Source organism: Arvicanthis niloticus, chromosome 2 (assembly GCF_011762505.2).
Source record: "Arvicanthis niloticus isolate mArvNil1 chromosome 2, mArvNil1.pat.X, whole genome shotgun sequence".
Taxonomy (NCBI): Eukaryota; Metazoa; Chordata; class Mammalia; order Rodentia; family Muridae; genus Arvicanthis; species Arvicanthis niloticus.
Window position 1 is genome coordinate 134,233,579 of NC_047659.1, and position 283,984 is coordinate 134,517,562.

Below are 283,984 nucleotides of genomic sequence, written 5' to 3' on the forward strand. Positions count from 1 at the left end.
GAATGCATGTGTATGTATATGTGCACTGTGTGTATGAATTTGTGTGTGTAGTGTAGGCATGTTGTATAAGTGTGCACATATTTGCACATATATGTGAGTGTGCATATGAATGTGAGTATGGCACATGACTATGAGAGTATGTGCATGGTATGTAACCATGTGTGTATACAACTGGAAATGAGCATCTGTTTGTGTATTGGAATGTGGGTGTGAGTACCTAGATGTGTTTGTGGGTATGTGTACATAGGGCATGGGTGTATACATGCGTGTGTATGGGGCATGTGCACGCATGTGTGTACAAAGTGTACAGGTGCACATGGATGTATAAATGTGGATGCAAGTTCATGGGTATGTATGTATGTTTGTAAGTATGCATATGTGTACTGTGTGAATGTACATGTGTGCATTAGTGTGTGGGCATGCAAGTGTAGACATTTGTGAATTAAGTGTGTACATGTGAGCATATTTAAATATGTGTACACACCAGTATTGGTGAGTGCTGGTCGGTGTGAATGTATGTGAGGGTACATGTACATGTGTGTACTTGTATGTGTGTTTATGACTGGATGTGTAAATGAGTGTGTGTATGCATATGTACACATGTGTGTTCATGTATGTATAACTGTACTTATGACTATGGGTAGGTGCACATATATATGTTCATGTGTATATGATGAGATCTATGCATATGAATGTAGGTGCAAGCACATAGGTATGCTTCTACACATGTGGCACATGTGTATGCATAAGGCATACACATGTATGTGTTTATGATTATACATGTGTCCATGTGTGTAAATATAGACACTTGTTGATGGGGATATGTGAATATGTAATGCATATGGGCACACATGCATTAGTGGGATGCATGCATGGGTATGCATGTATGCATATGTCTGACTATGCATACTTGTGCATGTGTACATGTGGGTACAGTAGTATGAGGATACATGTGCTTGTGTGTGAGTACATGTGTGCATGCATGTGTGTACAAATATGAGCATGTTTAGGTGCGTGCATTTTATATGTGAGCAAGGGCATGTGCACATATAGATATGTGCTTGTATTTCCATGTGTTCCTGTGAACACATGTCTGCATGTTTATGTGCCCTTTCATGTATGTTATATATGTGTCTATTTACTTATGTGCATGGGTATGTCTATATGTGTAAGTGCTTGCATGAATTACTTTGTGTGATCCTATGTGCATATATGTGTGTGAATTTGTTTTTGCATGTGTATTACATGTGTGCATGCACCTATGTTTACATGTGTATATTTGTGAACTCTATTGCTCTATTTGTATGTATACACATATGTTTGCCCATGCAAATAGCATCTCATTTAAATCTCCCAACAGCAGGAACTATTGCCATGCCCACTTTACAGAGGGGAAAACTGAGGCCTTCCGAATGAATGTTTTTGTTCATCTTCAACCAACATGGGGATACCATCCAATCCTGTCTTTGACCTCTGAGATGCCAGTCACCCTGCTGTTCTGCCAATCAGACTGTGGGGTTGTCTGGGATGCCCCCCCCCCCCCGCCATGTGCCCAGGAACTTCTTGGCTGCCTGTCCCCTCCTGGGCTCATACCACGGAAACCCCATGCAGCGCCTTCTACTCTAGAGGGATATATATTATCTAAATTTGATAAGACAACTTAATTTCACTCCGTGTCTGTTACCGGCGATAAAACCAGCAGACTTTTATGACCCAGCGTCCTCAGCAAGATTGTCAGGAACTTATTATACAAGGTCTAACTGGATTTCTCTCTGCAGATGGTGAGGAGCCGCGGGCTGGAACGCGCTGTGGCTGCATGCTGTGGGGGGAGAGATGCAAAGTGCTTGCTCCTCAGGCTGAGATAAGGCCTCAGCTCCCTGGGATCCAGGATCAGAACTGCCTTCCCAGGCCCTGCAGGGTGATTTGGGGAAGGATTTGCCCTGTGAGGGGGGTCGGGGAGGATGGGCTCCATGCTGGATCCTCTGAGCCCTGGAAAGGAATGTGGAAGTGTTGAGACTTGGGGGTTCAGTTAAGCTAACCCCCCCCCCCGAGGTTAGCTAGGTAGCCAGGTGGGGGCAAATTTGTAAGGATGGGGTGCATGGGGGGTGAGGAGAGGTTAGGTGGAAGGCGACAGGCTGAGCAGGTCATTGATCCCTTTGCTTGTTCCTGGCTGGGTTGTGTCTCAGTATCCACCAAGAGCAGTGTAGACCCCACCCCTGGTCATGGGGTGCACATCTAGACTGCTATAACAGTGACATTTAGACCCACAGGTGCCTCAGTGTTTAAAGGTTCAGTTTTCAGCACTCCACGTTCAAGGTATTCTGATACCTCTCAGGCTTGCTCAGAGATGGTGGTTGGCTTGGGGGTTTTGGTCTCAGTATGCAATCCAGGCTTGCCATCCTCCTGCCTCAGGCCCCCGAATGCTGCAGTTCTAAGCATGTACCAAGGGGTCAACTCATAGTTTCAACAGTACTGAGTATAGATCTGAAGAAGCCAGGATACAGAGGTCACCCCAGTGCTTGCTTCAAGTTCAGACTCCATGGCAGATATTTCCCAGGGCTGGCTTTGGCATGAGCTTGGAACAACTTCAGATGCAGATATCTTCTCCAACTAGGCCATACCCCCCCACCCCCGGCCTGAACCTCTCCACCGTGGCTACCAGTAGGCCAGAGGACTCACCCTTAGATATACAAGTTCAACATCTGTGGTCACCCTCAGATTCAGGCACCTGAGAGCAACCATGCGCTGCTCCAAGGCTGATCTCCACCCGATCCAGGGACATGGCTTTTGCACCCCTAACCTGGGAGTCTGGTTGACCAGCCCTTTTCTGCCATTCTGTCCACCAACCCAGTGACTCTGGGCACCTTCCCTAGGCCAGGGAGGCACTGTGGGGCAGTCACATGCCCTCAGTGACCACATAATGTCTTGGGTGATTCTGGGCTATGTGAAAGCCAGAGAAAGCGGTGACATAAACCAAGGTTTCTGGCGACTGCCTCACACTCTCCTGCTCGTTCACTGTCGAGACACTATTATATGCCCACAGCTGCTGTCCTGTCTCCCACACTCCTGTTCACCCCACTGACGGGGGCTCTTTTCTCATTAAGGAGGTTTCAGCCTCTCTCTCTCTCTCTCCTCTGTCTCTCTCTCTCTCTCTCTCTCTCTCTCTCTCTCTCTCTCTCTCTCCCTGTTTTTCAACACAGGGTTTCTCTGTGTAACCCTGACTATCCTGGAACTCGCTCTGTAGACCAGGCTGGCCTCAAACTCACAGAAATCTGCCTGCCTCTGCCTCTGCTGGGATTAAAGGCGTGCACTACCATGGACCAGCTTCATCTTCTCTTATGTGAACCTCCACCGCAACTGGGTCCCTCCTCACTGAGGTCTGAGGAAAGACGAGTGATACTGGCTATCCTCTGAGTGTCATGGCTGGTCCCAGGGAGCCCTCTCCACATCCTCTCATAGTAGCTTTTCAGTCCTGTCCATTTGCAGATAGAAAGAGGAGGCACAGAGAGGTGGGGCCACTTGTCTAAAGACACACAACCCAGGAGAGAGAGAGAGAGAGACTTTTCTCTGCTAGGATCTGCAAGGGGGTTAGGGTATTATCTGGTCTTGGGCTCTAAGAGGCCACTGCCTGTGGAGGAGACCAAGGTGGGCATTGCTGTGAACTTTCCATGTTGTCAGAAGGAATTACTTCCAGTAGCTAGAAAGGAGGAGATGCATTGTAGCTTGGAGGACACAGTGGTGAGATCAAGGGCGCGGGCTGCCAGGGCCAGTCACTGGGGGTGTGTGAACATAAACTGGCCTTTGCCCAGAGACAGTGATGAATGCGCTGGGTGCTAGCCTTGGCTGAAGGGCAAACAGAGACAGGGTCCCTGGGTGAGTGTGGTGGGTAGGAGAGGGGAACACCAGAGATCATTGCTAAGCTGGAGGAGCCAGGCTGGGGAGGACAGCCTTGGCCTGGGTGAAGGCCAGGCTATTTGCAGGGCCTCTGAATACTAACAATCTCTAATGACCTGGCGTGTCCCACAAGCCACGGTTGCAGGCTGGAGCCGGCCTGTCTCCTGGTCCCTGACTCTGCAGGTCCCAGGGTCAGAGTTTGGAGCTGAATAAAGAGGCTGAGAACAAAGAGAGTGCCAGCAGCTGTTAGTGTTTGAATCAGACTCCATTCTTCTCTCGCTGTGTGACCTCAGACAGAACATTTGGTCTCTCTGAGCCTTGGGCACGTGTACACATGAGCAGGGATGTGAGTCACAGGACTGTGGGGTTCGAGGTAAATGATGACTCTGGAAATAATGGTGTGTCACACTAGAAAGGGGTAACCATGTTTGTGCCTTTCATATCCAAAGGGGGTGCCACCAAAAGCTTCCCGAGTCCCCAGTTGAGAGTGGGTAAGACATTTTCTTTATTTACTTTGTGTGTGCATGCATGTGTGGTGCATGCGTGTGTGTGCACAGGCGCTAGTCAGAACACATCTATGAATTGGCTTCTCTTTCCATCAAGTAGGTCCTGGTGATCGAACTCGTGTCGCCAGGCTTAGGCAGCAAGCACCGCTGAGCCACATCACCCGCCCCGACTTTATTTTTGATAGAGAAACAAGCCATATAACCCTCAAAGGATTTTCCTTCTTGGCTCTTAAAAAAATCTAACATCTTCATTTCCATGCCCCCCTTTTAAGCTAATTTGTGGAAAATTAAATCGGGGAACTCACAGCGGCTGGCATTTTAATTGGCTCATGTCTGGCTTCTCTTTCGGATTCTCTGATTAGCTGAGCTGCCTTCATTAAACGCTCCATGCTCCACTTAGCCTGCTTTCTGGTCACTCCCCAGGCCTGGACAGCAGGGCCACTAACCCAGCTGGTTCCCTACCCAGCTCTCCTGCTCCCGGGGACCCTAGCAGACTATGCTGCCTGGGCCTGTTTCCTCCCTGGGAATGGGATTTGCCTGGGACTGAGTGATCCCTGACACATCAGGGTTCTGTGTTTCCTTCCTCACTCTCTTCCAGGATGGGGTCCTCACAAGGTGGGGAGCAGGGTCTCCCCACTGTCTCTCAGTGGATGCATTTCCTAATGCCACCCAGGCTCTAGTTGGAAAGCCAGTGGTGGCTGCACAAACATGGAGGTCTGAGTTTGATCCCCAGAACCTACATAAACAAGAAAAGCCGAGATGGCAGCAGGAACAGGAGGCTGGCCAGCAACAATCCGCAGATCCAGTAAGAAAATTTCTCAAAACACACACGTTGGTGAGGCTTGGGAGGTGGCTCAGTGGATAACAGGCTGACTAAGTAGTGTAAGGGTCAAAGTTCAGATCCTTGGAAGTGATAAAAGCTGGGCCCTCTTCACTCATGCCCCCTCCCTCACTGCTGTGGACACAGCAGGTCTCTGTGCAGGATGCCTGTAATCCCAGCTCTTAGGAGGCTGAGATGGGAGAGATAGCGGAACCCCTGAGCAAATGGGTTAGCGCTGGGCTCAGGTGAGAGATACAAAGTGAAGATGGATTGAGAAAGAGACCGCAATTAAACTTTGGGCTCCTATATGCATGTGCGCTTCCACATACATGAAAACACGAACATGTTTACTACACATACACACTCACTAAAAACCACCAGACTACAAGTTGGATGAGTCCTGAGGAGGGATACTCAGGTTGGCCTCTGGCCTCACACACATGTACATGCACACACATACACACACATCCCACATACACACTACACATATACACTACATACACACATACACACACATAACACATCCCACATACACACTACACATATACACTACATACACACATACACACACATCCCACATACACACTACACATATACACTACATACACACATACATAAACATACACTATACATACTACACACGCTACACACACACACTATACACACTACACACACTACATACACTACGCACACTACACTCACCACACACACATACATACACACACATAAACACAACACATACACACACATACGTACACACATCCCACATATACACTACACATATTATATACACAACATACACACATACATAAACACACACTATACATACTACACACACTACACACACATACATCATATACACACATAAACACAACACACACATATATTACACACACTACACACACACACACACTACACACACCACACACATACACACTACACACACACCACATACTCACACATTATACACACATACTACACATGCATACATACACACACTATGCACACACATACTACACACATACATATACACACATACATATACACACACACATACACACACACACACACACACACGGAGCATTCCTGTTGTTCTAGGCTTTGCATAACTGTGCAGCACTTCCTATGTGCCCACTTCCTTTTTTTTTTTTTTTTTTTTTTTTTTTTGGTTTTTCGAGACAGGGTTTCTCTGTGTAGCCCTGGCTGTCCTGGAACTCACTCTGTAGACCAGGCTGGCCTTGAACTCAGAAATCCACCTGCCTCTGCCTCCCAAGTGCTGGGATTAAAGGCGTGCGCCACCACTGCCCGGCATGTGCCCACTTCCTATCAGATGATCTCTGTAAAGTCTTGCTTTAACCTCCTTGATAACCAAGGAAGAAGACACTATTACCTTCCCATTTTGTAGATGGAGAAATTGAGGCTCAAAGAAGCATAAGTAACTTGCCCAAGGCCACACAACTCACCTTGGCAATCGAGTCTGAACTAGAACTCGGATGATCTTAGCCATAGACCACATGTCTTCTGGCTCCGGAATCTTCATGTGTCCCTTGGGGACTCTGGCCATAGGCACCCACTTCCTTTTTCCCCTGGTAGCCTGCCTTGTGTGTGTGAGGGCCCAGCAGGTGAAGGCTGAGTGGGTGAGAGGGGCCAGCAGCACCCCAGAGCTCCCTCCTCTGCCCTGTGGGGGGCCTCAATCAGCACTAATCAGCCACTGCTAATTATCCTGTCCGTGGGGAGGTGAGTGCACACGCTGGAGCGAATAGTGAATAGCATGAATAGCATCCGTAGAGGTAGAGGCAGGCGGGGTGGGGACCAGGTCTTCCAGCCCTGGCTCAGCGCAGTGGGACCTGGTGCCGTCTTCCTCCTCTCAGGCCCCTCACTCTCCTGGGGACACAGCAGGCTTCTCCACCTGGAACATGCCAGGGAAAAGGCCTTGCACTCTGGAAGTCAGGGTCATAGCTTTGGGTTTCCAACGCGGTTGCCAGGTTGCAACCCTGACTTCCTGCTCTTCTCACCCCGTGGAGGACGCAGAAGGACCCACAGGTGCTTTGAACAGTTGTGGTGAAGACTGCGAATGGTAATGGAATAGGTCCTGGTGTAGAGTAAGTGCTCAGTAAAGGTAGCTTATGAGGGACCCTGGGGTTTATAGTATCTCATTTAAAATTGAGGCGCCTCAGCTCCTTCATTCCTTCACGTGTCCAGTACGTGCTTCCACACATTAGTTCTTCCTAGCTCCAAGTGTGTTACCGACACTCACACATCATGCTAACATTTGGGGGTTCAGGCAACTGTCTTGAGCTCCCACCCACAGGGATCCCCTCTGGAGGGAGACTTGCCCACGCCCTGAGGTTGCTGGGGAGGAAGTAAAGGAGCCCCAACTAATGGCTATCCTTAGGGTCTGGGTGCCTAATGACCCCTTTCTCATAAATCCCACATGTAAATTTCTTTCATAATTACATTGAGAGCTATCAAACTATTTAATTTAATTTCTTTGAGAAAATAAATAGCTAACGGGGCCTTAGGTGCCGCATAAACCCCTCAGGCAGAACGGGCCGAGATTGCAGCAGGGCAGGCCTGACTGGCCACAGCTCACACTTAATAAGTGCATATTTATTGGGCTGGGGGGGGGGGTCCCCTTGGAAGAGGCGGGAGTCTGCTGACTCAGCAGGGAGGAAGTCGAGGAAAGTGATCTGGGCCATAGTGCTAATGTGGGGAGGAGGGAAGGGGGATGAGGGAGAGCGTGACAGGCAGTTAATTACCCATCTTCATACATCCACAGCTTTATTTTATTAAACAAATATGCAGATGCATTTTGATGATCGTCCTTGCCTGGCCCGCCTCCCCGAGGGCCATTATCTGGGGTTTAGCCCCTGGGGAGACTTGTATATGAAGTCTAGAAGGGCTGGAGCAGTGTCTCTCTTCCTTACTTGCCTTGGTGGCTCTCATGCTCTCTGAGACCCTCCTCAGACTGAGCGTCTTCGCTGTCTTTGCTGTGCTTACTCTGGGCCAGTGGGCGGGACCTCGGCATCCTGGAGCAATCCCTGCTGTCGGGGCTCAGGGGCGGCTTCCTTCTCTAGTGCTGGACTCTGGCTGCTCCAGGCTGCTCCCTGTCTTTCCTACAGCCGATATTACAGCTGGTGTTCCCCAGCCACAGCGGCCTTCAGCCATGCTCCCTATACCTCAGGTCCTCACACTGTAAAAGGCTGTGTTCTCTTAGCCAGCTCTCTCGATCACCTGCCTGCCCTCTTTCCTTCCTTTCCATTGTTTCCCAGCCCTCCCTCCTTCCCTCCCTCCTTCCTTCTCTTCCTTATCCAGTTTCACCAGTCTCTTCTTTTCTATTTTGCCTTTCCCTTTTCTTCCTCTTTCTTTTAAAATTACATCTATCTATCTATCTATCTATCTATCTATCTATCTATCTATCATCTATCTATCTATCTATCATCTATCTATCTATCTATCTATCTATCTATCTATCTGCCTACCTACCTATTTGTGTGTGCTTATGCCACAGCACATGTGGAGATCAGAGGACAACTTGTGGGAGCTGGTTTTCTCCTTTGGTCCTGTGAGTCCTGGGAACTCAGGCTGCCTGCCTGCATTTGAATGCCAGCTTAACTGTTGATCAACTGAGGTGGCCCTCGTCAGGTAGCAGCTCCTGGGACTCTCCTTTGTGCAGAGCCCCTTCTGGAGCCATGAGCTGCTTGGCAACTTGAACCCGGTGAAGACAACCCAGAGATCTAGAAGGATCCATGGGAGGCTGCCTGACATTGGCTTTACGGAAGCTATGGCTTCCTCCTTGGGCCCTCGCTGTTCATTCACTCACTATGAAGGTAACTGCCATGGCATAACCTCCCCAGTACAGAGGCCCAAGTGGGGAGATCCAGGCTCACAAGACCCTCTGTGTTTGGCCCACCGCATCACATGTCACTCCTCCCCTTTGGGGTTGGTGCTGTTTAATACGTACAGGTATCTGGGTTCAGAGAGGTTAAGGTATTTTCCCATAGTCAAACAGCTAGAAGTGGTCCAAACCATGAATCCAGACAAGCCAGGCTCCGGCTTCAGCATATTCTTGTGTCCCCAGTGTCCGCTGCAGACCTACCATAGAGTGGGGAACAGGGCAATGGCTGAATATTTTGGTAGGCAGGAGAGCAGTGAAGAAAGTCACCCACCTCGAGGCTCGAAAGGGCATGGTTTAACCGGAAGGCTGAGCTGCCAGGGGTATCTAGGACAGCTGCCCACGACCCTCTCATTTCTCCTGTCTTTAATGGAGGGGGCGGGAGTGGCAGCTGGAGCCAGCAGGGAGGGCGGCCCATTAGCCCCAATTAGCAGCCCGTCTGGAAAAGCGCTTTGGCTGAAATCAAGACGCTGTCAGTGGGTCCCAGCTGGGTTGTAGCTGAGTGGCAGCTGTAGCACTTCCAGAACTCTGAGCCTGAAGCGCCAGCCGGGGAGGCCTTGAGGATGGCCTCACCTGGAGCCAGCCGCTGGGGAGCAGTTGCGGTTCCTTCCTAGCCCAGCGGTAACCACTGAGGTCTCCTGTCAGTCAAACAAGCTGAGCCCTCGTTATCCCCGTGGGTCCTTCTTAGCCTGGAGAGACTGCGCCTCCTGACCCATTTTGCAGAAGATACAGGAGCCAAAGAGCTTAAAGGGTGTGTCCAGGACCCACAATTAGGAATGTAGTAGAATTGGGGGACCCTGTAAGATACTGACTTGAGCTCATGGCTGAGAGTGGGAAGGGGAGCCCAGTAAGATCCTAAGGCTGGTGAGTCTCATGGGGGGACAGGGCCCTGTGATGCCATCACCCCAGCAGGACATAAGCCTCCCTTTCTCTGTGCAACCAAACAAGCTTTGTGGCAGAGGTGGACTGGGCAGGAAGCTCCTGGGGTGACCAGGAACACTAGGAGTCAGGGAGGACTCAGTTTACCTACCCTTCTGCCTCTCTGTCTCAAAGCTCTAGGGATAAACTGAGATTTACAATCAAAGGAAAAAGAAAACAGAGCAGGTGATCAAACCCCTAAAACTGCTTTCTGAGACACTGATGGTTGCACTCCATGCAGCGGCCTACTCTGTGGGTTGCTGAGGCCTTGGGCGGGCTGAGGGTGCGAGAGACAACCCTGACCTTCGATGTTATTGTCTGTAATGATAAAATGCTAACAGACGGACCGACGGACAGATGAGGCACTGAGAGCTGGCATGCGCTGGGTGCTTCGCAGAGATTGGCTTGTTAATCCTTGCAATTAACCTTGCCAGGTGGGTGCAGAATCAACCCTTGCTCTCTAGGTGCTGAAGCGGATCCAGCTGTGAGAAGGCAGGTGTGTGTGTGTGGGGGGGGGGTGGAGGTGAGATTTCAAGGCAAGTCAGAACCTGTGGACTTGGCTAGCTAGCAGGGAGTAAGGGATGTGGCCGGCTTAGAGTTTCCCACTCTCAGAGAATGGTTCCTGTCTCTGCCTAGGACTGAGGAGACAGATCAGGTGACTAGGGAAGGGTAGCTACTTGGAAGGAGATTGACTTTGCAAGGAAGGGACCACTGTCACCTAGGGTGTAAGAGAAGTTCCTCTATCTGAGGCCTCAGACTAACAATGGACAACGTTCCTCCCAAGGGCCAGCCCTCACCCGTTCTATCCATGGAATTTCAGTGGAACATGGCCACATCCACTCACATACTCACTGTCTGTGGCTGTGATCATAGAGCGACACTGATACTGGATACCTGGCTCTCAGGTATTATTCTTGGGTCCTGTGTAGGAAAGGCTTGTTGATCCCTGACCTAGACCACATGGTCCTCACCATTCAGATGCCACAATTCTAGAGTACCAGGGCTCAGTGCATCCATAGAGATGTCTGGCCAATGGAGACACAGAAAGGGAAGATGCTCACGCAAGGACGCACAGCAAGAGGCGAAAGAATCAGATTGCCTCACTGGGTCGAGGGTTGGCTGTGCAGGCAAGAGGCTGTGAGTTCAGTCCACGCACCTGGAACCTCAGTGCTGGGGAAACGGAGGCAGGAGGATCCTGGGGAATCACAGGTGTGAGACCTGCAAGTGGTAAAGGTGTCGCCTCCAAGTCTGAGGATCAGAGTTTGATCCCTGGAACCCACGTGGTAGAAGGAGAGAACCAACTCCTGAAAGTTGTCCTCTGACCTCTGCCCCACTCCCAACAATAAATAGGTAAGCATATTTAAAGGTGGCGAAGATGGAGGAAAATCCCCAATATCTCTCAGCTCTACTCTCTTTCTCTCTCAAGAAAGCGAAGAAATCAAAAACACTATCCTCAGCTCTTGGGCAGCGGAGATGCAGTGTCCAGGTGGGTCAGCCCTGGGGAGACCTGACCATTGCTCTCTCCTCTCCCTCTGGAGGGCCTTTGCTGCTGTGTCTTGCACACTGTGAGGGTTCAGTGGAACCTTTTGGCAGGCTGCCCTGCCAGGCAAGCATAAGTGGCCGTGCTTTACCTGCACGTCACGGTCAATGTCTCTCTGAACAGATTTCTGCACTGTAAGCTTTGTTTCCAAAATAAAATTAGGATAAAAAGAAGACTGTTAGAGGAAGAAGAAGAAAAAAAAACACAAGTAAATAACAGTCCAAGTGTTACTTCCAGATGACAGATGTCATAAATATGGTATCCGAGTGTCTGACACAGGGCACCATGGATCGATTCAACCACATTTCCAGAGCTAAGGTTTCGGGTACCAGATTTAAGGGCAGAACATGATTTCAGAGCCAGGGTGCTATGATGGTGGTGTGGACCGTCACATGCAAGGCTATAGGGCCTCACCTGGTTTAAGAGCCACTCTTAATTTTGAGCAGTGTCCCCAGAGGCTCCTTAGCCCAGCCTTTCCTCCTGCCATTTCCAGACTGAGCTCACATCCCCCAGGCCTAGGCGTCTCTGAGGCGGTCAGCTGACTGGCAGAGGTCAGAGGTTGCAGGTTGCCTGATGAGGGCTTGCTCCTTGTCACCATGTGGTCACCCCATCTGCAGGGCAGCTTCTCCTATTCTGAGCTGCCTGGTGGTAGTGCCATCCATGGCTGAGCCGGCTGGCTTCAGAAACCGTGGACATTTTTCATAGAAGCCACCTGGGTGAGAGGGCTGACGGGTACAGCCTTGCTCAGGTGACTTCGCTTAATGTCCCCGACCCTCACTTTCCTAACTCAGCTCTTTTGTAACTGGAGTGACTCTCACAATGACCTTTAGGTCATGGGTAAGAAGGCTCAGGTGAGCAAGGGGCACACAGTGGCTATTGGATGAATGTCAGGTAGAGTAAATTCATATCGAGGGTGACCTGCTGTGGGTGTGGGGTGGGCAGCTCGCCCGGGGGCTTTGGTGTGGCTGGTTCCCCAGACACTGCCAGGCTACAGTGATGGCAGTGATTGATTCCACAATGACCATGCAGTGGCTGACTCTGTGTGTGTGTGTGTGTGTGTGTGTGTGCAAATCACAGTTAAGGAGCTTTCCCTCTAGGACCTGGAAATTGTATTTGAACCGGGAAGAAGGAGAGGAAGAAAGAGTGACTGCCTCTGTGGCCACCATCATGCCTTACTGCAAAGGGTCAAATCCCAGAGGACCAGGGGAGGGCGAGAGCAGGTGAATCTTTCCTCTCAAATGGGTATTGTTCAGAGTCTGTGGCTTGGACTGAATCCCTGATGTCATAGTCTAGCAGGATCTGTGCCACCAGATGATGTTTTCTTACTTGCAAATATCCTCTGCGTGTTCCCACCCCACCCCCAGCTGCCCACGCATGCGCACACACACTGTATATCTATGGAGACTCCCAAGCCAGGCTCTGGGTCAGGCCCTGAAGACAAGGTTGCGGATAAGACAGTCAAGAATTTCCTGTCCTTCAAAGATCTTGCCCTTTCTCCTTCCTCCTCCCTTAGGTGCTTACAGAGCCCTGTGTGTGCAGTCTTCATGCCAGTACAGGGACAGCCAAGGACAGTGTCCCTGTGCATGGAGTGGCAGTGGGGATGCTGAACCAGGCTTTGGGCCCAGACACCATGGTTCACCCGGATACAGGGGAGGACAGTTAGGATGGTGTGGTGGTTCCTTACCGCGTCCTCCAAACCACCACTCATGATTTACACCAGAGCAGTGGAACCAAACATGGTGGGACACACAGAAATGTGCTTCTGAGGTCCCCAGGGTGTCATTGCGCGATTCCAAAGGCCACTAGTACTGGGCACCAGTTGTGGTCTGGTGACACTGGTGACACTAGGAACCCTCAGTGGTTTCTGCAGTTTGAGCTCCTAGAAGTAGGTGAAACTTGGGCAACCCCTTGGCCCAGCCTATGATTGTGGTGTCCCCGCAGCCTAGCCCAGTGGCAAGGATGGCTCCCTGCCGGAGACCAATTGATCCCCTTCCCTGGGGGTTTGACTCTGAAGCCAGAATGTCATTTTTCCACCACAAAACCCTCTTTCTTGTAATTACTGAGAATTACTTATAAGGAGCGGGCACGCGTGCTCCTATTGATTGCCACCCCGAGAAGATCAGGAATCATTTCAAGTAGATTAAACGAACTTTCTTTTGCCTTTTGGGAAGTTGGACTCAGAGTTATTTAAGGAGATTAATCAACTCTTAAGAGCTCCAGACAGCTGCCCTGCCTCTTGAACAAGCCAGGGACATGTCATCTTCTGCCTTCAAATACCCTTTTCTCATCCCCCCGCCCCCTTTCTGACGCTTGCCCTATCAACAGTCTCCTCGATGCCCTTCAAGAGAGCAGGCAGGAACACCTCCGCTGCCTGCCACCAGCTTCCCTGAGCAGCTCAGCTCTCAGGCTGGGCTGTACCTCAGGAAGGGCTGGATCTCAGCAAGGAGGCGGCCATCTAACCCCCCCCTCCCTGCATCCGTCACAGAGGGTCTGAACAGTGTGCTCAAAGGCCGCAGTTGGCTTCTAACACCTTTGGCCACCCAGACTCTACACAAGCCACCTCCTCTCAGCCATTGGTCTGAACTAAGGTTCAGAACAGTTCCCTGGCCTCCCTCCGAGGAAGCCTGTGCTGTGTAGTGGGAGAAAGATAGAGGGGCACCCAAGAGAGGGAGGGGAGGAAGAGGATGAGTGATTGACAGCACTCCCAAGAGGGCTCAGCACCTACCTGCCTGCCCCCCACAGCAACCCAACACCCAATGTTGAACATTCTAGAGACAGCTCAACTCCCAGCTCCAGCCCTCTCTAGCTGAGAGACCTTGGACACCTTGCTTGATCTCTCTGAGAAAGTCCGCCAGCATGCAAGGCCACCGCTGTCAAATTTGTCTCCTGCCTGGTGCTTAGCGGCTGCTCCACAGACAGGCCAGAGATGCCTTTAGCTCCTCCTGAGGAAACACCCCTTCTCCTTAGTCTGCATCTCAGCCTTGGGTCCCCCTCATTCCTGCTCCTCTGCGTGGAATGAGGGTGGTCAGAGCTCCAGGGTCTTGAGAGTGGGGGCTCCTAGGGTTCTCAAGCCTGTGGTCTGCGGACATGACTGACAGACATCCCAGGTTCTGGCTGGCCCTTCCCACTGCCTCTCTCCCCTTCTAGAAAGAAGCAGAAGCTGAATGGGTCCCGAGGTGGGAGATTTTCCAAATGTCAGTGCAGTCTGTGGCACATTACGGCTAAATGCGATCATCTCGGCGCCTATTCTGAATGTCAGTGCACTGTGACGGTGACAAACAGCAGGCTGACAGGTGGGCCACAGCCCTCTCTCCTGGGAAATCAGCAGGCTGGCCACAAAGCCAGGACACCTCTAGGGCTCTGCAGGAGGGAACCTCGGCTTGAGTGGAGACCCATAGTGGGCCTCAGGATTCTGTGCGCTCTTGTGACCTGTGCTCCGGTGTCCTGTGATCTTTTGCTCCTCTTCCTTCCCACTGAGTTTTGGGGTGCACCCTGTCTCAGGGTGTCTCTGTGCACCCAGGGGTTTACAGGTGTTGGGAGGACCTGTGTGGTGGCATGGACATTCCCATTAGTCCTCGGTCCCTCTGTGAGGTGGCAGGGTGGGTTGTCTATGAGATGCACACCGTCTGACATGGGCCTTCTCTGTCTGTTGTGTGCACTGGCTTCCTGACCTCTCTGTGTTCTTTACTGTGTGCACGTGCATGCCTGTGTGTGTGTACACTCTCAGGACATCTCTGTGTGTGCGTGAATGAGCACACCTATGTCTTAGGTTCAGACATGCACGTTTGGTTTATGGGATTCTGGGAATCAAACCCGGGGCTTCATGCATGCTAAACAAGCATGTTACCAATGGAACCCCACCCCGGCCCTTGGAAAAATCTTCCAATTTTTTATTTTATCAATGTTATTTGTACGTGTGAATGCACATGTGCACCTCAGTGCACAGGTGCCCACAGAGTCCAGGATGGGGCATCTGTTCCCTTGGAGCTGAGGTGTAGTATATGTGGTGTGTGTATGTGTTTGAGGTGTGTGGTGTGTCTGTGTGTTTACTAATAGCTGCTAGTGAACCATCCAGGATGAGTGTGTTATGTGATGTGTGTGTGTGTGTGCATGTTGTGTATATGTCTGCGTGGTGTATATGTATGTGGCATATGTATATATGTTTTATGTGGGGTGTGTGTATATTTGTATGTGTGGTATTTGTGTGTGTTGATGTATGTGCATGTGGCATGATGTGTTTGTGTGTGTGGTGTATGTGAGTGTGGTGTATATGTATGTGGTATGTGGTACATATGGTGTGTGGAGTGTGTATGTGGTGTGGTGTGTATGGTGTGGTGTATACATGTGTGGTACATATGTGTGTGTGTAGTGTGTATGTATGTGGTGTGGTGTGTATGGTGTGGTATATATGTGTATAGTGTATATATATGTGTGTGTGGTGTATGTGAGTGTGGTATATGTGGTATGTGGTACATATGGTGTGTGGAGTGTGTATGTGGTGTGGTATATACATGTGTGGTGCATATGTGTGTGTGTAGTGTGTATGTATGTGGTGTGGTGTGTATAGTGTGATGTATGCATGTGTGGTGTGTATATGTGTGTGTGGTGTGTATGCATGTGGTGTGGTATGTACGATATGGTATATATGTGTATGATGTATACATGTGTGTGTGTGTGTGGTGTATGTATGTGGTGTGGTGTGTGTCGTGTGGTGTATAGCTGTGTACGGTATGGTGTGTATGTATGTGATGTGGTGTGTATGGTGTGGTGTATACATGTGGTGTATGTGTGTGGTATGTGGCAAGTGTATATGTTTCAGGCGTGTCTAGGAAAGTGAAGGGAAACATCTCAGGGAGAGGCTGCCTGCAAGCCAGCACTGAAGCTTGGGCAGGCTCCTCTCATGGCCCTGGGTTCCAGGCCACCAGGACAGACCATGAAGCACTTTTCAGTTATTGGCCACCAGCACTGTAGTGCCAGCCTGGCCAGGAAGCATGACAATGCCTTGTCCTCAGCTCACGTCACCTGGAAGGCCTGCCCACAGGCATCTGTGCCATGGCGGCTGCTGCACGCATCTAGGCTGCCGCTCCAAGCCCTGACCGGACGCTTTGGCTCTTTGCTCCCCCTTGGGAGATGGCACAGGTCAGCCCTCTCCAAGCTCCACAATGGCCAGGCAGACTTCCTCCCAGGGCTCCTAGCCAAGCCCTGACTTCATTGTCTTCCAAGGCAAACACATCTTCTGCTTCAGCTTCCTCCTCCCCCAGCATGCTCTCCTGCACACAGCTAGCTTCTGAGAGTCTCCCCTAGAATGAGGAACCCCAGGGCTTCAGACTCTGAAAGAGGAGATCTGCCTTACACACCTGTCCCTACATGCCAAGCCTCCCCATCTGTATTCTAACCACTAGGGTTGTGTGTGTGTGTGTGTGAGTTGGTGTGTGTGAGTGTGTAACAGTGTATGTCTGAGTGAGTGTGCATGGGAGTGTGTGTATATGTGGGCATGAGAGCATATGTGAGTGTGCATGTGAGTGAGTGTGTAGGTGTGAGAGTGTATGCGTGAGTGTGCATGTGAGTGTGTGTATATGTGAGCATGAGAGCATATGTGAGTGAGTGAACACGTGTGAGCATGTATACGTATGTGTGTGAGTATATAAAAGTCTGTGAGTGAGTGTGATAAGTGTGCGTGTGAGTGTGTGAGTGTGCATGTGAGTGTGTGTATATGTGGGCATGAGAGCGTATGTGAGTGAGTGAACATGTGTGAGCATGTATACGTATGTGTGTGAGTATATAAAAGTCTGTGTGATAAGTGTGCGTGTGAGTGTGTGAGTGTGTGTGTGTTCACTTGCTATGCCAGTGAAGAGAAACTAATGCCCTTCTTCCTCCACCTGCCCTGCAGTCCCCAGGAGCATGAAGCCTCTGATCTTGCCCTCCACTCTCCCTTCTCCCGCGGACCGAGCGCTGCCGTGGACACAGTGGGTCGCCCCGCGGACCGAGCGCTGCCGTGGACACAGTGGGTCGCCCCGCGGACCGAGCGCTGCCGTGGACACAGTGGGTCGCCCTGCGGACCGAGTGCTGCCATGGACACAGTGGGTAGTCCCGGACCGAGCGCTGCCGTGGACACAGTGGGTAGCCCTGCGGACCGAGCGCTGCCATGGACACAGTGGGTAGCCCCAGACCGAGCGCTGCCGTGGACACAGTGGGTCGCCCCTTTCAGGCCCCACCTGCTGAGCTCCAGCACTGAACTTTCTGTGTTCTTGGCCGGCAGTCCCACACACTTAGCTCAACCAAACTGAGCTGACTTTGTCTGACCCACACGGGAGGGCTGTCTCGGGTTCTCTGGCTTCTAGCCAGACTCCTTGCCCTGTCACTCAAGCCTTTGACCTTTGGCTGTTGTCCTCACCTCCAATCACTTGCAAGTTCCTCTGCACCTTCCTGTGTCTCAAACACACTGCTGCTGACTCCACTTAAGCCTGACGCACCACTCTGAGATGGATGTCATCCTCTCTCGGCTCTTTGGGACAGACTAGCAAAAGAATAGTGACCTCAGTAGACTGGAGGTTGATTCCGCTCATGTTAACCAAGTCTGGAGATGAGAATGTTGCTTTGAGGTTTAAAAGAACCATGTCTTCTACTTCACTCTGGCTAGATAGCATGTGGTCATTGTCCTCATGGATCAAAGTGGCTGCTAGAGCGCTGGCCATCTCAACTGTGCTCCAGCACAGAAAGGCAGGAAGAGCAGACAAAAAGAGGCAAAAAGCACTGGCCAGTAGTCTTTAGACAATCATCCGAAGTTGCAACATGTCAATTTTGCTTAGTTGGTATTGCTTGTGACGAAATCTGTGGAAAATATAGCAGCAATAGAGGGTGGGAAGTAATGACCTTTGTTAATAGATATTCACATGGCCAGTTAAAAACTAAGGAGTTTTCTAATTAAGGAAGGGGGTAAGGCCTCCTCTCACCCTCACCAGTTACCACTCCCCCTTCTAATCTGCCCTGGACACAGTAGCAGTGACTTTTCTAAAAGTTGTGCTAGATTTCCCAAAGGGAAACATAGTCTCAGAGAAATGAGGAGAGAATGCTTCTACCTAAGAATATCCCAAGTACAGTGTAGAGATACTAACCCTGGAGAAGCTATTTGTGCTTACCAGAAATCCATGTCACACACACACACACACACACACACACACACACACATACACACACATACACACACACGCACACACCCTTCTGGTGCCCCGTCCTCCACCCCATACTTTGTAAAAGGCTCCTGTATGAGCTGACCAGACCTTGCAGGTTGTGCTAGCCATAGACTTTAAACCTTTCTTCAGCTGGGATGTGTCTCTAGAAGGCCGGTGGCCCCCGAACCTCTGTCTTCCTGGGGTGAGAAATTATCTGGTGAGTGGATTGGCTCAGAACAACCTAGCCAATGAGAACAAGGGGAGAGGTGCTTCTTCACTCTCAGAACTCCAGGACTCCCTCCACAGTGCTCTCTGCAGTCCAGGAGGGTCCAGAGCTGGGATCTCTGTCTCTGTCATCCTATGCCATGTGAGACCTGGGTGTCGCCAGCATACATTGGGTTAAGCCAGTCCTAGAGTTAGGGGCTGGTGGGCCCGCGGAGCCCTTCCTGACAATGAAGCTAATGAGTCCCTCCTTGCTGCTTTCTCTCACACAATAACATTTAATCATCATTTGCACAGCAGATGAGGCGTCCGCAGCAGATGCGATTCTGCGTGAGTGGTGATTCTTGCGTGTGGGTGCCATTCCTGCTGTCCCAGGCACACCTGACAATCTGGGGCTGGGGCTGACTGCACGCTGGGGGTGGGGTGCTGTGAGCACCCACGTGCCAAGGATCTGCCTCTATGGTGTGTGGGAGATGGGACATGGAGGCACGTATCTGCCTGGAGAGCAGGAGCCAGGGTCCTGGCTCTGGGTGAATTGTGGCCATCTCTGAAGGTGTGTGTGGGCAGAGGAGTGTGGGTATAGGAGAATGAGGTGTCTGAAAGTGAAGGACATGCAACAGGGCGGCAGGGGCTCAGGGTATGTAGGACTGAGTGTGTTCATGCTCTGACCACCTGGAGGACATGTATGTGATCAGGTGCATGCATGTCACATGTGTGCGTGCCTCACACATAAACATGACAATGAACACTGCAAACTTAACTTTGTAGCCTGTAGGTGAATTTCAAAGCTATGCACACGCTTCTTTCTGACTGTCACATGAAGCTATCCGTTCACGTGCCAACATACATAATGTCTTTGAGTGGGATCTTATGAAGGTCACATGTATATGCATGGGTGTGGCCTGAATGGGAAACTATTATTTATTCACTGAAGAGAATCAGTGCTATATACATGCATACGTGCATACGTGCAAGAGAATGCTTGTGGGTGCGTTGTATGCCTTGTATGCAAACATAGATGTACACATGAATGCTTGCCTCCATTGCAGGCATAACGTGCTGTGCTGTGATTGCGTTTGCAGACCTACAGGATATCCTCGGTGTGCTCGGTGGTGCACACGCATGTCTGCATGGTGGACGCAGACAGGAACACGCCTTAGGGTGCACTGTGTGAGTGCATCCTGTGCCAGCACGCTCCTGCAGCCGCTGGAGCGTGAACTCCCACTTCAACCCAGGGCTGACAGGGCCACATTTGCAAACCGCTGAACGGCCAGTGACAGAGCTGGCTGGAGCACGCAGGCTGGCAGGAGGTAAGTGGAGCTGCTGATTCGTGACCCAGGGGTGGGCAGCGATGACGGCTGGCTGACGGATGCGGTGCCGTGCCGCCCCCTGTGACAGCAGCCGGTTCTTTAAGTTGCCTGAGTCAGGAGGCGGGCACTGAATCTTGACCTGTGGGGCTCGCTGCCTTCCTCTCTCTCCCTGCTTTGTGTCCACAGCCACGTGAGGTCACATCAGTATACACCAGAGACTCAGACCAGCCTATTCCACCTCCGTCTTGCTCCCAGCCCAACCCACTTTCTGGAGTGTCACCTCCTCTCCTCAACTACTTCTCTGTCCTCTCTGTGTCTAGTTCCCATGCAGAGCTATGGCTGGGTGGGCATGGGTGTTTGTAACAGTCTCAGGCTCACATTGTCTCTGTGCTTGCTTTTCTTTCTTCCTTCCTTCCTTTCTTCCTTCCTTCCTTCCTTCCTTCTTCCCTCCCTCCCTCCCTCCTTCTATCTCTCTCCTTCCTCTCTCTCTTCCTCTCTCTCTTTCCTTCTTTCTTTCTCTCTTTGTTTCTTTCTTTCTTTCTTTCTTTCTTTCTTTCTTTCTTTCTTTCTTTCTTCTCTTTGTCCTTTTGAGACAGTTTCTCATCTAGTCCAGTCTGTCCTCTAACTTGCTGTGTGGCCAAGGATGACCTTGGGCTCCTGATTCCCTGCCTCTACCTGTCGAATGCTGGGTTTGCAGGCCTGTGCCACCACGTCTGGTCTATGTGGAGCTATGGATGGAACTTAGAATGTGCATATGCCTGGTGTGCACCGTATTGGCGGAGCTGCGTGACTCCCAGGATCTGTGCAGTTGGCCAAGCCCTCCACGTCTGTGAGTTTGGGCTTCTTTATGTCAGCTTTGTAAAACAGGGCTCAAAAGAATCACACCCTTTAAACAGGACAAGTCACGTTATGTGAAGAGCTAGACACAGAACAGAATTAGTGGGTCTCACGTGGATTCGTGTTAATCATACGATGTTGCTTGGTTAGTGCAGGGTCAGGTATGTGACAAATAGCACATAAGCATGCCATCCTCACCATGGCCAGCGCTATCGCTGTCCCTCGGTCTGACTCTGGAATTCTTGGTCAATTATATTAATGCATCTGTTTTTCATTTAAGGTCTCTACAGTCTTCTCCCATGGTGACGATAGTGACACGGTAGATGACAATGGAGGGGAATTTTGTTTGTCTTTCATCAGACAACAGAAGGGGATTTTGTTTGTCTTTTGTTTCCCCAATGGCCTCATGCAGAGGGCAGATGCTATGAACTGAGGCCTCTCATCTCTGATCTCCCAGGCAGAGCTAGGTGTGCCTCTTTGGTGCCTGGTGCTTGCTCGGTAGTACGATTCTCTCCCTAAAACAGGAAGGCAATTTGGGATTCTTGGGGCTCATGGGAGTCACTAAGGTAACCATCAAAGGCTTGTGCACCTCATGAGATTTTTTACAGTTGCCCCAAATCATCAGAAAAGCTTATAAAATGCTTGGTGTGGGTGGACACTCTGTAGGACCTGGGAAGGGACTGGACACATGGAACGCCTCAGCGTCCTGTGGGAGCAAGCACCAGGGAGCAGCTGGCATAAAGGGGACCAGGGGTATCTGTCCTTGTAGCCTGACCTCATCACCAGCAGAAATTACCAGAGGCCTGAGGACCACAGACTGGGTAGGATGGCAGTGGTATGTGGCTGATGACATTCAGATAGGTCAGGACGTACTGGGGTCTGACTGTGTGCCTGACCTCACGGCCGCTAACTGGGTGGCACCACACCAGAGCATCATCTTTAAACCTGAATGTCTCCACTTATTTTAACCTGTGGGATTTGGACCAAGTCATCTTCTCTTTGCACTTTGGTTTCCTCACCTGTGAACTGAGGTTACCACAGTGGTTATGAGCTAATTTGGGGGGATATTATCGGATATTGCTGGGCATTAAGATTGTATTTTGACCTTACCGCCACCTTGGGCAGTCGCTGTTTGAATAACTTGTACATTTTAATGGCTGAGAGAACAGAGGCATAAGCAGACAGCAGAGCAGGAGGCTCAGAGGGGGAATCAGGAACAGTCCAGTCCAGACCTTCACCCTGTGACCTTGCCAGGTCATGTGCAGGGTGGGTTGGGGTGGGAGTATTTAGACTGTGACATTGTAGCCCTCTGAACAGGTCATCTCCTTGCTTGGCAGGAACAGAATCAGTCAAGTCAATCTGTATGTGTGGACAGAACAGGTTTGAGGTGAGGGGACCCTCCTTGTCCCAGCTGTTAACAGCTGGGTGACTTTGAGACACTCACCTTGTTCCCCCCTAGTCTCGGTTTTTCACTTGGCAGGGGATGTAGCAATGAGCAACCTCAGAGCTGCCTCTGGGCTTCGTGAGAGGTGGGCATTCGGGGTCCCCTTGGTCCCCAAATGCTCCTATGCTGTATTCACTACAGGAGTTAGGGGTTAAGGGTAGGAAGAATATGACTCCCACGTCCCCTGCCTCACCTGCCATCAGCCACCATAGCGGTCCTCAGCAGATGGGCTAAATTTCTGCAGAGCCTTGATTGTAAGACAACGGTGGCCTTCTGCACTCCTTCCCAGTGCCCTCGATGGTTGGATAAATGCACGTGAGACTAGTGTGAATTCCGGTTCCTGCCGTCTGGGCCTCCTTCACCAAGGTACAAGGTGAGCAGAGCTGAAGACTCCTCACTCCGGCCTTCAAGATCTTTCTGCAGCCTTCCCTGCCTCTGCCTCTTCCTCCTCCTGGTGAGTCAGCTCAGGGGATCACCCTCCTTGTGGGAGGCAGCCTCATGTTGCAGCCTTCCCAACCCAGCCTTCGTAGATGCTGGTGTAGCCCCTTGGGATGTCCTTGCTTGATGGGCCACCTCATCTACTCAAGGTCGTGCTTCAAGACTCAGCAGGCCGCAGGAATTATCCTGTCTCCCTTCCATACTGGGCAGGTGTGTGTGTGTGTGTGTGTGTGTTGGGGGTGGCTTGTTCTGCTCAGTGTATGTGTGTGTGTGTGGGGGGGCTTGTTCTGCTTAGTGTATGTGTATGTGTGTGTGCATTGGAGGTGGCTTGTTCTGCTCAGCCTGCTTCCTCAAAGCTGCAGTTACCAGTGATTCCTGTCTGTGTCTCCTGAGTCTTGAGTTATTAAAAGGTAGGAGCTACTTACTGGGGCCAGCAAGATAGCTCACTGGATAAAAGTGCTTGGCCCCCTGAGTTGGGTCCTCAAACTTACCATGGAAGAGGAAAACCAACTCCCCAAAGCTTTCCTCTTTACACGTGCACACGCACATACACACTCACACAAATGTGTACACACAACAAGGTAACTAGATATCTGTGTAACTCTGGGCATTGTTGTTGCTGTGAGCCTGTTTCCTGGTCTCTGAACTAGGGGTGTGGTGGCATTTAGGGCAACCAGCTGCCTCTATGTCACCTCCATGGACTTTTGTGCATGTCGAGAAGGAGTGGGAGTTCCTTGGGAGGGTGATGGACAAGGTGGGGGCCGAGCAGCATTTACTGAACACTTACTACATGCCAGGGAGATACTGGGATTGGACTCAGCACCCACTACTCCCTTTTTTAGCACCCACTTTACAGCTAAGCAAACTGAGGTGGTGGCCAGCTATCGGGAGCTGGAATTCATGCCAGGCTCCTGTGGAATCACCAATTCATCCCAGAGAGGCTGGGAAGGGAGACAGAAGACAGCCATTGTCCTATAAACAGGCTCCCAGGTAGCCCAGGCTGTTCATGAAGTAGCCAAAGGTGTCTTTGAACTTCTGATCCTCTTGTCTTTCCCTCCTAAGCACTGTGATTACCACAGCCCATCTGCGCAGTGCTGGGGATGGAACCCACGGCTCTGTGCATCACAGGTGAACTCTCTACTCACTGAGCTACACACCCCCACCCTCGGTCTTTTTCTTTTTTTCTTTCTTTCTTCTTCTTCTTCTTCTTCTTCTTCTTCTTCTTCTTCTTCTTCTTCTTCTTCTTCTTCTTCTTCTTCTTCTTCTTCTTCTTCTTCTTCTTCTTCTTCTTCTTCTTCTTTGAGACATTGTTTTCCATGTAGTTCTGACTGGCCTCCAATTCACTATTAACCCAGCAGACCTCAAACTCGTGGCAATCCTCCTGCCTCAGTCTCCCAAGTGCTGAGCTCACACAGGCCTGTGACACTATCTATACCCAGTGCAGGAGAGTCTTAAGTTGGGAGTCTATAAAACAGCAGTTTTCAGCCCGTGGGTCGCAACCCCTACAGGGATCGCATAGCAGATATTTACGCTATGATTCATAACAGTAGCAAAATTACAGTTATGAAGTAGCAACGAAAATAATTTTATGGTTGGGGGTCACCACAACATGTATTAAAGGGTCGCAGCATTAGGAAGGTTGAAAACCACTGCAGTAGAGAGAAAGACTCCGGCTCCCACAGCAGAGACACGATGTCACCACTGTGGACACCCTTTCCTCTCCTCCCAGGCTCATCTTGTCTTAGCGTTCTTGCCAGGGGTCTTATTCTGATGTAGCCTGAGGGGCAGGAAGATTCTGCAGTTGCTGAACACGTGTTTCCCATTCAGAGGAGGACCGGGGCCTGACAGCTGGGACCAGTTCTTCTCTCCTTGGAAATGTTGGGAGGAGGCAGATTGGTCCTGGGGTGAGGGAGTGAGTTCAGTCACAGTCACGCAGCCTCTAGTAACCACGAGGATAAGGGTAGTAACAAAGGCTAGCATTTATTGAACACCTACTGTGTGCCAGGCACTGCCCAACAACTTGACACATGGACCCTTTTAATCCTCTCAAATCTTCGAGGTAGGTGCTGTTATGAACCTCATTTGACAGATGAGGAAACTGAGGCCCAGAGAAATGAGGTGACGTGCCCAAGGCCAGGCAGCGGGTCAGTGCCGGAGGCTCCACCACTTGCTGTCTGGGTGTCCCTGAGCAAGTCACAATCACTTCTCTGGGGGTGCTTTCCCATCTGACACCTTCAGGACTCCACCTCATAGTTTCTCCAACAATGCAGTCGGTCTCCTGGTAGCTCTCAGCACACAGTAGGTGCTTAGTAAATGAACAGCCCTTCCTTCATCTTTAATTGGATGCCAGAAAGCCTTGGGGTGGGCGTGGCAGCAGCGCCCTCCTCTGCTTTCTCCTCCCATTGTCCTTTCCCAGCGCCGGGTTTACCCTCTGCGGTCCTGTCCAACCCTAGATCCACGCAGGCCGGGTCCCCCTCCTTTCTCCTGACATTGGTCATCACCCCGCACCCCTGAGTCCTCCGCTAGCTGCACCCCTAGGAGCGTGTCGCGGAGCGGGGGCCCTGCGGATCCCTTCCCGTCGGGCCGCGCTGCCGGACTGGACGGGCTGGGGCTAGGAGGCCGGGGCCTCGTCGTCTCCGCGGTGACCGGCGTAGAGCGCGGCCAGCGGTCGAAAGCGCGGGCCCCAGGCGCGGAGAAAGGCGAAGTCCTGCTCGGAGCCGGTCGAGCCGCTGTGCAGCGAGCTGAGCGAGGCGGCCGGCGAGCCCGCGCCCTCGAACGCGTAGGTCTGGAAGGCGTCGTAGGGAGGCACCGACAGGTCCGCGTCCGCCAGCGCCACCTTGCGGCTGATAAAGTCCCTGAACACGGAGAAGTCCGGCTCGGGGCTCGACGGCCCCCGAGGCAGAGAGTGGCGCTCAGAGGAGGAAGCAGCCTGCGGGGAACTGGCCGTGCCCCCGCCCGGGTCGCCTCCCTTGAGCTCCCCGAAATCGTAGAGGCTCCGCAGCGCTGACATGTCATAGGCCTCGGTGTCCTGCTCGCCGCCACCCTCGTCGTTGTATTTGATCACGTTGTCCCGCATGTCTTCATCCACATCGGAGCTCAGGTGGCTCTTGTGGTGCCGCCTGAGGGTGAGGATCAGCAGAGCCAGCACTGTGTGGGGGTTGGGGGTGGGTGGAAGACACAGGGAGACAGAGTGAGGGCTGATGCCTGGACTCCCTCCATCTCCCAACCTGACGGCTGAGCGTCATCATCCCTGAAGGGTCCCTGGGTTGGCGGTTTCTTACAGTGAGAATTAAGCTGACAGTCATGGTAGGTGGTGAGCTACTCATCACAGGAGGTATGCAAGTTGTAGCTAATAGCCAGAGGGACTGGGTTGGGAAGCAGAACCGGGCTAAGGATTCTCACCCGATCTGAGGGCCAGAATTAACCTTTGAGTTCCCATCCTCAGTTCTAGGCGCTGTTAAGATTGAAGGCACCAGCAGCAAGCAAGATGGAACTCTTCCGTCCCCCCCCCTCCTCTGTCCCCTCTGGAAGTCCGTGCTTCCCATTCAGTGTCTCAGGCCAGGACCCTTGGGGTTCTCTCTGTGAGATCTCTGGCTAGGCGACCCTACTCCAGCCCCCCCCCCCCGAAGGATCCCATTGGTTCTCAGTGTGACCTCTTCACCAGCAGCAGCTGCAGGGAATTCTTCACAACTGCGGGTCCTCAGTGGGTCCTAGATCTGCCTCTGAGACTTCTCATCTCAACTAGAGAGGGACAGCTCACCACAGGCCAGGTCCTGCCAAGTTAACCCCAGTAAATATCTGCTGGGACCTGGAAAACATTTCCCTAGCTTGATGTCTGGGATGGAAAAGATGTGCGCTTGCTGCATGGAGTGAATGAATGAATGAATGAATGGGAAGTCGCCTGGAGACCTGACTGAGGGGGGAGTGAATGAATGACGACCCTCTGTGCTTCTGTCTTTCTTCATCTGTCTCCGAGACTTCCCATTTCTCCGCTCCTCCTCCCTCCTCCCTCACACTGTATTCTGTCATCCAGCCAGGTTGTCCTGGCTTCTTCAGCTCCCTTGCAGTGTCTCCAGGACCTACTCCTTCCTAGCCTTTGCTCCCTTGGCACTCGCCTGCTTGCACATGACTTTACCTTCCCTCGATCAACAACTCCAGCATCTTTGGTCCCTGAAATCCAGGTACATTTAATTTCCAGTCCCCTTGGTTGACCAAGAGAACCTCAAACGCCATACGTTCAAAGTTGAAATAATCTTTCCCTTTCCCACTACCCCGTCTCCGTCCATCAAAGCCCAGACAATTTGATGGAAAGGGGGCAAGGAGGAATCTAATAAGAGCTGGAGGACACGGGGCGTGGATGCTGGGAAATACAGGCTCCTAGACTTGCTCTTAGACCCAGGGCAGCTGTGGAGAGCACCGCCACCGGGATCAAGCCAGTCAATATATAAGCATAGGAGAGGGGCCAACAAGGCCCCACCCTCAACCCTAAAGCCATTGGCTGATTGGTGGAAGCTGAGAGAAGAGGCGTCATTTTTTTTCTTCAGGGGTGTGGTCACTGGTGGGCTGACCACACTCCAGTGTAGGGCCACACTCCCATGCACTTGCAGGCAGCACTAATGGGACTCCGTGAGTTATTATAAAGACACAAAGAGGACCTGAGGGTGGGAAAGGTACACGGAGGGAAGATCTGGGGGTCTATAGGTGGGCACAATCACAACACATTGTATATATGTATGAAATAAATAATAATTTTAAATTTCATTTTATTTTGTGTGTATGGGTGTTTTGCCTGCCTGTATGTCTCTGTCACATGTGTGCCCAATGCCCATGGAGGCCAGAAGAGGAGTTAGATCCCCTGCAACTGGAGCTACAGATGGTTGTGTCTGCTGGGAATTGAACTTGGGTCTTCTGGAAGAGCAGCCAGTGTTCTTAACTGCCAAGCCCAAGAAGGAATTAAAGAAAAAAAAAAAAAACACCTTTGTTTAGTGATAAATCCTATTGTGGAAACAGCCTAGCACCTGAGAGGGATTTCCTGGATGGATGGATGGATGGATGGATGGATGGATGGGTGGAGAGACACATTGCCAAGCATCATGGCAGCAACTAGATGTTTCTTGCTGCTCCAGACAGATCCAACCAGGCCTGTGGGCAGAGCCAGCTGTGAGGGCTACAGCACAGGGTAGGAGCTCATTGTGACCTAACATGGAAGCTTACAGCAGGGAGGGACATGGGGGCTGGGGACATGTCCTGAGGGACAGCTGGAGGGAAGGAAGGTGTCAAGAGAGATGTAGAGAAGATAGATGGACGGCATTTGGAGCTGGAGACCTGGAGTTGTGGAGGGGATGCCCACGAGAGCAGATGGTAGGGACGGCAGGCGGCGGGCGACAGATGTGCCAGACCTGATCAGCGATTCCGCCCGTCACCTTTAGAGCACTGATGTGCACTTTCTTCGTTTGTGGGCAATTAGGCAGAAATTTGTTTGCACTGCCTTGGAAAATGAAACCGCTGTAAAGTGCACCCTCTGGAAAAAAGGGTTTCTGAGCTGTGGACTGTGGTGGGAAGGGAGGGGCTGTACTCCTGGATGGGCGGAGTCTGCCTGGGGCCTCTGCAGGATCTGAAGGGGTGTAGCAGGTCACTGGAGGATGGGCAGCACAAAGCGGGGGTGTCATCTCGTGGGGGGCTGGGCAGGGCTAGTGAGCGTGGTCCCAGGAGAACCCCTAGCTTTGGTTGTTCTGTCTACTACAGTCTGCACTTGGGTGGCTGTGGCTGTGGCAGCAGCCAAAGACTGTTCACATCTCTTCCCACCAGGGACACTAGGGTTCAAATGGTGTCCGGTACCATTGTTCCCAATGTCTCAAGACATTGTCCCAGGAGTCCTAAGTTGTTGTCCCCAGTTTTATTTCATGGCAGGTGGCAGAGTCAGGGGTGGAGACAGAGACTAAGGAGAGCTAATTTCATGTCAGGAGACTGTCCAGGTCATCTTAGCTAAGCCACTTAACCTCTGTGAGCCTCAGTTTCTTCATCTGAGAAAGGGGTTGATATACTTGGTCATGCAGCCACACAGCCATGCTTCTCTTTATGGAGAACAACAATTTAAAAAAGGGCAATAGACAAGAGAATTTAAAAAACACACTTGGTGTGTCTCCCCACCCCCATATAAGGTCTCAGTGATGACTTGTAACTTTGGATACTCTTGTCTCTACTTCTGGGGTGTCGCGATCATAACCCTACACCACCACACCGAGTTTATACAGTACTGAGGATCGAACCTAGGGCTTCATGCATGCTGGATAAGCACTCTACCCATTAGGCCATACCTCCAGCTCCGTATTTCTTTTTAAGGGGTATCATTCTATAGTCCAGGCTAGTCTGGAATTTACTACATAGCCCAGGCTAGCCTCTCACTTGCAACAATCCTCCTGCCTCAGCTTTCTAAGTTGCTGAGATTACAGGAATAAGCCACCAGCCCAGGCTATACATGTGATTTTAAACATGTGAAGTCTTGGGCTGTGTGGGGGGACGCTGTATAAACTGTCCCAAACAGGCCACCATCCTCACTTCAGAGATTTTCCACAGGAACTGCAGGTAAAGGTTAGAGTTGTATCTAGCTAGCCCATCTGTATGTAGGAGAAACTGAGGCTCCTCTCCCAGGATGTGCTCTATCCTGGCAGGATACCAGGGTCCATTCATGGGGCAGGGGGCTCTTGGACTCACCGACCAGGATGAGGACACAGACCAACAGAGCGATAAGTGCGCCGGGGCTGAGGGAGGCAGCCATGACAAAGGCGGTGGTGTTGCAGGACTGGATGGTACCGGAGCTGTCACAGCCGCAGATGCGGATGGTGAGGGTGCCCGTGCTGCTCAGTGTGGGTGGCCCGCTGTCCACGACAAGGATGGGCAGGAGGAACACATCCTGCTCTTGCCGGTTGAAGCCCACATGCTGTGTGTGCACCGCAGCTGTGTTATCTACTCCGGAGAAGTGGACAGCGTGTGACTTGAGGCTGGGGTCAGAGCCTGGTCCAGCCGCATCCTGATCCCACCTTGAGATTTGCCTCTTCCCACCCCAAATTGATGCCTCTCCAAGGATACACACATCTGTCTCCTCATCTCTCCCACGTCTGCCTCAGCTGCTGAAGATCCCGTAGCTCACAGAGCCCACGGGTGTCCTCAGCCGTCCCTGCACTAGGTTCCCAGCTGCCTTAAATGTGTTTTCGGCAGTCCTAAGATTTCTTTGCTTCCAGCTGTGCCAAGGTACTGTCCCCAGCTAATCCCAGATTTCATCCCCTGCTGGACCAATGTCCCGGCCGTGGCTATGGCAATTTTTTTTTCCCCATTGATCTCAACAGTTGCTTTGTTCCAGATTCTCCTCCCATTTCCAATACACTCTACTGTGGGGAGTCCTGTGGTCCTTGGTTGTGGTTTGCTGGACCTTGACAAATCCAAGGTCATCAGAGGTGGCTGGAAACACTGGCTGGCGTGTGCCTGTGGCTGAGGGGTCTTTCTGCCCTCCATGTTAGTTATAAGTTCTGGAGCTCAGGGGTTTCTCACTAAGAAGCTGAGCTTCCGGGGTAGGGATGCAGCCTTCATCATCAGACTTTCCCTTTGCAAGGTTTTCCTTTGTGAGTAGACAGTCAGAGAGAGGGGCAACGGTGGCTATTGTCCAGTCTTAGCCTGCTGCAGACCAGGCAAAGCCCAGAGCTCTGGCCCTGCAGCATAGGCTGAGCCTTGGATCACATGACTTCCTCTCCTCTTCTTACCTCCTCCACATCCGTCGGGAAGCATTGACCCTTGCCTTCTGGGGGCACTCCTCAGTCCTGCACAGTGTGGGGATCTGAAGGGCTCAGAGTCCCGGGACAGACGCTCCGTCTCTGCTGCTGCTTCTCTGCCTGCCTGCCAGACCCAGCTCTCCTTACCCTGGCCTTCAGTGTGGGTTCTCACCTGAGACGTTTGGAGCCCAGAGTCCCCCTTCCCAGCTTTGTAGATGGGGCCCAGGGAGCTCTCAAGGAAACATATGTCTGTGTGGAGAGGCCAACAAGAGCTTCCTGGTGCTAGTTTGTAAGGAAACCCTAGCCCAGGATGAAGCCTGTCTCTCCCCTGACACCTTTCTCAATAGTCCCTGCTTCCCAACAGTTTCCTAATTCCGGTTTTCCTCACTATGGACACAAGATGGGGAAGGAGCCCCTGGAAAGACAGACCCATGACCTTGGACACACGGAGGAGGTCAGTGGAGATCAGATGTGACAGGCTGGCCCATGAGGTGACCGACAAACAAGGTTCAGTGTCTTACTGAGCCCACCGTTAAACACGTTTGAACATTTCCATGCAAATGTTAGCAACGCTGTGTGCCCAGGGAACTAGCTCCTCATCAGCAAACAGAGCCAGGGTCTCACCTAGCAGAGAAGATGGAATAGGATCGTTCCCAGCACACAGCAGATCCTCATAAATGCTGGTTAATAGTTCCCCCACGTGCAGCACCCCACACCTGCTCCCTGTCTGGATGCCTCTGCCTTGCTTCTGCAAGTCCCCACTATCTAGGACGCCGTCTCTGCCTTCTTGCCTGGGCAAATTCCTCATCCGTCACGTTCCAGCTAGATATCCTCTCTGCTCCATGGCCTCCTTTCTCTACTCTCTGGGAAGGAGGGGATTTATGGCTGCCACGCCCCGTTGTGATGCCTGGGGTCCATGCAAGATGCCTGTTTCTCCATCACGGGCCAGCTGGAGCCTGGCCCTTTGCCAGTCTCAAGGAACACGGTTGGAAGGGACCACGACTCTTGGGCTAAGTGGCAGACATGGGTCAGCATCTTCAGCTCTGGCTTGTTTTCTGGGGCCTTCTGTTAAAAGTTGAGGCAGCCCAGGCTAAGAGAATACTGCTTCCTGCCAGAGAAGAAAGAAGGCTCAAGTGCAGGGGGAAAGAAGGGAAGGGGGCGTGGGGCGAGGCTGCATCAGTATCGCTAGATGCTGCTTGTACATCAGCCTGTGGGCATTTGAAACACACTGCCGCATTTAGCTCTCCTAACCGTGGTTGAGCAGGGCTTCCCGTTGTGTGTGTGGAAACTGAGGCTCAGCAAGAAGTGACCCGTGTGACTGGCCTGGTGGCTCAGCAGTTTGAAGAGGTTCACACTGAGGCTGATGGCCTGACCCTAGGCCCCACGTGGTGGAAGGAGAGGACCAACTCATACAAGTTATCCTGTTGCACGTACCCCCACCCTACTCTAGACCCAAAATGAATGAGTGTGATCTTAAAAACGTTTACAGGAGTGACTATGGGGCTGGAGAGATGGCCCAGCTGTTAGCAGTACATACATTGCTCTTATAGAGGACAGGAGATCCAGGCATCCATATTAGGTAGCTCGCAACTGCCTGTAACTCCAGCTCCAGGAGATCTCATGCCTCTGGCCTCCACCAGCACTTGCACTTATGTGCGCATGTGTGCACGTGCACACTCTTTCACTCACACGCATGCACATACATGCACACACACACACACACACGCACGTAGACTTTAAAATAAAAAGTAATGACTAGTTTCTTCGTTGTCCATCCATCTGTCTGTCCGTCTGTCTATCCACCCATCTTTCATCGATTCGTTCATCCACTATCACCCACCTACAGACCCATCCATCAATTCATCCACCCTCCATCATCTCTCATCTACCCATCCAGTCTCTAGCTGTCATGGAGACACACCTTTTCATCACCTGCCCAGCCTCCATCAATCTACCTTCTACCATTCACCCACGGATCTGTCTGTCCATCCATTCTCTAGTCTTCACCCACCCATCCATCGACTTCCCGTCATCCATCCACTCATACACACATACATCACCCTCCATCCGTACATGTATGTACCCATCTGTTTTTCAGCCTTGTGGCATCCATCCCGTTATCCTCCGCCTACTCCCCATCTCCCTCCCGTCCATCCGTCTGTCACCTGTCTGCCCTCCAGCACTCACCCACCCACTGTTCATCAATACACCCATCCTCTATATTCCGTCTGCCCATCCACTCTTCATCCTTACCTGTCCACCCATCCATGTGTCCTCCTTCCCCCCACCACCCTGGACCCATTCATTCATCCTTCTCTTTCCATCTACCAATCCATTGCCTTCCCTCCCTTCCTTCATCCCCTTCCCCTCTCTTCCTTTGGAAGCTCTTCATTAGCTGCTGCCTGCTGGCTGCTGAGGGGAAACAATAGAGAGCTAAATTGGTGCTTGCCTGGATCAGAGCTCAGATTCTAATGTGAGGAACAAACACCAATTGAAAGAGTCCACAGCTCTGTCTAGGATTACAAACCGTGGGGGCGCTGGGAAGGGACAGTGTGGGAAGACCGATTAACAGGGCCAGACGCTGCTCAGGAGATCAGGGAGACATGATAGGCAAGTCCAGGAAATGAACATGGCCATGTGCCGCCGCTGAGGTTGGGGGCACAGCCTGTGGCTGGAGGGAGACAGAAGCCCACCCTGGGAAGTTTAGTGGGACAGGTTTTGTAAGGAACTATTTTCTGAAAAGTGACAGGAGGCCGTTGATTCGTGGGCTTTAAACCAAGAAGTGACCCAGTGATACATCACCCATTCATTCCATAGCACATCTGAACTGAGCACTGTCTATCTGTCAGGATTATTCTAGCCCCCAGAGACATGGTTGTAAATAAGATAGGCGTAGTTTCTAGCCTGGCTTGAACCTGCCCGGTAGCCAAGGACACTTATAAAGGAAAATACGGGCACTGACATGGGCTACAGGTCGGAAGCGCTGGTGTGTTGTGTGCGAGACAATAGCACTAGTAGCAGCAGAGAGAAGTAGACAGATTTGAGAAATGAGTGCCTGGCCTCAGCCCAGCCTCCAATTGCCAAGCAAGACAGAGATGCTGTCTCAGGGATGCTGTCTCCCACTATGCAGCCAGATGTTCTAAACACTCAGGGCCCTGCCACACTCTACCCAGTGGAAGGGGATTCCTTGGGTATCATCCTGACCCCATTCAGCTGCCTTCCTCTGGGAATCCACTGACCACCCCCAGCCTGCCCCACCCTTCTATGTGGGACCCGCGCCCGGGAGTAGCATCCATCCATCTGGCCCGACATCCATCAGCGTCAATCCCTGGCTGCAAAGGCAATATTTATAAATCACATTTCCAAACTGGCTACACATTTGTACAAAGAAGCAGATGGGTTGGGGTAGCCGCTTGCCACCTAAGATATTTATGCGGCAAGGAGGTAGGGGGTTGGCACATGGAAGGAAGGGGCCGAGGACTGGAGGGGAAGACCTTCCATGTCTGCTCTAACCTCAGCAGGCTAAGGGTACCCTTTCCCCAAAGCTTACACTAGAGGGTCATCCCAGAAGGGAGCTCAAGAGGCCCCCAAACTAGGAAAAACAGCGGGGGAGGGGTAGAACCCCAAGCCCTGGGGTTGGGGAGACCCTTGAACTTGGAGAGGCAGGAACAGGGCTGACAGAGTTCCCGGGCACCAGCTCAGGATACCAAGGGAGGGATGTGTGGGCTGAGTTGTATTGATTATTGAATTACTTCCAAAAAGATTTAAATAGCCGTGGCTCTGAGCCCTGGCTCCTCCCACAGCCTTAGCCTTTCTCATAGCCATGCCCCGCCCTCAGGGGAGGGGCTAATGCCAGACACGGGGGGGGGGGGGGGATGGGAGGGGGGGTGTCCAGGGTCGGGTCTAGTTGTGGTCACTATCCTTTGGGAATCAATTGTCAGGGTAGAGGCACTGGCTGGTAAAGGCTCTTAATCTTCTCCGTGTAGGGGGCAGGGTCTGACACTGCTCCAGAATCAGAAGAAAGAATCAGAAGACCGTCGTGGTCTGCCCTTCCCCCCCGCCCCCCATGCCTCTTGACTGATCGCTTTCCATCCTGTTTTCCGTCTGTTCGAAACTGTCACCAGTCTGTTGTCACTGTGGTGATCTGCTTGGCTCCCTCCCGGTTGCTTTTAGTCTTTATTTATTTGTGTGAATGTGAATATCTGTGTGTGCGATGTATACTCGTTTGAGCACCCACGTGCGGTGTACTGTGTGTGAGAGGCCAGAGGTCATCGGCGGGTGTCCTCCTCTGTCATTTTCCATCTTAATTTTTGAGACAGGGTCTTGTTGGACTAGAACTCACTGATTAGACTAGGCTGGCTGACAGCAAGCCCCCGGGATCCCCACTGTCCTTACCTCTCACTGACAGGGTTATAACAGATACATGTTACTGTGCCCAGCTTACCCGGGTGCTAGGGATTTGAACTCAGGTCCTCAAGCTTCCATGGCAGGCACTTTACCGGCTGAGCCATCTCCCCACCCATTTCACTGCCTCCTCACTGTGGCTCCCTCCAAGGAGGCCCTCCCAGACTTCCTTTCGGTTTTACCTTCATGCTACAAGTTTTGTTGAATACCTACAAGGTGCCAGCTCTGCTCTTGGCACCCAAAGGCTTACAATGAGCAGAACGGGGCTCAGGCTTGTGAGGAACAAGGCTGTATTAGTCCCTCCTCCCTGGACACTCATTATGCCAGATATATTATTGATTTGTTTAACTTCTGTCTTGCATCAATAGAATATGAACCCCGCAGGGGTGAGGATTCTCTCCCCCCTGTCACTGAATTCCCAGGGCCCAGAGCAGAGCCTGCCTCACAGGGATTGTGTCTTAATGGAACTTAGGAGACTAAAAGTAGAAGGGGAGAGTGTAAGGTCTGCAGTGTACCCCAGTAACCCTCTTCCCTCTGGGGTGCCTGACTACTGTATCTGCCCCTCTTTGAGACAATGAAACTCAGGGTTAGATATGGGCAGGTAGTTGCCATGAAGTCATGGAGAGTCTGTCCCTGAGCCTGGGGTGCCTCTTGGGGTCCTCACTCCTGTCCATCCACACCAGCCTCCCTCAGCTCTGTTTTTAAAGTTCCAGTGTTGACTTCATCCCCATGCACCCCCTCGGGGGTGGGGTCTGCGGAGTGGAGTATCATGGAGTACTCAGATCAGACAGGTGGGCAGTTTGCTTTTGCAGAGGGGACTAAAGGAACATCTATATTATACAGAGACCTGTGTGTGTGCGCGCGCGCGTGTGTGTGTGTGCGTGCGCGCGCATGTGCGTGCATGTGTGTGCTCATACGCCTGTGTGTACCCTGGGTGTGGGTATGACACTTCCACGTGAACATGTGAACTGAACCCAACTGGTTCAATAGGCATAGACTTTGGAGGACCTGCAGAACTCTGGGACAGGCCTTCTCCTTCTAAGACAATTACAATGGGGAACACCGCCCTCCATTGTGGATGTGAGGATGCCACAAGGGACTTGAGTTGGAGATACGTTTGAACCATGGGTCGGAGTATGTGTTCAATGCTGCCTTCCTCTGTCACTTGGCTTGGGGACTGTTCTCTACTGTCCACCCAACTGCTCCTCTGGATGCCCTTCCAGGATCTTTCCAACTGCCATTGCCTACCTTTTGGATGTGTCCCCTCAGTCTGAAAATTCATGCCCTGGTTCCTTAGGGCTTGGCCAGTGGTTGGGTGTCAGCCCTGGTCTGGCTCACACGCTGTAACATTAGACCCAGCTCTGGCTCTCTGGGAGTCTTAGTTTCTACACGGAGACCAGAGGAGGAAGACAATGAGCCAGCCTCCTCCCTCACACGCCCTGGGAATGGTGGCTCACTGGAGGCTCACCTTCGATGTCCAGCAGAGAGAAATGGGGGTTGCTGGGAGCTTCTGGTACCAGGCGGAAATAGAAGCGGTGGCCACCCTGGGGTTCGTCTCTGTCCACCACGCTGATGGTTTGGATGAGCTGTAGGGTGAGGAGAAGCAGTGTACACAATGAGGTGGAGTGGGGGAGATCTCTCGTGACAGCATCTCTGGTCCCCAGTGCCCATGGGTACCTGGCCTGGCTTGGCATCTTCACAGACAGCTGCCTCATAGGGTGTAGCCAGCTCTGGGGGATTGTCGTTCACATCCAGGATTCGGATCCGTAGGGATGCCCGAGATAGCTGAGCATGATTGTCTGCAGGAAGAGTGGGGAGGAGAATGAGAGCTTTAGGGGTGAGACCAGACAACCCACCTACTGCTAGGAGATTAGATGGTGGGGCCACACTGACAGACACTGTGGGTTATCCACATGGGCACAAAGACCAGGGCTGGGGACACAATTAAATACCTCCACTCTCCGCCATCCTCACATCCACCATTCCTGTCCCATCGCATTCATTTCTCTGACATGTCTATCGCCACCACACCCTCTCTTCCATCTCCACGACCGACTGTGCTCTTGCCGTTCCATCTCTGCCATCACGATCACCATCTTTATCATTCTCCTCTCCATCTCCACCACAGTCTTCACCAGATCCACCATCCCCATCATTAATACTAGCATCAACTGCATTGCCAAGGCCACCGTAACCTCCTGGGCTACAAACAACAGTACCACCCATCACCAACACCATCACCAGCACCGTCACCATCATTTCATCCACCACCCACACCGTCACCACCAGGAGCACCAGCACCAGCACCATCACCAACACCATCACCAATACCACCACCATCACCAACACTATCACCAACACTATCACCAACACCATCACCAATACTACCACCAGCACCAACACCATCACCAACACCAACACCATCACCAATACCACCACCATCACCAACACCATCACCAACACCATCACCAAAACCACCACCATCACCAACACCATCATTAACACCTACCACCAACTCCGTCACCACCAGGAGCACCAGCACCATCACCATCACCAACACCTCACCCATCCCCATCACCATCACCAACACCGTCACCACCAGGAGCACCATCACAATCTGCATCATTACAATTTTTACTGTTGCCACCATCACTGCTAAGCCATCGCCATGACGACCAGCAACACTGTCTTCCCTAACCCTAGTATGTAACGCACAGAAGCACCCCCACCACTGCTGCCATCATCCCTGCAGATCACCATCACCACCTCCGTTAGCTCCACCCTCATCATCCCCATCACCCTCATGACCACCGCCCCCCACCACCTCCATTATCCTAACCTCTTCCAACTCTTGCACTAATACCATCACCAGCGTAGCCATGGCCACGACCAACCAGTTATCACTACTGTCTCCTCCACCATAATCACCAGCGGTACTTTCAGATAAGCCCCTGCCTCCGACACTGTGCCACCTCCATCACTGTCTGCCCTGCCCCCTAGAGGTTACTGAATGTCCTGGAGCCCACTTGTCCATTTCAGCTGCCCTCGTGGATCCAGTGGGTTACTACAATTCGTGTTCCCCCACTGCAAAGAACTAAAACATGTGGGTGTGTTTAGACCATGGGTCAGCTGGTGACTGAACCCCTAAACTACTGCTCTCAGCACACTTAATCCTTCAAGGCCAGATGAGTCCAAGGAGGCAAATTTGGCCAGCAAAGCAGGATGCCCATAAACTCAAGGCACTGTCTACTTAGCTCTAGGTCTCCAGCATAAGGTATAGAATAGCTTGCCCTTCACAGTTGGGCAGATATGTGAAGCCAGAGGGATTGTGAAGAGGCCTGGATTTCAGGCATGACTAAAACCAACCCTAACCTAGAACTTGGGCTTGGGCAAGACCCTGATTTCAGTTTCTATCCCTGGAAAGTGCTGGACATGAGATGGCGGTTAAGACCAAGCCCACCTCTGCCAAATAGGGGCTTTGTGATCTCAACTGAGTGTCTTTGAGCTTCAGTTTTCTTGCTTGCTTGCAGAACAGATTGGTTAAGAGTTAATGTCTCTCAACTGCTTGGAACTGTGTACCCAGCACAGAAGACTGGTACACAGGTATCTAGCAAGTAATCTGACACCTGAGAATTGAGTGCCTCAGCCTGGCCTCTTGGATCAGTTCCCTGACCTCTGGTCCCCCTAGCTTCCCTCCCAGAGTGTCCTGCCACTTTAACCTCACCTAGTACACTCACTACTGACCTCGTCTACCTGCCCCTCCCTGCAGGTGCATCCCTCAGGACTGGAAATGGCACCCCACTTTCAAGAAGATGCTTGGATAACGGGAATCTCCAGCTGGGTTGACAGGGAGCTATTTTGGGGGCAGTCTGGGAGTTCCCCGGCAGCCGTGCACCCCATGTTTGGGAGAAAGGGGACCCATCTGCTGTCTCCTCTGAACTCAGAGGCTGATGGATGCTGACTGCAGCTGCTAGAGAGCTGATAGAACTGGAGGTGGGAAGGGCAGGGGAGCCACCTCTGGGGAGCCAGGGAGAGGAGGGGGGGGGGAGGAGAAGGGGAAAGGGAGGAGGAGGGAGAGGGGAAGAAGAGGGGGAGGAGGAGGTAGTCCTTCATTAGCACTGCTGACCCCTCTCTGGAGTTCTCCTCAGCGGAGAGCATGTTATCTCCTCAGTTTACCCAGATCTGCCACCTCAGCAATTAGAGGGGTTCTTCTGGGACCAAGGGCGGGGAATCGTGACTGGGGATGCCGAGTGAGCTGTTATTTTTAAGAGCACATTGCCAAAGAACCTCCACAGACAGATGGGGTATTTCTAAAAAACAGGGGGGGAAGGAAGCAGGCAGTTGTCTGTCTGTCAGCTGATCACTGATCACGGGGGCTAGTGAAGGCCTGAGCGTCCTCCCTGCCAGCCTCCTCTGTAGTAGGGAGGGGTGTGGGGCTAGAGGAGAGGTGGAGAAGACCTGGACGCTTGACAGCACTCTCATGAAGGGCAGTCACCCTCTACCCATGTTCTATTACCAGGTGACCCTGTTGTCACACCACTGCTGTGTCACACCTGGGCCTTCCTGGCCTCCCTTCCAACGTGTCCCACATGGGTCACTTACTGAGTCTGTTTGCCTGAGTAAGGGTCTCAGATCTAAGAGCTGGACATCTGAGGACACTGAGTTAAAGGGTGTGCCTCCAAGTTGCCCAAGGTTGTAGTGTTTGCCCCAAGGATTCGGGACTGGCCTGCAACTACCATTGCTCCTGACTGATCCCCTGTGCCCTCAACATTAGGCAATGCTTCTTATCTGTGGGAAGCCATGGCAAGGCCCTACTCTTGGCAAACACCCACCCTTGGCTCTCCTATCTACTATTCTTCTTTCTGTTTACTTTCCATGATTTACTTGCTGTATTTTCAGTTCTCAGAGCTTCAAACAAGGCCTCATAGCAACCCACCCTGGTAGCCCTTCATCTTGATCTTTAGATTTAGCCAGCATCCTGCTAGATAGATGTTTTTAGAACCCCTGGTAATGGCAAGGCTTTGTGAGAACAACAGGTACAAGCTAGTCAGACCCCACAGCCGCAGCTCGCTTCCTCCGCCTGCAAAGCCCTCTTTCCTTTCCTACCCCTCCCCATATCCTGTTTTCAGAGTATATGACCTGTGTGAACAATACAATCCTTGCCAGCTTGATCAGACTTCTTGACTTGCTGTGTCTCTTTATTTTCTCACGCATGTCAGTCCTCTCCACAGGGTCTGGGGGTCCCACTTGATTGTCCAGCTGGCTTGGACACTTATCCTCAGAAAGCCACCTGGGAAGCCTTAAAAAAAAAATGCCAGTACAGGGCTGGAGAGATGGCTCAAAGGTTAAGAGCACTGACTGGTTAAGAGGTCCTGAGTTCAATTCCCAGCAACCACATGGTGGCTTACAACCATCCAGAATGAGATCCATTGCCCTCTTCTGGTGTGTGTGAAGACAGCTACTGTCTATTCATGTAAATAAAATAAATAAACCTTAAAAAAAAAAATCCCAATTCTGAAGGCTGGCTTTGTCCAGGGAGGTTCGTCACACACCCAGCTTACAAATGTTGTCTTGGGGTGATTGGCAGACCTCTGGCACCTTCCTGCCTTGCCTGGTTGGGTTGTGTCCCTCATAATCACTAATGACAGTGAGACCCACCTTCCAGGGGTCTGTCACAGCACCAAGCATTGCTGAACCTTGACCCCTGTCCAGTTTACAGCATTCTCTCCTGTCTGTGACCTCACATGGGTCTCCACGCAGCCCAGGAAAAGGTGACGTCAAACCTTTTTTGTGGATGAGAAACTGAGGGGAGGGGCAGAAACATCCTTGGAGTTGTACCTGAGCCTCTGAACTCTAAAAGTGTGTGGTCCAGAAACAATGCCTGGCCCTCCTGCTGCCTGGGTCTTTGTCAATCCACTGGCAGTTGCACAGACCCTGGGCACAGGAGACCTCACCCAGTGCCCAGCAGCAGGTGCCCCCTCTGGGGCCAGGTCTTCCCCTCTGGCCCTCCCCCATTGCCATCTCAGTTCAGCTGACTGACATGCAAATTAGTTTAATTATTTCTTCTTCTAAAATAAATTATATTTTGCAGTAGCTGCAATATGTTGTGTCAGGCAAAATTACATTCAATATTTTTAAACTAATTGATGCAGCCTTGAGGAAGGTTGATTGACAGCCCAGAGCTGAGCAGGCCTGCAGCCCTAACCGATTCCTAAATTAAAATTAAACGTGCTCTGGCCTGGTGCTTCCTTCGTCTGTTGGCTCACAGAGCATCTGGGGAGGTGGCAGGTGGAGCCCCAGGGGTTGGAAGAGGCTGGGAAGGAAGGCTCTGGGCTCATAAAGAGAGCTAGGGCCAGGGAGCCACGGGCCTGCTCTCTCACCTTCCTGGTGCCCGGAGGTTCCTGAAGTGTAGCGGCTGGGGTGAGGTTGGACATTTTGGAACAGAAGCTTGTGGTTTTTGCTGACGACTGTGGAGTGAGAGTCTCCTTTGTATCAAGGACACAGGAATGAACAAGAACAACATGGTCCTTTGGTCTAGGGGTAGAGACAGACATCCCTCCAGACTGTGTAATAAGAATTGAAAAGCTCAGGAGCTGAGAGACCTGCCCTGGTGGGTGTGGGGACCTTTTCCATGGAGCAAGTGACAGCTCTACTTGGATCTGACTGGGAAATAACCAGAGGAAAGGGTTGAAGAGGGAAAGATTGCTCTGGGGAGAGGGATTGGCATGTGCAAAGGCCCTGGGGTCAGAGTGTGGGGGTACTTCAGATCTCTTCCAAGGAAGACCCTTGCTTCTGGCAGGGTCACTCTCAGGGCATTTAGACCCAAATGAGCAGGATGCAGAGATGGGTGGGGTCCGAGGAAAGGGAAGAGGACATGGGTCATGGCCTAGCGACCAGAAGGAATGTGCTATCTTCCCCAGAGAAAGGCAGCAGAAACATAGCAAGCCACCATCAGGGTGGCCTCCCCACATCATCCTGTCAACTATGGGATGCATTGCTGCTTTGTGGATGAGGAAAGGTCTCAGAGAGGTGAGGCAGCTTCCCCGAGCTCTCACTAGAATGACAGATAGAGTAGGGTCAGGAGGAGGGAGCCTGGCTTTAAAGGGAGCATTTCTAACTGAGTCAACACCTCAGCTACCAGAACTCTTCAAGGCCTGTAAGGTCCTGCCTCCTCCAGGCAGCTCTCTGTGACTGCCCTCCCCACAAGTCCTGTACTTTCTCTCACAAGATCTCATGGCTTGGGTTAGATGGCTAGCCCCTCCCCGGCCTTGGCCCTCTTCCATTCTTCTTCCCTCCCTCTGCCCCGAGTCTGCCCTTCGGCTCCTTCCTGATGGCTTCATCCTTATTAATGGTTTCCTCACCACCACAGAGACATGGCTTACTCGCTGTCATGGCTTTTCCCAGGTACCTTGTGTTGTTTTCTAAAAATGTGTGTGTGTGCGCACATGTACATGTGTGTCCACGTGTGTTTGTGTGTGTGTGCATGTGTGTGTATGTGTGTGAGTGCCAGTGCATTTGTGAATGTTTACATGGAGAGCAGCCGCAGGTCTCATCCTCAGGAACACCGTTTACCTCCTCCTTTGAGACAGAATCTCTCACCAGGATACAATGACTAGGCTATACCTGTTAGCCAGGGAATCCCAGGGATTCTCCTGTCTTTTCCTTCTCGGCTCTGAGATTACAGGATTTCCCACCATGCCTAGCACTTTTATATGGCTCCCAGGGATTGGACTCAGGTCTTTGTGCTTGCAAAGCAAGCGTTTTACAGAGCCCACGTCTTATTTTTGCTGGTCTTATTCATGCCCTGTGTAAGGAAAAGTGTTGGTGAACACTGCACACATGGTGTATAGTAGGTGCTTAATAAAGTTGTGCAGTGAGGGACATCCCTGTCTGTGGCACACAAGCCTTTGCCCTATGTTTAGGACAAATTCTGAGAAGGGCCCGGGGGATGATGTACCTGCACCCCCCCCCAAGGACCCATGACAGGAGCAGGGAAACCAATACCACATCAGCAAAATCAGTGGGTATGCTCTCCTTGGGGTCACAGAGACAGAGGAACCCAGAGAGGAGTGAGGTGGAGCTTTGAGAGTGGAGAGTGGGGAGCAAGACAGAAGAAACGACCATCTACGCACCCACTTCCTGTAGCAGGCAGGGGAGTGGAGTGCAGGGACCCTCTCCCTGAGAGCCCCCAGCTCAGCTCCCCCCTCGTCGGTCCTCCCCAGGGAATTAGATTGCATCCAAACCTTAGGCTCTGATTAGAGCCAGCCAGCTGGGCGAAAGATTGATCTTCCCAATTACCCGCAGCCTAGGCAGGCGTGGGAGGAGGACGGTGGAGTGCAGAGACAGATCTAGCAGAGGGTGTGGTGACAGCCCCGAGAGGTCTCCTGGGACTTCTTACCCTGTCCCCATGCCCAGTTTGTGGGAACAGGAGACTCGGGCACCTTCTCTGTCCCTCTCAAGGACTTTTGTGATCTGCTTGGCTCCAGTGTGTAGAGAGTGGGCTCTGCCCTTTGTTATGGGCTTGGCTCCTCCAAGAGTGGACAGACTTTGGGTGAAAGAGGGGCCTGGAACACAGAGTCTCTGGGATCTGGAGCCTCGGAGAAGTTTCCTTCCCTTGGGGTAGAGGGGGCTACCCTACTGAGACTCTGTAGACATCACAATCTCTGGCCCTGTTGGTATCTGCCAAGGCTTCTGAAAGTATCACCCAGCACGCAAGAGCTCAGCCATGGTTTGCATACCTCTGAGAAGAGGGAGTCAGTGTCTCTCAAAGCAGCCCTTCCCTGAGTCTTTTCCCAGAGGGTCTGCCTGGTGTGCATGCCCACCAGCCCTGTCTTGACACCCCACATGGAGTTAGAACGAGCTATCTTGCTATCTCCAGTTTGTTCTGCTCCCTTTTGTCCACCCTTTGGCAGGCCGAGGAAACCACGAACACCCCACATCTGATCACAGCACTCTTCAGCCTGAAGGCCTGTGCTAGCTCCTTATCACCCCAGCTTCCGGCTCCACAGAGGACACTCAAGACCCTTCCTGTGCAGGCTAGCAAACATCTGCAGGCCTCCTCAGCCCCCTCCTCTACCATCAGCATCTCTCTGTTCTCAGAGGGGTCTCTAAGCCCCCCAGCTTTGGCTTACAGAAAGAGAAAAATTCCAGCTCTTAAAAACAAAAAACCTCCCTCAGGCTGGAGAGATGGCTCAGTGGTTAAGAGCACTGACTGCTCTTCCAGAGGTCCTGAGTTCAATTCCCAGAAACATATGGTGGCTCATAAAGCGTCTATAATAAGATCTGGTGCCTCTTCTGGCCTGCAGGCATACGTGCAGACAGAATGCTGTATACATAATAAATAAATACATAAATAAATAAATAAATCTTTTTTTGTTGTTTTTTGTTTTTGTTTTGTTTTTTTGTTTGTTTGTTTTTGTTTTTTTGTTTTTTGAGACAGAGTTTCTCTGTGTAGTCCTGGCTGTTCTGGAACTCACTCTGTAGACCAGGCTGGCCTCGAACTCAGAAATCCCCCTGTCTCTGCCTCCCAAGTGTTGGGATTAAAGGTATGCACTACCACTGCCCTGCATAAATAAATAAATCTTAAAAAAACAAACTTTCTCTCCCAGAGACACACCTTGGAATCCTCTACTTCTGTCCCTCAGTAGTGAGCTAGTCCCTCCCAAAGCCCCTAGATTTCACTCTAGGCTCCCCTGCCCCCTACCCTACCTCCTTCACTGTCCTCTCCCTTGCCCTCCTGGGAATTCAGGGAAGCCACTGTCAATCTTGTTCAGCAAGAGATCCCTGTGAGGTATTAGCTAAGCAGCCTGTCTGGGTAGACACAGGGAGGGACTCCCTGGAGAAAGCCTTGGAGAGCCCTACCTACCATGACCTCTCCTCCTGCCCTGTTCCTTCCTCTGTCTGTGCTCCCTCCACAGTGCTCCAGGGATCACAGGACAGAGAAAACCAGAAGTCAATCACTACTTTGACCTCTGATTCCTTATGTAAAATGGAGTATGGGGGAACTGGGCCACCATCTCTGACATTCCCCTGCCTCAGATTTCTTCCGTGGCTGTTAATAACACCTGCTAAGTATCTGTCAGGCACCTTACAGGAACTGGACAAATGTGATTTCTGAACTCAGGGAGGAATCTTTGTCTTATACATGACACTGACCAAGCCTTTGAATAAACAGAGGCCACCACAGCCGCCTGCTGTTTCTGTCCCTTCAGCCCTCCAACAGGGCAAGGAGTTACAGCCAACTTATAGAAGGGAGGACAAGGCAGGCAGAGATGGCAGCTACAGAGCTAGGACCACACAACGGGAACCTTTTTCATTGTCCCACGCTCCTGACTGCACGTGTGAGCTATGACTTGGTCCAGAGTGACCATTGTGGGCTGCTTCCAACAGACCTAAGCAATTCCTTGTCATGGCCACTCAGCCACCTTCCTTGCAGGCCAGCTGTGAGCTGGTGACCCTGGCGGAGCCTGCTACGTCCATGCTATGCACCCTCATGTCCAACCTCTCTACCCCATCCTTGGCTCTCCAAGTCCCCCCACTCCCCCCCAACGCAGGGCTTTTCCTTTACAACTGCCCTTTCTACTGAAGGATCCAGACACAAATTGTACTTTAAATTCAATATTGGTCATTAATATTTCATGATTACAAAACGTTAAAGATAATGTCAGTGGATGGCGCGTCTGCATGGGTAGGATGGATGACTCAGAGGTTGGGGAGAAGAGGCAGCATACTAAGTGGGCCCAAGCCTTTGAGGTAATCCAGCGTGACAGGCGGCTGCTCTGGCTGAGGACGACATCCTCTGAGGGGCTCACAGGGCTCACAGGGCGCTGCAGCGTGTATAAATATTTCCCCTCTGATCCTTGTCACCTCTTGTTTGTTCCGCCTGGAAGCAGGTGGGGCTGTGTGACCCCTTGCTCATCCCTGGTTGCTTCTGAGGGAGCCATGAGGACACCTCAGCAGGAGGACATAGGGTCGGAGGGTGGAGCCAGGGTGTGGAGGCTCTGCACCTGGGCTCAGGCCGACTTCTGGTGTGAAGGAAGGGGTCACTCTGGGCTTGCATGGACTTGCTCTGTGGTTCGGGGCCTCAGTTTCCTCATTTGTGAAACAGATGTGGCAACTCTAGCTTCATCAGGGATGGGATGACGGTAGTGTGAGCAGAGGTTATTGGACACAGATTGTGTTTGTGTGTGTGTGAGTTTGTGTGTGAGTGTGTGAGTTTGTTGTGTTTGGGTGTGCATGTATGTGAGTTTGTGAGTTTGTTGTGGTTGTGTGTGAGAGTGTGTGTGTTTGTGTGAGTATATGTGCATGTGTGTGCATGTATGTGAGTTTGTGAGTGTTGATGTGTTTACGAGTTTGTGTGTTTGTGTGGCAGTGTGTGTGTCTGCAGGTGTGTATGTTTTTGAGTTTGTGTGTTTGTGTATATGTGTGTATTTGTGTGTGTGCAGGTGTGTATGTTTTTGAGTTTGTGTGCTTGTGTGTGTATTTGTGTGTGTTTGTGTGTGTGTGCAGGTGTGTATGTTTTTGAGTTTTTGAGTTTGTGTGTATGTGTGTATTTGTGTGTGTTTGTGTGTGTGCAGGTGTGTATGTTTTTGAGTTTTTGAGTTTGTGTGTGTATTTGTGTGTGTTTGTGTGTGTATGTATATTTGTGTGTGTTTGTGTGTATGTGTATTTGTGTGTGTTTGTGTGTATGTGTATTTGTGTGTTTGTGTGTGTTTGTGTGTATGTGTGTGTGTATGTGTGTATGTGAGTGCACATGCACACGCACGCACATCTATTTTGTCAGAGATTGATGTCACTGTCTTCTCTATGACTCTCTGTTTATATGTTAAGGCCAGGTCTCTCACTTGAATTCAGATTTGCCAGTTTGACTAGTCTAGCTGGTCACTTGTTCTGGAGGTTTCTTGTCTCGTGTGTGTGTGTGTGTGTGTGTGTGTGTGTGTGTGTAGCGGCACATACACACCATGGTGCACAAGTTGCCGGAGTTGGTTCTCACCTTCTACCATGTGTGTCCCAGGGATGAACTCGGGTTGTCACTCTTTAAGGCAAGTGCCTTACCCTCTGAGCCTTCCTGTCCGCCTTTCACTTTTGAGACAGGGTCTCTCATTGAACCCAGGATTTGTCAGTTCATCTAGGTTGGCTGCCCAGTAGCTCCAGAGCACTGGGAATTTGCTGGTCCCCACTTCCTGGTGCCGGCATTACGCCATCATGTTCACCTTTTACGTAGAAACTGGGGGCGGGGGGGGGGAGCTGAACTCAGGAAGCTTTGTATACTGAACTATCTTCCCAGCCCCAGTCCAAGAAAATGTGACCAGGGCACAGCACGGCAGGGCTGAGCTCTGGAGTAGGGCAGGCCAGGATGGGAAAGGACTTCATCTGAGTCTGTCTACACATGGGGGCCACTGTAGAACCAACTTAGACATGGTGACCCCGGGACCTCATCACTGCGGTCCCTTCAGTGGGAGTAGACGGAGTCAGGGAAACACTAAGTGAAGACTGTCTAACACTGGCGGATTTCTCTGCACTGAGAAGAGGAAGCCTTCTGTTTCCCATTGGTTAGTACAGAGGTGAGGAGAGGGCGGGTACTGTGGTCGGCAGCTCAAAGGGACACCTCAAGCCAGACTGTAGCCAACCTGTCCCCTTAGTCAGTCTCACTCCCATCCCTGTGGTCAGCTGGGTGACATGGTAGTAAGTCCCTGAGAGCAGAGAGGGAGGCCATGCAGCCCCAGGTGCCAGATGTGTGCATTGTGCTTAACCCAAGAAGGGACTTGCTGGTGGACAGATGTCCAACGGGTGACAACCTATAGGCACCTGTGCCTGGCAGCCAGGCCTATGCCTTCTCTGTCCCGCCTGCCACATAGCCTCTGTGGCAACTGCCTTGGAGCTGGCGAGGGAGGCTGAGAAGGTGGAGGAACTCCACCCCCCCTCCGCCGCCCCCCAGTCCAGCACTACTTCCTCTCCAGCCACCTTTGTTCTCTCTTCCAAGCAGAGGAGGAGTGGATTCAAAGGCTCTCAGACGCCGCGCTGAGGGCTGAGCCGGCTTTGTGTTTTCCTTTAAACCGCAGTTGAAAGAGACCAAGGGAACTTCAGCCTAGGGACTTCCTCGGCCCTGCCACGGGCCAGCGGGGCCTCCGAAGTGGGAGGAGGAAGAGAAAGCACAGGCATAGGGAGGAGGGGGAAGGCAGCAGGGCTTTGGGGATGAGGTCGGCCTGGGCCACCTTGAGGCTAAGACTCAGAGATTAACAGGATTTCTGGAATCACTCATGGCTTCCTAACAGCTTGCGGACAAGCCCTGCAGAGGTGACAGGCACCACTGGAGAGCAGGTGGAAGCAGAGGAGACCTGGTTGGCATTGGCAGGCTCTGCCAATGAGTCTCCTTTCTGCTCCCCACTTCCACAGCCATATGTATGCAGACCCATATTCTAGGGTCCTCCCTTCTTTTCCCAGCTCAGACTCCATCTACCCAGTGGCTCCAAGCTAGACCCTCAATTCCAGAAACTCCTCCTGAACATAGCCAAACTCCTTTAGTGTTTTTTTTTTTTTTTTTTTGACCCCTGGGCCCTTAAGCCCCTGACCCTGCATCAGCACCTCCCTCACTCTGCCCATCAGCAGGCCCTGCCTCTGCATCTTCAGCTTATACCACAAGGCAGCTTCTTCTCCTTCCTTCTCTTCCTGGTCCAGCCTGGGCTATCACCCCTCCATTAACACTGCTGCTTCTGACCAAGTTCCCCGCCTCCTCTCAACACCCCGCCCCCCCTTTCCCACCACGCTCTATTTCAGACGGCATTTCTCTAAAGCTTGGAGCCTTCCCCATTCTGAACTCAGGATACGCGAAGTCCAGCCCCTCCCTGCCAGCGGCGGACCACTCTGCTCTCTCCAACTATTTTGGCTTCCTCAGTTCCTCTAACATATCAAGCAACTACCACCCACCCCTTTGCACAGTCCGTCCCTCCTGCCGGAACTGCTCTCGCCTAGATGCTTGGTGTCCTGATCGTCCTGAGGTCTCCCCAGAGTCGCCTTTGCTTCAGAGGAACACTGCCAGCTCTCCTTAGTCTCCTTGGCCCTACTGATCCTTTGGACCACGTCACATGGTCTGACATACTAAGCGCGTGCACCTTTTCTCAGCTTGTGGCTGGCCCAGTTCTCTCCTGTAAGGCCAGGGACTTCCCCTCCTTTGCGAGACCCTAGAACAGCCTGTACTAGATGCTCTGGGAACGAGGGAGGAAAGTTGGTCTCTACACTTCCTTGTAGGCCCTACTAGATCTTCATCCTGGAGATCTGATTTTGCCACACCCACTCCCAGGTGGGCTCTTTGCCCCACCCCAGCCCTTGCTCCCCGCCCCACGTGCCTTGACTGACAGTTTAGCCTTTGCTCTGCCCCAGTCACGATTAGCCCCGCCTACTCATTGGGGTTCCTCTCCCCGCGTGACCCTACTCACCTGCTTCCATGGCCAGCACAGTAATGTTGTGCCAGCCAGCGGTTTCACGGTCCAGCCCCTTGCCAGTCACGATGGCGCCAGTGTCCGCATCGATGTCAAAAATCTGCTCCAAATCGGAGTCTCGGTCAATGGCGTACCTGAGGGGGCGGAGGCAGAGGTGGGCTGATCAAACGTGCCCGGTGTCAGGGGCCTGTGCCCACGACCTCCCTTTTCCACCCTACTCCAAGAGAGGGACCAACCCCTGGAGACACAGAGGGCAGGGTGGAAAGTGACTTGGCTTAGTGTCGCCGCCGTGGAGCTGAGCCCGCTGGATGTCAGGGGCGGGGCAGCCATCCTGAGTCTTAGTTTCCTTGGGTGGTCAGCGGGCCTATGAACTTGTATCCTACAGCTGTGGAGAGGGTTGAAGACCACATTCCTAGTTCAGAGTCACGGATGTTTCTCTCTGCTTTCCTAAAAAGGAGACCTCAGAATTGGGCTTCATGGTGAAAGGAGCATTTGGGGTGCTCAGGGAGAGACAAGGGTTATAAAATGGCTGAGCTGGAGGTGGGGAGAGGTGTTTAGGACCAGGAGTTGGGGTTGTGAGAATTTTGAGCAGGAGAGAAGGTCCAGGCAGGTTAGAATGCGTCTGAAGCCATGTGGACCCCAGACCCAGGGCAGCTGAGCCAGCCTGGGAGGGTCTGAGGCTGGCCCTGCTCCTCCAGCCTGCACAGCGCTTTTGCTAATCTGCGGCTTTTCAGTTGCCGCGTGAAAAAGCCCTTTGTTCCGCCTTCTTCCCAGGCCTTTGTGCTTCGGCTCCAGGCCTGAAAGGCCCGTGTCCAACACATGTCTCAGGCGGCGGAGGCCCAGAGAGGCCCCGCCAGCGCCCGCCGCCACTTCCCGCACTGATAACACAGGCGGGGGTGCCGTGGCTACACACAGACAAAGGCCTGGCATGCAGGCAAAGGCGCATTGTGCAGCCAGGATAAAGCAGCCAGGGAGGGAGGGAAGCCCTTGCCTCTGCTCTTTCCCCCAGACCCAGAGAGGAAAACTGAGGCCCAGGGAAGCAAGGGCTGTGGAGCCTTGAGAGAGCCTTGAGGGGTGCCTTTGGGGAAGCCTGGGCTGGTTACATGATCAAAATCTCTCTGGATCTCAGTTTCCCCTTCTCTTCCACGGAGATAATGGCACCTGTACGTGTCTGAGCATACTGTGTTTGCATTTCCTGTCACTTGTGTGCTGGTGTGCCTGGTGTGACCTTGAACCAGTCTCCCACCTCCTTAGTCTGTTTCTACATCTGATTTAGATGCCACCTGGCACCCTGGTGTGGATTGGGTGAACCAAGGGGAGGTGATTTCCTGTTTGCTGTTGGGGGCGGGGTGAAGGCATGTGGTAAACTGTAGGGGATGTGCCACAGGCAGAGTGGACTTTTTTTTCCTTAATTTTATTTCATGTGCATTGGTGTTTTGTCTGCATGAATGTCTGTGTGCGGGTGGAACCGGAATCACAGACAGGTGTGAGCCACCATGTGGTTGCTGGGAATTGAACTCAGGACCTCTGGAAGAGCAGTTGGCGCTCTTAAACCACTGAGCCATCTCTCCAGCCCCAGGGTGGGCTTTTTAAAAGAGTGTGAGTGTGCCTGTACTTTGGGGGCCACCAGGTGTCCTCCTCTGTCACTCTCTACCTTACTCTCTCTGACAGGTCTAACCTGAGCTCCCTGCTTTGCCGTGCACAGGATTACACGTGGGTTTTTCCATGAATGTGGAGGATCTTGGACTCTCCCCGCGCCTCAGCCATTGCTGCTTCCTGTCCTGGATTGCTGAGTGTATTGCCTTCTTGCCCTGGCTAGCCAGGGGTGCTGACCTGGAAGTTCCGACTCCAGCTGACTCCCTTTTCCCTGGCATGCATCGGACACTTCTGAGATTACACTTCCCAGTTGTCCCCTGCTCTGCTCTTTGTGACCCCAGCATCCAGCAAATACCTTGTCCGAGTTACTCAGGGTTGTAAGAGAACTGGACCCTGACAGACATCCCATAAGATGCTGTCATCACCCCCACTTTGTGGATGAGGGCGCTGAGGACACCAGGATAAACTTGGCTGAGTGTGGCTGCTGCAGGCTGGGTCATGCACAAGTCAGGATTCTTCTTGTCAGGCTGTGAGTCCCAGCCTTGAGCTCAGCTTGTGTGTGTGTGTGGGGGGGGGGAAGTGGGGCTGTCTTTCTTTACATTAAAGGTGCACATGGATCAGCCCTGCTCCTCTCCACTGAGGGTGCAGTTACTCTGCTGTAGACTTAGACTCTGCACCCACCCAGAGCTGGGACTCTAGACCCAGAAGGCTTTTGGGCTTGTAGAACTAACTAAAGAAAGCTCCAGTGGACAGAGCGCCAATCTCCTTGGCCCTATCCTGACCCTGGCGGGCATTTGATGGGAGAGGGGTGAAAGGCTAAAAATGCGTTGCTCAGCTAAAAGGAATCCAGGAAAGGCCTGTCCCTTTGCAGATGTCCGGGTGGAGGCGGGGATACGGAAGGAGACAGGATGGAGGGGAGGTGCTTTGATATTTGTTGTTGGAAGAGAATGGAAGGCACATGGCAAACTGTAGAGGGACGTGTCGTGGCGGGAGTGAATTTTTTTTAACGCGTGTCTGTGTTTTCCAATAACCCATTTAGCTATGACCTCATCAATAAATCCATGCTTCAATGAGTTAGCACCCTTACAATCCAATGCCTCTCCCTCTTCACCTCCACCTCTACTGTTTTCCTCTTCCCTTCCTGCCCCCTACTTCTCTCTCTCCTCTTCCCCCCATTCCCTTCTATTGCTCCTCCTCCCCCACTTCCTTCAGGTTTTTCTTTTGTTCCTCTTAGAGGGGATGACAGAGGCTGGAGCCTAAGAATAGGCAGCTGTCCCCAAAGCCATGGTGTGGGGACACTACAGGAATACCATTAAGTAGTTAAGACTTGAGCAACAGGCTTTAGCCTTGGCTGGCTGGCATCTAGCAGTGGGAGCCAGTGAGTGAGTGGGAGGGCTCCCTGTTGGCAAGAACTGCCTGTCAGTCAAGGAGGCTGTTCCGCCTCCTGTGCATGCACAGGGTCATGCGTCCTGAGTTGTGTGCAGAAGTGTATGTTTGTAGTGTGACTGGGAGTGGTGTGCGTGGTATGTGTGTGCATGGTGTGTGTGTCTGTGTGCGTGTGTGTGTCTGTGTCATGTGCATCTGTGTCTGTGTGAGTGTGCATGCATGTGTGTCTGTGTGTGCGTGTGTGTTGCATGTGTGTGTGTGTGTGTGCATGTGTGTCTGTCTGTGTGAGTGTGCGTGCATGTGTGTGTGTGTGTGCGCGTGTGTGACAGTGTGCTGAAGCTGGGTCTGCAAAGGCTTGAGCATCTTTGGCTGGGCTCTGGCTCTGTGACCAGGCCCTCTACCTCCAGACAGGTTCTTCCCTTTGAGGTACAGTCAGCACTCTGTACCAGGTGTTCTCCCAGGAGCCTGGTTCATTTCTCCATTCTGTCTGCTGGCCTCAGGACTCTTGCACTTACTGTTCTTCTTCCCTGGAATGCCATCCCCACATCTCACCTCATATTGTCCCCTACTCAGGAGCCTGCCCACTGTGACTCTAAAACCCCCAGACCCTCTCCCTTCAGCTTCTTTATAGCCTGTATCAGTACTTAATGACTGTTGATGTGGGCAGGATCCTGTCCTAGCACATGCAACAGTGACTCTTAGGTGGCCTGAAGACCCTTCTCTGTCACACACAGTCCAGTCCTGGCCTTGCTTCTCAGGTCTGAGCCCCACAGTCAGGGAACTCTGCCCTGGAACCACCCTTGGCTGAGTCCCCGGGCCTGGCTCTGAGCTGTGCAGAGGAAGCTGGGCGAATGTTTGCGGTGCTAAATTGGACCTGTCTCAAGCTCCCTGCGGGCTCTTCCACATCTGAGGAGCAACAGAGAAGGGACCTAGCACAGGGAGATGAAGGAGGGTGAGACGCTGGTTTCAAAGTCTGTCCCTTCAGCAGGGATGAAAGAGGAGAGGGAATGGAGGAGGAGGGTGGAGAGTAAAGCAAAGAGGAGGGAGCCACAGACGGGAGCACTGACCTGGCTGACCGCCCCCCTCGTCCTGCTCTCCCCACCCCCCACCCGTGATGCTTACAGAAGCCGGCACGCTCTGGTCTCCAGTTTTCTGACAAACAGGGGTGACATTACCCTTTCTGAAGAAGGCCAGGGCCAGCCAGAGGCCAAGCAGCATTTGAAGGCTGTGCCTGGTCCCCGAGGAGAAGCAAGGGGCTGTGTATCCCGGGCTTCTGCTTGGAGGGTGAGTGCCTACCCTCTGTGTGAAGCCTTGGTGCCTTACTCCTTTCTGTGAGCTGCGGTCACAGGCTCCTGACATCTGCACAGACATCCCTCTACTAGAGTGCCGGACCCCTGACCAGACCCAGAAGCCCAGCTTGGTTTATTCCCGCCCAGTTCCAAGAATTCTGCCCAGATCTCTGAGGCCATCTCTCCATCCGACAGATTAAGGTAGCTAAGTGAGATAGGATCATTGCATGTCATAGGCTAGGACTGGCGTGTGAGGTTCTGCAGGCCGGCCGGGCATGGTTCTAAGAGGCCTGCTATCCCTCAGAACTGCACAATGCAATCCTGCACCCCCACCCCCTGCAGAGCTCATCCCCATGCCCATTAACTGTAGCAGGGAGGTTGGGGAAGAAGCCGGAAGCCACCTGGCCCTTTCTGATTCCGCTTGTTTCTGCCACAACTGGTCTTACCTCTCCTTCTATCTGAGATTTGAACCAAGGCCTCTCTAAAAACCTGCAGTCCACAAGTCCCTCCAGGGACAGCCGCCTCCCGCCCCCAGCATCTCTGCCCTGCCTCTGCCTTATCCAGATCTGTCTCTGGCTGTTGGTCTTCTGGCCCCTCTCTAGGATTCCTTTAGCCTGAGCTGCCTGACAGGCCCCTCTGCCTTCTCTCTTTCTAGGCTCTTCACCTGGTCCCTCTTTCACTGCTGGTTTCTCTGTCTCTTTTCTCAGTCTTGTCCCGGGTCTCTTTCATTCTCTAGCTGTTCAGGGAGTGTGGCCGGGTCGCTGGGCCTGTGAGCCTCAGCACCCCCCAAGGATGTGGTAGTGAGTGAGCTGGTGGGGTTCTCCACCCTCTGGGTACTGGGGGGGGGAGGTGGGGAGCAAAAATGGCTGAGCAGGGCAGTCTCGGACACTAGGAAATAAGAGCAGGTTAGGAAGTGAACAGTGCAGGGGAGGAGAGGAGGGGGGAGCTGCAGGGGCTGGATGGGGTGGGCACTTGGGGAGAGGGGCCAAGGAAGGCCTTTTAGAGAGGATACTGTTGAGCAAAAAAAAAAAAGGATAGGACAGAGATTTGGGGACCTGTGCCCAGGGGCAGCAGCAGGCCTGGGGGGCTCCCGGAAGTTCAGGGTCATGTTGAGGGTCAAGGTGAAGTTTGATGTTCATCCTGAATCTAAGAGGAGGGTGAGGGCAGAGGAGGCCAGGCTTAGCTCCACACTGGAGCAAGACCTGGCTGTCTTCTGTGAGGGTGGAGGCAGAGAGGGCTAACCTGGGCACATGCTGGCTTGGGTGGGGCTGTGACCATAGCTAGGGAATATAGGGGGAAGTCTGGTTATATTTCAAGGTATAGACTAGTAGGTGGGTTTGAGGGGGGCACATGACCTAATGAATGCCAGAGGAGCCCAATGGAAAGGCTGACTCAAGAAAACAGGAGCCAGTTTTGCTTGGTTTTGTTTGGGGGTTGGGGTGTCCCGTGAGACCTGAGGTGGGCTGGAGAGAGGAAGAAGTAGGAGTTTTCCAGCTGGCAGTCAGAGAGTCTGGGCACTGGCTCTCCATTTTGGTCCCTGTCTTGCCTGGAACTGCTCCCTCTCTACTTCCTGGGCTCTCTGGCTCCCAGTATCCCCCTCCCCCTTCTGCCCTCAGTCTGTTGGGGTGGTGCATGGCAGGACAGCAGGCAGCAGGCGTGGCCCCGGGCGGGGGTCTCACCGGACGGGCCGGTTGGCGGCGTCGGGGTCCCGCGCCGTCACCACACCGACCAGGGAGCCCACCTGCGCGTCCTCCTGCACCTCCAGTAGGCCGGAGGGTGGCCGGAACTCGGGGGGCTCATCCACATCGGTCACGGCCACGCGCACGATTGCCTGGTCTCGGAATGTGCCCAGGTCGGCGAAACGGGGGTCCACAAACTTGTTGAGGGCTTCCAGTACCACTGTGTGAACCTGCTGTGACTCGAAGTCTAGATGCTGAGGGAGGCAGAGAAGGGCGGGGTCAGCGACGGGCCTGGTGGGTGATGGCATTGTCAGGAATTGGGGACACATTAGGCCGGCAGCCAAGGTCACAGTTGGCTCAGCCCACTGTAGTGCTAGCTGTTAGAGGCCCAGATCAACCCATTCCAGGGTAATGGGGGCTTCTAGGGAACTGCTTTTGCCTGGAAACATGCAGGCATCACTTTAAAAGGTGCGGGTCCTCAGGTTCCTTCCACTTAGTCCGTTTTCATCTGTCACTCCATTTAATAGTCATCTTAGGAACGATTTTCTTTTACCTATGAGGAAATCGGGGCCAGAAAGGGGCAGGAACACCCTGAGCAGGCAGCCCCTCAAAGTTAAGCCAACGTGGATCCCGCAGAGAAGTGGGGACCCAGATGTGAAGTACACAGCCCTGGATTCTGGCCATGGCTGTCTGCAGCCCTTCAAGAGGTGACTGTGGACAATCAGGCCTTATCAGCGTTGGGAGAGTGAAAGGGGCTCCCCAAGGGAAGAGAGCACCTTGGCTGAGCATGGCTGCAAAGATGAACTCAATGGTAGTTAGTTACTATGGTCACGTGGTGGTGTGCTCATGTCTGTCATACGGGGGTCTGGGGGCTCCTTCCTCAACAGTATTGAGTCCTCTCTTTCCCTGTCTTGCTGCCTGAGCAACCAGGATGCAAGGAGTCAGGTCCTGGCCTAGGAATAAGCGATGGCTTCTAAAGCCAGACATCAGCACATCAGGCGGGGCTTGCCAGGCTTTGGAGCTCAGGTGCTCACAGGAGCCTCTGGACTGCACAGTGTGGGGATGTGGGCTCTAGAAAGCTGTGGAGTCCTCTGAGCTCTCTGGGACCCCCCACCCCCCATTTGTGACAGGGGCCCATCTTACAGTTGGGGCACATGAGGATCAAAAAAAACTGAAAACAAATCGGATTCTGTAGCCAGAGCCCTGAGCTTATGTACCTATTGGGCTGTCCCAGTTGAGTGACCTTGGCAGGGCACTACCTCTTGGGGGCACACAGAGGCCTGCAACAATGTGTGGGCCAGGGCAGGGGAGTCAGGACTTCCACTGGGGAGCGTGTTTGAGGCCATAGCCCTCAATGCTCGGCACAGCGGTGGCCAAGCCCTGGAAGACAGTCCTGCACAACCTTGGGTAGATCACTTATCTCCTCTCGGCCTCATTTTGTCTCTCGTGAATTGAGAATGAGACACCAAATCCTCGACCCTGGAGGGGGAAGGTGGGGTCCCTTCCCTGCCACAGCTGACCCTGGCACCGGCCTTCCCACCCTGCCCATGGCAACCGTACCTTCTGCACCACTATGATGGCTTCCTGAGTGTCGCTGTCCGTGGTGACCTTGAACGCATCTCCTCCGCTGCCACTCTCCTCTCTCAGGTGATAAGTCATGTCTGTGTTCTCGCCCACATCGGAGTCCTCGGCCTTCACTCGGCCCACGGCCGTGCCGATGGGCGCTGACTCCTGTATGCTGAACTGGTACATCTCTGTGGGGGACATGCCAGGAAGTTGACCCAGGCCTCTGCCAGAACTGGGGAGAGGAGGAGGGGCCTGTGTGTGCCAGGGTGAGGTTGGATCTGCGGGGGGGGGGGGGGGGGGGGGGGGGGAGGGGGAGATCATTCCCTGCATTCCCTGGGAATTGCAGACTGCAATGGCCCTGTCTGCTGAAGAAGGGCAGGGTCATGCGATCAGAAGTCTCTCGTTCCACCCCAGCCTTCCTGGTTGATGGTATGGGACCAACCATACCATCTTTGAGGTCCATTTCTCCATTTACCCAGCAAGAGGGAAGTAGGGAGTTTACTATGAAGGTTCAGGGTCTGGAGCCTATACCTCTGAGGGTTCAGTTCCCTCATCTGTGAAATGGGAGGAACACCTTCCTAACAGCAGTGTTGCTATGACAATGTAGACGCTGCCGTCTGTAAGGTATAGAGTACCGTGCACTGGACTGCATGGAATGACTAGCCTGTGCCGTCTCACACTGATGGCCTCAATGTCCCCCCTGAGAACCTCTGATGTCCCAGACAGTGTACAGAATAAGAGGGGAGAGCATCACTGATAAAGGGGGAGGGGCGAGCCAGAGCAGCAGATAGCTGGGAAAGCACGTTCCAGACAGGAGACTGCAGGTGCAAACACTCTGAAGCAAACAGTATCTGGCACGGAGGGAGGGCTCCATGAGCGAAGGGGAGACAGATGACATGCCAGCAGCATCCTGCCCTCTGACCAGATCCTACATCAAGGTGAAAGCGCCCAACTGAATGATGGTCAGCCCAGGTGACATTTGGGATCTTTGTGTGGAGTGACCACCTCTTTCTCATGTTCACACAGCAACCTGGAGAGAATCCTTGCTCTGATCTCTCCATAGCTCCCCACTGCCCTTGGGGTAGACACTTTGAGTCCCTCAGCCCATAACAAGTATGCTGCCAGTCCACTGCATAGCCTACTCTGGCTCCACCCTGCCACATGGTCCAGTGACCATCCAGCACCACTCAACGCTCACCTGCAAGTGCTCGCCTGCCTTTCCTTCCCGCCTTTCCCTTTTGAGGACCCTCCCTGCACCTTTAGCTGCTCCTTTCTTTCCCAGGTCCCCAAGAACATTCTCTCAGGTGCTACTGTCTTTCTCTCAAAGTCTCTCTCTGGGCTGAGTGTGCGCAGTGGGAGACAAGGGTTCTGGCCGTCAGTCACCAGACACAGCGAGTTACCTCCTGGGTGGACTGTGTTGGTGAGCTGACAGCCTGCTCCACAACATGCAGAGCACTGGCAGTGAATGAGGAAGTAAAAGCCAGCTGCAGTTACAAATGAGCCATCTCCAGTTCTTATAAAGAGTGTGACAATACCCAGCGTTGGTGGGGATGTGGTACAAGGGGCTTGCACCTCACTTCATGAGGAAACACTTCCCGGCAACGTTACAGAAGTGTTTGTGGATGGGCACCAGGAGACACGGGCATCTAGGTTCAAAGCTGCTAGGTGCCCAGCAGCATGAATACGTGGGGAGTACTATACAGCAAGGAAAAGAAGCACAGCCGGAAGAAACGGCATGAGGTTGGGAGCCCAGTTTTGAAAGTCAAAGGCATACACAGCACTTTATACCATATGGCGTCACATACTCGAGGCTCACAAGGGGGCCAAGTCAGACTATAGCACTTGGCGATACATAGAGATGGGATCAGACTCTCTGAACTGCATAGAAATGAGTGTCGGTTGGCACCGTTGGAGAGGGAAGATACTGGGGAAGGCACATGGGGGACTCTGGGACCTGCTGGTGCCGCTCAGTGCTGGCTCCTGGCCTTTCTATTTTCTGTCCTTCTTTCCTCTATAGTTACAATAAAGAAACAAGGGTGGGGGGGAAGGAAAGAAGAAAGGGAGGGAGGGAAGGAGGGAGAGAGAGAGAGAGAGAGAGAGAGAGAGAAGGAAGAAGAGGAGGAAGGCAGAAAGGCAAGTAGCAGCTTTTCTGGCTGTGCCTTGTCTCTGCTCTGCCCCTCATGTACAGCCTGCTGCCCAGAGCCTGTGAGTGATGGCTGACAGGGAGCTTTCCTTTTGGGAGCCAGAGTGCTGGGGCGTGCCTGCCTGCCTGCCTGCCTGCCTGCCTGCCTCTGGGCCCAGTCCTTATCCTGTGCAGGATGCACCAATGCTGAATGGCTAAGGTGGTAGGCAGCTGCGAGCTCAGCTAAGGGATTGCATTCGCTTATCTTGTGGGGGTCAGTCCCCTGTGGCAGGGCCTAATATGAGAGCAGCAGACCTCTGGTAATGACTCTCCTGATAGCAATCAGCCGACTCTCCACGGCATTTCGTCTCTGCCAGCTGCAGCTTCTCAGTGGTGGCTGGGCCTGAGGCTGGGCCAGCCGGGCCAACCAGGCAAGTCCTGATCCAGAGAGGCCTCCTATCCCAACTTGTGCCAGAAAAGGCAAGCCTCCCAAAGCATCAGCACTGACCAGTGGCCTCCAGGCTCCAGAAGGGAGACCTTGTCTTTAGACTCAACTTCCCTGGGTTTAACTATTGGTGTCCCTCTGCCTGGGTGCAGTGGCTGCCTGCTCCCTCTGAAGCCCCGTGAACCTTCAACCTGTCTTTACAAGCTCGGGTCATGGATCCAGCAGTAGCTATGAGGCCCTAAAAGGCCAGCAAGAGGGAAAGTAGGTGGACAGAAGGTGAACAGGAACTCCTCAGATGGGGATGCCACAGCAAGTCTTCTGTCTGCAAAACCAGACTGGCAGGGGTTTCCATCGTTGGGAGGCAGGCTTGGGGGACAACAGGGTGAGTGCAGACATAGGAACACCCATATGGCAGTCTGCCCTCAGGCAGGAAGCTTCAAGGGAAGCTGGGCCAGAAGACGCTCATGCAGACTGATAGATACACACTGGTGACCCTCCTTACTTTGTGGGAAGCGGGGTGGGTTGTCGTTGACGTCAGTAACCACGATGGTGACTGTAGTGGAGCCTGAGAGGCCACCCAGCTGGCCTGCCATGTCCGTGGCTTGGATAACCACCTCGTAGCGTTCCTGGCTCTCACGGTCGAGGTCAGGCACGGCTGTCCGAATCACACCTGTGGGCGAGGGAAAGTAGGGACATGGTGGCAGACTCTGGCGAGGCTGAAGCACGCCTCAGCCATGCTTGGCAGTGTGTTGAAGGTCAAGAGAGAGACATGTGCACACAAGTCACATGAGGGGTGGTGGTTTGAGAAGCGCTCCAGAAGGCTATTTTCATGGGTGGTCCCCCATTGGTGGAACTGTTTGGGAAGACTTAGGAGGTGTGGCCTGGTTGGGGGGGGTGGCCTTGTTGGGGGAGGTGTGGCCTTGTTGGGGGCGGGGTGGTCTTGTTGGAAGAGTTGGAGGAGGTGTGGCCTTGGAGGAGGCGTGGCCTTGTTGAGGGAGGTGTGGCCTTGTTGGAGGGGGTGTGGCCTTGTTGGAGGAGGTGTGACACTGGGGTGGGCTTTGAGGTTTCAGAAATGCACCTCACTCCCAGTTAGTTTTCTGCTTCCGTTATGAGCCAGATGAGCTCTCAGCTACTGTTCCAGTGCCATGTCTGCCCGCCTGCTGCTATGGTCCTCGTCATGATGGCCATAGATTCTTACTGTCTGGAGTTGTGATTCCCAATTAAATACTTGGGCAGGTTGTTTGACAGAGTCTCTCTAGATAGCCTTGGCTGTCCTGGAACTCACTATGTAGACCAGGCTGGCCTCAAACGCACAGAAATTCACCTGCTTCTACCTTCTGAGTGCTGGGATTAACGGTGTGCACCACCATGCCTGGCTAAATGTTTTTCTTTTATAGATTGCCTTGGTAACTAAGGTGTGTGGCCCTTGGGTCCCCAGAGCTCATAAGCCAGTACGCACTTGAATAGAGATACTTCACACCTCTCTCACACCCATATTCCCACTCTGGGCAATCACAAACAGGTGACTTCTCTGCACCTTTTCCCACACACAGGCACGCCTCTACACACTAACAGACTAACACCCTGCCACACATGTGCACACACTTCCACATATAGACTTGTGCTTCAAACAAAAGACCACTTACTTTGCTGAGAGGAAGCTCATGGACCAGAATTTACGCTGGGTATTCTCCCTAGGTAGCCAGTCCCACAGTGGGTCTCAGTTTCCCCCAGGATCTGACATGAGTGGCTGTCTGACTGACTTGTTAGTGACCTTCAGAATTTCGTAGCAGCAGCTGCTTGGAATGTTTAAAATTTAGGCAACAGTCACTGAGGGTCACATTCCCCTGTGCACAGATGTGTGCCTCATACACATGGACGGCAGTCTAACCTGCCTATTCATGTGTGTCCCCCTCATCCTTAGCCCTCTTCCATGCCCTAAGCCTGGGTTCTCTGTCCAGGCCACCAGAAGGGCTGAGCAGACATCTTCCAAGCTGCCCATAGCGTAGAGGCATAAATTCAAATGCTGAAACTGAACTCTGAGGAGAAGATGGCCAGGCCTTGTGTCCTCAGTGTAAGGGCCCCAGAGTTGGGGGTTGATGAGGCACTCACTCAGAGCCTCTCCTGATGCCCCCTCCAACCTGCCACGCACAGGTGGTGACAGGTGGCGCCTGGGCCTGAGCACCAGGTGAAGTCATGCACCAGCAGCCCCAGGATGCGCCCCATAAAACCTGTGCTCCGACTCCTGATGTCCTCAAGTCCCTGGATTCCAGTAAAGGTAATGGGACAGGAGGAGAGGCTGGTGTGTGTGTGTGGTCTGTGGTGTCTGTGTATGCAATATGTATGTGTATGGTATGTGTGTATGGTGTGTGTGTAGTATGCATATGTGTAGTATGCATATAGTGTTTGTGTGGTGTGGTGTGGTGTGTGTGTATGTGTATGTATATGTGAATAGTGTGTGTGGTGTGTGTGTGGTTGTGTATGTGTGTAAAGTATATATGTGGTGTGTGTCGTTTGTGTGGCATGTGTAATGTGTGTATGATGTATATTGTGTTGTATGTATGGTATGTATGATACATGTATGGTGTGTATTGTGTTGTATGTGTGGTATGTGTGATGTATGTGTGGTGTAAATTGTGGGTAGGCACTGGGGTTCTCAGTGCTCAGGATGATCTGTTTTTGTCATCTGAGGAGGAAGGAAAGAACAAATGGGGAAGAGAGAAGAGAGGAAGGGATAAGGGAGAGAGAGAAGAGAGGAAGAGGGAAGGGAGGGAGAGAAGCCAAGGACCCTGGGGAAGGAGACAGAGATACTAGGGGAGAGAGACTGGGGGGGGGGTGCTTCTTGTGACAAAAAAGAGAAGGGAAGTGGAGGAAAAAGCCAGAACCAGAGAGAAGAGAGAGGGAGGCAGAGAGAGGAAAGAGAAGAAAAGGGTGATGCTTGTCAGAGCCAGAGGAAGTAGCCAATGCTGGCAGCCAAGGAGCAAGGACAAATGGTAGACAGGTATGGTGGCCACCAGGCCAGCAGGCGAGGTCCAAGGCAGGAAGGCAGGAAGAGAGCTGACTTTGTTGTTGTTCTGAGAGGGTCTCATGTATATCAGGCTAACCTTGAACTCCTGATCCTCCTGCCTCCACCTCCCCAGTGCTGGGGTACAGAAATGTGTACCATGTCCAGGGGGAGCTGGCTGGCCGGACACGCACAGGCTACTTTACATCTAAGGCTACACTGAATGATCGTCTCTCAAAGCTCAGCATCCCAGCTCTGAGTGGATAGTCGAGCAGAAGTCTGGCTCTACCGGAGTAGGTGAGGGGGGTGCAGAGGGGGATGTAGTCAGCTTCCCTGTTGTCCCCACCACTTCCAGCTCCAGAGGGACTGTGGACATGATATATCATAGAGAATGTGGTTTGGGAGCCACTGGGCACCCAGGAGTGGGCAACAGGGACTCTGGATCCTGTCCCGAGTCATACACTATGTGAAGTTGCTATGGTGATAGTTTTTGATGAAACACATTGCCCAGTATCCACAACCCAGTAGGGACCATCCCTACCCACTGACGCTGGCCTTGGGCATGTGATGTGCTCTGGCTTAGGGGACAAGTTGGAGGCCTGTTATATCTTGAGTGCTGGGGTCTTTTCTCTGGGAATCCAGAGGCCTTTGCACACTGAAGCAGGATGGAAAGGGACATGGGGGAGAGGCCTATGCCTGCCAGCTGAGTCAGCCTTCAGCTGCCTGACAGCCAAGGGCTGTCCCACAAATCCCCTCCCCCTAAGAACCGCTCAGCCAGTCACAGCTGTGACAAAAAATAAACCACTGCTCCATGAGGTTTCGGTTAGTTTGGTACTTACTTATCCTTATGTAACTAGTAGGGAAGTCTGGTTAGCTCAGCTGATCCTGGGCTGCCTGGGTCTGGGCTAATTCATGCAATTGGGTCTAACTGGAGGGTCACTTGGCTGAGGGGTCCTGATGACCTCATACTCCCTCTGTCTGCTGGGACACCTGGGCTCCCTCTCCCTCTAGTCAGCTGCCACCTTTCTGTGAGGTCTCAGGACTGTGTTGTGCAAGGGCTGGCGGGCTGGCTCAGCAGGTATAGAGGCCTGCCTTTGAACCTCATGGCCTGAGTTCTGATCGCACGTGGTAGAAAGAGAGAACCCAGTCTCACACGCCCACACTCTGACCTCTACATGTCTGCCTACACACGAGCACAAGATAATGAAAGGCCTCTTAAGAACCAATCATGCAATCTTCGTGAATCTATGTGTAGATGCTTCTGTAACTTTCTATCGGGTCAAAGCAAATCGCCAGATTCAGGGGTGGCGGAGAGGGTTGGGGGTGACAAGCCATACTGTGGTGAGCCTTCTGTATCTGCTTTAGCTGCTTTCAAATTTGCAGGTTCATCCTCTTTAGATACAGCCAACTATATATGGAAAATATGAGGAAAATAACTGTGCCTGCACTGTGTGCCCAGAGCTTTCCCTTCAATGCTATTCTCCGAGCAAGAGAGTGAGACGTCGATATCCTGCATTCACTCCATGTACAGTGTCCTCGGTCCTCTGGGGATGATTTAGAGTACATGAAAGGATGGTGTGAGGTGACATGCCGGTACCATGCCACCTTATGCTCCAACAGCCTTGGAGCCTTGGAGCCAATCCCCACTGGATACCGAGAGCTGAATGTCCTGAGAGCTAGGGCACAGGGAGGAGGGTGTGGGGGGACAAAATTACCAAATCATGATCAAATCCCATGATCTTGTCCATTCTCCTGACTCGTGCTGAGGGTCTGTGATATGCTGGGGGTGCACCCATCGGATATTAGGAGCATAAAAAGGACTGACTAAGGGGTTGGAGAGATGGTTCAGTGGTTAAGAGCACTGACTGCTCTTTCAGAGGTCCTGAGTTCAATTCCCAGCAACCACATGGTGGTCCTGAGTTTAATTCCCAGCAACCACATGGTGGCTCACAACCATCTGTAATGGGATCCAATGGCCTCTTCTGGGGTGTCTCAAGATAGTTATGGTGTAATTACATAAAACAAATAAATCTTTTTTTTTTTTTAAAGTATCAACTTGGGTCAGGCAGTCACAGGCGTAGCTACACATCCACCCTGACTTTGGACAAGTTCTTGGGGTTTATCTGAGTCTGTTCCCTGTTCCATAACATGTGATGGGTTCTCATGGGTTCTTCCTGGGATGTAGAATTACCCCAGAGGCAGGAGGATTATCTTGATTACGTTAATTTATCTGGGAAAACCCATCTTAATTATGGGTGGGACCACAGAACGGGAGAGGGAGAGAAGGAGCGTTAGCCTCTTCCCCCTTCTCGGGTTGCAGATTGGGGATAGATGTGACTGGCTACTTCCAGCACCTGCTGCCTCGACTTCTTGCTGCGATGAACTGCCAATCAAAATAAACCTTTTTCTGGTTTAAGTCTTTTTCCCCCCCCAGGGCATTTTATCATAGTAAGAGAAAAAGAGATGAAGACACTGCCCTGGGAGGTGTGTGTGTGTGTGTGTGCAGAGGAATAGATGAGACAGGCATCTAGGAGCATAGCTCACTTTTAAAAAAAAACTGGTGTGTGTGTGTGTGTGTGTGTGTGTGTTACTTTGAATGAGATGTTCCTCATAAGTCTCAGGCGTTTGAATACCTAGTCCCAAGTTGGTGGCTGTTTGGGGAAGAATTAGGGGACGTGGCCTTGCAGAGGATGTATGTCACAAAGGGTGGGCTTTGAGGTTCTAAGAGTCTCAGTTTTTTAATGTGTTCTCTTTGCTTTGGCTTGTCCACTGTGGACTCCAACCCTCTGGAACCACCAGCCCAAATAAACCACTGCTACAGTAAGTTTCCTCATCATGGCCGGGCAGTGGTGGCGCACGCCTTTAATCCCAGCACTTGGGAGGCAGAGGCAGGCGGATTTCTGAGTTCGAGGCCAGCCTGGTCTACAGAGTGAGTTCCAGGACAGCCAGGGCTACACAGAGAAACCCTGTCTCGAAAATCCAAAAAAAAAAAAAAAAAAAAAAAAAAAAAAAAAAAAAAAAAAGTTTCCTCATCATGGCGCTTTATCACAACAACAGAGAAGTGGCTAAGACAGCCTGCTTGTGGGTGTGGGCATGCACATGCCACAGCACACTTGTTGAGGGCAGAAGACAACATTTCTCACTTTCCATCTTGTTTGAGACTGGGAGTTCTCCTGTCTCTGCTTCTCATCTCACCTTAGGATGCTGTGCTTACACACATGTGTACACACACACATACACATATTTATACACATACACACACATGCATGTGCCCACACATTTACACACACATACACATGTGCGTACACATGCACCCATGAACGCATGTGCACAACACACATATACAAACACAATACATACAGACAAACACACATACACACATATAGACACATACACTGGTGAACGCACCTGTGCACACACATACACACACAAACACACAGACATCTGCAAATGCACATGCACATACACCCACGTGTGCATACCCACACACACCCAGACACACATACTACTACTGCTACCACCTACTCCATTTAGCCTTCTGTGTTCTAGGGATCTGAACTCAGGGCCTTGAACATTCACTTTACTCAAAGAACCATCTCATCAGCCTCAGCTCCCGCATTTCAGAGACTCCTTGCAGATTTATTTTATTTTGCTTTGTTTTATCGCATCCAGGGTTGGGCACTCTTATGGACAAGCCCCAGGGGGGTGGAGATGCAGGCTGGTCTTTTGTCAGCCTAAAGATATCTCCAGGGCTTGGGGTGAAGTGTTCAGTTAGCACTTAGACTTCTCAAGTGGCCTCTTCTGCCTCCATCCTGCCCTCCTCACCCACATGGCTCTTCCTAGCTTCTCTGTCAGAAGAAAAATCTACAGAGGGACATACAAGTGGAGCCGAGTTCACCACGCTGACCCCAGGACCCAGCACACAGCAGATGCTTAGTAAGTCTGAGATGTATCCCCTCAAGCACCAATGGCCGTCCCTGGCACAAGTGTGACGTTTTAGTCAAGATCATGCCATCTCAGAGAGAGTCTCTCAGTTCATGCTGAGGTGGCGCTAGGCGGGGGCTGGCATTTATAACCTGGCCGAGGTACCATTGCCTCGTTCTCACCCAGAGTCCCCAGATCCAGTCGTCTTTGCCAACCCTTCCATCTCCTCCAGATGCTGCAGAAAGGGGCCCTGGAGCCTGCATGATGCCTCATTAGCCCGGAAATGCCATCCCTGTCGCCCCTGTGGGGGGCTGGCTGGCAGGCCTGGCCTTTAAAACACACAAGTTAATTCCTCCTCTGGCACCCGGCCCTGTGGCGCAGCCCCGCCTCCTCCCTTCCTCACACCTTCCTCTCAGGCCTCGCTGCGGCTCTGCTCCCTGCTAGCTGCGCAGCCAGAACAGACTGTACCTCGCAGTGGCAGCTAAATATAGCCCTGCATCGGCAGAATATTCCTGGCTAGGGAAATGGAGCTGGGGCTGGCAGTGGTGCCAGGGTGGCTTGTGGTAGTGGGGACTGGGATAGCTGGGTTACATAGGGAGGATCCAAAGCATCCTGGGAAACGACAGAGTAGACCCTTCCAGATCCCACAGTGGAGAATCCAACAAGGACCCCACTGGGACTCCTCCACCAGTTTGAAAGGATTCCCTTTTCTGGTTCCCAAGAAACAACGTGTTTCTGGTTCCCTGGGCGTGGATGGCTCACCTGTCATGCCCTCTGACCCTTCTGAGCAGTGGGTGGTGCCCCTCAGAAAGCGGAAGCCTCCTCAATTTCATGGAGTCTAACCTTTCAGCTGCCCGTACTTCTCACCTTTCAAGATACAATCATGGCCCTCCTACCCACCCCCAAAAAGCCAGACTCTTACTCTGGCCTGTGACTGTGTAGCTCAGGCTGGCTTCAAACTCATAGGGATCCCTGCAGCAAGGGCTGCACCGAGCACATCACACATTCCTTGAGCTCAGGACAGCACTGTGTATCCCTAGAAAAGCCTGCTTCAGTTTCCGAGTCTCCATCTAATCCTTCATAGTCCTTGCTAGAACCCACCGCAGCTCAGCATTGTGCTTTAATCAGCGCGTGCTTGTTTTCTTTGTCCAATAGAACCTCTGTTAGGGCAGTCTTGGGTAACCTGCTGCTGTCTCCAGAGTGCTTGGTGCATGCTCAGGTCCGTAGTAACTACTCAGTTAGTATCTGAATGAACCAAAGCTGTCTCACCCTGCATTCCTACATACTCATGAGTATGGGGGGTAGGGGGGATGGAGAGCGGTGGACAATGAAGCTGGAGATGCAGAGAGCAAAAGGGGTACATCGTGTTCTTGCAAGGGGTAGACATTGGGTGGGCTGGAGCCTCTGATTCCTCCCTCACCCTAGTCTCCCATAGTTACGGAAGATTTCAAAAGCCTCAATTAGCCTCAGAGCTCCATGTTCATAACTCAGATAGGTGGCTAAAACTTCTAAAAGTTTCTTTCCATCTCTTCTCTCATAATGCTGGCACAGTTAAAGCTGGATTTTTATTTTAAAATACTTAACCTTTATTTTATTTGTAAGAATGCCTGCCTGTATGTATATGTATGTATATATGTGTGTATATATGTGTGTGTGTGTGTGTGTGTGTGTGTGTGTGTGTGTGCATATGCCTGTGAAGGCCAGAGAAGGAGGTCAGATCCCTGGAACTGGAGTTACAGAGAGTTGCAAGGCCATGTGGTGCTGGGAACTGAACTCAGGTCCTCAGCCAATGGTCTTAACTGCTGCACCATCTCTCCAGTGCCTGATGTTGGATTCTTTAGTTCTGCTCCAGCCCCTGGGACACAATGGTCAATCCCTCTCCTGTAGAGTTCTCTTAATTCGCTTCCTCCTGTTTCCATTGGAGGCACCCAGACCTCCATGACCACCGGAGACTAGGGTAAGGGAAGACTCAGGCTCTCTGGTCTGCCTAGCATCTGCCCCTTGCAGGATCTCGCTGCAGCTCTTTCTCTTTCTTTAGGTTCTCAACACACTCGTTCCCAACCCTGCATCTGCTCCAGCCTCCTAACTAACCAGGGGTTAAGGCATCCGTGCGGGTATTAGGCAAGTACCAGCTTTTGACTTTTGTCTTTGGGGGGCTCTGTGCCGGACACCTGGGCTCTGGGGCCTCTCTGCCGCCAATTCCTGTCTCCGAGCCCAGCTCACTTGATGCCACACAGGGGATCTTGTTAAAATGAAAAGCTGAGCGTGTCATTTCTGGGCTCAGAAGTCATCAATGAACCCACAGCGTTGGTGAGGAGGAGCAAACCTGGGCACCACCATCCGAGGGTGGGGTGGGTTATCTGGCACCTCTAGGTATTGTCTGTTGACATTCCAAATGCATGTGCTCTGTGACCCTGCATTTTCACATCCTGAAAATTACCCTGCAGATACACTCACACCAGCTCAAAATGATGTATGTGCGAGGTTACTCACGGTAGCACTGTTCGTTGTAGCAAATGATTGGAAGCAGGGTACATGCCCATCAGGAGGGGACTACTGAAATAAATTTCAGTATATCCATAACAGGCATTAAATAAAAGAATGAGGGCACTCTTTATGGACCGATATGGAACCATCTTCAAGATGTATTGTTAAGCAAAAGCAGCAGCCATGGGTAAGGTGTGTTTATAGCTACCTTACGCGTAAAGCAAAGAAGACAAACGCACATGCCCTATTTCCTTGTACATGCATAGCATAGCTCTGCAAATATCCAGCAGAAAATTACATTGGTTGCCTTGGGGACACAGGTAAGGAGGCTTGGGGACCAGATGAGGTGAAGGATTGCTGCTAAATACTCATCGGAACTTCTTGAATTTTGAACCCCGAGATGTTCTATCTGTTTTCAAAAAACGAATCAATGTTTTTCAAGCGAATGAGGCTGAGATTGTCCAGCCTGTACACACCAGCTACTACCTGTGGGGCTGCGGCGGCTGGGGATGGGGAGTGGAGCATTCCTCTTTGCGTTTCCTTAATGTTTGAATGTTTTCCTGAAATGTATTGCTTTTTGCAAGGAGGCAAGAATGATGAAGATATTATGTGTAAAAGAACACAATTAAACTGAGCTCATAGCCAAGATTCCTCCCTCTCCTCCCCAAACCAAACAAACACATGAACAACAAAACAAAGCCCAATCCATCACACACACCCACACACACTGTCCGTAGAGCCAACCTGAGCTCCTGAGCACTGCCAGCCTGGACAGGTACAGCCCCATCTCCCCACCCATAGCTTTCACCTGTGCCATGTCCTCTCCCTGGGTGCCTTCCCTCACCTCTCCATCTGATGTCTTGTTGTTGGGTACTTCAAATCCTAAATGCCCCAGCAAATGCTACCCCTTCAGTTCCGAGGACCGCACATGGTATCTGATAGCCATCTCACCTTCCTCTTATCTCAGAGGTAGTGAGAATGTCCTGCAGGATCACGGTCAGCAGCTCTCCCAGCTGTGTGACCTCAGCTTAGTCATCTGCCTCTCTGAGCCTCTGTCTGCACCGGCACTATCCCAGGGATCTCAGAGAACCATCAGAGTCTAAGCTCAGGATTAGTGAGGAGGGGGTGGTGGGTGCATCACTGTTGCTCCATAGTGCCTATTCGTGTGAGGGGCGTACCAGCTGGCTCTGTGTGTCAACTTTACACAGGCTGGAGTTATCACAGAGAAAGGAGCCTCCCTTGAGGAAATGCCTCCATGAGATCCAGCTGTAAGGCATTTTCTCAATTAGTGATGGGGGGGGGGGAGGTTCCATTGTGGGTGGTGCCATCCCTGGGCTGGTAGTCTTGGTGCTATAAGAAAGCAAGCTAAGCAAGCCAGAGGAAGCAAGCCAGTAAGTAACATCCCTCCATGGCCTCTGCATCAGCTCCTGCTTCCTGACCTGCTTGAGTTCCTGTCCTAACTTTCTTTGGTGATGAGCAGCAATGTGGAAGTATAAGCTGAATAACCACCACCCCCCAACTTGTTTCTTGGTCATGATGTTTGTGCAGGAATAGAAACCCTGACAAAGACAAGGGGTAAATAAGGAAGTATCACTTCATCTTTCTGCCAGATTAACACCTGCCATGGGAGCATAGCCTGCTTAAAACAGGCTCCTCCCAGAACAATCTTGTGATTCCATAATACAACAGAATCAGTTTAATCCCAAGGACAAGGGACCAAGTTTGGACACATGGGGTCCTTACAAGGTATAGACAGCTGTGTTTCTTGCCTTTCCTTCTTGCTCCTTTTCTTTCAGGAGACCCCACCCACCTTTCCCTGCTCTCTCCTCTTCTTGTGTGGCCGCCCACCTTCCCACAACCCCAGAGACATGCTCTGTGCTTCCCCAGCATTGCTGGGTCAGGGAGCTCAGTGGCCTGCCTGGGCAATGCATCTCTGACCCCGCCCCCGTCCCAGCCCCACCCCTCACCTGTCTTGGGGTCCACTGTGAAGTGGTGCTCGCCGTCCAACACACTGTACACCAGCCGGGCACTGCTGCCGTAAGTGGGGTCATCTGCATCCGAGGCCATCACCTGCATCACGGACGTGCCTGGGCCCGGGGGACCAAGCAAGACAACGGTCATACAGCGGTCACCTAAAACTTTGCAGCCCTGTCCCCTCCCTGTCTTTGGGAAGCCATGAGACTAGGAGGCCCTTTGGGAATAGAGGTCATTGGACACAATTCACAGCCCTGCTCTCAAACCAAGGTCCAACTTGCTTCGAGACCCATGGCCTTCCTAGGGATATAGGTGGCCATGGATTCATCTCTGGATTCATCTCTGGATTCAAGTGCCCCTTGGTTCCCAGATGTAGGGCCAGCAAAGGAGTCTCAGTTTCTCCTCCAAAATGGGCAGAATGCCAGTCCTTGGACTGCAGGGCAAGTGGAAGAATAGATTTGCTATTCCCAGTACCGCGCAGCTAAGGGCAGTCCCTCAAAGGCAGATGCAGGGATAACAGTCATTATCTATATAGTTATGAGGCACAGTCAGAGCTGGGACTAGAAAGTAGGCCCCTGGGGGCTTTTAGTCACTCCAGCCCCTCTGGATTCATTTTGGACCCTGCCACCTGTCTTCCATCTATCTCTGCAGCAACAGAGAGAACAGAAGCACAACCAAGCTCACTAGGCCTCAGATGCTGGCGTCTCCTGGCCCCCAGGCAGGAGGATAACAGTGGCCAGCTTCCCTTTGGGAAGTGGTTAGCAGTAGGCCATGGTGCCCTCTTACCCCTCCCTCTGATGCCCAGACAGCGCTGCCCCCCCCCACCCCAAGCCACACACGCTTCTCCTCATGCTCTGCACGTAGGCTGCTGGGGAGAAGCATAAATTGGATAAAAGTCCATCAAACAGCGGCAATTAAGTTATTGATTTTCGACGCTGCCTCATTAAACTGGGAGCTTCTCCCGGCCTGTCCCAGAGATGGCTCTAATTTGACATCATGTTCAATTTGACGAAAGCAGGGCTTGGGACGTGAGACTGGACCAGTGGGGGAGGGGCGGATTGAAGGTCTATGGGAACCTTTCTAGAAAAAAACAAAAAAACAAAAACAGTGTGTGTGAGTTTCGGGGGAGATGGAAGATTCAGAGAGAGTTTGGGGGGGGGGGCTCAGGAAAAGACCCAAAGGGGAGGAGCCTGAGATCTTACATCTGGGTGATGTCCTCAGCTGGATGTCCTGCTGGGGACCTGGGTGAGACTCTCCTGGGGCTGAGCTAGGTGCTCTGGGCCAGCAAGCAGCCTGCTGGGAGGTGAGGGCAGTTCACTGCTTGGCTAATGAGGGAGTCTGCAAGTGCCAGTACAGCAATTCTGCTGAGCCCTGCCTGCTGCCCGCCTCTCCCGCCTCCAGCCTGGGGCCCTCCATCATTCCAGACAGACACATGTATTTATTTTTCTCTCCTTTGCATTTCTCATTTTCCTCTCTGGGTCCCCCCTCCCAGCCGCTGGAGCCTCCTGAGCAGGCCCTGGAAAGCACCCTTCTTTGTTGGCTACAGCTCCATGCCAGCAGCACCTGAGTTGCCCTAAGAAGGTGAGGAGAGAGGACAACCCCTTCCCTATGATGCTGATGATCATGGGTTGCCAACTCAGGGCCAAGTGCACAGCTCCTGTTGCAGAAGAAGGAAATAATGAGTCCCTACTGAGCACCTACTGTATACCTAAAGACACATCCTCTTAGTCCATCACTAGTCCATATAGCATCTCAGAGATACACAGTAAACCTCTGAAATATATTACCGGTGAGGAAATGGGCCAGATGGAAAAGATCTGTTTGAGTGTACAGAGAGAGGACATGGTGGGATTTGAACACATGACTACATTGTCAGAGTCCTTTTGGGGACCTGTGTCAGCACAGGCACAATGAAGGACACTTCTGGGGGAAGTGGCCTGGCGTGCTGAGCCATAACCACTGCGGACCTTGGTCTGAGACACGCCAGCCACAAGTCGCTCGTGCCTCGACAGACACTTCTCTAAGCTCCCTAGATCGTGCTGAGAATCCTTTTGTTTCAGAACTAAGAACAGCACCCAGCAGCTATAAGAACCGGATGGCTGCAGGTGGCAGTCTCAGGAGGCCCCGCAGCTGGGTACAGTGCGTCCAGACCTCCCTCACAGAGGCACTGGAGTGGGAGAGGATACATGGAGTGTCAGGCTCACGATGGGTGCTCGATAAATAGAGCTGGTGTAACTGTTAGGAGGCAGAGTCTCTCTGCCTCTTCCCTGCCTGTTCCTTCCCATCCCACAGGCAAGTCACAATGCTGGGCTGAGTGACTCCCTAGGGACATGGCTGAGCTCACTCTCTCTCTCTCCCTGACTGCATCTCAGGGATTCCCTCGGGGATGCTGGAATCATTTCCCCAATCTGAGATTCTTTATGGCAGCCATTACAGTTAATGCCAACACGTGGGGATGGTGAAGGGTCAGTGATTCACCACGGCCCCCCAGGCCCCGAAGAAATGGATTTCTTAGGGGAGACAGCCCCTCCCCAGCAGTCAGAAGCTCCCAGAATTGGAAGACAGGAGGGTGCCAGGCTGGAGGCAGCTGTGAGATCACCTCGGTGTTGTCCTCCAGGTCAACTGCCATAGCTTCTGCCTAGCAGCTCATGATGTATGATCAACGTTTTCTCTGTCCTCATGTTAAACCTGTGACACAGATTCAGGGCTAGATGGGGAACAAGTCTTGCTTTCTGGCTTTTGTGTAAGCACTCACGCCATGGCTAGACATCAAGCCACCAATGTGGTGTCAAATGATGCACAGGATCTAAAAGTCGATGTGCAGCTGTCGTGGGTGGAAACTCACGGCCAGGTATCGTTGCTCAACAACAGTGCCGGCATTACATATACAGAATAACCACTTCATATCACACACAGTGCTTTACATACACCATCACATGAAATCTACACAGAAGCCCTGCAGTCAGATTGGTTAAGATTTTCAGAGTCAGATCACTAACACCTGTGATCCCAGAATTCAGGGTGCAGTGATGGGAAGTTAGCATAAATTTGAGATCAGGCTGGGCTACAGGGTGAGGTCCTATCTCAAGAAACAAACAAAAAAAAATTCCACTTTGCAGATGAGGAACCTGAGGCTGAGCTGGGCAATAAACCTCTTTATCTCTTAGTGCCTTGGGCTCCTTTCTCTTTTGTGAGGCAGAAATTAAGAGTGCAGATTCCCACATCAGCACCAAGGACAGTACCCGCCCACGTTCAACTGGCCTGGTGGTCGGTGAAGCAGGATTTCAATGCAGGGTGGATCTGGTGTCAAAACTAACACGCCCTGCCTTCCAGATAGAAGGAGGGGATTGATTGGGGTTGATTTAAATGAGTGACTAAAAGAGGGAGGACTCTGAGAAAGAACAGGGAGGGGAGAGGAGAGCAGGCAGGGATGGGATTCAGGTCCCTAATGGACTGGGCTGGGGAGATGGGAGGGAGGGCTGCTGACTAGGGTTCTCCCTGGTAGCCTGCCTGAACACCTCTTAAGAGCCTGAGTTAAGACTGGACTAGGTTCTTGTGTAAATGGGCTCGTGGGTCTCAGGGATCCATGCAGAACGTTAAATATGGGAAGTCTGGTCCTTAGAGAGCACAGGCTCTGATGATGCTCAGCCTGGCCACACAAGAATCCTCTGGGAGTTTTAAAATAAATCTGACGTGAGTCTCTTTCCAGACCAATTAAGTGGGACTCGGAGGGTTGAGCCCAGGCAAGGACTTTTTTTTTATTTTTTTTATTTTAAATAAGTTTCCTACAGGGCTCAGAATGGATGCAGTGTGGACCTGGCCCCTGACTGGACCAGTAAGGAAATGGAGTAACAGACGTGCTCAATGCCATCCTGAGGTAATTTCTCCACTACACAGTAGGGAGTGATTTCAACCCAGATCTTCCTGGCTAGGATGTCATCCTCCAGACACGCTAGACCTGCATTGAAGGTGACATGGAGAAGAACAGCAAGTCTGCCATGTGCTGCCCTAGGTCCTTAAAGCTCCTTGCAGCTGAGGACAATGTGAGAAGTGGGTCCTTCTAAGAGGTCCCTCACACTTCCAGGGAGTGTAGGTAGCTCTGGCATCACAATCTTGGGTCACATCCAGTATAGCCTCACCTTACTCAGGGAAGGAGCCAGTCTTCCCTTTGTTTGGCCTGTTTCCCTCTGTGTAATCTGAGACTCCCTGGAGCTTAGAGATGATGGATTTAAGAGGCCAACAGGCCAGATATGTAACGTGTACATCACTGGAACTCATTTTTGGTTCCCTGGATAGTCAGGAGGCACTTAGGGCTATGTCCTTGGCCCTGAGTCGGAGACTCCTGGACACCAACACAAGCGAGAGGAGACTTGCCTGCTACTCATCTCTGATGTATCCAGGTGGCTCTGATGCCATCCATCCTGTCTGGTCTCTTAACACAGGCTATCCATGGGGTACAGGAAGCAGCAGCTGGCTCCTGGAGGAGGCGGGTGCAGTGTGGGGTAAAGCTTGGAAGGCCACAGAGGTAAACTCTTACTCCAGCCTTTTCCCAGGCTGCAGGACCCCCACCCTAGAGGTTTGTAAATCTGTAGACTCAATAATATTTTGTTCCTCCTGCATCCAGGATGTGGAGCCCCCCCCCCCCCCAATGAGATTAACGAGATTGAGATTAAGTGCTTTGGCAAAGCTCAGAGTCCTCCCCTGGCTGAGGTGACCAGGTGTCATTATTATGAAGATGTTTCTAATTGTCTGCCTTTACCTCCCTTGCTGCCCTGCTGGGCCTGGGGATACCCTGGTCTTACATTTAGCATCTCCAACATTTATAAAAAACAGATTCCCACCCCCTGCTGCTGCCAGCACGGTGAGGAATGCTTTCCATTAAAATTTAAAAACCACTTGTCGAGTCCCTGGGAACACTCAGATTATGAAGGAAACAAGCCCCTTCTCCAACTCAACTTCAACTCCAACTCCTCCTACCTCCTCCCAGCTCCCTCCTGGACCATCACTTATAATGTGGGCTGGCTGGGCTGGGCTTGACCTTGCTTCTAGCTGCCCAGCTGGGGCGCTCTAATGTAGATGAATGATCCACAGGAGAGGCGGGGGAAGTGGCTACAAGGGAAGGGGAGGAGGCCAGTCCAGAGACCAGCACCAGGGGAGGTGACACAGAAGAGGAGGGGCAGGAAAGTGGGTCAGGGTGGAGAGGTGAGGGATAGATACTTGGGGACAGAAAGTGGGGCAGCTACTATGGCAGAAAGAGGTAGAAACCAGAAACGTTAGCGAGCTAGAATCACGGAATGAAGACGGTACCACACAGAAAACTGGAGGCGACATGAGACAGAGCATGGGGCAAAAGGGTGAGGTCTGGCCTTAAAAGGCCTTTTGTAGAGGCTTTGAACACCCTTCCGTCACTCTGTATCTTTCCTTATGGATCCCAGCCACAGTCTTGACCCTGGGCATGTATCTAATGTTTGCCCCAAAGGGCTTCCCTGATACCCCACATTAAAGCCCACAGATCTTCTGTTCTCTCAGCACTCACATGAGGCTGTACTCGTGGAGTCCAGTGAGTGACCTCGTGTGTTTGGGACACTGCTAATATCTTCAGCAGCAGCAGCAGTCTGGCCAATGGCAGAAGGCAATGTGGTAAAGGGGGAGGGGCAGGAGTTGACTTAAAAGTGTCTTCTCTTATCTCTATGCACTTCATTTTTTTGAGACCAGGTCTCTCACGGGACCTGGAGCTCACCAAGTCAGCTAGAGGAGCTGGCTAGCAAGCCATGGGGACACTCCAGTCTCCTCAGCCCCCAGGACCTGGGAGGCACAACACTGCTTCTGGCTGGGTGCTGGGGATCTAAACTCAGGTCTCCATGTTTGCAGGACAAGCACTTTACCCAAAGAGCCACCTTCTCAACCTATAAACACTTCTGCCTGTAATTTAGCTGCATTCATTCACTTGATAGCAGTGTGTTAGGCCCCTGAGGGCAGGTTGGTGGCTCCATCAGCTTGGCACTGGGTGCCATGTTGGCTCAGAGCCTAGCACAGAGCAGGTACTCATGCTTGGACGGATTGTTTTTCTTTTATTTAGTTAGTTATTTCACTTTTAAATTGTGTTCATTTTTACATGTGGGGTGTGTGTGTGTCGTGACGTGCATGTGTGTGGAGGTCAGAGGACAACTTGGTGGAGTTGGTTTTCTTTTTCTGTCTTTACACAGTTCCAAGAGCTTGGGTCATTAGGCCTCTGTAGCTGGGACTTTACCTGCTGGGCCATCCTGCCAGCTTTGAATAGCTTGTTGATGGAAGAGACAAAGTGAGCATAGGCTTGCTCCTCCCTGTCCAGATTACCTGGGATCCCTGGGGGCGACTCCAAAGAGCCAGGGCCCCGCTGCCACCTGTCCCCACCAGAAGCATCCCATCCTGCTGTCCCTGCAGTGGGTGAGCAAGAGCTAGCGCTGTTGCTAGGCGAGAGGATGTAGCACATATAGATCTTCCTGGACTTTAATTAAAAACATCTTTAGAAGTCGTCTCTGCCAGAGGCCGGCAATTGATTCCTGGCCTGGGCCCTAGGGCTGCTGAGCCACTCTCTCTGGCTGCGGATGGGACAGTCAGAGACTCCCCGATTACTGCTTGCTGCCTTCAGCAAATGATACCCCCGGGAACCACCCTCTTTTCCTCTCAGCTACCCTCCACCCCTCCGCCCCTTCAAGCCCCAGATTTGGGAAACAGACTGTACGCTCTTACACTTTTATTTCTGTTCTTCGGCCTCTGTTTCCTTTGCTGTAAAATGGGGGTGTCAGCACTTAAGAGAGAGCTCATGAAGAGGGTGAGGTGAGGTTAGGGGTGTGAGAGAGATTTCAAGCTGTCAAGTAGTTCCCAAGGAAGGACTGCGACTGTCCCCTGAAGAAAGCAAGGATGCTGTGTTCGGGAACATCAGAGTTCTGGTTCCAAGGTCTGTCTCAGCTTTGACTACAGAGCCTCAGACAAAGTCACTTGTCTCTAGTTGCATTTACTTCCCAGTCGGCAGAATGAAGACAGTAACACCTGCCCTCCTTATTCCCGGGATTGGAGGATAAAGGCAAATCGCTCTGTGAAAGCAGCGTTAGCTGATAGCTATTATTTACTGAATATCCCAAGAAGTGCGGGTTGTACTGCAAAACAGGCTCCATCTACTCGTTAGAGATGCAGCTCACAGGGAAATGGAGCCAAGGGAATGGGATCGTGGCAGGGGCCTGCAACATCCACACTCCGTTGAGCCCCAACCCCGTGGTCCAGCCACACCATTGCTACTGTGTGGTACACCATGTCCCCCACCTCACCCTTACAGCAGACATCACTGATCTATTGTGGCACTCCTTTCTGTTGAGCCCAAATGAAACCTTCAGAGTCTCTAGTCGCTACCAATTGATCAAGGCCATTGCAGGACATGAAGCTGTGACTCGGTGCTATTCTGAGGTTGGGATGGTACCCTGCTTATCTGTGCACCGTGACCCTGCACACACAGTGTGCAGTGTGTGAAATGGGTACCAGGAATCCCAAGTGTCTGCTCATTTTCTATCTGTGGGTCTCAATACAACGTAAATCCCAGCAAACATTTTCTATGCCCTTGTCCTTGGTGACTTGTTACAGGCTCTCAGAATCAAGTAACCTGGGTGCCATGCATGTAGTGGGCGATAATAAACACTGGCAGACTTCAATGTTCTTTGCATTTCCTGCAGTACACAGAATAAAGCAGCAGCTAGTAAACACAGATTGAATTGAGGCTTTGTACTTTCCTCTTTCTGTTTTTGAGAAAAGGTTTCTCTGTGTAACCCTGGCTATCCTGGAATTAACCCTATAGACCAGGCTGGCCTTGAACTCAGATCTGTCTGCTTCTGCCTCTCAAGTACTGGCATTTAAGGTGTGCACTAACACGGCCTTGCTGAGGGACTGTGTTTTCTGTGGTGCCAAGTACAGTATTTTGCATACAGTTGGCATCGATGACTGGAGAAGTGGAGTTGGGTCTAGAAACCCCAGAAGACTCTTGCATCCTGGAAGATGCAGGAATCCTCTCACTGTATCTGGGCCAGGTTGTGACACCCTAGGGGAGGTACCCAGGGATCCTTACACTGAAAGACCACAGAGGAAAGCACTTCTCTGCCCAGTTTCACTGCTTATCAACTTCATGAAGCCCCAGGCTTTTGCCCCTTCCTCTGCTGATGTGTGTTTCGCCATGATTCTACGAGACTATTCAGACTCAGCCAGGTGTCCCCAGGCATTTCCATCTGTGTTTATGAAGGACACCTCAGTCCTAACCAGACCAAGGATGACCTTGCTCCTCCTTCCAATGCTGAGCTGCTCGGAGCTCACGCCTCTCTCTCCCAAATCCGGTGGTGCACTGACCCTGTGGGCTCTGCTCTGAAATAATACACTGGCATTCTTTTTTTTTTCCATTGTCTCTTACCTGTCCAGCTGGTGCCCCCTCTCACCTCCTTCTTTCTGCCCTTGGTCTGTACATATCAACACAAGCTAGGCCATTCTTTTAAAGTATGCATTGGGCCTTATCACCTCTCGGCCTTCATCTCACTCAGCCAACACCAAAAGCCTTCCAGCAGGAACCAAGTCCTAGGTCCTTGAGCTTAAGACCTGTTTACAGAGATACCCAAGCTCTGCCACCTCCCCATCTCTTCTGGCAATCAGAGCACAGTTCTAGGGTCTTGGCACCCATAGCGCCCTGTGCCTGCAATATTCTTTGAATGTCGTGTCAGTTCAAGTGTGGTACCCAACCCAGCTGTAGCTCCTGGGAGTTTGCCATCACGTCTCACAGTCAGAACTGCTGGATTGGAAACCCTGGGGGTGTGGCTGAGGTGAAGCTCTGTGATGGAGTGCTTACCTAGCGTGCATGAGCTGAGTTTGATCTCCAGCACTGCAAAGAAAAGAGCCCTGGGGGAATAGATGCGGCAACCTGTGTTAACTAGTTCTCTCTAGGTAATTTGGGTTGGAAAACCCTGCTGCTCTTTCCCTCAGTTCCCTTCTTCCAGTGTGTGATTCAACACTCTCATAAAAAGGGAGTTTCCGGCTCTGTGGATAAGAAGGCACTTGCTGTGCAAATGTGGGGGACCTGAGTTCTAATCCCCAGACCCATATAAAGCTGGATGAGATAGTGCCCTGTTGTAGTCCCTGTGTGCCTATAGCGAGATGGAGGATGGAGAGAGAATTATCGGAAGCTTACAAACCAGCCAGCCTGGCCATACAGAGGCAAACAAAAGACAAGCTGTACAGTAAGGACCAACATGGGAGGATGACCTCTGACCTCTGACCTTTACGAATGCTCAGTGTCACGTACACACCCACACTCACTTACATAGACAGCCTAACATACATCTCAAAAGGGGGAGAATTTCTACCAAACTCTAGCCAGCCTGGTTCCCATCAATCCCTCACTGTGTGGCTTCCTGATGATCACCAATTCGGAGCACAGTGCCTGTGCCTATGGCAAGAAGGATCCCCCAATGCTCACAAGTAACTCTGACCTCTAGGGGAGGACAGGGGCTCGATCAAGGTCACGGGGGGGGGGGAGGGGGGTATTGTCGGGCCTGCCAACTGTCTGCTGAGGACTTGCTTCTCTGCTCCGGCCCCAGCGTGGGCTGGCGTGCCCCCCCTCAGAAGCTTGGTTCAATGGCCCCGGGCATACTTTCCTTCTCTTTTAAGCTCTGAGTGGTTTAATTTGCGAGCACAGCTGCCTTTCATGTCACAAGCTGCGTCCCAGCTCCTTCTGATCTCTGAAGCTGCCCGATCCACTGCCGCTTGTTGGCCCCGCCCTGCTCAGCCCTGATCAGGAGGTTCAGTTAATTGTGACTGATTTTCAAAGCCGCCTGGAGTCTCCATGAGCACCCAGTGCCGGATCTGCTTCTTCAAAAAGTTACTCAAATAAGATCAACTAATTTAATTTCTGCCTTTTCCCGCCCCCTCCTCGGTTCCCCGGCTTGTCCAAAGTGAGTCACCCTGCCTGCCTTTCTTCTGAGTGCTATGTCAGCTCAGGCTGGGACTCAGGCCAGTGCCTCCTACACTCTGGGACCTGGGATGCACTCCTGTCCTCCTTTCAGAGTTCAGCTTCCCCATCTGTGCAACAAGAAGCCTCACTTCTCTGACACCCCAATGGCAGGGTCAGTTCCTGCGCTCACTGGCTTCAGGACCCCGATACACCACACCATCTCTTGCCTCTGGGACCTGGTGCTCCCCTTTGTCCAGTGAGGTGTTGATAACAGCTCTGCCATGTTAGTGAGGGTGGGGTAGGGATCACCCGCCAAGCCACCTTGGCGAATGTGGCCTGCTCCTCTGTGAGACCCAGACCCAGCCTTCCTCTGCAGTATGGCAGACAGAACTTTCTTAAGGCTTTCTTGAAAGTCACTCAGATGTAACACGTTTCCTTTCCTGGCAACAGTTCTCTCAAGTTTTTGGGTCTTTTCTATGGGAGAACATGCAGGTCAAGGAGACAGCTAAGTGGGCAGACACACTGGCTACGCAAGCCTGGTGACTGGAATTTGAGCCATGGACCGACATGGAATCAGGATGTGGTAGCACATATGTGCAATCCAAGCACTTCTACAGCAAGACAGGAGACAGAGACAGGAGACTCTGGAAGTTTGGGAGCCAGCTAATCCGGGTACAGAACCTAGCAGCAGAAACGAAACGTGAGAGACTCTGCCTCAAAGAGGGTGGAAGGATGGCCTGGTGAGTGGCTCAGTCCATAAAGGTGCTTGTCATACAGCTCTGAGTACCTGAGTCAATCCTTAGAACCCACAGTAGAAGGAAAGCCAACTCCCCAAAGCTGTCCAATGACCTCTGTGTGTCTATGTCTTTGACTTTTTAATTAAAAAAAGAAAAAAAAAACCAACGTGTCAGTTTCGCATAGACAAGACCATGTCCTCTTAGGTCAGAGATTAGTTGAGGGTTGCTGGGCCTGGGAAATTGGGGATTTGAGCTGCCCCTGGCTTGCTTGAGACCTTAGACACACCACTGCCTCCTGGGCCCCAGTTTCTCCATTTACACAGCTCATATCTAAGCTCTTGGCAACTCTGGAATGTCCTGGGTCTTTGCCACTGACAACCTCCTGGGTGTTTCCCCAGCCCAGAGGTCCCCAGTGAATTGTCTTATTTAGCCAACAGTTTAAAGAGTTTTGCCCTGCTTCCATCTTAGCACGGCAGAAACCAGACTCCCGCTTCTCTCTCGTCTCCCAGGGCTGTTCTTCCAGCTCAGGAAATAAAAGTCCCATGGAGTTCACAGCTCAGGTCAAAGCCCTAAGCATAAGATGTGAGTTTCTCTCTCCTACCCTACATCCAATCCATTAGCGATCACCTTCAGCCTCGCTCTCAAAATCCATCCACCAGTGACCTCGTTTCCGTGTCCCTTCTCTAGTGCCACTTTGAGGGGTGCCGCCACCATATTCCATCTTGGTAACTGCGGTGTCCTCCTTCTGAGCAACCAGCTCCTGCCTCTGCCTTTCCCACACCTGTTCCTTCTTCATGGCCCAGACATGAGATCCCGATAAACCAGGCCAGACCCTATCATCCTTCTGCAGGGAATCCACCACAGCTGGTCTAGCATGTACAGAATAAGGATCAAGCCCTAACTACTATGTATGTGGCTGCGTGATGCTCAGGGAACGTAACCCCAGGGCCTTTGCACATTCTGCGCTCCGTGCTCTTCCCCCACAGCGGCCATCTTCTCCCTGCTCCAACATCACCTCCGAGGGCCCTTACTGTTTGTGAGTGTATAGGCTCTTGTTTGCCTATACATAGTTATTCCTTCCATGCCTAGCACATAGTAGGCATTTAACACATTTATTTTAAATGAACGAATACTATATGCCAACAAACACCTCGCCAGTCATAGGAAGAAAGAGATTTTCAGGCATTGCTTGGCTAGCAAGCATGTACACATCAAAGACACACATGCACCTGCATGCAAGGCTTCCATCTCCGCTACTCAATTTCCCCACTACTGCTTTGTGCCCCCTGTTCTATCTGATCCATATTTCCCTTTGACTATCAGTGATCTGCTTATTAAGCCAGATTTGGTCCAACCTGGATACACTGAGGTTGACTGTACCTTTCTCTCCAAGTCTAAGTGCCCTGGCTTCTGATATGTAGCCACAGGGCTAGAGACCCAGAGAAAGGCCAAGCTAGCTTGCAGAGCCTAGGATCCGGGATCATGTTCTTTGCTTGTCTGACTCGCAGGCTCCTTTTGCTAACATGGTGAGAAAAGGGTGGCAGCCTGACACCCACAAGCCATGTCTCAGTCAGTGTAGGAGCCTGGCCAGAGAGGAGCCCTGACGGCCGTCTAGACAACTGTCTGGGATCCCACCATCGTTGGGTAGGGCAGAGGCATGTTATGTTCACTCAGGTCACAGTGTTCTATTCAGATGCATGCTGAACAAGTCTGTCTCACATCTACAGACAGCTGTGTATTTGTGTGTGTGTATGTGTGTGTGTGTGTGTGTGTGTGTATTTTCTTTTGAAACTTCCACAGGTGGGTGTGTGCAGTGCTCCTGGCTGCTTGTAGCCACACCCAGCAAAGAAGAATTGATTGTATCAGTGCCTCAGAGTGTTAACGTGGGCTGGAGTCCCCAGGCAGCAGGGTCCCTAAGCTGAGGCATGCCAGTCAAGTGAACAAAGCTGTCAACATGGGGGAGGGGTGTTCTTTGGCTACACCCAGATGGAACAGCACCCCAGCAAGATGATGCTTTCCCTGTGGTCACCATGGAAGCTGTTTGTCCAGTAGCTTGCTTTGTTTGAGGGTCATTTCCTGTGCCTGTGGTGGGTAGCTATGCGCATGTGCGAGATCGTGTTCAGATCTGCGCTGGCCTGGTTGTTGCCATTTTAACCTGGAGATGAGCCAGGAGCCGTGCAGGGGTTTTGTCTATGTGTAGCTAGCTGGACTTTGAAGAAGAGCTGTAACCGTGTCAAACATGGCCAACACGTGGGGCTGTTTCTCTGAGCATACAGTGTGCACGTGTCCTGCTGAGTTTGGATTGCACAACTAGGGTTGAAGGTGTAGCTGTACCTGAGTATTCAGTTGTCACTGAGTCCACAGACAGTCCCATGTCCACATGGTATATGGATGTAGATGAGGTCATGTGTAGGCTGTGCCCAGCTATAGCTGGGAATGCGCCTTGTTCCAGGCTGTCCTCTGCACCCAGGGGTAGCTACTCTGTCTCTCCTGCCCTTCCCATCAGGACTCAACTAGCACATGCCAGCCTCCCTTGGAGCATCCGGACCCAAGGCCTCACCCAGCCCCCCAGCCCACCTGTAGGTGACAGCTCGGCCACACTGCCAATGTAGGGGCCGTGGAGAAAGCGTGGCTCACTGTCGTTGATGTCCTGCACTTTGATGATGAACTCTGACTCCGGCTCCAGCAGACGGTTAGTGGCTCGATCCCTGGCTTGGGCCCGGAGTGTGTAGAAGGTTTTCTGCTCCCGGTCCAGGCGCTCTGTGGCATGGATGTCACCTGTCAACTCGTCAATCAGGAAGATGGTCCCTGCACCCTCGCCAGAGATGGTGTACTTGATAGTCCCGTCGCCTTCGTCAGAATCCGAGTGGATCTGGGGAGTCGGGAAGAAGGCAGGGTGGATAATGGGGAAGGCAGTGTCTTCTCTGACACATCCCTCATAGAATACCATGGGGACCCTTTCCTAGGCACACCTTTCCTTCAACGAAACAGAGAAGCCCAGAAGCTGTACCAATCCGAGCTTCACACCTGCAGCAAAGTCTTCACCTGGGACTCACCCTACTCCAACTGTACCCCATAATCCACCAGGCCCCCAAAGCCACCAGCTTTAGATGATAACCACTGCCCCAACCCACCCCTGCTGGGTGGGTGGGGGACTCCCATGCTTCCTGTTACCTTTGAAATGAAGTTCAGGAGCACAGCTTGCATGGCCTTGCAGCTTGTACTGTGCGTTTGTGTATGTGCACACTTGTGTGTGTGCACTTGTTGGGGGTTGTGGGGAAGGTGTGAGAGGACATCCTTAGGTGTCATCCAGTGTGGTTTTATTTTTGGCCCGAAGAAGGCTGACCAGTGAGATCTCTTTGTTCTCCCCTCTAGCTCTGGGCTACCAGTGCATGCCACCATGCTTGGCTGTTTAAATGTGGGTTCTGGGGAATCAAACTCATGTCCTCATGCTTTCAAGACAAACACTTTACCCATTGAGCTATTTATTGCTCCAGTCCTGGAACGCCTATTTTGAACATGCATCCTTATTGCTCTGCTTACTGAAAATCCACCACACCGTACAAGGCCCCACTCACTTGCCACCCCGACTGGAAGCTTTTCTGGGTTCCCTTCTATTCCCCTCTGAGATGTCTGAGTACATCAAACCATCATTGTTGTGTCTCGCCTTGCAAGATCACCACTGTGTGCTTTTCAAACCTCCATGGTCATGGAAAAGACACAGGCAGCTTCTTACACGTGTCCCGTGTCCCTGGCTCACCTACTCTGAGGTGGGGCTTCCCAGTACACAAGCCCTGGGTTACTCAGTGACCTTGCCTTGCACCAGAGTCTCCCCTGGCTTTATAGCAAATCTCTGTATATGGAAGGTGAGCCCATGACTTGCTACTTTGTGGACTAGGAGTGAGAGAGCGGGGAGAAGGTGATTGCAGAGGCACCTGCACCCATCAGGCATTGCTCGGGTGAAGGTCACATTAATCTAGATTAGGAGTCTTAAAAACGAACCCTGTTCAGGCAAACTTTGCAGGTTTTTCTTTTTCATTTTCCTAGGGAGGCCAGGCCACTCCAGAGCCGACTTGCTTCTTGCCCTGTGCTCCCCCCCCCGCCCCCCGTGCTCCCTCCCTGTGCTTCCCTGCTCCATTCTAAAGTCTCTGCAGAGGGTCCCAGAGGAAGAGGTCGGCCATGACTCCAGCAACATCCCCCGTGCGTCTTACATAAGTCACTGTGCATCTCTGAGCCTGCCACTGCATCTGTAACACAGCATATCCTCCCAGAGGAGCTGGGCTGACAGTCCCCTAAGGTCCTTGCCAGCTGCCCAGCACCAGCAGCATGAGGCAGGATGCTACTGTAGGACTGGATCCAGGCCCCAGGGAGCCCTGCACGACCCCCATGGCTGCTGGATTACCGAAAGGTCCAAATGGCTGCGAGTTAGGAGCAGACGGGAGTCTATTTAGGGAAGGTATGGAAGCTTTTGGCTTTTTAGTAATCACTACAAATATACCTGTTGGTGCTAGCTAAAACTTAGCCCTGCCTGAGACACATTAAGTATCTGATACACAGAAGGCATGATTACACTAAGCAGTCACTATTTATAACTGGGATTTCTTCCTGGTACAGCTAGGCGCCAGACCTCAGGCTGTTTCCACTGCACTGGCATCTCTTGGGGTAGGGACCAACAAGAGTCTGTTCTCTTGCAAACAGAGACTTTACCTTCCAATGCTCAAACCTCCAAGCAGCCCTGAGCAGAAGAAAGCCCATCTGGATGAAGCCAGCGATTCTGAGCATCCCTTGCTCTTGTCTAAGACTCTGTGGAGATGGGGCATGAAGGAGACGCTCCCTAAGGCGTTTTTGAGGCCTGGCTGTGGCAGACTCCAGCCCCCTCATCCTCAGAACAGGTGCCAGGGAACTCATCAAGAGAAGAGCCCACCCAGTCACGTGGGAGGAGCCGAGGTGTAAATTCTGTGGTAGAACTTTGCGTCTGAAAGGTGGATCATAGAAGTGCCATTTGGAAGATTGAATGGCCCATAAACATTTTCATATTTCATTAGCCGATTAATGGGCATCTCTCTCTTTTTGGCGACTCTGCTGATTCTCAGCAGAAATTGCTGGGAGTAAATGGAGGCGTCTTGTGGAACCTTTCCGGGTCCCCGTCCTGTTATAGATTGCCCCAATTAATGCCCGTCCTGGGCTCCTTCTTCCTGTCCAGTTACTGTTAATAGATTTCTCATAAGTGGCTGGATTGTAAAAACCTCATAACTCAGTTTAATGCCCCCAATAAAATTATCTCAGACGTCGGCCCTGAATCACTGGCAACGCCTGGGATGAGGGGATCTGTCTCTGTTTGTTTGTTCTCTTCCATCACCTCACCCTGGGGAGGTACAGTGAGAAAGGGGAATGTGGCCTGTTAGGGTGTCTCTTCCCACTTCCCAATGTGACCGGACATCTGTTTATTCGATCAGCAAGCACCTGAGAGCACTGTGGTAGAAGACATAGGATTGTGGGAGAATCTGAGCAGCTGTCATCTTCAACGGTGTTCATCACTGCCTGTAAAACGACTGTCTCAGATGAGGAGACTTGTGAACAGGGACAGAAGTGATCTCTGTCACATGGCCCACAGAAGCTAAGTGTGCAGGTGTTATGGCCGTGGGTAGGTTCATTTTCCCCTTCTGAGTCCAGTTTCCTCCCCACGCCCCCAGGCGGTCAAGCCTTCTCTATGAGGCACAGTAAAGAGTAAATGAACACATGTTGGCAATAACTCAAGCATTTTGGCCACAGGGGCACCTTCCCTCTCTGTATCCTGGATCTCCATGATGTGCAAGGTTACACATCCCTTGAATTTGTTTTTCTTCTTTCTTCCTTCTCCTCCCTCTCCTTTTCTTCCTCCTCCTCCTCTTCTTTCTCCACTTCCTTTTTGAGGCATGGTCTCAGATAGCCCAGGCTAGCCCCAAACTCACTAGGTACCTGAGGATGACCCTGAACTCATGATCCTTCTGCTTCCCCTACTCTCCCAACCCAGTGCTGGTATTACAGAACCCTGATATTTTCCCACAGACCTCCTTCCCACTCTCAATCAGGAGTGGGGAGGAGGGAGAGGAACCCGGCATTGATGCCATCAATGTTCTGTGAAGTGTGACATAGCACTCACACTGGGGCCCAGTAGCTGTTTACAAGGAACTACAGGGTCAGACTGCCAATCAGCCCAAAGAGGGAAGAGCTCAGAGCTACAGGCCGGGCCGCTGGACTGGGCTACATCCTGGCTCAGCCCTAGAAGACAGTTCAAGATCTCCAGCTGTGCATGGCATCTGGAGGATGGCACTTTAACACCTACTGTATTTCTCCTGCCGCGGGTTCTCAGCATGCAGTATGCAGATGCCTTTGCATCTCCATCTGAAGGGACCAAGGTGGGCCGGAGTCCACTAGATTCCCAAGTGCTGGTCTAGCCTCCTGCAGCCTCAAGGAGATGACTGGTCATCTCCCAGTGCCCCAAGTGGAGGATGGGAAGCAAGGGGAAGGGCCACCAGCTGGGTCTCTGATGCCAGTCTTTGTCCTGTGCTTTTCCCTGAGTCTAAGCAATACCATTTGGGAAAAGACCCCAAATCACACATCAGGAAGGGCTACAGGTGTGAAGTCAGGGGCAGCTACACGCCAGCACCAGCCTTGCCCTGGCCTGGTGAGTGGTGGCGCTTCTCACAGCCTCAGTTTTCGCATCTGTAGATGGGACTGCCATTGCTACCAACATCCCTCAGGTTCATAAGATAATAAAGGTGACCTCATGGCACACAGTAGGTTCTTACTGGGGATCAGCATTCCTTTCCTGTCTCTGGATTCAGACAGGATGGGGGGAGAGGTCATCTAACTCACCCCACCCCCACCTCCTGATACATGGATCAACCACAGATATCTCCACTCACTGGAGGCTTAGAGGCCATCTTCTAGTGCCTACTCAGTTCAAAGTCCCACTTTATTCCTCTTCCAGGAAGCCCTCTCAAATGTGGCCCACTGGGTGGAAGAGCCCTGTGCCCCTCCATGCACAGGTCTCTCCATGCTACACTCCCCTGAGCCTTTCGGTGTTGTGCTTAGGTGTCCTGGGGAATGTGGGTTTGGGGGCAATGGAGAGGTTGGCTTGCTTGGGTCTGAGCTCCTCAGGCAGTGCACTGAGATGCTAATGGAGCCTGCAAGGAGAGTGCAGGAGAGCCGAGTGTGCACGCTTGTGAGTGAGTGTAGGGACTTCAGTGCGTGCATGCACACAAAGTGTGAGATCAAAATCTCCTTCCAGGAACAGCAGAGGACTCATCCTCGTTGCTACAGCAGAACCCAGCACAGGCTGGGCAGTAAATACACTGAATGTGTGACAGGGGACACAGAACCGTCACTAGAGTTTCCTACCAGCCATCTGGAATCTCTGGACCCACTGGCTTTCTCTTACTATATTCCAATCAAGATGCCTCGTTTGAGACTGGAGTTGGAGAGTCACTTATTTCCAAGGGGGAAGAAAATAGTTTCCTCACCTCTCAGTGTCAAGTAGACACAGGCTGGACAATGGAGGATAGTTACAGGACTCTTATGGTGCCCAAGCACACAATGCCAGAGCCTGCAGCACCACCTCTGCCTGCTACATCCTCCTCCTGTGAACTCCTTAGTATATTCCATCCTCTCCCATTAAACAGATAGGCAAACTGAGGCTCAGAAAAGGAAGGCATAGATCCTATCTAAAACCACACAGCTCAGGAGAGGCAGTTACAAACCCAGTGTTGGACACTGTGTCCCCGTTCTTACTACCCCATCCATAGGAGCCTGCTTCTGAGGAGGAACACCCACCCGTTTCTTCCCCAAACCTAGCCCTCAATCATAAACACCAAAACCAAGAGCACTATGGTGCCTCATCCCAGGGGGCTGCAAATGGGATTTACAGGGCCATTAATTACTTCCTCCTAATTAAATCAAAATTAAATGTGAGCAGAGGTAGGGTTTCCTTATTAAAGACAATTAAACGGACAGCGACGCTACACAAATAAAGGGTCCAGGATTTAAACAGAAAGCAAATCAAATACAGAGCCCCCCTCCCCCAGTGCAAGCGGTCTGTTCACGCAGGCACAACTCGTAAACCAAGAGTTCATCAATTTTCTTTAAATATTAGCAACTTAATTAAATCCACTCCCCTCCCTGCTTCAATCCTGCCGTATATCTAAAATAGATCTCACCACCCATAGGAGTTGGTCATAAGTGCTGACCCCATAATTCTATCTTAAAAAAAAAAAAGGAAAAAGGGTAAGATCCTACAAAATCCACACCCGGCTGACAGGAGCCTCCGGGGAAATTACAGTTCAGAAAGGGGATTAGTGAAAGTACCCAGATTTTATGGAAATGCTGGGATGTTGCTTTGGGGCGGCGGGGGTGTTGGAGAAGGTAAGAGGAGGAAGCTTGGAATACCCACCAGCAGGGCTGTGCAGGGAGCTGTCACTGAGGCCTGGGGACAGCCTAACAACTGGAGGGGCCTGGTGGCTCCTGTGGGTGCTGACAGGAGCTTGGCGGTGAGTGATGAAGGAGAATCGGCTACCGTTGGGCACGCGGGGTTCGCTGCCTGGCTCTGTTGCTAAGCTACCTTTAGAATCGGAGAAGGACTGATGCTTTGAGTGACTCCCTGGGGTGGGGGACCAGGAAGCAGTGATTTCACTGGAGCCATGGAGAAGTCCTTTCTCCCGGCAGAGCAAAGGATGTGACATAATTGGAGGGCACACACACACACACACACACACACACACACACACACACGTGTGCATACACAAGCACTGGGTGTGCATAGGTTTGGCTGGTTAGGGACCGCTGCCTTAAAAAAAAACAACAAACCTAAGCTCACATTCTTAAGATGGAAAACCTCCTCCCACTGAGTGACAAGAAGCTAAGATGTGTAAGGGCCTGAGCACAAGGCTTACTAGAACCTGGGCATCTGAATCTGGTCCCAGTCAGCTCATTGGCCACACACCAGTCTCCCGTAATGAGCAGGCTCCAGGCAAGTGTTTCAAAGCTATGGGACCTTCCCCTTGCTCCCTGCACAGTTCCCTGGGGGTGGGGTTAGCAGTAGGGGAGCTGAGCTCTAGGCTAAGGGGATGGAGGAGGCTGGCAATCCACAACAGGGGTGGAGACCTTTCTAGAGCGTGGACCAGCATAATGCTGTCTGATAACAGATGCTTGGCATGAATTCTAGACTGGAAGTGGTGCTGGCGACCCGGTGACCTGATTATCTATCTGTGTTGTCATTTGGTCTTGGCACATGCTTCTCCACACCTGGGCCTCAGTTTTCCCCTTCTTACAATGAAAGGGCTTACTAAGAGCCCTTACTGACAACAAATTGTGGTTCGAGGTGTTATGATGGGGCTCACTTACACTGGTGAGACCCCAAAGGCTGGCCAGGCAAAGATGCAAGTGGCCAAAAGATGCAGCTTTCCTGTGCGGCTGGGTGTCCTTTGTGAAGAATTCAGCTGCTGGGCCACTGACTATCTGAGCCATCGCCTCTTGTAGTTTTAAGTAGATGTTCGAGTTCTATACTTAAGTCCTCTGGGGCCTCTCTGGGAACCTCAGATATGTTCAGGCTTTTTTCTAAGCTCACCAAGTCTGGACCCTCAGCCTCAGGCTAGCCTCTTCTCCTTAGGGCATCAGAAACTACAAGTCTTCGAAACCATCTGGTAAAATGGTTGCCAAGCAGAATGAGGTCCTGCGTTTGATCCATAGCATGCAGATTAAGAGACAGGCATGGCACCCTGTCCTTGTAAATCCCAGATCAGGGGAAGCAGAAACAAGTGATCTCTGGGGCTCACTGGTTAGCCAGCCTAGGCTCCTTGGTGAGTTCCAGACAAGTGAGAGACCCTGTACTAAAAGAAGCAGACAGGGTTTCTAAGTATGACAGCCAAGGTTATCCTCTGGCCTTTAAACATTCAAGAAGCTACAAGTGCAAGTGTGGTAGATGCCCTCTCTGCCCTTGGTTTCTCTTTCTAGAGAGAGAGAACAATGTTTTTTACCTTGCACTTGGGTGATTAAATGCTTTACATGGGAATAATATAAAGCATTTGGGGAGTACCCAAGGCAAGCCACAGGCCGAGTGTTTTGTAAGCTGCGTTCTCTTTCTTAATCCTCAAGAAGCTGGGCACATGAGATCTCAGATCCCCTGTTTACAGATGACGAAAGAGGTCTGGTTGTGTATAAAGGTATGGGTTCAGGGCTGGAGAAGTGGCCCAGGGGTTAGGAGCACTGGCTGTTCTTGTAGAGGACCAAGGTTCAATTCCCAGCATCACGTGGTGGCTCATAACCATCCAGAATTCCAGTTCTGGGGATCTGACGCCCTCTTTTGAATAGCAGGAACACAGGGAGTGCATGTGTACACATACAAGCCAAACACTCAGATTTAAAAAAAAAGATCCAGGTTCAGGGCTATGTGGGGAGCAGGTTGGTCAGGTCAGCCTTCTAGAGCCTGCATCTGTAGCTACCAGACGACAAGTGTTTTTCTCTCTTCTTCGCACAGTCCTGTCAGCCTGACTGGGAGCTGGCAGTCCCTGCTCTGCCACTGAAATGTTGGACCATCCTAAGCAAGGCCTGTGCTTTCCCCAGCTCTATCTGTGGGATCCTGGCTTTGCTCAGTCAGGACCTACTTCAGCAGATGGGTGGACAGTGTTGGCCGAGCAGCGGGCAGACCTGTGTCTGGAAGGCAGTGTTTCCTGCACCCGGTCACATGCAGGCTTTTCTACCATGGTCAGGGGCTGGGCTCTGACCTTCAGATCTGCATCAGTCCATTTTCAGGCTCAGGTAGCAAAATAAGCTCTCGAGTTGGATTTCCTACCACCAACCAAAACGTGCCGGCAAGCCGCCATCTGCCTGAGCAAAACCCAGAGAACCACCCTCAGCTTGCAGCCACTTCCGCTTCACCATCTCCACCACCGGCAAATCTCCAGAGAAGTCAGGCTCTCCGGGCTTCTGAGTCTGCATAGACTGCAGCCTCCTTCCATCCCCTTGATGGGCTACTACGTTCATGCTAAACCCCAGCTCAGGGCTTTTCTCCGCCATGAAGGCAGCCAGCAGTCCCATTTAATTGGTGCTTACTGGGCTCCCAGGCTGATTTGTGAGAAGTTTTACACATGGGGTGTCTGTGATTCCTTGGAAGCCCCAGACAGCAGGAGTTGATCCTACTTCTGTCTCCCCAGCAGCACACTCAGGCTTCATGAGGAGCAGGAATTGAATGGGCGCACACCAGCCTGAGCTCACTTCCTTAAAGCTGTAGATCCCTGGGCTCCAGCCAGGTTAACCAGAATTTGCTCAGAGTTTGGAAAGGCTTCTTCCGCCCTCCCTCCCTCCCGTCTTTCCTTCCTTCCTTCCTTTCTTCCTTCCTTCTTTCCCTCCTTCCATACCTCCTTCCTCCATTCATTCATTCCCTCATTTATCCACTCACTTATTCACAGAACAGTGTGTGAGCCTTATTGGTACAAGGCACTGGGGATTTAATGGTGAGCACACATGCTTTGATGAAAGAGACATGAGTCAATTGAATAATCAAACAAACACATGTGTAATTGATGCATCTGAAGGACAGGTACAGGGACCTCAGGGGTGAGTGCACAGGCGTGTGTGTGTGTGTGTGTGTGTGTGTGTGTGTGTGAGTGTGTGCGCGCGCGCGCGTGTGTGTCTTAACCTGGTGTAGTCAGGGAGGGCTTCTCTGAGGAAGCAGCATTTGAGTTGAGACTGTGTAATGAGTGTCAGGCACCTAGTATGAGAGGAAGGAGCAGGGAGGAGAGGAGACAGCTTAGGCAGCTGGATAAGAGGGACAACAAAAGATGCCTGGGGCCCGTGATGGCCTTTCAGAAAGCAGTAAGACCAGGCTAGCCATGCAGCTCAGAATGAGAGTGACCGTGTGTCAGGGGGCACAGCTACAGAAGACCTCAGCTCTGTAGAGAGCAGGCTCAAACTCAGGCATGACCCCAGGTAAGTTATCGAGGTCCAGGAAAGTGGCAAGGGGACAGAGGGGACATGATCCAATCTGTGAATTTGTTGACTGTCCCTACAGTACCCAGGCAAGAGTTGGGCTCCCCCATTGCATAGAGAGTGGAAAGGCAGGGGCTGTGGAGAGAGCACGGGCCAGGAGATAGCTGGAAGGGAGCAGGGACAGGGACTATCAGTGGGTGTCCCCAGAGTCGGGGCTGGACAGTGGGCCCCACTTTACCTTGCCCACGTACAGGGGTTCTGTCCCCGTGTACTCTTCCACCACGAAGAACTGGTTCCACACCCAACCGCGCTTCACTCGGCCTGCACCCATCTGGGTGTCCTGCTGAGTCCCAGGTGACAAAGAGGACGGGGCAGGTGTGCTTGCGGCCCACAGGTGCCCCAGCAGCGGTAGCAGTAGCAGAAGCAGCAGCACAGGCGACAGCGTAGCCCCGGCCCGGAGCGCCCCTTCCGGCCGTGGCCTCATGCTTGGCGGCGCGGGCCAAGCCCCGGAGCATGGACCAGAGGCACCGCAGCGATGCTGCGTCACATGGTGACTTCAGCCTCGGGGATGCTGGGCTGGACTGGGAGGGGGCGCGGCCACACCCGGGCATGGACACCCTGTCCTGGCCCGCGCCCCCCTCGCTGGAGCCCCAGGTCCAGTCACCAGGCAGCTCGGCAGCTGCTCCTGAGTAAGGCTTGTGCCATGGTCCCTGCTCCCAGACGATGTGGTCAGTGTGGGCAAAAGGATCTTGAAGTCCTTCTGGGACTAGGGGTCATCCAGATCCATGGGGAACCTGTGGGATGGAAGAGAAAACATGGGATGAGTTTCTGTCTGAGGGCAGGCTGCGACTGTCATTAACCTTGCAGTAACTAATTAAACACCTACTGTGTGCCTGTCCTTTGCAGGAACAGACACAATAGGGGACATTTGATAGCTCACTCTCCTCAAGCTCCAGATGCTTCCTTCACCTCCTAAGACCCCTGCTCCCCACAACTCTTCCAATAGCTGCTCCAGCCCGCAGGCCCCCAAAGCAGATTTGGTGGCTGCCTGCCTGGCTTCTCCGGCACAGTGGGATCCTCTGGAGTCCCCACAGAGGCAGCTTCTAGAAGGGTCCCGGAGGCAGAAGCCGCAGGCCTCCTCCTGCGTACAGCTTGGGAATGTTCCTCAGCTCTGCTTAGCAGCAGGAGACCCAGGGGAAGCCTGCTGGTAGCTGCCAACTTCATAAGCTGTGTAGGGAGAGATCTCTGGGGCCCCAGAGGGCCTTGCTTGGAGTACCCAAGTGGCTCTGGATAGAGTCACATCTGAGCCTGGTGTCTTTACTTCCCCCACTCAGCCTTCCAATCCCCTCTCCCCACCCAACGCCGGCTGGCCATAGATTTATCCATCTTCCCTTCCCTCAGAATCTGCTCTCAGCAAGGAAGGCTCTGAGGCACTCACGCCTACTGGAGCCATAATGAGAAATAATGGCCTGATGTGGGTGTCTGTGGGAGAGCCACGCTTTCACCAGGAATTTCAGGAACTGACAGAAGAGCAGAGGTAGGGTTCACTACCCTATGCTCAATCTAGCTTCGTTCAAGAACGTCTTTCTATTGGCCTCAGCGCTGAGGCAGGCTCAGCCTAGCCGCTGAAAACCAAGGTAGAACAAACCCATGGTTTAGTGTCACAAGAGGCAAGACCATCCCACGACATGAGGGGCCATGTGACCAGTGTTGAGAGGACAGATTGAAGACTGAGGGTGCGGATGTTTGGAAGGGAGAGGAATCAGGGCGGCTTCCTGGAGGAAGAGGTACCTGAGCAGCTGGGAAGGGTGATGATCTGAGTGCAGGCTGGCTTAGGAGGGATACAGTAACAGTGTAGAGGGTGAAGCTGGGCAGAGGGGGTGGAGCCTCCTGAGGACAAGGAAGTACTCTGAAGGGTTGGGGTGGGAAATGTGGGCCTCTTCCTTTGAACAGTACTGAAGGGGGGGGGGCGCTCATGCCATCATGTGCACAGCAACCCCGGAGGCTGGGGCTGGTGACAAATGTGACTCTCCAGGTTCTGGGCTGGGGCTGGTGACAGATGTGACTCTCCAGGTTCTGAGTTCTCAGGTCTCTAGGATGCATGGAAGGGTTAAAGGTGATGGCCGGCAGTGAGGAGCCACAGTGCATAGGAACACAGGGGACAGGCTGTGACAAGCTGTACCCTCTGCTCCTCTAGGCCCTGCCCAGATCCAACCGAGCCTGAAATTATGGCCCAGCTGGGAAGCGGGTCCCTCTAAAGGTCCCCCCACCCACCCATTCTGTGCCCTGTGTACGACTTCTTCCACCCAGGTGTCCCTGGTGTCTCTGCCGCACTATTGCCTTGGGGAACCTGGCTCTGATTCCTTGCAAGAGGGCCTGCCTGGTCATAATGAGGCTGGAGTTATGGGTGAGGAGGGGGTGCCCTCCACAGCTTTCATTTCCTGGCGCTTCTGAGCTAGCTCCCTGCATGAGCCTCGCCTGCCTTAGGAACTGTTCCCCTGGCTCCAGCAGACAGTTGCAGGGCTGCATGGCCCTGCAGCAATGTGGGGGGAGGGGGCAGGGATGTGTGGTGCCCAGGACTGGGGAGGTGGGGTCCAAGGGAAGCTCCCCCAGTGTTTGCAGCCATCAGACTGCCATTGGTCCCGCCTCCTCTTTCTTTTATTTCTTTGTTTATAATGCCTCATATAAGGGGGGAGGGAGCACCCAGTGATTCAATCACTTGTTCATTTATCAAACAGTACTGTCCAATGCAATCTAGGAGACAGAAAAGGATCTCTTCATTCATTCATTCATTCATTCATTCATTTCCTCATTCATTCAGTATACCTTTAACCTCTGTGAGGCAGCAGGATGGGACCTGTTATTAGGAGAGAGAGGTACAAAGTTTCCGGCATTCTTTACTCTTCCCATAAGTATTTCAGCAATTCCCGGACACCAGTACCCAAGCTGGGCCCTGGCAACACAACCACGGAGTTCAGGCCTTGGGGAATTGACTTTCAGGTATGTGGGGCAGGGAACAGAGTGTAAAGGGGTGGGTGGGTTTGTTTCAGATATTTCAAGTATTAAGAGGAGGAATGGAAAAGAGGCAAAGATGTGGCAGAAAGGCTGAAGGAAGTGGGGGATTATGGGAAGGGAGAGTTGATGAGGTGAAGCCAGACACAGAGCGGCAGTACATGCAAAGGTCCTGAGGCTGAGGTTCAGTTGAAGTCCAGGCAGGTCTGTGTCTGAGGAACTGGAGATGGCTACGGGTGAGCACTTGGTGGAAGTTGGCTAAGGTCTGCACTCAAACCCCCGCTTCAGAGAGGGGGTTAAGTTGAGTTCCAAAGCACTCTCTGAAAGTTGGATAGACTACGCGGGCCAGAGCAAAGCTTGAACCCAGCTCTTAGATTCTCCTCCATACAAGGGGAATGGGAGATGAGGCCCCCACTGGGAAAACCTGCCAGGATGAGGCTGATCTTTCACACACTCACCCCAGAGACCCTGCCTTCCCTTCCCCTGGTCTGGGCCTTTGTACCTCAGCCTTCAGGCCTTCCCTCTGGCAGCTGGCCAGGTTGCCTGGCTGCCTGCCAGCTCCTTGCACCCCAGCCAGCCAACCAGTGCAGCAGCAGCACCAGGGGCTCCTCCCTCTGCTCCCGGTTCAGCTTTGCCTGAGGGCACCCACCACAGGACCCTGCCCTGGCATTCTGTCTGACCAGCACTGAAGCCCTGAGGCTCCATCCAGCTCTCCTTGACTCTGTGTGAGCCTCCAGGCATGCTGGCAGCCTTCCCCGGGGTCATAGGGCTGAACTTCCTGCTCCGAGCTATTTAATCCCAAGTGGGATTAAAAAAACAGTCTAGGCCAGGCTCAACCGATGCTGGCCTTGCCTTACCTGCTCTTCAGCCTAGCCTGTCACGGGACACCTGTCCGCAGGGTACACGTGCGTGTACACCATTTCACACTTGGCAGCTGCCTATGTCTCAGCGGTTATGGGGTTCTGCTACTCACCGATCTGGGGTCAGCAGAAAAAACCAGACACCTTGCTTTGTGACGAGGAGACAGACGTGAACAATGGACACGTCTGACACGGTTTGGCTTTGGTTTCGAGTGGCTGTTAGGGATGTTGGGATGTGGGGCCTTAAAGGAGTAGCCGGGCTATCCTGAAGAACGAGTGTAGATCCCTAGAGATGGGGATCCCCAAAGCCTCTCTTCTTGTCTCCCCTTTTCCCTTGGGGTCCTCTTGACACCTTCCACGTACCCTTGGACTTCCCAACCTCGAGGATCATGGAGACAAACAAACTGCTGGGAGTTTTTAATTTGTTTGTTTTGAGACAGGGTCTCTCTATGTAGCTCTGGCTAGCCAGGAACTCACGGTGTAGACCAGGAGGGCATCAAACTAACAGATCCTGCTGTTTCTGCCTCTTGAGTGCTGGGATCAAAGGCATAGGCCACCGTGGGTGGCTACCTTTTTATTTGTAACTTATTCAGTCTCCAATATTCTGTTACAGTAACAGGAAATTATATTAGATAATGGTCAGGTGCTCTGGAGAAAACAGAGCACAGTAACGGGGGTGGAGGTGGGGGTGGGGGTGGGGGGAGTATCTATGTATTCTCTACCATCTATATATTTGCGTATCTGTCAGCTTCAACTTAGCAAGCATTTTAAATGATAACTTGTACAGAGTGGCTAGGAAAGGCCTTGCCATGAAGATATTATTTGAAAAGACATCTGTCCATATAGAGAGGAGATGCCATCCACTAAAACGAACATACAGGCAAGAGAAAACGCCCTGGGATCCAAGCCTAAGGAAAGTGAGAGGACCTCAGGGAGCCTGGTGTGGTGATGTGGGCAGCGGTGGGGCTAAGAGTGTGGAGGTGAGGGTGTCAGAACTGTAGGATCTCGCAAATGCTTACTGTGAGAAAGAGACCCTGGGTAGGTTTGAACATAGGAGTATAGTGAACACACACACACACACACACACACACATACACACACATGTGCATACACATGTGCAGAGTTATGACAGCCAGGGGGGTCTACGCTGGTTCTGAGAAGTCCCACTTGACAGTGGGAAGAGTCAACTGAAAGGTGGTGCAAGCGGCCTGACCATGGCACAGGAGGTCTCTTCTTGTGGTGCTGAAGACATTGCGGGGAGAGGTGATCACATTTGGATGCGATGTGTCAGAATGTTGCTTTGAACACTGGAAGCCTGTGGAAGGCAGTGCCGTGCCACCCAGCGTCAGGTGCTCAGGGCTGGGTTCCAGCTGAGGGTAAGCTTGAGATCTGGACAAGGAATTCAGGTGAGATGGATAGGAAGGCCAGGAGTAGACAGCAAAGCTTGAGAGGAGGGACCAGCAAAGGACACTGGAGAGGGCAGTAGTCTGCCTCTGGGATGCCATGGAGAAATCACTGTCTAAAGGAAATGTCCATCCATCATCCATCCATCCATCCATCCATCCATCCATCCACCCATCCATTTATCCATCCATCCACACATGCATGTCTACAAACATAATCCATCCATCCATCATCCATCCACACATTCATCCAACCTTTCATCTAGCCATCCATTCATTCATTCATTCATTCATTCATTCATTCACTCATCTACCTATTCATCTATCTAACCACCCACTCATCCATCTATGCAATATTTCACTTATCCATCTACTTACCCATCCATCCAACCATCCACTCCGTTTATTTATCCCACTTAATCCATCTGTCTACTCATCCATCCAATCTATCTACGCAGTCACCATCTCATCCATCCATCCTCCCACCCATCAGTACATTAATCATCCATCTATCCATCCTTCCCCAAACCCTCTGAACACCAGACAAGCCAGACAGGGAGCTCAAGATTCCTGGAATGATTGTGACAATAAAGATACACTCATTCCCCCATGAAGTCCCCATCTGGTGCGAGAGCTCTTGCACATCATTTTCCCTGCAGTGGGGAAAGGTGCCACTTCCCATTTACCTCTTAATATGTACCAAGTGCTGACTAGATGCACACATGCCCGAGATGAGTAGCAGAGAGCATTTAAAAGAAGCAAAAGGCTCGGCCACAGGAGCAGAGGGTTCAAGCATGGATAGGAGAGAGGAGGGAGAAAGTCACAGAGGGAGCAGAGCTGTTGCAATGGACAATGGGGTTGTCCGGCTGGGGTTTGTGGTGCCTCAAAAGGATGCTAAGGAGTCACAAGCTACAGCTGGCTGGGAAGAGCTGGCTCCACCCCCACCCTTTCTTGTCTCTACTCCATTTCAGCTTCCAACTCTTACTGGGACCTTAATCTCTCCGCTGTGAGCAGTGACTAGTGTAACCACCAGTAAGAGCCCCTTTCCTTCTCCCCATCAGTAATTGGTTTACGAAGTGTCCTATAACACAATTCTGGTCAAATAAACTATAAAGGGCTATCTTCTGGGAAGCAGCTTGGAAAATATTTCTACTTCTAGTAAAGGGGATGCTTTAGGAGACAGTTTTTCTTTTCTGCGTGCATACATAGGAAATGACCGGAGCAACAGCAGCCATTTGGGGATGATAAGGAGAGCTATTCCAAGCTGGAAAGCTTAACTGAGAAAAGATGGAGACATTTGTCTCTACTGATCTCTTGGAACCACAGAATCAACATGCTCCGGTCTTGGATTCTGTAGATTCTCATTCTCTTTCCCAGAATTCTCTTAGACCAGTCTAGCTGATGGTCTATCTTGGGCTTGCCGTCAGCTATGAGGACAAGGTTTTAAGCAGCAGAGACCATCCCTATTTCCAGAGTGAAGCACATACTGAGGCCTGGGAGGGACTCAGGAGAGGCTTGCTCCAGACAGAGCTCGGACTGCCTGGGAGAAGGTGACCTTCCCCATCACAGAGGAGTCCTGCCTTGGGTGTCCTCAGTTCTGCCTGTGCTCAGGGCATAGTCACTGCCACCCATGCTGTTTGTCCTTCTGTACTCTGCAGCAGTGGACAGCACGTTCTGTCTGGATTTCTCAGTACCCTGGCACCACCACTGCCAAGACAAGGGTGCCAGCTCTCCTTTGTCATCTGGCTGTCTCCCTGGGGACACACAAGGGCTTTTCCTGCCTGTTTAACATTTGTCTCCCTGCTGATCACTCTGCCGGGAGCCAGAAGTGGGCTGGGCATGGTGACTTCCATTCAAGACAAAGCGGAGAGACTTCATAGTGCAGCTGAGGACTAGTCATACCAGCTTGCTCTTCCAGACTCCAGGTCATCTCTCCCAGCCCCAGACAAAGGGGTAGATTTGAACCCTTAGCACCACTGAGGCTACATGGCCAGGCTGAGGCCTGACTCCTAGTTGTTGCAGGACTGTGAGGTGCCTGGGTAACCCACTGTTTCTCTGAGCCTCCTTTTTTCTTATCTGGAACTGTGGGTGGCTGTGCTGGCCTTCCGAGGACAAGGTCAGATGTGGAGGTTGCTGCTGGAGACAGAGCTGCTGTTACGCAGTAATGTTGGAAGACCAGCAAATCTCCGCCTCTGGTCACTTGTTGGTTTCCTTGGACTCCCATTACATACCAAGTATCCTGGCTGGAAAGGGTCTTGGAGAGGCTGCTCACACACTCATTCATTAATTTGCTCATACATTTTGCGAACAATTGCTAGCCAGACCCACATGTGACCGATGCTGGGATCCTGTGCCAAGGAGAGTGGAGGAGATTCAGTTTGATTGGCACAGAGGAAGACAGCTGCTGGGGTCATTGGGAGGGGCTGGTGCCTGGGGCAGGGAGATGCAGGTAGGGATGTCCATCCATCCATTCATCCATCCATCCATCCATCCATCCATCCCCTTGCTCCTTTGACTTGATACTACGGGCTTACGTGTGTCCTCTCTCTGTGCCCTCCAGGCTCCCAGGGCTGCCAGTGGGCGCTTTGCCTAGCAGGCTGGCACCTACCTGCCCTATCCAAGTCCCAAAGGCACAATGCCTGCTGGATCCTGGACCTGGAGCACACTGTGTCTAGCTGCAGCCTGCTTCCTGGGGGATGTTATTTTTACCAGCTTGTTCTCACCCTTGGGGAAAACGGATCCCAGTGTCCCAGGCAGGAGCAGTAAGGTAAAGACAGTGCGGGGCCAGCCACCCTGTGAAGATTTCCCTTTCAAGATCCCAAGGAGAAGGCATTGTGGGACTGTAAACAGTCAATGTATGAGCAAATTGCCACACATGGAACGTGAGCTTGGGCAGTGAGGAATACATGTGTTGCCAGAGTGGGGTCACACCCACAGCATTGGTGTTGGCGTGGGTCCAGGGTCTTCCAGGACTTCTCGGCTTGGGAACCAGATGTACCCAGTGAGGAAAGATTGGAGACAAGGAAGGAGGATCAGAGAGTCATCCTTCCCCTGCTGACTCAATCCACCCATGCAAAGGCTGCCCAGGGTCTCAGTCATCTCATATATGCTGAGCATGCTGTGCGGTACCATCAACAAATCCAAAACCTCTCTGGTCTCTTTCTGCAGAGTCAGGCTGTGTTCATCTGTTCCCATGTAGGTCACAGGCTTGGTTTGCTCGCTTCCAGCCTTTGGAGGAGACCAGGGAGCGCTGTTTTTTCAGGTAAGGAAACTGAGGCACAGAAAGGTTATGTGGCTTGCCCAGGTCACACCCTGGCTTACTCTGGAGCCTAGATTTGCACTCCAATCTATTGGATCCAAAGCTCATGTGGCATCCCCTCAGGACCTGAACCTACACTATCTCTGCCTGATATCCTGGACCCAACTCCAGGGGCAGATATGCTTTGCTATGCTTGGGATCTGAAATTCCTGCTAGGCGCTCATGTGTAGAAGGCTCCAACCTCAGTGACAAGGTATCCAGAGGTTGGGCCTTGGGAATGATTGGATTATGAAGACTCTGGTCTCATTAGTAGTCAACCATTGCTAAACTCTATTTCAATGGGCAGTGGGGGAGAAAGTGAGTCACAGGGCAGGCCTTTGACAGACACACTTTCCTCAGCCTCCCCCCTCCATCTCTCACTCTGCTTCCTAGCTACTGGACAGTGAACAACTTTGGTTCACTACTTGTTCCCGGCTATGGTGGACAAAACCAGCCTACCACGCACAGAGGGAAGTCTTCGAGACTCCCCGTACAAATGAACCTTGGCTCCTGAAAGCTGACTTGCTGAAGTGTTCTGTCACTGCAGTAGGGTGCACTGATCAATGCCAGCTAACCCGACATTGCTGTTTAGGGCATTCGTGCCTCAGGGCCTTTGCTCCTGTTGGTAGTGGTAGGCATACCCTTCTGTCTTGCCCAGTGGCTCTCTCCCTGATTCAGTCCTTCTGTCTCATCCTGGCATAGGGAGATCACAGTCTGCAGAGTCTGTGTTTTTCAGACCTGGGAGACCTGAGCCTTGAGAGGGCTCAAGAGCTGGCTTTACCTGGTGTTTAGTGTCAGCCTCCTGGCTGTGGGTACCGCAGCTGCTGCCCTCTGCCCCTCATTCCCATTTTATTGCAGGGCTCTGGGCATATGAGGGTGTAAGAAAGAGAGTGTAGCCACATGGCTACCTGGTCCAGGGAGAGGAGGATGGGAAAGACAGAGGTGTCGGCTTCTCCTCCTCCTCTTTCCACAGACCACAGGGCTGCAGTTTCCTTTCCCTCTGCCATTTATGGACTCATGAAACATTAACTGAGCAGCTACTATGTACCAGACCCACACTAGAGACTGAGAAGCCCACTGAGCTCAGTGTGTGTCCCACTGCCCATAATCCCGTGTGTATACATGCATGGACTCACCCCATGCACTGAGTTCATAGACAGATATAGACTTACAATTCCCAGTTGGATCAACAAACCCCAGTAAAGAGAAATCACAGGCACCCCACATATGTATGAGGGTCACAGCCTCACTGCTGGTTCGAGAACTGGCAAGAATGGTCCCCTGGGAAGAACTTCGAGGCAAAACTCTGCAGGCCCGTGAGGGACAGTCTAAAGAACACTTCAAGGTGGGAGCTGAAATGTCATGGCTGGGGCAGCAGCCTCGGTACCCATAGCCAGGAGGCTAACACTAAAACCCAGATAAAAATTAACTATCCTAGTTCGACGAGGTGATGTACGCCTATAATCTTAGTGTGTAGAAGATGGAAGCAGGAGGATCAGGAGTTCAAGGCCATTCTCAGCTACTTAGTGAATTTGGGCTAACCTGGGCTACAAGGAGACCCTATGTTAAAAAAACAAAACAACAATAACACCCCCCACCACCACCACCAATAACAAAATTAGCTACAGTGTAGAGGGGATACAGGACTTGGGATTTGGACTGGAGAGCTAGAAGGTAGGGCAGGGTCTTTAGGAGAGGGACAAGAGTGAGCTTCTGTTTAAAGAGGTGGCCCTGCTTGTGGCTTGAGGAACAACCTCAGAAGGCGGAGGTGGTGTCTGGGAGAGACAGCGGTGGTGGCTCAGACCTGGGAGGCCGCGGTAGGATGAGAGAAACTGACAGCTCTGAAATATTTAGGAAGCACCACGGAGCAGACTCCATGATGGATTGACCTGAGGGGAGGCGGGAGGAGGCAGCCGGAGGACGGCTTCCCGGTTTTATTTTTCTGTTTTCGCTGACGTGTATTGATCACCTACTAAGAGCCAGGCGCGTCCTGCACTTCACAAGCGCCACCTTCTCCGTTCCTCATGTAACCTCATAAACTAAGTCATCACCATCTCCCTCATTACCCTCTCACTCCGGGAAGGAGGCTGTGGCAGCCGGGACCCGGGTCCTCTGGGGAAACAGCCTCCGCGGGTCATGGGCGAGCGGCACCATGAGTCAGTGCAGACAATGCTGGGCCACCCTCACAGAGCCTCTTCTTCGTGCCAGGCACGGAATCATCCAATTAGCTAATAATAAGAGGTGACAGCTAAACGCGGGACACACACCAACCCTCTCATCGCGCTCTCCGAATGGCTGTCTTTCAGATTTCCATTCCAGAAAAGAGGACCAGTGGCCCAGACAGGCTGAGGACTTGTCCAAGGTCACACAGCAGTTAGTGGTAGATTTGGAATTCCCATAGGCTATGACAAGCACAGGTGAATAAAGATGGGCAAGGGGGTGGGGGATAATGGCGCAGTGGCTGCTGGGAAGGGCACGCTTGAGTTTGGACCAAGCCAGTGCAGATACTCAACACCCAACTTCCCATGCCAGCTAGGAGCTCTGTGGGCATGTTCCGTGGTCACGGGCATGCGCGCACAAGCACTTCCTGGGTGCCTGTTGTTCACCGGCCATGGCCAGCGTGTTCACTCTGTCCCAGGTGTCCGGGTTGTACCTGCCTCGTGCCCCGCCCCCGCCCTGCCCGCTTGCAGTGCTGCAGGCACAGACTCGCTGTACATCATGTTGACAGTAGAAATTACATCCCGGCTGCTGTTTTACACCGCGCCCTGTCAGAACTCACCGCAGCCCAGTGATCAGGACAAATTGAATACCATCCTGGCCGTGTCAATATTTATTCCATTTTACAAACGTGGCCGGATGGGAGGCAGGGACCCGCTGAGGTGCCAGCCAAGCAAAGCCCCAGGAGGCTGTCCCCCTTCTTCCTCACAGTGGATCAGCACCTCCCTTCCCCTCTCCTCTTCCCCTTCCCTCCTTCTGGACTTTTCATAATCGGTTAAAATTGGATTTCAGTCTTGATGCTGAAAACGGCACAAATCATTAACGCATGCTGTAACTAATAATTACAAAATGGAAAAATGGATCTACCCTTCGATCAAAACTCTGAAAGTCACCCCCTCTCCAGAAACCCTGGCCTCTATCCTCTGAGACCCAGCAACAAGTCCCTCCTGCCATATCTTTGAGAAGATCCCCTTGACTTGCTTGCCTGGGGCCACTTCATCGAACATTCCTGCCGAGTTTGGCTGTTTTGTTGTTTGGCTTCTGAGCTCCTACTATATACATTCTTCTGGGTCTTTCCTTTCTAGCTGTATCTACAAGATTCCCCTTTGCTCTGATATCTGGATCTTTTTCACGGCTGTATAGTGTTCCACTGCATAATTGCTTGCTTCTCCCGTCTGCCATCTCCCTGTGTTCTTCTTGTTCCTCTGTCTGGCTTTCCTATTCTTTTCCTTTTACTAACCCCCTCCCCCCCCCCCCCCACCCCCCCCCCCTGCTGCGCTCCCAGGCTGTCTGTCCCCTGGTGTCCTGTCTGCTACCTCTGGGTAGCTCTCCTTAAGCACATACTTGGTCTCAGCTCCTCCGTGTGATCAGGGTCCTGACACCTCCTCCTGAGTACTTTCTACTGTCCCCAGCTGCTGGAGCAGGTAGCTGCAGGTAGAGCAGGCCTGGGCACGGAGAAGTCCCTGTCCCAATAGCCTGTCTCTTCCTTGGCAAGAAGCTTCACCCCATGATAAACTCATCTCCCAGACTGGAAGAGAACTGAGGGACCTGAGGGAACATGCAGCCAAACTCAGAAGGAAGCTGGGTTTGGGGACAGAAGCCCACCCCTTGTCTCAGCTCTGCCATTCAAGATCCCAACCATCACCCACCGGTGGACCTTGTGTGTGGGGTGCCACCAAGCCGCATCAGAGGAGAGCTGCGGGTGGAGGAGATCCTCCAGGAGGCATGGAGGGAGCCCTTGGATACCCCAGGGGCTCACTCCACACCTCCCTGCCAGCCTCCCCGGTCTAAGAAGCTGCATGATGAGACTCGTATTCAGGGTAGTTAATTTTTACTGCAACCCAAGCAGATGACATTAAGGCTTCTGTGCCTTTGCAGTGGAGGAGAAAGCTCCCTGGAAAGATGGCGAGGTAGACAGGGATGGCGCCTGACTCTCATACCACCATGCTGGGTGACCTTGGACTACTGTCTACCTTTCCTGGGCTTCTTTACAATAGAAGGCAGTAATTGGTACTCAGAGCCATCACGGGCCATGGCGGCAACAAACGAGAGCTTATTCAGAATTCAGCCCTCCACCCAGCCCTGGAACATCCGATACAATGACCATAACGATCACAACATTAGAAGACACAGAATATTTCCAGAACTTTCCACAGGCTAGAGATATAAACATTGATTGGATGAACTGAAAGTAAAAACCTGTACTTTCTGCCTGCTGGACCGAGCACTCCACTGGGCTCCCGGTGCTGTCCAAGCCACTAGGGAGTAGATGGTCACCTCTAGAAACTGGGGCACAGAGAGGCAGAGTCACTTGACTTGGGTGACAGCTAGCCAGGAAGCAGCGAAGCCAGGACCTGAAGGAGGAAGTCTGGCTGCACAGCCTGGCTGCTCTGGAAAGGTTCCGTGGCAGCTCTTGGCACCGAACTGGCAGCCCTGGGCAGGAAATCAGCCATCAAAGCACCCACCGCATGTCTGGCTTGGAAGGGCACGTGTTCCACCTCACCCCCATAACCAGGGCAAGAGCTTGCTGTTTTATTTATATATTTATTTGAGGCTCTCTCTCTCTCTCTCTCTCTCTCTCTCTCTCTCTCTCTCTCTCTCTGTGTGTGTGTGTGTGTGTGTATGTGTAAGTATATACATGGCATGCATGTCTGTGTGTCTGGGTTTATGTATGCAGTGCACATAGAGGTCAAAGGTCGGTGTTCAAGCTCATCCTCAGGTGCCTTTGTCCCTTTCTTCTTCTGTCTTTCCTTTTATGGGTATGGCTGTTTGGCTTACACACATGTCTGTGCACCACCTGGTACCTGTGGAGGATAGGAGAGAACACTGGCTCCCACAGAACTGGAGTTACAGATGCCTGTGAGCTGTTGTGTGGGTGCTGGGAACTCAACCCGGGTTCTCTGCAAGAGCAGCCAGTGCTCTTAACGGCTGAGCCATTGCTCCAGCCCCTTCTACTTAGTTCTTTTGAGACAGGGTCTCTCAGTAAAACTGGAGATTGTGGATTGACTGTGCAACCTGGCCTTTAAGTCCCAGAAATCGTCCTGTTTCTGCCTTCTCAATTCTGGGGTTACAGACACACAACACTGTGCCCAGCCTTTTGTGGGTGCTGGGGATACAAACTCAGGTCCTCAGAGTTGTATGCCAAGCGCTTTACTGAGCCATCTCTTGGGCCCTACTTTGTTTAGTTTTGAGATCTCAGTAAACCAGGCTGGTCTCAAACTCACAATACAGGAAAAATATGACTTTGAACCTCTTGTCTTGTGGCCCCTGCCTCCCGAGTGCTGGACTCACAGACAAGAGTCAACCACGATTAATTTACTGTTTTAGCCTTGGGAACTGGCACAGCTTTTGACAGGCTTCAGGCTCTAGTTACTAAGGCACGGGATGATGGGCTGTGCCCCCCAGACCTTTACTCTGACCCAGCTTGGACGGTACCCCTAACCCTCTAGGCCTCACTCTTCCCCTTCAGAGCTGAATGAGAGAGCTGACAGTCACAAACTCAGCTTCCGTGGCTACCATCATCTCTCTTCTTTGGGACTGAGTCTCCTCATCTGTAAACGTTTCTCAATTCGAATCCGCCCCCTCCCGCAAACACCGAGCATGCGCACACATGCACCGGTGATGGAAGATGATGGCCGGCTGCCTGGACAGAGACCCTGAGGTTGAGTTCTGTGTGCTAGTTGATAACAGCGGGTTCCATGGAGGCACCTGTAGGTGCTGGGGGTGTGGGGGCGTCTTATGCCAAGCCAGGCTTGGCTTTTGAACCAGCCAGACACTGGATCGCCCACCCCACCAACGGCCTGGGATCCGATGCTCACTGTGGCGAGGGCATTTCCCCATTAAGGCTTCCGCGCCAACTGTCTGCAGCTGCGAGACACAAGCGTCCCGGGTGGCGCATTCCACTGAATCAAATCTACCACAAACTCCGGGACCTGACCTCAGCTCTAGAGATGACAGCAGGAAGGATGCTGCCTGAGCCGGGGGCTTAGCCAGCCAGGCCCTGCCCGCCGCAGAGGAGGAAGCCCCAGGCCTGCCGCCTGCTGTGCTCACAGCGGGATCAGCGCCCCAGATCTCTCTCAAAGCCAGGCCGCCACCACTGGCCTCGCGGCTCATCTCCCGCAGCTCCCTGAGGTCTGGGCGATTATGCTACTGAACATTCCGCTTTCATCTTGTCAACCTCGCAGTAAATTACAGGCCCGGGGAGGCGTGGGTCTCCTCCTTAAACAAGATTCAATTCCACTTAGCTGCCCCCCTTCCCGCCCCCCCACGTGGCTCACCCCCTCCCCCAGCCTGCTCAGGATTTATGGCCTTTCCTTGCAGGCAGCTGGTAACCATGGCAGGCTCCTTGGGGAGGCTGTAGGCTGGAGCCTTGGCAGCCCCAGGCTTCAGCTCGCCCCGGCCACCGCCTACTCAGCGGGGAGAGGAAAGGCCAGGAGTGTGAGCTTCTAGAAACTTGAAGTCGTGATAACCGCCACACTAGCCACAGTGAGTACTTCTGTCTCACACACCCAGTCTTCCCTGTCACTACGCCACAGACACCAACACTGATCCATTGCACCAGAAAGCATGTTGCTTCTTCCTCTTCAATATTGACACAGGTGGATAGATGCTTGTCCCCAGAACATCTAGGAGTTGGTCTGTGAAGTCGCCTTAGAGACGCAGTTGGTGCTGGGGCTGGAGTTGCCACACCAGGGAATCAGTCTCTTTCCAGAACCTGTTATTGCATGCAGTCTTGAGTCAGGGTGGTCACTGCAGACAGAGCTCAGCTCCTGCTTACCTTTCTTCAGTGACCAGATCACTCTCTTGTGATCTGGTGACAAGAGCATTTTTTCCTAACTATTAGCACGATTACCTAATAATGGACCAGGCCCGGCTGCCCCTGATGACACCGCCGGGTCATTTAAGACCCTCTGTTTTCCAGCTACAAACTTCCTTGTTCAGCTCAGGTTTTCTCCGTTAGGTTCTGGGGCTTCCTCCATCTTTGCTCTCCCTCTCCCTTGCCTTTACCCCCACCCCTGCACCACTGCATCCCAGAAGATCAGAATTGGAAACTTATCACTGCTCTCACTTTCCTGATGGAGAGGGCCAGAATGAGGGGACAATGGGCTCGGATCTGCCAATGAAGGGCATCCAAAGTGCTGCTGTCCACTGTCCTGAAACCAGGGTTCTGAGCGTCTTACAGATAAACCACTTTACTCTCACCCAGCACCCTGAGGCAGTCCCTGCTCCTGTAGCCGTGGATATGAAGGACAGAGGTCATACCCAAGATCATACAGTCTAACGTTGCAGCCACAGTTCTCCCCCGGGGCTCCGTGGTCCCACGTGTCCTACAAGCCAGGGGGAAGCAAGAACGGATGCAGTGCTAAGGGAATGTGGTCTCCCTCTTTTCTCCTGGGGCCTGGTCTGAGTTAAGTGTTCCCTCACCCAGATTCTGCCCACAAGGGACTGCCCCTTTCCATCCATATCCTTTGGGAACTTCTGGATTTACAACTTCCTATTGTATGTCAGCCCCATACCTCTGCAGGGTAAGGTCAGGGTCCAGTCTATCTCTTCAAATGCAGTCTAACCCGGGCACCAGCTCCAGCCTACTTACATACAAGTTCTTGTGGGCTTCTGAATGAGGTGACATTTGAACTGTCCTGGAAGATTATGGAGGAACTCAGCTCAGCATAGCGAGCCCTGGGAAGAGAATCATGTGTAGAAGAAACAGCTTGTGGGAAGTCATGGGGAGGATGTATCAGCCCAGGAAAGGCTAGACCCTGGGGGACTTGGTTCCATCACTGAGCTGGGAACCTTCTTGCTGAACTGCATGTGTCCTAAACAGACAGGCCCAGGGAGGGGCTTACTACCAGGTGCCATGGCCACAGGTTGGATGCTTGGAGTTATAATCCAGTGTGGCCCAGTGGCCCCCTAGATTGTAAGTTAGGTCCCATCTGGGGCCACAGATAGACAATGCCGGTGCCAAGCCTGAGGGGTGTTTCTCCATTTCCTCTCCTGACAGGTGATGGAGCTGGCAGATAGGGAGTCTTCTTCCCTAATCTCCCTGCTCAGGCTGCAACAGGGGAGGGAGCCGAGCCTGGCACTCCTTCCAAGGCTTAATCCTCTCCTTCCTGCATTTAAAGCTGTGGGTGACAGTCTTTGGTAGCCATATGCGGAGGGTTGAGGACTAGGGCAGAGGACTAGGAAACTGCTGTTGATGACAAGCCAACTCACACACAAGTCTCTGTGGTAAGGTCTGCCTGAGATGCATGGGGAGCCTCAAAATTTGCTCATTGCTCTGGAGAAGGTAGAGGTGGGCTTGGGGGGGTTCCATGGGGGAGTCACACATGGGCTGAGCTGGGTCCCCAGTTTTGCTGTGTGACCTAAGAGAAGCTGCTTTCCCTCTCTGAGTTTCAGTGCTCTTCTATACAAAACAGGGGGTGTGGGGGGGGAGAAATCCTTCAAGATGTTTTTTCTTCTAAAGCTCAAGTAGACACAAAAGTAATTCTCTGGAAAGTCAAGTGCCGGAAGCAGGTGAGCCGTGACCATTATTTTCCACAGGAGAGAGAGGATCATACTCTGAGGATGAAACGGAAGCACTGCATGCATCTCCTGTGGGGGTGGGGAGGATTCACCTCCAGCTCTGAGCCCCTGGAGGGACCCCCTGTGAGTCTCCACAAAGGAGTCCCTCACTTACTGTCTGGCAATGTGACCCCACCATACAGGTAACACCTAACACCTATCCTTGTCTCTGCCCAGGCCTCCTGTCTGCTCCTGGTTTTGTGGCAAAGCTCTCCCTTTCCTGACCAGAGAGGCTTCTGAGAAGCCACCAGACACTCTGGCTCTTTTCCCCTGTGGCTACATTTAAAGATGATGGTTTCTCTCTGGACTGCACAATGAATTCCTGACCCCAGGACAAGGCTCTCTAAACTTCTTTATATTTTATCTATCTATCTATCCATCTATCTATCTATCTATCTATCTATCTATCTATTGATTCTCTCTCTCTCTCTCTCTCTGTCTCTCTCTCTCTCTCTCTCTCTCTCTCTGTACATACCACAGTGTACATATGGAGGCTGGAAGACAACTTGAGAGAATCAGTTCTCTCCTCCCACTGTACGGATGCCAAGGATCAATCCCAGATTGCCAGGTTTGGCTGGGAGCACCTCTACCCACAGAGCCAACTCGCTGGCCCCTCAGTATGAGATTCAAAGAGGTGAGGCCCTATGGGGTCTGTAAGAGGTGTTGATGATCAAGCCTATGGATCTGTGTGATTTCTAGCTTAACAGATGTGATGGCTGCCTTCACTGTCGACGTGAGTGGGCTTTAGAACCACCTGGGAGACACACCCGTGAAGGTGGTGCTGGAGAGGACTCATCAAGGATCCAGCACCCGGTCAGTGTGTGTGGCAGCACTTCTGCTGTTCTGGGGACCCAGACTGAATTTAAAAGGAAAAAGGAAAAGTCAGAGGAACACAAGCATCCCCCTGTCTCTGCTTCCTGATCCTCAGAGGCATGATCAAGCGGCTGCCTGTGTGCCTGGCCCTACAGACATACCACCCTGAAGCCTTACCCACCAGGAGCCAGGTCTCCTCAGATGTGAGCCAAGATAAACCTATCCTTCTGGAAGCTGCTTCCAGTCAGGTATGGTCACAGCTATGGGGAAAGTATGGATATGTTCATTTCTGGGTTATCTGAGACCGAGTCTGGCTCAGGGTCACTTTGGCTAGGTCTCTCATGTCCCATCTCCCTCCACAATGCTCCAAGCCACCCTGGGATCTGATGGATAGTAGGCCATCACTACAAGAGGCCTCTTTATTTTGGACCAGACCAGAAGCCCAAGAAATGTCTTTCCCTTCCATCTGCCGGCAAGCTCCCTGCATCGACTTTACCTTTCTCTAATGGACTCCTGGATATCAGCATGGAAAATTCCCCTAGAAGATTCTAATTGATAAGAACTAAGCACACATCTCTTTGTACCAATCTCTTCCCGTGACTAGAGATCAGAGCGGGGGGGGGGGGGGGGCCGGGGGGAGGGGGGCGGCAGACTCCTCCCCTCAGATCCCTCGCTCTTTCAATCAGTTGCGACCAGGTGTTCGCCCTCAACATGTCGAAGTCATCGATGACTGACACGCTATCCAATCCAGCTATTGTCCCCAGTACTCATGTCCCTCGTCCTCAGTGGTCTTTGAAACCTTACTGATCGGCTGGCATTCTTCAGCATTCCCATCATGCCTCTGGCTGTCCTTCACAACCGTAGTCTCTTCAGTTCCCACTGAAACTCTTCACTCATTCCTGGGCAAGCCCATTCATGCCAATGGCCTCAGTTACCCTCAGCACCACAATGGTTGCCAACCTCAGTGGTCCTGGTCCTGACCTGTTCTTTGAATTTAATTGTGAGATTCATGTCCACCTCACTTAGATGCCCCAGCTAAGCCTCATTGCTAGCAAGCTCAAAGTCGCCTCGGTAAATGGCCCCGATATGTGTCTAGTGGTCCAGGCCAGAAGGCTGGGAGCTCTTCTTGGCAGGAGCCCGTGCTTTCCCTCCAGAACATTCCTCCACGGGGCCACCTGGAGTCATCTTGCCTCCTACTTCAGTTCCAACCAAGGATTCAGGGTGACCCTTGGGTCATGGCTGCACAGTGGACAGTGACAACATTTAACAAGGAGGGAATCAGAGGAACAGAGGCTGGAGTGGGAGGGAAGGTGTAAGTAGGCTATGCCTGACACGTTCCTGAGACGTGCCTACAGAGACATGTAACAGGCAGGTGCAAGGAACAGTCTGGAAAGAACTCCAAGGACAAGCCCAGACTGGAGATATAAATCAGAGCATTCCTCTGCTTGCAGGTGACATTTAATGCTGAGGGAATGCTGAGGTCACAGAGGAGAGACAGAGAAGGCTCAGGGTACTGCCACATAAGAGAGGAAGCAGAGAGGGGGTGAAGCAGAGGGATGAGAGACATCTAAAACACAGAGCTGACCAGAGTCCAGACAGCAAAGCTGCTGAGACACAGGGGAAACTGAGGCACAGCAGCACTGTGACGGTCCTGGAGAAGCGTGTCATCTGTCTTCCCTGCGGACTGTGTATCCAGGGAGGCAAGGGTGTCGTGTTCTGTCATGTTGTGTCCCTGCTTCGCTCATTCTGTATTGTTCTCTGACGTGTCTGGTTTTCTTCAGCTATGCGTTGACCGTTGTATTTTAATTTTTATCTAAGGAGAGAACTTAAAGCCCTGAAACAGTGGAATTTCTCCTTTTTAAAAAGCACTTGCACTTGGCTGTGCGTTCGACTTCAAAACTCATAGCCCTGGATTCCCTGGGTGACTGAGTGCCCCTCCCTGCCCCTGTGAGTCCCCCCACCCCCCAGTCCCAGCTGCTTCCTTCTGTTTCATCCGTACCTCAAGGGCTTTTGAGAGCCCAGTGGGTCTGGGGAGGGTCTGCATCTTGACTCCCTCCTCATTCAGACCATGAACTTGGACTTCCATTCGCCTTTATACTGTGAGATCATTAAAAACCGAATTCGCATTTTCTGGGATCAGCCAATGTCCTGAGGGCAAACGCTGCTTCTCTGCTCTCTAACGGCCGGCTCGGCTTTCTGTTTTCCCTCCAGTTTTGACCTAATAATTCCTGGTAATTCCTTACAAAAGACTCGCTTGTCAGCTCTTTGATGCTTTAATAAGATGATTTTTGTGTTTTATCCAGCATTCTTAGCTCCTTTAAGCTGAAGGGTTTGTCCCCAAACCTCAGTGCCCTGTTTCTAAACACAGAGATGGCAAATCTCTAAGGCTTGGCCACAACATGTGGCATATGTTAATGGCTTCATAAATATTTGTTGTGTCAGAGCTGCAGCTCAGTCAGTAGAGTGCTTGCCTCGCATGCCAGAAGCTCTGGGTTTGATCCTTAGCACTGTATAAAAGAGACATGGGGTGCATACCTGTGGTCCCAGCAACACTCTGGTGGTGGAGGCAGGGGATCCAGAAACCAAGGCCATTTTCAGCTACTTCCTGAGTTCAAGGCCAGCCTGGGGTATATGAGACCCTGTCTCAAAAACAAACTCGAAGGTTCTTTATAAGTTCACGTGTTTGGTCCACAGCTGGTAGGACTTTATAAAAACTTTGTTACCTTAAGGGAGGTGGAACCTGGAGGAAATTGGCCGGGTGTGTGTGTGTGTAGACCTTGAGGGTAATAGCCTGGACTAAATGAGACCCTAAAATAACCAAAATAACTATTTGTTGATTGAATTCGGGACCTGAAGCTAGATCTGCAGCGTCCCGGCTCTTTAAAGGCGTTTGCATCACGCCCAGATGAAATTTCAACAGAGATAGTGATCGGAGAGAAGCAAAGCTGTGAGCTGTGAGCAAGGGAAGGGCCACGGGCAGGCAGAGAGTGGTAGCAGGAAGGATTGGGAAGCACACAGATGGAGCTGCATCTCAGCAGATGAACCATTCACTGGGCTGGAAGGGAGTCTCACAGGAAGTGGACCACGCAAGCCAGAGCCTGCATGGAGGCTAGTTATGTGGGCGGAACGTAGAAGCTATGAGTGAGCAGAAAAGCAGGGACCATCCAGGAAAGGGTTCCTGGGGGGCTCGGTGAATGCAGAAGCAGAGCCCAGGCAGGACAGCTCCCAGCGCCGCCGGCAGGGGGGAGGAGGAAGCAGCCTGTTGGAATGCAGGCATGGTAATTGCTACAGAGGAGCGTTCCCTTCCGTTTGAAAAGCTTTCTGCTCTGCGTTTTTCTTTGGTCCCAGTTTCAAAGGAATTTTAATTGCAAAGAAAATTTTGTCATCTCCCTGGGGGGAGAGGGCTCCACAGCTTCGAAAAGTCCGTGCCTGATGTGGCTGCTTCTCCAAACTAGCGTTTTCACGCTTTTGGCTGCGAGGGAACTGGCTGGCGATTGGTCCTAGTTGGGGGCGGGGGGGGGGGGGGGGAGGGGGTGGTGGGGTTAGTTGGGCGGTAGGCCTCCCTGCTCCTCTCCAGGGCTGGAAAACCTGAGTTTGCATCCTGGGGTGGCCTGGACCAGGTCCTTCACGGGGCCTTTAGTGCCAGTCTAAGCATGGGCCCCGGTACCTATGCCAGGCCCACTTCGTCCTCCATTTGGCAAGTTTGTTTCAACATGGCTAATATGCCTAGGGAAGATGGCCACCATCCACTCACTTTAGAGCTAGCTCTGCATGGTGGCCACATTTGAAAGCAGTCTTTAAAAGTTCGACATGAATTTAGCATACCATCCAGTCATTCCATTCCAAAGTCTCTACAGTAGAGACAAAGGGACAAACGTCCAGACAGAGACAGGGCAGCACATTTCAGCCAAAGAGTGGAAGAACATCCATGCCTCTGTAATGATGGTGTGTATGCATGCGTGCGTGCACACGTGTGTGTGTGTGTGTGTGTGTGTGTGTGTGTGTGTGTGTGTGAGATGTGGTCTGTACCACAAAGGGGCTCTCCGAGAGCCAGCATCCCTGATGCTCAGTTCCATGAAGAATGAAAAGCCAAATGACCAAAGCTGAGCCTCCTTTCTAGAAATGTCCAGAAAGGCAACTCCACAGAGACAGAAAGCAGACTGGTGTTGCTTGGTGATGGGGATGGGGATGGGCTGATGTGACAGGCAGGAAGGGGTAAGAGAGACATCCTGATGGATGGTGGTGTAGGTGCCGGGAGAGTAATTTACTGGACATCATTACGTGTGCACTTACAAAGGATGAATTTTATAGTATGTAAATTATACTCAGTAAAACTGTCAGGGGAAAATGGCCCTGCCTCTTTCAGAACCAAAGACAGAATGTCTACAAGGCCCTACATGATCTGCCCTTTGACCTTTGTGATCACAGCCCCGCCCCATCTCTCCTCTTCTGCCAGCTTGCCGACCTTGTTCCCATCTGAGGATCTTGTCATTGTCCATCCCTCTGGCTCGATGCTCTTCCCTCAATATCTGAAGTGTTCCAATGCGCCCCACCCCTGAACACCCTTGTCCAAATAGTGCCTTTTGGGGAAGAATTCCAGATACTCTAAGGACAGCAGCCCCCTTCTCTCCAAGCCCCCCTCTTTCTCTTTTCTATATTTCATTCAGCCCTGATCACCTTCTGGCCTGAACATATTCCCATATTTACTGTGATTTTTCAATGTGTCTGCTTGCGTGTGTGTGTGTGGCTCAGCAAGTGTACGTGTGTGCCATGTGTATACAATGTGCGTGTGCCTGTGTGTGCATGCCATGTGTATACAATCAGGTATCGCCAGAAGAGGACCTCAGATCCCTTAGAGCTGGAGTTGCAGGTAATTGTGAGCCACCTGATGGGGGTGCTGGGAACTGAACTCCAGTCCTTTGTAAATGAGCTGCAAGCTCTCTTAACTACTGAGCCACCTCTGCAGCCCCTTTGCTGTGCTCTTTGTGTGCTTTGCTCCTCCTCCGTGGCACATTATGTCACTGGCTTCTTTAGCTCACATGCCCTTAGGATGCAGAAGAATCTTGGCCACAGAGAGGTGACCAAAACATATTTGCTGAGTATCTGAATTCATAGGAGACTCCACAAATACCTGAGTTCTGTTTGCACCAGAAACATGGGCTCTGGATGGATAATTGTTTTATCTCTAGAGGAATTGCCTGCTATGAGATGGACCGTGGCAAAAATAAGCGGGGAGGGGGTCGGGAGCTGGGACCACCAGACCCCATCACTTAGAAATCAGGGTTGGGGTTTCAGGCAGAGGGAATAGTATGTACAAAGGCCAGAGGCAAAAAAGGAAGTATCATCTGGTTTAGGGAATTGTGAAATATCTGTTTTAATTGAAACAAACAGAGTATGGGGTGTAGGGAAGATGTCACTGGTGGGGTTGCTGGTGCCAGTCTACAGAGGGTCCCAGCACATTGTAATCTGTCACATCAATGCAGCAAGGCACCCGTGGAAAGGTATTGGCTGCATGCAGGTGGGTGGCTCCAACTGAATGTCTGCAGTCCCACCCCACTCTCCCCAAGGGTGTCCTGGGCTTGCACTGCACACTGGTGATCCCAGGAGGGCCTCAACAGGGGAGTGGTGGTGATTAGATTTTCCTTTTAAAGGATCACTCCAGCTGTCAAGAAGAGCCTGGGGAAGGGTCCAGAGTTGGTCCAGGAAGACCAGGCGGGAGGCTGTTAAGCCAGCCAGGCTGGGAGAACTGACAGTCACTGTGATGGATCTGATGTGGGAGACTGGAGTAAGGAGGGATTCTGGGTAACGGCACAGCCCCACCACCAGCGCAGTGAGCAGGGCGCACATGCTCAGAAGTGTGGGAGCTGGGCAGGGCTGTTTCCCTCAAGCCACACACCCAGAACACCCTGAGGGGGAAGGGCCATTGTCTCTTCTACTTTTTATTTTTTTAAAAGCTTTACCTTATTTTTAATTATGAGTTTCTGTGCGGAGCTGTAAGTGCACATGCATGTAAGAGCCCAAAGAGGTCAGAGGCATTGGATCCCCTTGGAGCTGGGGTTAGAGAGGTTGTGAGCTGGAGCCCAAACTCCATTCCTCTGCGAGAGCTGCACACTCTTCTTTGTTGAGATAGCTCCCCAGCCCCTGTCCCCTCCACTTTATAGACAAAAGAAGTGGAGCCCCGGGCTTGACTGGTGTACCCAGGACTCAATCTGATGATCAGGGGGTCAGAAAGGGTCTCTGTCAAGATCTTATACTGAGCTGGGGAGCCAGTGTTCAGTTGGGAAGGTGCAGGTGGCTCCCCAGACAGAGAGAGACAGGCCACGTGGGCAGGGAGACTAAATGGTGGTATCAGGGCCCGGAGCGAGAGAGATTTGGGCCTGGACTCCTACAGATGCTGCCCAGCAGCAGCAGCAGAGATGGCTTGGGGCCAGTATGGGGTGGGGAGAGATGTCCAGCTCCAGGCCCAGACTGAACGGTGGTCAGTGCCAGCACAGGCTTTTAGAAAGAGCCCTGTAGAGCCGTGGTTCTCAACCTTCCCAATGCTGTGACCCTTTAATACAGTCGCTCATGCTATGGTGAGTGTGTGGTGGGTATGTGGAATTTCATGGCTACTGCATCTCTGCAAATTTGCTACTGTTGTATGTTGCAATGCTGATGCTAACATCTGTCTTAGGTGACCCCTCCCCAGGGGTTCAAGACCCACAGGTTGAGAGCAACTGATGCAGTGGAAGCAGAAAGCCCAGACAGGAATGCTGTTGAGGAAACGGACTGGTTTTAAGAGGGGCCACCTCTGGCCTGGTCTCGGGGCTACCCATCCTCTTATCCCTTCTCTCTGTATAGAAAGTGCTGGGGTGCTATGTGTGGTGCACAGAACACGCTTACACACATGAAGCATAGAAAACGTGTCAGGGAGAGACTCACAAGTTGGTGAGACTTAGAGTTGTTTTTATTTGTTTTCCTCTCTGTACTTCTTTGTGTATTTTTTTTTAGACTAATACATCTTAAACAGATTACAGGCAGGTTGAGGGGCAAGCCAGGGAAAAGTACAGAGGAGTGGGGGAAATGGGTAAGGGAACAGATGGGAGGGGAAGACGGTAGGAGCACAGCAAAGTGAGCCAAGGGAGGTCTGGGTGGGTGGGGGGAAGGAAAGATCTGAGGACAGAGCCTTCCTCCATAGCAGGACTGACAGGGAGGCTAGTGACCTTGGAAGGGCTGTGATGAAGATGGGGAGGAGGGGACAGCAGATGGTCGTGGGCTGACCAAGCAGTGAGTGGGAGGGAGAAACAAACAAGACAACTTGGTAATCCAAGCTTTGTGGGAAGGAGAGAGAGAAAATGTAGCTGGGGAGGACTTTGTGATCCAGAGGGAGGAAAGGGAGGAGCACTCGGTGTGCAGGAGACCCAGGTGGATGGCACTGGCCAAGGGCACAGGTGGCAAGCAGGGGCAGAAGGGAGAATTGGAGGGCTCCTGGGGCTCTCTGGGGGGACCATATTCTAGATCTTTCCTCTTGGGGGTGTCCTTTGTGAGACAGTGACCAACTTTACTTCTTGGGGTGACTCTGACCCCAGTCCATGTTTCTAGGTCCTTCTCTCAATGTCTTGGGCCACAGACAGGGCCCCCAGGTAGCTGACTGATGGTGCAATCCATTCATAAACTGTGACCCTCCGTGTCCTCCACAGACTGGACCCAGCTTGTTTTCCTAGAGGCTCTCATCTGGAGTGGAAGACAAGGTGATTGCTGGGGAAGGGGCTGTTAACTTGGCTTAGGGTAGCCAAGGGTTGAGCCAGGTTCTATCCTGTCCCCTATGCCTTTTGACAGGAAGTAGATCTGCAGGTTCCATGTGTCTTATCATTCACAGTCAATTGAAACCTGGGGAAATGGACTGAGCATGTAGTTCAGCTGGTAGAATTTCTTAGCGTATACAAAGCCCTAGGTTTGAGCCCCAGCACTGCATAAACCCAGTGAGATGGCTCACACCTGTAATCGGTGCTAGAAGGGTAGAAGCAAAACAATCAGGAGTTCAAGGTCACCCTTAGCTATGTATACAGTAACTTTGAGGGTCGTGTGGGCTACATGAGACCCAGTCTCAAAATCAGTCAGTCAGTCAGTCAGGCCAGCAAGATTGCTCAAGGGTAAAGGCATTTGCTACCAAGCTTGAGGACCTGAGTTCAATGCCCAGGACACACATGGAAGAAGCGGAGAACCAACCCAGTTAGCTGTGCTCTGACCTCCATACAAATGCCTTGGCATGTGTGCCACTCCCACCCCTACCCCTCTCCACATATAAAAAGATTGAATAAACAAAGGAAAATACACAAAGGCATATCTCTGAGCCTGGGGAAAGTTGTGTTGGCAACTTGAATACAGATGACAGTCACAATGGTCCCCAAAGTACTGTCAACGAGAAGGGAGAGAAAGATATATCCTTTGTAGGTGAGGTGGTGGGTGGACAGAGAGATCATGGCGCCCAGTCCCCGTGAGGGCCGCATCGCCCCTGAGATGGAAGAGTTAAGAAAACGTCAACAGGATAGCTTTCAAAACATCGTTGGAAGAGAGAAAGCAAATTGCATGCACGGCGCTACACCCGGAATGAACGCATTTACATTAAGAAACGTAAAACAATGCTACTTATATGCTGTGGGTGCACAGAACGCACGCTGAAGTCTAAAAATGGTACAGGATGACACACAAGCTTGTCACAGCCCCAGCTCCAGGGGAAGCGGGACAAAGCCAACCAGGGAGGTGATGAGCAAGGGACCAAGTCATTTCTAGTCTCCCACTCCTCAGAGTGGGCTCAGGTGTCCTCCTCTCCTTCTTCCTCTCCTTCCTCCCTCTCCCTTCCTCACCTCACTTCTCCCTTTCTTCCTTCCTTCCTTTCTTTCTTTCTTTCTTTTCTTCTTTCTTCCTTGTTTTGAGACAGGGTCTTGCTACACAGCCACGGAGCTACACTCTGAGATAGAATGATCACAGTGATCATTCTATCTCAGAGTTCCAAGTGCTGTACTTATAACCATGTGCCACCATGCCTGGTTAGAGTTACATATTTCTTATACATATATTAAAAGTATAGCATTTATTTATTTTAGTGAGCTTGTGTGTGTACGCATATGGATTCACGCATGGCTGACATGTGGAAGTCAGAAGGTAACTTTCAGGATTCTGTCATCTCCTTCCATAAAGTAAGACCCAGGGATTCGAGGTGGTTCATCAGGTTTTGGTGGCAAGTGCCTTTGCCCACAGAGCGACCTTGCCAGTCCTAGTCCTCCAAGTTTTGAGGATCAAATTATAATGTCTGATCGAAGAGGAATCCAGGGCACAGGAAGGCAAACTGAATTACCCTGGAGATAAGCTGAGACTCACACCTAGGGCTGTCTCTCTTCTTGTCTGGCCACTCTGTTGCCGGAGCTTGGAAGGAAAGGCCTTCTAAGCTGTTTAGGGTCCCCTCATCATCTTGCCTTTAGGATATTGATGGCCAGAGAGCCATTCTTCATGCTGCTTCATGGGAGACCTGCTGTCCTTAAGCAGAAGTCCCATGATCCTCCTCATCCAGATCCTCCTTCTCCCTCAGAATTCTAAAGGAACGACTCCAGAAGTGGAGGCAGGGTGGTGCGGAGCGTAGACTATGGGGCGCTGCTTTGGAGAGATGGTGGGTTGAGTCTCTCTTAGCTGTCATTTATTAGGAAGTGCCCCTGCTAAAGAGGCTTCCTTCCTCTGCGAATAGTCCAGTGTGCAGATTGCAGGGTCAGAGAGTCCATGGCGAGCCCTCTCACACCCACCTCTCTCCTTGGCCTGGCTCTATTTCCTGTTCCTCAATTTTTACAAAGTCCACCGACAGTAAATTCAAGTCACCCCAGGAGAGTTGAACTCACTCCTGATCCCTGAGCCAATTACAGTGCCTGACAGGAAGCAGGTGCTCAGGCTAGCTCAGGCTAGCTCAGACTAGTTTGTGACATGGCCTCTGAAGTCTGTGGTGCTAGACTTAGCAATGCTAACCAAAGGCACCACAGTCACCCGGGAGAGGGTGGTACCTGGGGTCAGATCTCTGTGTAGTCACTTTTGTTTGTTTGTTTGTTTGTTTGCTCTGTTTTGTTTTGAGACAGGGTCTGGCTATGCAGTCATGGCTAGCTTAGAACTTGCTGTGCAGAATAGACTGGCCTCAAACTTCTGGCGATTGATTGTCCTGGCTCTGCTTCCTGAGTGGAGAGGTAATGGGCCTGCATGACCATGATGGGCTCCTGAAGCCGTCTTCAACTCTACCTTGAAGATGGCAGGAAAGCACTGAAGACTACCTGGATGAGGTCCATGACATCCAAGATCCCCAAGGGAGAAAGACAGAGCATGATCCCTCAGGTTGTCCTCTGACCCCTGGACACAAGTGTGCTCACACAAATAAACACAGTAAATGCACAAGCAAACAAATAAATGTTTAGCAATGTTTTTTTTTTTTTTTTTTTTTTTTTTAACACATCTGGCGGAGGGGCCTTGAGGCAATGCTAAAGCAGAGAGATAGAGAGCAGGAACACACTAAGGAGTTGAGGTGACAGAAGGGTTCTGGGGCCACTCTAGACCTCAGAGCTCTCTGGGAAGCTGAGGGAGGTCAGGGTGACTGGATGGAATGTCCTTTAAAATTTAAACGGAGATACTCTGTGATATAGGCTGGCCTCAAACCTATGGCAATCCTCCTGCCTCAGCCTCCCTGCTGCTAGTATTACAGGTATATGCCGCCACACCCAATGGGTCACCAGGATATTTAGACATGATAAGAAATTACGTGCATAAGAATATGCTTCTGCACCAGGCAGTGTAGCACACGCCTTTAGCTAAGGCCACATAATAGAGAGACCCTGTCTCAAAAAATAATAATAAATAAAATAAAATGATAAAAAATTTAAACAAGACTATGCTTTGTAAGGAAAAAACAAAGGTTCCCTTTGCCCAGTTGGCTGCTGTCACTGTGACAGTCTTTCTGGGTTGCTACTTCCTGTACCTTTGTATTCAGACGGCATTGACACAGGTCTCCAGTAAATTCCCAGCTCACCTGAGTCACTTGGCAGAAACAAGTTTTTATGTCAACTCACAAACCGACCCGTGTAAGCCCTCCAACAAACAGTGCGTGTTATTGCAAAGGCAGCTAGCCAACAAGGGAAGCAGTCAGCGGCCCTTTCTCTGGTTTGTCACGGACACATCTGCCGACCAACACTTGGCATTCAGGAGAAGATCACGCATGCCCGAAACTTGCCTCTCGAGGGAGAAGCAGGAAGGGCAGGTGGACTATTGTCGAGATGAGACTGGAGGTGACCACTTATGATCAAATAGCAGCTACCATTTTCCGATGCTGCCTGTCTGCCTTTGTCGTCTCTGACATGGGGCTTCAGCTGCAGATACCTACTGCAGAGGAGGAAGTTCACACCGAGGAACAGAGGTGCCTGGCAAGATGCTGGCTTCAGACCTTCTCCAGCACCAGGGTGAATGTGAATATATGGTGAATATGAAAATATGAATTCCAAGAGTACCACCATATCCCCTTTATCCCCAAGGACACTATACACACTGATGATCTAATGATGTTGATTCATTTATTCATTCAAAATCATGTTATTGAGAGCCTACTCCACGCTTGGCAAAGAGGAAAGAGAAGGTAGTGGAGAGGCCAGGGCAGGATGCAGAAATGAGCACTGCCGAAATCTAGGCTCTGCCCAGGAGCAAGATCAGCCTGCTGGGTGGCCAGTAGCACCAGGGACAGAGGGGTCTAGAAACACTGGGCGGAGATGGGGGCGGGGCGGGAGCGCGCGGGGCGGGGCGGGAGCGGGCCGGAGCAGGGAAGGAGTCTCGCTTTCTTATTTATTACCTTTGGGCTCTCAAATGCACGACTACCAGGCACAAGTGACAAAATAAAAAGGGAAAGGAAAAAATGCCAGCTCCAGCCCGAATAAAATCAGGGCAAATAGAATAAAACCTGACAGCCAAGTATAAATAAATATTCGTAAAAGAGTTAAAGGACAGATTAAAATAAAAACACCACATGCAATTCTTACCCCTTGACAAATGCAGGGCGAATTGGGTTCTTTTAATCAAATGTTTGGCAGGTGTATGAATTATTTATAATTCAATATCGGGTGGTTAAATGGAAAATGGAAGATGTTCCTGTGGTCCTCTCAGAGCTTATCCCCTCCCCCGTGAGTTTCCCCGCCCTGGGGGAGGGAGAGCGGAGTGGGTGGGAGCCGGAGCCCGCCCCTCCCCCACACCAGGTGCGGGGCTGAGCCTGGAATCCCTGCCCACCGTTGGGCATCCCCATTTGCCAACCCACACCCCAGTCACAAGCCCGACAGCAGGGAGTCTCAATCCGGAGGGAGGCCCTGCCGTGTTGGCAGGCGGGAGTAGGGGGCACCTGGCCTGGTGCTGGGGTGCCGAGATGCGGGGTCTGCTTTCCAGGGTAGTCCAGCCATGTGCTCCTGCTCAACTTCGCCCTGGGAGCCTCCTCCCTCCAGCAAGCTTCTCCATTGCTCTCGCTTACTTCTCCCAGTCACGTTCCGTTTGTTTAGAGTGCAATGCAGCGTGTGGCTCTCATCACACCAGGCCATCGTGGGAGGCACAGATGAAAGGTGAGGCTCAGAGGGAAGCCGGGTGACTGTCCAGGTTGTCTGGGGGCACCAAACCCTGTGTGATCTGGCCTCTTTACCTAACCTCTCTGATTCTCTACTTCATCATCTATATTATGGGCAGCCACACCGCAGTTATTACCATGGCTACCCGATATCCCACCCATTTGACAGATCAAGAGACAGAGGCCTGGAGAAGGGGAGGGACTTGCTTACAATAGCTCAGCCTGTGAACAACTGGAAACTCAGGCCTTTACTAACATGACAGATTAGGTGTGACTGGCTTGTGTCTGCCCCTGTCCTGGTACCCACCCAATACCCGATTCTGACCTGCTTTCCTTCCGACACCCAGAGTCCTAGGAAGTCACTTTGCAGAGTCAGAGTTCGGGGACCGTCTGCCCTGTGTCCTGCCTCTCTCAGTCACAAGAGCACAAGCACCCCACAAGCAAAGGCAGGCACTGAAGACCCAGTGTTGACGGACTCCCAGGAGCAGCAGACGTGGGAATGAGCTCTCGCCGCTCACCGACGGCTGCCGGAGAGGTGGGAGAATGAAGGCAATTAGTCCCTTTAATGCCGATTTCAGACTAATCTTTCACACTTAAGAAAATTGTTCCAATGATTTTCTTATTTTCAGGGGAGCTCGTTAAGTAAGAATTAGAAAAATAGATACGGGAGGAGAGATAAGAAAATGGATTTTGTAATGACAAGCTGCCTAAACATGCTGTGAGGGGCTGGCTGGGCCAGGATGTTGTGATGGATCCGGGTCCTCCTTGCTGTGTGACAGTCTGTGTTCCAAGACCCCAGGGGAGTGCAAAGATCCCGAGGATGGGGATATAGGGCCCACAGCCTCTGCCAGGGATGTTTCAGGGACTCTGGTTGTGGGTGTCATGTTTCACACCCGGAACACCTCTCAGCTTCCTGTGCCCAAACTCTGCAGGAAGCTGAGGTTCGTGAAAGGCTAGCTCTCGCCATCTACACAGCCAGGTCCTTGCCAGGTTTGGAGCTTAACGCAGGGAATTCTGGCTAGGGCACCTACTGACTCCTCTGGGAAGCTTTATTGAGTGCCTAATGTATACACCTTGTAATACCAGGGCTCTCCATCCATCAGAGCCACTGGCCCCTCTGGTGGGAGTGGCTACCTGGTCTGTGAAAATGCAGGTGTAGACACAAAGCCCACCTCCAACCAGCTCCCATTGGATGCTTCATGTGTCATCTGTTGCCACTGGCGGATGCTTCTGCTGGAGTGGCTGCCAAATGTCTTGGATGTTACTCTTGGTTGTGTGACTTGCCAGGGCCACAGGACCGTAAGCTAAAACCGGAAGCTATGCTTTCGATTTCTCTGCCACCTCTGTGTAGTGAGTCCTGTGAACGGAGCATCTCTGGTGGGAAGGAGGGCCCGCTGGGTAGGCAACTACCTCAGGACAGCACTGGCCATTTTCTCTATCTCCTTACTCTGCTCTGTTCCCGTCTTCCTATCTTAGCCTGTACTGTGTCTTCTTCCACCTGAACACTCTGCCAGCCCTGACCATGCCTAGTCTTCAGCTTTCTCATTCACTTCAGAACCTAGGAGGGACCCTGGGTCTCCAGAATGCAGCAGTGCATTCTGGGAAGGCCATCTCTGTGTGCCCCCTTGACTGCCCTGTCTGTGGACCAGGTCAGTGACATTTACAGAAATGCCTGATGTTTGGTTCTGACAAACAGAAAGTTCTCTCTAGAGGTGGGAGGGGACGTGACATTTCTTCTCTGGTCACTGAATAAGTGACACATTCAACTCAGTGGCCATAGCTCCAACTACAATACATTCGATACAGCTAGAGACAGCTCCTCTGGTCCCACCCGGGAAGCTGCTGCTGGTGGCTAGAAAGAGACCAGTGATGCTGCCAAAAACCTAAAAGCACACAGAAAGCCCCCAACACATAACTGTCCAATCTAATACACCAGCAGGACAGAGTTTGAGAAGGCCTGCCCTAGAGTAATCTGATCCACTGTTCCTTTAAAGCTGGGGATAGGATCTGGGTCTCCTGGGATGAAAGGACAGGTGGGGCCATGGGCCTTCAGACAAGATCCAGGGCTGATGCCTCCAATCAATGAACATGCATCGGCTCCTGCTGAGTATCTGAAGCCTCCCTGGCTGGACAGCACATCTTCCATCCCCACAATGCACATGGCTTTAGGCTGGCTGACATGAGACACATCTTTTTTTTCTGAGCCTCGGATTCCATTCTGGAGTCCAGTCTTGAAATGAGCATGACGCTGTTTCTAACCCAGCCAAGTCTCTAGTCATTTCAACATCAGATACAGTTGCTGTCTGGTCTTGGTTTCTCTCCTTCCAAGAGTGGGGCTGAGCAGGTGGCAGGGATGAGGGTCGGGGGATGGCTCAGAAGATAAAGTGCTTGCCACACAAACAGACCTGGGGTCAAAACCCAGAAACCACACTTAAAGTCCGGCACGGCGACATGCATTACACAGCCCAGCACTTGGGGAGATGGAGTCAGGGGCTGGCTCATTAGCCAGCCAGCCTAGCCTACTCATCGAGCCAGTTCAGTGACAGACTCTCAAAAAAGTAAGCTGAACAGCACCAGAGGAACAAAACCCCACGAGGTTGACCTGTGACCTTTACAAGTCTACACACTTGCCTGTACACCTTCATGCATGTGTGCTCACACCTGTGTGCACATACATGTGAGTGGAGAGACAAGCTAAGACTTTATCAGGTGTTTGCCATGCACTTCTCACAGGCTCCTTCCATCAACTGTACAATGCAGTGCAAGCATTTTCTTACTCAAAGTAAAAACGGGGAAACTGAGACAGAAAGCACCGAGCCATGCTCAAGCTTCTTTGAACTCAGCTCTCCGGGACTCCTTTTCTCACTTCCAGACCTTCCTAAGACAGTGCAGGGCAGGGAGTTGAGGTCGGAGCCTGACTGGGCCTGGCCCTTCGGCCTTCTTCCCCCAGTGTCCCTCCGGGATCCCCGTCGCACCCCATTAGCACTGCTTTAAAAAGCGCGGGGCCGACCGGGGCGCGTTATTGCCCACATAAATCAGGCGGCTCCCGAGTAGCGAACACCTTTAAACAAACAGCTGATGGGAGTGAAGTTCCGGGATCGTTATTAATAGCTTTTCATTTCGGTGGCCGCTGTGCTGTGACATGCCTTCCCAGCAGAAGCCCCGCGCAGCCAGCCCCCATCCGCTGATCCCCCGAGTCCGCCAGTCAGAATGAATGACTGTACCTTTGTGTTAATTGTGGAGCCCAGCCGCAAGCAGAATGCTAATGGCGCCAAGTGGGAGGGGGCGGGTGCTCGGCCTGCCTGGCTGCCTGGCTGGGAAGGACCCCACCTCTGGCCCCTCCTCCACAGCCAGCGGCGGGCTCTTACTCAAATACTTATCTAAACTCTACCCTCCTCAGCTCAAGAAAGCCCCATGGCTCCCAAGGCGTGGAGCCAAGTCTCCACTCATCCCTGTGCTCTGGAAGCCCTTGGCTCTCATCCTGTCTATGGCTCAGGCCTCTTGCCGGCATTCCGACATCAGGAGCCCAGCATCGTTTAAACCGCTATTTGGATACCGCTTCACTCAGTAGACGCTTTGCTCAACAGACATCCACTGAGTCCTCTGAGGGACCTGGGAGGAGGCGGTAAGCAAAGCACGCCCCTGTGCTCATGGAGTCTTAAGATCAAGCAGGAAACTAAAGCTTCGAGGCCCTGGAGTCACAGCCCAGGTTAGCTCTTCGCTATCTGCGTGACCTTGCATCAGTGGGACTTCTAGGCCCCTGTAGTCTTCTCTTCCATAGAAGGGAAGCCCTCCCAGGAATAACACGGTATGTAAAACACTTAGCCCGCTGCGGAGCTGCGGATCACGACGGAGCACTTAGTAACTGTCAGCGCTTGCCGTCATTAACTCCGAACTCATGTGCATGGTGATGACTAGGAAAAAAAATGAGCAACGGGTCAGTCTAGAAGGGTGGCATTTTCTTAGACTAGGGGTAGGAGAGTTGGGGAGGGAGAGGGCAGCAAAAAAGAACACAGCATCGGTCAAAGGTCAGGGCAAGTGGACCACACCAAGCTGATGAACACAAGGAATGGCCAAGCCGGGTGATGGGCAGGAAGGCCAAGCTGGGGCCAGGGAGGAAGGAAACAAGGAGGGTGGGGAGGATAGCGCACAGGACCCCATGAGTCTTGCTAAATTTCATCCGAAGGACAATATGGACGGCCACTGAAGGTGGTCTTTCTTTCCCCACCCTCTGGGGGCTCTCGGAGTGGCTCGGTAAGAGACACGGAGGACTTGGGGCTACTGGGAAGGTGGATACCCACAGTGACTTGGGGACAGTGAGTGTCTGTGCTGTGTCTGCACATACACAGAAGGCTGAACCCTCAAGGCGCAATCAAAATGTTATAGGCAGAAGTAGGAAAGAACTCCAGGATGGCCTCTTCACTGATTTGGAAGAAAGAGGAAAAGCCACAGTCTGGACGACTCAGTCAGCTGTCATGGCCGCCAGCCTCTGAGCCCTGACAATTGCTGCTTCCCCTTCTAAAAATACCCTTCCAGGAGCTGGACAGATGGCTCAGTGGTTACGAGCACTGAGTGCTCTTCCAGATGGTCCTGAGTTCAATTCCCAGCAACCACATGGTGGCTCACAACCACCTGTAATGGGACCCAGTGCCCTCTTCTGGTGTGTCTGAAGCCAGTGACAGCGTACTCACATAAGACAAATAAATACATCTTTTTAAAAATGCCCTTCCAGATCTAGTTTGGCGAGGAGGTTTTTGTTATTTATTCAAAACCAGGCTCTGGGGGGTCCTTCCTGAAACCCATCTGTCTACCCCTGAGGGGCCTCCTCCTCCTTGTTCACCTTGTGAATCTTCTACTCCCCACCTGAACCCCTGCACATGCATCTCCTGCTCTTTACACACTTCCCTCCAAAGCCAGGGGTCCCCAGAACCACTCTCTTCAGTCTGCACCTGTTCCTAAGTGACCACATGCAACCCCTAGAGACCCCAGAGGTTCGCCATGTGCCCATATGCATGTATCTATAGCAGATCTCTCCCCAAAGCAAACAGTGAAGACATCTGACTGTCTACTGCAGAGGTATAAAGGACCCTCAAAACCGCTCTTGTCACCGTGCCCAACACACCAAGGACGATGAAATGGCACACATGTGAACACCGCCCCTCTTACGTTCTCCCTCGGTGACTGGTGACTCCCTTATCCCAGCTGCATCTGCCAAGGACCTGGGAGTCATTCTTGATTTTGCTCCATTTCACGCCCACATCCTACCCAACAGCAAATCCTACCGATCTTAAAATAGATCGAGAATCTGACCAATCTCGCCACGGTGGTTGTCAACAGCCTGGGCCACTACGAGGAGTGTCATCTCTCACCTGGATTATTTCAGCCATGTCCCGGATGGTCTCCCTGCCTCTGCCCTTGCCTCTGCAGTGTACTCTCAGCCGAGGTGTTAAAACATAATATCACCTTCTCCAGAGAGTCCTTTGGCTTCTTGTCTTCCTCAGAGCAAAATGGCCCCTAAGAGCCAGCGAGGTTTGGTTTCATGTGACTCCTCTGATCTTTCCCTTCATCTGTTTTCTCTACTCTTCTCCTAGCAGGCTCTGGCTGTTCTCCAAGCGCACTCTGATCCAGCCTCAGGGCCTTTGCACTGGCTGCTCTCTTGCCTGTAATACCAGCCTCCCTTATATCTTCCTGGCTCTTGCTCTTCCAGCCTTAAGGAGTCTGCTCAAATGGCGGACCTTAGGTCTGTACAGTAACAGTCCTTCCTCCAAGCTGCCCCTCACCATGCATTTCCTCTTCTAACCATCCAGGAGAGCAGCAAGCCTGAAGTGACTGCAAGTAAGCATGCTGATTCACTGTCTTCCTTGCTGTGTGCTGACCCCACACAGAGGGCAATGCTCCCTGACGCTGCTCTGCTTGGCTCTTAAGGGACTAGGGAATCTTTGGTTGTGACAGTCTGTCTGTCTCCCCAGAGGACAGTGGGACCACACTCCACCATTGTTTTGGAGTGAAGCAAAGACTGTCAAGTGTTTGGATAACTACATGAATGACAGGCAGTGAGTACAGACCCACCCTCTGGAGCCCTGAAGACCAGAGGGTCAGGATTGGGATCTGGAAGCTGAGCTGGGACGATCCAGCAGTCTGTTCCTCCTAAAGTTTGGATTGTGGAAGTTTGTTGCTGTTGCTGTTGTCTGGGGGTTTTGTTCATTTGTTTTGTTTTTACTATAGATTGAACCCAGGGCCTTGTGTGGGTTAGGCGAGCCCTCTGCCTCTGAGCTATACCCCAGTCCTCTGGATTGGGAATTCTGTTTATGGTGAGTTACTGATAGGGGAAAAGCTGAGGACCGTGGCCTGGGAATGAACTCAGAGTGAGAAACAGGTTGAAGGCTGGGACTTGAAGTTCGAGTTCAGAGTTTCTGGCTGAGCTGAGTGTTTGGGGCAGCGACAACATGCTTAGCATCAGCTGGCTTGGGGACTTGGTCAGGGACAGGAACTCTAGCTGAAGGAAGCACAAAGAGCTCAGCTAGAGGACACTGGTTGGGATTATAAAGCCTCTCTATAGGACACTGGGACAAGGCTCACATTTTATAGCTGTGTCTTACACAGCGGATGTCTACCAGGGTGACTTTGCCACCTACGTGACACTTGTCTGGACATTTCTTGGTTGCAAGTGTGCAGAGATTGGACCTAATCAACCCTCAGTTGCCTATCCCAGTGTCAAGGAAAAGCACTCAAACATAGAGCTCCTGCATTCTCTGAAGGTCAGCCACTGGCTCATCTAACTGGTCCAGGGCCATGGTATGAGGGGCTTAAAGGCCATCTGTCCCTATATCCCTGTGGATTCATCTTCTCTGCGTTATCCTGGGCCTTGTCTGAACAAGAGTCTCTGAGGGTAGAGAGGATGGAGGGGAAGGAGAGGACAGCCAGTCCTTTGAGCTGAAGCTGCAGCCAAGCAGAGCAGAGGCGGCTAAGAGAAAGAAAGAAGCCACAGTCTGGGCAGGGTGACAGAGGGCCTGTACACAGCCCATGAGGCTGTGGGGTGGAGACCTGGAAGGTCATAGGGAGATGGCTGGGGCAGCCTTTGCCTGTAGTTCAAGAGGCTCATATTCTCTGAACCATGGCCACCTACATCCACACAGCTCCAGTTCAGCTCAGCATTTCCGTTCATTGTTTCTTGGAACCCAGGCTGGCCACTGTGTCTCGGAGGATGGCCTTGAACTCCTGACCCTCCTGCCTCTACCTCCCAAGTGCTGGAATCACGCGCCTGCCATTAGGCCCAGGAGATGGGCATTACTACATCCCGGTCTCCTTGAGAAGCCATGGAGGTTCAGAGAGCCTGAGAAGGCTACCCATGACCCTCCAGCTCCAAGTGGCAGGCTGGTTCTGAGCTGGCTAGGGTTTCAGGTCGGGCGCTCACAGCTGGGGTTCCCCGGCCTCCTATGCTACTGTCTCCCTCCTGGTCCTCTCCCCCATCCACGTGCATGTGTGATCTCAGCTAACCTCTCAACGTCTGCTGGATATGTGCTGTGATTACCATCCTTGATGAAGCAGCCACAGCCCAGAGAGGTCAAGTGTCTCTCCACACCTCCGGGTCTGCCCAACATCAAGGCCACTTGTGCTCCTCCTCTGCGTGGCAGCTGGGATGCATGTCTGCACAGCTACCGGTGGCCACTCTCCCAGCTGTGTCTGATTGTCACAAACAGACAGCGATTTCCGATCCTCTACCTCAGCCCCAGGGCTGGTTGGGCCAGGTCATTCGTTTTTCTTTCTAATTACATTTATTTATTTATACGGTTTTTATCTATTTATTTGTATATGTTGGTATATGCATGCCATGGTGCATGTGCAGAGTCAGAGGCTATCCTGGGGGAGTCAGGTCTCTCCTTCCACCATGTAGGTCCTGGGGACCCAACTCAGGTACAAGTGCCTAAGGGACCTGCCACACCATCTTGCTGGTCCCTCCTTACTGTGGGGCAATCCTGGTCCTAGAGTGATACTTATCAGTTGTCCAGCCTCTACTGTGCCCCCCCCAGCTGTGACAATTATAGTTCTGCAACAAACTGTTCCCCGCTTTAACGGGAATATCAGTCTCAAGAATAGGCCAGGAGGAGCATCCTGGAGCTTGGGAACAACAGATCAGAGAGGAAGTACCTTCTGAAAGTCTCTTGGGGTCAGTGACATGTGCAGTCCAGCCTCCTGCTGGAACCATGGTCTCCAAGGGAGTGTCCTTCAACAATACTGTGATAGGAACCAGCTCCAGGTGCTGCCCAGGAACCCACACACGTTTGTCCCCTCAGGAAACAGGTGTTTAGAGTTTGGTAGCTCTTACCCACTTTTCTGACAGACCAGGGTTTCAAGGGAGTGGGTCCTGGCTGCCACCCCAACTCCAGGTGGCCTCTTGCCTCCACTGTCTGTTTCCTCAATCTGCCATTTGGTGTCAGGTGGTCAACCCTCCAGGCACATAAGCCTCCAGGTGTCCCCTAAACTGTGAGTGTTTTCCTGACTTTGTTTACGGGGCTTCTAGTGAAAACTTCTTATAGTGAGAACTCCTATTCAGCCTTCAAGACTGAGCCCAAGCCATTTGATCCAGGGTGTGTCGTGTGTGTGTGTGTGTGTGTGTGTGTGTGTGTGTGTGTGTGTGTGTGTGTTCATGCATGTGTGTGTCCTATCAGACTAAAAGAGTCCTTGAGGATGTAAGTCTATAAGTCTACCTGATCCATATATCCTGGGGGACCGCCTGGCGCTTGGCTCGGGGTAGGTAGGCAGTCAGTAACTGTGGGAACGAAGGGCCAAGGAAAGAAGGATAACAAGGCCCTTGGCTGATCAAACTCCAGGGAGGGAAGTGAGATCCTTGCTACCACCTACCATTCTGAGGACTGCCCAACCCCCAATCCTAGTCACTGCCTGCCACCCCAGCCACCCACACAGTCTGTGGACTCAGAGAGCACCTTGGACAGAGACTAGACTTTTTTTTTTTTTTTTTTTTTTTTTTTTTTTTTTATGCTTTTATCCTCTGTGAAGCATCCACAGGGAGCTGTCTGTGTTGGCTGTGCCTTTCTGTGTGATTCCAGACACTTCCCATTCTTCAATCCATCCCAGAACCTTCTGAGCACCGGGCAGAGGCCTCAGGTCCTGTGTTCTCTGCGTGTGCACTGTGAATGTTCAGACATTTCCTCCCCCCTCTAGTGCCTTGAGAGCTCTCACTCTGAGGAGGCACCTTCCTCCAGGAAGTCCTCTGACTAAGCCCCAGGTCTCTACTGTAACTCTGGGGATCTAGGGAGGGAAGAGATGACTTTCTCCAGATCTAGTCTGTGTTTTCTGAAGTTTGAGAAGAACTTGCACATACAACTCTGCAGGACTCGGTTGTTTACCCAAAAGTCAGGGAAAGTTGGGAAATGCGTACAAAATCAGCGATGGCTCTGGGCTTGATGTCTGTCTGTCCTTCCCAACCCAACACTTGCAACCTTCACCACAACTCAGGCTGTTCCTCCTGTCCCTTTCCTGTGGGACCCTGGTCATGTTTCTTCCCTCCTTTGGACCTGAAGTTGCAAAAAAGAAAGAGCATCCAGCCTCCAAGTTCTAGTTCAGCCTAGGGTATACACTGATTCAGGAAAGCCATGCTTACTCATCTTCCTCAAAGCCAAGGCCTGGAAGGAGAGCTAAGAAGGGCCGTCGGGGAGGAGGGAGAAGGGTGTGGAGGGAGGAGGGTGTGGAGGGAGGAGGAGCTGTCCTAGCCTGAGTGTGAGAGACGAGTTAACAGCTCAATTGTTATTTCAATTACACGGATTATTTGAAAACAATGTTATGAGTTTCATCACTGACAACCCCGGGAAATGGCTGCTATGGCAACCGGGAAAAAGAATGGCGCTGGCCAGCCAATCCCAAGTTCTGCCTGCAGTCCCAGTTTGTTCAAACTCTCCTCTGTGGCCCCTCCCATCTTCCACTTGGGGAAAGGCTCTGGAGAAAGCAAGGAAGCAGAGGGCAGGTTGGAAGGACTCTGCAGAAGGGGAAACTGAGTCGTGGAGAAGAGAGAATAAGATTGCCTCTGAGGAGAACTGGGAGATGTTCATTGGATGAGAATACTTGCTATGCAAGCATAAAGACCAGAGTTTGAATTCTTAGCTCCTCTGTGAAAAGCCAGGCATGGCTACCAGGTCCTGTACCCCCAGCACTGGGGGAGGATGGCCAGAGACAGTGGTTCCCAACCAAGCCAAAGTTCTTGGTTCAGCCACAGACTCTGGAGGAAGCAAGGTGGAAGTCAATAGAAGATACCCAGTGTCTGATTTGGACACATGGGTGCACGCACCTGCACACTCACATGCTTGCAAAACACACCTACACACATTGGCTCTCTAGATTCCCTCTGGGCAAGGACATTGGCTCACTGTACAGCAGAGCAAACAGGGTCCCAGGCACCCTCTGATTGGCAAGGGGGCTCCCAGGACCTCTGCTAACCCTGCTCATTGCTAGGACAGTTCCCCGAGGCCCCACTCACACACACAAGCCGCCTACCTCCCAGTGCCTGAGTCTCCACTGGGCCAGAGGAGGGGCGGGTGGAATTGATAGATTCCTAGGGCCTCTGAGCACCCTGGGGCTCTTTCCTACTCTCCTTTCAGAGTCATATGAAACCCAACCCAGCCCTTTAAAGACAGACACCTGTATGCTCTTGGTTTTAGGACTACCTTTGCTCTCCCATCAGAAACCGCCCGCATTCTGCTCTGCAGAACCCTGCTAAGTACTGTTCAAATACCACACCTGGCGTGCTGATTAGGGATTGTGATTATTACTGTCCTCTTACAGATGGAGAAACGGAGGCAACTGTGTGGCTTGTATAGGCCTGGCAGTCAGGAAGCCCAGGCTACTCCAGAACTCCTGCTCCGGGTTGTTCTCTTAACTCCTCCTGGCCAGAAAAAAATCCTGGTGCGGGGTGGCCCCGATGGCCAGATTACTTAAAAAAATATATATCTATTTTATTTATACAAGTACACTGTAGCGGGCTTCAGACATCAGAAGAGGGCATCGGATCCCATTACAGATGGTTGTCAGCCACCAAGTGGTTGCTGGGAATTGAACTCAGTCGGTGCTCAGAAGAGCAGTCGGTGCTCTTAACCACTGAGCCATCTCTCCAGCCTCTGGCTGGACAACTTTTAAAACTGAAACTTCTAGCCTCACCTTCCTCTCAGGACACCTTCCACCAGCTCTCTGGCCTTGAAATTCAAGTACCTGTCCCCTGCTCAGCAGGGGAGACCTGGGTAGACCGGAAAGCAGCAGGGCTGCAGGAAGGGAGCTGTGAGGTTCCGCTGCCAAGAGCTCTGCAGTGGAGTCCTCACTAAGGTGGTGTCCAGTGAGAGACTGACACTATGTATCCATTACCACCTCGTTCAGCAACCCCATTGTACAGATGAGGAAACTGAGGCTCAGGGACTCAAAGAGATTTTCCCAATGTTAGCTGGTCAATATGTCACTTGTCTAGAGAGATGATCCAGGCACCACCAGGACACAAAGGGCAAAAAGGACATTCAGATGGAGTAAGTAGCTGGAAGGGTTCGGAGAAGCTGATAGATGGGAGACAACCTTGGCACAATGCTAGCTCGGCAGGTGTGTCTGGCTCAGCAATTGAAGAACTATGTCAGGTGACAAAATGGGGCCTTGAGTGTCAAGCAAAGGGTCTGGAGCTGACAGATAGTCATTGCTCCTATCCTCTGTCTGATCCTCCCTGTGGTCCTCTCTTCCTCCTATTCTCTCTTCTATCCTCCCTCTCTCCTCCCTCCTTCCCATCCTCCCTTCCTTCCTTTATCTCCCTTCCCTGTGCCTCCTCCCATGTTCCCTTTCTCCTGTGCTCCCTCTTTCCTATGTTCCCTGCCTCTCCACTGTGGTGCTCCCTCCCTCCCTCCTGTGCTCCCTCCCTCAGCGGCCTCCCTCTTGTGCAGTAGAGCAATTTCCCAAAACATTTTCTCTAATTTGTGATTGTTTTCCTAACCCAGAAACAGCAAGGCTCGGATTCTCTAGCCTGTGAGCCAAGCCCAGTGGAGCTGCCAGCACGGCTGGTACCCGCCATCGGCCCAGCCTGCTTGCTAACCTGAAAGTTCCCCTGTTCTCCAAGCACGGAGGTGGTGGGCAGGTGGTGGGAGGGTCTCACGGGCCCACATCCAGGGGCTTTTTCCGAGGCCTGCGGAGGATGCAGAGGCCCTGGAGTGGGGGTAGAGCTGGCACCTCCACTGGCTGCCACACATGGCAGACATCTAGTATTACTGTTTAGGGAGGGAGGCTGTCACCAGGCTCCAGAAAGGGTCTGGACTGAGCTGGGGGATGGACTCTGAATTGACAAGGATGGGGGTGGTGATACAGAGATTCCCTGCTGGAAACTCAGGCAGGAAGGGCATGTAGGGAGTGCTGAGCCAAGTGGCCAGGTGTTTATTAGGGCAAGAGGGACAGTGCCGTCATCCAGGTCCTGTGGTAACAGAGGCTGGTGACAGGATTTGGGCCTAGGTAGGGGCTGGCACAATTGTGAAGTAAAGCATAGGTTCTGTTAGGGACAGTTTTGAGGGAGCCCCAAGGCCCAGAAAAGCATTCTCCAGAAAAAGCCAGATACTCAGTTGGAGGCTGAGGTTTGTGAGAACAGAGGCTTGTGAGAAGACAGGAAAGGACATCGGCTCCACAGGAAGGAGGCAAGGGCTCTCTTGAATAAGGGACACTTGGGGACAAACCTTGGCTGTGGAGGCATGCGACTGAGGAAGAAGCCCTTGTCTGCCCTACAGGCAACTCCCCCACCCTGCACCTTGATCACCCCACACAGCTCCACAGCCAGAGTCCTCCACTACCCCTCCACAAATGCCCCAGTTTGTAACCCTCTTTGCTCAATCGCCCCAACGGTTTTGAGTACCTCCCCCCCCCCCACCCAGAGCCAAACACAGAGTGTTGTGATCAATAACATCAGTCTCCCTTCTAGCTAGCTAGCCTTGATCCCTCCAGCTTCAAATGCACCCAGTTTCCTCTGCCCCATCCTGGGGACCATTCCTCCATTCTCAGCCACTTAAGTGAACCACTTCAAGATGCATTTATGAAGCACCGACTGTGTGCCTCTTACTGGGGCCAATAGTGGGAGGAAATGTCAGATATGGAATCAGACAGACACCAGCTATGACTTCAAGGAGACATTGCCAGCTCAGGCAGATGTGTCTGCAAGAGTGTGCGTGTGCGTACACACACTCACTGAATCCAAAGAAAACAAACAGCACATCTGTGCAGTGTTAGCAGCTAACAGTTTTGAACCTCAGCTAATCTCCAGGCCACAGCCATGCAGAACCCTTCCCAGCCAGGAGGACACAAGGTTCCTTTCTAATTTCTCTCTTTAGAGTTAAGGACTCCAGTCATTCTCTCTGTCTTTCCTAATATCTGTCTCCATCAGCAGGCGTCTCCAGACGTTTGCGCCAAGATGTCACCTCAGCCGGGCACATAGTAGGTGGAAAAGACACGCACTGGGAATGGACGGGTGAGCTGCTGAGTTCACTGGTGGGAGGGAGCAGACAGGTGAGCACTGAGCAGATGCAAAGCAAGGCGGTGGGATGTGGGTGGGGGTGGGTGAGTGTGGGTGGGTGCACAGCAAGTGAGCGGCTGGCCAGCGCTTGGCGTTTAGGTGGGCAGAGGCAGCCGGCGGGCAGTGGGCAGCCCGACATTTGAATGGAGGTGGGTGGGTGACGGGCTGGAAAATGACCAAGGACGGATGGCATTAGGTGGGGTCTTGGGTGGCTGAAAAAATGTCAGCAGACTCTCAGCTTCTCTGGGAGTCTCTCAAGCAGAGACTCCCGTGATTTGATTAATGGACACACACACACACACACACATACACACACCTCTCCATACTCAGGCTTGCCTGTTGTTAGGTCTCTCTCGTCTCTCCACAGCGTCTCCTGCAGCCAAGCTGCACTGAGTCCAGGTAAACCTGGAGCTTTTCCCTCTGCCCCTGTTCTCCACAACCTCATGCGATGCCCACTCACCATTTTCCAAATGACTCCGGTGCCCTGTTTCCTGCATCCTCTTTCTTTTAAGTTCATCCTAAAATCCAGCCATCCACCTGCAGTAGCTCCCCATCACCTGTTTTCCTCGACCTGGAGCGTCACATCACTGAGGACCCTTCCTTCAGCTCCTCATCCTCTTCTTCCCTTCACATCCTCTGTGCTCTGGTCAGCCTGGCCACTAGCTCTCGGCCAGACACCATCAAGTCACTTCCACTTTACTGAACCCTCTCTCCCGAAAGCCTCTCCAACCATGGCAGCGCCATGACTCAATCCACAGCTCCAGGGCCATCTGCCATGATCTGTGTCCAGTGAGCCACTTTGTTGAGATGTGCTTATGACACACTTAGTGTGTGTGTGTGTGTGTGTGTGTGTGTGTGTGTGTGTGTAACAAGTGCAAGTAGTACATAATCAGTGCTAAAGGCTTCTAGAGTCTCCCCTGTGCTCCAATCTTCTCCACAAACCTCAGAGGTCAAAGGCTGGTGACATGTCTCAGGTCCCACTGCTGAGGGTAAGTGGCAGTCTGGCACCTGTGCCCTCAAACAGGACCCTGTAATTGATTCTACAGTGTCCTGGAAGTAAGATGGGCTTTTCCTCTCGAAGCCCCCTTTTTTTTCTGTGCAGTGGCATCCCTTCCACCCCACTGTTCTCCTTCTTGTGTCCCCTTTTGCTTACTTTCACTCTGAGACAAGGTCTCACATGGTCTAGGCTGGCTTTGAACTTACTATATAGCCAAGGATGACCTTGAACTTCTGATGCTGGGATTGCAGGTTTACAGCACAGCTCTAGTTCTGATCCCCCTGGTGCTGGGGATCAGATCTGGGGCTGCATACATGCTGGGCAAGCATCCTTCTACATGAAACACATCCCTAGTCCTCCCTCCAAGCTCATTGAGAAGGTCTTGTGAATAAATAGACTTGAAACTGGACCAGAGAGGGCACTGCAGCGCCCCCCCCCACTTTTTTCCTGGAGACCGTTCCCATCCAAACAATTGATTGGTCCCTATGGTCTTTCAGCTGCTTGTATGGCAGAAGACACAGGCCAGGGAGCCCCTGGGCCTCAGCTATATTTTCCCTCAGATTCTTCTGTCAGCTCATGGTCTCTGCAGGCTCCACCCTGAGGCCACAGTCCTCTCTCTGGACACCTGCATCTGCCCAGCTCGTCACCTGTCAATCATCTTGTCTGTCTGCTGACCTGAATCCACCTGCCTCTGCTACCCATCCATCAGTCTGCCTCAGCCTGTCCACCTCATGTCCCTGTGTGCCTGGTGTTTGTCACTCTGCTCATCAAACACAGGGTCCACCTCCCAACCCTGGCCTCCTATTCTTCCAACAGTCCAGTGACAGCAAAAGCGAGGTGTGTGTGTGTGGGGGGGGCGGTGGGGAAAGAGGCCTTTGTGGTTACCACTCCCTGAGCTGGCTGCTTCTTAACATCACTGCTTGACTTTGCAGAGCCCAAACGGTTCCTTTGCTCCCAGCACCCTCCTCATTCCCCAGAGGCCCCAGCCTTGCTGGGTCTAAAGGTTTCTACTTAAGGAATCAGGTCAGAGCCATATACCTCTTCCTGCCAAAAATGTCCAAGCAGTCCCCAAGGAAATCACTGGACACTAGCGTGAAGATGTGTGTACAAGGATGCTCACGGCAGAATTGTTTGTAATAGAAAAGCGTTGGAAGCAACCCAAGTGTCCAACCGTGGGGGCTGGCCATGTGAATTATGGACAGCCACACAATGGCGGGCTGGGCAGCTATTAAAAACTGGGAATATGGACGTCTATTCATCGCAATGGCAAGACGCTCACGGTACACGACCCAGCAACAAGGCAGGCTACAGAGGCACATATGCAAAGCACGATGCCGTTTTTATTTTTATTTTAAATCTATGTCAACAAGAACATGTATCGAAATGGTGGCCAAGGGGCAGTGGGGTCACGGCTAATTAAAAACGCTTTCGTGGATAAGAAGACACACAGATGTATGTGTATACATTTACACCCACGTGAATATACTCTTATTCCTAGAAGCTAAGCCGCATGGTCTGCCCTGTGAATCTCCTCCCTCCTCCCAGGCTCTCAGGAGGCATGTTAACTAAAGGGATTTCCTAGATGAGGGGACAGAGGGTCCTACAGATGCAACGGTGGAGCCTAACTGTAAGTTCAACTCTCTTGGGCTCCAGGGTCAGGATTCTTAGTCAGGAGCGTATTGTTTCTCATTTCGTTTATCCGAGACCCATCTATTTAAAAATATATAATATCTAAGAATGGAGATGTAGGCCGGTTGGTAGAGTATTTGCCTAGCTTGCAGGAAGCCCTCAGTTAGATCCCCAACACTGCATAAACCAGGCGTGGTCCGTGGTGGCTCGTGCTTGTAACCCAGCACTCAGGAGGCAGAGGCGCAGGGAACAGAAGGTCGAGATCATCCTCAGCTACAAAGCGAATTTGATATCAGCCTGGGACACATGAGATCCAGTCTCAAAACAGACAGACAGAACAGCCCAGGGCCAGCAAGATGGCTCAGCAAGTAAAGGCTCTCGTCTCTCAAGTCTGACCCCAGAGTCTATCCTCAGAACCTATAAGATGGAAGGAGAGAACTGACTCCACAAAGTTGTCCTCTGCTTTTCATGTGCATGCCATGGCACGTGTGCCCACACGTATACAACCCCCCCCCTTTCTCACACACACACACACACACACACACACACGCATACATGCACATACATACACACAAACACACAATAATAATAATAACAACAATAATAGTAATAATGAAATTAAAAAGAACCAAACAAAAACAACAACAAAATCTACACATTCTACCAAAAAATAAATGATAGAAATGAACAAAACAATAAATGATAGAAATGAACAAGACCAGGAGAAATGGCTGATGAACTTCACACCGGGCAGCAGCCCTTGGCCTCAGAGCTATGGCTATCTCTCCGCGCAGAAGCCATAGGTGTGCTGGCTCCCACACTGAATGGCTCTAAGCCCCTCCCTAAGGCCAAGCTTGATGCAGCAGAGGCAGGCTGGCTGTGTGCCACATGCCAGGCTCCACACCCAGGAGACAGAAGGAAATGTCCACACCAGCCTCCATGGAGTCTCCCCTCCGTGGGCCCCTCCATGTTGTTCTTTGTACTGCAGGGTTCTCCGTGGTGGAGTGGCCAGGGGTGGGGACATCCTGCGGGTGATAGGTGGTCTGGCACTGTCATCAGGGACAGCCTTTACCCACAGAGTGCTAGAAATGGCCTTTGACTGGGAGACATTTCTAGACATCACCCAATGTCCTTTGGGGACCAAAAGTGGCCCTGGCTGAGAAACACTGAAGACACACTGAGAAGAAGAATGAGGCGGCCGGAGGGAAAACTCAGCTCTCCTCCTAGGGTTTGAGGTAGAGTGCTGGTCACTGGGTGGTCACACGGGGCTCACTGGACAGAATCTGATCCTGAGCATTAGAGGCCCCACGAGACCTCTCTATGCTTCAGACTAGATGTGGGGTGAACCCTTTCAGCCTTGGGACCTCACAGACTTGAGTCCAGCCCCCACAAGGAAATCTGACTTTTGGGCACTGTCCCCTGGATCCTGCCAGCCTCTCACAGGCATCCGTCCCCGGCTGCTCTGCACTGCTTCTGTAACCCTTGCCCCATATTTACTGTCTCCATGACCCAAGAGCCTCACGAGCCAGACATGGGCACTCCTGTGTACACTGTATTCATCCCGACTTCTCAGGCCCTACAGGCAGCTGTCATACATAGCAGGCCTAGCAATGGCAGCCCCGGACCTGGCTTCCCAATCTAGCCACTCTCCCTGCAGCTGGGCTGAAGCTTCTCCAGGCAAATGTCACCAGGTGCTTCCCTTGTTAAAAACCCCCAGGGTCCCCACTGCTCAAAGACATCCATCCCATCACATTCCTGCTTCCTGTGGCTCTCCAGACACTCAGGCCCTGCTTCTGAAGCCCCATGGGTGGCTTCCCAGGATCCTCATTCTATGCAATCACTTCAGCAGCTGGGCTTGTAGTTTCCCACTCCTTGTTTTCCCCCCCACCCCCTCAGAGGACCTCCAAACCCCTGAACCTGGAGCCTGCTTCCTCTCCAGTCTGCCTCTTCCCTCTTACTCCTTAAAGGACCATTATTCAATCCTGCAGAGCCCTGCTTATACCTCTTTCTGAAAGTTTCTGCCACTCACCCATAGCTCTTACCACCGTGATGAGAACCGCTTAATTGTCTACAGGCCACAGCTGGACCACTGGCCTCCTGCTCTGAGGGATTAGCAGCTGTGCCTCCGGCCCTCAGCGCCACACTCGCATGCCTAGCAAACACATGTTCGTGTGTAGTTTTTTTCCAACTAGATTATGAACGGATGAATAACCACACGGACAAATGCATGTGTGACACAGGGAAGAGACTGTCGCATGGGTTGGGTCATGAGGCTTCCAAAGATCTTCGGATGGGGTGTTCAGAGACAGCGGGGGTTCAGGCCTTGGGCAGGACTGCTGGGTTGGAGGCGTAGTAAGAGATAAAGGAGGATGCAGACGGATTACAAGGACCTTGAATGTCACCGTGCAGAATCTGGACTTAATTCAGTAGACGATGGGGAGCCATGGAGGGGTTTTAATCAAGCAAGTGACGTGATCCCACCTGTGCTGGGGAATGGTGCCTGTGACTGCTGCAAGGACTGAGGTGGGAAGGAGACTGGAGGCCTGCAGGCTGGCAAGGAGGTTGTCACCATGATGCCTGAGTCAGTGGGAATCACAGGATGGGTTGGGGGAGAGAAGGCAGAAACTAGGACAAAACAAACCTGTAGAAATCTAGAACCTTCCTTTGGCCCTAGCTGCTTCACCAGCCAGTTTCCACAACCCTGGAAGCTTAGGAGGAGCCTGAGGTCTGAAAAGGCCTGATTCAAGCCCCCAGGTAGTCAAGCCATTGTGCCAAATCCATTGCATTTGGCACTATTAACAGAGGATATTACCATAATCAATATTTTGTTTACTGGCACTCTAAGTGCCCAGCACTGTGCTTAGGGAACTGGTTTATACATGTTTCTTTCTTTTTTTCTTTCTTGCTTTCTTTCTTTCTTTCTTTCTTTCTTTCTTTTTTTCCCACAACAACCTAACAACTGAGGTTCAGAGGTTCAGAGAGGTGAAGTAACTTGTCCAAAACCACACAGGCCACAAGTCATAAACCCAGCTTGCAGCGACAGAGCTGGTAGCAAACAGATGGCCAAAGACTGGGGGGGGGGGGGGCATGTCTAATGACGAAACAAGAAGTCCCCTCAATGTGACTGCACATAAGGTGGGCCTGGAGGAAATGTGAGGAAAGAAGCACCTCCAGGTTCTGGAACCTTCTATATGCAGACCCAGACTCCGCCCAGATGTAGGGGAAGGCATAGGAAGAGAACCTGGCTAAGGTGTGTGTACTGTGTGTATCCTTAGTGCTAATAAAGGAGGAGCCTCTGAGGGCAAGCAGCAACATGGGCCCAGGACCCAAGAGCATCGCCCTTTTGCAAATTAGAGAAGCGTGTGCTCTCCCCCAGGCTCATGCAGTTGCCTTTAGGGTACCTGACTTGTTGAGTGCAGCCAAAATAGATTTTAGAACCTACTCTCCTGTGCTGAATACCCTCAAGACAGTCAACAGCCGGCCCAAGGGCAAGACAGCTAGCTTTACCTCTAGCCTCCCAGTTCTGTACCTCCGCCTCCCAGGATCCAGTCTCCTTCCAAATACACAGACTCAGGCCAATGTGCAATGTAACTTTCCTGTTAGTCTTTACCTTTTCCTCGAGAGACAAAGTCTGGTAGTGCCCATTGTCCGGATGACAAGGTTGAGATCAGAGCCTGTCCTGAGTAAGGCAGGAGTGGGGCTGGGAGCATGAACCTAGGCTTTTTTTGGTTTGGTTTTGTTTTTTTAAAGAGATCCCAGAAATGAAACTCAAGGTGCTAAGAAACAAAGCCTCGCATCAAGCATTCCATCTTAAGGGTGCTCTGAGAAGCTAAATCTGGTGGAGAGGACCCCTTTGTATGTGGGGGACAGTGGGAAAATAAGGCTTCAGTTCCTGAGCCTGCTCTGAGGTGCTGGTCTCCTCCGAACCAAGAATGTTGTCTGTCCTAGTTCACGAGGGAGAGTTGGTACAACCCTAACTTGAGTCTCAGCCTCACACTCTCCCAGGCCACCCAGCATGGGTGCAGTTACATAAGCAGGAACTGGTCCTCCCCTCTGACCCCCCCCCCACACACACCCAGGGCTGTATTTCCAATGGATTTTCCTGATGGAAGAAAAAACGGGGAAAACTCAAACAAAAGAGGAAATTTAATTGGCCAACTCCTTCATTGGTGTGGTAAATAAACTGTTCCAAACTTTGCTGTGTTGAAGGTCCCTGTTCCAACTCTGGCTCAGCCCCTCACAGGGAGTCTCAGAGCTCCATAGAATGGGAGCACAGAGAACCCCAGAGAGGGGAAGAGACTGAGGCCCAGCTCTGTGCAAAAGCAACCAAGATCATAGCTGCCTTACACACATGCACGCGTGAGCGCACGCGCGCGCGCGCACACACACACACACACACACACACACACACACACACACACTTTATACACATGTACCCAGGGTCACAACAGTTTGTCACTTAACGACTTTCTTCCTCTGGGAGCTCCGGGATCTACCTTAAACACCTCATGCTGCATGGAAGCAAGCAGCTTCCTTGCTTTGCCTACAGTCCGAGGATAAGAAACGGATCTATTTTCCCTCAGACTCACCCAACAAAAAATTGGTGAGGCCTGGATATCAGGGTATCTGGGTACCCTGCCTTTTAGTAGTGTTTGCCTTGTGACCCCAGAACCTGCTCTTCAATATTTCAGGATGGGAAGGAGGACAGCCCAGGTAGATAGAACCAGACAGGGTGCCCCAGAGGCAGCCATCCTAGGCTGAGAGACCTAGCTGGCTTGGTAAAGCACCCGCTGGGGGACACGGGCACCCTTATAATGAAGGAAGATCACAGAGGCAGCCCCTCATCATCCCAAGCAGCGTTTAAGGGAACACTGGAAAAGGCAGGGAGTCCTGCTGCCGCAGAGAGAAGCAGAGGCTGGCTTGGTGGGGGGCGGGGGGAATGCCTGCTGACCTGACAGAAACTGAGGCAAGCAGGGTGAACTGAGTCTGAGGCAGGCCAAGCCCCCACATTCCAAAGTCAGAGTGGGCATTGGTAGGCTAGCGGGGGGGGGGGGGTGGACACTCTTAGGGACAGAGGATATAATAGGCTTCCAGGACACTAGGAGAAGAAGCAGAGGCAGTAACCAATGCTAGAAAACAAGCCTCTGGCCAGGTTGGGCACTTCTGTCCATTCTGGGACCCGGGGAGCGCTAGAATCAGACCCCGGTAAAGAGGAACTAAAACGCACACCCTCAACAAACACCGCGGACTAGGAAGGGTGAGAGAGAGGGGGTTCCTAGCAGTAAGATCAAGGGAAGCCTTCAACCGGCCGGCAGGCTTCAGCCGTCGCTGCTGTGCCCGCCAGCAGGGGGTGCCCCTGCGGCTTGGGGAGACCTCGGGGGACTCCAGCTTCTCTCTGCGCTCCTCCCGCTGCACCCTACAGGGTAGTCTCCCGCAGCACCCAAGCTGGGGCAGGGACCCGACCAGGCCACAGGGGAAGTGGCGAGGTCAGGTCCCCCAGGCAAGGGCGACGTGAATAGGGATAGTGTCCACCGAGAGTCCCGCAGCCCTCACGGTCGCAAGGTCCACGCCTCTCGGTTCCGCACCCCGGGCCCCGAGGGTCAGTCCCGAGTGGCGCTTTCTTTGGACGTGAGCTTGTGAAGCTCGTCCTTCTCTGTGGTGGGGACAGAGTCCCCGGAGTCGTGTGCGGATGAAGAGGGCACCGCTGCCCTCGATCTCCACCGGCCATCCGACGGCCGAAGGGAGCGGGGGTCACGTCGGCAGGGCCGTAAGGGTCCTCAGAGCCTGTCCAGCTCACCCCACCCAGGGGTGGCCGCAGCCGCGCGTGTCGCCGCGGCCCGACCCGCACACGCACCCGCGCGGCGCACACGCTCCCGCCGCGCCGATCGCCGGGCCTCCGGGAGGGGCTGCAAGCCGAGCCAGGGAGGCGCCGGGTGGGCGGTGGGAATGCCCGGGTCCCGGCCCGTATAGCGGCTGGATTCTCCATCCCCGTACCCCTCCCCGCGCGCCGGCTCTACAACCCCGGTGCTGACACTCCCTTCCTTCCCGGCCTGGGGGGTGGGGGGGGGGGGGGGATCCCGGAGCTCAGGACTCAGGGACCGCGACTCCGGGGCCGGGAGGTGGCCGGGCCGGGCTCCGCGCCGGGGAAAGTTTGGACCTGGGAAAGTCCCTGTCGCCCCGCCGGGGAGGGGGCGCGGGATGGGCGCGCTTCGGCTGTTGCCCCGGAGCCCGCGCCGCGCCGCGCCGCGCCCGCCTCTCCCCGGCCCGTGCGCCCTCCCGGTCCGCAGCCTCCCCCAGCGGCGATCGGTTGTCCCCACCGCGGGCGCCGCGCGCTCTTACCTCGGGGAGCGTCCGGGCTGCACCCTGGTCCGCGCCTTGGGACGCAAGCAAGCGGCAGGATCCCGGCCAGGTCCGGCTCCGGCGTCCGCTCGGAGGAGCCGAGGGAGAGCGGGAGCGAGAGGGGGAGCCGCGGCGGCGAGTGCGCGCGTGTGTGGAGGAGCGAGAGAGCGAGGGAGTGTGCGTGTCTGACTAGGGGGGAAGTGTGCAAGGGACGGATCCCTTCCTTCCTCCCGCAGCCTCTGGTGGAGACTCGGAGAATGCAGCGCCCGCCGGGCAGGAGCGCCGCGCCGCGCCGAGCCGCAGGCGGCCGCCGGGCCGGACCCCGCAGCCAGCCGGGGAGCCCGGCCCCCGCCCCGACCGCGCCCCTCCCTCGCCTGCGGGGCCCGGAGGCTCCGTCTCCCCGGTCGCCAGCAGCGGGAAAGCCCCCGGGGGGAGTGCTCCTTCTCCTCCCAGCCTGGATCCGCGCGAAGGGAGCGCCCCCAGGAGGGGAGCAGGCTCCCTCCTTGCCTGGCGGTTCAGCTGCCCCGAGGCATCCGTGGCAGACTAGACCCTGTCCCCACCACTCCCGTGGCCAGATTTCGCTGCATCTAACCCTCCTCCCCCCACCCCACACACACACTATGAAAGCCCGGCTTCAAAAGAAGGGGGTGCAAGCGAAGGTAGAGGCGGGCTTCTCAAGTGGCCACCCCTGGCTGGCTGCCCAGAAAGGCCCCATGCACAGACCGAGGCTTCAGAAACAATCACTGTACATTGAGGTGGACAGAACCCCTGCTCCAGCGCTGGGAGTCTGCAAGCAGGGGAGGTCACTTGTCCTGGGAAGAGAGCCACGCTGGTCACCCCTCTTTAGGAGCTAGCTCTGGAAGTCCTGTACTTCCAAACCAAAATAGAGAGAGCGAGAGTAGGCAAACAAGACAACCCAGCCTAAACTTAGTGCCCTCTAGCATGAGGCTAATAAAATCCCCCCACTGTCCAGAAACGCCTGCAAAGCCAGCTTCGCTCAAATTCAGCTAGCCCACTGCCCGATGTCTTTTCTGCCTAGACTGCTTCCTCTCTCTTGGCTGCATGGGTGCCAGCCAGGTAGCTGAAGTATAATGAGATCGTGCAGCTGTATGTCTTTGCCACCCGGCCCTAACCAAGCATCCTGGCCTGCAGAACAGACGCTGAGTTAAAGAGGTGGCAGCACCCTCCGAGCCCCTGATTCCTGATGGTCCCCATACCCCAGCTCGCCCTGGCCTGCTCACCCCCAGGCGTTCATTTCCTCTCCCACTCCTCCCTGGCGACTGGTGTCTCCTCTGGGTGGTTGCGTTTTTAGTCCTTCCAGCTGAAGTCCATCACTCTTATTTATTCGGAGATTTATTCTCTACCTCGACAGCCAGTTCCCTCCCTTAAGTCCTTCTTCTCTCGGTTCATTCCCTTCATTGATCTCCCAAGCGTTGCTTTGTGCAGTCTCCTGGTCTCTCTCCTCCCCTCCCTCTCTATTCTTAGCCTCTACTCTTTCATGCTTTCAAAGACCAGAGGCTGGCCTTCCAGATGCATCTCCACACTTTTCGCTTTCTCCCCCCCCCCCCCCCTCCCAGACTCACTTTTTGCAGCGGTGGCTCCTCCCGTTCTGTCCCCCCCCCCCCCCAGGCCTGGCTGTGTACTGACCCCTCGGGAGTCTGGCCTAATTACATGGCCGTAGGTTGTTTGGGTCTGGGCTGCTGTAACCTCCGCATTTGCCTGCTCAGAGTGGGGTGCTCCACAAAGCCTCTTCTTCCCAGAACTCTATTAGAACCGTACCTTTAACTCTCCCAACATCCAGCCTTCCCCGTTAGCCTACCTCCTGCCCTTACCCCCAAACCTCCTCTGAGCTCCCACATATCTCATGCTTTGAGAGCATTTGAGAGTTACCGGGCTGGAGAGATGGTTCAGTGGTTAGAAGTACTGACCGCTCTTCCAGAGGTCCCGAGTTCAATTCCCAGCAACCACATGGTGGCTCACAACCATCTCTAATGGGATCCGAGGCCTTCTTTTGGTGTGTCTGAAGAGAGTGACAGTGTACTCACATACATAAAATAAATCTTTTTTTTTTTTTTAAAGAGAGTTACCATCTTCAGAACTGCCATGATTTTGCTTTTATGTAGATCAGTCTTAGTTTACAGATGAGGAAACCGAGGCAGCACAGTTTGGAATATCAGGAATACACTGGCAAAGTGGAGAGAGAGGATTAATTAATGCATTCTGCCTGGGTTCTCTGCTCTGGGAGAGGGTAAGCCAGGACTCCTCTGTCTGCAGCAGTATGTGGCAAGCCCAGGAGGAGACTTCACGAGAACCTTGGGGTGTAGTAGGGGGTCTCCCTCCCCAGCCTTGACTCAGATCAATGACAACATTGTAACAAGAGCAGCTAGCAAACCCTGTGCTACCTATTAATTTTTATGTAGATTATTTTACTTGATTGACACAGCAGACAACATACAAATTTATAGACAGGGAGGCTGGGCACAGAGAAACTGAAAACTTGCAGAAAGTCGCAGCAAACATGGAAGAGCGGGGATTTTGATCCTGCTCAGGCCTCTGAGCTGAAGTGTCAAGGGATGTTGCTTCCAGGCAAGCAACAGGCCTGGGACATCCCAGGTGTCTTTATGCTGTAGTGACCGCACAAGGAGAGTACCACTATTCCAGGGTGTAGATGGAGTCCTGGAGGGTTTGGGGTGGGATGTGGCTGGGGATTATTCTGGGAGGAGCTTGTGAGGCTCCATCAGAAGAGCCAGCTGGGACTGGTACACTCATGACCTTTGGAGTAGTCATCCGCACCCCTGGCTTTGCCCTCTCTTGAACACAGGTTTCCTCCGCCCCCACCTCATGACATTTGGGCTCATAATCCTTTGTCACCGTGCTTTCCTGTGCATGGCAGTCTGCCTGGCAATGTCTCTAATATCTACTCACTAAATCCTGTGGCACCACCTCCTTCTAGTTGTGACAAGGATAAAAGCATGTCTAGATGCTGCTAAATGTCCCCTGAAGGGCAAAGTCAGCCTAGTTGACCATCAGGGCTTTAATGTTAGGGTCTGAACAGAGGGCTCTGTTCCAACATAGTGTGCCTCCGAACTGGTGTCACAGGTGTGTGTGTTAAATGCGTGTATGTGTGTTTATATGTGTATGCATGCTTGTATGTGTGTGTACGTGTGTGTATTTGTTTATATGTATGCTTATATGTGTGTATGTGTGTATTGATGTGTGTATGTGTATGTATGTGTGTTTTTATGTGTGTATGTGTATTTGTGTGTTTATATATGTATTACATGTGTATTTATGTGTTTGTACATGTGTTTATATGTGTGTCTGTGTGTATGTGTGTGTGCTCATGTGTATGTGTATATGTGTGAGTGTTTCGTGTGTGTGTATGTGTGTGTGTGTGTATGTGTGTGTGTATGTATGTGTGTGTGCTCATGTTTGTGTGTTTGTGTGTGTGTATGTGTGTGTGCTTTCAGGTCCATGCTTTTCCTCTCCCTGTGTCTTTCTCTCCCCTCTATGACAGCAGACCCCACAGGGCCTCACCTGCCTCTCTGCTCCCACCACCTGCAGCCCCAGCAGCTTTCTGTCACCCTGCTTGTCTCTGTGTCTGTCTGCTGCCTCGATACACACATTCAGTCTGCTCTTCTCTGGTGCCCTCCATCCTGTCTCTGTCTCCTCTTCTCCAGCAGCCTTTCGGGGAACTCTCTGATGCTTTCTGAATGGGAGTCCTCATGTGTCCTTTCTACCTGTCCCCACCCTGCCCCAATCTGTGTCTTTGCCTGCCTGCTTTCCCCTAGTCCTCTCTCCCTCTCCCCCCTGTGTGTGTGTGTGTGTGTGTGTCTGTCTGTCTGTCTGTCTTTGTCTGTCTGTCTCTGTTTGTCATCAGTCCCCTCCTCTTAGGTCTCCATGGTCTCCCTCCTCCCTGTCACTGGGCTCTCTGTCCTCCCCCAGTCCCCTTCCTGTCTTTTTCTCTTCTTTCCTCATTTCTTTCCTCCTCCCCTTCCCTGCTTCTCATCCCTCCTCTCCCCTACTCCCTGCATCTCCTCTCCTCCCTCCTGCACTCCCCCTTCACTCACTCCTTCTCCCCCTCCCTCTTTGTCCGTGGGAGCTGAAGTTAAAAGCTTTTCCGAACTTGCTCTGCAGTCGCTGTTCCCGGCGCCTTTCATCTCGCCAGCACATTTGTAAAACTGCGCAGACTGAAGGGCCGTGACATGAACAACCAAAGAAATGTCAACGCCAGGATGGGGCCTCCAGCCCACAAGGGGAAGGGTGGTGGTGAGGGGAGCCACTAGGGCTCACCCCAGTGCCTCCTGGGAGGAGATCCTTGACCTAGGCAGAGTGGAGGGGCCCCCACGGTGGCCCTAGTGCTTTGTGAGCTGGGCTCTTTAGAGCTGAGCCCAGCACAGGGTGAGGCAGGGGGCAGGCAAGGTGGAGAAAGTGAAGGCCTTAGAGCTGCCAGCTGGACCAAGGCACTCAGGAGCTCTGGAGAGCAGAGTTGCTGCCCCCTCAACATCTCATCATGTTCAAACTCACCAACCCAAAGCCAGAATGAATGGGTTCAAGTCCTACCACTGCCACTTACCAGCCTTTTGTCAGAGGAAAAGCAAGGCTGTGTTATCAGTGTCTATGTGGGAAGCCTGAGGTGAAGGTTAGACATGGCCATGCCCAACACTTAGAACAGGTGTTTGCTGTCACTAATGAGGACAGTAGCAGTGAGTGGGGTGGTGGGCTCCATACTGCAGAAGGGGAAACCAAGCTTTATCAAGGGCAGATGACCTAGGGGAGAAACTGGGATTAAAGCCAACCTCTCTCCTTCCTTTTTCTTTCTCCTGGAGTTCTAGGCACAGGGTTGGGACACTGTACTCTAGCTGGCCAAGCAACCTGTCCGGCTCCTTGCTGTGTGCTGTGGACGGGATCATAGTAGATGTTCAATAAACGTTTGTGAGTAGATAAATAAAAATGTCGATTCGCATGAAGGCTGGATAATTGAAAGGCGCTTTGTTTGCAGGTGTGCGTGAGGGGCAGGCATGGGAAGAGTGAAGCTTGAAAGGGGGCCTGGGCCTTGCTTCGGGGAGTTCCAGAATAAGGGAGTTTGTCCAAATCCTTAACTCCCATCTGGCCTAAGAGCCGGCAGCACCCTGGACAGCAGACAAGGTGACAGGTGGGAGCCACTGCCTTGGAGCTGTCCATTGGCTGTTCCAGTCCATTTGGCAGTCACGTGCAGCTTCTGCCCGGAGCGCGGCTCCAGCCTTCTGCCTCCCATGCTTGCTCTGTCCCTCTTCTCGATCTCTCTGAATCCAGATCCAAAGTCAGGAGTCCCGCTGGGGAAGGTGCCTCTTCTGACTTCCCCTTTCACTGCCTTTCGACAGCTTCTGCAGCTCTGAGGCTGACACTGCAGGTGGCTGTGTGGAGATGGGAGGACGGGTCCCCGGGGCTTTCCCGAAGGTCCCTAAAGACCCAGAAGACTGGAACAGGGCCCGAGCACCTGGAGCATCTCCCCTGATCCCCTCCTTTCCTGTGGTTGCAGGGTGAGACAGCCCTGCCACCCACACTCCCCCAAAACACACACTTCAAACACTCCTCTCCCTGAATTATTCACCTGCCTCTCCCCAGGGCTGCTGCAGAGCGCCCAGCCCAGGTGCCGAGCAGGCAAAGAAAAAAAAAAACCCAGGAAGGCCCATTAAATTTAAACACCACTGAGGATTGTCAGACATGATGTTCTATTCCTGGCCTGGAAAAAGAGCAGCTATTGGAGGGGTGGGGATCAGTGGGAGGACGGCAGGAGAGACCACCGTGGGGTGGTTGACATGCTGAACAGCAGGAAGGCTGGGCCAAAATGCCAGAGAACCAGGGCCTCCCCTCCATGCTGGTCCTCATGTGTGAAGAGTGTAGTGCCTCCCTCCCTCACCTGCTCTAGTAAGCTGGAACACCCGTCTAAAAATAGTTCCTTGCAGTTACCCAAAAGCCCACCATTCCCGATTCAGCACTCGGGAGGAGCAGGGCATTGCTTCTCCAGCTGCCTGCTCTGCTCCTGGCTTCCTTCCTGTGTCTTCCATCCTGGAAACGCCAAGCTATTTCAGGCTTTTATCCTGCTCTGATCTTTTACAGTGTTCTTACCACTTGGAACTCTGTTGGGACTCATACTTGCCAGAAAACTCCTATTTATCTCTCAAAACCCAATTCTAGTTGATAGAGTGAAGCTTATGTAGTCTTCATCAGCCTGGAACATCTGGCCCTGACTTTGTGGGCCCTGAAATGGATGTCAGACTCCCCATGGTCAGAACCTAGGCAGCCAGTTCCACCTGCAATCACTGCTACTTCAGAAGAGGTGGTTGGGTGCAGAGAGAGGCACTGGGAATGCTGAGAAGCGCTGTCCCAGTCCTGGCTGTGGTCCCAACTCACCGTGTTTTGGGCAGGACCCTGGCTTGTTCTTAGCCTTGATATTTTTCTTTCTTTTTCTCATCTTTCTCTTTCTTTCTCTTTCCTTCTCTCTCTCTCTCTCTCTCTCTCTCTCTCTCTCTCTCTCTCTCTCTCTCTTTCTTTTAACCATGTGAAATAAAAAGGGCCTGGCAGGAGACCAGAAGGGAGACATGTTATTTTGATAAGCACCACCCTCTCAGTTATAAACACTCAGGAGTCCTTGCCCCTGTGTAATTCCCCAGGTCATCTCTATATGAATGCTGCTTCAGGCCTGAAGTAGCTGGTTTATACTGGTTTATCTAAGCCAACTGTTACACCCCCCACCCTCCCCATATAAACACATGCACACCCATGCATAGACATGCACACCCCCACACACATATATACAAACATATACACACTCATGCACACACACACATGTGCACACACATACACAACACACACAAACACACACACCTGTGCAAGAGTGAACTCACCACTGTGAATTTTACAAGCCAGTTTTGCAAGCCCTTGAAAGTGGCCCATTGAGTGTATTTATTGAATGAAATTGTCAAATACCAATCAAGGCTTGCCCTCAGGCTCCTCCAGAGCCAGCTCCTCAGCCTGGAAGTCCCAGCCCCAACTCCAGGCCCTGTCCCAGTGAACCTTGCTAGAGAGGCTGCCATTCCTGCCCTCAATCCCTGGTCTTCCTCCCTGATCACATGGGGCCCACCCAGGGCTCCTCACTTCCCCTCCACTCGTTCTCCCTGTCTGGGATGCTTACTGTGAGTGACTAGCTGTGTTGGTGTACACTCTGGAGTTGACCAATGTGAGTGGACACCCAGCCCTGCTCTGGGCTGTCAGAGTTTCTGCTCAGTGGTACCTTGGTAGAGAGGAGTTAAACAGCTGGACCCTCCCTCTTCCACTCAGCCCCTCCCTCTTCTGCTCGGCCCCTCCCTCCTCCACTAGGCCCCTCCCTCTTCCACTCAGCCCCTCCCTCTTCTGCTCGGCCCCTCCCTCTTCTGCTCGGCCCCACCACTGCACACTCTTCCAGCACAATGTTTATCCATCCCCGATGCTCTCCTCACTTGGTGATACTCTCAACTCACTGTTGGCTCATCTGGTTTGTCTCTACATGATGGGGGCAGTTTGAGGACGGCCATCTCTCCTGTCCTGCCTGGCAGAGCAGATGCTTCCTTATGTCACTGATCAAATAGCTCCACGATCTTAAGCAAGTCACACTCCACTCAGAGTTTAGTTTCCTGAGCTGCCTAGCCAAAGGAACCACTGTGGGCTGCAGGTTCCTGCTGGGTGCTGCTTCAGAGAGGAGTCCAGGCCTGTGCTCCAGGTTCTGGCTCTACCTCCAACTCACTGTGTCACCCTGGACAAGTCACCAGCCACCAGTACCCAAGGCTTAGCTTTGACTCCCTCTCAGGGTTCAAGTGCTACAACAGCCTGAGCCCAGGTGGCATGTCATCCCAATCTCTGTCCTTCTTGCCCCACCTCCATCTTTTTATCTCATCCATTCATTTCTTCACTCAACTAATACTTACTGATCATCTATGTGTCAGACATCGAGGACTTCCTTTCCAATAGGGAAGGCAGTGAGCAAGATAAATTAGTAAAATAAATAGCATGTCAGGGAAATGTAAGGCAGAAAAGGGGCCCCGGGAGAACCGCAGAGGGTTGTCAGTTTTAGGAAGGAGGATCGGGCAAATAGCTCCCTGAGATGATGATACAGGCAGCCAGATACAAAGCAGGTAGTCACTTTGGCGAGAAAGCCTCTTCTAGGCAAAGGGAATATCAGGCACGGAAGCCAGAAGCAGAAGCCAGGAGCAGGACAGCCTGGGGAGTGTGGCACCTAGCGGGCCAGTGGGAGATGTGAGGATCGGAGAGTAAGGTGGCTCTCCTCATCTTTCTCTCAACAGAGAGCTGGTCCCAACGTCGATGACATAGGAGTCTGGAAGGAGGGCTCCCCCGTACTGCCCTCCCTCCCTCTACCATCCTAGCATGCGCTGCGGGGGCCTGCAGCTTTGGATCCGCAATTTATCTCCCGGTGCCAGGAGTTTCCTGGAGCCCGGCACTTCCCCCCCCATTCAGCCCCGCTCCCCTGAGCGGCAAAGACAGGTGTGAGGAATTAGCTGTGGGGACTAAAGCCGTGACAGGAACCGGCACAAAAGAAGGGGACAGAGTGTAATGTTTATTACGTTTGAAGCAAAGCAAACACGCGGCCTATTTATGTATCTATAGAGAATTAATTGGCGAGCGGCAGCGAGAAGCAGATTATAAATTAGAATCATTTTCGCCAACTGAAACCCATTCATCTTGCTTCAGAATGGGCCTGTCACTGCTTCCTGACTAATTCTTTCTACATTCCATGCTTTTTTTCCACTGGCCCCCCACAGGCTCTCACCTTGAGACCTGAGCCCCAGGGGTGCCACAGAGAAAAGCAGCGACTGTGTTTTCCCAGGACCCGATCTCTCTGCCTTTCTCCTCTGTTTCCCTGAGAACTAGCAGGGTTGAGTCCCTGGCACCCTTGTGTCACATGATTGGTCCTTGCCCTCCCATGGCCCCAGTTTCTCTATGGCTTTGCTCTGTCCCCGAGAGTCTGGCAGGAAGGGCCTCCCCAAGGCAGAGCTTCAAGCCAGGCAGGTGGAGGGGGCAACGGGAGGCTGCCATCCTGGGGATGCTGGGGGCACTAGCGGCTGCTGCCTTCCTTTGATTCTGGGCTCAGAGCAGGCCGACTCCGCGGGAATCAAAGAGAAGCCACGTGGCTGGGGTCCTGGCAGGCCTGGCTGTAGCTCCTCTCACCTGGCGCCCATGGAGATGAAAGGCCAGGGCAGATGCCAGTCTTTGCCAGGCCTGTGAAGGAGGTCATTCAGGTCCTGGGCTATGGCCCAGTTAACCCTTCCTTTTCTGCTGCCTACACAGTACCAGTCCTTTGGGTCTGGAGGCTGCTGCATAGAAGCCTGTCTGAGGCCTTTGGGGGAGGAGCACTAGGAAGTCGATGCTAAACCTTAAGGGCCTATTGACTCTGAGGTTGGACTCTGGGGTATGCCCAGCACAGGCCTGACTTTAGGAACTTTTTCTGGTTCCCAGATGGTGCTTCTCTGGACCTCAGTTTCCATGGTGTAGGATGGAGAGGCAAAGCCTGAACAGATGCTAGCTAAGGTTTGTTTAAAAGCCTGCAAGCATACAGAACATGGAGGCACATACCTTTCATCCTGGCATTTGAGAAGCAGAGGCAGATGGATCTCTGTAAAATCGATGTCAGCCTGGTCTGCCAGTGAGTCCTGGGCTAGCCAGGGCTACATAATAAGACCTTGTCTCAAAGAAATAACAATGAAACAAACAAACAAACAAACAAAAAACAACAACAAATTTTATAAGACTTCTGTGCTGGCCAGTAAACAACCAACCCAGCAAATGCTCCTTCCTCTGAGCCACCATCAACTGTCTCCTTTCCTCAGGATCCTGAAACTAAAGGTCAACTCATCAGGGGCCTTGAGAACCTGCTCCAGCATTAGCAGAGAACATTCTGACTGCTCTCCCACACTGTACTGAATGTCAATATTCCACATAGCGTCCCTGTCCATGCCCTATAATGGTGTGAAGATTAAATGAGGTGATGGGTGTAGTGCCGCATGTCCATTAGGTGTGTGATAGACGTAGGTACTATTTGGCGCTATTGATTTGGTGCAGGGCTGTTAGCCATGAGTCCTGGTGGTCGAGTTCTCTCTTCCTTACCCTCCCCAACCTTTGGAAAACTTCAGCCATTTCTAGTTTCCTTCCACAGTGTCACACTCTCTCCTCAGCTGCTCCTCACCTAGGGACTCTCTGTGTAGAGCCCTCAGAGCCACAGCTGGGTCCTGAAGGACCTTCTCCCAGGACAGAGAGCCTTCACTGTTGAGAATATAGACTCTCAGAGCTGCAGACTGGCTTCTCTGATGCCTGTTCCTCATATCCATCACAGCCCAGGGTCCATCCAAGAGATTAGGAGACTTGGCCCCACCACTTTAGGTCCCAGATGCTATGAAGAGCCCTCTGGCCATTGTTAAGGAACCACAGAAAACATCACGATGGAAAAGGAAGCAAAAACAAAGATTAGCTACAAAATGCAAAAAGAAAACTACAAAATGAAAATGAATGTGTGTCTAATCAAGTGTCTGTAAAAACCCAGCGCTGAGCCAACTGGTCAACCTCGCTCCAGCGCTCCTCTTCCAAACTCACACAAGAAAATGGATGAGGTGGAATTGTGCATCTGACTGCACACGGGGAACAGCAGGTGAGGACTCTTAAGGCAGGAGCGTTCAGCCGAGCTCTTCAGACTCACCTGTATCCCAGGTCTATGCCTATTCAGGGGTTTTGCACAAGCTCTTTCCATTCTCAGGGTCTTATCAGAGGGGGAGAACCACCTCCTGGATGCCAGGATGGCCCTGAGAATGAGGGGAGCCTGCTTTGAGAAGGCGGGGAGCACTTTTGAAATGCTCACTACAGAGGTAGGCACTGGTTATCCCTGCTCCTCAAGAAGCTGAGGTATCACAAATTTGAGACCAACCTGGGCTGCATAGCAAGACCTCATCTCAGTAAATAAATGAGTGCTGGGGAGATGGCTCAGTTGGGAAAGCGCTTGCCTTGGGAGCACATGAAACTGAGTTCAAGACCCAGAACACACTTTAAAAAGCCAAGCATGGTGGCACATGATCCTTCGGCACTGGGGCCCACTGCTCAGTCAGTCAGTTAGCCTAGCCTAGTCAATGAGTTCCAGACCAATGAGAGAGCCTGTCTCAACAGAAAGGTGGCTGGAGACAGGCCAATAAGAGGCCCTGTCTTAACAGAAAGGTGGCTGTAGACTGGATAAGTAAAGTCCCCCTCATGTGCTGTGGGAATCTGCATCTCCTAGGCGGAAACGTCAGCCCCAGGAGCCCGTCCCTTATAAAATGCCATGGACTAGCATGGCCTTCAGAGTGTGTGAGGGCTGGTAACAGGTATCAGAAGTCACGCAGAGCCACCTTTGACCCTTTGCTTACAAGATCCCAGAGAGAGTCCAGGGAGGGAACTAACACTAGCGAGGGAGACTGAGCCTTCAGGAGGTCAAGATAGCAGACAATTGCCCATCAGAGCAGATACAGAGACATGGCCCCCCCATCTGACACCCGGCACAGCCCTATCGGTGCATGCCGGCTCTGTATAACCTACTGGGTATTGTTCTCCACGATGGTTGGAGATTTAGGGAGAATTGTTGACTAATTCGAAAACACAAAAATTCTACTCAAAATCTCAATGAGATTTATAAATCTCAATAAACGTCTTAGCATGCCTCATGAAGAACAAATCCAAGGATGGCTTTTCCAACATTGTGCTGAGAGGCGGGGGTGGAGGGTGGGGTGGGGTGGGGTGGGGTGTGGGGTGGGGGGGTGTTTTGAGACAACTGGCACCTGTGTGAGGGACAGGCAGGGGAAGCATGGGGGACACACACTGTGCCCCTCCTGGTAGTGCCTAGAATAATAGGTGCCGCACAGCAGGAGCTGAGGGTGAGTCTCTGAAGCGTGTGATCAAAGGAGTGAGACCGAAGGGTCTCCACAGCGTAATACCATTTGTGTATTGAAAGTGTGATCAGAAGAGGGTTGCAGAAAGCTAGATGTGTGTTCACATTTATAGCGCTCAGCACACTAAAGCTCCTGTCTGACGATTCAAATAAAACAAACAAGAGGCCACCTTCGGAGGGCTTGCGGCTTAGAAGAGGCATGCATTTCCAAAGTGCACACAGGGCTGGTGAGATGGCTCAGGGGGCAAATGTGCCTAGGACGCAAGGCTCATTGGGGGGGCTCCCATGGTAGGTGATAACAGGCTCCTGTATATTGTCTTCTCGTCGCCACGTCTGCTCTGTGGCACGCACATGTGTATACACACAGTCACAGTAAATAGATAGATTAGCAGAGCAAAACTCCATTCATACAAACCCAACAGGCTAGCAAGAACACATGCGCCCCAAGACTGCCTATGGCTTTGCCTTTGTGAGCTCCCAGGGTGATTCGAGAGCCACACTAAAAACCTCTACAGGATCCTCAAGGCTTTGACACATGCCAGGCACTCAGGGACCACAGAGAAAGAAAACAATTCCTTCTGCCCAGGGAAACCCTAGAAAGCTACCCCTAAAACCCGATGATACATTATCTGAGTCTGTGCCTAAGCCCTAGCTAGCCTCCTGTGATGTCAGCCAGTGGAATGGAGCTGGATGTTAGATGCTGGGGAGAAGCAGCTGGCCAGAGGCCAGCTCAGGCTTGAGAACTTCTTGTCTTATCAACTCCTGGCAGCTGGGACCCCCGCAGCACCGGCTGATTGAATTCACAGACTGGGTCCCACCATGGAACACCTAGCATAGTGCTCTGTGCTGGGAGGAGAATGGCCTCCTCTGCTCCCTCATCCCGTCTTCTCCACCAATCCACTGGCCTTCCCAATCCCTCTTGGGCTGGTCTCCACTCCTACCACAGCCTTGGCTGCCCTGAGCCCAGCATTCCTGGATTGTCACCCACAGCAGGGTTCCCTTGTTCTTCATTCCTCCCCAACCCCGGGAGGGAGCAGGAGGAGGTGCTGAGGGGAGGGGTTGACTCAGGGTCTCTGCTGCACCTGCATAGATCCTGGCCCTTTGAGTGGCTTCCAGAAGCCCTGCCTCATTCCTAGCCTTCCAACACTGAAGCCACTCCAGTGCTCTCTGCTCATTCTGTCCTGTCCTTTTGGGCCATCTTTGCTTCTCCCTCAGCTAATATCTAAGCATCATTCAAGGCCCCCACCCCCACCCCCGGGAGCTCACCTCTTCCTGTCAGCTTGCCTTGACCACAGGAGACTTCCCATCATACTTTGGTGCCCCACCAACCTCACGAGGCCCTTCTAGCTGGGATCCTGATGAATGAAAGGTCTTTTTTACCTCTCTGCTAGGTCTTATGGTTAAAACAAATGCTCTCAGGCAGCCTGAGTTGCCATCCTGGTTCTGCCACAGTGAAATTATGGTAGCCTCGGTGCCCTTGTGACAACCTGGGCTAGGCTGCTTGACCTTTCTTCCGCTAGGGTTTCTTACCCTCAAAATGGAGACAGAAAACCGTACCTGAAAAAATTAAAAGCAGACAATAACAAAAACCCTAAAGAAAAAAATAGTGCCATCTTCTCGAGGTCTGGAGTGAAGGTTCAAGCTCCTGAGTACATGTCAGTCAGTAACTGTTCAGGAAATGTTGGCTGTTGCTGAGTGTGGTAGTGGAGGCCCGAGATCCCAACATCTGAATGGCTGAAGAGAACGGTGGAAGGGTGAAGGCTAGGTCGGGCACAGAGTGAGCAGCTGTGCACAGAAGCCAAGGGCAAGGTGGCTCAGGGAGTAAGGGCACTCGTTGCCAAGTCTAGTGACCTGAGGACAATCCCTAGGACCCACATGGTGGGATGAGGGGATGGACTCTAGAAAGTTGACCTCTGACCTCCACATGTGTGCCATGGAATACATTCACCTGCACACACATGCACACACACATACACACTCACCATCAAATATATATATGCATAAAAGAAATCAAAGACAGGATCCAGTGTCCTGGCACAGCACTTTGTCTACCATTATGGGTGGAGGCCCTAGTTCTGTGCTCAGTATTGGAAAAAAAAGAAAGGGAGAGAGGGAGAGTTGGGGGGATGGAGGGATAGAGGGATGGAGGGATGGAGGGATAGAGAGAGGCCATTATAATTCATCTCCCTCGACAAACTGTAAGTCTCTGGAGGTTGAAGTGGAGTCCAGACTGTTGACTGACCATCTGCTGAGGCCCAGCTCCTGTCTGTGTGCAGACAGGGTGCTTCATGGGTGCTCCCCCTGAGTGCTCCTTAGGTACTCCCCATCAGCTTTTTCAGAGCTTTTTCAGTTGAATCTGTGCTCTCAGCCGGGGTCTTGGAAGTGTCCCTTGTGACATCTGGCTTCCAGCACGGTGACAACCTTCCCCACACTGTCCTAAGTAGGCTGTCCTGCCTGGGTGGTCCTTGGCCTCATTACCAAAGAACTTCCTTTGGCAGCGTTACTAATTAGCAGTGAAAGACGATTAGTGTCACTAACAGATTCAAAACATTTGTGTGATGAGTTCCTTGCTGGCTTTGAGGTGCCCTGGACAGAGAGGCAGGGGTGGGAGTCCTGGAGGGAGAGAGAGCAGCCTTAGAAAGAGGTGGTGGGAGGGGGAGGGAGCTGGCAAGAAGGAACGAAATTTAAAGTGGATGAATTATTTACTGCAGCAAACAATCGCAGACTCACTTATTCTCACTCGGAACATCCCAAACTGTAATCTACGGCATTTTTCACATCTCCCTGGTGTGCCCAGTGATTTTCTTTACCGTTGGATCCAGAGGCCAGGCTAATCTTGTAGGAGATTGGCTTAGTATCGATCAAAGAATCCCCTCCCCAAGCTCCAGGCTCCCCTTTATCCTGGACACTGTGTCCCTGGCACGGGCCATGTCCCCAGGCTGGCCTGAGCTGAGCTGGGTGCCAGGGTACAGGCTGATAAGGGATGATGCCTGCAGTGGACACTCGAGCCCCCAGGATGGACTTCTTTGCCCTTAGAGCCACCATGGCCTTTGTTGTTCTGGGCCCAGGGCGGCCACTAAATGAGCCCCTGCTATTTTGTCCTGCCTTTCAGATGCATTATGTCATTACCCTTCCGAGAAGCCTACGGTAGGTGTTATTAATCCCATTTTTCAGTAGCTACTCCTTGGCCGCCTCTCCCGGTCCTGGGCCTCCCCTAATACCTTTAATTCATCATCCCACCGGCCCCTCACAACAGTCCTGCTGCTGAGAGACTTAGAGGTGATCGGCTGGCCTGGAGTCACACAGTGAGTGGCAGAATTGGCCCTGAACCCCCTCTCTTCTTGCTGCCATCACAAGGCATATGAAGCTGCTGTTGGGCTCCCGAAGAGAAGCCATAGATAAAGACTCTGTAGTGTGAGGGCAGAGTTCCCACCTGGAAGGGTCACGCATTATCTACCCAAAGGGACAAGAATGCGTCAGGCACAGTGGCCTTCAGGGAGGAACTGGGGGACACAGTCTCACTCCCCCTCCCGGTACTACCCCCAAAGCTGACTGGGGGAATCCCCACTGGCCAGCCAGTACTTCCTACCCACTCAAGGGGGAGGGGCACCAGGAGTCCAGGAGGAGAATCCTTGGAAAGGACAACAGGAGGCAGAACTGGCTTGCTGGTCTTGGCCCTGACCCCCACCACTCCTCCAGGAAACAAGCAAGAGGCTGGGCAGTGTCCTGGGCTTTAGTGCCCACTAGTGGACCAGTTTTCTGGATGTCCTGACCTCTCTGGGCAGCCTTTTCACTTGCAGAGTAAAATCTCTGTCTTGGATCAAGAATGGAGGTGGGGATGGGTGGGGTGAGGTAGTGTGCAGTGGAGTTCTGTACTTGAACCTCAGTTGGTTAAAGCTCAGCTGATTGCATCAGTGTAGGAGGGAACAGGGGGACTGCAGCTGGACATCCTCCTTCACCCCTGGTGAGGGATTCTGGATGTTGTGGTGGTGCTGGAGGGACTTTGGATATCATGATGGTGTGTGGGGCACCCTGCATGTCATATGCCAGCCTACGTATCTTGTAGGTGAGAACTCTGAAGCCTGTAGATGGGGTCTATAGCAAGTCAGGTCTCCAGCAAGTCAGAGACAGGACCAGGGTAGTCTAGACCTCCTGCTACCCCAGTGGCCTCATCCAGGCCTAAGGGAGAGCTGAATGGTGAGGCTATTTCACCATGGCAACAGCCTGAAGACTCAGGAAGTGGGTCCCACAGCAAGTCTGTGGCTCTGGCAATTGGCCACCTTTCTCTGTGGTTGTAACTGTAAATAAGTACCTCCTAGCACTGAAAGTGTTTAACAAGCAGTTGTGTGTGACCCACACTATAAATGGGCCTTTTAATAATAAATAAGCATGTATTTAACAAGTAATGACAGTTTTAGCGCCCTCGGAATCCTCAGAAACCTGAAGCTCTTTAGGCTGCCATCTTCCGCTCATATGTTTCATCTATTTTTAAATTTACTTTCTCTTATTGACTGGCAAAAGCTCTTTGTATATTAAGGGTACTAAACCTTTATCTGTTATATCTTCTCCTAAGTCCACATAAACACCCCTCCTTAAGGCTTTAGAAGTTTAAATGTTTTATGTAGAAAAATCTTTAGAAAAACAAAAACAGACAAACAAAAAAGAACGTGAGCCTTGAGTTTTGAGAGTCACTGTTGAGCCCAGTTAATTCTCTGGGAGGTTTGGGGGGACCAAGACACAAGCTGTGGACATGAATGTCACTGGTGATCAGAAGAGTTCTCATACCTTTGGTGATGGCCATTCCCTTGGGGTCTTGGTTGTTCTGTTTGTACAATGACGTGTTTGAAATAGACCTTCAGCTGAATGTCCTATATTCCACAGGACCTCAGAGGCCGTGGCTAATGTGGACTCTGGGATTATCCTCCCCCCCCCACACCAGACCCCCAGCAATTTTGCCAGCGAGAACCGTTTTACCATTGGGCCCTTAGCACTTTGTAGAAGGCGACCGAGAGGAATACTGTAGGAGAATCCTTCTCCACTGAAGCACTGGCTGTAGCCGGGAGGCGGGACTCCAGCTCCATGACATGTCCATCATCAGAGAAGTGGAGCAGAGTAGATGAGGCAGGGCGCTGCCTGAATTTGGATGTCAGCTTTTCTTTGCTGGGCTGTGTGGCCTTCAGTAAATCACTTCACCTCTCTGAACCCTTTTTTCTTACCTGCCAAACTGGGAAAGCCCAGGCAGGCTTGCTGCTTGAATGAAACTTGATCTTGGAGCAGGAAAGGTGCTTCTCACACAGTGGGCATCCTGTGGGTGTCACCCTCTTATATAGGTACATCAGGTACCTAGGTAAGCACTGTACCTGACCCAGCTTCCCGTCCCTTCTTGTTGCTCCTTTGTTGCTAACCAGACAGTATCAAGTCTCCAAGGGCTCAGCATCTGGGGAAGAACTTCCCTCAGCAGAGGACTCTGAGAAAAGGATTCAAGGGGGAACCTGTTGTTAGGACAGTGATCCCCTGAAGTACCTGCAGCGGGAAAAGCAGTTAACACAAAGAACATGTTACTCCTGCGCTCTGGTGAGCAGAACCCTGAGGATTCTCAAAGGTAAGATGCCCACTCCTAAGTCCCTGGCCCGTGCTAAGATGGATACTTCAACTCTGGCTCGTAAGTCATTGCTTACAAGCTGGACACCAGTTTCCAGCCTCTCCCATCTGCCACCTGGACAGGAAAGTCGTGCAGGTGCCAGCGACTGGAAGCCAGCCACATAGATGTGCACTGAACTGCTAAAGATTCAGACCCGGTGGGGTTCGGCCACCTTGGAAGGACGGGTTAAGCAGTTGTCTCCGGCTGGCCCTGTGGATTTAAGAAGAGGCTGTGGTAGTGGCAGAGGGGTTACACAAAGCTGGCCCTCTGTTGCTCTCTGCTTGAAATTGATAGCCAGTACCAAAGGGCAGAAGTGTCACCTCTCGATAAGGTGAAATCTATGTCTCGAGCTCATGGGGACGACAGGAAGATTTATCAAAGTCCTGGTGAAATTAACATTTGGACGGGAGATGCATGGCAAGAGCGGCCTCTCTGCACTGACTCAGGACAGTTCCACCAGCAGTGGACGGCAGAGGGCTGTCAGCCAGCTGGCCTTGGAGGGAAGGGATGTCCAGACAGACAGAAGCGGACATCCAGGACAAACAGAGGCTAGCAGAAGAGATGATGGGAGCAGAGACTTCGGGCTGAGAGCTGCCCCTGCCACTCTTTGTTCTGACCCAGGGCCTCAGTTTCCCCATCTGAAGGGTGAAAATGTTCTCTATGCTTAATTGAGTTCATGAAGCAGACCTGCTCCGGTATGAAAGGTCAACCTTGGGAGACTGGAAAGAATCTGTCCATAGAAAGAAGTGCTTTCTTCTTAGTTGGGGCAGCACAGTAGGCCAGCATGCGAAATCATTCCCAGCTCTCCATTTTACTCTTGACTCAGAGAGGCAAGAGCACCTACCAGGATCCCACAGCGGGCTGGGCTCCTGTGGAGATTTGAATCTGGGGCTGCTGGATGCCTTAGACCTCTTGCCCTGGCTCCCGACCTCACCCCCAACCTGGAGCCTTCTATATTTCAAGTCTGAGCACAACTGAATTTTAAAAACTGGGACTCTAGGCACCTTACATATCTGAAATGGTCACCGTGAGTATTTTCTTGACTAGGCCTTAGCATATTCACCGGAATCGACTGTCCTGGGCTGTAAGAATTTGAGGGCCTGAGGTGTGGTATTAAATCTAGAGGGGACTTGGCCATGAGGAGACCTGAGGAAGGAGGCACTGCTGTATATCACCAAAGGCCACTCTACAAGTAGGACTTTGGGGAAGGCTGTCACCTAAGGCTTTGGCTTTAGGGACCACAGCCACTCACAATGGTCCCAGCCTAGATCCTTGAGCCTCCCCTCCCCCATCAGGCTGCCCCTCCCTTGCCCAGGAGCGAGGAGGCCCAAATCCAATTAGCCTGGGAGCCGACTGCAGAACGTAGCCCCTTTAATATTGCCAGAGAAGCTGCAGAGATAAATGGCAAATTAGAATTCTGCTGGGGTCCTCGGGACCGGCCTGCCAGCCTGCCCTGAGCAGAGACTGCGCACTTCTCATCTGGACCAGCAGAGCTGTCTTGAGCCCTAATGGAGGGGCTGTCTCTGAGAGGCCTACTCCCTCTCGCCTAGGCCTCTCCATCCTTCCAGCCTCCACCCCCACCTGCACCCCGTTGGCCCACTCAGGAGTAACCTCTTCCCTTTGGAGGCCCTTTCTGCCTCCTTCCACAGCCTTCGATCTGAGGGTGGCTGGGGGCTGTGAAGGTAACCCAGACCCTCCCCTACTGATCATGGTGCAGGCAAAGAGGTGGGGCTGAGGCCACTGCTGGGACCCAGGACATCTAAAGTGCTCTCCAGGCTTCACCTCAGGGGTTGCTTCTGAGACCCCTGAGCCAGTGTGCAAATGGACATCTAAGACTCCCTACCTGCTTGGGGAATGGGCTTCCAGACCGAGTCCCTGGTTACCCCAGCACTTCCTTGCCACCTTCTGTTGTTCCTTGTCTTGCTCCGGGCTCAGAGCAATGAGGAAGAAATCCACAGGACCTGAACACCCCAGCTAGGACTCTGAAAAGTAGGTGGGTTCCTGTGGTCCTCCAGCCCTGCCCCAGTCTCCCCAACTCCCTCCCTGGGGACTCACTGCTGCTGGGAAAGTTAATCCATTACAGTTTAAAGGCTCTGTTCCTCGCTGGCAGTAAATTACCTGCTTTGCATTTCGCAGCAACAACTTAACGGTATTAATTTATTGTGCTCTGTCTTTAACAAACATCATTATCATATTGCCAGCCAGGATTATGCAAATGGGAGGGACAAGGGAGAAAGAGGCCGATTCTTGTCCCCAAAGTCACCTTGATTTATTAACTTTGGGGCTCTGCAATTGGCCAGGTCTGGGAGCCCAGGTGAGCTGGAAGCTAGCAAAATCGAGAGTTGGACAAGGGTTTGAGGCCAGTAAGGACTGTCATAAAGACCGTCCTGGAGTGGAGAACTGGCTAGGCTGAGAGGAAGCCCCATGATGCACTGGGCTAGTCTATTCACACTCTGGGCTTTAGCTTATTCATCTGTAAAATGGCTTGATTAAGGCCTATAGCATGTGCCGAGAATGTAGCTCAGTGGGTAGAGCGCTTGCCTAGCATGCATGAAGTTGTGGTTTCAATCCCAGAACCCCATGAAGCAGGTATGGCGGCAATGCCTAGAATTCTATTGCTCAGGCAGTGCAGGCAGGAGGATCAGAAGTTCAAGGTCACCGTTGGCTAGCTACAGTTTGAGGACAGCCTGGAATCTGTAAGATCCTGTCTCAAAAACCCACGGGTTATCATGTGTGAACTTGAGATCCGGGAATACATTTTAGGCAGGCATGGCGGAGCATGCTGGTAATCCTAGCACTCGGTGCCTGGGGACAGGAAGACTGCTTTGAGTTGGAGGTTACCCTGGGCTACATAGTAAGACCCTGCCTCAAAAAACTTTAAATTTTTTTTAATTGTGTGTGTGTGTGTGTGTGTGTGTGTGCACTGTGTATTTGTGAATGGATGAAGGCATACCACAGTGTGTATGTTGTCAGAGGACAATTTATAGAGTTGGTTTTCTCCTTCCATCTTTATTCCAGGCTTGCCCACTCATTCATCTTACTAGTCCTCTTCCATTCACCCTAAAGAGGGTGTGAGGGGGTTGGAGGAGAGCAGGCTGATGGAGAACGGAATCCTGTGATCCTGGGCTAACCTGGGCTAAAGTTCCTTGTGCTGGGCTCCCTGGCTTCTGTGGCTGCTGTTCCCAGGCTGTTTGGATTAGTCTATGTATGGGGGATGCATGCGCAGAGATGAGGAAGCTAGGGCCTCAGAAGAGGGGAACTGAGGGAAGAGACTCCTGCCTGGATACAGCCTGCCAGTCAGTGAGAGACTCTCAGACAGTCAGGCTGCAGACAGAGATGCTAGTTGATAAGGGGGTGCTAGGCTGTGGGGGTGGGGCAGTACCTGCTTTGTCATAAGTCTGGGCCACAGCTTTGGAGGACTTTCCCCCAGGCCTCCCTTTGTTGCAGCTTCTGCAGCTCTCGCTGAGGTCCTGGACTCTAACTGCACCCTAGGCTCCAGGTTGGCCTGTCTGGGGCCTGAGATGAGCAGCAGAGGCCAGTGAACCAGGCCTCCTGTAAACACCTGCTCTGCAGACCCTGCCCACCTCTTGTCTCTAGCTCTTGGCTTTCAATGGTGAGAGCTTGCCCAATTACACAGCTGGCTACCCCTGGCCACCATGGCCCATTCCCCCGACCACCTGCAGCCTGGCTCTGCCAGGAACTCACTGCAGCTTCTTCCAAGCACCGGTGGGCTCCAACCCAGGGAGCTGCCCCGGCCATCAGGGCCTTTCCCTGGGCCCTGCAGAGGCGCCAAGGTGGAAGCTGGGCAGGGGCCAGAAGATAGATAGGGCACAACCTGGCCCATAAAACTTGGGCCTGATGGACATGGGGTGTGTGTGGGACCAGCAGTGATATTGGCATCTGTCTCTGTCCCTTCATCCCTGCCTTGTCTCAACCCTCGAGGCCCAGCTGACCTTGCTTCTGTTTCTGGTCTCTGCCTGCATCTGAATAGCTAGCTACTGGACTACCTGTATCTCCTACCTCCCTCTCTTGGTCTCATCTGGCGGAGGGAGACCCAGTCACAGAGGGAAGGGGCAAGAGAGGGGCAAGCCATGGGGGGTGGGGGAAGCAATTCAGTTTCCAATGTTGGGCCTGGCAATTCAGGCTGGGTCGTGATAAGAAAGCCATTTCCTGTGATGGGTCTCTAATCCAAGCTGCTTTTGCATTCTGAGGCTCCCTCCTCCCACTCTTCACGTGCCACCTCGGGAAGAGCCCTCTCTCTACTCCTAGTGAACCTTACTGAGCAGCGGATCCATGGCTGGACAAAGGCCAAGGGCCAAATGACACAGACTCAGGGGAAACAGGAATTGTCATTGACAGAAGCTGATCCCTAGAACTGAAATATATATATATATATATATATATATATATATATATATATATATAATCAGATATATATCAGACAGAATGGTAAGCTCATTCAAGCCTCAGGCTAGCCCCTGAGATAAGAGGGGGAACAACCCCATCTTGCAGATGGGAAGAGAGAAAAAGTCTGGAAATACATGGGGAAGTGGGGAAGCTGTGGAAGGAGAGTGGGAAGCTGACAGGAACCAGGAAAGGGGTGGGAGAGGACAGGGATGCTGCAGGCTTTTCTCCCTTCTAGGCAAGGATAGGAGGCAGAGGGAGCTCTCCCTCACACCGATGCTTCCTGTCAGCTGGATCCTCTGGAGAGGATGAGAGAGAAGCAAGGGTTTCATCCCGGGACCGCAGACCACTGGATGGCATTGGTGGCATCTTGCTGCTGGTTGGCCAGGTGTCCTATGTGTGGAGAAGCTAAGGCAGTTTCAGAGATGCGGACGAGTGACTCAGGTGGCCCTGAGAGAGGCCCTCCTTTATGAGGACAGGAGGCTGTACAGACCCTGGTCCTCTTCGTCTCCCTCCTTTCCCTACTCCATCACTCACTCCCACCAGGGAGAGATGGGCGTTCTCCAAGACCGGTAGGGTCCTTTATTCTCCCTGCACCTGGCCCTTACTGGTCCCAATTTAGATGGGAGAGGATGGCAGGCTGCAGGAGGCTCACTGTGACAGCTGGTGGCTGCACAGGGCTGTGGGTGGTGTCGCGTGGGGACTTGCGTTAGCAAGCAAGCTAATCTCATTTGGTTGTTGCAACTCATACCACCAGGGCTGCATGCTAAGCGGCCAGAGGTGGTGGCAGGCTCCAGGCAGGCCCAGGAGAGGGACTGGGCCTGTGTATAGAGCAGTGGTTCTCACCCGTCCTAATACCGAGAGCCCTTTACCACAGTTCCTCATGTTGTGGTGATTGCCCCACCCCCAAATTATTTGCTACTTCATAACGGTGACTTTGCTACTATTACGAATCGTGATATAGAATTTGTGTTTTCCCATGGCCTTAGGCAAACCCCTGTAAAAGAATCGTTGAATCCTAAAGGGGACCTGACTCTTTGGTATAGGGAGTGGCAGGCCAAGCCAGCCTTTGACTTGGAGAAAGGGATACGTTGGACAGCCAAAGGAGTTATGAATAAGTGAGCATCCATTCCATGTAGCGTCTGATGGGAGATGGACACTGGGCCCCTCGGCCCTCCTCTGGGGAGGCAGTCCCTGGTGAGTTGTTAGAAGCCCTTGAGCATGTGTACCTGGGCAGGAGGCATCTGAAGCGCCATCTTCCTCCCATGTATTGGCAGAACTGCAAAGTAGAGGGACCCATGATCACAGCTGAAGGAGAGGGGCTGATGGGGAAGGGCCCAGAAAGGCTCTGAAAGACCTGGTCTAGAGACCCCTGCCTATCACCCTACTTCTCAGAATCTCCATTTGGAGGGAGAGGGGGCCAGAAAGCACCCCAGACAATATTAAAAGAAGACTGGAAGCTTTGTGAACTAGTCTGAAAATATCTTTCACTCAGAGGGGAGGGAAAGGTGTGCCAGGGATACAGTTCCTGGGGTAGGAGGGAACCAGGCTGGGATCTGGCACACCCTGGGCCTCTGGATGCGTCCACACTCCCAGGAAAGCCTCACATGGAGATCTGTTCATGCTGGGGGAGACGGGAGATGGGGAGTCACAGGGATCCGGGCCCTTGGGCCTGAACTCATATGGCCACAGGAACAGAAGCTGAAGCCAGAGCCCACAAGGCGCAGCAGATAATCATAGCTGTCGCCTAGGTTACTTGATGGCAGCTGCCAAGCTCCTGCAGCAGGTGATTTAGTTATCTTTGCTCAAGCTCTCAGCTCAGGTGTATTCAATGCACACCGTGTCTACCCCTTTCTGAGGGACTGAGAGCCAGTCACTGCACCACCCTGTAACTCAGTTTTCTCCCCCGTGACAAGTGTCTGACCCACTGCTCAGCGAGCTCCACTTTCACATGGCATCAGTCTGAAGGTACCCCTCAAATGCTTGAGACACCCCAGTGCTCTACCATTGCAACCTTTTGGGCCTTCAGAGAACCCCTCTGCCCACCGATGTGTAATGGTATGCAGGGTTTTTTTTTTTTTTTAAGATTTTTAAAAATTTTTATTTATATGAGTACACTGCAGCTGTCTTCACACACACACTAGAAGAGGGCATCAGACACCATTACAGATGATTTGATTGTGAGCCACCATGTGGTTGCTAGGAATTGAACTCAGGACCTCTGGAAGAGCAGTCAGTGCTCTTAACCGCTGAGCCATCTCTCCAGCCCCAAGTAGGCAGTTTTTTTTTTTTTTTTTTTTTTTTTTTTTTTTTTTTTTTTTTTTACTTCTCTGAACCCTGGATTCCATAAAGTGGAAATAAGAATATGGGGAGCCTGAGGGTTAGCTCTGTTGGCTAGTGTGCACAAAGCCCTGGACTTAACTTCTAATCCCAAGGAAACCAGACATAGTGACAATCCCACTTCTCTGGAGGTGAAGGCAGGAGGATGACAATCTGGTACTCTGGAGGTGGAAGCAGAAGGATCAGAGGTTCAAGTTCATCTTCCGCTACATACAGAGGTCAGACTGGAATACGTGAGCCCTTGTCTCAAATAGGAAGATGAGAGGTGGGCGTGGTGGTGTATGCCTTTAACTCTGCAGGCAGATGTGTGAATTTGAGGCCAGCCCGGTCTACATAGTGAGTTCCATGGGGCTACACACTGAGATCCTGTCTCAAACATAAACAAACAAATAAATAATTATTAAAAAAGGAAATGAAATAAAAGAGATAGAGAGAGAGATGAAGGGGGGAATCCAGAAAGGAAATAAAAAAAGGATGTGCCCATGTAAATGGTGGTCTGCAACAGGCGCTCAGTCTATGCAGTGTCTGAGCTCTGGAGGACAGTGACCGGGGCCCAGTGAAAGGCATAGGTGGAACTGAAATTTTCACAGCCAGCCTGTAGGGAGCCAAAGAGCCAAATTTTCAGCCCTTGTCACTTTCCAGCAGGGCCCCAAGACCTCAGGGCCTTGGTAAGGCCATGGTCAAGTCCACCAAGCTCCGAGACCAACTTTGTAAGTCATCTGGTCACCTCCACTCTGGACCGTGGAAAGAAGGTCCCTGAGCTAAGTCTCCTGTGTGGGAACCCCTACTGAAGTCATGTGCAAGGGCCCTGGGGCTCAGGCCATCTGTTAGAATCAGACTATGCGCCCCGCCCCCTCCCATGGAGACCTTCCCCACCCCACCTGGCTCAGGTTGGCTCTGATGCTGGTTGGAGGAGGTGGGGAAGGGCATTGGATGTGTGAGATGCAGCTCCGCCCCCTCCCCAGCCAGCTGGAGCCTGGGTCTGGGATGACAGTTCAGCTGGCAGTTAAAGTCCCCCTGGTTGTCTAATTTAATCACAGCTGTGTGCACGGTGACTCTATAAATAATTTTTAGTGCGACATAACCATTATTTCACTAATTGCTTCATGCGCACCCCTGGCCTGTGAGATAAATTAAAGTTTGCTGAGTCAGCACCTTTGGCCGCGGCCTCTCTGGGGTTTTGGAAAGTGCAGCCCAACAACTAGGCTGTCCCTAAGCCAGTGTCAGCCTGGCATCCTGAGGGTTAGGTGTCCCTCTTGTGCCGGGACAGAGGGTGGGAGGGGTGAGGAGCAACGAGGAGGAGAAGCTTAAAAAGGGTTACCATATGCAGTTTTACTAGTTGAATCCTGCACAAGGTTGCTTGGCTGAGAGACAAGGATAGGCTGATACCCAGGGCATAAGATACTTCACCATCCATGTGTCCTGATTTGGACTTGTGAGCCCCAATTGTCAGATCCCTCCCTGTCAGGGAGACAGCAAAGCAGTGTGTGTCTTGATGACAGTGTGGGGAGCTGGGTTCTCCATCCCTGGCTCTAGGTGTTTTCGATCATGTTGTTTCCCTTTGCGAGTTCATCTTATGCTCCTCAAGTCTAAAGCTGGGCCTGGAGCCCACGCTGGCCTGCATCAGGACCCCGGGCTCTCTCATTTGCACAACCCAGAGGCCTGAGGTATAGCTTTGTACAATGGGTTCCTGACATCACATGAGTTTGAGCAACATGGAGCTTTCCTCTTCATCTAACTTCCAAAAAGCCTGGGTGTGAGGAAAGCTGGGTCTGCAGAGCCCCTCCCCAGCACCTCAGGATGCCGGTCCTCCAGTAAGGACCTTTGTGCTGGCATCATGGTGGCATAAGGAGCAGGCCCAGCTCATGAGCAGAGAAGCCTGTCCACAGCCCAGGGTGAGCACAGGGCAGGCCACTGCTGGTCTGTCACCTAAAGCAATCCTGGGTCTCCCTCCCCACCCTGGGTGAGTTAGACCTGAATCCTCCAAGCCAAGGGCAGCCCTGGGCCTACCACTCACTGTTGCTTTCTTCAAAGGCAGCTCAGCATGTCTGTCTGTCCAGAGGTGTCCAGCCCTGCGAACTTGGAGAACACTGCTCCTGCAGGTCCCTGTCACCAGCTCGCCTGGTTGAGGGCAGCAAGCTCAGGCCCCCTGCAGAGCTGGTGCTTTCTAAGGATGAGCAGAGAACCAGATGGTCCCGCTTACCTGCATCCTTGACTTCCGGAGCAGGGCTGTGGCTGGGATAAACAACACATTTATGGTCGCTGCTGACTGAACACTTATGAGGAGTCAGGCCTTGTCCTGAGGACTTTGCTCACATCATTCCTGGCCTGTAATGCTTGAAACACCACAGGAAGAAAAGCATTATCTTCGTTTAATTAAATGAGACCTGCGGGGCTTAGAGAGGTGCTGTGGTTCAGACACGGGTGCTAACCACAGAGTTGAGATTTGAACACAGATCTCTCTCCATCCCTGACCTACTGGCCTCATGCTAACTCTAGATGGATTCTCCACCCTCTCTTTCTGGGCCGGTTGATGAGGCGGCTCATGAGGGGAAATGGTAGGACTATTGTCATCCAGTCATCCCTCCATGTTAGTAGTGACAAAGGGCACAGGGTGATTGAGTGCCCCAGAGTGACCTTCAGAGCTTCTCTCAAACCTGCCGCGCAGAAGGAATTCCTGCATCTCAGCAACCGAGACAGGTGTAGGGCTGGAGTGTAATCTGCTGGGCACATGTGGAAGCGGATGGCAATGGGCCTGAGGACGGAGTTCAGCTGGCAGAATGCTTGCCCGGCAGTAGGCACAAGGCCCTGAGTTTAATCCCCAGCACCACATAATCGGAGTTTGGTGGCCCACGCCTGTAATGCCTGCACTCGAGCAGTAAATGCGGGAAGATTAGACGTTCAGGAGCATCTTTGGTCTCTATAGTTTGTTCAGGGCCATCCTAGTCTATCTGACACTGTCCCCAAGTTAAATAAGGACAAGCAGTGGTGGGCATGGATCTCACCTGAGGTTCCAGAAGGCAGCTTTCTCCCTGACTCCCTTAGGTAACTGTGAGATCTGGGCCCCAGACACCCCTCCCCAGCCTGGGATAGCTGAGCTGGCTTATCCTTCCTTGTCTCCCTGATCCTCATACGAGCTCTGTCTGCCATAGCTGCTGCTGGGACATTCCCAAGGCACGTTGTTAGTCTCTGGCCTCTGCTTCTCCTTGTCCCTGGCACACTTTACCACCACAGAGATGCTGGAAACTGATGACAGCACTGTAGGCCCAGCTTCTCCAAGGTCCCTGCTTAACGTCCCGGGAGGCAGTGAGGACAGAGGGCAGCTGGGAGCAAAGTAGCTGCTGACATCCACAATTGATGCTCAGACCGGTCACGCAGCCTGTTCACCTCAAGTCATCCTGCCTGCCAGCTGAGCTATGTGGGTACACGGATGTTCCTCAGGCTGACCTCCCTCCCAGAGTGAGTCTGTTCCCTCTGGCTTCAGCCATGCTTCTGAGCACAGCCTTCAAGGCCTCTCACTGTGGGCCCATCTCCCCAGCCTGGTCTCTCGATTGGTCATTTGCACTAAAACCCTTTGCTGTCCACCTGTATGTCTGGAAGCGTTCCAGACACAGCACAGCACAGGACAGGCAAGGTCTCTGCTGTCCTGGGAGAATCTGGCAGTGAGCAAGCCAAGTTCTTGCAGTGAAGGGAACTTAAGAGAGATGGAGAGAGAGAGAGAGAGAGAGAGAGAGAGAGAGAGAGAGAGAGAGAGAGAGAGAGACTCACTCCACAGATAGGCTTCCAGGAGTCAGTGAGGGAAGCCAGGAAAGGCTGCTTTCCTTTCCCCAGTCTGCACCTGAAACAGGACATCTCCCTCTTCAGTTGCACAGGCCGAGGCTGCAGAATGCAGCATTACAGTGCCCGAGACTGTCACCTGCAGAAATCAGATACTCCCCGTCACGTGGTAGTTGTTGCAGACATTTCGAAAGATCATTGACACTTATCACCGCTTCAAAATTGTGGCAGCTAATGGAACTGCTTCGTGATTTTCGTATTTGATGTGTTAGTAAGAAGGTGGATCTGGGACTGCATCTCATATTTGTTTTGCAAATATTTTGAAAACTGTACTTCAGTATAATCAGCTGCCTTTGCCAATCTGCATATTTTTTTAACCTTTGCTTTCCGAGCATTATTGTGAGGGGTCAGAAGCTTCACATAGCCTTGCTTCAAGAGGGTCACCGCCTGTGTCCGCACAGGAGGGCAACAAGGAGAGCCAGGTCAAGACGGAATGCTCAGGACAGGACATCTTCTCGGGGAGGGGTATTGCGTCAACAACAACTCAAAGGTAACCTCCAAAATGAAAGTCTACCCAGGCAAATTCACAGTGGGTAAAGGGAGCCACAGGACCAAGGACCCTAGGCTAAGAGGGATCCAAAAGCCAAGGATGGCTAGAATAAAGTAAGAGACAGGGGTGGGGGGCAGGGAAAGCATGGCCTAAGGTTTCACCTTCTGAGTGAGGAGGGCCGCCACTGAGTAGGGCCACACCACCAGATCTGTGGGTTAGAAAGACCACCTTGGTGACCTAGGAAGATGGCTCAGTGGATTAGAACGCTCGCTGAACAGGAACAAGGTCCTGAGTTCAAACTCCCCATAAAAAGCCAGGCGTGGTCACATGCCTGAAACCCTAACACCACAGAAGTGAAGGCTGAAAGGAATGCTGGGTTTGCTGGCTGCCAGCCTAGTTCTGGGTTCATAAAGACCTTGTCTCAAAAGAGTAAGATGGGGAGAGTCAGAGAGAGAGTAGGCCACAACTGTCCACAGACATATCCACCACATGTGTATGCAAACAAACAGAAAAGAAAAGACTTGCCTCTTGGCAAAGGAATGGGGGAGGGGTCGAGCACAGCCAAGAAGGGGGAGGGAGAGCAGGAGTGAGGGTCAGGTATTTGGGGGAAATATGATGATGGCTTGTACCAGGCAGGCGTGAGAACATTCTTCCTGCCCAGGATGCACGGGAGACCAGGCTTACACCAGTAGAAGGAGCCCCAAGCCCTGCTCGGCCTGGCCCATGCCTGTCCTCGGCCAGCTTGCTCCTCATTCTTCAGCCGTGGCAGAAGCTGCCAGCTGTCTGCCTTGGTCCATTTCCCCCTTCTCCTGATGACTGCATCCCAAGTTTGTCTGCAACGTAACATGGCCAGCTTAGAGGCCATATCTCCCAGCCTCCTTTGCGGTTAAGGGTTGCCATGGAGATCTAATTAGAAGTCATCGGGTGGGGCTTCCAGGAACAGGCTTTTTATAGGAGGCTGACTCATTCTTTTGCCCCTCTTTTCCCTCTTTCTTCCTGGAACATGGGCAGGATGCTGAAGGCCTCTGTCTCCAAGAGTCTTTTTGTTATGTCATATAAAAGAGTGAAGGGAACGAGGACACCCTAGACCTAGATATCCTGAGGGAGTCCCCCAGATGGACTCCCCATGGTGGGGACAAATATCTTTAAGGGCTTGAGCCATTGTAATTGGGTCTTGCCATTAACACTGGGATAGAGTCTCCACAGCCCACAGCCACAGATGCTGTTTCTGTCGTCTGAGCAGTGACAGGCCCTGGGATTTGATGTGCGCAAGGCTGGGTCATCTATCTTTCTCCCAAGGACCTTTCACACATGTGAGAAGGGAGAACCAGTGGCATAGGATTGGTGTGTGGTCAGAAGATGTGAGCAGGTGGGCGTGTGAATAAATGGGAACTGGGAACCTGTCTGCCTGTCTGCCACACACCTGTGCCATCACCCATCCATTCACCATCTACCCACATAGTGACCTCTCCATCTTCCCATCCATCCACCATTAATCCCCCTACCCACCGCTTCCCATCTGTCCACTCATGTATGCTCTCACTTGTCTACGTAACCACATGCCCACCAATCGTCCATCCACCCACCCACCCATCCTCTCCCTCACTGGTTCAAACATCTGTCTACCCACCCACCCATCTATCCATCTGTGTTGCCCGGTTTTTATGTCAACTTGACACAACTTAGGGTCATTTGAGAAGAGGGAGCCTCATTTGAGAAAATGCCCCATCAGATTGGCCAATGGACAAGCCTGTAGGTAAGAGTATGGTGCAATTTGTTGTTGTTGACAATGATGATGACGATGATGACAACTGTGACTGATATAGCAGGACTCAGAACATAGTAAGTTGTACAACTCCTGGGCTGGTGGTCCTGGGTGCTATAAAAAGGCAGGCTGACTAAGCAATGAAGAGCAAGCCAGTAAGCAGCACTCCTCCATGGTCTCTGCATCAGCTTCCCCTTCCAGGTTCCTGACCTGCTTGAATCCCTGCCCTGATTTCCTTTGATCTACCCTCTTAAATCTACCCACCCATGCATCCACCCATCCATCTACCATTCATCCATCCATCTACCCACCCACCCATCCATCCACCTACCCACCCATCCATCTACCTACCCATTCATCCACCCACCCATTCATCCATCCACCCATCCACCCACCCACCCATTCTTCCATCCATCCACCCATCCATCCATCTACCCACCTATCCATCCATCCATCCACCCATCCACCCATCCACCCATTTATCCATCCACCCATCTACCCACCTACCCATCCATCCATCTACCCATCTATCCATCCATCCATCCATCATCCATCCATCCACCCATCCACCCATCCATCCATCCATCCATCCACCCATCCATCCATCCATTCATCCATCCATCCATCCATCCATCCATCTACCCATCCATCCATCCACCCATCCATCCATCCATCCATCCATCCATCCACCCATCCATCCATCCACCCATCCATGTATCCACCCATCCATCAACCCATTTATCCACCCATCTACCTACCCACCCATCCATCATTCATCCATCCATCCTTTTACCCACCCACATATCCACCCATGCACTCACACATCTATCTACCCTCCCACACCTCTGCCACCCTTTTATGCCCCCACTCTCCCAGTCTCTCTCTCGCTCTCTTTTATATGCCACTGTGTGCTACACCCATGCTAGATATGGAGGCCTGAGATATGAGTAACACATCTTTATTTGATGCTCACTTGTGTTATGACAGACATTTCTCGAAGAAGGGAATGATGAGTCTCCCCGTGCAAACCAAGTGGGTGCCATGAGACATGAATACTCAGTCCCTTGAAGCTGCTGAGCCCTGTATCATGTGTATGTATTCACAAGCTAAACATTTTTAATTAAAAATATATGTACATCTTGTTTGGGTTTTCAGAATCTGCTTTGCTCCTGAAAGGGTTTCAGGCTTATGAGCGCATACAGAGATGAATAGATGCGGTCCTGCTGCCAGGGAGCTGACAGTCCCGTGGGGAAGAGAGAAGAGCGAGCAAGTCCAACATGGTGTTGTGGGAGGGGCAGAGGAGTGTGGATGCCAGGCTGCTTGACAGTTTCTTAAATGATCTCAATGACTGCTCTGGGCTACTGCCCAAAAGTAATGGCCAGATATGGTCAACCTCATCTAGCCCCTGGGTTGAGAATCAAGATGCCTTCCTCTCAAATGCGGTGTGGATCTCCCCTTTGAGTGCAGGCCTTTGTGTGTTGCCATCTCCCAAGTCACTGTCATTGTGATCAAATGCCCAGGTCACAGAGTGACTGGAAAAGAAGCCAGTGGCTGGGGCAGCCCAGCATGCGATCCATGTCTTTACAGGTGAGCCCTGCTGGCCCTGTATGAATGCCCAGGAGACAGCAGGGAAGTCGCCTTCTACAGCCTCAGGCTGGAGTGAAGATGGGGCTGAGGGCAGCGGGAGCTGCCTGCGTGCCTGTGCTGAAGAGGAGAGCCTGGGCTGTTTGGAGAATACGGGCTTTTCAGAGCAGACCTTTGAAATCGAGCAAGAATAACTTTAAACAATAAGATGCTTCTCTCTCCCCCTCGGCTGTTGCCCAGGCAACGCCAGAGTGCTCAACAACTGTTTAGTTTTTTAAGAAACCAAATCTCCCTCCCTTTGGTCAGCTACCGCCAGGAAGATGAAGAGGCGGCGGAGGCACCCCTCACGGCCTATTGTGTGGGAACCCGGGTCAGCCGCCTGCAGCAGTGACATTTAAATCTGACATTACATATTATGTATGAACCCCAAGCTGCACTCCTCTGAGGCTTGTGCTCCCAAACTGGGGAGGCTTTACATCTGTGAGGGAGGTGGCTGGCAGTTTGAGGGGTCGCTTCTAGAGGCTGACCTCCACTTGCTAAAGCGGTTGGGAACTGGTGTGGGCACGGGGCAGCCATCTTCCCATGCCTCTGCATGGCCTGGCATAGGAGGCTCCTCATTAGGTCAGGGGCCACCTTGGGAGTGCTGAGCCCCAGAAGCTCAGACTTTCAGGAACCTCTAACAAAAAGGGGGGGAGGGGGGAGACCTTGCTGATCCCCACACCATACAAAGAAACCAGTAGCAGTGAGTTCTAAGGGGGAGCCTGACGTCAGGCCTTACATCCAGAAACCCTATGGCTGTCCTTTCAATGGAAAGAAGTGTCATTGTGTGTCCATTTTCTAGCTGGGAACACTAAGCAGTTGACAGCTGCTGAGGCAGGACTCAGAGCTTAGGCTAGCCTAACCAGATGGTGGGGCCGATAAGTGTCTCCCCCGCAGTCCTCAGGGAGGTTTTGTGCCCAGTGGCAGATCTTTGCTAAAATTTGGGCAGGGTGCCCTGCCAGGAGGACCAGCTCCCCACTTGTCACCATCAAAGGAGAACAGTAAGGTTGCTAACTCGTTCTGGTTCCATGTTCCTGGGCAGATCTATGACATGGAGACACTCGGCAGATCACTGTGAGGAAGACAATAATTAGAGTGGCAGCTGAAAGGGGATGTGATGGCTCAGGCCTGTAATTCTAGAACTAAGGCTGAGACAGGAGGATTGCTATGTGTTCAGGGCTAGCCTGGATTACAGAATAAAATCTGGGCTCAGATGAACAAACAAACCCGCCAAACTAAAACAGGACTGGGAGATACTTTAGCTGGTAAAAAACTTTTAGAGCAAGCATGAGGACCCGAGTTCAACAACCTCACCTACACTGGTTTTACTTTTTTTTTTTTTTTAAAAAAAAAAAAAACAAACAAAAAACCTTTTTATTCTTTGTTTCACATCATATACCCAATACCACTCACCTTCCTGCCCCCTCGTATCTGCTCTTTGCTCTTGCAACCTCCAACCCCCAAATAAAACACGTGTGTATGCATGCATGAGTGTACACACACACACACACACCCCAAAGCATAGAAAAACATCTCATCATGGAAGTTGTAGTGTGTCACAGTGTGTCCCACGGTATACCCTCTGTCCACACATCTTCACTTGCAAATGCTCATTGCACTGAGGCATTGATCTGGTTCTAGACCTCTGGCTTCTGTAACAGCATCAAAAGTGGAGCCTCACCAGGACTCCTCCAGGTTCTCCTGTTATTTTCCTGGGTCATGGAGCTCCTGCAGCTTTGGCTCAGAAGGACCAGCCCTCTCACAGATGATAGACATTTTGGAGTGGACCAACTCAGAGCCCTGGACCTGGGCCTGGGTAGTAGCTGCACTGGTCAGTGTGTAGGCTCACCCTCACGTGCACCACAAGAGCAGGCTCTCCAGCTAGGCCAAGGAGGCTGCTGTTGGCAGGAGGCAGGCTCAGCTCTCCTGCTCTCATGCCCTCAGGGCCAGCCCCCTTACACCTCCAGAGCCAACTGCACTCTGCTGCCTAGTCAAGGCGTGGGGCCCACTCTCCCACATGCTGCAGCCTGTGAGGGGCTGGGCCAGCTCTCCCGCTCTAGCACCCTCTGGGTTGGCTCAGCCATCAGGGCCAGCTCCACTGTGCTACCTAGGTGAGGTGCAGGGCCTGCTCTTCCAAGTGCGGCAGCCACTGAGGGGTAAGGGGGGTAAGGGCACCACCCCGGCACCCACACTACCTAGAAGCAGATGATTGGCTGCTTCTAGCTCTCCCACAATCTTGCCCTCAGGGAGCCAGCTCACCTGCACCCCTCCCCACCGGGGTCAGCTTTACAATGTTGTCCAGGTGAGGTGCAGGGCCTGCTCTCCTGAGTGCTGCAGCTGGTGAGGTGTAGCTCACCTGCTCTCACAAACCCCTGGGCCAGCTCTTTCAACTGCTGCAGGTGGCAAGGGATGAGGAGGGGAGGGTATCACCCTTGAACCCACATCACCTCATGGGAGACAAAGTGGAGGGTGGCAGCTCTCCCACAATCTTGCCCTTGAGGCCAGCTCACTCATCCTCTCTCTACCAGAGCCAGCCCTACTGTGCTGCCCAGGTGAGGTGCAGGGCCAGCTTTCCTTTGCTCACAACCCTGTGGACAACTTCCCTATTGAAGGAGTCAGATTTCCCTCCCTCCTCCACAACCCCCATCCCCTGCCACCAGGGCCAGCTCCACTGTGCTGCCTGGGTGAGGCACAGGGCCCACTCTTCCGACTACTGCCATTGTTGAAAGATGGGTCCAGCTCTCCAGAGTGTCCCCACCAGTGAGGGGTGGGGCCAGTTCTGCACAGCCCCTGGACATCCATGTGATCCCTGGGATGCTGCTCTGGCCGGGGACATTCCTGTGTTCTTTAGTGGTAATTTGAGCCTTGGATAATGACACCAACTCCTGCTGCTGTGTAGCCATGGACCCAGACGTGAGCCTTAGTGGCAGCTCAGGCTTGGACCTCAGCATGGCCACGGGTGGCAGGGCTGGCTCCTCACAACAGGCTCCTCCTCTCCACTGTTCCTCGAGTCTCCAGTTCTATCTCTCCTCACAACGCTCAGGCTGCCCCACTTCTCTCTCTCCCACCCGTCCACCACAGACTCACACACTGTGGGGGCTCCCGGTGCAGGCCGGCCATGTGGTTGGTGGGCCCGAGTGACACCCTCCATCCACACACGGCACGGAGTGGGTGGAAGCAGATGCCTACACCTGCCTGTGCCCTGCATGGGGGAGGGGGAACAGGTCGGGGTGGCATGGTGGTCTGCAGGTCTCTGTCTGCATGGGGGTAGGTAGGGTTCTGCATGTCTGTGCCATGGGGTGGCGGGAAGGTCTGTGGGCATCTTTGCCTGCCCACACTACGTGGCATGCAGAAACACAGGTCTCTGTCTGTCTTCCTCCTCCTGGGCTGCACTGCCTGGATTTGATTTTTATGTGTTTTAGGGATAAAGCAGTTTTGACCGCCAAGGCAGACATCAAGCTAAGATGAACACTGCTCTGCTTCTGACTGATATAAGAACACCATCAACAAGATGTCTCTTTGCTCATTGCCGAGGGGGTACTATATATATATATATATATATATATATATTTTTTTTTTTTTTAAAGAAAAAAAATCAAGTGTAGCACATGTTTGTAATCCAAGCTGGGGTATGGGAAGTAAAGTGGGTAAAGGGTGAGAGGAGAGGAAGGAGAGGCAGAGAGGCAGATCCTTGATCCTCTCTGTCACCTTGATCCAGATCCACTGGCCTGTCAGTCTAGCCTACTGACTGAGTTCCAGGCCAGTGGGGAGACTCTTCAAAAACAAAACAAAAATGTGGACAACTCCTGAGAAACAACCACCAAGTTGTCTGTTGGTCCACACACACAGGTGCACGTAGTCCACACGTGTGTGCATGCACCCCACCCCCAAACCATACACACACATACACACACACACACACACACACACACACACACATCTCCCAAACAAAGCAGCCATGTAGAATTTGTATGTGTCAAGGAACATATATACTTGATGACCCCAGAAAATAGGTCTCATTATTTCCCCTTTCAGACTTGGAAGAGGAGGGGCAGAGAAGTAGGGGTTTCCTGGTCGGAAATCAATAAACATAGGCCCCCAAGGACAGGCCTTGGCACACAGTTGGTTCAGAGTACACACTGGCTATCTCTGCCTGGGAGATGGGCTTTTCCCAGGGCTTCTGTCTCCTGGGAAACAAAACACGAGAGAGGGTTAAATTTAGAAAAGCTAAGCAGGTTAGACTAGACCCTTATCCACCCGGGCAGCAGACTCGGGATGGGAAATTGGCTTCAGCCACAACAAAACATTGAAGAGGAAGTCTTGACACCTGTGAAATGAGAACGGGAGAAACGGTGAGTCTTGATGCGAGTCGTACAGGTGCATGCGTATGTGCACGTGTGCGTGTGTGCGTGTATGTGTGTGTGCGTGTGTGCATGTGTGTGTATGTGTGTGTGGTATATGGTGTGTGCTATGTATGCGTGTGTGTGCGTGTGTAAGTTGGCAGCAGCCAGAGACAGACCCAAGCTTGGACTGATGAGAGGAGAGCTCCTGGCTCAGGGCAGGTGGCCTTGCCCTGTCCGAGAATCCTGGGAGGTGACAGGGTACACAGGCAGGTGACAAGCTGCTAAAGTGTGCTTTATAACATTTCCTAGTCCGCATGTTACCCCTGTCCTCGGGCCCTACCTCCTGCCCAGATGCCTTCCTCCAGTACCATCCTCGTGCAGAAAGTCCCTGTCCCTTCACCCTGCCACCCAGCACGGCTCGATTACTACTGCTAAATGGCAAGCCCAGAGGTACAGTGAGGGAAGGGCTGGGTAATGAACTCCCATTGGTTTCCTTCCGAGATCACTGCCTTAATTTACGAGGCCTGAGTGAGTCTCATTTCCCCAGTGCACGTTGAGTAATTAACTATTAATAAAAGCATTACTGAGTTAACCACGGGGGCATGTTTAATTCATGGGGCAGCTGGGAATAAGGCTCAGTGGGGGCTTCCTCTTAGGGCCAAAAGATAGCAGCAGGGGCCCCTGCCCTGCTAGACCTCACCCTCCTGTGGTAGGTTATTACTGCTGCCCCTAGGCAGAGGGGCCTAATTGGCAGGAGGGCCTCAAAACTGCCTGGCATCCCTCTACGAAGGTGGCAGTGCTGGGGAGAGGAAGGTGTGGGGCTCTGGGAGGAAGGACTCTGTTCAGTGACCAGGGTAAGTGACCTTGGGCAAGTGACCTTGGGCAAGAAGACCAATCTCTCTCAGCCCATTCTGTAATCTGGAAACTGGGACTTTAAGTAACAACCACTTCCAGAGTGGCACAGATGGGCAAATGGTGAAGCTTCTGTATGGGTGCTCTTTTGGACCTGCAAGTGTACACTGCTGAGGTAGCAAGTGAAGGAGGCAAGACAGCTGTTCCTTGAAGAGGACAGGGTGAACAATCTCTGTCAGAATATCTTCTGGGGTCCACATGGTGTTCAGAAGCAAGCCAGTTCTCCCACCCCTTCCTGTACACTTCCACCTAGCCACAGTGACCTTGATCTGACAGCGGGAGCAACATCCTGGCACCCCCCAATCTCTGTATCTTTATGTCCATCTGCCCTTTGTGCGCCATGCTTTTTGCCCTTGTATCTCAGCAAGCGCCTACGTTGTCCTGAGGACTAAGTTCAAAAGGCCAGGTCTTTCTCAAAGTGGCTCTCCTGACCCACATGGGTTCAGATGACTGTTGTGCCTTTTTGTGTCTCCCATCCTACCACTATCTATTTATCTCATCAACCACCTATCTATCCATCTGCCAACTCATGCATCCATGTATACATACACCTACATATGCATCTGCTTACCTGTCCATCCATCCATCCATCCATCCATCCATGTACTTATTAATTTCCTTATCTACCAACTTCCCTATCTATCTATCTATCTATCTATCTATCTATCTATCTATCTATCATCTATCTATCTAGCTCCATGTATGTATGTATGTATCATCCATCATCTATGTATCCATCCATTCATGTACTTATTCATTTCCTTATCTACCTATCTATGTATCTATGTATTGATCTATCTATCTATCATCTATCCATCCATCCATGAATCTATGTATCCATCCACCCACTTATCCATCAGTCCACTTACCCATTTCCTCATCTGTCCATTCATCTACTTGTTCATTTACCCACCCATATTCCCATCTCATCCATCTGTCCCCCAATCCATCTATGCACCCAACTGGTTACCCAGTCATCTATCCATCATAATTCCTGAATGCCTTCAGTGTGTATCTCTGAGCCCACTGAGATTCTGGGCAAGTCTGGCTATCCTTAGATCCGCAGTTCCTAACGAGGTACAAGCTGCTCCTCAAAAGAATACCCATGTGTACATACATGCTAGATAGCGCTCTTCTCTGCAGGCTCCACAGACATCTCTGATGGCCTTGGATCTTGGTTGTTGTCCTGAAAATGGGGACACCAAGATACAGTGGGGGACTGTCTCGATTGAAGAAAACTGCCTACTGGGAGTCATGCCTCATTCCAGTGGCATGCCCACTGCCAGTGACAGAGGAGCACCAGGTCAAGGCGGTGCCTCTCATCCCTCCAGGGAGCTCTGATGATCAGGCCCTCAACTCCAGTCCTTCAGCCCCAGGACTGCTTTGCTACTTCACTCCCCTTCTCTCTCGCCCAGGGACACATTCTAGTAGACTTCCATGTCTCTCCATGGGCTTTCCAGAGGGGCCACTGAGTTCAGAGCTCTGCTCAAGTTCCTAGAGGGTGCGGCAGGTCTTTAATGACTTCCACGATCTCCATGGCTTTCCGATCTCCATGGCTTTCCGCAGGCAGGCACCGGCTGATGCTCCAGAAGCATTTCCTGAATGTATTCTGATGGATTTCCTGGTCCCCAGCAGGAGAGTTCTTCTCAGACATTAAGAGAAAGGGATGGCCCTGCCACCAGATGCCAGGGCCTGGGGGGTTGCTGGCCTGCTTCAGGGAAATGTACTAGGTTGCCAGCGAAACTGTAACTAACCATGGGAACAGCAGTCACGCTCATTGGTTGCTCTGGTGCTGGGGGAAGGGGCCTGGCTGATGTCAGGGCTGTGTGGCTATGGGGCAGGCAGAGGTTGGACTGGCAGCTCATGGCTGGTGGTAGGGGATGAGAACTCGCCCATTTTACTGAACAAATCATTTCAAAATTACAACTAGTACCGCCCATTCACATTTAAAACAAACAAACAAAATAATAAAACGTTTTTATAGCACTTAGAGAGAAGTATGTATGGGTAATGTACCACACTATGGTGGTCAGAGAACAATCTGTGGGAGATGTTTCCACCATGTGGGGCCCAGGGATCAAACTCAAGTTCCAGGCTTGGTGGCAACCACTTTTTTTTTTGCCCACAGAGCCATCTTTCCACTACTGGAAATTCCTCCATGAATCAAACACCCATTAAGAGGCTCTTGGGTATAACCCCTAAATGTCGGGGCTCCTCTCCCTTGTTACCTGGGTAGGTTGTGGTATCTTCAATCTGGATACTGAGAGCTAATAACAGTGTGTCCGGCACTGTGAGTGGATTTCCATGCATCTCTGTCTCCATGGCTGCTCAGGAGATAGCATTATTCCACTTATGGGTAAGGAAACGAACTCGGGGTGGGGATCAACCAATGCCCACTGGGGCAGAGAAATAATGGATGACTTCTAGACCCTCAGACTCTGTGAGGTTCGCTTCCACAGCCAAGATAAAATAGGTCCATGAATTCTAGCTCTACTGGGCCACCTGGCATTAAATAACTTACATGGAGGGTCAGGGAATGGCCTTTCTGTCCTGTTCTCCCCACCCCTGCTCTCTTCCTGGGCTAGGACAAAGGTCTCTGCCTTCAACTGCAGCAGTCGGCCACAGGGCCAACACTCCCTGGATGGCTTCCCCTGGAAGGATGATCCAGGTTTCTCCACCCTCATGGCTTTTGCCTGTGCCCATTCATGATAAATAAGATGTTTGCCGGTACCATGGGGCAGCTTCTCTCAGGCCACTGGGATCTTCACAACACAGGAAGAAACAGATGGAGATGATCCCCTGAGCCCCAAAGGTAGAGAGGGTACCAGAATTAAAGATGCAGGTATACCAGGCTCTCAGCAAACCTCTGGCTTGTTCCTGTCTGCACACCAACCACAAGCATCCTAGTATATTGGGGTCATTAACCTTCCTCCCACTGTGGGCTCCTGGGAGAGGTAGTGGGCATGTAAGCACTTAAAACTCAAACCTAGGTCAACCGCCACCCCCCTTCCCACTGCTGCAGCAGCCCGGGAGCTGGAAACAGACTGTACAGCCTCAGAGACCAGTCACATCCTCAGCTTCCCTCAACCTGGGCAATCACTGAGTTGCCATGGTGATGCTGCAGCCCCCAAGATGCAGTGACTGCAGACAGCATGGGTGGTTGGAGGGCTCAGGGCTGAGGGTGGACAGTCTAGACCGGGAGGCCAGGCAACTGGGTGGGCCGGGTGGGGGAGGAGGGAAGGGAGGCCTCCTCTAGGCCTGGCTGGTAATTGCTGCTAAGTGAGGGGCTGTCATTGAACCCAACATGTGAGTGGCGAAGGCCCACTCCGCACCCTGTAATTACTGCACCAGACAGCAGTGCCAGATTGTGTCCTGGAGAGGGGGCGGTGCAGAGCAGACAGGAAGCTCTCATCCACCTGAGCCAGTGGGCTGTGCGGCTCTCTCCCTCACAGGCAGCCTTCTCAGCCCCTCCTGGCTTGGCTCTTCCCACATCATTGGGTTGGAACAAGAGCATTCTGTAATCCTGACCTCTGAGCTTGCAGAACCCCAGACAGGCAGGGGCCAGATAAGGTAGCTCTCTGGAGTGTGGAGTTGGCAGGGAATTGGAACTCAAGGCTGATCACCGGTTCAGTTCCTTTGAGGTTGGCTGCTCCTGGGCCTCAGTCTCCCTGCCAGACTCTGAGCTCACAGGGATCCTTCTACAGCAGGGGTGGGCAAGAACTCACTTTTGGAAACCAGATTTTACTGGGATGTAGCCACGCCCCTTTGTGTCTGTGCCATACAAGGCTTCTTTCCTGCTTCAAGTTGCAACAGACACCATATGGTCCTCAATGGAAATATTTACTATCTGTCCCTTGCACAGGCTTGGAGTCCGGCTCGTGTTCTGGGTATAACCAATGCCGCTCCAGCCATACGAGTTCCACACAGTTCCTGGGTCTTTGCCCAAAGCCACACAGACATCACTGCATCGGGCACCCTCTGCTGCCAGGGTTTGGACAGGGGTGGCAGCAGGCAGGGCTGGAACCACAGTGTGGGCAAGTGGCGCCACCTGCTGTGAGTGTCTGAAGCACTTCTACAAGCAAGCCTCCTGGGCCAGCAGCTCCCCTGCTAAGGCAGTGAACTCTGAGGAAGGTGCAACCATCAGGTGTCAGGCCCCAAGAGGGCTCAACCCCACAGCACAGCCTAAAGAAGGGCACAAATGGGCCCACGTTACAGAACCGAGTCCCTCCTGCCCTGTGCCAGTAAATTCTTCCTTTTCTAAGTCTTGGTTTCTTGGTTCTCGGCAGTATTTTAAGACTATATAACACTTAATCTGTAAGATTTTCCAGAAAGCTTGAGATAGACAATATTCCCTTTTTAAAACCCCACCTTTTAAAAACAGATACACGACCTACAGAACAGAGAAACTAAGTTATCCGTTTAAGGTCACACAGCAAGTACAAGACAGAGCCAGAATGCAAAGCTGGGCTGTGGAACTGGCAGTCTCCAGAGGATGGTACTGAGCAAATACTCATTTATTTCCTGTGGTGGCTCCATGGTGTGGCCCCAAGGATGGGGCCTAGGGCACAAAGAGGAGCATGGGTTACAGAAGGCAGGGCAGAGGACAAGGCCCCAGGCAGGGAACGGAGGAGAGGCCAGGTTCCAGGGCTCTCCTTGCTCTCACGCCTTAGGCAACATTGGGCTGTGGAGAAGGAAATCATTATTTCAACTATAAATAAATCTACTCTCTGAGGAAACTGCTGTCCAGGTGATGAGGCCCAGCCTCTCCATGACTCCTTTCCAGATGCCCCACAATCCGAATCTGAAAAACTACCTCACCTCTTAAGTTCACCCTGGCTCTCGGAGCCAGAGCAGCAGTAGAGACAGGCCACTGGCTCCCTTCACTGGCAGCCCAGGGCCTGGGTGAGCCTGGCATTCACTATTTGGGACCAGGCTCCACATAAGAGCAGGAGCCTCAGAGCCGTCCAGGCAGCTCTGAGGCTGCACCTGCAGATGCTCTGAGGAAGCAGCTGGGCCCCTGCACGCGGCCGACATTTGCTAGGAGCGCTGACTGCAGAGTGGCCTGCGTCTGCTGCTCCCGGCCGGTCACTGTTGCCCCTGGGTCACAAAATACTCCTCTTCACCGTCTTCTTCCTCCTGATGGCTGCTCTGGAGCAGCAGCTCCAGGTCAGCGTTGGAGCCCAAGCCCTTCAGGGGCTTAGGGCCACCATCACCTTGGGGTAGACACACCACAGTTACTGACCTAGGAAACTTCTCTGGGGATGGCCCTATGTCCTCCCAGGGTGGCAGCACTAGCTGGCACAAGTCCCAAGCTACAGCAACAGCTGGTTAGAGGTGGCTGGATGGCAGGACAGTCAGTAATACTAAACCATGGGGAGGAGGCCACGGTACCTCTGGAATGTAGAGCCTTGAGGGCCACATGCAGGGAGATACCAGAGAGGCAGAGGGCGAAGCCCAGCCAGTTCAGGAGGCTGATCTGGTCACCCAGTAGGTGAGCTGCCAAAAGCAGGGTGCAGACTTCCTGTGAGTAGAGGCAGGACATGGGTCAGAAGCTGACTCTGTGGTCAGGAGAGCAGGGTTCTGTTTACACTGAGGCCGAAGCCAGACCAGCTGGCGTGACAGGCAGAAGTTGGGACCTCTGTGCCCAGATCACTGGCCTGCAGACCTGGTGTTACTGAGACGCAGATGCATGACTCTCAGCAAAAGCAGAATGCCAACCAACCCCCAAGACTACTATTGCACAGGTGCCCTCAGCGGTAAGGGAGTCTGCTGTTGCTAGGCACCCACAGATGGACAGTTCTCAGCATGGCTTTGTTGAGACAGGCCTCTCCTCATCATAGCTAGAAGACGTTTAACACCCAAACCTTTGCTTTGGGTGTCATTGCTCTGGCATGGGGTCTACCCGGCCAGATGGAAACTTCTCCCTAGACCTGGCCTCTGTGCCCAGCTCTCAATGCTGGTACTTTTCACTGATCAACCTTGAGTGTTCCAGGCTACCTACCAAGTAACTCAAGCTGCCAGTCTAGTACAATGTAGGCACACCACAGGCCTGGTGTGTGAGGCCTGGCCTGCATCCTCAGAGCTATGTGCTGACATAACAAGTGACACTTGCTCAGCTCCACAGGGGAAAATAAAATCACAGCACACCCTGGGCCACACTCTGCCATCTGTTCTCCAACCCTCTCAGGGTGCAGAAACAGGGACAGAACTGCTAGACCCTCATGGGGCTCCTTCCAGGGTAGGTCTGGGGTCACTTCCCAGTGTGTACCTTAAAAATGCCAGCGATGGAAAGTGTGAGGCTCGATGTTCTGGAGACCAAGAGGAACTCAGAGAAGCCCAAACCAAAGGCCAGAATCCCGCCAAGGAGGAGGCTCCCAAGAACCCGCAGGAGCAGCCCTGTATCCTGGAAGCGGAAGATCTTCTCAGAGGTGGACAAATGGAGACCTGAAAGCAACAGGGAGAGAGCGGGAGGCCAGGGCCTGCGCAGCCTGGCTGGCCCTACTCAGTAGCTACTGTGTTTCTTCAGCATGGTATGGCAGGGTGTAGGGGATTTGGCTAGCTGATTACCTGAGGTAGGAGAAAGAATGGGAGCTTTAAAATAGTCCTCCATAGATGGCCTGAGACTGGGGACCAATGTGGCTACTACAGAGCCCAGGGCAATGCATGTCCATTATCAGAACAAGAGGAACTGTATCTGTGGGCTCCAGTGCCCACAGATAATAAAAATAAAATAAAAAGCAACCCCCCCCCCGCAACCCCTGAGCTGAGTGTGGTGGTACACACCTGTCATCACAGCACCCGGGGGTGGGGGCAGATGGCTGGTTCAAGCATCAGGGACTGTATAGGAATGCAAAATATACAGATACGGGACCCCTCATCTTTAGATTGTGTGCATGTGAGTGTATGTACAACACACACACACACACACACACACACACACACACACACACTCAGTATTGACAACGCAGAGCCTTATGCTCTACCACTGATCTACACAGCCCAGCCAGCATTTGGGCCTTGCTATTATAAAGCCATGTATGACTGTGGTGGAGACGGCCCCTTTTGGTTGTGGGTTTCCCTACTGACAGAATGACAGGGCAGCGACTAGATTGTCACTTCTTCAGTAAGCAGTATCATCTAATGAGCTTATCTCGAAAATAAAAGCAACCCCCCCCAACCCCTGAGCTGAGTGTGGTGGTACACACCTGTCATCACAGCACCCGGGGGTGGAGGCAGATGGCTGGTTCAAGCATCAGGGACACAGAAAGCTCAAGTCCAGCCTGGGCTACACACTACCCAAACCACCCATGTGTAAACTCATGACAAAGCTACAGCCCCTTGTCCCAGAGCATACTGCACAACACACCAATTTTTGCTTCGATTTTCAGGAGAGGGGGCTCCTTCTTAAAGGGCTCCCAGGCTCTTCCTACAGCAAGGGCGCAGGCTGTATTAAGAGTGGATGAGGTCGGCATCCACTGGGCACAGGAGACATAGGAGGGCACTGAAGGCAGATGAGCACTTTGGGGGGGCTAAAGAGGGAGAAGGGGTGCAAAATTCCACAGCAGCGTGCCCCAGGCCAGGAGCCTGGCGATGACGAGAGAGCCATCTTGTTTGGTGCTGGGCTCAGAGCGCTGCAAAGGCAAATTGAAGGGAATTCGGGAAGAGCAACATAAGTAATGAAGGCGCTTGGGGGATTAATTTACCAGAGAAGATTAAAGAAGCTAAGTCCATGCAGCTTTGCTAAGTGGCTGCGGCCAGGGGCCTGCGGATGAGGTTTGCAGAGCGGGAACGGTGAGAGGGCTGGAAGGGGGTGAGGGCGGTGTTTGCTACAAGGGGCATAATGAAGGAATGGGGAGAGATTTTAAAAAGGAAAAGCGTGAGGCTCCACACACAAGTTTCCCGGACAACAGGGCTGCGGAATAATTTTCTCACAGAGGCTGGAGATGCTTCGCTGCTTGAAACTTAAATGAATATGGGATGGAATTTTCTGTAATGACCCTGAGGACAGTTGGGACTCTGAGAAGGAAGGTAAACAAGGGACAAGGACTAATCCCAAAGCACTGGAGGAAGACAGGTGACAACATTCTGTCCACCTTGTACACCCCCTGGCCTTGCCTCTCCCCAGAGTCACAGGAGATGAAACAATTGTCCATGTACCCAGGCTGTCCCCCAACCCCAGCTATGGAAGGCACCACTCTGCCCATGCTGGCTAACAGCCACGGCCGAGCTCCTGCCCTGCTCGCCAGGGTATCCGGATGTCAGTTCACCCGCCCTCCCCCCATCCTCTACCATCCCCGTCTCCAATCCAGACATTCCACCTGTGACAGACAGACTCTGCTCCCTGGGAGGCATGTACACTGTATGACGGTGGGCCTAGCCTCCTGATGCCAGCCTGGGGGCACCTAGTCTGGCTTGCTTATGAGCTGGGGGACTGTGGGCAAGTTTTTAACACTATCTGTTTTCTCAGTTTCTTTCTCCTGCTGAGTAGGGATGACAACAGTCCTTCACCTCTGGTCGGAAGGGTATGTCAAACCTGTGCACTTAAAAAGTCACAAATAGCTCAGGTGCCTCTGGGCTCCTCACCCTCCGCACTGGCTCCTTGTATTTCACACCTAATTCCTCTGCATCTTTGTCTCAGGGGAATCTAGTCATTCTGTGTATCTGTCTATTCCCAAACCACAGATGCTGGGGAGGGACTGAGTTCTGGATCCGGGTAACTTCTGTGGCTAGCACCGTGTTGAGCTCAGAGTGGTAGTGTTGGATCTGCTGTTCTATGGTACCCAGAGGGAGAAGACTGAGCGTACCTTCAAATATAGCAAACAGAGGGAAGAGGCCCAGAAACATGAGTGGCTGCAGGTGGAACATGGTGTCGATGGGGTTCTGGAGGCCTGCAGGACAGGACATGGCAAGTTTTGTCAGGCCGGGCCTGTTGGCCTATGTTTACCCAGCTCCCAACCCTCCCCAGGGGCTCACCAAGATCGGCTTTCTGCAGAAGCATCTGTGTAAGGGTCCAGCGGATGCCACCAATGAACGAAGCCCCCAGCACCAAGGCAAAGCCCTCCACGTTGAACTGTGTGGACTTATAGGTAAACATGAAGAGGCCCCCAGCAATGAGCAGGACCACCAGGACCAGGGCTGCACGCTAGAGGGGAGACAGTACAGCTCACTGGGAGCTCCAGGCTCAAGCATGTGCCACGTTTGCATTGGGAATCAGCACCCTTCCTTTTATGCCTCATCGCCTCCAAAGGTTCTGGCCCACGGGTGAACTCAAGGCCGACACGCAGTGGGCGCGTTCCTAATACCATACTTGTTATGAAATACTCAAGGACTGGTACCCATTCCAGGCTCCAAGTGCCCCCCTAACAAACAGGAGCCACCGAGTCGCCCCAGAGGAACCCCCGGCCCTGGGCCCACGCTGACCCTGCTGCACTTGTTTCTAATGTTCGGCCATCACCCTCTTAGGTCTTCTCCCCGAGAAAGACATCCTAGAGACAGGGGCCGGCAGTCTCCTGCCTCAGAGAGACAAGGGATGTGAGGCTCACCAACTCCTCCAGCTTGAAGATCAGAGAGAAGATCAGGATAAAGAGCACGGCAGAAGATTTGGTCATTGTGTACCTGGAGCAGAGCAGATACCCACGATGCACGGCTGCAGACCCGCCTGAGGGCAACCAGGCCCCAAAGACCGAAAGGAGCCAGCCAGTGGGGTCTGTGCGGCTATGCCACCTTTCATGGGAAGAAGTCTCTAAGAGGCCTGACTGTCACTGAGGGGGTAAACTGAGGGTCTGACACCAAGCTTACTCAGTCTGTTCTTTACCCGGCTGTTGGTAGAGACCAGGTAAGGATGACAGACACTTGGACAAAGAGAAGTGAGGGGCTGGACTCTCTGAAGCAAGACATCAGAGCTGTGACCGCGACAGGTGGGCTCTGACACGCGGTGCTCCACTGCCTGGTCCTCCTCTCTGCTGCCTGCCTCCTCCCATCCTCGACCCCCACCCACCCTGCCAAGAACTCACGGCTACTCTGTCCAGTCCCTTGGCTTCCCCTTGCCGCCTGGCCTGCTGGTGCAGCCTATCTCTCTGCTCTGGGCTTACGAAAGAGCTGAAGGCTTCCTGGAGTGTTGTCAGGTGCCAGGGAGGAGTTGGGGGTGGGGCCTGGTTCCAGAGAGTGGGGGCGCAGCTGGCCACACTGCTGGCTGTGCGGACAGACCACCAGCTGGCCAGAGCAAGTAAGCTTGGCCTGAAGGGGGCGGAGGTATGGTCAGTACTCACAGGGATACGGTGATGTAGAGGAAGCTCCAGTTGGACAGGCCCACGTCAAGTGCTGTTGCCAGTGCTGTGGGGACAGGGACACCCAGCCAGGGCAGCCAGTTGGCAAGCATGAGGCTGAAACACCTGAGGCCCTGCTTGTCTTGCCTTTCCACCAAGCAACTTAAGGTTAACCCCTAGTCAAAGAGTCTATCCTGCTTAGGGCTGGAGCCCATCCTGACTGGCTAGGCCTGTTAGTCTCCTCTGCTAAACAATTCAAACAGTTCCACACAAGAGGATTAACTGCTCAAGGGGCACCTGGCCCCCCACTAGCCCAGCCTGCTAACCCCCTTTCCTCTTACTCCCCTGTCCAGCAGAGTTCTCAGCTCCCTTTCTGACCTCACATCCCCAGGGCCAGAGGTTTCCATCCACTCTAAGTCTTGCCCACTCAAGACTAGTCCTAGGAAATCTTTTAGCCCAACCTAGAGTGGCCACATGGTTCTGTTCTGTGCTTGGAGCCCACTGAGGCCCATGTGAACCAGCATGTACAAGGACGATGCCTGCTTGGCTGAGACTTGGGACTGAGACTTGGGAGGTGGGGGCAGGTAGGGTGTGGCCACAAGGGCTTCTGCTTTCTGGCAGCGCTCCTCACGCTGGACCTACCTGTGGGGGCCACTCTTCTGAGGTAGTCAGTCCAGCTGAGCACCACCCGGGCCCTGTGGCTGGAGCACTGAACCAGTGCCCTGGACAGGGCGGAGAAGAGGAAGATCACGGCCAGGTGCAGCATGGTCATGAAGAGCGGAAAGTGGAAGCTCTGTGGGGCCCAAAGCAGACAGCAGGAGTGGAGAGATGCCACACAGCCTCTTTATCTCCTCCCTGTGGTGGCAGGGGCCAATGCAGTGCTATGCATGATGCCATGGAACAAGGGGTTAGTCCCCACTGTGGAGGTCACACAGGGAAGTGGAGGCCCAGGGACTCACTCCCTGCCCAGTTTCATTACTGGCACCCCTGCAAGCCACCTGCTTAGGTCACCCGGGACCAGCGTCCAGGAAAAGCCACCATGACCCAATACAACTATACGACTATGGCCGCCCTCGCCCGTTACCTTTGTCAGCCATTTGTTGTAGAACGTGATGCCTATGGAGAAGCAGTAGTAGAGGAGGACCAGGCCCAGGGTCAGCACTGCCTTCCACACAAAGGCAACGTCCAGGGCCCACCTCCCCATCCGTGGGCCAGTAAGAACAGGAGCCTCTCTTGAAGGTGGCTGGCAAGGAGAGCCAGCAGGACTGGACCACGGTTCTCAAAGGGCAGCTCCCCTGGCTGGAAGAGTTCTCTCGGCCTCCATGATGTGGAACTGGCAGTGGGCCCTTGATGGAGTCCTCACCTAAGGGGCTGGTGGCCAGAGGCAAACTGTTCCATGGTTAGCTGGATGCAGAGGTCACAGGTCCCCAGCTCTACTGCTGGAGAGAAGAGAGGCGGGGTCTGGTGGCGTGGCTACAGACCAGCTCTGGCCACCAAGACCAGAGTGGCCCCCCACGGGTCCCACCCCAGTCCAGGTACTTGAGGCTCTAGTGTACATCAAACTGTCTTCCACATGGTCCTACTATGTGGGACCTTTCAACAGATGACTGTGGTCTCATCAGCCCTGGCTCCAGCCCTTCAACAGTTCCCAGCTGCTTTCATGCAGGCCAAAGCCCTGCCTGGTAGTCCAAGGTCTAATCTGGTCTAGTCTATCACTGCCAGTCTGTTTCCAGCAGGGATGGAGGGAACACTACACCCAGCCCACCCCTCCTCAGTACAGCCCACTTCAGTACAAATTCTCTTCCTCAGGAGCCTGTCTATGGCCCATCACTCTCCTACTGTTTGGTAGCAACTGAGAGGGGCGTGATTTGAGTAGGCAGACCTTTTTTTCTTTTTAGTGCTGTGGACAAAACCCAGGGCCTCATGCTTGGGGCCGTGCTTTCAGTGAGCCACACTCCATCCCCTTGTGTAATGCTTGTAAGGTAACATCCACAAGGGCCGTACAAACATCTGCCCTTCTCTCTGTTCCCTTTTAATCTGGTGACTCTATGACAGAGAGTGTGTATGGGATTTCAGGTCATAGGACCTCAAGTGGGTCAGCTGTACCTTGCCCTGGTCTCCAACAGCTACTCTCAGGGAGGAGTTGCCTGCCAACGCAAACTACCACCTGTCAGTCAGCCCAGGAAGGGCAAGCCTGGCTCAGGGGCCCTGGCTCTGTGTGGGTGAGCCCTGGCTCACTGTTCTGCATCTGCTTCTTCAGGTGTACTTACAGGTATTTCCTCCCCACTGTGCTGAAATGGCAGCTCCTCTGGGAGCCTTCCAGGATCATGAGATCAGGCTCCTCTCTGACCAGGCTGGACAGACTGCCCTGCACTCTGGAACTTGTTATCACATCTCCCTGAGGGCAAACTGAGTTGGCTGTGGGCTTTGCTCAAAGGACTCCTGGACTGTGGCTAAGACAGAGGAGCCTGGGAGCCCTGGGTGGTGACCTGAGGAGGCGCCCAGCGTTTAGTGAGCAGGGACTATAAATATGAAGGCTACAAAGGATTCTGCAGTCTGAGCACCTGAGAGTCACCAAGGCAGAGGTCGGCCACTGGCTTCAGCAAATGTTTTCCAGGGCTCTGCCATACACTGAAATTGTTAAGAACACCACGTGCCGCCCAAGTGGGACTGAGAGTCCTCATTCTGGAAAACCCACTTTGTGGACAGCAACAGTGCTCACAGCTCTGGGGCTGCGGGCATGGTGGCTGTGAGCTTCCCCTCACAGTGGGCTCACTCTCGTGCTCGCTACAGCAAGAGGACCCACCAGTGGTCTCAGCCAGTGGTCTCACCAGTACCACAGAAATGGACAGGGGGACACGTGTCTCATTTCACCACCAATACCTTCCTTTCACACCACAGTGTGGGTGCCACTGACGTCCAGGTTAATAAACAGGCTGTGACCCGAGGCATGGTGGGTCCAGGGGGGAGGCCCTGCCCCACTCGCCTAAGGCAGCCTTGTATCCTGACCCACTTTCTTTAGGCTGACATCTCCCCAGCATGCAACCGGCTCTGGTCACCATGAACTCCAGAGACAGATCCAACTGCTGACTAGACCTGTTCACCTGGGCCACTAATCTCAGGTTCCTGTGGACACTGCTATACAGCTGGGGACCCAGGGTCAAACCTTTAAACAGACCTCCAGGTTCACATTCTCTCAAGGCTAGGCCTATGCAGCCTGGCACTACTGACTCTTTCTGAGAGAGGCCAGTCTTCTATGCTGCAATCTGTTAACAAATCCCTGTTCCTACCTACCAGATACCATAAGCATCATGTCCCTGACCCCAAGTTGTAACAACCCAGACTGTGTCTAGAAATTACTTTATAGTGTTGGTCTAGCACATGGAGGGTCTGAGTTGAGTCTCCAACACTCTGGAACAGCCCACATGGTGTTCCCTGAGAACCACTGCCTCCCCTTCCCAGACAGTCATGCGGATCCTACACGCCAGGGCATCCTGTTCCCCTTTCTCTCAACTTACTAACCTGTACTTCCGTCCACTTCCTCCTGGGTCACTGTACTGCCATCTGGCTACTATTCAAGCCTCACTTCTTCAGAGAGCCTGTCCAGCTCCCCACCTCTATGGGGCACCATGCAGGAAGTCACCTATCCTCCCACACAGACAGAGCTCAGCTAGAAAGAACCCCGGAAGCAGACAGCCACTGGCTCGGTGGGTCCTCACTAAGCAGTGGTTGGCCTCACACTGGCTATACAGATGTAAAACCCCTAAGGTCCTCACCTTCCCTCCAAGGCAAGGGAGAGCAGCCTTCTAATCACAGCTACCCAAGCAACAAATTCAGCAAGTGTCCTTTTCCCCAAGAAACAGCGGCTATCTCAGAGCAGGGCGGGGCAGCTGTACACTCGGCTGCTCTCTACCTCCTCAGCTGGACCGTGGGTGTACAGCTTAGTGCTTCAGAGCAGACTCTAACATCAAAGACCCATGAGAAAACCCATCTGTGTCACCTAATGACCGAGACTCCATGTTATCTGACCTGCGCCGACTCAGTTTCTCTAGCCGTGTGGTCTAGGGACAAGGGTATCACTGGCATGAGGAGCAGCACTTGGTACTGGCCTACAGTAGGAGTCATTCCGTGACCTACAGCAAAGCTTCCCAGTGCCAGGCCCACTCCCTTACCTCAGTCTGTCAGGCTGTTCACACAGGCCGCAGTTACTCTTCCTGCCACTTCGCCAGAGCCCAGGTTTCTGTGGCTCCTCTCATGAAACTGACAGCTTCCTTCTCAGAGACCTAGTGGGTGCAACTTGCCACAGTCTCTGGAGTCTTCTGTTTCCTGCAGAGTGGTTTGGCCAGAGCCTTCTCTCTAACTCAGCCTGCAAGCACTGACGCCTGAGGGCTGGAACCCAGCCCACCAAGACCACCCCAATCTCTCTGTGAAGAAAGAGGAACCCAGTTGCTTCAACCAACAGCTCAACCGCAAGGTGCTGCAAGGAGCTATCTTAATATTCCTCAGGTCTCCATCTGACTATGCCACAGCTTCCGTTCACCTACTGACCGCACTTGCCTGCAGTCCACAAAGAGCCAGAGACTGGTGTGATGGACGGTTAGTGTGGTCAACCTGACAGAACCTAGGTTCACCTGGGAGAGGGGCTCGGGCATACCAGGAAGGGATTCTCTTGATCAGGTTAACTGATATGAGGAGACTCGTGTAGTTGTGGCCAGGGACTCCTAGATTCCATAAAGAGGGGAGACGGACACTAGCAAGCACTGATGGCCCTTAAGATTCTATGCTTCAGGACTATGGAAACGAGGTGACCAGCTGCTTCAAGCGCTTTCTGCCCTGACTTCCTCACGACAGACTGCACAAAGAACTATGGGGGGAACTAAGCCCCTTCCTTCCTTTAAGTTGCAACAAGGAAAGAAACTTAAGTTTGCCAGTTTCAATAGACTGAAGACCCCTGGGCTGGGTCCGCAAGTCCTCCCTGGATCCTGCCTGCCAGCTGTAACCCCACGTACGGCCGTGTGCCCAGCACATCAGCCGGTGTCCTGCTCGGCAACCTGATGCTCTCTGCTCTTGTCACCTTCCCCAGGGCCCCCACTGCGCGTGGCACTTCCCACCGCGTGATGATCGTGTTTGCTCACGTGTCCCTGCCGCGCCTGCTCGGCAGTATCCATCTGGTATCCCCCAAGACCCGGCCCCTCGTAAGTGCTTGGTGAATGCCAGGCGAACCGGCACAGAGCCACAGGAAGGCTGGGGAAACTGAGGCCGGGCGAGAACGCAGGGGACCGCCCACCGCACGCCCACTTACCTCCGCCGGGGCCCTCGCCCGGAGACTCCTGCCGGAAGCTCGAGATGGGTACTGTGCCGCTGGAGGCGAGACTTCCGCCGGAAGCCGGTGGGGTGGGCGGAGCCAGAGCAACTATCTAACTAAGGCGACCACAGCAAGCTTTCTGACACAGTCCCTCTGTATCTTTCCCCTAATCGAGCACCAGGAAAGAATCACAAATACTAATAACTCTATAGTGTTTTTTTTTTTTTCTTCCGGGACCACAAGCAACTGGGAAACGACATGACAACTATTAAATTTTAGAAAGACGTAAAAGGTGCCTGGCAAAGTAATAATGGACACTTTGTGAAATTACATATGCCTATAAATTTCTGAGAATTCTTCAATAAGCTGAGTACGGGAAGATCATACCAGAGGAAATGGAACCCGACAGGAAGGGGGGTGAGAAGGATCTAGTCTTATCGGGAGCCCAGGAAAGCAGGTTGTGGTGTGTGCCCGGATTCTAGGTAGAGTATGTGGGCTGCAGAACCGAGCTGGCCCAGTTCTCAGCTTCTGCTCATCCGGGCTCTACTAGAACTGGCTGCAAACAGGAATCCTTGCACATGACTTGGCTGGGCTCCTGGCTCCTAGCAGAAGGCTCAAGGCCAGAGCCTAAGCTGTGCTTTGTGCACACTGCTGCTGTAGGCTGCTGCCAGCTGGCATCACGAAAGCATTAGTTGATTCAATGCTTCCTAAGACCTACAATGGTGCCCATCGCAGCCCAAGGTCTTGGCTTCGTTCAGCCCTCAAGGCCTGTGTTGCATGCACTTTCTATGCCTTCTGAAAGCGCCTGTCCTCACCCCCTTCTGACAGCAGCAAGAGGAAGTATCTATTTTCATCACTGCCTTCTTTCAAGCCTCCCAGCTACCAAGGCTGCTGATGGGAGCAACAGCTTAAATCACCAGCTGGAAGGCTGGGCACTAAGTACAGGCAACACACGGGGTGCAGAACATGTCTTCTTTGAAAGGCACAAGTACTCGAGCTGTTCCCTGGCTGTGTCCCTGGCAGGGAAAAAAGGGAGGATGGGTTCTTGGGGGTGTACAGTATGCTTTTCCACGTTGTACCCAGCGGGGATGAGCAGGAAACACTCTGTCCTGTACCACAATCTGTGAGCATCCTTAGCCAGCAAGTGTGAGTAGTCTGCGCATGACAGCAGGGGAGGTGAGGGGAGAGGGAGATGCTCTTGGAAGTGGCTGGGAGCTCCCCAGACACTCCCAGGCACACTGAAATGAAGGCCGCCAGGCAGGTCCTCGCCCTTAGGGCAGGGAACGAGTGCAGAAGAGGTGTTGATAGGAACCCGTCTACATGAAAGAGTATTTATTGAAAACACGTCACTGACAGGAAGCCCCTGGCTGCTCTCTGGTTACACTCATAGCTCATGACTGAGCGCACAGTTTTGCTCTCAATTTTATTTTCCCTTAAACATTCTATCCTAGGATAGGAAGATCTTATATAAATATATATACATGTCTGTATAAGTATGGCCTATAGTAAAGAAAATATATAGTACACTCTTCATCAGGTAGTACCCACCATGCCAGGCTGCCAGTACTGAACACCACCGTGTGAACATGCGTCCGGGGAGAGCTGTGCGTGTGCTTCCGGTGCCGCAGCACCAGTGAAGGCCCATGGCACAGCTGTGGCACAGCCGCTGGGAAATCATGGCTAATGGCAGAAACCACAGTGCCAGGAAGGAGAGAAAGGGAAGGCAGTGCCCCCTGTCTGGGGGGAAGGGGAAGCAAACAGGAGGGCCTGTAACTAAGGGGGCATGGGGCATTCTTCCTCAGCAAGGAAAAGATAGAACTGGACGGGGTGAGCTAGAGGCCTCAGCCTGCCTTTCCCTGCAACATTCCTAGAGCCTAAGAGAGTGGGACTCAGGCTGGGGCCTCTGCCTGGCCAGGATGAGGCTGAGTGCTTGGGGGAAATTACTACCTGTCCTGATACCTGCATGGACAAGAGATGGGCATCTTTAGAGACTAGAGATGGTAGGGCCAAACCCAGAGGCAGCAGCATCTTGGCACAGGATAAGGCTGGAATGAGCCCTCAGAGACCTATTAAGCAAGAGCTCAAGGCCTGTTCTTGCCTGAGCCACTCCAAGGCTCTCATCATCCCCAGGCCTCTTGTCTCCATGGCAGCCTTTCATGGACCAGCTCTAGCGCACACCAGTTCTCCAGCAAACCACAAAGTAGGCTTGAAAGGAAAGGGGATGGCTGTCAGTCAGTCCAGTACCAGATGCAGATGCAGACTCAGGGTAGGAGGCAAGAGCATCTCGAGTTCACTCCTTCAAGCCCAACCCAGGCTCTGTGGTGCTGAGAAGGGCAGCATGCCCTGACTTCATGACTCCTGGTGGATGGGACAGAGAGAAGTTCTGGGTCCCACTGGGCTTGAGGAGTAGTTGCCACAATCACTACAGAGTCTGTACAAGTAGAGGGCAAGGCACGGGCGCCAATGTGTCTCTCCTGGGCCCCAGTCTTTGCTGTTCAGCCATAGTGATAGACGAAGTCATAGCTGCTGGGCTCCTTGGGGACTGGAGGTGGCGCCTCCGGGATCTGAATGTTCTCCAAGTCCAGAAGCCGGAGCTTCACCTCCATGCTCAGCAACGTGTCCAAGTCGCTCTTGGTTAGCTCGCTGGACATGTCCTTCCCCAGAAGGGCGCTGAGCCCGTCAATCCAGATACAGTACTGTGGGTAAGTTGCAAATGTCACACACTAGCTCCTGGGGCTGCAGTGGGACTCAGCAGCAGTACTGCTGGGTACCATCCAGAATGTGCAAAACCCATGGGAGACAAGAGCAAGGGCGGCTGGGACATGATCACTATCAACTAACTGATGGTTTATGGGGGATTCATGTGGGAATTAAAAAAAAAAAAAGTGATTTACAATGCAGTTAAGGAGAACAAGAGAACAGAAACCAGGACCAAAGCAGAAACCTTACATTTACTCAGTGAACATACACTCACTCAATGAAAACACACACTCATGAACACACATTCAGTGAAAACACTCAACTCAATGAAAACACTCAATGAACATACTCAAAACACTCAATGAAAACACACAATGAACACACTCAATGAAGACACACTCAATGAACACAACACTCAAAACATTCACTCAATGAACACACACTCAACAAACATACACACTCAAAACACTCAATGAAAACCCAAACTGAATGAACACACTCACTCAGTGAACACACACAGTGAACACATTCAGTGAACACACACTCAGTGAACACACACTCAATGAACAGACACACTCAGTGAACACACACTCAATGAACAGACACACTCAGTGAACACACACACTCAATGAACACACACACTCAGTGAACACACTCAATGAAATGAGCAGGAAGCACACAGGGACTCAGGGTTGCAATTTGGGTTAAGAAGAAAACTCCATTAATGTTAAAATATGTTTTAAAGGGAAGTACAAAGGAAACTGACATAGCATGCATGATGGCACATGTTTATAACATCCAAGCACTTGGGCTATAGAGGTAGGAGGATCGGGGGTTCAAGGCTAGCCTAAGCTACAGTAAGTTTGTGATTAGCTCCAGGTTACATGAGACCTTGTCTCAGAAAAACAAAACTTAAGCAGAGGCTCTGAGAACGAGAGGGTATAGCAGAAGCTCTGCCCGGCAGCCCTCTGCTGCTGCTCTCCTTTGTCTGAGTCTTGTTCACTTTGTGTCATCCAACAAAGCCCTACTGGCCCAATGTCTACTCCTCTTGAAGCTTGACCCCAAGTGTTCAACACCAGCCCCTCAATTAACCATAAGTTGACTGAGTCAGGCACTAACATCTTCCTGGGCTCCAGGTGAACTAGGAGTTCCTTGTCAGGAGGAGCAGATACATCTGGCTCCACAGCCTGACTAGGTCGGCTCCATGTAACTGAGATTCAGCTCACCTGGGAAAAGTGATTGTGAGATTACATAGAGGAAACCCTCCTCATGACAGGCTAGCTGCTCCTAAGGTACAAAGTGAAAGGCTGGGTGTATGGAGACTTTTAATCCCAGTCCTCTGTGAGTTCAAGGCCAGCCTCATCTACATATCACTCTCTCTCTCTGTTTCTCTCTCTCTCTCTTACACACACACACACACACACACACACACACACACACACACACACACAGAGTATCCACTCTGGCCATCTGGCTTCTGGGGGACACTGCTGTGCTCACCACACCTCCTATCCAACTGAAGAACCACAGTGAGGGAATCAGTGCTCACGGGCGGCAGTGTGGCACAATAGTGAGGGAATCGGTGCTCAAAGGGCGGCAGTGTGGCACAATAGTGAGGGAATCGGTGCTCACGGGCGGCAGTGTGGCACAATAGTGAGGGAATCAGTGCTCACAGGCGGCAGTGTGGCACAATAGTGAGGGAATCGGTGCTCAAAGGGCGGCAGTGTGGCACAATAGTGAGGGAATCGGTGCTCACGGGCGGCAGTGTGGCACAATAGTGAGGGAATCAGTGCTCACAGGCGGCAGTGTGGCACAATAGTGAGGGAATCGGTGCTCAAAGGGCGGCAGTGTGGCACAATAGTGAGGGAATCGGTGCTCACGGGCGGCAGTGTGGCACAATACTTACCTCATACTTATTAGGAGCAATGAAATTCAGTGTCTCATCTGGATCGTACAGGATGGAGAAGGCCAATTCCAACACCTCCTACAGACAAAGAGTTGGAGTGACTTGGAACAGTGACTGGTTATGATGTCACCAAGGTCCTTAGGCATGTACCCAGGTGTGGCTGGACCTGAGCCCAGTGTCAACGGACCTTAGCCACCCACTGTTAACTGACCTTTAGCTCACCCACCCCCTGCCACAGTCACACCTAGGATGTGGTGATAGTGTTTTAAATTTGGAACTTTGATGGTGATGCCTGCCTGGATCCCAGCAATTAAGAGGTCGAGGATTTGAGGTGGCTCAGAGCTGCATGGGGAGACCCACCCTCCCCCAGAAAGCAACAAACAAAACTTATTGCAGCAAAGTATTTTCAACATTCAGAGCATCGAATGTCAGGACCATATACTACCCTACGTTTTTATCTTAGATCTCAAGATAATTGGTTTCCTCTTTCTATGGTGCTGTACTCAGTACAAAAAAGTCCTGGAAAAAAAAAAACAAAAACAAACAAACCCTCCAGCAAAAACAAATCACTGATGAAGCGAGACAGTCTCAGCATCAAAAAAATAATTACAATGCGGAGTCACATGTGACCAGCTTACACCCATGTGCTCACAGAGTCACATGTGACCGGCTTACACCCATGTGCTCACAGAGTCACATGTGACCGGCTTACACCCATGTGCTCACAGAGTCACATGTGACCGGCTTACACCCATGTGCTCACAGAGTCACATGTGACCGGCTTACACCCATGTGCTCAGAGAGTCACATGTGACCGGCTTACACCCATGTGCTCACAGAGTCACATGTGACCGGCTTACACCCATGTGCTCACAGAGTCACATGTGACCGGCTTACACCCATGTGCTCACAGAGTCACATGTGACCGGCTTACACCCATGTGCTCACAGAGTCACATGTGACCGGCTTACACCCATGTGCTCACAGAGTCACTCATGACCAGCTTACACCCATGTGCTCACAGAGTCACATGTGACCAGCTTACACCCATGTGCTCACAGAGTCACATGTGACCAGCTTACACCCATGTGCTCACAGAGTCACATGTGATCGGCTTAAACTCATGAGCTCATAGAAAACTAAAAATCATACAACAGAGACATAAAATGTGGTCATGCCTGTGTAACGCTAGGAACCAGCTCACTGCTTTAGGAGGTTCCTGCAAGGGGAGTCAAGCCTTTGGCCTCTCCTGTTCCATCAACTGCACCACAGGAAGCCAACAGTAGATAAAGGCAGGTTTCTTCACAGAGAAGTGGCTCAGCTCATTAGTACACAGAATACCCTAGTGTTCAAGGCCTGAGCAGCTGGAGCCTGTTGACATGGCAAAGCACCACACAGCCATCATGGGCCTCTGGATAGGCCCCAGTACCACGTAGGATATGGCCAAGCCAGGGCAAAGACAAACCTGAACCAAATCAAACCTCTAGGTCCCTGTACTAATTTGCAGATCTGGGACAGAAGAAACGTGTAGAGACCCAGTCAGCAGAATGGAGACTCTGGGAACAAGCGCATAAGCAACATGGTCGATTACACAGATAAAGTCGGGGAAGAGGGTGGAGGGGAAGGCTCCAATGAAGGACTCAGACGCACACACTGCAGCCAGCACACCTGCCGGAATGCGTTCGGAACTGGGTACAATGTGTGCACGTGTGGACATAGTAACATTTATAAGACAGCGGGTGGACGTTTTAAAGTGAATGGAGTATTTCATATTAAATAGTGGTCTTTTATCTTCTGCTAGGTAAGCTAACGGGACTCCATGGCTGTATCCTTCAGAGATGTGCAGCAGATACTCATGAAGAAATGGTGTGCCACTAGGGGTCTCCCAATGTCATAAGGAGTGGGCAGCCGAATCTGCCAGGGTTGCTGAGGCTGGTGAGGCGTGCACTGAGATCTAACTATTCTTACAGTGTTCAATGCTCTTAATGTTGGCTGTATGATTTACAGTGGGAGACAGCCTGTGCAGGCCGAACCATGTCTGCAGTTTTCATGGACAGGAGCTGGTGCTCAGCCCCACCTGCCTCTCACCTTGTTCTGCTTCAGGGCACTCTTCTCTTTCATGTGAGGACAGTCTTTCCCAGTGACGATGGCCTTAATGTCTGCAACAGGAACTGAGAGACAATGGGAATTACTATCTGGAAGCTGCTGCTGCAAGCTGGTCGGCACTCTTCAGTGCTGAAAGGGAAGCCAAGGCAGAGTACCAGGCTGTGGCAGCTCTCAGCCCCGAGGGCCCTCCCAGCTCAGGGAGATGTGCATGTGTTAGCCTGCCCTGCTCCTCTGTAAACCCTGGCTTCATCAAAGCTCATGGGTGTTACTTGGGTTCTTCAGGGAGTAGAGCCTTGGGCACCCATCCTCTTCTCCTTCCCATAGTGAAGGTGACAAAGAGGCCAAAGCAAGCAGCATCACAGCTAATAACCAAGCTGCCACCTGCTAGACGGTGCCCCGAGGGAATGTATGATTTCTCAGTCCTCTGTGGATGGAAGTACGGTGTTAAACCCATTGTACCAGATATGAAAGCAGGTGAGGATTAGTTCACAACATCCAGCCTTTGCTAGGGGCTAAGCCAGGGTTTTCATTTAGACTGTAGCTTTAGAGCCTTTCAATGAAGTTTTGTCCTGCCCTCCCTGACACACAGGCACAACAGGGATCTCAGTAACTCTCCCAACCACCCTGAGGTGGGCCAGAGAGAGGATCCTTAGCAGATGAGGAGACAAGGGATGCATGCTTGAGACCAGACACTGGGCTTGAGGGACAGGGCCTGGGCCAGCACTCAGGACACTTGCTGACACACCAATGGAGACATGCACCTACTTTTCTCCTGCAGGGATTCGAATGTCACCTCCCCTTGAGGGTTGTCATCCAAGTCACCATAATGTAAAACCTTATGGTTCAGCGCCAAGCGGCAGTGCCAGAACCTCTCTGGAAAACAAGGATGGCAGGTGAGGCACAAGCAGTGCAGGGCAAAGGGCGCCATACAGAGCCAGGTTCCCAGGCAAGCATCCCAGGCAGACTCCCGATGCTCCAGCTGCCCCCTTACCTTGCCTACGACGGTTCCCGATTTTCCGGAAGCTGCTGCCCTCACACAGCCGGTTCAGACGCTGTTGCTTGATCAGTTCTAGGATCTCAGGCTGGATCTTTTCTCGAAGCTCCCTGTGGGCACATTAACCCAAGTCAGCTTACGACTGAGCTGGTGGAGGTGGAGGTGGAGGTGGTAGGAGACTGCATCCCTCACGGGCTCTCTCAGCTGACACTCACACAATCGGTGGGGACTGGAAGTCATCCTGGCTCATCCTCTCAGACTGGCGCAACCGCAGAATTTCTGAGTAACTCAGGCTACGGAGTTTACTCTTGAACTGATCCAAAGAGTTGGGTTTAGAGGGCAGAGCCCGGGTGATCTGCTCTCGGACAACTTGCATAACCTGGGCAGAGAAGGAAGTCACAGGCCGCTCTGACAACAGACAGGCTGCCTAGAGATGAAGCTGCTCCCTCACCCAGTGTCTCAAGCAGAGTGGGCAACACAGAGTCCTGACCTCAGGTAGGGATTCAGGTCACATGACAGACGGTAACAGGACTTTCCTTTCTCACACACGTCAGGGAATGGGTTCTGATCTCAACTCTTTTTTTTTTTTTTTTTAAATTATTTATTTATGTATGTGAGTACACTATAGCTGTCTTCAGACACACCAGAAGAGGGCACAGATCCCATTACAGATGGTTGTGAGCCACCATGTGGCTGCTAGGAATTGAACTCAGGACCTCTGGAAGAGCAGTCAGTGCTCTTAACCACTGAGCCATCTCTCCAGCCCCTGATCTCAACTCTTAGATGCTTAATCCTTCACCAACTCAGCAAGATGAACTGTGCTCAGGCCTCCATCGCCCTTGTCTCTACAGAGAGGAAGACATCTTCCTGTCCTTGATGCCATGAAGAACAGGAGATGCAACATGGAAGGCAGGACAGAGCGCCCAGCAGACAGGGTACTGCAATGTGACAACTTCCCTAAACAACTGAGAGAAGGAAACAGGATGCCTGCCTCCCAGTGTACATGTGGCATGATCCTACTGAGGAAAGAAAATTCTCAGAAGGAACTAATGAGCATGTGCACACACACAGGCAAAGAGAGAGAGACAGACAGACAGAGAGAATCTTATTGGCATCTCTTCTATACACTTTCCAAGGTTTGTTGTTTTGTTTTATTTTCTTGAGACAGGGTCTGGCTATGCCCGCCAGCCTCACACGCACACCCCATTATGTCAGCTCATCTCCGAAATTTCCCCAGTGGGATGGTCAGCCTGAAAACACTGGGTTCCTGGACTGTCAGCCTGTGAGGGCCTAGCACAGTGCTCCACTCCAGGGCACTCAGAGCACCGAGGCCTGAGAGGCACCATGATGTGCACAGCATGCCACCCTTCCCGCCTTGCTGACACTGGCTATTCACAGAACGCATCTACCACACTGTGGCCATGACAGGTTCAGCCCTTCTGCTCAGCTATTTCCCTGACCCCTGTGGAGGACAGCGGCAAGTGCTAGCTTTCCCCGGTAAACACAGGTCTTGGGCATCATGGAGAAGATGCCCGTTCAAGGTTATAAAAGGAGTCATGACAGTTGAGACTCAGGCTCTCTAGCGCTTAGACCTTGCTGCCGACCAGGCTGGTTTTCCAGCTCAGGGATTCCCCAGGCGCTGGCCAGCTGTCAGAGGCTGTCCCGTGGTCTTCTCCCAGCAGCCTGAGCGGCTGTACTGTAGTACTGACCTTGTTGAAATCCTCCGCTGTTGCCCTCATCTCCTTCCAGGTCTTATTCAGCAGCTGGATACAGATCCCAAAGAGCTCCTCAAAGGCCCGGTCATGGGTGAAGAACATCGGGTGGTAGTCATTGCGCCCTTCATTTGCTGTGGAGAAGAAACCGTAAGTAAGCACGAAGGCCCTGCCCTCAGGCACCCAACTGGCAACTCTGAATTCTCTGCACTCAAGTCTGAGGCCAAAGAGGACAGACCACAACTACAGCCATCAAGGAGCAGAAGGGGCTTTCCTCGAGCCGTCGGCGCTCTGTCCTGTTACAAACTCAGCCAGTCCTTACACAGCAGCACCGGGGAGTTTTGGAGACACCTCAGATCACTAGTTCACGAAACAGCAGCTATGATCACCATGGACAAGGTAAGTGGATTGAGAGCTCATGGAGTGAATAAGAACAGGTGTCCCCTGCCTAAGGCCCTCCAGTCCCTCCTGACATGTGGCTGGTGCAGACTTACGGAGCTCCCCGACCTGCAGGATCTCACACAGCATCTTGGTGAGCTCAATGGCACTTCGGCCGAACGGACACTCGTGTTTGTCCTCCCGGCTACTGTTCTCCAGCACGATCTACAAGCAGAGAGGAAGTGGGGGTTGAGGGGAGGCAGGCAGGGATGGACACTAGGAGTGAGGGGCTGCCCCGGCCTTTACCCGGATGTAGGTGTCCTGGTGGACTTTGGCCAGGTACAGCATGTTGTCCAGGGCCAGCATTCCAGGAGGAGTTTGGGTGAAGTCCAAGGCTGGGTTGATATGGTTCTGGAGAAACCAGGCAAGCAGGTGTGAACTCGAGTCCTCGTGTGTGTGGAATGACCTGGGGGCATCCTGTCCTCCCTTTCCCTCAGCTCCACCCTAGCTTGTCTGGCTCCTGGAGCACTGGACTAAGACTGCTTCATCATGCAACCCAGTACCAAGTAGGTTCGCAGTACAGTTAAACCAACCTCACTCCCAGCTGAGCTGTGTTTAACCAGACACTAGTCAACTGCAGCTGTGTGAAGAGCAAGCTGCATTGGTGAGTTGATTCAAACAGGCTGTGGATGCCACCCCTTCCTCTCCACTGTAGGACAGGGGTCAGAAAATGGAAGGTGGAGACTAAACCTTAGCCCAGAGGTGGGGAGGCACACCATTAAGGTGAGAAGCGACAGAACTTTACCCACTGCAGGCATGTGGTCCCCTTTCCCTCTGCCAAGGCTGGCTTCCTGGGCCTGTAATTGATGGATCTGGTTTGCATGCCTAAGTGGTTTACACCCACTGGGAGGCCACAGTCAAGGCAAAGCAAACACAAAGGCCCTCACCTCTGTCTGCTACTCCAGGGCTAGCACTATGAAGGGGGAGCTGCCGGGGCGGGGAGGGCACTTTGGTACTTACAGTGAAGCCCAGCATTTTATAGTCCTTGGTATACATGGCCTTGCGCTTTTCAGTCCCACTCCCAGGGACACTGCTGGGGTCAGACTCTGCGTCGAATGCAATTCTCCTTAGTTCAAATATAATGTCTCTTTGAGCCTGGGGGTGGGGGAGGGAGATAATGCAGTAGGCAGGTCAATCAGCTCCCAAGTCAGTCTCTTGGAAGGGACCAGTAGGAGGATAGAAGGACAGAAGAGGGCTTTGTCCCGAGCTCTCAGGAGATGCAGCACATGCTAGTTTTTACAGGGCTCAGGGACCACTTCACACAGCATTGCCAACACTCTGTGGGTGGAATGACCACAGCCATTAAGACACAGCACAGCTTACACCAGGAAAAGCCCCTAGCACCTGGTCATTGGGATCCATCTTGGTCATCATTCTTTCTTCCAGAAGGTTAAAGGTCAAGACTTGAAGGACATATAGCTGATGGGCCATCTCTGTTTTGATTGGACGATTCCCTCTGATCACATGCTAGAGAAAGAAAGGCAGGAGCAGGCTCAGTCTTTCCTGAAGAGTTGTGTGGGGAAAGGGGTGCAGGGGTCGGGCTGTAAGTATAAGCACGCCGCACAGGGATCGTTTCCTTCCAGTCATGGTGCCCGCACGCTCTTGAGTGGAAGGGGGCGAGACTCAGCCAGAGCAGGTCCTCACAGGCCTTCCTCTCCACTCTTGGGCAGGGGAAGTGCAACTGAGAATGTGCTCAACCTCAGACACCAGAGGTGGGGCAGGCACACCGGCCAGGAGACACCTGCCAGGCTTGCACCTCACAGGACTAAAGCCAAGCACCAGTGGGCACATGGTAAAGGGACACTGGTGGACAGGCTCTGGACTAGGTCACCTTAAGTGACATGGAGCCACCTCTAAGGAAGGCCACTGCTTTCCTACCCACCCTCACACCGCCCTCCCCATCCGTTCCTTCCCTGTCAACCCATGTCAGCCCCTGCCTGTCCTTCAGCCTCCCCTCTATCCTCCCAAAGTCAGCTCAGCAGTTCCCTCTGACCTGGACCCCAGCCTCCCTCATCCTCTCACCCCCTGACTGTCCCTCCCTGACCATCTTGGCTAATCACTTTGGGTATCTTATGTGGGTCTCAACCTGTCCTTCACCCCACAGCACTCTGCTTTTCCTCCTGGCTCCCCAGACTTCTCAACCAACACATCGTGAATCCTGTCACTCTGGGTTCTTGTCCAGCTTCTGCCATGTCCCTTCCCGTGTCCTTTGGGTCTTACTCAGTGGCCCTGACTCTAGAGCCTCCCTGTGTGGTGTAGCAGCCACCAGTCATGTGCGGGCATTTGTGACTGTGGACTGCAGCAGCTACCAGTCACGTGCGGGCATTTGTGACTGTGGACTGCAGCAGCCACCAGTCACGTGCGGGCATTTGTGACTGTGGACTGCAGCAGCCACCAGTCACGTGCGGGCATTTGTGACTGTGGACTGTAGTCCTTCCTCCTCACTACTCTCCATCATTCATAGGATGACTATGAAGAGAGGGGAGTGGCAGTGTGCTCCTGGGTTTTGCTCACGGTTCTCAGGTGAGAGGGAGGGAAAGTGCTCTACCAGCAATGGCTGCCGCTCTCGGGCTTCAGCAGACAGCATGCAGAGGTACTACCTGGGTAATCAGTTAAGGCCGGAGGGTCAGCTGTCTACTCCATGGGACCCTCTTCTGAGCCATCAGGCTAAGCCTCAAACATAAAAGATTTTCCCTGTTAATGCCTCCCCGTGCCCACATGCAGATGGGGTTCCTAGGCCGTTGTTCTGGAGGGCCCCAAGCAATGGGCACTCCCCATTCCACATGTGTTGGAAGGGAGCAGGGGCTGCAGTGACTTGAGGATCAAGTCACACAAGGTAAGGCCATTGGATTCTGCAGGGTTGCTCAGAGCTTTCTTCTAGAGCTCTGTTACCACACACATGCACAAACTCAAATGTGCACACGCGCGCGCGCACGCGCACACACACACACACACACACACACACACCTGCTGCCCACAGATGCCATGCACCCTGTCAGGCATGGTCTATGTATTTTAGCCCCTTCAGTCTTCACACCCAGCTAAGCAAATCAAAGCCCAGGGATGCAGGGTTAACTGCTCAGGATCAAAGCAGACTGGAAAATGGCCAAAGCCCACCATCAGCATCAAATCTTTCACGCTTGACTCTGATGTTTTGTCTATTACCTTCACTGTTGTCTTTGGGTTTTCCTTTGTTTCTGACAACTAATACACTCTTTTCCTTTTGGCCCAGGTCTTGGCTGCTGTCCCCACCCCCATTCACTGCCTTCCCATAACCCACACCATCACTATGGTAACAAGAGTGAAGACCTCTTTCCAGATTCCTCTTGAGCCCCGCAGCAAGCACCCAGCTCCTGAAGCATAGTCCACGGTGATCTAGAATCCAACTGCACCTGTACCACCACCCTGAATCTCGGCTGTGCTGGGGAGGGAGACTAAGGTCTAACCTGGGTGCTTTGCCTGGGTGCCTAACACTTGCAGCTCCTTGAACGGCTTCCCGACCCCTCCCTGCAGAGCAGATCTCACTGGTCCTGCCCTCTCTCTCCTAGCCACTGCTGTGATGGGCCCCACCTTTCCCAGCAGAGCACCAGGCTTCCCCCTGCATGCTCCAGGTCTCAGAGCACTCTGGCTCCCCTTGTGCTTGCTTAACAGTTCTGGACTGTAACAAGCGGTGGACATTCACCTTCTCCCTGGAGGGGCTGCAATCTCTTGGGGACCATGGGGATGACTTCCCAGAGGCAGTTTGGCTCAGAGAAGTCCAAGAAAAAGCTCAGGTCTCACAAGTGCCCAGCACCTGTTAGCAAGCCTGCTCTGTGCCCCCACCCTCAATGGCGATGGTCACGGCCCTCCTGGGATGGTGAGGACCACCAGCAGCAGGAACAAGCATTAACAGAAGGCAGTCACTGGAACTCACATTCAGGATTATGGACCGAAGGTGCTTCTGTGCAAAGGCGTTGGCCATGTCCTAGGGAGGGAAACCAACAAACGTTAGGCAGGGCAGGTGGCATCTGTGGCTGCTGTCAGGGGACAGGGTCCTTTCAAATAACAGTGAAGACCATCTGACCATCAAATGTGTTTTACTCTAAAACTTCCCCTGCTTTTTGAATGAATGCAAATGAACTCAGTGTCCCTTCCTCTGGGCACAATGAGCTTCACATCTTCACGTGACCTGGGTTGCTTGAGGACAAGACACATGTGTTACAAGGATGCTGGTGATGGACACTGCACGCGGAGCACACAGCAGGACATGCACCACTCCAGGCAAATGGCCACAGCTGAAGAACCCTGGCAGCAGACGGTGCTGCGAGACAGGGGCATGGTCACTCAGGCCTCACTGAGAGTCACATGTTGTGGGCCTTTGGGTAATATTTCACAGCGGATTCCCCTGTCCATCATATTTGGCTCAAACCTCGATAGTAACATTTTAATTATTAATACCCAGGGAATAAAGTATTCTCGTAGATGGGCCCTCCACAGAGACTGAAGGGCCCCAGCAGCAGCATTCTGACCATCTTTTCAAAAGACACACGAAGGACTGCAGTGATCTTCCAAGCCTTTTCCAAGCCTGCTGGGGGGCCACTCTGCCATGATACTGTCCCTCTGAGGGGCTGTTAAATTTCACCCCAACAAAATATTCCCATATCAGGATGCTTCTAATTTTCTGAAAACTTTTCTCAATTTTTTAGTCCGTTCCTTCCAATGTTAACAACCTGCCTTAGTGATATGAGTTACAGCAAGTCCCTTCTAAGACACAGCCTTCAGTCACCTTTGTTGATAGTGGTAAATTAGTGAGCCGGGGCTGGGGTGGGGTGGGGAGGGGGGCAGCTGCTGTCCAGTGATCTCTCTCCTCTATTTCTAAACCTCTATCCATGTTACAAACATCTGGCCAGGGGCATCTGGGTTTACTGTGAACCCCTGAGTGTAACTTGGCTAGACGAGGAGGATGGTTCCTGGAAGCTTCCAAGACATCAGATGAGACTAAACCCTGGGTGGACAATTCTCAGGCTCCTTAGATCATATCTTAGCAGAAGCTAAGCTATGAAACCCTTTGATGAGCTTCTCCTTGGCGCTGGGGTGGGAGCAACACACTCCTTCATGTCCTAAAAGGCGGCCTCTCCAATGTTCCCTCTCCGAATAAACACCCAAATTCTTTGTGATCTTAAAGATTCATGTGAATGAGTGTTTTGACAGTGTGTGTGTGTGTGTGTGTGTGTGTGTGTGTGTGTGTGTGTGTTTAGTACCTGAGAAAGCCAGAAGAAGGTATAAGATTCCCTGGAACTAGATTTAGAGACAATTATGACTCTCCATGTGGGTGCTGGGAACTAAACCTGGGTCCTCATCAAGAGCCAGGCCATCTCTTCAGATCCCAAACTCTCTTTTGCAAACTGTACAACTCTATCAAATTATCTATTTAGGAACAATCCAGAAAAAGCCTGGGAACCCTCACTCCAGCTTTGACTGCCAGGAGGTTCCTTGTTATTGGGATCGTATTGAAGAAAGTCAGGCTGCCTCTGCATCTGACTCTAAGCTCAGCCCAGACTCCCTCAAGGGCATCGTGAGGGAAAGCCTAGCCACTCTCCCAGATCAGGCATCCACAGACCTTCCGTGACTCTCACCTACAGTGGCTTTCTGGCATTCCAATATGACAGACATATGCTATCTTTCCAGGGCCCTGGTTCCCTGAGCAGTCAGTCCAGCCCATATGCCTCCTGCCCAGCTCTGACCTCCCCACCAGGAAGAGCCAGGCCCCTACAACAGCAGTGCTACTTACAGTGACGGGCAGGTCTAGAGGGTTAAGGTGCTTGTCCTGCCAGCAGAAAGCAAAAAGCACAGAGAGAAGCAGACAGGATGAGCTTCTGGCTTACAATGAAAGACAGACAGGAAGGAGATGCTCACAGAGCCACCCCATCCAGACAGAAGGAGATGCTCACAGAGCCACCCCATCCAGACGGAAGGAGATGCTCACAGAGCCACCCCATCCAGACAGAAGATGCTTACAGAGCCACACCATCCAGACAGGTAAGACAGACAAACTATGGATGCTTCTGCTCCTCCCTCTAGTAAAGGAACTCCTGAGAGACTGGTACATGACCCCACATGGATTTCATTCATGGATTGTAATATTGACAATCAGAAAGTCTTCCTACATATAACATGTATATTAGAAAGTATACAGTGTGTTGGGTTCGAAGGAGGCTTAGAGGTTGTTTAACTTTGTCTTTTAACTTCATAGAAAGATGAACTCAGATTGGAAGGCTGATACACTTGCCCAGCCAGAGGAAGGACAAGCACTCTGTCTAGGTCCTCCACTGAGGTCCCACACTTAAAATAGGAGCCTCATGTGACCCAATGACCTCATCATGAGTGAGTGGTCAGGGCAGATAACTCCGAACATTATAGGTGAGGAACTAAAGCTGGGACAGCAAGAGCTTGCCAGGATTGCATGTGCCATACAGCTGGTACCAGAGGAAGGCGGCTGAGGATGTGGACCAGAGACTGCACAGGTGAAGCCTGGTCCTAAGTCACATTGCCTTCAGACCACAACAATGGCACAGGGGCTCCCCCCCCCCATCTTCTTGGACCTCTAACTCAGGAATTAGCATACTGTAGGCATATTGGTGTGTTGTTTGTGTAAACAGTCTGACTGGGGACAGCTGTACCACTATTTACCTCTTGTCGGGAACTGCTTTTGCCTACAACAGCCAAGGCTGAAGAGCTGCCACAAGAAGTGAAAAACATTTACTTCCTGGCCCTTCAGAGGAAAAAGCCTGCAGAACACTGCCCGGATCCAGGAAGCATCAGGTCTCTCTCTTCCCAGTTCTTTCCTAGGGCTTCCTTAGGAAAAACCACCTGCTGGGTTCTGGCCAGGGAAGCTTAGCGGGGGAGCTCCAGGCTAATCTGTGCTCCCTGGCCACTGAGCCTACTCTGCACTGTGGCAGTTCTCTTAGACAACCCAGAGGAAAGGTTGAAAAGGCAGCCACAGACCTGTCTCTTGTCTTCGGGGGCCTTCAGGAACAGCGCGTTAATCAGAGCAATGGCGTAGGTCTGGATCTCCTGGTTGGAGCTGTGTCAACAGAGATGGAGGCAGGGGGATCAGAGGACCAGAGAGCAAGATGATGATGCTCGTGCACAGCTTAAAACACACTGTGATCAAATGACAACCAGGGACTGAGTCAGAAAAGCATTTTGAGCAGGCATACACCTGACCCCACTATTCCATGGAAGGGATTTATCCCAGACAGGAATCAGAAAGCTATGTGTGATTTATTGACAAGCTGTCACACTGGAGCCCTATTAAAGAGACAAGAATGTTAAGTAATCCACGTGCTCTCACTAGGCGCTTTTTAACGTGGGATACTTCTAAGGGCCTCCTGAAAATCACGAGATAGGCTTGGAATATCAGTGAAGGCCAGGTAAGATCTAGAGAGCATCTAGCTGACTGTGTGGATGTTCTTAGGGAGAGGAAAGCTCAGGTGGCACTGTGTTCCCACAGGCATCTGGGAAGGGTCAGGAGCATCTCTGTGGAAGAGCGTGATATGGGGAAATGTTCACAATGTATTTATTATTCAGCAAGGAAAAAAGTAATAAGCAAGGTACACATAAGAGTGTATAGCAAGATCTAAATGTTGGCAAAAATACGCAAAGGAAAAGGCTAGAGGGACATTCAAGTTCATGTTTAACAGCGCTTCTGTCTGGAGTGCAATAATGAACAAATAATGGACTAGCCTGTTTTCCCATATTTTCAAAGTTTTGACTACAAATTTATTTTACTTTAAGTAAATAAAACAGCCATAAGCATTTCCTCAGAATTTGATATAGCTGGCACTCGGGGCTTCCGTCTGCCATACTGTGAATACCCCCTGGAGCTTCCTCCAGAGGGCTAACAGCTTCCTGGTCAGACAGGTCCCTCGCTGAACATATGTACACTGGCGACAATGTGGGCTAAATATTCATGAGAGATGCCTAAGAACTGTCACTTTCTTCTACTGTTGTTCTCAGGGAGGCAACTGAGGTCACCTCCAATTCAGAGATGAGGACAAAGAAGTCACCAGGACCCAAAAAACTCCCTATCCAGAGTCTGTAATCTCCGTCCCAGCCTGGCATTTCAAATATGAAAGCTGGAAAAAATTCTTTAAAAGTGACAAGGTGAAGCCAGGTGTGGTCCACACCTGCCCGTTCCAGACTGTGAGGGGTGGCCAGAGTCCAAGGGCAACCTGACCAGCAGGAGACCCATCCCTCCTCTCAGATCACAGTGACAGGGTAAGACCAGTGCAAAAAGAAGTCACATACATTCTTTAAAAATCAGATTAATGGGGGAAGTGGGTTGGAAGCACTGTTGGGCTGTGCTATCCAGTTTTATGCCAACTTACACAAACTAAAGCATCTGACAGGAGGGAACCCCAACGGAGAAAAGGCCTCCATAAGATTGGGCTGTATGAAAGCCTGGAGGGTATTTTCTTAATTAAAGATTAATGGGGGAAGGCCCAGCCCATTGTGGGTGGTGCCATCTCTGGGCTGGTGGTCCTGGGTTCTATAGGAAAACAGGCTGAGCAAGCCATGAGGAGCAAGCCAGTAAGCAGTACCCCTTCATGGCCCCTGCTTCAGTTTCTGCCTCCAGGTTCCTGCCCTGTTTGATTTCCTGTCCTGACTTCCTTTAATGATGACCAGTGATGTGTAAGCCCAAGGCAAATGAACTCTATACTCCCCAACTTGCTTTTGGTCATGGTCTTTTATCACAGCAATAAAAACTGTAACTAGGATAGAAATTGGTCCCAGGAGTTGGGTATTGTTGGGATATTCCTGACCGTGTGTTTTTGGGAGGATTGGTCAAAGACTTTGAAACTTTGGGCTAGAAAAGTCATTGAGTGTTCAAAGCGTGGGTAGCTGTTCTGTGGGAACTTGGAAGAAAAGAATGTTAGGATGGGGCCTGGCTTGTGAAAACTCAGAGGGAAGCAAAGACTCTACCCGTCTATTTGTGTAATGACTCTGACCTGGCCAGCTAGAGCTGAAGACAGCTGTGATTAACAAGAAACCAGTGCCACTAAAATAAAACCTTTGTCTTGCTGGGACAGTTGATGCTGGTCTGCTGGAGCTGAGAGACTAGCAGTGACTGAGACCAGCATCACTGAGGTGAAATCTGTGTGAGGACACAGAAGCTGTGTTCCAGAGGCAGCCATGGTTGTTCCTCCGTCTGGCAGCTGAACTTGATAGTGTAAGAGACACTCAGATGGTACTGGTTTTGAAGGCATGAAGGGGTCATGGAGAGCAGCTGAGGCTTGGCACTGTGAGAGGCCAGGAGAGGCCGCTGGTGAAGATGCAGCCCAGCTGCAGATCTCAGCATTTCATGGATGACCCCCACCAGTGGTAGCTGTGAAGCCCACGGGAGCTTGGGAAACAAGCTGTGTGCTGCAGAGGAAGGAGCCGAAAACTGACCCATCCCTCAGAGGAGCCCCGAAGAGGAATGAAGCCCAGACACTGGACACTGGGTTATTTACAGTTAAGAGTTTCCTTTTTAGAGTTTGTTCGGTTGTTACTGTGCCCTGGTTCTTCCTTCTTGAAGTAAGAAAGTATTTATTTTTTACAGAACAGCACAGTTGAGAGGCTTTAAACTTAAAAAAAAAGGGGGGGGATTGAGAGTATTATATACACTTTGTACTCTTAAAGAGACTGGATATTTCTAAAGGGACAACTTGAAAGCGTTTGAATTTTGTAAGGCTGTGGGACTTTAAGTTTGGAACGTGTTTTTGATTGTGATGTCTTTATTAATGTGTGATCTTGGGGATTAACAAGAAAGGAGAGGTGGCTTCACGGTGATGATGTGTTTGTCTTTTAAGGTGACACGGAGTCAGCTGTGCTGGCCACTTTCATGTCTACTTGACACAAGCTAAACTCACCTAAGAGGAGAGAGCCTCACTTGAAAAACTGCCCTCATAAGATCAAGATCAGGCTGTAAGCCTGTGGGCTATTTTCTTAATTAGTCATTGATGTGTTGAGGGCTGGAGGGCCCAGCCCATTTGTGGGTGTTGCCACTCCTGAGCTGGTAGTCCTGGATGAAGCCACATCTGCCTTGCATCTGGAAGACTATCTTGGACATCTGTACCCTCAGGGCTCCACAGGGGAAGTGGGTCCATTCCAATTAAGTCCAACAGGCAGGAAGGGGGTGAGAGTCAGTGTCAATCAATCAACTGTGTTACCACCCTTCTTGGCAAAAGTTAGGCCCCTACCATCACAGACAGGCTCCCAATGGTATTGTGTGGCACCTAGCTTTGTTACAGGCTTAAAAAAAAATGTCCTGATAAGGTAAGCTTGCAAAAAAAAAAAAAGGCAAACTAACACCCAGCCTTCGGGTTAGGCAATAATCTGGGCTGGCCCCACACTAGTATTTAACTCTCCTTTGAGCTGCATGGGTAGAGAAAGTGGGGATGACTCACACATTAGAGATGAGAAGAGCAAGAGCACAGGCTCCAGTGGGGAGTTTACGGCCAAACCCTGGATACCAGAGCCTGGATCTGAGAGCTGCATCACAAACTCATGTTGTCCAGACTTCTTACTGTCGCCACCACACCGCTGTAAGTGATCACCCACCTCCATCAGGAATCGGTTCAAAACTGGCTGAGTCTTTGTCCTCAGAGAGCTCAGAACGTCAGATGGGAAACACATGGCGTGTGTGCGTGTGTGTGTATGTGTGTGTGTGCGCGTGCGCGTGCGTCTGTGTGTGTATACATATATACATATGTATGTGTGCATATATATACTTACATACATACACACACATACATACATATATATGTACATGTACAAACAAGGCTAACAGGTCCTCAGAAGAGGGAGTGTCTAACCTTGCCTGGCAGCTGGGGTCGGTACTAGGAGAGGAATTCCCAGAGGAGGAGGAGGAGGTGCTGAAGGAATGCGCAGGGGCCCTGGGGGAACAGAACAGACTGGCCACTGAGCGAGGGCGGGGCCCTTACTCACACCTGCAGGTGGGAGATGAGCTGTCCCACGGTGATCTCCTCCGCTATCTTCTGGTACAGGCTCTGGCTGTTCAGTACCATGCTCTCTAGGATGGCCAGGGACCGCTGGAGGATGGACACATCGACCATGGGCTGGCTCACATACCCTGCAATCTAGACCCAGAGAGAGGCACACTGGATGGGAAGTGTGGAGCCAAGGAAGCCCCTGATACTCTCTTCACGGCATGATGCCTTATGTGAGCAGCAATGCCAGGTGGGTCTCATCCGGTTTGGGGCTGCCCTGGTCAGTGGGAAGGGATTCCCTCACCATCTTAGGTAACGGTATCCACTCAATTGTGTTTCTTCAAAATGTAAGAATGTAATAAATTAATCCCTGTCAAATAAAGGTTCAGCATGCAGTGGACCGACTGGTTCTTGTAACTTACTTTATCTCCACCTACTCTTCCAACAGTTAGACCGTCAGACCCGGAGAACCCCTTAGACCCACCCTCTTCTCAATTCCCATTACAATTCCCTCCACATGGTCACCTCACTTTTGCCCCAATGTTTTTAGCAGTGGGGCGTTCTCAGTGAGAACTGGTCAACAGACAGCAGGGTATTCACTGGTTTCCATTTGGCTCCCTGAGCTGAGTCTGCCTCTTCTGGAAGCAGAGAGAAGGGCCCTTCCTTCTGCCTCTCCATCTGACCTGATAAACCAAGCAGGCTACTTGGCAGATTTGCAAATGAGATGCACTTTTCTCTCAGAAGAGCTGAGGAAGCAGGTCACTCAGAGCTGATGGTAGCTGGTCTGTGCCAGCCTCACCGACAACCAGTTGCTCTGAGCCCCATTCTTGGTGCAGGTCTCCAGAGAAGGCAAACTGTGAATTGAGATCTCTTCCTGGGCAAGTGACAAGGACCTCTCTTGAGACCAGAATATGGAAACTGAGCCACACCTCCCAAGAAGGTGGTCAGAAGGCAAACAAAGAAGCCACTACGAGCTACTAAGGAGGATGTTCAGAGGCCAAGGGAAGTGAATTCATTTTTAATCTGGTGACATTTCCAATGTGTGATGGGTTTATCAAGTAAGAACCTACTGTAAATTGGGGAGCATCTGTTAAAGTGTAAACCTCTCAGGAGTCCTGGGAAGATCACTGCTCCAGAATGAATACCCAGCCCTGGGGAACACAAGGCTGATTCCTGTCAGAGACTCCAGGCTACAGCATCTATGCCCAGAGAACTGAGAGGGAGGGGGAGGAGACAAACTGAAAGTTGGAAGCCTCACCTGCTTAATAAAGGTGATGGAAACCATGTCCCAGGAGACAATGCCGTGGTCCATGAGCTCTAAGAAGGCAGTCAGGGTGAATGCCAGCATCTCACTGTAGCTGAGACATGTGCAACACACACAAAACACAGAGATTCAGATCCGGGGAGCACAAGTGTGAAGGCAGCTACAGAAGGACAGAGCTCAGTAAACACCCATGGGAAATCTGTGGAAGCAGCAGTCAGTGCCCAAAGCACAAGCACGCCTAGGCAGGATGCAGCCCTGGTCCTTACACCAGGAAGCTGGTGGGCTGCAAGCTCAGGCTTGTCTTCTCCATCTTGCTTCAACCCTGGCTTAGTCTGTTATCTACCTCCCAAAACAAAGACCTTTGTCAAACTGATGATGCTTGCAGGGGGACCAAAGAGAGCATGTATCTAGTATTAACCTTTAGGCCAAAAGGCCGCAGGGCGAGGGAGACGAACAGGTGCGGCTATGCGTTCGGTCTGAGCAGTTGCTATGCCCGTTTTATCTCCTACTCCAGCTTCCTGCTCTGTAAAATCCAGTTAGTCTCGCAGCATTAGTCCCACAGGGCTGTGGGGAGGGCAAGCTGAGGAGGTCTGCAGTGCCCTCACAATAATGTGGTGGAGGGATTAAACGGCAGCCTTTTGTCTCTCCTTACAGGTTTAACCATTCATGCAGGGGCACGGTGCTCTACAGTTAACAAGCCAGGCCCCGTTTGCCAGAGGTAGTAACACTGCTCACGGAACTCTGAGCTGAGCGTTATCCCCATTTCAGAGCAGAGGGGACTAAGGCTGGTCTGTTGCAGCCAAAACTCTCCCAATGGCAGCCAGAGGCTGCAGCTTTGGTACAGCTGGAAGATCCAAGACTTTAAAACAAATTCCTAGGATTAGCTGCTTGGCTTGGCTGACGGTTTCAGGAGCTGATCCATCGCCTGTGAGATTTCTGACTCCCTGCCTGTAGTTTAGGCTCTACAGGCTTAGGTGGGGACCTGGGCATCTGTCACTCACTGCTGATCACATACAAGGCTCGGCTTCCCACCACAACCACCTAAGCCTGGAGGGCAGTAGAAGTGCCGAGGGGTGGTGCCAAATCCTGGGTTCCTCCTTGACAGTGTGGGGCAGGGAGATGGCAAACGGGAGAAACCTGTGGCATTCAGAGGGAGGCGTGCACACCAGGTGAGAGAGGATGGGACCAGGGAGGGCAGGCAGCGTCACTAAAGACCATCAACAGTTCCCATCTCCTCCCTGACCTTCATCAGGCCAAGCACTTCCTATAACTTATCATCAGGTGTGCTGCACACTGACTTCCCTGCTGACGTCAATGCCCCTCTGCTTTCAGTACTCACCTAGCACAGCACTGGGGCACTCGACCCACGCCGGTCCCCTGGGCTCTGAGATGCAGGGCCCCAACAGGGACAAGACCTCTCTGTATGTGGACTTGAGCTCAGCCTGCTGCTGTGAGCGCAGGGGTAAATTGTGACACCGTGGGAGTGGGAACAGGAGCCCTGCAGGTCACAGGACTCCGAACTTGCTTGTCAGACTTTGGTGATACTCACTGGGACAGGAGCTTGGTTCCGCTCTCCACGAGCCTTGTCAGCACAACGATGCCATCCATGTTAATGAACTCAGTGGCGAAGGTCACGTCAGCTGAGAGCTTAGCCAGCTCCTTCATGGCATCCAGCCGTGTCTCCATACTAGATGACTGGGTCCTTTCCATCAGCTGGCGTGCAGCCCGGGACTGTGAAGCCAGGGACAAAAGAGATGCCATCTGCTCTTGCAGCAGGTTACTACTGTGGGCTTGCAGCAGAGCCCCAGGCAGTTAGGGTTTCACGTGGCTGAGGAACTGCTAAATAAATGTTTATGGACCAGTAAGAGAAATTCCAGCATGTTGAGACTGATCTGTAGTTATCTGTATCCTTTCTGTATTCCTCTAGCTTATGACTTTATTTTAAAAATTATGTTAATTTTGTGTGTGTGCATTCGTGTGCATGCTATGCCCTGAGTGTGAAGATCAGAGTGTTAGTTAATCTGACAGAGTTGGTTCTCTCCTTCTACCATATAGGGGATAAAACTCAGGTCATCAGGCTTGGTAACAAGAGTCTTAACCCATCAAGCTTTCTTGTTCTACAGATTTTTTTTTTTTTAATTTCTACCAAGAAAATAAAGAAAGGGTATCTCCTAACTGCAAGTCCTCAGCAGCAGATCTGGCTTAATGGGGAGCTTTCTCCTAGTGAACATTACCTGTCAGCAAGCGAGCTTCCATCCCTGGAAGCAAGTGGGGGAAACTTGAAAGCATCTGTCAGATGCTGAGGGCCCTGCCCTAGAATATAATCTGATGGCCCTGAAGGATGCTTTTAATTCTAAAGTGTGATAAATCTGACAAACCTTGCAGCGTGCTAGACCACCCTTCCCCAAAAGAATCGTGCTGGGTAATCTTGAAGAATGAAGGAGCCGGAGGCTGAGGTTACGTACAGCGCCCTGAACATAGCGGCTGCTGAGGACAGATGCCTCCCAGCAGGCCCCCCTGCCCAGGCTGCCTGCCTTCTACAGCCTAGCAAAGTGCTGCAGCAGTGTCCACTGTGATTCCCAGTGCAGAGCTTACTACCACACAGTCAGACTCCAGTTCACTGTTTCATCATGCCATGATCTGAACAGAATGTTCTCTCTAGAAAGAAGCAGGAGAAGCAGTGTGACCCGGGCCTACCTGCCTGCTCAGTGTCAGGAAGTGACTGGAGGGCAGGGAGTGGGGCTGGCTACCTCTCCCTTGCCTCTCTGTCTGTTACAAAGGGGGCCTCGGTGACACACAGATTCTCCTAATCCCACAGTGGAGGAAGGGTATGCCCGAGACAACCTGCAAGCTCTGGTCTACACCAAGCTTAGAAACTCCAAGCCCAAATGTCAATCTCCCTCCCGAGACAGCCTTCCCAGCTGCTGTCCACTGCTCCACTTTATACTGAGGTCTATAAAATGCTCTCTGTCCTTCCTCAGATTGTCACATGAAATCAGCAGAGCCTAGCTTGTGGTTGTGGGGAGATGGGGAGGTTGAGGTTCTTACTCTGAGAAGCTCCTTCAGGAGAGGAGGGAGGTGAACAGGATGCTAAGTAAACTGGCTGAGACTCACGGGCCTGAGTCTGAACCTGGCTTGGCAACCTTCTCAGTTTCACCCAAGGCAAGACACTCAACCTTAGTCCTCAGTATCTTTGTTTCCCTCTCCGTTGAACTGATACAGTCAGGAAGAGTTAGCAAAACACAGGGCAAGCACTGGCTGGCACTCCCCTGCAAACCCTCTCCAGACAAGTGGGTCCTTCCCTCAAAAAGAAAGCATGACCCTAATTTCCTACAAGCGTGACAAAGGCTGAGCCCTGGGACCATGTCTGTCTCAGGCCTGCCTCCTTGCCCCGATGCAGACTGAACCCTTACCCCTCTCTCCCATCTGAACTCATCCATGGGACACATGAAAAACTGCAGGAAAGGGCCTCCCTCAGGCTGGAGGGTAGGACACAAGAAGCAGAGGACGTTCCACTTCCGTGCCAGACTTCACAAGTTTTGAAACATTAACATGCTTCCCCTGTGTTTCAGACTAACAGCTTTTGGACCCCACATCTCCCGGGTTCCTGTCCCCTCTTCTTCTGTTGGAGACCGAGCTCCCTGACACAGTGGCAGACGTAAGCTTCTCCACTGTGCCCTCAACTTTCACTCAAGACAGCTGGCTGCTCACCGGCTGTGGGCAGTGGGGCTGTGGCACCCCAGTGGTCTGTGTGACAATCTGGCTCATCCACCCTGTGCTCCCTGCACTGCAAGCCTCCCCTTCCTCTCCCCTGCCCTGCCTGAGTAGTTTCTCACCCTTCCTCACCACCCCCCCCATGGTCTTGAGACACGGTCTCTGGAGCTTACATTAGCTTTGACCAGCCTGTAGCTGAAGATGACTTTGAATTCATGATCCTCCTGCCTCTGCCTCCCAAATGCTGGGACCAAATGCTCCTGGCTTCTGCTCCCCACCCTGCCCAGCCTGCTCCCCTTACTTGTCTTTAAGGGTTGCTTATATAGAATGAGAGGATCCCCAAGTCCTCTGTTCCCACCCCAGTACTCTGACACATTCACCAAGCTTATCTCTCAAGTCTTCCTTGTGCCTGTCAATCCCGCCACCCCACTGTGTCTGCTGGGATGTCGCCCTTCCCAGTTACTGAGAGATCACTCTCCCACCAGTCTCTCTTGTCTGCCTGTGAATGTGGCCTTTCTAACACTCAGTAGGATGCACGGGGCATGCTCCTCATGGATTCCACTTCTTTCTGAGTAAAGTCTGAGTCCACAGGCAGCTGTGCGAGTGCCTTCAAGACTGGTCTCTCCCTCACGCCCACAGCTCTGGCTTCTACACTAGGAAACATGTTTCTTCTTTCCGTCACTCCCAGCTTTAGCCTCTAAGCCCAGGGTCCCTGTCTCTGGGAAAGCCTTCTGGAAACCCCTATGCTGAGAAAGTTGGTCCCGCTCAACCTGCCCACATGACAAGAGGCTGAGCTTGGTCATGAGCTGCCAGCCCGGCTGTGAGGGCGAGGGATTTCTTCACAATCTCTGTGGTCTCACACCTGGGGAACAGAGTCCACCCCACCACAGGCAGACAGGTGCTCATGTGTGCCAGGAGGACTGGATACCTACCGGGGAGATGGCCAGCTGTAAGATTGTCCCATTCTTAATGTCACTTCGGGTCTGGGTAGCAAAAAATAAAACAGAACAGAACAAAAAGACAATATTAAAACAGTACATGGAGGTGAATCAGTAAGGACTGGTGGCCATTTTTACAGTGTATTGACTCTCTTCATCTGCAGATGATTCATCTGGCAGTGAGCCAAAGCTATCTGCAGGGGAAGGGTTGGCTTTGAACGTTCCTGCCTGTTGTCCTTATCTGGACCCCTAAGCATTGCTGGATACCAGGTACATCCATGGTCCGCCTACTGCATGAGGCACATTCTGCATCCAGGGGGATTTTAGTGTGCAGAGGATGTGCCTAGGTGACAGACAGCTACTGTGCCATTTGTACCTCCACAGACTTTAGTACCCAGGGCTTCTGGGGACCACTCTCCATGGCTACCGAGGGACAACTGCAGTACACTGAGGTTCTTCTGCAGCTAGGCCTCTTCCTACTTGCTTCTTACAGAGATTCCAAGATTTTCCTCAAGAGCTCCAGGTCTTGAAGCAAAAGCTACCTCAGCCAACAGGGAGCCAGCTGGTGTTCTCCACGTGGCCTAAAGGGCAGCTCTTTAACCGGGAATTGGAGCCGCCCTGACAGTAAGAAGCTAGACTGTGCCATCTCCTTGGCAGGTCACTTGCAAGCAAAGCTTGCCTGCCCTTGCTGTCCTGTACTTGCCTGCTCGGTGACATAGAGTTGGGGCCCATCTGCATAGCGGAGCGTGTAGTACTCCGGGTTTGGCACTGACCACCTGTGGGAAGAAAACAGTACACCATGCTGGCCTCTCCTCTGGGCTTGTCCAGAGCAGCAGACTGGTTCTCAAAAGTCACTCGGGGACCTGCCAGCCTGTCTGGAGCACAATGAAATCCAAACAGAACTTTTGGCTAAGATCCTGAGAGGATCAGCAACACAGAAGGAGGCACAGGCAGAGGGGCATGGGTCTCACATCCTACCCAGACCTCCCAAAGGACACTCTGAGGCCCAGGAACAAATGAGGGTCTCAGGAGGCCTCAGGGACCTTATCAGTTGTCCTTCCTTGGTAAGACAATGACCCAACCAACTGGACATCATCTGTACAGATTCCTCCAAGGCTGGGCAGCCTTGCTGTCACTGTGGAAAGGAAGTCACTTTAACCTACCCATCACACACTTCCTTGATGATAGATGCCAGGGGCCGTTTCTGAAAGAGAGGGGAGGAGATCCTTCACCATGTGCTTCTGAGGATGGGGCTACCCTTACTCACAATGCCAGGGGCCTCTAGGCCTAAACACATCCCCCGACAGCCCTGACTCTCACAGCAGGAGCATACCTGGTCAATTTCAAGGAGCTGGGCATTAGCACCTGGCCACTCAATGGCCACTTTGACAATGTCCGATGGAGGCGGCATTGTTCCCAGCGGCCCCTACTTCAAGACAGCTGCCTGGAGAGAGAGCCAAGGAGAGGTCAGAGAATGCCTTCCTGTTTGTTCTTGCTGTGCACTCTGGAGGTCTGAAGACAGCATCTGAGGTGACATGTGAACTACTCGGCATGCAGTTCTCAGGTTCGTGCCGCAGCCTCTCCCTGGGCTTCTGTCTCCCTAGATTCAATCAGCAAGAGAAACAGGGCAAACCTCTCTATCATCTGCAGCTCAGGCAGCAGCAAGATCCACCAGTGTGACAGAGGGTCGGTGCGAGGGTCAACAGGACTGGGGCGGGCAGAGCTCACTGAGCGTACACTCCCATCTTAGGGCCTCGGATGAGAGAAGCACATGCTCTGGAGCAGAGAAGACTAGACAGTCTTTCTCGGTTGAGTGGTTAGCTGAAGGGGCCAGGCCACTTCTGCTCAGCAGTCACACTCGGAAGATCCCAGTGTCCGCAGGCCCAACCACGCTCTCTCCTCCCCACCCACTGCTACCACTGCTGCCCCTTCAAAGGACACAACGTGGAGCCTCCTCCCTGTAGGATGATGTAGAGTTCCAAACACTGGGAAGAGAACTGAGACAGGAAATACTATTTTGGTCCCCAGTGCCAAGGGCAAGGGTTGCCAGGGGCTCAAGCATAGGCCTAAGGATGCTCTCACACAAAGGCCCCTCTACAGGGCAGGGCTGTGAATGTGCATCTAAGCCCCACCCCCACTGCTCTTCAGAATAAAGGGAAATAAATCAGCTGGGGCAAGTCTGGGAGACGGACTCATGTGACTGGTATCCTAGGCAACTCTGGTGGCTTAGTGGTATTCTGGGCAGTGCTGAGGCTCTCTCCCAGGTCTGAGGAAGGCAGTCACACTGCTGATGGATTATTTCAATGTATATTTACACTCCTTGTCTACAGGTTTGGGAGCAGGCGCTCTCTTAATGAAAAAGCCCTTTTGCCTCCTCGAGGTTCAGCCGCTCGCCTGCAGTTCATGCCTGGCTAATGGGGACCACCTGCCTCTGTCAGCGTGTGTGACACCACTGTGGCTAAGCTGTTAATCGTGTGTGCTATCAATTTTCCAGCCCCAACAGATGCCAGCTCTCACAGCCTGGTGGGTACAACCCTCTCTAGTGTAAAGGGGTAAAGTATGTCCTCTACACCCCCAGGCAGAGAGAAGGAAGCTTAGGACCATTTCCCGAGGGGTGGTCTGTGCCAAGAGTCGGCTGTCAAAAACATCAGGCTGTGAAAGGACACCCACCTCTGCTCCCGGCAGCCCTCAGAAGGAGGCGGGACAACACCGGACTTACAGAGGTCAAGAGGGACGCTTGTCAAGTCTGTAGACCTGGCTAGTAAGTAGGAGAGATGGCTAGGGTTTACAGCCAGACAGCTCTTCCCTGTACCCTGAGAAGGTCTGAATTCCTGTGTTGTAAGTACATGAGGCCTAAGGAAACAGCAGTGGGTGGTTGCCTCTGCAGCTCTTGGCAGAACCTTAGCGTGCAGCTTTTACAGACCTAAGCCCAAAAACGAACCCCTGAAAGGAAACTGGCCTCATGAGGCTAACTTCTGGAGAAGGCACTATTCTAGTAACAGCAAGGCAGAGTGTGCTATGCCAGGGCGGTGCTGTGCCCCTGACAGCAGGGTATCTCTATCTGAGGTGGGGCATCACTGTCACTGGACACAAGGCTCCAGGAGTGAGACCGTTTCTAAGAACTGACATAATCTACAGTGAAGTGCACGGAGTGTAAGCATATCTACACACATGTGCACACATACACAGAGTATAAAAATAGCCTCCGCCCAGGACCGGGAACACGCTCACCACTGCACACAATGCGCCAACCGCCTCCTAGTTCCTACTGACTTGACTGCCACTGAGGAGCTGGGCCTGTTTTTGTGCTTCCTCTAAATGGAAGTACACAGTACAGCTCTCCAGAGCATTTGTCAATCTGGGTTGTTGTTTTTTGGTTTTGTTTTCTTTTGTTTTTTTAACTTTTCAAAATAAGTGAGGGCTGGGGAGAAGGCTCAGAGGGTGCAAGCATACACGCATGCGCACACATGCATACTGGGAACAGCAGGCACCTTGAAAATGCTCTGGGCTAGGACACTCTTCCCACTGAAGAAATCGGGTAGATTGAGAGCCCACTGACTGTCATGGATTCTCCGAGTCCCTTCTTTACCCTCGTCTCTGTCTTCTGTTCTTGCAATGTAAGTGCTAGTTCTAAAGTGTTCTGGCTGTCCTCTGAATGGCAAGTTCATGATTCCAAAGCAGAACATAAAAATGCTCAAACGAGGATGACATTTATAAAGGTCCTCAAAGAAGTTAAGCCTTACTCTGTGGTTAGGAAACACAGCACACTTCCTGAACTCCTTCAGAACACTCCCTTTGAAGGTGACCGAGCTGAGTGTGCTCACTTTGTTTTGGTCCCAAATAACTTGCCCTAGGTCATCTCATCATTTATCAAAGCTAGTTATGAATGATTCATTTCAACACTCTACCCATGTCACATACAGCAGAAGTTCTCCAGCCACCCTGGTCACCCAGGGAGCAGCAACAGGCCTGGTGCCGAGTGACAGCCAGCTGCCACAGCTAGAGGGAAGGAAGGGAACACTCAGGTTTGGCTGAACAAATCTAATTCCATCTCTGAACTTGAAAGACACTGACTAAAGAGGCTTTGAGACAACAGACATGAGAAAAGTCATAGCTTCAAGGCGAACACCAGGGCAACCCAGAGCCACTCACAACCAAAGCCACAGGAAAAGCCAAGAGCCTCGCAGAGAAAGCTATGCTGTACAGCTGACATGAGGCCCAGAACCAGCAATGAGAAAAATCCCAAGAGATGGGCAGAGTCTGACCACTTTCCAGAGTCCACGTGACATTTCCTGCTAGCCAGCGTTTCTGCTCCCTGCAAAGGAATAGTCCAAGACCAACCGGCCTGAGCTTAAGAAACTACAATGGAGGCCAGAATAGACGGTGGTGTCATGGCATGAGCTGACGGATGTGTCCAGTGGGCACTTAGCTAACACTGGTTAAATTCATGAGCAAAACACACTTAGGGGAGACTGGTTTGCTTATAGCAGGCCATTTACAGGGTGACTCTGGTGTCTTCAGCTTGTGAACAGTCTCTAACTCACTGCTCCTGTGTCATTTTATAGCTGATGCCTCAGGAACCCTGAAAACATCCTTTTTTACAGGCAAGGAGGTGAAAGTTCAGAGAAACTCATCATCTGACTGGAAGCGAAGAAAGGAGGCATGTGGATGTGGGAGAATGACAAGAGAGAAGTGCATTACATCAGAACTGGGCCACAGTGACAGCAGAGTTCAGTCTCCCTCCACTGCCCTTCCTGTGATGCAGATAACATTCGATAGCAATGACATCATTCAAAGGCCCCACCCAGAGCCTGCCTTCCTCCCACCCCTATCCGTCTCCTTCACTTACAACTGAGGTTCTCAGCTAGCTAGGGCCCTGAGCTTGCTAGAAGAGCGCTCTACAACCCCCACCTCTGTTTCAACCTTATTTTATCTTATTTTTATTTTAAGGCAAGGGTTTCAAAAAGTTGCCCAGGTATAACTTGTAATCCTCCTGCCTCAGCCTCCTGAGTTGCTGGGGTGTCAGGCCTGTGCTACCTAGCCCACATAGCAAGCCTGTAGGTGTGTGCTCTCTAGACAAGAGAAGTTGGGGCGTCCTCAGTCACCCGTGTGGAATGTTAGAAACCCACATCAAAGAAGGCAGCCTGGTCCATGACCATCATAGCTAGTCAGTGGAGACTTTAGGTCTGTAGTCTCCAAGGCAAAGCCAGAGATATTCAGAGACACATCTAAAAGAAAATGGCCCTCCATGGTGTACAGAAGGCTGCCCACACTCCCCACAGGTGGTGCTCAGGCCAGTTTAGGCAGACCCTGCCTGGCTGTCTGAGGCCGAGTTCCCTCATTTCTCCAGAGCTTTGCAAAGTCCCTCAGCTGTCAGAAAGGTCCTACTCAAGTGTCACCGCCCAGTGGACCTCACCTCCGGTTGGTATCATTCTTCCACGTGCATACCCCATTCCCACAGTCTGTCGTATGTCTAGCATAGTTATGGAATCATAAACGCCTTCACTACATCCTCCTGCAGAAAAGGACCTGTGCACTGAAACCCCATGGCTCTGGCTTCTTCCATTCCTACAAAGCAGAGCTGGCTTCCAACAGGCGGGAGGCAGGAACTGTTCCCACCAGGTCCGGAAGCCTTGCAACACAGTGTCCCCACACAATTCTGCTTTCAGGACTAACTTAGAGCAAGCCTTACTGGAGAGCCTAGTTAGGGAGAAACGATCTCTTCTCCCTCCCCTGGAAACCAAGGAGGGAGGAGATGGAGCAGGACTTCCCAGACAGTGAGCGCTCCGGGATGAAGGATCCCCTCGTAGGGAAGCCCTCTAGCATGTGTCTGCTTACTCTCCATTTTCATCTTAGAAAGGAAGTGGGAAATTAGGTCGAAGCAATTCAATAACATTGCAAAATTCTCAGGGCTATAAATAGCCACCAGCTCCACCATTCACAGGACTGTACTCAGTCCAATAGCAATCATCCAGCAGGAGTGCACTGGAATCCCACTCCCAGCCCACAGCCCCTTCCAACCCCAATGACTCTCCTCTTCTTCTTCTTCTTCTTCTTCTTCTTCTTCCTCCTCCTCCTCCTCCCCCTCTTCTTCTTCTTCCTCCTCCTCTTCTTCCTCCCCTTCCTCCTCTTCCTCCTCCTCCTCTTCCTCTTCCTCCTCCTCCTCCTCTTCCTCCTCCTCTTCCTCTTCCTCCTCTTCTTCCTCCTCCTCTTCCTCTTCCTTCTCTTCTTCCTCCTCCTCTTCCTCTTCCACCACCACCCCCTGTTGGGGCTGAGCAAGACCCCAGTCCCCTGCAGCCACCTTGAAGGCATCACAAATACAAAGATGATCAGGCAAGCAGAAGAGAGCCCCACATACATTGAAGAGCCATGCAAGGACAGTACTAACGCTGTCCTCCAATGACACAGCCAGAGAAGCACAGCAGTGGCAGTGTATGCTCTCCAGTGGAACAGAGAGCATACAAGTAGCTTCTGGAAGGGGTGCATCATCAGGAAAGGTCCTGTGGAGTTTGGTCCATCACCCCAGCAGGGAAGCTTCAGGCTGAACTTGCCAGCAGAACCGGAGCCCAGCTTAGGAATGCAAAGACAATCCTTCCCAGGAGGTACAGGAGATAGAGGATGCCAGGTTTCCAGCTCCCCCTACCCCCAGCTCATAGGATCCCTGTGTGCTTTCTCTTCTACTCTGCTTGCCACAGTGGGGGAGGCCTGGTAAGTTTATGCTTCCTGTGACAGAGTGCCGCCTCAAGGAGGAGGTAACTGGAGGTCACACCCTCTTTTTAATCAAGATCACAATCTCAGTGGAGGCTTCCCCCTGTGATCTTTTCATCTGAAGAATGACTCAGTTTCCCTCAGTTCACCCTTCCTGAACTAGTGCGAGGCCCTGAGGTGCAGTGTAGTGTGAGGTGTAGAAGAGGTGCAGGAGAGGAAATGCCACAGGATAGAAGTTGAGGACAACAGAGCGGAAAGATCTCCTCTGCACTGACATTTGAACACAGGCCTCACCCAAGTATGGCTGAGAGGAGAGCCTCTGTGCAGAGACACAGTATGCATTAATGAACTCACAAGCTCACAAGCTACCTTGTGGAACTCAAGTTCTTAGAGAACAGTGGGTTAATGGTCTTATCAGCATAGCTAAACCTGGGCCGGCTCCATGGTGTCTACACTTATCCCTGTGGATGCCACAGACTGATCACCTGCCCCCTTGAAAACCAAGCTGACTCTGCACCTTTGCTGTCCCCCAGGTTCCAACACCCTGTCCGAATAGCCAACTAGTACTCGCTCAGACAAGCCCTCCCCTCTGGCTTCCTCGTCCTCGGTCATCAGGTCCTGGTGATGCCAGCACATGTGCAGCCAGGTCTTGTGAGCGCCTTCAAGCCTCCAGCTTTCACAATCTTGACTCTGAAGCCTCCTGCCTGATAACTGGACACACGAGGTACCCCTCAGGAGTCAGTCCTAACGGGGAAGTACCGCTCCAGCCCACATTCTCTGGATCAGGACCTGCCTTCACATGCCACCCAGGTGGTTCACATGTACCACGGGGTCATGAAGAAGGCTCTAGATCAGTGGTTCTCAACTTGTGGGTCATGACCCCTTTGAGGGTCTTGAATGACCCTTTCACAGGGGTCACCTAAGACCATCCTGCATATCAAACATTTACATTATGATTCATAACAGTAGCAAAATTAGAGATGAATATATGAATATGAAAATATTTGTATGGCTGGGGGGTCACGGCAACATGAGGAACTATATTACAGGGTCACAGTATCCTCAAGGTTGAGCGTCACTGCTCTGGATCAATGGTTCCCCATGGTATATCCTCATGGTATATCCCCATAGGTATATCTTCATGGGTATACTCCCGGAGCTAGCTGGGTTGCTGAAGCCTCCCCAAATGATTTTACTGGAGACTGAAATGGAGACCCTGGTCCAGTAAGGGAAACAGCCCGAGCACAGAGCCTCTGAATAGTATACCTACTCCCTACCTACTGGCCTCTAGTTTGCAGCACAATGCCCAGCACAGAGCTGTGTCTACAGAATTCCATCCAAAATGCCCTCAGGCCTAACTGTTTAAGTCATGAGCCATTAGTGACTATACTGTCTACACCCCAGAACTTGCACATCCCTGGCTGTAATTAGGCAACTGATTCACAAAGGGTCAAATTTAAGGGGGAACAGACACAGACAGAAAATACAGATGAATTCTAAGAAACCTGGGCCTGGAAGGATCCCTCAGTGGTTGAGAGCAGTGGCTGCTCTTACACTGGACTTTGGTTCAATTCCCAACACCCACGTGACAGCTAACAACAGTCTGTAACTTTAGCTCTAAGGGATCTGACACCCTCTTCTGGCTTCCACAGACATGCATATGGTGCGCATACATACCTGCAGGCAAGCAAAACACTCATACAGACAAAATAAAAATACAATTTTAACTATTTCTCACTAACAGATCAGAATGGTCACACAAGGAGGAAGAGCCTGGGCAGGGTGGGGTGCAGCAGGCTAAGAGTGGCTGGGCTGTCCCTAAAACTCCAGGCTACGGCCCAACTCCTTCAATAGAGGCCATAACAACACAGCATTGTTCTCTAAGAATGAGGCTAAGCCTTTCCTCTCATTTCATAAAAGAAGGGAACTGAGGTCCAGAGGAACTGGCAAGGCCAGACCGGGACATCAGTTAGGGACAACAAAAAGGCCCAGCCTCCACTTCTGGATCAGTCCTCTCCTGCCACACAGCTCTGCTGCAAGCACAAGTGTCTCTGGACTGGATGTGGAGGCAGGAAACGGACTGATTTCCAGCCTTGATCTTGTCACACAGCAGTAGCATTGGGTGGTTAGGGGCTTGCATCCTGGAGGGGCCAGACCTGCATTTGGATCCCAGTTCTGACAACCTCGTTATTATAGTCAAGCCAAAGGTTAGAACCAACCGCTCCTTGTAAAAGCTATGTGACCATGAAATGGGAAAATGCCTGCAAAGCACTTCATACAACACCTAGCACAAAGTAAGGAGGATTCTAACAGTGTGAACTGAAGAAGCTACAAACGCTGGAACCACACAGCCCAGCACTGAGGAGCCCTGCCTGCCACGATGTGGAGAACAGGTGTGAAAGAACAGGTGGGAGGAAAACCCACAAAAAAAGTGGTGGTGTTGCTACTCTGCCCAGGAGACCCTGTTCTGGCTCCATAGCAGCCCAGCACAATGACAGTGCATAATGGTTTCTCAGCCAACAGGTCCCAGTCACCCCAGTTCCCTGAGCACTCCCAGAGAGGCGAGGAATTCAAGTGCCTTAAGCAGCCGGGCAGGTAAGTAAATAAACCAAGCAGCTCGCACACAGGGACCCATCAAGCTTAGAAGCGCAACCCTGCATGGAAGTTCAAACTTAGTTTCGGGGGCGGGGGAGGCAGATTCTTTATGCAGCTGGGCCAAGACACCACTTGGCAACTTGTGACACACAAGGGATTCTGCATCCTCTCCTGCCACGTGCTCTCTCTCGCACAGACGCTCATCTTATGGGACACAATCTTGTCTTTCGGAAACCACCCTGGGCATCCTGAAGATGAAGGCTGTCACTTCACTGTCCAGTCACCTCAAGGGGTCTAGAACAGTACTGTCCTCACGGAGATCACTCAGTGAGCAAGTGACTGAGGAGTTAACTCACCCTGATGACAACTCCAGTCCCAGTGTCCCCAGCATCTCTGAGCTCTTGCGGGCCGGCCGCAGGTTTTCTGCTCCAACCCTGAGACCAGGCTGCACTAAAGTAAGTGAGCTAAGAGGTCACTGGTGACGTGGTCAGAGGAGGATTTGCCTTGTGGGTTTTTCTTTTTGAGTTGGGGTCTCATTCTACTGCCCAGGCTGGTTTTGAACTCCTGTATTCAGGGGACACTTCTGCCCTAGCCCCTATAGTGCTCTGGTTAAAGGTACACACCTCCAAATGCAGGATAGGTTTTTCTTAACTATGTTTGCTTGCGAGCCACCTAGGAAGACATGACCTAGGCACAGAGCATGCTAGAATATGCTTAATACTGGTACCATCGTTTTTAAGAAGTCTAGTCTTCATACCCTGCACCCCAAACTTTCTTGGCACCTCTTAGAAGGAGCACAAAACATAAAAAGAGTAACAAGATTCAAGAGCAACAGACAAGCAGGGCATGGTGGAGCATGCACTTAATCAGACGCTAGCCTGGTCTACAAAGCGAGTTCCAGGACAGTCAGGGCTACACAGAGAAACCCTTTCTAGAACCACCCCCTCCAAAAAAAGAACAACAGACAGAGGCCCTAGCCCTGTCTCCTTTGCTCCAAACGGTAGAATGAATCTGGGCAGGTAAAATCTTTCAGGAACTTTGCTATTTTTAATCTGTAAATGCAAATAATGAGTCTCCTCAAAAGACCTTAACTCGAATTAAACACCCTCACATATGCACATACCAAGCACTTTGCAGTCAAGGCAGCCGTGTGACACCCTAGCCGTGTGGTTACTGACCGACCACTTGACAGATGTGCCTTTCTGTGAAGCAAGAAGGGCTGTCCCAAGTGCAAAGCACATCAGAGTTCAAGAAGTTAGCACTAAAAAACAGTCAACAACTCCATTAACACGATTTTACATTGATTATGTGAATTATTAATTATATTCTGAAATGTATTAACTAAAGCATGAATAAATTATTCCACTTGCGTATTTCACATTCCTGAGATGTGACTGTTAGAAAAGTTTAATTAACAAATGTGACTTGCATTATTTCTCTTCTGGAGAGCCCAGTTTGGCCTAGTGCCTGACACACAGGAAGCATTCCAAAAAGTGGCTTCCATCCTCAACTGATGAGATGTCAGGGGCTGCGACTGCATCCCTCTCCTCCGGACAAACCCAAGCCCTTCGTTCATTCATTTAGTAAACGTTTATAGTGCCTGCCCTGAGGAGACATTGTGGGTGCATGGAGCAAATTCTGGTAAGGTCTTCTTCCTTGTGGGCACTCCTACCTGCTGGGACAGGCAGACGTCAATCAACACTTTCAAACAGCTGCCAAGCTACTGTTGTGTAGGAACACCAGAGTGTTCAGAACTCTGGGACCAGGGTCAGAACTCAGGACCCCGGAAGCTTTCGGAAGGAACACAGGGAGGATGAAAAAAGTTTACTAGACTTGACCGAGGGGCGGACTCTGAGGGTGGCCAGAGCGAGGGATGGAGAAGGAACAGAACCAGGCCGGGGCGCAGCCTAAGCCCAGGGAGGGCGGCGAAGGACCAGATCTGCAGGGCCCGAGGAAAACGGGAGGGTGGAGACCAGCACTGGAGCACCCCGGCCATTGCAGTGCTGAGGGAAGAAGCGGATGAGAGCGGCCTGGATCGAAGCCGGGCAGTGGAGAAGGAAAGAGGGATGGGTAACGACGGCAGGGGGATTACCGGATCCGCACCGTGCCCGGGCTTGGAGGTCCGGCAGACGCTGCCCTCCGCCTCAACCCCAACCTCGGTCCCCGGTCCCCCACCTTCAACACTCTGTCTCTCTGCCCCGAGCCCCGCGCGTCCCTCACTCACCCGGCGACCGCCGAGGCTCAGCTCCTCGCCCGCGTCCCGCCGCCGATCCTCTGGCCTCGTCTGCCCCGCCCTCCTGAAGCCCCGCCCCACGCAGGCCGGCCCAGGCTTCTATTGCTCCGTTTTGCTGTCAAGCTGAAAATTCTCGCTTTCATTGGGTTGTTTGTCTGTCACTAAAGAGGAGGCGGGTGTAACTGAGGGCGCGGGCTGGAGCGACGCCGGCTGGCCCCGCCCCTCCGCGGAGGCCTCTTAAAGAGACAGACTACCTTTCTTCTGCAGGCTATTGGGTCTGAAGGAACGTGATTTCCCAGCAGACACTAGAGGCTGCTCCCCACCCAAACTTTTTTTTCCTTTTATTTCTGTACACAGCCTTAGGGTGAAGGAGGTTGGAGGGACGGGGAAGGGGCGCGCTGTGTCCTTGCTACACATTGTTGTAAGGAGCAAGCTGTCCTCTGGTGACGCTCACCTGATCGACTCAAGGATGGGAATAGCTGATTTAGGGAACTGAGTGGGAGGTGACAGTCGTGTCAGAGGCTATGAGCATCCGCGGCTGCTCACTACGGAGATGGAGCTAATTATACCGGCACCCAGGGCTGACCGTGGGCGCTGAGCAGAGGCAGAGAGGGTACAGCTCAGCTGTGCTGTTGGTAAGGATCCGTGGGAGGTGGCGTTCGTCACCGCACCTGCGGATCTAACAAGGCCGGGCACAGCGCCAAGGACTCACTCCTACCGTCTCCCTAAAAGCTCACAGCAGGCTGGTAGGGAGGGCTAATACGCGATCCCCAGTTGCAGAAGAAAAGAGTAGGGGCCTTATGGGACCAACTAACTACACAGCCGGTGATCAACTATACAGCAAGACGGTATCTCCCTGTTTAATTCCAAATTTTGTTTTTTAATCATTCCTCTTAGCGGATCCTTACAACAATGCCAGAAGACAGACATTTTGTTATCCATTCTATAGGGAACCGGGACGCTCAGCAGAGAGACGAAATAATGGCTACTTTGCACTGTCTGTGAAGCAGTTTTACTGGCAGTTACATTGACTCCTGCAAATGTCTTAGGATTGAAGCGGATTCTTATCACCTGGTGAACAAGATGGTGCCCAGGAAGCAAAGTTACCCTCACAGTCACAATGCTAGTAAGGCCTCTGCAGGGACCGGATGGTCACACTTCCAATAGGTTCACATACCGCATGCTTCCAGCCAGTCTCTGTCTGTTTTAGCAAAAGCCATCGTGGTTAAATGTGTATGGTTTCAATACAGCTTTACTCTGGAACATAGGGTAGCCACTCTTGTCTGCATCACCGTCCTGGACCCCAAGGCTCTTTGCTGCTCTACGGGAGCCTCATAAGACCCTATCAGATCCATATTATTATCTTTTATTATCATCCATAGTCTCGTGAGCCTCCTTATTGTGGTGGGTTGTTTATTTCTTTGTTTGCTTGTCTATTTTGAAACAGGGTGTTGCAGGAACGCCTAAACAAATATGTCCCCATTTCCCCTCCCCATAAGGCACCAATGACAAACCAAAGTGCATTCCATCAAGTACAACTTGGGGAACAAATAAGTTTATTGATCTCACCTCTAGAACATGGATGTCTTAGTTTGCTTTTCTATTGCTGTGCTAAAACAGTACAGCCAAAGGCAGCCTAGGCAGGAAAGGGTTTACCTGGCCTTTGCCCCTACAATCCATAACTGAGGGAAATCAGGGAAGGAATTCAAGGCAACAACCAAGAAGCAGAGGCCAAGAAGAAGCACTTCTTACTGGCTTGCTCCAGGTAGCTTGCTCAGCTCACTTTCTTACATTTCCCAGAAGTAGCGCTGTCCAGCCGTCCACGGTGGGCTGGGCCCTCCCAAGTCAATCACCAATCAAGAAAAGGCCCCACAGACTTGATTATAGGCCTCGTCTAATGGAAGCATTTTCTCAGCTGAGGTGTCCTCTTCCCAGGTGACCCTAGCTTGTGTCAAGTTGACAAAAGCTAACCAGCACAATGGGTAAGGGCTTATTTACAGAAGCGTGGGACACCAACAGCCACACCACCAGAGAGTCTCACCCCACCACAGATAATGACTTTTCCACAGCGGCCCTGTTAAGAGTCCTCCCCTCTTTGGCCAACTTCCCACTCTGTTCTCTACAAGGCCGTGTGCAGTTAGGACAAAACCCCACACAGCTGGTTGAGCAATCTACCATCCTTCATGATAGGCTTCGGTGAGCCTCCTGCCCTGAGATTAGCCCATGTCTTCCCTGCCCCATAAAAGGATGCCAGGCCCTATTCTCTGGCCTTTTCCTAGCAGTGTGGGATGCTCTGCAGCTCCTCTTGGACAACATTCCCTTGTTCCCTCTGCCTCCTCAGTTGTTTCAGCATCTCTCTTTCCCTGAGCCCCCAGGATACTTATTCAGCAACCTTCAATATTGCTTAGAATAGAACCTGCTGGAAATTACGCTTCTGTGGGGCAGTCACTCGGTAGGATTTGCTAGCTGTCCACCAGTGACCCTTCTCCCTGCTTCTGTAGTAACATGGCTGCCCCACCCTTACCCCATGAGTCAATTCCCAGCTTCATGTGTGACAGAGACCAAAAGCCAGCTGGGTACCGCCTTCTCAGCAGTGGACTGGAAGGCATCAAACCTCAGGCTGAGGTGTGAAGTCAGCTGGCACATCCTCCCTATTCTTCCTCCTCTTCCTTGTGGGTGGCACCCAGCCTTGACCCTGTAATAGCCATGATGTGCAGGGTAGTGACAGAGCCACCATGTGGAGAATGCCATTGTTTCCATGGAGGGTAGAAAGCTCAGAAAAGTCTCCACCGGCACAGAACACTCACTTAGAGACAGTTGCCATGTGACTTTGTCAGTGACTTTTGAGGCTCTGTTGGTCTCAGAATCACTATGTAGCAGAGGATGACCCGGAACTCTTCCTGACACCCCCAGCTCTGTCCATGACTTTAAAGAGCTGACCCTGCACTCACACCACCTTGAGAGAGAGAGCCTCCTTAACATTTGTGTCTCTGGCTCCTCATCCTTCTCTTCCTGGTTCTGGCCGTACTCAGTGCACGCTGTTCCTAAGAACGTTCTATGGGACTTGCAATTCTTTTTCTTTTGGTCTCTGCCTGTGCGTTCTTAGGCATTGAGATTTAAGGAGGTTTTTTTTTTCCCCCAGGTTGCGTGAGTGTAGGGTTAGCTCTTTAAAAACTCACTGATGGACCTGACAAGATGACTCAAGGGCTAAAGGTGCTTGCCTCTGCACCTAATGAACTGAGTTCGATTCTGTGGGCCCACATGCATGTAAAAAGAGAACTGATTCCTGCAAATCATCTTCTGACCTCCACACTTGTGCCCTGACAGAAAATCAATCAACCCATTAATGTAACAAAAACATTGTCTAAAGAGTCACGGACAGAGCTGGAGGTATGGCTCAGTTGGTAGAACGGCTGTCTTTAGCGCTAAAAGAGCTTCCTGGAAAGGTAGTGTCTAACTCACAGGCTAACAGGAAGCTGCAGAGACCAGAAACACTTTGAGAGCTCAAGTTGCCAAAAGACTTGGTTCTGTCCCTTTCTCCCCTCCTTGAGAAGAACGTTCTTCCATCAGAATCAGAATCCTGTCACCCAAGTTAGGGCAATGCTTCCTTCTTTTAGGTAAGTTGCCCTCTACTCAGTTGTGCAACTCCACTCAGCACATAAAGGAAGAACTTTCCAATACCCCACCCCCCACCCCCATGCTACCCCAGCTCAACCACTGGGCAGCTGAGGTTAGGTCCCTGCCTGTGACTGTGGTTGAGTCAGTGGAGCAACACAGCTGAGAGCCATGATAGCATGAACCCAACACACTGAGGAAGTGCAGACCTCTCTGCTGCTCTAAACCTATCAGAAACCAACTAGAAAAGGCTACAACAAGCAAGTGAGTTTCCAGATGGCCTGCCTTTTTTTTTTTTTTTTTTTTTTTTTTTTTTTTTTTTTTTGGTGAAATGGGTACACTCTGAAAAGGCACAGCCCCAGAGATTTCATCCCAGTATTGCTTCTCGATGCTGATGTGTTAGTATGTGTGAGGTGTGAGTGTGTCTATGTGTCTGTGTCTGTCTTTCCTGCTGCTATCACATAGCCTAATGATTCTCGAGCATCAGCCCAGCCTGTTGGGCAGATTTCCTCCACATCAACATGAAGACAAACTTTCATGAATTAGTGCTGTGTGGATGAATGAATGACTTTATAGAATTTCCAGCTTGATTCAAATCACTTTAGGAAGAAAGTTTAAGGAGATGGTTTTTGTTCTTTTGCCAGAAAAATGTAATAAAGTTATGATCAAGAATAGAATGTGCCGACTCCCGGCCCGGAACACTGGTTCCTTCCGGTCTGGCCAGAGCACTGAGCAGATCTTGGGTGGCAGCTCTGCCCCCAATCTCTAAGAACCCAGAGGAAGCGGGTATCCCAGGTGCTCTAACTCGGGCAGTATCCTGTCTGAGCTTGGGCACTGAGCTGAATTTGGGCCCCAGCGCTTACCCCAGTAGTTACACCCACCCCACAAAGTTCTGATACAACCAAGATAATAAGAAAGACAGGCTCCAGTCAGGGACAGGGCAGGTAGCACTAAGGAGATACAGATGGCAAAAGGCAAGCACAAGAACATAAGCATCAGTAACCCAGGGTACTTGGCATCATTAGAACCTAGTTCTCCCACACAAGAAAGTCCTGAATTCCCCATATCACCAGGAAAGCAAGATTCAGATTTAAAATCACTTCTGATGATGATGATAGAGGACTTTAAGAAGGACATAAATAACACTCTCAAAGAATTTGAGGAGAACGAACATAAACAGGTAGAAGCCCTTAAAGTGGAAAGACAAAAATCCCTTAAAGACTTACAAGAGAACACAACCAAACAGGCGAAGGAATTGAACAAAACCATCCAGGACATAAAAATGGAAGTAGAGACAATCAAGAAATCACAAAGGGAGACTACTCTGGAGATAGAAAACCTAGGAAAGAAATCAGGTGTCATAGACACAAGCATCACCAACAGAATACAAGAGATAGAAGACAGAATCTCAGGTGCAGATCATAGATAATATTGACACAACTGTCAAAGAAAATGCAAAATGCAAAATGCAAAAAGTTCTTAGCACAAAACATCCAGGAAATTCAGGACACAATGAGAAGAATAAACCTAAGGATAATAGGTATAGATGAGAGTGAAGATTCCCAACTTAAAGGGCCAATAAATATCTTCAACAAAATTATAGAAGAAAACTTCCCTAATCTAAAGAACAAGATGCCCATAAACATACAAGAAGTCTATAGAACGCCAAATAGACTAGACCAGAAAAGAAATACCTCCCATCACATAATAATCAAAACACCAAGTGCACAAAATAAAGAAAGAATATTAAATGCAGTAAGGGAGAAAGGCCAAGTAACATATAAAGGCAGACCTATCAGAATTACACCAGACTTCTCACCAGATACTATAAAAGCTAGAAGTTGCTGGACAGATGTCATACAGACCCTAAGAGAACACAAATGCCAACCCAGGCTACTATACCCAGCAAAACTCTCAATTACCATAGATGGAGAAACCAAGATACTCCATGACAAAACCAAATTTACACAATATCTTTCCACAAACCCAGCATTACAAAGGATAATAGCAGGAAAGCTCCAATAAAAGGAGGGAAATTATACCCTAGAAAGAGCAAGAAAGTAACCCTCTTCCAACAAATCCAAAAGAAGATAGCCACACAAAGATAACTTCACCTCTAATAACAAAAATAACAGGAAGCAACAATCACTGTTCCTTAATATCTCTTAACATCAATGGACTCAATTCCCAAATTAAAAGACATAGGCTAATGGACTGGATACATAAACAGAACCCAGCATTTTGCTGCATACAGGAAACCCACCTCAGTGCAAAGACAGACTCTACCTTAGAGTAAAAGGCTGGAAAACAATTTTTCAAGCAAATGGTCCTAAGAAACAAGCTGGAGTAGCCATTCTAAAATCTCCAGCCCAAGAACACACAAGGAGGGACTCATGGTTCCACCTGTAGAGTAGTTGAGGTTAGCCTTGCCAGGCATCAGTGGAAGTGGACAGCCTTGGTACCTGAAAGTTTGGATTCCCTAGTGTTGGGGAATTTCAAGAGCAGGGAGGTGGGAATGTGAGGATGGCGGGAGCACACCCTCATAGTAATTGGAGGAGGAAAGGTGGGGTAAGGGGTTAGGCATCAGTGGAAGTAGAGGGCCTTTGTGCCTGAAAGGGTGGATTCCCAAGTGTTGGGGAATTTCAAGAGTAGGGAGTCTGGAATGAGAGGATGGTGGGAGGACACCCTCGTAGTAATTGGAGGGGGAATAGGGGTTAGGCATCAGTGGAAGTGGAGGGCCTTGGTGCCTGAAAATTTGGATTCCCTAGTGTTGAAGAATTTGAGAGCAGGAAGGCGAAAATGGGAGGATGGTGGGAGCACACCTTCATAGAAATGCCCAGAATTATATGGATTAGACATGATAGAGGCAGGCAGCCAGAAGACTACATTCCAGAATTCAAACAAACAATTATCTTGATACTAAAATTTGTTTTGAGAATTGTATATTGCAGAATACATAGCCTTGGTGTATCTATTCATCAGGCAAGCTGAGCACACCTGCTGGAACCTCTGATGTCCTGGAATTCAAGCCAGATGCAGTGAAGACACAGCATCATAGGCTTATCAATTTATTCTTCCCCCAACCCCTCTTCTAATATCTCAACACCCATAATCAGCTTGAAGAAGTTAATGAAGAGTCGGCGCCCCTATTCCCTGGGCTTGGGGACTGAGGTGGTTAATAATGGGCTGTCTTTCTAGGGAAAAGTAGTGATTTTGGTGGATCAGGGAGGATTAGCTAGGATTTATTGCATAGCCATAACTTACTGGTAGAAATATGTATAATTGTTATTAAGATGAAGTTATAATTTCTTAAATGGTACAAAATTTACTTTGATTTCAAATTTAAGGTTTTTATTGGTACGAGCTTCTTATTAATATAAAAGTGAGACGAATATTGTTACTATCATAGGCATTGTGCCTGTATAACACATTTAGGAATACAAGGCTTAGACCCAGTCCTTCTTTAACTTTTTTAACTTATCTGAGATGGTTAGACTGTGAGTTAAGGGCCTATAGCAAATTCATGGCTTTGAGTTTATTGTTAGGGAGTTTTCTATATTTTCTTTAGAAATAGCTGAGAGGAGGTAACAGACAACAGTCCAGATAGTCTTACATGGATAGTTGGTTTTCAAAACATCAGAAGTCCACAGAATTGACGTTACAAACATTTCTGTAGTAATGTTCATTTTGATTAGAGACCTGTCTGCTCCTGACAGCTTCCTGTCTTGGATTCTAAGAAGAAATTGAGCATCTTTGGAGTTACTCCTATTGTGGTGAGACAGCTACTAGGCAAGAATTGCCTCTTTCCATCTACAGACAAAATACTGTCCAGAAAAGGACACACTTACAGAATAGTCGACTGATTATATCTGCCAAGACAGAGTAATCAGCCCTTAATAATTCGGCATCACTATGATCCTGGGCCAGAAGGCCGAAGATCAGATGCTCCAACATTCTGTAGTATAGGGACTGTCCAGGTGTTCAGCGGTCTCTATAAATTGGCTATGTTTTAGAAGCTATGCTTTATGCTTCCCATAATCTCAGTTAACTCAGTCATTCTGGATTTCTGATGGGGTTGAAAATTTATAGTCCCATAGTCAATCCTTGCTATTTACTTTCAGAGAAAAGATTTGAGAGGATGGTTTTCAGCTGACATTCATTCTAAAGCCAAGAAAAAAAAAAAAAAGCCAGGTTTAGAACTAAGTCTTTTATTTAGAAGAGATAACAGAGGTTCTGCTTAGTCAACAAAATGATGGACTGGGCATTAGGTCTATCTTGCACCTTACTGACATAAATTAGTATAGTTATGCTCTAACTGTATTTTGAGAGGAAAGTTTTATTTTAACAGGAAGGGTGATATGTAGGAGGAGCTAAGGTGGGAGGAGTACAGAGAGGAGGAATAAGGAGAGGAGGAGGAGAAGGAGAGGAGGAGCTAGGTGATGAGTGGGGGGTGGGGCAGACATGGAGGCAGATGTTCACAGGTCTCTGCCAGTCAAAGATAGTTGATATATCTAGATTGGGTATTAGGTTACACTTCTGATTGATATTGAGCATTACCAAACTTATAAAGCCTTTGGTTGACATTAAAAAAAATGTATAAAAGCAAAAAGGAGAAGGGGGTATGGGATAGGGGTTTTCTAGGGAGGGGAAAGGGGATGGCATCTGAAATGTAAATAAAATATCCAATAAAAAAAAGTGGGAAATAAAGAATAGAATGTGCCCTTTCCTCCTAGAATAGAAAGTAAAGGCTGCATCACAAGGAATACAATGAACCTTTATAAATTTTGCTAAGAAGAGAAACAGGCTTAGGACAGATTTGCGATCAAGGAAAAGCACTCATTCTAGGTCAAGTCCAAGGATGAAGCCACAGGTGTGTGTGAAACTGTTGCTTTGAACTTATAATGAGCTTATAGAATGAAACATTGCTTTGAACATCAACATCTTTCTGTAACTCCCCTTTTGAGTAACATTTTATCTATGAGGTAATTTTATAAAGAACTTTTGTCAGGCTGGAAAGATGGCTCAGTGGTTAAGAGCACTGACTGCTCTTGAGTTCAATTTCCAGCAACCACATGGTGGCTCACAACCATCTGTAATGAGACCCAATGCCCTCTTCTGGTGTGTCTGAAGACAGCTATAGTGTCTTTATACATATATACATTACATAAAACAAATAAATTAAAAAAAAACCTTTTGTCTAGAAGGTATAAATTACCAGAGAGAAAAAATAAAATGTGGCAATTGGGGCTCTGCCACATCTACCAAATTTATATATGTATGTGTCTGTCTATCTATATGTATGTACATGCATATGTGTGTAGGTATATGTGTGTGCATGTAAGTATGCATAAACACATGTGGAATTGATGAAACAGGTGGTCAGGCCCAGCCAAAGTGTGCTTGTGTGTGTTAGTATGTGTGAGCTTGTCTATGTGTCTATGTGTCTGTGTGTATGCCTGACTTTCTTCTTTATCTTTTCTCTCTGGCTCACAAAGAGTTAATGAAGTCTGAGCGTCTCCCCTGACCAGCAAGGGGCCTTTGAGTCAGAGAGATAAGAGCTCAAATAACTAAACATTTTAATCCCTTGCTGCTCTTAGCAGGGGTTCATTGCCTGAAGCCAGTGACTTTGGGGCACAAAATAGCAAAGAGTTAAAGAAAGAAAAACCTTATCAAAAGTAAGTAACTTTTGATTCCGAAATTGCTGACACCACCCTCCTGCCTTCCTCAGTTTACTGTGATGCCAGGCTGGACCTCAGCATATACCCCCAGATGACATTCTAGTTCTTTCTGAGACTCCACTCAACGGGACCATACCAGTGCCAGCTTCAACTGATGCCCATTAGGACACAGATATTTACAGATATTTATAGAGCACTTGGCCCTGTGCTGGGTACATAAAAGGAACTCAATTAATCATAAGTTTTCAATTTGTGTGTGCATGCCCACATACATATACTCACGTTCATGTGCTGCACACTTAAGTGAACCTGTGTGCATGAGTGTATGTGGGGGACAGAACTTGATGCCTGGAAGGTCAAGGAGATATGTACCATGGTGTGTGTGTGTGGGGGGGGGGGGGGCAGAGGATAGGTTTCAGGAGTTGGCTTTCTCCTTCCACCATGTCTTCCACGTATCAAAATCAAACGGTCAAACCAGCAGGCTTGCTCAGCAAGTGCCTTTCCCTGTAAGCCATCTTGTCAGGCCCCCCTCCACCCTCCCCTCTGAGATAGCATCTCCCACTGAACTGAGTCTTGCTGTTTTGGCTGCAATGGCTGGCCAGTGAGCTCCCAGTATCCACCTGTCTTCTACCCCCTGTACCCCACCGCTATGCTGGGGTGCAGATGTGGTAACTGGGTTTTATGTGGGTTCTGGAACCCGAACCCAGTCCCTCACTTTACCCGATGAGCCATCTCCCTAGACCCAAGCTTTAAACTTTTCAGTATTTACTGAGCGAACTGCCCCTAGATTTTAGTTCCCCTATAATGACATCTGAAACTGGAACACAGGGATACGCCCCCTCCCAGTTCCCTAATCCCTTTGACCTACTTTTGTACAGTTCATCACTCCCCAGCCCCGCCCAATGGCCTCACTCCCCATCTTGCCCAGTAGATTCTCCTTTACTCCCTTGTCTTCAGCTCTGATGCCCTCTCTCCTCCCCAGCTACTGCTGGAAGGAATCGCAACTCTCTTTAGACCAGGGCCCAGAGCAAACTACAACATCCCCACGGTAGGGCGATACCGCTGTTCCACGTGGACCTGGACGGCACCCAGAGGCTCCTGGGCACCTTCTTATCTCAGTTTGTGAGCCCTCCCCTTAGCTGATGACCTCTGGTTTTAATGAGGTGGAGGGAAGAAACCATAAACTAAAAAATAGCCTCTTCTCTCCCCAGCCCGACAGACAGCCTCCCCCCATACCCCATCCCCATCCCCAGCTCCTTTCTCCTCACCAGAAATGTCTCTCTTCTCCTCCCAGATCAGGGCAGCTACCCTCGGTCACTCTGTCACCTACTCCCAATCCCTGGTGCCTCCACCTCTGTTTTATATTATATTATTATTATTATATTATCTTATTATATTAGTCATTTTCCTCCTTGCTTCTGGGAAACAACAACAACAAAAGCAACTCAAAGAAGGAAGCGTTTACTTTGGCTCACAGTTCAAGCGAACAGTCCATCATGGTGGGGAAGGCATGGCGGCAGGACCATGAGGAGGCGCCATGTGGAGGCAACACTGGCACTCAGCTCTATCTCTCTTTGACTCAGTCCAGGATCCCAGTCCATGGGCTGGCATCCCCCACATTCAGGGTGGGTCTTCCCACCTCAGTTAACCCAGTCTAGAAACTTCCTCACAGATGTGCCCAGAGACTTGACTCCTAGATTCTCTAAGTTGACCACCGATGTTAACTGTTATTAGAACTTGAATGTCCCCAAAGGCTCATGTGTTACAGGCTCAGTCTTCAGTCTGGTGCTATTTAGAAAGTGGATAACTGAAAGAGGTGTGGCCTAGGAGAGGTTTTAGGTCACTGGGGGTATGTCCTCCAAGGGGACAGTGGGACACCAGTCTCTTCCCGTTTACTAGGCAGAGCCATGGCTTAAGCAGGCCTCCTCCACCACAAGCTCAGACCATGACGTATCACATCATCACAGATCTAAAACGCAGTAGTGCCCACCCACCAGGGACCGGAACCTTCCAGACAGAGAACTAAAAGAAACCTTTTCTTTTCTAAGCTGGCGTTTTCCGATGTTTTTTACTGGCAAAGAAACAACTGACACACACTGCACTGCTTCCTTCCACAGTGACGTTCTGGTCCTTCCAGCAGCAGCATCGGCAGTTTCTGTCAGATGGACCACGGTGTAGACTGTGGGCCTCTGAGCCTAAGAGCTGCCATCTTCACAGGTCAACTGGGCCTCACTGCAAGAGACCATGAGTGGGCTGTTGATGTTTCCCAGAGAAGGAGGGTCACTAGGCCCTTTCCTGAGATTCTGGTGGGTTCTGACTCTTCCCAGCCAACTGTCTGGGATTCTACCCAAGCTGTTGTGACATTAGGATGGGTGTTTCAGGGGTATTTGAGTGTATAGACTGAGAAAGTTTAACTAAAGGGGAGGGCTCCATTTCTGTGGCCATGGGAATGCCACCAACCATGCTGGAAAAAGATTTTCTGGTGAGGCTGCTTTGAGGTCCCCCAAACTTGTAAGCGACCCACAATCTGTAAGTAAGCACAATACATTCATTGAGGCACTGTACTTTGGTTTGTCCTTAGGGGACATAAGGAGGAGGTAGAGACTGCTTCTATCCCCTCCTTCAGGGAATTTTCATGACAGACCATCTTCAGAGTCTTTTTTGTTGTTAATATAACAATGTCTTTGTTTGTTTGTTTGTTTGTTTGTTTGTTGAGACAGGGTTTCTCTGTATAGCCTTGGCTGACCTGGAACTCACTCTGTAGACCAGGCTGGCCTCAAACTCAGAAATCTGCCTGCCTCTGCCTTCCAAGTGCTGGGATTAAAGGTGTGTGCCACCACCGCCTGGCAACAATGTCTCATATAACTCAGAGTGGACTTGACCTTTCACCTCCACCGTTCCTGGCTTTCATTTTTTACCCCTGTAATTTTAAAATTTACTTCCTTCTGGTCATATTTATGTATGCATCTCTCTCTCTCTCTTTGTGTGTGTGTGTGTGTGTGCGTGTGTGTGTGTGCGCACATGTACATGCCACAGTGCACACATGGAGACCAGAGAACAGCTTTCAGGAGTCTTCTATTGTAAGTTCTAGGACTCAAACCCAGGTCAACAGGCTGTGCAACAAGCAGCTTTCCCTGCTATGCCATCTTGCTGGCCCATTTCATACCTTCAAAGACAGGCTGCAGAGGAAAGCCTATGCCAAGCTCCCTTCTCATCTGATCCTCTGATGCACAGTCTGGTAGCACTCTCCTTTTACAGAGGAAACCCCTGTGGCAGCCATTGTTTCCAGGCCTGAGTCATCTGGTTAGGAGGTAGCTGGTGTTCAAGCCTGGCTCTGTCTGAGTCCCAGGTCTGAGACTTCTGAGACAGCATTACCTCGTCTCTCCAGAGACAGCACTCTGCTTCAGATAGAAAGAAAGGCAAAGTGGTTTAAAATGGGCAAATGAAGCACAGGGAAGAAATTTATGGGGACTTGGTTTTTAAAGCAGGAAGCAAAGGGCACGAGGCAGCCAGCCAGTCTGCTTTGGCTCTCAGAGGCTGGGTGCACATAATTCACAATAACTTAATTTGGGGAAATCGTTCTTCTGGGAACTGAGGTTTCTGGCATATTTGTGTGTGTGTGCGTGTGCGTGCGCGTGCGTGTGCGTGTGCGTGTGTGTGTGTGTGTGTGTGTGTGTGTGTAGGGAGGAGGCTAGTCGATGAGATTGGCAAAGTTTCCAGCACACATAGCAATGGAAATAATAACGACCACTTAGCAGTGTAACCAGAGGTGGAGGGCAGGCACCGTTTTAAGGATTGTGTGTTAATTTATTTACTCCTGGGGACTTCTACACTGCATCGGGTTGAACCTTCACCCCCGACTCTTTGGATCAGGAATTATTCTTATTGCTCTCATTTTTCACAGGCTTAAGCTGGCGCTTACAGAATTAAGCCATTTTCTCTATAGCTATTTAGTAGTAGATCTGGGGCTCCAACAAGTGGACTCTGATCTTGAGGGTCAGAGCTCTGGAAACCACACCACATCCCTTAGGTCTGGAGCGCCCCCTGGCACATCTCCTAGAAGTAGCTTCTTAGCTTCTTTTATTTTCTGTCCTCCTTTGTCCCTCCTTCCCTCCCTCCCCCATCTTCTCTCTCCTGATCTTTCTGAGACATGTTTCCTATAGCTCAGGTTAGCCTTGAGCTTGTCATGTTGCCAAGAACGGCCTTGAACTCTTCATCCCCCTGCCTCCGTCTCCCAAACTCAGGTCTTGGAGGGCTTGTTGTTGTCATTGTTGTTTTGTTCTACTTCTTGTTGTTCTTGTTGGAGGCAGGGTTTCTCTGTGTAGGCCTGGCTGCCCTGGAACTCGATCTGTGCTTTGCCTCCAGAGTGCTAGGATCAAAGGCCAAGCTTTTCGGACATTATTATGTGTATGTGTCAGCATGTGGGTAAGTGTCCATAAGAAGCCAGGAGAGGCAGTTGGGTTCCTTGGAGCTGGAGTTACAGGGACTTTTGAGCAGCCTGACCTGGGTGCTGGGAACTGAACTCACATTCCCTGGGAAAACAGCCAGTGCTCTTAACTATTGAAACTCTCCAAACCTCCAAAGCTGTCTTAAGAAACTGTGCTGACACTCTGTGGGTGGGCTACTTCAGTGTGCAAGAGAGTGTGGGAGGCCATGGGCTCTTTTAGGAGGTACACTTGTCTGAACAGGATCTATGCCCACAGCAGCACCAGGGTTGGCCCCAGCAACTGCTTTGCCAGCAGAAAGACCTCAGGTGATGGCGGCACAAAAATCTTAATTAAGAACATGAAATACTTAGCTAAGCGTGAGGCATGAGTTCCAGCAGGTCAGGACATCTCTGAACAGGCTTAGAAGACATAAGTAGTGCAAACCTAGATCCTAGCTACACAGAATACTGAGGCAGGAGGATTGCAAATGCAAGGCCAGCCTGGGCTACATATAAAGTAAGTTCAAGACTGAGGCTGGAGGCTCACAAATCCAAGGCTAGCTTAGGCAACTTAGTGAGATCCTGTCTCAAAACCAGAAGCAAAGAGAGAACAGAAGGGCCAGCCATGCGGTGAATATCAGCCCAGCATGCCCAAGGCCAGAGGTTCACTTCCCAGTACAAAAAAAAAAAAAAAAAAATCAACCAAACAAGCTTTGACGCCAAAGATTCCCCCTCTATTGAAACCTCATGTCTTCCCCCTAAAAGCAGCATCTTAGGGACCTGGTCTGTTTCCTTTGCCGCAGCAGACACCTGTGGAAGTTTGCTGCACTGACTGAGGCTTTTCAGAAGAACCAACTGCCCGTTGGTTGAGAAATGGAGGCAACCATTATGGAAGGAGTGGAGGCCCACCACTCTTATCTAGGGACTGTCTAGGTTGGGGACAAGGCCCTGGGGCTCTGGTGAATTCTATATAAGAAGCTCTCCCTTCCAGACAGATTGTCTTGTTGTTCTCTACAAGGATCTGTTGAGTGTTCCCTGTGTATGACCCGGGCCATACACCTTCATTTTCACATTCACAGTCGGAGTGTGTAAGCAGAGAAATGTAAATTCTCTCTCTCTCCTCTCTCTCTCTCTCTCTCTCTCTCTCTCTCTCTCTCTCTCTCTCTCTCTCTGTGTGTGTGTGTGTGTGCATATATGTGAATATATGGATGTGTCTGTTGCGAATGTGTATTTGTGAGTGTGGGGTGCAGCAAGTGTGGTGTATGTGTTAGTGTATGCAGTGGGTGTGCATGTGTTTGTACGCATGACTGTGTGTGTGTTTGTGTGTGTGTGTGTGTGTGTGTGTGTGTGTGTGTGTGTGTGCAGCAGAGGACTTCGAGCTCCCTCCTCTGTCATCCTCCACCTTATTCCCATGAGAGAGGCTCTCTCACTGAACCTGGAGCTGGGCTGGATGCTGTCAATCCCCTCTCCAGCACCTGTCTCTGCCCTCTCAGCTCTGAGTTACAGGTGTACAGAGCCAGGCAGCTTTTGACTGGGAATTCCAGCTCAGACCGTCATGGCTACAGCCTGCCCTTGTACCCACCGAGCATCACACCAGCCCACTTCCTCAACATTCTGAAGGCTGGTGCGCAAAACTGCAGTGTCTGCTGCTGTAACTGGGGCCAGGGCGGCGGTTTGAAACCATCCTTTCTCCTCCGTCACCCAGTCTGGCATCCTCTCAACATGGGTGGTCCAGATCTTATCCTAGGGTAAGAGCCTTTACTCTGGCCTTTGTCTAACTGTCATCCCTCAACCCAGGAGTGCTCTGCACTCTTTGTTCAGTGGCTTCCCGAGCTGCTTGCCCTACCGGGTGGCTTATCCTAGCTGGTGTGGCCCTTCCTTCCTTAGTCTGTGAATCCTGCAGCATGAAAGTCCTCATATGACCACGTGACTGATCCTACATGTGGTCCTTGTTCCTAAGATACCAGAGCACAGGCTCTGCCCCATGCTGGAGGAGGATACATCCACTCTCAAAGATGCTGTCCCAGAGCCTCGACTAAACCCTATAGGGCCACTGCCATACTGCCAGGAGACTGCGTTTGGAGATGTATATACTCACTCCTCATGGATGCATATACATGCCTGTATATAGATGTATAGATGTGCATACATTTGTATACGTATGTACATTTGTCTGCATCTGTGTATATATGTGTGTGTTTGTCTGTGTGTATGCATAGGTGTGTACATCTCTCCATGTATATATGTATACACAGTTGTATATGTGTGTGTGTGTGTGTGTGTGGCAGACCAAGACAGAGCAGAGGTTCCTCCATCTTGTATTCTTGCTGAGGTCATTTTAAGATTAACTAGAATCTCATCTCCTTGATGGTGATTCCTGTGGAAAATTACCCAACTCCATCATAGGAACCTTAGGTCAAGATGCCGCTAGCTAACTTACCCAGGACTGAAGGTGTGCACCACCATGCCTGGCCAACCAAAGTTTCTCAAGCCTGTGACATTTCCTTTCTGATCAGGATGCGCTCTGTCTCCCGTGGGCATTTGTATGAGGATGGCTCCTTTGGTTGTTTCTGGGTAATTTTAAATTTAATTTTCATTTCCTTGGATGCAAGGGTGATCTAATAGTGTGTTTTTTACTCTCAATTTTCAACGAGTGAACATACTGTCAGTGGCATTTTGAATTCTTTCTTTTCATATTACATTGGGGTATATGGTTCATCAATGTAGTGGGTTTGGCCTAATGCCGCTTATACTCTAATGCTAATTTGGGGCCCCTAAGACTGGTTACCCCAAAGATGAGAGAGTTCGCACATAAAAGACACTGAGTGACCCTGCCCCCCACAGTTAATTGTGATTGGTAAATAAAGATGCAAACAACCAAGAGGTGGACAGAAGAGACATGAGTGGGGTTGAGGTTTTGGGGACTTCAGGAGAGAGGACCATGAGGAGGGAAGGAGGAGGAAGAAACCACAGTGGGGTAAAGGAAGAACGTACAGGAGGAGAAAAGAAGCAGCCATGTGTTAACAGAGAGGAGAATGTGGTCCCGAGGGCTGCCCAATTGGAGCTAGGAGCAGTCAAGATGGAACACAGTAAATAGTAAGTAATAACTCGGGGTTATCTATAAGAAAGTAGATTCTAACAGCATGGAGGGTAGGCGGCTGCCCAGCTATCGTGCTGCTTAAGGTATATTGAAAATATGAAGGCTGTGTGTGTCTTTCATCTGGGAACTTAATGACCAAGGTGGGGTAGAAGCCCCAGGCTGGGTTTTTAAATAATTTCTACTACACATCAAATATTCAGTTTATTGTCTTTTGTATGATTTTCCTCATGCCCCAGTAGATAATAAATTTTGATAAATATTTCATGCATGTTTGCATATTCTGTGTTTAAAGAAAAATTTAAACTGATTTGAATTTGTAGATTTTCTTTAAATTCTATGTACCTATCTTTCTCTCACAGGGACACTGATTTTTAAAGAAACTCCCTGAGGGCTGGAGAGATGGCTCAGTGGTTAAGAGCACTGACTGCTCTTCCAGAGGTCCTGAGTTCAATTCCCAGCAACCACATGGTGGCTCACAACCATCTGTAATGGGATCCCATGTTCTCTTCAGGTGTGTCTGAAGATAGTGACACTGTACTCACATATATAAAAATAAATAAATTTAAGCCAGGCAGTGGTGGCGCATGCCTTTAATCCTAGCACTTGGGAGGCAGAGGCAGGTGGATTTCTGAGTTCAAGGCCAGCCTGGTCTACAGAGTGAGTTCCAGGACAGCCAGGACTACACAGAGAAACCCTGTCTTGAAAAACAAAAAACAAACAAACAAACAAAAAAAAACCATTGGGAGCCCCAGCTGAGGGTGTATTGATATTCTCTCTCTCTCTCTCTCTCTCTCTCTCTCTCTCTCTCTCTCTCTCTCCTTCTTTCCTTTCTTTTTTTTTTAACTTTTATTTATTGTAGTACTGTGGTTACGCCATGGCCAGTTCCTGGTTGTCATGAAGATGTACCGCCTCATCTCCCTTTACTTCCACTCGAGACAATGTGGAAGCTGCGAACGGAGGCAGCTCTGCTTTCCTCTGTCATAGCCCACCTCTTCCTCCTCCCAATCCTCCCTTCCCATTTCACGGGTTCTGATCCCAAATCCTCCCTAATGAGTTTCCTGCAAGTTTATCTCTGGTTTCCAGGTCTCTCCTCTAGAGAAGCCAGTTATGATGAAAAGAAGTCCTTCGTCTTGGGGCATGCACGCTTGAGTAGGAAATGTCGTAACATGGGTAACTTATTTCCAAATAGCTCAGGAAACAATATGGATGCATGTGTGTGCAAGAAAACAGAATGTGTGTGTGTGTGTGTGTGTGTGTGTGTGTGTGTGTGTGTGTTATCAGGCGTTTACTGCGATGTCCTGCATTCTCTGGGGATTTGACATATTACAAAATTTGAAAGCTAAAGCTAAAGCTGTCTCTATTTTTAATAGCTGCCTTACCTGAGACCTCTTTGCTCGTTTTAATCATTTTTGTTTTCCTAATGCAGTTTTTAAATGTTAGAATTCAGAATTGAGGCTTGGTCACAGCTCACAAGATTTTATATATATATATATCTCCCTCGTTGTTATGTTGTTATTCACTAGAAATAATTTCTAATTTTGACTTTGATTTCCTTTAACTGCATGGATAATTACGCCTGTGAGCTCTGGATATTTGAGTCCACAGGGGCTTCACTAGCGATGAGTTTTTTGTTTGCTGTTTGATTCTTCTCTGCTTGGTCGGCTCTGGTCTTACTGCGCTGGGGTCTAGGGTACGGCCTGGAGGGTTCCCACCTTTTGGAAATATAGTGGAACCCTGTTTACAATCCTGGGGGATGGTTGCTTGAATAAATCCCTACCATGCTTGTCCTTTCACTCAAAACCAGCTACCAAGGACCGCAGTGATGGCTCGCCAGTTAAGAGTGCTGGCTCCAGAGAACTATGGATTCAGTCCCTAGCATCCACAAGGTGGTCTACCACTGTTCATAACTTTTGTTCCAGGGGATCCAGCATCCTCTTCTGGCCTCCTTGTGCACCGTATCCATAGGGCACATGTGTTCATGTAAGCATGCAGGCAGGCAGGCAGGCAAACACTCATGCACGGAAAATAAATAAACCCATTTCTATTCAATTGCTTTATTTTATGTGGATGGTGTTTTGCGTGTATGTATATCTGGGCACCACATGTCCGCCTGGTCCCCAAGGAGGCCAGAAGAGGACATCAGATCTCTTAAAACTGGATGGTTGTGAACTACCAAGTAGTTGCTGGAAACCAAATTCAGGTCCTCTGGAAGAGAGACCAGAGCTCCTAACCACTGAGTCATCTCTCAAGTCCCCCCAGCCCCCTTTGTAAATAAACTAAGGGAAAAAAAAACAGACGTTGAGCCTTCTGTGAGCTGAGCTGCTTTGGGAGTCAGAGTAGACATGAAACCCAGTCTATTCCTCGGGTACCCACCTTCTTCTCAGAGCCCCTGTGAGAGCTCACAGACCAGAGGTGTGGGGTACAGAGGTGGTAGTGAGAAGAAAAGCCATGAAATCTGGGAGCACTTGGCTTACAGAATTCAAAGCCTCCCCACCCCCGGAGATGCTGCATCTGCCCAGATGTGCTTGCTTTGTGCTCATTGCTATAGCCTTCAAGGAGTATGGGAAGTAAATCAGTGTGTGGGTCCTCAGTCCCTGGGAAAGAGCTGGCCTTTGCAGCATGGGGGATCAGGGAGGTGAAGCCAAGACAGCTGGACCATCTGTTACTCAAGATGCCCCCACTGTAGATCTCACAGCAGCTTTCTGTGGGCCCTGAAGAGCCAACAGGGATGATATAGGTACCTCTAGGCAGGCCTGTGGTAGAAAGAGAAAGAGCCAGGATATCACAGAGAACAGCTGCTATCCACCTATGGAGACAGAGAAAAAGAACCCGATTTGAAAACAATGGCATCACAGTTTGAAGGTTCTGTAGACTGTGCACGCACATGCTGGTACCTGGTGCTCACACATGCGTACACACAAGAAGTGTGTGTCTCGTTCTCATTTGCAGACTAAGAATTTCAAGTAATGAGTCAGAGGGAAAGGTGGTGGATGTTGAAACCTGACCTGTACCCAAATGTAGAAAATAACCAAACACAGACGAAAACGTCAAAGGGATGGAGACCATGAGGGGAGATGGGAGGGGCTTGAATGCGTGGTACAGGAAGAATCACAACAGTGACCATATTACTATTAATGAAGCAAAAAGAAGTTCTGCAATGATTAAAGGAGTTACTGGAAGACATTTCCCCCTAAATTCTTTTCAGTGAAGACTTGACCTGCAGACACGAGAAGCCGACTACATTCCAAACAGAGCTGAGAAAGAATAATGCCCACTTTTACACTTGTCCGTCCCAAATGACGAACATTACACATGTGTGGGAAAACCCTCCAGTGTCTAGGAAGGGAAGAGCAATGTGCAGACAGCGGTAGTGAGGCAGACACTGGGTTCTGGGCATCGTGGTGGAAGCACTTGGTGGTGTAGTAAGATTTGCAGACTTTGGGCCGTTGAGAAGGCTCAGCGGTTACCAGCGCTTGCCACCAAGCCTGATGACTGAGTTAAATAAATAAATGTATCAAGTTGTATAAGAAATACCTATCGTCTTCTGAGAGAGGACTGTGAGAGACACTTGGAGAAGTGGAGGCGCTGACAGATGCTAATCCAGTATTGGGGGAAGGGGTGGGGAGAGATAGAAAATAACAGCTCTGACATCTCTTTGGGTTTGGGGAAGTGTGATGTAAATAAATTAAAAATGAGCCATCTTAAGGTGGAGAAAGAGACGAACTGATGGGTGCCTTCCCAGCAGGATGACTTACAGTAGACCATGATAATGGTCTGTGCATTTCAAAAAGGCAGAAGAGAGATGGGCTGGAGAAATGGCTCAGCGGTTAAGAGCATGACATCCTGAGTTCAAATCCCATCAGCTACATGGTGGCTCTCAACCATCTCTAATGGAATCCGATGCCTGGTGTGTCTGAAGACAGCTACAGTGTACTCATCATATATATATATATATATATATATATATATATATATATATATATATAATAAAATAAAATCTTAAAAAAGGAAAGAAAGAAAACAGAATAGAGAAAACATAGAACATAAGCATCTACAAGAAGATGTGGGCCAGACATGCTGGTACACACTTTTAGATCCAGAACTCTGGAGGCAGAGGCAGGCAGATCTCTGTGAGTTCAAGGCCAGCCTGGTCTACAGAGTGAGAGACCCTGTCACAGTAAAAATTTAAATGCACACACACACACACACACACACAAATGAAAAGATGCAAGAACAAAGTAAAACAATTATGAACCCACTTAGAACAGAAGCATAGCCGGGCGGTGGTGGCGCACGCCTTTAATCCCAGCACTTGGGAGGCAGAGGCAAGCAGATTTCTGAGTTTGAGGCCAGCCTGGTCTACAGAGTGAGTTCCAGGACAGCCAGGGCTACACAGAAAAACCCTGTCTCAAAAAAAAAAAAAAAACAAAAAAAAACAAAAAAAAAACAAAAAACAAAAAACCAGAAGCAGAAAGCCGATAGAATACATTTTAGCACTCTCCTCAAACAGGGTGGGTCCCATTTAGCCCAAAGTCCACCGTATAGAGCTGGATACAAAGTCTGGTCATGCGCAGTGGCTAGGAATTTCCCATCATGCAGAATCCTGTGTGACAGACTCCCATTGGCAGAGGTTTCAACGTGTGAGAGATTCATTTTCCCATGTACAAGACTCTAGGAGAGACAGCGCAAAAGGGAGTGGGTGCCTAGGCAGTCTTAAGTCTTCCAGCTTTCTTCTTCCGTATTTGTCCTTGACTTGGTGGCCTGTCCGGTGGTGTGACCCACCTGCTCTGGCTACTGTGTCGGTCTCATGATGGCTGATTATGCCTTGAAAAAAATAGACAGAAGATTCAGCTCGGACTTATTCCTCCCTCCATCAGGGACCCATCAGGTCTTCTGGGTCACTGTGAGTGTGGGCTGGGGAAGAGGCCCTGGGTGGAGGGAGTGGTGATGGGAACTCACTTATCAAGCTCATTTGTGCCCACTGGCTCTGCCCCGCTTCACCCTAGATGTCCCACTTCTATCTCGGCTTTCTTCTTACCATATGACTTAGCTAATATGACAAAATCTGCCTTACCATGGAACAGTTCTTCCTGCCTGGCAGCTTCTAGTCCTGTAATCAGATGCTCCATCCCCACTAGGGCCCAGTGGCTCCCAGGAGCTATCTACTGAACAGTGTGAGCTTCTCCACTGTGGACAATGTGGCCTTTATCCAAGAACATCCCTGTGTGATGGTTAAGTTTCATTGTCAACCTGGCTCAATTTAAAGTCACTATGGAAACACACCTCCCACCGTGTCTATGAGGATGCTTCCAGAAAAATATGAGGAGTGAAGACTCGCCGTAACCCTGCCTTCACTATCACGATGGCCTACACCCTCAAATTATGAGCTCCATCCTAAGCCTGCCTTTGTTCCGTGGTGGACTGCAACCCATAATAAACCTTTCTTTCCTTTAAATTGCTTTTACCAGGTGTTTTGTAACAGCCATAAGAAAGGCAACAAATACACCCGGAATCCAAGTTATTTTTCCCAGAGACCTCCCATAAAGCATGCTCCCGACCACCCCAGGGCCCTGGCTTTGAGGTCCTCCTGTGGAGCCTGCGCCTGCTGCAGAGTTTTTTTCTTCTCTGCAGCCTTTTCTTTCCCCTGGTATTTGGGTCCAAAAGCACCCTGAGCTTTGGAATCTGCCGTCTCCGAATACAAAGGACTCTCCAGGAACAAGGTGGCAGGATGTGGAAGATGCAGTCAGCTAACCCGTTCCTTTGCAAAATATTCCAGATCCAAATTATGCCGATCCAGACCTTCCCCCACAGGCTCATTCTCAGCTCATAGTACAAAACCTACTCCGTCCTTATCTAAGGGTCCCGGCTGTCCACGCTACCTTTCTACTGCTGTGATCAAGATGGCTTACAAAAGAAAGCATTTATTTGGTCTTACACGCTTTATAGGGCTGGAATTCATGGTGGTGAGATAAAGGCATAGGGAGCTGAGAGCTCACATCTTGACCCACAAACAGGAAGCAGAGAGCACGACGGTACGGTCTCATGTGTGGAAGGGTCACATTCGTGGGATGCAGGCCTCCAAAGGGTTGGTCACATGTTGGCATGGAGACTTTTTTGAAAAGTCTGCCATACAACTTTCCAGCTGCATCATCCTGGGCTGACTCCGCTTGCCACCTGTAGCTTTCCTTGGCAGATGCTCACAACCCGGGCATCTCTAATTCCCTGGGATCTCCATGGCAGTTTGGCTCAGCCCCTTCCCCCATCTTGATACACTGCACCTTCAGGGTTGCCTGCGGGGATTCCAACCTGGCCACTCACAACCTGATTTGCCTTTGAAATTGGTGTGGAAGTCTCTGGGGCTCCACAGCTCATACACGCTACACGCCTGCCCAGCAAATATATGGTGAACAATGCCAAGGTTTGCTGCCAGCTCAGGCAGCAACTGTGTCCGCTTACACCGTTCCTGCAGATGCTGAATGAAGGAGGCCAGCGAGAAAGAGCAGGTGACAATGAGTTGCACACCTAGGTATTCAGTACAAAGTGAGACCTGATCTAATGCCTTGCCTTGCGGTTCCACAGCCGCCTGAGGATGGGGTAGGAAACAGGAGGGTGGGAATGCTGACGGAGCCAGAGGACACTTGGGGACAATCGAGTGGAAAGGTGAAGTTTCCATTTTGGGGTGTGGGTCCATACTGAGCAATGACTGGATCTCTAGTCAGGCATCGCTGAGGGCAGGCAGCAGCATGCTACACCCCAAATTCTAAAAGAATTGATTAAAATTCTCTAAGTTCCGGCACGCTGCAGTGACATTATCATTTCTTTTATTTTTAAAATTATTTATTTTATGTATATGAGTACACCGTAGCTGCCTTCAGACACACCAAAAGAGGTCAACACATCCCATTACAGATGCTTGTGAGCCACCATGTGGTTGCTGGGAATTGAACTTAGGACCTCTAGAAGAGCAGTCAGTGCACTTAACCACTGAGCCACCTCTCCAACCCCCACATTACCATTTCTTAATCTACTCTCCCTCTTTCAGTCAATGTTTCTAAACTTTTTTTTTTTTTTTTTTTTTTTTTTTAGTTTTTCGAGACAGGGTTTCTCTGTGTAGCCCTGGCTGTCCTGGAACTCACTCTGTAGACCAGGCTGGCCTCGAACTCAGAAATCTGCCTGCCTCTGCCTCCCAAGTGCTGGGATTACAGGCGTGTGCCACCACTGCCCGGCTGTTTCTAAACTTTTATTTTTAGAACTATAGCTCCTCAAGTGAGCCTTCTAAGGTATTTTTCTCTTAATTGGTCCCTTTTCTGTGGGATTATAGTACCTCAAATATGCTGTACATTTATTTGCTTGTGGTGTATAAGCATTCATTCAATCATTCATTCATTCATTCATCGTGGTCTTCTGGAAGTGTACCAACAGATATGATAGGTAAGACTTTGCAGGGGGTGGAATAGAAGTACCAGGTTTCACCCCATTGAGGGTGTCATTGACTCCTGGGGATACTTGTATTATTCCTGGGGGGGTGAAGGAAGCAGAAACAAAGCAGTATGTAATTAAAATGTAAATCTATACAATTTAATTACCCGTGTAGTGACACAAGTAAGTCTCTGGAATAGTCTCCTCAGCATTGCACGCTGTTGTATAATGGATTAATGAAGAGGGGGAGGGATGCTGAGCTGACAGGCACGGGCGGAGTGTTCAGTCCAGGGAATCAGTAGCCCTTACATTTGTGACCAGAGCCCTCTGCTGTGCGTTATGGGAAAATCCTCCAGGAAGTCAAGGTTAGCTCCTTCAATTTAGATCCTGCTTTCGCTTCACCAGCCATGAACTGGGAGTTAGGTTTGGGTCCCAGCTTCACTGAGGCCTTATAACATTCAGAACCATGTCAAGGTCGGTGGTGACCTTGGGATGTAGGATCAGTTTTCTCTCAGCCCCAGATCCGAGGACACTCCCCAGTCTGTTCTGATGGTCTTTAGAGGGAGCCACCTTCTTAACCTCTGAGGCAGAAAGGAAGACCAGAGGCAGGCCGGGGTGGCTTCATGGAAGAAGTTGGGGACATTTAGGACATTGCTACCATTCGTCGTCCCTAATCTAGAAGCTGGAGACAGGGGTGAGGATGGCTTGGGTCAAGCCCTGTCTGTGCTGGCTTGCTGCAGAGACTGTTCCCCAGAGATGGAGAAAAATTAAGGAGGATGGGGTAGCAGGACTCTCCAGGTAACCTCTCAGGAGGGTGAGACACCTGGAGAAGGTTAAGCTAGATGTGAGGACCCAGGAGGCCTCAGAGGCAGATCTCAGAAGGGTTGATTTTTCTGAAGGAGCCAACCTTCCTTTGTGGGACCAACAGCATGTCGGAAGCACGCAGTTTCAGAGGACGGCCAGTGGTGAGCCTGCAGTGACTCCATCCGTGCCTCAAGTGGACAACGGCTGAGAGAGGTGTTCCGTTATCCGCATCATCCTGAGCCTCGACGAACAGGATGTCCTTCCAGTCCCAGCCTTTGCGCTGCTGTGAAATGGAAGATCGCAAGGTGAAGAAGTCAAAGATATGGACCAAAGAGCGAAGAAGCCATCGCTCACTCCCGCAGCAGGACTCACCAACAAGTTAGCTGACACTTCCCCACCTCCGCAATCACCTGCCCAGCAAGCCATTTATTGCTGGTTATTTATTGCCTAAGCACCACTGCTCCTAAGGTTTCCTCCAGGGCCCAGGAGTGGGATGAGCACAGCAGTGTACATTTAAAGGGCGCAGGGAAAATAAAAAGGAAACGGGCTGATTTATGACACTTTGCGAGTTACACTGGTGGGGAGGTGACAGGTACCGTTAGCTGGTAGATATGGATGCTGCAGATAAACGTGTCCTTGGCCTACAGGGCTATGATTTGACTGTGCCCCACCCCCCAAACCCTTGTGTTGGAAAGTTAATCTGAACGCGACAGGAGTAGGTGTTCTGGGCCTAGGGTTTGATTAACCCCAGTGCCAAAGTCCTGGGTCTCGCTTCATCCTTTGGCTCCCTCCCTTCCACACCTCCTCCTACTGCCCACTGCTAGGAGATGAAACAGAAGATCCTCACCAGATTCTAGCCCCTTGGTCTCGGACTTAGCCTCCCAAATTGTGAGAAATAAATTTGTCTTCAATGTAAACTAATCAGCCCCAGGTATTCTGTTATAGTAGCACGATATGGCCTAAGATAAGTAAGGGCTGATTCCCAAGTGATTCAGGCTCACCACTGGCCGTCCTCTGGAGCTGCGTGCTTCCGACATACTGTTGGTCTCACAAAGGAAGGTGGGCTCCTTCAGAAGAATCAACCCTTCTGAGATCTGCCTGGGAGTCCTCCTGGGTTCTCACATCTAGCTTAACCTTCTCCAGGTGTCTCACCTTCCTGAGAGGTTACCTGGAGAGTCCTGCTACCAAACCCCTACCTACCCCACCCACAGGAAGCCCAGGTCATAAATAGGATATTTAAAAGTCTACTTTTTCCCTAGACAGCTCTATGGAAGTTGAATAATCACACAACTCACCATTACAAAGCCACACTTTATTGGACCAACTGAAAAAAATATATTTTTGCTATTTTCTAACTTTCAAATCCCCTTTTTTAACTGACTTTAAATTTCTTTCTTCTTCCTCCTCTTTCATTTCTTCTCATCACAAATGGCCTGGTGTTATGTCAGATTTAGGGGTTTTGTTTAAATTTTTAAATTTTACTTAATATTTGTGTGTGTGTGTGTGTGTGTGTGTGTGTGTGTGTGTATGCGCGCGCGCGCGGGCACATATATGCACACGCACGAGTTGCAGTGCATGTTTGGCTCAGAGGACAAATGTGTGGAGCGAGTGTCTTCATTTCACCATTACATAGGTTCCAGGAATCAAACTAAAACCATGAGGTTTCTGGAGCAAGATTTTTTACCACTGAGGCCTTGCTGGCCCCTGGACACAGTTTTCTTAACTCATCATGATAACATATGCGTGCACACGCGCACACACACACACACACACACACGTCTTTAATGTAGACTCTAGTCTGTGCTGTTTTCATTAGCTGTTCCTGGCATCTTTCACGTCCAGGGCTTGGGTTCCTGTACTTTGCTTTTGGTCTTTTCCACTTTTGTTCTTTTATCTCAGTCAATGCCCTTTTTATTACTGAGAAAAAATTAAATAAACTTCTAGGAAGGAAGTGGAGAGAAGATGGCGCAGGATCGGCAAAAGATGACTGTTTGTTGCAACTGAATCAGTAAACCCTCAGTTATCGCTGTGATGAAAGAGCTATGCTTCATTCTGCCTGAAGAACAGATGGCATTCTGTTATCTGTCCTGTAATGAGTTCTGCATCACATCTGAAATATAACTTTCAGTTAGACAATATTTCCACAAGGACATTTTTTCTTCGTATTCACTAAAACCATATCTTTCTCCTTCAACAACGTTGAATACCTGTTGAAAGTATTCACATGTTTGAAATATTTTTATGCTTTCAGTCCTACATTAATTTTCTAGTTTCTAACACTTATAATCTGTTGGTAGAGTCCTCGCTGACACGTGTTGCCATGGTAGCATCTTGCCCTTGCATTTTGTCACTGTTCAGTGAGCTTTGCTGGTTGTTTCAGATTTCTGCCCGTGAAGGCTACCAGTGGGTGTTTTCTTCTTGTGTGTTTTTCTTTGATGCTTGGTAAGGGCTGACCTCTGGCTGAAACTTTTTTTGCATTCTTCGCATTTGTAAGGTTTTTCCCCCGTGTGAATCCGCTGATGTTTTGTGAGGGCAGATTTCTCATAGAAGGTCTTCCCACACTCGAGGCATTTGTAGGGTTTCTCTCCTGTGTGAGTTCTCTGGTGCACGACGAGGTTGGACTTGACACAGAAAGACCTCCAGCAGTCGCTGCATTTGTACGGCTTCTCTCCCGTGTGAGTCCTTTGGTGTTGCGTAAGGTTGGATTTCACACAGAAGGTTTTCCCACATTCGTTGCATTTATACGGTTTCTCTCCCGTGTGAGTTCTCTGGTGTACCGTGAGGGCGTATTTTTGGCAAAATGACTTGCCACAGTCTTTACATTCATAGGGTTTCTCTCCCGTGTGAGTTCTCTGGTGTTCGGTGAGGTTTGACTTCACCAGGAAGGACTTGTCACATTCGTTGCAAGCGTAGGGTTTTTTCCCTGTGTTTGAGCTCTGGTGTTGAGGAAGGCCTGTGGTCTTTGGGCAGCCTTCCCCACACTTGTGGCACTCATGGGCTTTCTGTTCTTTGCAAATGCTCTGGTTTTCACTATGGTCCAACTCCTCATTTCCCTGAGACTCCGGTTTCTCCTCCAAGGGCAGTCTCCCATGTTGAGTGCATCTTGATTCCTTGAGGGAGGGGCGTGATGACTTCTCACACTCATCTCCTTTCGGGTTTTTCTCCCGTGTGCTGATTCTCTGTTGTATGGTCAGATGTGATGTCTTTAAGGTTGTTTGGCTGTCTGGACGCTTGGGTTTTTCTGCTGTGCACTTTCTCTGGTTCTGAGTAAGGCATGGCTTCCCACGAAGGTTTTCCCCACCGTTCCCACGGTCAAAGATCTTCTCTCCCACGTGAAGTTTCTCATTTTGGAGGTGGGGTGAGCTTCTTATGGTGTTCTCACTGACACCGCGTTCACCATGCTCTCCTCCTGGCTGCCTTCTTTGTTGTCTGCTAAGATCTGATTTCTCATTAAAAGGTTTCTCAAGCATATCACAGCCACAGAGATTCTCCCTTACATGAGTTCCTGGAGGTTCATGTTTTGACTTCACACATGATGGTTTTCTATGTTGGCTGGCCTCTTGTGCCTTCCTTTCCCTCAGGGTTCTTAGAAAAGCCTGGAACCTTATCTTGTGGGCCGTGGCTTGCATGTATTCACCATCCTGAGAGGGCTCCTGTCCTGTGAGAACTGTCCGGTGTGTGACAGAGGTTCCCTTTCTCTGTGAGGTCTTCCCACAATTTTTATATTTAAGAAGTCCTTCCAAACACAATGTCTTCGGCTGTTGAGCAGAGCCCACCATAGGGCTGTGGGATTTCTTCTTTGGATCATGTTCACAGTTTTCGCATCCTATATGAGGTCTTTCATGCTTAGAATCAAGGGACCTAGACCCACCTAAACTATCCAACTTTTTCATTGCGTAGCTTCTGTTAGTGCCGGTAACTACTCCTGTGATGATTTCCAAGCTGGCTTCCGTCGAGCGACACTTCTGACGTACAGTTCTTGAGGCCTCTGGGTTTGTGGCCAGATGAACTATTTCCTTTAGAGCCTTGCTTCTTCTTTTAGTCAATGTTTCATTGTTGACAAAGACTTGACTCAAATATCTGCCTCTGTTTTCTAAATTTGTTGTCGTGGTATCGGCCCTGTGGACTTCTAGAAACATGAGACATTAACTGTATATTACACATCTAAACAGCACTTTAAAGGAAAGGGACTATACACAACTGCCTTCTGCTGACTCGAACCCGGCATTCTGACACCCCTGGCGAGGTAGTCACCCTAGACAACGTTTTCTCTAGCCTTCCCACCGGACAACGTGAAGACGAAGATGCTCACTAGAGTAGAAAGAGGGAGAGAATGAGGAGAACATTGCCACGTGCTCTAGTTTCTAATAAACATGACCACCAAATGGGTAGGGGCCTTGAAATAAAACATAACTGGGAACAAGGAATGTCAGACAGAGGACTCATCCATGGATGGAGGGTATTTAGAAATGAGGCAAAGACAGGACCCACTAGCAGTGAGCACAGGAATGGAAGGTGCCCGAGGGACGTGCAGCAAAGGGAGGCGTCAGACCTGATCCTGTGTATGATCGCTAAGCCACTCCCCCAACCCCCGCGTCTAGTCTTCTCTGTCCCACTCAGCGTACTGACACCCATGAAAACGTACGAAGTCACCCATTCATCTACTGTCGACATCTTCCCTAAAGTGGGATCTATTTTTGCTGTCAAATTTACCCAAAGCAAGCCGGGCAGTGATGGTGCATGCCTTTAGTCCCAGCACTTGGGAGGCAGAAGCAGGTGGATCTCTGAGTTTGAGGCCAGCCTGGTCTACAGAGTGTGTTTTAGGGAAGCCAGGGCTACACAGAGAAACCATGTCTGGGAAAAAGAAATACAAAAACCAAAAATGAAAACATTTTACCAAAATTCCTTAGTTTACTTTGAGTGTGACACTCACTGTTGTATATTCTGTAGGAAGGGTCAGGTGCACGATAGCGTGTGTCCACCATTACAGTCAAGCACACCGAATAAGTCCAGTGCCTAAGGCCCTGTGTGCTCTGTCTATTCACACACCTGCCCCAGTCTCTGGAAACCACTGGCTTTCTTACTCACTTTAATTTTTTTTTTTTTTTAATTTTTTGAGACAGGGTCTTTCTATGTGGTCTTAGCTGCCTTGGCCTCAAACTCAGAGAGATCCTCCTGCTTCTGCCTCTAGGAATGCTGGGATCAAAAACTGCCTGCCACCACGCCTGGCCTCTTTTTGCTCTCTTACTGGCTTTGCTTCTCTTAGATGATCACATTTGGAATCTGGCACCACGCAGCCTTCTCAGGCCGGCATCTTTCCCTCAGTAATTAATGTGCATTTAAAGTCCTTACCTTTCTTCTGTGGCTTGGTAGGTTGTGTTTGGGAGCTGAGTGTCTCCGTGGGCTGTCTATACTGTATTCATCCGTACTGGCTGCTTTCCAATTTTGGTGATTATTAGTGAAGCTACTGTTATGTGCTTTTGCGTAGGGTTTTACGTAAACAGCGTTCAACTCTCAGATTTGTTTGTTTGCTTATGAGGCAGGGTCTCTAAGCCTCATTCTTCATTGCTTTTGAAAGTTTTTGCACTGTTTTATTATTATTATTATTTTATTTTTATTTTTATTATTATTATTATTTTATTTTTTATTTTTATTATTTTTTATTTTATTATTATTTTATTATTACTATTATTATTATTGCTGCTACTACTACTACTCCATTACTATTAATACCGTTACTATGGTTACCACCACGACTGTTACTGCTACCACTGTTACTAGTACTATTACTACTGATGCCATTACTACTACGACTCTGTGCTTTCTGCCACCTCCACCCTCCATTGCGAATGGAGCTGGTGTTTATTTGTTTTCATTTTCCCCATTGGCTTTTGGGTAATTTACATGAAGAGAGAAAGAGATGATCCTGGGCAAAGTTTACACTTGCATCTTCGTATTGGAATTCGCTCCTTCCATCCATCCCTGTCCTGTTGCTTCCGACCTGATACTCCAGTTCCCTGCCCCATCCTGGGTGGGTGGTCCTTTGCTGTCTCCCAACCTGGGTGGGTGGTCCTTTGCTGTCTCCTATCCTGGGTGGGTGGTCCTTTGCTGTCTCCTATCCTGGGTGGGTGGTCCTTTGCTGTCTCCCAACCTGGGTGGGCGGTCCTTTGCTGTGTCCCCCAGCAAGGGTAATATAGCCTGCATTTCTGATTTCCAAGCTCAGTGCACAAAAGCGGTATCCATAACAAGTTCTCTCATTTATTGCCCTTCAGTGCAGTGTGAACTCTTTAGGGACATGGCCACCTCAGCTAAGTCCTCAGCTAATTCTCTAAACTCACCTTTACCTGGACTCACCGTCCCTAAGTGTCACAAACTCCTCTGTTGCTGCTAATCATACCAAGCACCCCACCTGTCTCAGAGGCTCAGCCCCTGCTGTTCCCCTGGCTCAGGTGAAAGTCTCCAATAGCCTTGCTCCACCCTGTCACCCGCGCTCCACCAACTGCTCCTGTTTGATGCTCACTTCTTTCCGGAAGCAGTCTCCTTCCCTGTCACCTGCCTTGAATTCCAGCAGTGCTGACAGCTCCTGTGCAGATTTGCTACCTGAGTGGAATCATTGCATTTGTGTCCTCCACGCTAGAATGTGTCTAACCCTGGCAGGCACTTACCAGACACTTGTCAAACAGAGGACTACATGAACAAATGCACAATTCAAATCCAGAACATTCAGTACTGGAGGCAACACAGGTGATAGTTACAGACAGTCAAAAAGAAGCTAAGATTTTTTATTTTTATTTTTATTCTTCTGAGACAGGGTCTTACTCCATTGCTCTAGATTAGACGGCCTGGAACTCTGTGGAAGCCAGGCTGATCTACCTGCCTTTACTTCCCAAATATTGGTATCAAAGGCATGAGCCACTGCACATAGCCTACTCAAAACATCTGTACTTGGGGGATTGAGGAGGCTATGGGCATTTTTCTTCTGTCTTTGAAAATTCTAGAGCCTCTCAAAGATATTCTGTTTGTTTGTTTTTGAGAAGGGGCATCTTGTAGCCTAAACCGACCTTGAACATCTGAGCTTCCTGCTTTGGTACTGAGATTACATTCAGGCCTGTGCCATCTTGCCTCGTTGATGACACGCTAGAGATCAAAGCCAAGGCTCCGTGCCTATGAGGCAAGAGCTCTACCAACCAAGCCATAGATACATGCAAAGAAACCAAGCCTTGCTTTGGTCGCCCAGGACTTCGTGTCTGCCCTCCTCTTTCTGCTTGACCTCAACTCACCTGAGAGCCCGTGGCCTGGTGGTTCCCAAGGGCCTTCTCCTTGCTCCAACTTGCATATCAGCTCAGGTTTGGTTACGTTGTGCCCTGAGATGAGAAAATGACAAGGTTTGGCAAAACTGCTCAGGGCTGAGGGAGGAGAGCACAATGACGGGCTCTGGTGTGTTTCACCAAAGCCAGTGGCTAAGTCCTCAGGGGAAAGATGGGGGTCATAGGTGTTTGTCTTGTCACCAAGACCAGAGGCTAAGTCCTCAGCTAGAGGATCAGGCATCTGGTGAGTGACTGTGCACAGGAGCGTAGGTGTCCAGGGATGCCAGGAGTGGGCGTCAGACCCCCCTGGAGCTGGAACTTAAGGCAGTTATAAACTGCCTCATGTGGTACTGGGAACTGGACTCCAGCCCTCTGGGAGAGCAGCGAACGCTCTTCGCTGCTGCCATCTTCCAGCCCCAACCTTACATCTTTACTCCTGACACTGATTTGGCTCCTAAGGTAAGAAACTTGAGCTGATGGGAGCAGCGTGGGGGTGGGGCTTACCCACTGCTTGTAGGTGCCTGTAGGTCTCTAGCATCACCTCCCTGTACAGGTGCCTCTGGGCAGCATCCAGTAACTGCCACTCCTTCTGAGTGAAGGCCACAGACACATCTTCGAACAACACTGGTCCCTGCAACAAACCAGCGGGGCTCTGTTGGAAGCGCTCAAAACAAAGCAACAGGGGACACAGTTGGGGAATGAGTTACGGAGGCACCCCAGAAAATAGCGTAAGGTTACAGTTTGCTATGCTATACTCTGGAGGAGTAACAGAATCACTGCAGAGACACTAGGCGAACTGCAATTCACAGATACTTCTGCGTCGATACAACCTCATAGATACAACCCCCGTCTGTGTCGATCTGATCTGGCTGTGGGGGGCACTTAAGAAAATAAGACTGGAGTTTGTTTTAAAGGATCTTACAGACTTGAGATTTCCTACACAGACAAACATTGGCAGCAGTGAACTGTGGGAGATGGACTTCTTTCTTTAGGTCACATGCCACCAAGTTTGTATGTGCACATGTGTGTACTCATGTGGATATCGGAGGCCAGTGTTGAGTATCTTCCTCACTATCTCTTCATCTTATCTTTTTAAAATCAATTTTGTTAAGATAGGGTGGGAATGTATATGTGTATATGTATGTGTGTATATGTGTGTATATGTATGTGTGTATATATGCATATTGTGTGTATATGTGTATTGTGTATGTGTATATTTATATATGTGAATCTATGTGTATGTATGCTCATCCCTGTGTGAAGGTGTGTATGTATGTATGTTGTGTGTATATATACATGTACTATAAGTATATATACATGTGTGTGTTGTGTGTATATGTGTGTATGTGTCTGCTTATGTATGTGAGTCTGTGTGCATGTATGTTCATTCCTGTGTGAAGGTGTGTATGTATGTATGTGTGCATATGCATGTATTGTATGCATATGTGTGTGTGTGTGTGTGGTGTGTATATTTATGTGTGTGAGTCTATGCATGTGTACTCATTCCAGTGTGAAGGTGCAGACCACACATGCCGAGATGTGTATGTAGTGATCACAGAACACCTATGAGGACGGAGGATGTCTGTCCTCACCTCTCCACCTTATCTCTTCAGCCCGTGCAGCATGGCTAGCTGGCTATGAGTTTCTGAAGAGTCTCTTAGCTCTGCCTCCTGGTAGGGCAACTGGAGTTGCTGAGGCTTGTGCCTCTCACCTGGTGGTTACTTGGGGCTTCAGGATTCAAACTTGAGCCATCAGGTTTGTGGGACAAGCACTTTTACCCACTGAGCCATCTCCCCAGTGCTGACCAGTGGACACCCTCCACCCAAACGCATCGTTCAGTCTCTGCCTCCCGGGGCTGGCGTTACAGGTGCATGTCACCATACCTGACTTTTTAACATGGGTGCTGGAGATCTGAACTCAGGTCCTCATGCACAGCAGGCACTTCACCGTCTGAGCCATCATTCCAGTCTTTGTGTCAGGGTTTGGTTGTCCGTGAGCAGCAATGGTGTTTGGGTAACGGCGGCTGTAGCATGAGCGAAGGCTTAGACAGTAGCTGAGAATAGAGCTGGTGTTAGAGGAGTCACAGAGAGAGAGAGGAGGAGGGAGGCCTGGCTGAGACAGGAATAGTTCAAGTGTGGAGGGGGGGCAAAGGGAGAAAGGGTAGGCCAGTGGCTTCCATCAGTAAATCCCTTGGCGAGCTTAAGTGTATGCACACAGCCCTCAAGTAACCCCCCAAAGTAAAGCTCAACAACTTTATTTTTAAAGAAACAAACAAACTCCCAATGGAAATTCCAGTGTTTTTCTGACACACCTCTGATTTAGCCTGTTCATGTCTCTCATGAAGCAGCTCCCTTCTTGGGATCATCTATGGGTTGCAGAGACACACAGTCAATTCAGCTAACACAACTAGATTTATATTTTGAGGGCAACACTCTAGGAGCATACTCTAGATTGACTTAAGGAGCCCATTCCTGGGCTGGAGAGATGGCTCACAGATAAAGGACACTGGCTGCTCTTCCAGAGGACCTGGGTTTGAGTCCAGCACCCACATGGAGGCCCACATACCTTTAATTTCTGTTCCACGAGGTCCAATGGTGTCTTCAGGCCTCCTTGGACACCAGGTATGCATGCAAACACCCATATACATTTAATTTAAAAGGAAATAAAGAAACTGGTTCTCAGCCACGGCAGTGGTTGCCTCCCTGGGAATACCTGGCAACATCTGTGGACTGTGCACTTGTTAAAGTGAGAGGGCGCTGGCGCCATCTAGTGGATGCATCCAGACACACAGCTATGCGCCCTACAACGAAGCACTGCCCCTCTCCCAAATGACCAGGTTAGGAAATGGTCCCAGTAAGAAGTTAGAGATTTCTCTAACAGTTGGGGTGAGGTCGCTGCGACAGGGTGTGCCTGGAGTTGAGCAGGAAGGAAGAGGAGGAGAGGAGATTTGAAGGTAGTGAGTGGCCATGCCACTTGGGGCCACATACCATCCTGAGACAGGACCACACAGCCCAAAAAATGCACTGGGGCGAGAGGGATGCGGAAGAGATAAAGAGGGAAGGGAGGGAGGGAGGGAAGAAAGGCAGGAGGGAATGGGGTAAGACAGAGAGAGGTGGGGAAGGGAAGATGAGGGAGGAGAGAGGGAGGGAGGGAGGGAAGAAAAGAGGGAGAGAGAGGACATAATATAAGCTTTGGACTCCAGAGAGATAGGGACAAACCCACTCTTTTAGAAATCAGACCTATCTCTGAAGTAGAAACTTCTAGTTCTTTGGAAAGTCAGTTATGTCGAATGATGCTTTGCTGGGACACACAGGTGAAAGGCTGTCTTGCTAAAGCAGACACGTGGAAGACGGTTTTCCTGAGGCAGGCACACGTGAGAGGATGTTTGACATAGCAAACACGTGAAAGGACACTTGATGAAGGAGTATAAATGTGACCCCACAGACAGTGGGAGACGAGCACTGCGCAGTGGTTTGGTTTGTTCTGCCTTGTTATTCTTCGCTAAAGACACGCATGAATTGGTGCGTGTCTTTACTGAAGACCTTACATAGTGCTGTTGAGCTCAACTTGTGATAACACCACCATTGAGAGAAACTTACCCAAGAACTGCTCATGAGGTTCCTGTGGCAGCTTGCTGCTTCTGCAGTCTTACCTTAGGCCAGTTGCAAGACTGGTAGTTTCTTCAGGATTGAACTACAGCTGCCGGTTGGTCCCTGATGTCTGCCTGCAGAAAGGACTGGACTGCAGCTGCTGGTTCATGCCTGGTATCTGCTGGTCTGCAGCGGCTGAGTCAGATTCGGTGTTTGTTCCGGGACTGAACTGCAGAGAAAGAAGATCAAGCTCGCCCCCCAAAGAACTATTGCTGATCAGGTCCACTTCCCCCATATCCTAATAACTTTTCCCTTCCACTCCCTCTGCTGGGTGGTGGGCTAGAGGAGAGACTGAACCCTTATTAAAAGTGGGTTGCAGAATAATTTATGCCTGCATATCTCAGCAGTTTCCAAAACTGCAAGGAGGGAAATTGTCCACAAAGAACAGGAAGGTTGGTGAAGCAGAGGCAGAAAACCAGTGGGGACAACTCGCAGGCCCTGAGGCTCAAGAACGGACCAGAAGCAGGGCTTTGGGTCTGCAGAAGTGCTCAGAAATGACAAGCTCAAGAGTGAGGGACTCTCCAGGGTTTGTGTCACATAACTCGCTCTTATGCTCTTGCATCTTGAGAGAGAAGCAAAGGAGCCTCAGGCTTATCCCCAGAGGAGCACAGGGTAGGGCTGTGGGTATGCCAGAAGTTTCTGGCAGACAGTGAGTGGGTGGCAGGTACCCCAGGCACCTGTTGCCACACCACAGATACAGACTGAGCAGCATCTCGGGTTTCCTTACAGAACTCAGCAAGGCCTTTCAGCTTAGAAAGTGGAGAGGCTAGGGGTTAACCAGAGCCGTGATCAGCACACTGCCAGACTTCTGGGTAGATTTTCATCCCTAAGGGTTAATATTCTGGATAGTTCCCTTGGAAGAGCAGGGAATTGTCCCCTGGAGTCTGAGAACTTCAGAGCCAGTCAGGAGCCAAGCACTGTACACATCACCCTGACGCAGAACAACTTTCTTCTGGGTGATTCTGGGGGTGGTGGGATAGACCATTAAGTAAATGCCACTCTCTGTCAGAGGAGGGGGTCCCCTCCAGCTTGCCCTGAAGGACAGCTGCTGCAGGGTGTGGCCATCTGGGGTGAGGTCATAAAACCAATGCAGACCCCTGCTCCTCAGGCGGTGCTGCAAACTCCCTTGCCACCTAAGAGGGGCATGGCTGCCAGCAGCATGCAAAGACTCAGATTTTAAAATCTTAGCGTGTGGGCAAGCTAGAACACAGAAAGGTGAAAATTGGCTCTTGGAACTTGTACTTGAGGTGGACCCCATATAACCAAACAGCTAAGGTGCAGCCTTGGAATTATTTCAGCTGAAAAGATGATCTAACTGTCTGAAGCTCTCAGCGAAAGGATGTAATAAATGTGTACTCAACAACGTCAGAATCATAGGAGGTAATGGGGAGAGATGTTAACGGCGACTGGAACAAGACACATAACCCTAAATTGCACATAGTATTGTAGATGGGGGTCAGTGAGCTGGCTCAGTGGATAAGGAAGCTTGCCACCAAGCCTGACCACCTGAATTTGATCCCCATGACCCACAGGGTGAAAGAGAACTAACTCCCACACATTTTCCTTCAACGTCTACAGGAACATTACGGGATGCACGCACTCCGCCCACCACACATGTAAATAAATAAATAAAGTTTAAAAATGATAATAATATCACAACTGATCGACTATTAGTATTTTGCCATTGTATGCCCTAAGTAGGAACGCAAGAATTACCAGAGAATGCATGTCAAATCAGATTATTACTGTTTGGGTAGCTAGACGGCGTGCTACAAAGGACTAGAATGTATGTTCTATAGGGGAAGACGTAGAGAGGAAAGGGAAGAGCGTGTAGGTGGTTTCCATAAAGCTGGTGCTCAAGAGAGCTCGTCCCATCCACGTGACGTCACTGCAAGAGAAACAGACGGTGAATCATAGTGCAAGGGAAGTGAGGACATGACCGAATGATTGACAGGGGACCATGGCTATGGATTGGCTGACAAGGGACCGTGGTTACCAAAAATGCAAAGAAACCAGCTTGTGATTCACCTGAGTTGTCCTCATGTCCCTCTGTTCTGGGAGAGCTGCAGAGGCTGCGGGAGAGGGAAGGGGGCAGAACCATCAATGTCCTCGGAGCCCTGCAAGAAATCCACTTGTACTGCTGACAGTGACCACGTGGGGGACGATGTCACGATGTCATGATGTCACCTCGACTCCTCAGAAGGGCAGGCAGATGAATGCTCAGGGTTTTTTTTTTTTTTTTTTTTTTTTTTTTTTTTTTTTTTATCAGTACGTGGAGCTCAGAGAAAGCAGCTTTCCATCAGGAGCCAGCACTGGCCTCTTGCTGGCCCTTCACAGTGACCAGGGCCTCCTTGCGTTTGACAGCAAACAAACATGCACAGCACAGAGTCGAGCTGAGAAAGAGCTGGCTAAGCAAATGGTTAGAGCAAAGGAGGAACTCAGGCTTTAGGTCCTTTTGCTTGTTTTGATGTCTGAGGTTTCCTCTTACGAACTGAGTGTAGCGGTGTACCCAGTTCCCAGTGCTCAGGAGACAGAGGCAGGAGGATGTAGCATTTGAGACCAGCCTGAGCTACACCGAAGACCTCTGCTTCAAGCAAACAAACACTACAATACATAAATAAATAAATATCTTATAAAGGAAGATGGAAAGGAGAAAGAGTATGGATATGTGCTTAAGTGCATATACATGTATGCATGTAACATGCATGTACATATGTATGACTACATGTGCTGGGGGTGGACAGACATAACTCCCTACCTTAAGTTGTGCCAAGCACTCAGGTGTTACTATGATATTTTCTACTTTTGTATGCTTTGAATATTTCTGTAACAAAAGGTGTAAATCAATTTATAGGTTTTGTTTTGCTTTAAGACAAGGTCTCACTGTGTCGCCCTGGCTGGTCTAGAACTCTCTACACAGACCAGGCTGGTTTCAAACTCAGAGATCTGTCTTCCTCTTCTTCCCACGTTGCTGAGATGAAAGACGTGTGTCCTTGAACCTAGTGTGTGTAAAACTTAACAATGAAGATGTTACAAATATCCATTCATTTACCTTTCTACATATACTTTCATTCCTTAAATCAAATTACTAATTTAAAAAAACCTATTTACTTTTGTGTGTGTGTGTGTGTATGTATATGTGTATGGGAACATGTGTGCCAGCGCTCTGTGAGCCCAGAAGGTATCCGATTCCCTGGAGCTAGAGTTCTGGGTTAACTGGGAGCCACTTGATGCTGGGTGCTGGCAACCAAGCTTAGTCTTCCTCAAGAGGAACACATTCTCTTGACTGCTGAGCCATCTCTCAAATCCCAACTCAAAGAATCTACGCTGTTGGCAACGGGGACAGCGCTTTAAGTCAGTTCTTTCATTTCAGTATCTCCAAAGGAGTTTTGTTTGATTTCAAGAGACTTAACTTAGCTGAGATATGTGGCCAGTGGTCTGGGAGCCAGCGGGCCTCACTGATTCTCATGATTTGGCCTCTAGCAAGTAACTTGCACGTAGTGACTCTGGAGACTGACTACACGTGTTCAGCGCTGGAGGCTGGCAGGCATGGCCTCACTCAGTGCTTGTAATCAAGGAGGTAGGCATCGCTGTTACGTCCTGAGGAAATGGAGGTGAGGGATAACAGAGCCATTCTTACAGAGGGATGAGTTTTGAAATGTGAGCCACGTAGTTAAGGGTTGCTGACTATAAAGCAGAGCAGCTTGCCCCCTGAAACGGGAGTGGGCAGGATGGCCCTGAGGTCCAGCTGTACTTGAGTGTGAGAAGAAGGTTGTGGGAGGAGCTTCCAGGGGGAGTGGCCACTGCATCTGCCTACACTTCCTCCTCACATCACTTCCTGGCCATCGTCCCAGGCACTGTCTATTCCCAAGCAGGTGCCTTTGCTCACCTCCCTTGGCTGGCCTAACTCCCTTCCTTTGGCTCATGCCACTGCTGAAGGACAGGTGTCTAGTGGGGTGATATTCCAGGAAAGAGGGCTCTGCAAGGGCTTCGTAAGCTGAAGTGTGGACTCTGCCTGTTTCTTGAGCCTCTGCCCTGCAGCTGTGGTACACTGCAAACAAGATAGGAGGAGAGGAGAGAGGGGAGGAGTGGGGGAAAGAGGGAGGGGAGGAGGGAGGAGAGGAGGGGTCTGGGGAGAGTCCTGCTTCTGGTGTGTCCTTTTATCCTCACAGGAGCTGTGATCCAAAGAACTGCAGTCTCTCTCTCTCTCTCTCTCTCTCTTTCTGTTCAGACCAATGGTGACACCACCCAGAATGAATTTGGAGGCCTCTTTCCACTCTTTGCAAACATCAGGAGCTCTCTGCCCAGCTGTCTGTTGGTCCTGGGGGCTTTGGTGATTCTGGTACAGACTCTGAAAACCTCTGGCAGCCTAATTTAGCAGTCTGTAAACTGCAGTGGGCACAGACAAGCGGCCCAGACAGAAGGGCTCAGAGGCTTTGACTGAGCCTTGACCCTCCAACCTCCAGGCAGGTCCTATGGCCCTTGGGGAGGAGCCATGTGGAGCATAACGCCTAACAGGGGGGGTGGGGGGTGGAGAGAAACTAGATTGAACCTATCTTCTGATTTGGAGTTTGCATCCCAACTCTCTTCTGCAGACCACGCCCTTCGCCCCGCCCCCTTAGTCTTTCTTCTCAGTAAGAACAGGGCTGTTAACAGAGGCTTTCAGAGGCAAATGGTGCACCGGGCTGAACCTACACGAAGGAAGACAGACCCCTTTCAGGTCCTGAGCAAATGCCACCATCCCAGCTAAAGCATGTCTCAGGCACTGCCCAGAACAGTGCAGAGGCAGGTTCAGGGAAGAACCCCCATCTGTGTACAGACAGTGAAACAGAGTCTTGAGGTCCTTTTCTTGCCCGCGAGGACTCAGTAGTAGTGCTCGAATTTCAACTAAGACTCTGAAAACAGCCTTTTCAGCTACAGGACCCTTGATGCTCTTGGCCTTCCTGCCCGGGACAGGTGTCATCGGACTTTATCCTCATGCTATGAAAGAGTGGAAGTCGCTCGCCCAGTTGCTGCAGGCCTCGAAGCCCTAGCAGGCAGCTCTGACATTTCAGAATGCCTTCCCTAGCTCACTTTGTCCCGACCACCAAGCCTTGACTCTTCTCCTTGGAGAAGCCCACCACCGCCAGCGCATTCAGGGTCAGTGTCAGGGTCCCCCAGAACCCACGCAAGTGTTGACACATAAGCCGCCCCGAGTCTGGCAATGCAACCCTCCAAATTGGCTCTCACCCGTGGGCGCGCCTGTCCTGGGGACCGAGTCTCTGAGCGGCGCGTAGACCCCGAGGATCTGAGGGTTTCCTCTGCGCTCAGCGGGACCCGGGAGCGAACAATGAAGAAGAAATGCACATGCGCAGAAGAGATGCTAGGGACCGGTTCCCGCGACCCTCCTGGCCTCCATCACATTCCAGACTCCGTTCCCACGGCGCCCGCGCCCCTCCCAGGGAGCGACAGAGCTCCTGCCTAGCTGGAGAGCTGCGCCGAGCCACCTGCAGCCGCTTCAGAGGCAAAGCCACTTGAAGAGTCGTGTCCACACCACGCGAGAACGAGGCAAGGAGGTGAAGCGTTTATAGAAAGTAAAGCCATGCGTGATTATCGACGATCAATACTACCCTCAAGTTTTCTCTCTCAAACGTACATGATACCTTCACACAAAACTGAGCACCGAAAATAATGCTTGAAACCACAGAGAAAATCAAATACACAAGTCAAGGGGGCATCTGAGCAAAGGAGCCCATGAATCACTTCCTTTCCCAGAGGTGACCATGGATAATATTGGGTGGTTCATTAAAATGTTTTTAAAGGTTTGTGCATATATGTGTGGTTATGTGCACGTGAGTCTAGATGCCCGTGGAGGCCAGAAGTTCCCAGAAGATCCCCTAGAATTGGAGTTACAAGCAGTTGTGAGCCACCGTAACAGGATACTGGAATAGAAGCCTGGATCTCCGCAAGCATAAAAAAAAAAATACTTATAACCACTGAGCCATCTTTCCAGATCCTAGGAAATACTGTTGGTGAAATAGGACCCTAGACAGGACGTGGTGGCCCACGCCTTTAATCCCAGCACTCGGAAGCAGAAGCAGACAGATCTCTGAGTTAGAGGCCAGTATGGTCTGCAAAGTGTGTTCCAGGATAGCCAGGGCTAAACAGAGAAACCCTGTCTCGAAAAACAACAATAAAGAAAGAAAAGGAGAGAGAGGGAGAGAGAGAGAGAGAGAGAGAGAGAGAGAGAGAGAGAGAGAGAGAGAGAGAGAGAGAGAGAGAGAGAGAGAGAGAGAGAGAGAGAGAGGACTACAAGTTTACTTTTGAATTTTTCATTAACCATATTAATCATTTTCTTACTGTGCAGTATCTTTTGAGTCCGGAAGAGGGCGTCAGATGCACTGAAGGTACAGGTGGTTGTGAGTTGCCAGACGTGGGTACTGGGAACTAAAAGGGTAAACTAACCGCGGGTTTTAACCTTGAGCCTCCCACTCCCCCGCCCCAGCCCCTGGAAATAACTAACCACGTGCAGGTTGGCATACGTTACGGTGATACACAAATTCATAAGCTTTTGCACCTTCTGTGAGTGACAATGGGCTACAAAAGGTTCTCCTCTCTGTGGCGTTCAGCATCTAGGACTAAGTTTACCAGTACTGAGTGCTGGGAAGAACTCATGGGAAAACTATCCTTGCACGCTGCCGGAGTCATTAGAACTAGGGACTAAGGCTGGGTGTGGTGGCGCACCTTTAATCCCAGTGCCTGGGAGGCAGGGGTAGATGATCTCTGTGAGTTTGAGACCAGCCTGGTCTACATAGTTCCAGGACAGCCAGGAGCGACTCTGTCTTCAACAAAAACAAAAACATCCAAGCCCCACCCCCCACCCCCCAGGCTGCCATGACAGGGGAAAGTGTATATTTTTCAACTGTAGCCCAGTGAGTGGAGTGATGCCATTCCTGTTGCACTCCACTGTATTATTGTTTGACTTGATACATCAAAATTTCACCTGAAGAACCAAAGTCCCTAAATAGCATTGGGCATTTTTAACTGATAATTTAGAGTATTTCCAGTTAGATATGAAAGTTGCCCCTGCTTCTGGCAAGGATGGGCTTAAACACAAATGTTCCTAAGAACACCTCGTAATATGGATAAAGGTGAGCATAGGCTAAGTGGTAGAAAAAAAGAAGAAGAAGTCGTTTAAAACATCCTCTTAGGAAACTAGGGGACTGGGGAGTCGGGGGGGGGGTGTGTGTGTGGAAGAGAAGCAGGATGCGTGCTGTTGTCTGTGCGTCACATGGCTGGGACCTGACATTCTAAATGTGTGTCACCAGGCACTATATAGGAAAAAGACATGACTCAAAGATTCAGTCTAAGAACAATGTCAAACCTTGTCTAAAAAAAAAAAAAAGAAAGAAAAAACCAATAAGATTGGAAAATAAATTTTGTAAGTATACGCATATGAAAGAAATGGTTTACTGGCTCCATTTAATTATCTCTTACACATTTGTAAGAAGATCACAGTCCCATAAAAATGATCTATGGATGCAAAGGACTAGCAATAAAAGAGAGATGCAAATGAGGAATAAATATGCAGGAGCTGGTCATAAACTTCAGATAAAAACTGCAAGTGTTTAAATACTTTTTTGCCTTCACAGTAGGCGAAGATTACAAAGAAATACGATATCCAGAGGGGCTGAAGTTTGGAGAAACGCTTATTCTCATGAATATCTTCTCGGGGTGTAATTTGTAGAACAATTGGAGGCCACTCTGTCTCGGGTTCTGAAGGAACACGTGCTTTGTTAACATGGTCTTTCTTTCTCCAAGGCTATGACAGAAGGGAGTAAAATCCAAAGATGGGTAGGCCTTCCTTGGTGTCTGCTGACAGTAATATGTGGTGTGTGTGTGTGGGGGGGGATTAAGCTACAAAAACTATGAAAATCCACAAAGTGGGATATAGGACAATCATTAAGCCCTACAATGTAGATTATAGCATGTTAATATATAATGCATGGAAGTAGGTAGAACTTACAATGTAGTTTTAAGATTTTTTTTATTATTTTTAATTGTGTGAGTATGTATTATTCAAGGTTCTCTAGAGGAACAGAACTGCTAGAATCACACACACACACACACTCACACAAACACACACACACTCACACAAACACAAACACACGCTTTATTACAATTGCTTACAGGGTGAGTTCAACAATGTCCAGCTAACCCAACAATGACTGTCTACCAATGGAAGGTCCAAGATCCCAGAAGTTGTTCAGTAGACTGAAAAAAGGCCTCAGTTGGTCTTCAGTACATTCTGGAATCCCAAAGAAGCAGGCTCTAACACCAGTGAAGGAATGGACTTGCCAACAAGAGCAAGCAGACCAAAACAGCAAACTTCCTTCTTCCACGTCCTTTATATTGGCTGCCAGCAGAAGGTGTGGCTCAGATTAAAGGTGGATCTTCCCACCTCAAAAGAACCAGATTAAAAGTATGTCTTCCCATTTCAAATGATTTAATTAAGAAAAAAAATCAATTCTTCACAAGTGTACCCAAACACAACTAGACACTCCAGATGTAGTCTAGCTGACAATCAAGAATAGTCATCACAGGGTGAGTGTGAGGGGTAGGAATGTACATCATTATAGTATTATTATTATTATTATTATTATTATTATTATTGTTATTGTTATTGTTATTATTATTATTATTAATTATTTTGAGATAGTGTCTTTTCAACTGAACCTGGAGCTCAATGATTGGCTAGACCAAATGGCCAGTGGGCTCCAGGAAATCCATTTGTCTCCATCACGTCTCCCACTCCCAGTGTTCTTGGTTTTTATGTGGCTGCTGGGGATTTTAACCCAGGTTTCCATGCTTGCTGGGCATAGGCATTTTCTCAGACCTCCAATAAAATACACACTATAAAAGAATATAATGCCAGGCTGAAGAAATGTCTTCGTGGTTAAGGGCTTTTTCTACTCTTGCAAAGAACTCGATTGACTCCCAGTACCCATGTCTGCCTCTAACTCTAGGTCCTGGGATTTGACCTCCTTAGAGGCCTGCACACATGGATGTATCTCCATGTAGGCACTCGGGCATACTCATGACTAAAAAATAAGAATTAAAACTGGGTGTTGTGGTGCACACTTTTAAACCCAGAATTTAGGAGGCAGAGGCAGATGACTCCTTTATGAGTTCAAGGCCAGCCAGGTCTACACAGTGAGTTCCAGGATAGTCAGGGCTACACAGTGAGATCCTATTTCAAGACACCACTCCCCTCCCCACAAAAAGTGTAAGAATAAAGGTCTGAAGAGGTGGCTCTTCCAGAAGACCCTGGTTCATATCCCAGCACCCACAAGGCAGCTCACAGCCATGTGTAAGTAACTCCAGCTCCAGGGGATCCAGTGCCCTCTTCTGACCTCTGTTGTCACCATGCACATACTTAGTGCACAGGCATACTTGTAGGCAAAACACCCACACCCACAAAATAAAATAAAATAAAATAAGTAGTCTTTAAAAATAAGAAGATAAGCCACAATTTTTTTTTATCATCTGCCCTTCCTAGGGTTTGAAAGTAAATGTTAAGTACCAAATATAGGTACAAAAATCAAACCAATTTTTTTTTTAATCTCATCCATAACAGTACAAAAATCTCTGAACAGGTTTTATTTATAAAAACTCCTGGCCTCCACTCCTTAGCACTAACCTGGAGGACCCGGGCTCGGTGGGCCACCCTTAGTAGCTGGAGTTGGTATTCTCTGTGGAGGGCGACACTCTAACGTGGCCTCTTTAATTTTCCCAGTGTTCGCATGATGCATTTAGTGTTCGCCACTAAATTAACTGCACAGTGCATTACAGTG

At 51.2% G+C, this 283,984-nt stretch overlaps 4 protein-coding genes and 2 long non-coding RNA genes across 16 annotated transcripts; 2 read left to right on the forward strand and 4 right to left on the reverse strand.

The window, feature by feature from the left end:
* Positions 1 to 24,957: 24,957 nt before the first annotated feature.
* On the reverse strand, positions 24,958 to 147,285 carry Cdh22 (cadherin 22). Of its 2 annotated transcripts, none has more exons than XM_034496395.2 (12): positions 147,006 to 147,284; positions 93,977 to 94,532; positions 84,352 to 84,646; positions 71,070 to 71,189; positions 60,190 to 60,357; positions 57,115 to 57,308; positions 55,555 to 55,808; positions 49,602 to 49,738; positions 36,844 to 36,965; positions 36,635 to 36,752; positions 29,711 to 29,962; positions 24,958 to 26,143 (listed from the first exon to the last, which is right to left on the reverse strand). In XM_034496395.2, exons 2-12 carry the CDS (start codon positions 94,220 to 94,222, stop codon positions 25,608 to 25,610), a joined length of 2,442 nt encoding a protein of 813 aa, XP_034352286.1. In that variant the 5' UTR covers positions 94,223 to 94,532; positions 147,006 to 147,284; the 3' UTR covers positions 24,958 to 25,607. The 2 variants fall into 2 exon arrangements, with proteins under 2 accessions (XP_034352286.1, XP_076786346.1); XM_076930231.1 differs by lacking the exon at positions 24,958 to 26,143 and adding an exon at positions 26,612 to 27,929 and having other exon boundaries at positions 147,006 to 147,285.
* On the forward strand, positions 108,854 to 112,512 carry LOC143441502 (uncharacterized). 4 transcript variants are annotated; one of them, XR_013108987.1, is made up of 4 exons: positions 108,854 to 109,013; positions 110,530 to 110,814; positions 111,069 to 111,902; positions 112,018 to 112,512. It is a non-coding gene; the product is annotated as an uncharacterized LOC143441502 (long non-coding RNA). The 4 variants fall into 4 exon arrangements; XR_013108988.1 differs by having other exon boundaries at positions 111,069 to 111,232; positions 111,789 to 112,512; XR_013108985.1 differs by having other exon boundaries at positions 111,069 to 112,512.
* A 41,512-nt stretch (positions 147,286 to 188,797) lies between the features above and the next one.
* Slc35h1 (solute carrier family 35 member H1) lies at positions 188,798 to 200,011 on the reverse strand. 4 transcript variants are annotated; one of them, XR_013108989.1, is made up of 11 exons: positions 198,739 to 199,841; positions 195,651 to 196,005; positions 195,209 to 195,359; positions 194,570 to 194,633; positions 193,844 to 193,916; positions 193,275 to 193,443; positions 193,106 to 193,189; positions 190,570 to 190,745; positions 189,693 to 189,822; positions 189,120 to 189,514; positions 188,798 to 188,982 (listed from the first exon to the last, which is right to left on the reverse strand). XR_013108989.1 is itself a non-coding variant. In XM_034495090.2 (11 exons), the coding sequence occupies exons 3-11, from the start codon at positions 195,768 to 195,770 to the stop codon at positions 189,387 to 189,389; spliced, it is 1,095 nt and encodes a 364-aa protein (XP_034350981.1). In that variant the 5' UTR covers positions 195,771 to 196,002; positions 198,739 to 198,990; positions 199,869 to 200,011; the 3' UTR covers positions 188,798 to 189,386. The 4 variants fall into 4 exon arrangements, 3 of the variants coding, with proteins under 3 accessions (XP_034350981.1, XP_034350984.1, XP_034350980.1); XM_034495090.2 differs by adding an exon at positions 199,869 to 200,011 and having other exon boundaries at positions 188,798 to 189,514; positions 195,651 to 196,002; positions 198,739 to 198,990; XM_034495093.2 differs by lacking the exon at positions 198,739 to 199,841 and adding an exon at positions 199,869 to 199,992 and having other exon boundaries at positions 188,798 to 189,514; positions 195,651 to 196,002.
* Positions 200,012 to 201,188: 1,177 nt separating this feature from the next.
* Positions 201,189 to 238,212, reverse strand: Elmo2 (engulfment and cell motility 2). 2 transcript variants are annotated; one of them, XM_034495098.2, is made up of 22 exons: positions 238,144 to 238,212; positions 227,950 to 228,060; positions 227,780 to 227,820; positions 227,320 to 227,392; positions 226,611 to 226,661; positions 223,514 to 223,695; positions 221,959 to 222,058; positions 220,699 to 220,850; positions 216,712 to 216,790; positions 215,498 to 215,533; positions 213,641 to 213,691; positions 211,072 to 211,194; positions 210,688 to 210,822; positions 209,974 to 210,078; positions 209,784 to 209,892; positions 209,287 to 209,423; positions 207,793 to 207,956; positions 207,575 to 207,687; positions 207,349 to 207,456; positions 206,566 to 206,648; positions 204,478 to 204,555; positions 201,189 to 202,567 (listed from the first exon to the last, which is right to left on the reverse strand). In XM_034495098.2, the coding sequence occupies exons 2-22, from the start codon at positions 228,025 to 228,027 to the stop codon at positions 202,367 to 202,369; spliced, it is 2,199 nt and encodes a 732-aa protein (XP_034350989.1). In that variant the 5' UTR covers positions 228,028 to 228,060; positions 238,144 to 238,212; the 3' UTR covers positions 201,189 to 202,366. The 2 variants fall into 2 exon arrangements, with proteins under 2 accessions (XP_034350989.1, XP_034350990.1); XM_034495099.2 differs by lacking the exon at positions 215,498 to 215,533.
* Positions 209,549 to 213,285, forward strand: LOC143441503 (uncharacterized). Its single transcript, XR_013108990.1, has 3 exons — positions 209,549 to 209,688; positions 210,165 to 210,331; positions 212,960 to 213,285. It is a non-coding gene; the product is annotated as an uncharacterized LOC143441503 (long non-coding RNA).
* Positions 238,213 to 262,562: 24,350 nt separating the features above from the next.
* Positions 262,563 to 273,204, reverse strand: LOC143441504 (zinc finger protein 300-like). 3 transcript variants are annotated; one of them, XM_076930233.1, is made up of 4 exons: positions 272,385 to 273,195; positions 271,006 to 271,132; positions 270,475 to 270,558; positions 262,563 to 263,477 (listed from the first exon to the last, which is right to left on the reverse strand). In XM_076930233.1, exons 1-4 carry the CDS (start codon positions 272,397 to 272,399, stop codon positions 263,425 to 263,427), a joined length of 279 nt encoding a protein of 92 aa, XP_076786348.1. In that variant the 5' UTR covers positions 272,400 to 273,195; the 3' UTR covers positions 262,563 to 263,424. The 3 variants fall into 3 exon arrangements, with proteins under 3 accessions (XP_076786348.1, XP_076786349.1, XP_076786347.1); XM_076930234.1 differs by lacking the exon at positions 262,563 to 263,477 and adding an exon at positions 264,419 to 267,323 and having other exon boundaries at positions 272,385 to 273,204; XM_076930232.1 differs by lacking the exon at positions 262,563 to 263,477 and adding an exon at positions 267,335 to 267,505 and having other exon boundaries at positions 272,385 to 273,198.
* Between the last annotated feature and the right edge of the window lie 10,780 nt (positions 273,205 to 283,984).

Coding starts and splice junctions, on each gene's coding strand:
- Cdh22 (XM_034496395.2), bottom strand. CDS start 94,222: ATGAGGCCACGGCCGGAAGGGGCGCTCCGGGCCGGGGCTACGCTGTCG. Junction 57,309..60,189: donor CCCACCCCGCTTCCCACAAA/GTAAGGAGGGTC, acceptor TGTCCCCCACAG/AGATGTACCAGTTCAGCATA. Junction 29,963..36,634: donor CTCTCTGCTGGACATCGAAG/GTGAGCCTCCAG, acceptor TCTCCGGAGTAG/ATAACACAGCTGCGGTGCAC.
- Slc35h1 (XM_034495090.2), bottom strand. CDS start 195,770: ATGGGGAGGTGGGCCCTGGACGTTGCCTTTGTGTGGAAGGCAGTGCTG. Junction 193,444..193,843: donor TCTTCAAGCTGGAGGAGTTG/GTGAGCCTCACA, acceptor TCTCCCCTCTAG/CGTGCAGCCCTGGTCCTGGT. Junction 189,515..189,692: donor CAAGGCTCTACATTCCAGAG/GTACCGTGGCCT, acceptor GTCTACCCCAAG/GTGATGGTGGCCCTAAGCCC.
- Elmo2 (XM_034495098.2), bottom strand. CDS start 228,027: ATGCCGCCTCCATCGGACATTGTCAAAGTGGCCATTGAGTGGCCAGGT. Junction 209,893..209,973: donor ACCAGGACACCTACATCCGG/GTAAAGGCCGGG, acceptor CTCTGCTTGTAG/ATCGTGCTGGAGAACAGTAG. Junction 207,688..207,792: donor TTCCAGTCCCCACCGATTGT/GTGAGTGTCAGC, acceptor ATGTGCCCACAG/GGAGCTTCGAGAAAAGATCC.
- LOC143441504 (XM_076930234.1), bottom strand. Junction 270,559..271,005: donor CAGGCACCTACAAGCAGTGG/GTAAGCCCCACC, acceptor TTCTCATCTCAG/GGCACAACGTAACCAAACCT. Junction 267,324..270,474: donor ACCAGGCCACGGGCTCTCAG/GTGAGTTGAGGT, acceptor TCATGTTTCTAG/AAGTCCACAGGGCCGATACC.